Genomic DNA, 281,590 nt, shown 5'->3' on the forward strand with positions numbered 1-281,590 from the left:
CTGCACAGATTGCCTCTGAACTTTGTAATGGATCTGTGGCTAGCATTCCACAGCCTAAGCGTTGTAAGTGGGCAGAAGCCAAGTACTTAGGGAAAGACTCTCTACTTCAAACCAACAACCTGCTTTAAGGTCAGCTGGACTTTCTTCTTAACTCCCCAGTCCTGCAAGAGTTCAACTCCCAGTTAATTCAACGGTCACTGTAAAATCTCTAAAGGGTCAGATTCTCAGTGGCTGAAGCAGGAGAAGGGATTATGTGAAACTGAACTGCCTGTAGGGAGCTGAAAATATACCACATTGTAAGAGAACAGAGAGAGAATTTATGCTTCCAGCAGCATGAAATTCCTAGCTGGAATGCCATAAGAATCTAGATTCTCTGCTCAGAAATTTGCTAACAGAGTTTTTCTGAACTGAGCCTAACTTCAACCAGACAGACATTTGGGTTGAAATAAACTGATCTCTGTAAGACAGGTTTCAAAACTGTGAGAAGATAAAAAGTGTAACATGCACCAAATTATTCTAATCACAAAGAGAGAGAGAGAAAGAATATATTCTATAGGACAGATTATTCTGGAATACCAGAATGTTTCTACTATGAAGTGGGTAATATTGTTATTACTCAAATTGCCTTCATTAAGCTTTAAAATCTACACCTCTCCCCAGAGAGCAGAAAGACATTACCCACCTTATTTCCTGTTCGCAGACAGAGCCTGATGCTACTGTTCTGAGCTTCCTACTGTTCTGAAAGTCTTTCTTTGCAATTGAAGGAACAGAAGGATTTTTAGGATATTTAAAGCATGCAGGGCCATCTCCAAACTCTCAGGTTTGACAAGCATTGATCCAGTCAATGAGGTTTCTGAGGGATGATTTCTGTAGGTTTTGCATTTACCTAGAATAATTTTAAAAAAGCAAAAGGATTTGAATGACCATTGAAAAGCCAAATTTAGACCATTATTTTTATTAACATTTCAATGCAGCTGTCTTAGGTAAGTAATTTATGTGACCTGTGCAACCAGGTACTTTCCTGGAATCAGCAGGTGGCCACTGATTCACTTAAAATAGACTAAAATAACTCAAACCACGTCATTTATCATCAAACAATAAAAAGCAATCGGCTACTTTTCAGGTGGTGGAGGATAAATTTGCAAAGAATGTGATTTTTCTTCCCAAGTTTTTACTGGGAAAGAGGTTAACAAAAGCAGCAAATTAACAGCTACAATAAAGCCAAAGAAAGTTTAAAGAGAAACCGCTAATTTCAGAACTTCTACAGGCTTGTGGTGAGATTCATCTCCCCTAAATAGACAGACATTCAAAGCGTAAATGTGTACATCTAAACTAGTCATCTTGGCTCTTTTATTGCTAGCAAGAGACAAAAGCACATCTAGGGTGCAATTCACCAACTTCTAGATGTCTGCTTTTGGATGAGGAGGGCCATTCTCGAGCCATGCCTACTTCCCTCCACGGCTGTCAGGGGAGCCTAACAGCCTCAGTCAGATACGAATGTCTGCACTGCAGACATCTGAAGTTAGATCAAATCCCACCCCAACAACCTCCTACCCAAGTTATGCCAGACATTTTGTAAGCTCCGTTTGCATTAATAGAGCTGTCTAAATGCGCTCAGCCACGCACAGCCTCTGCATTTCTCCCCAGGGCGTGGAAATCAACAGATAAAAATAAATTGGCGTGACCAGAGTTAACGCCGTGGTGCCGCATCTCTCCCAGACAGCACCTCAAACCCTCACCTTCCAACGGTGCACCTCTGTGAAACCCCTTTTATTGCTATATACGTTTAGCAGTGTTTCCCTCGGGTCTAAATGCAATTTTCACCTGTAACACTGCCCTCAGGGGCCTCAATAGCTGGGGAAATACAGCCTGATGGCTGAGGTGCCCGTAAAGAGCCCGGGGGTGAGGAGGGAGATGAAGAAAGCGCCTTTCTCTTGGCAAAACGCAGCGGGGCCTGCGGCGTGCAGGGAAGCAGGAAGACCCACGGGCTGCAGCGGCCTTCCCCCTACAAAGGCGAAGGGAGGAAAGAGACGCGGGGACCAGCGCGGAGGGAGGCGGGCTGCACCCCCTCAGCCCCTCACAGGGCCTGGGCCACCTCAGGGAGCGGCCCCGGGGCCGGGAGCTCCGCCGGGCCGAGCCGCTCAGCCCAGGCTCCGCCTCGGGGCGCTGCCCGTGGCCGGGGCGGCGCTGCTCGCCCTTGCGGGCCTCCGGGCGCCATGGGGGCCAGTGGGCTCGGGGTGAGGGCGGCACACACGGCCCTGAGCGGGGGCTTGGCCCTGGGGCTCCTCCTGCACCCCACAGGTGAGGCGAAGCCGCCGCGCCCGGCCGTGAGGGGCCGCCCGCTGCGGGGCCGGGCTTGTGCCTGAGGGGAGGCGGCAGGCAGCGGGGCTCGGGCCGTGCCAGCGCCCTGCCCTGAGGGGGAACGTGTTTGTTCCCTATCCTTGGCGCTGCCCTCGTTTCTCCCCGTTCCTTCGGGGTCCCTCGGGGCCTGGGGAGGGCTGGCCCTGAGGGGAGATGGCACCGCTGAGGGCCTCGCAACGCCGCGGGGCCGGTGCGGCGCCGGTAACATCAGGGTTGCATAACGCGGTGCCTTATGAGGGGAGAAATCGGGGCAAGGGCACCCCCAAAGCTCGCCCGTTGAAACGGCTTTTTACATTCGTGTGCCCTCCTTCCCCGTCCCCCTGCTGAGGTGTGTCGCCCTTCGTTAAGGGCGGGGAGAAAATCCTAAATGTCTCACAAGGAGCCACTGCTCTCTTTTTTTGGGGGGTACCTTTTAGATCTACGAGAGCAAGTGGAGCGTGGAGAGCTGCTGCTGCCAGTGATCTTCATCGTACTGGTCTTGTGCTCTGTCCTGCTGTACTTCAAGGTGTCTCTTATGGATCCGGGCTTTGTTAAGTCTGAAGAGGAAGTGAAGGTATATTATTTCACAAATGTAAACAAGTGCTGGGGCTATAAAATCCATACGCTTTTTTTTCCCTACTCTGTCTGCTACATAAAAACAATATGAAACGCTTTCTGTTGGAGATTAGGCAGCAGTCTCTGATTTGTGTCCTGTAGCAGGGCTCACATACTTCAAGTGCATCTTTTACCCCACACTTCCCTATGTTCAGTGCATTGTACCATTTGAGTGTTGTCCTCTCTTTCCTCAAAGCACTACACTCTATGAAATATTTATATTTTATACTAATCATTGCTAACTGGTATGAGTACAAAAAGCCTGAATTGAAAGGCAACTGTGGAAGAAAGTTCTCTCTGCAGATCTGTTTATCCGATTATAGATTTATTACCCTCTCGGAGGACAGATACACAAACCAAGTTACAGTGGGGTAGATGGAGGTGCAAAGTTACAGTAACCAAGACAGTCTACTCCAGATTTACTGCCTTGCTGGTTGTATAGGACAAAAGAGGCAAGGCATTATCAGTTTTAATCTTCCACCATTAATGTAAATGTTGGCTGCGTTATGAATAAGTACCCTTCCTTATACTGAAACAACATCATCATTACGTTTGGAAGCAAGACTAACCTTGTTTATTTGTGTCATGAAGTGTGGTGTTGGGATCTGTGTGGTTTCTTGTCCACAAGTATTTCTGCCTCAATGCAAATATTCTTTTGATGGTTACAGCAGTCTATTCTCTCTGGATGTACCCTAACTATTGCAGTGGAATTTCATGCCACAGTATTTATATAGCAACTTCAGTACTTCACTAGGGATTATTTTGTTTCTCTTTCCTAATGACAGATAACCAGCACTATATAACTGTTAAGTAAGAGGATCCAGATAGCTCAGTCATGCCAAGCAGGCTAGTAGCTGCTTTACTTCAGAGAACACAAAACATCCTTCGTCACTCCCTTTCTCACCTTTTTCTTTTTGTAGGCAGACAAGAACGAAGAACAAAGCATAGTGATACCCCAAGTTTCAAGCAGTATTAAGATGCGGCGTTGCGGCTACTGCATGGTGAAGGTAGGCATTCATTACACACTAAGAGAAGGGGATGACTGATTTGCAAGTTTGCATTTTTGTCAACATCTTTGTACAGCTGGTGTTGCCTCTGTTTTTCTGCTCTGCCATTGCTGCTCACTTCTCAGTGGTTTGGAGGCATGGTAGAGCTGATTAATTCTGTCACAGGGTCCATCCTCCTGCTGAAAAACTCACAGAAAAAAAGTACAACTAAATTAAACTCAGATGCACTCCTAAACTGAAAAGTGATCCAAATGGATTGCATAGCTAAAGATGTAATGATGACCATTGGCACGTATGCTAATTTTCCAAGGTTGAAGCAAGTCCCTCCAGGCTCATACAAATAAGGACCTTTTGCCATATTCCACCAGGGGAAAATTGTGTTCTGTGTTCTTACTGTCATGTGAGTCAGACCTTACGGTATCTCGATGGAGAATCAGGCAGTCAAGCATGACATACAAGAACTGCTGGTAGCTGTGAGCTTGTTTGGGGGCCTAAAAATGACAAAACATTAGCCTGAATTGTAAAAGATAGCATGAAGGAAAAAACAAAACAAATTAGCTTTTAAAACAGTCTGGCTAAAGCCTAGAAATGCCTGTTTTCATAGTGATCCTTGTCATTTTAATAAAATCCAGCATTATCCAAGCTTCCCTAAATTCCTGAAGAATATCTACCAAGAGAAGTCAGCTTATTGCAAGAGGATAAGCTGGCAAAACATATATACGCATCAAGGAGCAAATCCTAGAGAGGACATTCATACTTCTTTCCTCAGCTATATCTTTTATCTTCTCTGTTCTTGGTACTTGAGCTGTGCAAGTGTCTTGTACTTACACAAAAGTGGAGACACTTCCCCCTCCCCCGCCCCACAATCTCCTGAAGACATCCTACCCCTGCCCACTTTCTTTGATAGCAGTGGTTCTAGTTTTTCCCCTCAACACTCTGCTTGTGCTTTCCTGAATAGACTGATTTGCTCTATCTGCCTCCTTTGCACACAGAACTTCCTATAAATATGTAGATAATAAATAAAATATATACATAGAGGTAGTGTGTAGGAGAGTTGTTTGATTTGAATCTCACTCACTTGGATCTGTATGAGGGGAACCGTGATCCCCTTCGGTTGTTTTAGCAATGTTTTTATTGTGCCGTTATCTCAAAGTGGAGTGCTGCTGTGGAAGAGGGCATTTTTGCATGATGCTCTCTTCTACCAAGGAGGAGGTTTAACAAGAGTGGAGTATTGCTAGCGTTATGTTTCTTTTCCTTGTTTTTGTTTTGCAGCAACCAATGCGAGCCAAGCACTGCCAGGTGTGCCAACACTGTGTACGGCGTTATGACCATCACTGCCCCTGGATTGAGAACTGTGTAGGAGAGAAGAATCACCCCCTCTTCATAGTTTACTTGAGCATACAGCTTGTAGCTCTGCTGTGGGGAGGTCACACTGCTTGGTAAGGCCTGGAGGCAGCACTTTGACCTCTAAAGTTAGCAGAAGCCATAATGCTCCCAGACCCCACTGACGGGTTTGTGTGGAACACAGCAGTAGCTGGATTGGCTTTGTATCTTCAGTCTTCTGCATTCTGGAGATCAGCTTTTCTGAGGAACAACACAGCTGATCAGTAGTTGAGAAGAATCTGATAATTTGGATTTCAAATCATCTTTGTTTTAAGCTTAAATTTAATTTAACAGTAAATTTAATCTAACAGTACAAGAGCTAACTAATTTTGCTTCAGTTACTGTACTACAATCTTCATTTACAACCTGAAATATTGGAAACTCTAACTGGGTTTCAGCTGTGTACCTGTTCAGGAAAGGAGTTAACTGAAGATAATTGCAGTTCAGCTGTGAGGGGAACCTCCTCTTTTAAATTTCTTAGAATTTAAGTCAATGCTGTTGCAGTCTGTTAAAAATGCATAGTATATTAAACTCTCTATAGTACCTGATGATCAGAAGTTCACTAGTTACGAATCAAACTTAAATGTGACATCAAATTTGCTTGGTTTATGTAACTAGAGTTCCATCTTTAATCTTGAATTTATTTTTCTTTGAATTGAAAGGTCAGGCCTCTACTTTAAACAATCCTGGGACTGGCTGAAGCACAACATTTTCCTCCTCATGTCCTTCATCCTGATAGTCGTATTCACCATAGTTGTCCTGCTGCTGCTTATTTCACACCTCTACCTGATCTCATGCAACACCACCACCTGGGAATTCATGTCATATCATCGTATCTCCTACCTGCGACACTCTGAGTTGGAGAATCCATTTGACCAAGGGGTAGTCCTCAATCTCTGGAGATTCTTCTGTTCATGCCATCTCACTGCATGGGAGAAAATCTATTTTCACAGGAACTATGAGCCCGTCTAGTCACAGTACTACCTTCTTAGTAGAATGCCAAGACATCTGCAGGTTGCTGGATAAAACTTTGCTAATGCAGTCTTCTCCTATTTCCTTGAATGGAACTTTAGTACGTCATCAACTATGCAACCTGTTCCACAACCTGTTTATCCATAAACACAAGTTACATTTCAAGAAGGATGGTCAGGGTTATTTTTTATATACAAATAACACCGTTATAGGAGAGAGACTGGTTCTGGGAAGGCCAGGGGGTGAATACTGGCCTGAGCAATAATACCTCTTCAAATTTACTTCTTTTTGTTAACTGCACCCGCATCTCCCTAGAAAAGATGCAAGAAGAGCATGAACAGCCATGTACCTTCCATTAACTTTCCTCTCCATTTGCTGCTAAGGAACAACAGCCGTTACAAACAAACCAGCCAGAATCAATATCATTCCTGTGGCCTTTCTTCAACATAGTTTTCACTGTGAGAACTGCAGTGCCTTTTGTCAATAGTGTTGGGCACATAATAGAAATATTTGAGTAAATATTTGGACAGTCAAAAGCAAATTTCATTTTGACTACATGCCTAAACTTCATGCTCTTTCACAAAGATTTGAGGTTTCATAGTATTAATGTGCATGAGAAACAGCTGTAAGACACCAAATTCAGCTTATGAAAGTAATTAGTCTGTCCTTTGCAATGCCCTGACCAGCATCCTAAGAGTTTTTTTTCCTGTTGATATTAACAATTCACAGGGTATTTTGAATGAATTCAGCAAAGAACGATGTCATCCACTTTTCTTTTGACAGAAAAGCAATACTTGCCTACTGAATTATTTCTGCAGATAACCTCATGCTCTAGAGGCCTTCACTGTAGCTAACGGGGAAAGAGCCAGTAATAGAGGGGGTATAATACTTGCATAGCTCAAATAATACTATTGGTAATGCTACTACCTCAGCATATTAGTAAAATTTTAATGAAATACAAAGTTTCAGGGGAAAGGAACATTCAAATAAAAGGTTCTAGGTCCTATTTGTTTCTATGGGATTAGTGGGTGCTGATAGCATTCTAGGACGGCAGCGAGCTTACTTGCTTTCCATTGTAATGGTTCCTACTTCAAGTTTCTGTGAAGGACTAAAGGGAAAAGTTAGGATGTGCAATTTTAGTCTTAAAAGCAGGAAAGCCTGTGGTGTGAATTTTAGTCCTGGCTCTTTTCTGTTTTAAAAACAAAAAACAACAACAACCCACACCCAACAATTTAGTTAATATTATTTTGTGCCTTAATTGCTTTGATGCAGAAATTAACACTGGCTCAAGAACATATCTAGCATGCTGGTAGGATGCACTCAGGGTCTAAGGTTGATGAGTACTCATGAAAGGACAGTGTAGTGACTAATACAGCACAATAGTCCAAAAGCAGATTGAAACAGCAGAAGTCTCTCTTATTTTTTGACCAAATTCAATGTCTAAACTGTACCAGTCTGGTTTGTTCAGGGAAGAAACTCCTATCAGAGGGATATCAGAATATTAAGAATTATTTTCATAATAATGATGTACAACACAGAAAGGATTCTGCAGTTTGTTGGATCAGTGTGGTGCCTGACAAAATATGGCTCGTCTGCTAGTTAGCTATTACTGTTTCTTTGGACAGCAGTCGAATAAAAAATCGTCATCAGGTATTATAGTTCAAAACACACAGTGTTGCTCTGTTTGGTAATTCTTTTTTAAATGCGCTGGGATGGTAATTTAAAGTTTTTTTTACTATAAAAGTATTAAAAGATTAAATACACCTTGTTTGTTTCTTTTTGCCTCTCTTTCTGAGCCTCAAGTTCTAGATTTCACCTGAATTAAGAACCCACTGTGCCACTTACCACTTTACAGAAGCCCTAACCTTAAACAAAAATCACAAAACACACCACGGGAGCCAAAAGCAAGCCAACCGTTACTATTCAAACAAGGGAGAGGAAGATGTATATCCTGCTTTAAATGGCCCATTATGCTGTAAGGCAGAGCAGGAGGCTGAAAGTATGTTTGTACACTGGAACTTTAAGAAGCAGTTATACTCCGCTCTGAAAATAGGAAATTGAGGTTCAGTGTGAAGTATTTGTTTAGCACAAACATACGCTCTTACTAAAGATCTTAAACCTCTCTGAATTCTGAAGCACTTAGACCAGCCTTAATTTAATAAGGGCAACTCATTAGCTGCACCCCAGCCTTATCCCCAGAAATAGCACAATTGTATTAATTCAACTTCTGTCTACCTCTGTTAAAGACAAACTGAAAGAATAGCAGCTATGTTTCCCTATTTGTCTTCAGTGGGATGCTTCACTTGTAGGTATGCTTCCCTTTTTTACCCAACAAGCTAACATTATGAATTTGAGAGAAGAAAATATATCTAACCAAATGTAATTACAAAATATGTTGCTAGGCAAATGAAATCAGCTTAACTTCCTGATTGTCCAATATTAACACTAGCAATATTTAGCCATCCCCCAAAAGATAACAGCTATACACACTGATAAAAAAAATGGAGAAAGACAACTTAACTGCAATTAGTTGGATGTGACAGTTGATCACGCCATGCAATATGCACGCAGACAATTTCAGTGTGAAGGAAGGAAGAAAATACTACCATGACATTTACAGAGAAAAATAAAATTGTGCCTGTTGAGCTTAATATGGTTAGCTCTGATCTGAAACATTCAGCTAACACCAAGGAGATGAAAAGCTGAAAATTCATTATAAGGAAAAGTATCTTTATTTTCAAAAAAATAGCATGTGCAAAGCTGTAGCTTCTTTATATTATTAAAAGCAAGAGCTAAGATTTCACATTCTGAAAGAAGTATAAAGAGATTCTTTTACCTTAAGATACATCGCTTGGATCATTACCAAACTCACACATCATTATCTTGGTTGTGTTAAAATCCATTCCTTCTCTGACATACATACTTATGAGTAGGAATGGGCATAAAATCATTACAAAGAAGGAACGCTGCGTATCTATTCTAGAAAACAGGTGAGAAGTGGCCACGTCTGCCTGGTATTATGCAACTTTAAAAAGCTGTGCTACTTACTGAGGCTCTTTCTAAAGAGTAACCTGGGATGCAGAAGTGACTTGATTTCATTAAATTAAGTCCAGCTTAAATTCCACATTTCCATACATAATCAATGCCAGCGGAAGACACATCCAGTCAAAAATGAACTACTCCTTAAAGGTAATTCACGTCCAGTATCCCTCCAGAAAACGAGGCTGCAAAAAATACAGCAGAGTAACTCAGCTTGCAAGGCACTTCAGTACTACCAGTGCTATGAAGTCTGTTGCCTTTTCTGTTGCCTATGCCAAGTCCTCTCTACACCCTCTTGAGATGGTAACAATTTGTTCAGGTTTCTTACAGCATGAGAATCAAATATCTAAAAGGTGTTGGGAGACAAAGTCAAAGTCCTTGAAGACAGCCTGCTCCTTATTGGTTAGGAAAGCAACCTCCTCCGGAGGAGTCACAATTGGCTTTTGCGATGTGAACTCTTCATCAAAGTTGCTAATGTCAGTTGGATCTCTTAAAGTGGGCACAAAAGGGGGCTTCAGAGTCCTGGCATACAAAGCATCCCAATCAATTTCCTGTAAGAGAGGAAAGTGAACAGGCTAGATTGACATTAAGATTATTTATGAAACATCAAAGTAAGAGGAAGGAAAAAAAAAACACACTTAAGCGAACAGCATAGCTGGTGCAGGCCAGGTAGTATAGAGAACCTATACAGCCTAAGGCTGCTCTTTAGAACACCAAGGAACAAAGCTACAGCTCAAGCTATATTTAGAGGGATAAAACTAAAGTGCTGCTGTGGACACATTTATCTGTGGACTTCCCCACAATTTCTGCTGACATCGAAGTTCTTTGCTTACTCTAGTGTAGAGCCAGCCAGTTGCTGTAAGTAACTTCTGACAGATGGGTAACAAGGAGAAATGCTAACACCTTTGCCTAGAACAGACATACGCCATTGACCGAAAGCAAACACGTCTTTAACCTCAATTTCTACTCGGCTCTTGTATATTCTGCAAATGCAGGTGCCATCAAATAGACTGACTGACAGTAACTGTCATCACTAGACAGCATCTTTTACAGCTGCAGTTTGATATATAAAGGGCTATTTGTTGATGGCTCAAAAGGAAGGTCTGTATGTAGATAGAAACAGCACAATCAGAAATAATAAGCTGACCTGAAAACGTACAGGTCCCAGAAAACACGCTTGGGGGGTGTCATTTTCAACATGAACTGAAACACATATACCTGAATAGAGCAATGAGGTGCAACAGAAGCTGCCACTAAGATCTCACAGGTAACTAATGGAAATTTGCCCCAATGCCAACAGAAAGCAAACCACTCTTGCCTCAAATACAAGAGCTGAAGGGGAGGGATACAGTGAGTTCCTACCTTAAAAAAGGCCTGAATTTTAATCTCTTCTGCATCTCTTTCCCCTGCTCCCAGTCTACGTTCTGGACATTTCCGAAGAAGCTGCAGGAAAGATCAGCTCAAAATTAAACAACTGGAACAAAAAGATGAACAGAAATAATATTCCAGAGAGAAAAACAAAGAGCTGGACTGACCCCTCAGTATCTTCTCATTCTCACTTTGCAGCAAGGTCATAACTGCTAATAATAGCTCAGGCATAGCTCCTCGTAAACAACTTGCCACCATCAGTAAGATACCCACCATAAACCGCATGTAGCATCTCATCTTAATTGTGCACCTGTAACTACTGAGTCACATTCAAAAACTCATTCAAGCCATCTTCACTGAATGACTCTGACATTCCTGCCTTTGAATCAACACTTCTCCATTTCAGAGTTAGCAGCAACAGACTTCAGTAAGAAGCCTGCTTAGTCATCCTTAGACAAAATAATAGCATTTATGTAAAGAGAAGAAAAGGAACAGTATGTGTAATTTTTAAATGTTTCCTTAGTCTGTGTAGGCAGCTATAGATTACACACACACAAATGCTATCAGCACCTAACAGAGTCCCTCTGGATCCACTTACAGCAAATACGAATTCCTCAGGCCCCCAGACACCCCTCGAGCCATTACCTTACGGATTATAGAAAGTGCTTCAGCCGAAAGGAATCGTGGATAGCGGACTTCGTCATTGACAATACTATCAAAGACTTCTTCCTCATCATCTCCAGGAAACGGTGACTGCAATTGTAACATTTTTGTTTATTTAACACACATAACACCCGTTCCTTGCTAATAAAAAGGGATGAGAATAGCAGGGAGTTGTACAGATTAATTACTTTTTGGCAAGCACTATGAACAACAACAAATATATATATATACTACTATACTATTAAATAATAATTAATAAATAGTTGGCTGCTTTCACCAAAATTTTATCTCAGGTGATCAGGTACTACTCTCCCCAAGACTGCTTGGTGAGATTCTCTTAGAGATAGGTGGTCTTACCTCACCAACGAGCATTTCATAAATGAGAACACCCAATCCCCACCAGTCTACTGCCCGTGTGTATGAGATGTCTGTCAGGACTTCTGGAGCCAGAAATTCAGGAGTACCACAGAAGGTGTTTGTGCGGTCTCCAAAACCTATTCCTGTAGGACAAGAATACTATTGCAAAATCCAGCACACACTTCTAAATGGATCACACGCAGTCTCACCTTCTGAAAGTCATAGATTATCACCTGATAATTTGATGTTGTTAACTGTGCAAGGGCTCTCATCAATGCTTGTAAATGCCAGTGACAAAGTACTGATACTTCGAGTCCCTAACAATTCTGAATAGGAGATACACAGACAAAGCTTAAATAAACAACACAACCCAGGAACATTCCTGCAGATTCCAGTGCTCATTTCCTTAAGTACATAGCTTGTAGTATCCTATATCCTGGCTCCTTTGAGCAAAGTACATTGTAAACTCCCGCGTAATTTTCCAGAAGAGGAAAGAGCAAAGTACTCTTTCCAAGTTTATCATGGCCAGACCCATGAGACTTTTTTTTTTAATGGAGATGAATGCAGGTTTTATACACCCACCTCTGTACTTGTGTATGTGAACACCTCACCAAAGCTCAGACCCTAAAGTTTGTTATGATGGTTCAATATTGACTTCACCAAAGCCACTCACCTTCCTTACACAATCCAAAATCTGCAATCTTCACAAATCCTTCAGCATCTAAAAGCAGATTATCCAATTTCAGGTCCCTGCGGGGGGGGGGGGGGGGGGGGGTGGCAGGGGGAGAGAGGGGAGATTGTGGGGAGAAAATGTTGGATGAAGTCTGAGGATTGCCAACACCCTTTTTCACAAGAGGCAGAAACTAGATATTACAAAGAGAATAAAAATCTACATTGAATAAAGTCTACATTTGGCTTCAACAATAACAATGTATTATTTGGAAGATCCTCCTCAATTTATTGACATTTTCCTCTTAATGAAAGGCTCACAAAGCAGTTTAGAGCTGGGTGGGGCTTATTTTTCTGGAAAAGAGCATCCCACAATAGCATGACAAATTATTCAACTGTCCAAGTGAAAAAGAAAGCAGTGAGTTACAGGTGCCCCCAGAATGTATTGACATGTCACAGAGGATGAATCACCTACAACATGTCAGATGAATAGCTCTTAGATGACTTTCTTTACTGTAAGCACAATGAACATGCTGACAGCAACAGGAGATGGAGAAAATAGAGAGACAGAAAGATTAGAAACCCCAACAAGACAGTTAGCTTCAGACATGTAGCTACATGAAAAATAAACTTTCAAGTTACTGAACTGTCTTATAGTTTATTTTTACTGCATTACCTGTAAACAATTTTCTTCTCATGCAAGAATTGGAGCCCCAAGACTACACATGCTGTATAAAACCTAAAAAAGAGAAACAGTTATCAGGAAAGATATGTAAGAACCAAGTTAAGCATTTACAGTGCCTGGAAACTAGACTAATTCTAACTCACCGTGCCATATGCTCTGGAAAGACATCTTCATGTATGCGCATCATAAGATCACCACCTGGAGTATATTCCATTACAAAACAAGCATGATGAGGTGTCTGGAAACATGCAAACATGTTCACAAGGAATGGATGATCAGATGAATTGACCACCTCAAATATTCTCTTCTCACAGTTCAAGCTGCCAGGATTTAAAGAATTAAAATGTCAGTGTTAAAACTTGGCAGAAAAGCCTGTTTTGAAAAAGACAGAATGAAAAAGAAAATCTTTACATCTTAAGTTAAAGAAATAGAAAAATGTAGGCTAATACAATATTTACCTTTAATACTTCCAAACCTTGAATTTTAGATTGTTCTTCAGGTGTGTATCATTGCACCAGAAGCTAGAAAGCAGTGCTGTTCTAAGTTTCTTTATTCCTGATTTCAGTCACCCCATCCCTAAGGTCACTCTTAACCTTAACAGTACCAAGAGTAGTATACTTCATACCTACTAACAGTTTATTACAGGTGTGATAACGTAGCTTTGGCAGTAGTACCATCTCTAAACAAAGCTCACCTATCAATTTCATCTCTCCTAATAATGTCTTTTTTCTTCAAGGCTTTGATAGCATACAGCTTCCCGGTTGCCTTGTATTGAGCCAAGAGTACCTGAAAGACAACAGAAATGCTGTATTCCAAACAAATGTTATTGTTGGATTACTTTGACTCCCACTGACAAAAACTATTTCCATCCACTCCACACAGTCATTCTCAAAATCAAGCTCAAGTAACACCAAAAATGGAGCACTTTTTCCTACTCTTTGTGCTGCAACAGTCCAGAATGATGTCACTGTAAGTTATGTTCTTCTCAGAAGCAGTACTATCACAACTGGTCCGGTGCTTTAAAAACAAATCAGTGCTCTAACAGCAAGCAACTATGCACACACTTTATGGGAATGATGCTGTTCCACTAGCTTTCACAGTGATAATGAAAAGAACGGTAACGATGTGCTCTGTGAAATGACTTGGCACTCCATGGAGGGCTTTCAAGCCACAAATCTTCAGGAGTTTTGGCTGCTAACAGGAGTACCAGCTGTTTGTGCATTTGGGTTGGGTCTGTTTTGTATATCTGCAGTGCAACAAATATCTTCTGTACTGCAACATTTCTATTCAGACTCCAGAGCAGAGGCCCATCTTCACAATCACATTCCTACTGCCCTCCACAGAGCAAGCACTTCTACACTACCTTCCCAAAGTGTCCACGTCCCAGCATGGCGATGCAGCGAAAATCCTCAAGCTGAACTGCCCTTTTTCTGCAGAGAAACAAAGAAGAATTGCTGCGACAATACCCAAAAGATGCAGAAAGATAACAAAAGAGTGTGTATTTGTGTTAGGGGAAGAAGCTCTGTACAGCAAAAGGGGAAGTGAACAGCTGCATCAGCCACTTCTTGCCTAGGCTCAAATCCTGAAAATTAGGCCTGCTGCTGCTGTTCTGACATTGAAGAAAGGAGCAGGTAACTAACTATAAGGCGAGGAAAGTGCTCCCAGTGCTAGTACTCTCTGCCTTCCATCTGTACTAGCAACAGGAGCAACAATTCTGTGTCTCCAAGGCTTGCTTCCCATAACAGGATTAGTTTCCTGCATCCCCATTCTTGGGAGAGTAAAATTCAATTTTGCCTACGCTCCTGTCAGCAGGCTCAACAGCAATTGTGATAATCAGACATGAACATATATATCACGTGTCAGTAGGACAAAGGCATAATAAGAACAGAAGTTCTCAAACAGGAATTGGAAATGAAACAAGGAGAGACAACAGACATAAGATGTTGCTGGAAAAAAAAAACACATAACCAAATAAAGAGATTCTATAGAACATGATATCTGCTACAAGGTGTTACCAAGGAAACTCAGACTGAAGAAATGCTTGGAAAGAATTTAAAAAAAACAAAACAAACCACCCCCTTTCCCAAAAGGTTTAGTCCAGGAACACCTTTAAAAGGCAACAGATGCTCTATACTCCACCAGTGAGTGAAATTAAGGGCTCAGTAGGCACCCATGAAGCACTCAACGCCCCCCTCAGCCTTCTCAGAGAGAAGGTAGGTAGCATCTGACTGCATCCTGACTCTAGAGTTTTGAAGATGGAACCGCTCAAAAGTAATACTGAAGTTATGAAAATATTCTAAGATTTGAACTGAGAGATGATCAGTTTAGATAAATTTTGTTATTTGTGCTTTTTCAGACAGTATTTTTTCATCAATAGTATTTTTTCTACTTGCCTTGTTTTTGGTATATTTCTTATTATTTACCTTTTTTATATGCAAGTTGTATATGAATCTGCCACAGACTATAAGCTCTATATAAGTATTTGTATACACGTTTTGTGCCTCCCTATGTAATGAAAGGCACAATACCTTGCATATCGATAAAAAGAGAAGAGTGCAAGGGATGCCAAAAGTATTTCTGAAATCTCTCTCTTGCAATTCTACTTAGACATGTCTAAATGCACTTTATCAGAAAATTTCATACATAAGGAAGCACTGGAAGACAGTTAAGTGACTTTAACTTCTACTGAAGTCAGCTTCACACTATCTATTAATAGATTAAGTAGTAGGGTTTAATGAGCAGGTAAGGCATAGCAGATGTTTGGACATGTAAAGTTCAGAGCAGACTTTTCATGGTATTGTCCACACTTGGCACTAAGAATCTGCTCCTGAGAAACCAAAGCATATCTTAAGCAGAATTTTGAACTGTGTGCTCAAATATTTCAGCCCAGTTCTTCTTTAATCTGTGACCCAAGACAGCCCATGCTGTCCACAGTTACCTTGGAGATGCCTGGATTGGAAATTCTGTTAAAGCAGAGCTGCAAGACTTCTCAACATGCAGCCTTTTCAGACACTAGGAACAGAGAGAAAGTTGCAGTATGTTATCCTCTGGAATCACCAAATCAGATGTGAGCACCCACATCCAAATTTCCTCCAGTGCAATGATCCAGCATGACATGTGCTTGCAGTTGGTCATCACCTCTGCTTAGAGGGAAGCAGCATGAAAACAAGTTGTTTGTGGCCACACAAAACAATTCTCATGTAAAATATTTCTTGGATAGGATGAACTCCTTTAAAAATAAATACTTTAAAACGTTTAGGAAAAAAAAAAAATTCTTTCTAGGAAAAAGGCATTTCATGTCCCCAAAAGAACCACAGTGATCAGAGAACAGTCTCCTCTATTGCCAAAACCAACCAAAAAGGTTGGATGTGGTAGAACACAAGTTGTTAGCATCATATTACTCAGAACAATCATCCTGCTCCTTTCTCTCAGAAAAGGAGAGCTCTTCTTAGTTTTGCCCATTTTCTTTAATCACAAATAACTTTATCTGGTCCTAAAAGCCTGCTGACCCTTTGTCCCTACTTTTTCTGTTGAGTCATCTGTTTTGTACTCCTGTCCCGAACTCCCAATGCTGACCTACCTCCCACTCTGTTTCTCCAAGAAAAGCAACCTATAATTAAAAAAGAGCTGCAACACTTTCATAAAGACTCTATGCCAAAACAGCTTACTGGACTCTGAATCCTTGGAGACCAGCCAGCTAACGAGGAGGCACCTGCCTGAAGCACAGCTAATTTCTCTAACCATTACCGGAGAATCTGCAGGAGATGGTGTTGATTCTTTGGAGTTGGCCATCAGAAAAAGGCGTGGAGGCTTGGGTGGTGCTTCATCATCATAGGTAAGCTTAGCCACAGGAAAGTCACTGCATTGGTAAGATACAATTGAAGGAGAATGTCTTAGAGCAGAACATTATACACAGACACAAATGTATCACCTTTACTATGTAAGCAAAGTTGAGCTCTGTCCAATATACTAGACAAGAGACCGATTCACACAGCAAGTCTATGAAGTATCTTAAATTGTTAATGGTTAAACTCACATTTCAACATTTCTCTGATGCTATAAAATTAATGCTACATTAATTTAACATAGAAATAAGTGACTATGATCAAGAATTTAAACCAACCTTTGACTAGTAGTTGACTTTTTTTTTCTTTTCTAGGTCTTGTGAATCAGTGGGAATAGTTTCTTCTAGAGAATGACTAATTCTCTAACAATTAATCCCAACAATTTTAGAAAAATATTTTTTTTTCTACAGAATATGTAAAAGCCTAAGTATATAACTTCTGAGTGTTACATTATGCTAGTGGTTGGGGGTATATGTAACCTCATGAAAGGTGAGTACATTTTTACCAAACAATTGCACTGTGACTTTGCACAGAGTTCAGTTACTATACCAATGAAGATATTTAATGAGTGGAATTTTCTTTCCTTTACAGTGCAGAACCAGTACATCTTTTTGTGTATATAAAATAACATTTGAAAATCTGCTTTATTTTTTTCTGCATTATGGTGTTTACTTATGACCACTTTTCTGCCCACAGTTCTTACTGCAGAGGAAAAGAAAGCTACTGAAGATCCCCTGGCTCTGGAACATACCGCTTGTTAGGACAGCAATTTTGAAAATTGGTCCAGCTGCTAACAATAAATCAGAGGTAACCACAGGGTACTGAACAACCCACCAAAACCACATTGTTTCTGGCAGCATTGGCTTTTCTTAAAATCCTGAATTAAGTTCTACAGATACAATTTTCTTATCAATATCTTCCTTCACCTTAGTAAGATGCAACAGAATTTTAAGGTGTATTTCATGCTTACTCCAGACTATTATCCAGCAATACTCAGAACACAACTTACCTACTCAGCTTGGTTATTGAGTCAGCATGATTTTGTGTGGGAACTGGAGAGAAGTCTGTATGAATGGGATCATGAAGTGGGGGACTCAGAGTGTTCATTGAACTACATGGAGGGAGGAAGCTCATCATCAGGCGACCCCACGCAGCAACATTCATGTTCATTTGAGGAGCTCGGAGAAATTCTTTCCCTGGAGGAGTCATAGTCCAAACACCAGTGAGATTACAATGCATGAACTACAAACCCATGAATTGTTAAAACTACCATTTTTACCCAAACACCTGTGGGATTATTCAAAAAAGGTAGTCCACCCTACAGAGAATGGACTTTCTTTCAGGGAATAAAGTTTAACGATGATGATGAAGATCTATTTCACTCAAGTTCAGATCCATATACTATCATAACAATCCCCAAGTAGAAGCTGCATAAGATATTAAAAATTGATCTTATTTTAAGCCAGATTTTCTTCTATTTCTACACTGCACTTTAATCATTCAGCCTGTTTACAGAAAGCTTCTGAAACTATCTTTAAAACAGTAAAACATTTGGTATTTTTCCATTATTTTTACCACCTTCTAAAGAACGCAAACAAAATCTAATTTATTCTCACTGACAACAGTCCTCTGTATGTAAAATCTTACCTTATTCAGCTTCACAGGAAAAAAAATGCAGGCAAAAAAAAGTATACAAGTCATTCCAGCCCCTAAACTGAGATGCCAACTCTAGCTTGACAGAGAATCAGTAGCCTGTTCATGTTACAGTCTTCTATACTTCAGAGTTTTTCTTCCAATACCTGTTCTTTCATCAGTAATGACATTGCTGGGTAAATTAGTACAGCCTGAGTCCTAGATCTTGCTAAGAAATCTGTTAAATAGCTACTAATTATATCTTCCTAACACTGGTAACTGTGAACAGAAACACTACAAGATCACAACATCACACATCATGCTGCAGCCAGGCTGGCTGCACTTTTTGCAACCGAACAAACTTTCACATTCTAATAAAGCCTACACAAAACACACACAATAATTAGCAAGCATTGTAATGTGTCTTACAAATTTAATGAGATAGAGCATGCAAGACTGTGCAAACCCCTGCCCTCACCCACACACCCCAGATAGTAAGCAGTCAGTTCTCTAGCAGCTTACCTTTCTGTTTGGGGAAAATACGTTTCTGTCGCTGCAGTTTTGGCTTTCTCTCAATGACAGGATTACAGAACATCACCTGTCAGACAAGTAAAGGGGATTTGTCAAGATGCTTCATTTACACTGTGAACACAAACTTGCACATGTGCTCTCTCATCGAATTCTCCATTCATATCTTGTTGGTAAGCTAGGAGTCACTCCCACAGACAGATTCCAGACCATGTTATTCTAGCTTCACCCTCTAAACATCCGTTATTTCAACTATGCTTTTAGATGTTGGAATCTTCTGCCACCTGAAGTGCAGAGACCCCCCCCCCAAATTAAGACCAATTCATATCCCAAACAAAATGCATCTCATTCATAAAGCTACATGAAAAAACTGCTTTATAATACACCCATTTGTACGGTGGGAAAAAACAGGAAAAAAAAAAAAGCAGGGGGGACAGATTTTGGTACATAAGGTAAAGATCCTATTGTTGGAAAGTCAACCCAAAGGATCTTTCATCACAACACAGAGGAGAAAGTACTGCGGCTTTTAAGGGATTATCTGGATGATCTCTTCATTGATGGTACTTCAAATTCTTTATTACTGGCCTCAGAAAGATGATAAAATAAGTATACCCAGAGGGAATTTGGATCTGTGATTCTACAGTCTGCGTAATTCAAACCTGACCATTAAGCCATATGTTTAATTAAAGTGTCACCAATGACTCATAATGAAAGCAAATAAAAAAACACGGATTTCACAGTGCACACACATAATTACAGAGGAGTAGCTGAAAAGTCACTCGAGGCTATGGCACGTGTACATCTTATTATATCACATTGCTCCTCATTGTTGTGTGATATTGATGCGAAAGGAGTCACTCTACCCTTCTATATTTTTGCTCCTTCTGTTCCTTGCATACTGAGTTGAACAACTGTTTTCAGGGCAGGCACCCTACATAGACAGAATTCTCTGAAAAAGAAACAAAGCTGACATTTATACCTCTGCAAAAAGCATTCCTTGGGGTTCAAGCAAGAGGCACATCCCATGGCGTTCGTTATCAAGGAAATCATCCAAACGTAAAAACTTCACTGCACATAGTTCTCTCCAGTCCCTCCAATAGATTGCAATTTCTAGCTCACGAGACTGGGCAGAATGGGGGGGTGAGAGGAGGAGAGAAAAAAGCAGAAGAGTTACATACTGCCCCATGCTCTGGACATGCCACACACACATGCTGCTGTAAAATTCAGTTAACTAGACAGTATGCATAAGAAACTTCTTTAATCCTTCTGTTTCTCCACCGTCTCTGATGTTTTCAGATCTTCCCAGCTACAGACCCTTTTGGAGATGGCTGTCCTTGCTCTCCATTTTAGAAATGTTTTTTAAAGTCACTTTGCTGGTAAGATGAAATAAAACTGCTCAGATACTGAGAAAAGGGCAACAGATGCTGTTCAGGCTGAATCTCTGCCAGAGATGCACTGCCTTGGGGGGAAGACTAAGATAACTAGTACATAAAAGGACATGAGGGCAGCGCCAATACAGAGTTGAATTAAATGGAATTGCAGCTAAATGAGCAAATCAGGTAAGGTGAAATGGAAAAACAAATAGAACTTAGGAAATCCAAGGCAGCCTTACCCGATCCAACTCAATGACAAAGCTCTGGTCCCACGCCTGGTTATTAACTGGTCCCCAGTTTGTTTGGCCAACCACTTTATTGTCCACTTTGAGCACAGCAAGGACCTCATCTGGACAAAGGAGAAAACATGGATTATAATCTTTTATATTGCTATAAAACTAAAGACAATCTCTCATGCTGAAGGTGAATATCCCAATCAAATATAATTTCCATGACTTAACTATGAGGATTAGGTATAACGTTTTTCATTCTCTCTCTAATTTTTGCAGAAACCAGGTTTCTCATAATTAAACTCGTATCAGACTAACGTTGTACCCAGATGATATTCCCCCAAGCCCCCAGGGCCACTTACAAAATGAGGAACCCTATACTCACTACAGAGGTCTTCATTCCGCAGGTACTTTCCTGCAACACTACGGCCAGGGATACCCAGGCCAACTCTTGTTCGGGAAAGGGACTTCAAATCACTTGGACTGCCAGAGACAGGAGAAGAACCAGCCATTCGGGAACGTCCTGGAACATTTTCCAATAGATCTTGACACCCCATCAGTCTCACTTCCAATGTTCCTGAGAGATAAATTCAGAAGGGTAAAAAACGTTATTCCATAAAAGACAGAAGTGATTCTAGTCAACCTGTCCTCACAGAGGTCCAAGAATTTCTCAGATTTGTGATTCCTTGGTTAATAGCTTAAATCTATCCCAGGTTAGAATAGTATAGAATAGCATAGAACAGGATAGTTCAGTTTAAAAGGACCTAAAAAGATCATCAAGTCCAACAACCTATTTAATAGTTTAAAGAGATTTAATAGATTTTAATAGACTGCAAATCCATATGATCAGAAAGCTTTTACGGGCCTAGAAGAACTAAGTACAGTTCGTAGAAAATCAAATGTTCATAAAACAAACGGCATTACAACAATGAGAAGAAATGCAACACATTTTTTTCCTGAATCCTCCCTACAAAAGCATGCCATGTGGGATTTATGTACCTGTAAGGGCTGTAGGTTTGATGACCGAAGTAGGTTGGATAATGCCATGCTGAGCTCCCAGGGAAGAAGTATTTACTAGTTCCTGCTTGATGAGTGCTCGTTTTGGGTGATCAGGAGAAAGTTCACTAAGCTGATGTTCCAAGGACAAGCGCAGCAGATCAATCTTCTGAGAGGATTCTTGCAAACGACCCTGAGCCTAGCAATGTAAAGTAGAACAAAAAGCAGGCAGAAGTTTCCCAATTAACAGCATCAGTTCAGGTACTATTATTATTTCTTTATGAACTACCAGAGGTGGTCTCAAAAAAAGACCTGATAAATCTTATTCACAAAGGAACGGGAAGGAACATTTTCCCATACATCCCAACCACCCCATCAGTGTCACTTCCAACATTCCTAAGGAATTTCACCAAAGCAAGGAACATTATCCCTAGAACGAAAAGTGACCCCAAACAGTCTGTCCTCACAGATAGTCAGGAGTTTCCCAAATTCATAAACCCTGGTTATTTCTGCTCATTTGTGATAAATCACTAATGGTGAGGCATAAACAAGTGCTTACCTCAGCTAAAAATTTGCGATCCTGTACCCGACTCCCTCCTAGGATCTTCAGCACATTTTTTGCCCCCTCGGCTACAGCAGCTTCAATGCGCAGATGATGTCTCAGCTCCTCAATGCGCAGCTCCACAGCACTGATGGTGGTCCCCAGCCTCACTGACCATTTTGGAGATAAAATACAGCGAGGATGAAAACTGACTATTCTGGATCTTGGGGCTTTGGCCACATCTTTTATGGGCCATATACCTAAAACACCCTACCTGCTGGATCCACTGCATCTTCCATCCCTCCTGCGGACTGAGATACCTTCACGATTTGCATGCGGATTATTTCAATCTTTGTCTTACTGTCTTGAAGCATCTGCTGAGCTGTAGCCAGCAGTTTACGCTCCTATCAAAGAGAAAGCATGTGCAGAGAAAGGACCACGCTCATTAAAAATGGATAATGGTGATGTGTTCAGCTTAGAGGGTGAGATGGCACCTGCAAGAAGGGTCATAAATGATCCTGAAATAGCTTACATAAGCAGTTATGTAAAGGAGACGTTGCTGAGGATCAAAGACTTCGAGATCATTATCTCCATTTTTAGAGGGAAAGGACAGGTCAAGGAGTCTTTGATGGACTATGACACCAAGGGATAAAAAGAAGATGAGTTGCTACAAAACAGGGTCTGCCTTGTAGGTATGCTGGTTAATACCAAACCTTGCAGTCACTGAAACTTGTGGTTGACTGATAAGCTGTGCTTACAGTATTTTGTGAACAAAGGTTTTGAATAAATCAAAATAGCACAACCCTCTACAGTGCTGGTCTTACTGAATTAAGCTTCATAATAAGCTTGGATTTTTTTTTAATTATCCTTTGAATTTTAAATATCATTATGCCAAACTCAGTAAGTGGGATGAATACGAAACCAGTAAAGCTCTGAAAATTTCTCTCACATAAAGAGATATCACATGCTGTACTTCATCCTAAACTAACTAGTGGTATCAAAACATTACACCAGCTCAGCGAACAATACCAATACTTTTTTAACTTTATTTTCTCAAATCACTGATTGAATGTACCTCTTGTACTGCCCTCACTACCTTCCCAAGCTTGGAAAAGATTTCCTAGAGATAGCACTTCTATCATGCTACTTCCTATGAGATATTTTTCTCCAAATCAGATCTGATCCTAAACTAGAGTCACTGTGAACACTGGGGTTAGCCAAGTTCAGCATCTAGACCAGAGAAAGCAAGTAGAGCCTGTAGTGGGTAGGAAGAAGTAGCTCTTTCCAAAGACCTATTCATTCGTTCATCAATGATAACACAAGCTACTCTCTAGGTAGCTAGCACTTTCCCCTGAGATTGCAGAAGGGTTTAGGTGGCTAAGGTAAAACAATATGATTCCCAACTCCATCATCAGTATCACTAAGCAACATTCAAGAATCATAGAATGGTTTGGATTGGAAGGGACCTTAAAGATCATCCTGTTCTAATCCCCCTGCCGTGGGCAGGGACACACCTCCCACTAGACCAGGTTGCTCAAAGTCCCATCCAGCCTGGCCTTGAACACTTCCAAGGACTGGACACCCACATCTTCTCTGGACGACCTATTCTAGTGCCTCACCCCTCTCATAGTAAAGAATTTCTTCCTAATATCTTATCTAAATATACCCTTTTTTGGTTTAGTACCATTACTCCTTGCCCTGTCCCTGCACTCCCTGACAAAAGAGCAGAAGCACAATCAGCGTTTACCATGTAGGAACTGCCAAAAAGATTGCAACTGCCAGACTATGGCAGCCTGGCTGGTGTAGTCACTCCCCTCTAACAGTGATCATTCCCAGATGATTAACAAAAGCAGCACAGGCAACTACATCATGGACCAAAGTAGAATAAACTGCCCTTCCAGAAAAGCCTTGTGCTACCATCCAGTAATTATAGATTAGCTTAATTTGTTGACAAATGAAACACGGTCCATCCAATTCCTTTTCAATTATTGCTAAACTGCTAAAATCTGCACATTAGACGACTCATTACAACATGTTACTATCATATGATTAGCTGTTCTGTGCAGCATCATGACATGCTGTCACTATGCTGAGGACAAAAATGCAGAGCTAGGATTCAGTCAAGCAAGCTTTGCAAATTAATTTCTTTCACACACTACCTACCAGAGAGAGTTTGTGTATTGACTTTAAATACAGATTTTGTTCCAGGAATCCATGTTCCCAAATGGTTTATTCCTGCTTACCTTGGATGTTGCACTTGAATACATTTGGATCATATTCTCAGCTCCTTGCTTGACTTTCATTTCAACATGCAGTTGCTTTTTCAGAGCTTCAACCTTCGTTGCCATGGGGTTTGGGTTTCTTTCCCAGAGACAAGGGTCTGGAGATAAAGATCCATCTGTACCTAAAATATCATCGATATCATTAATCATCTTTTCTTGTGTTATTTCATTGGGTGATTCTAAAAAAGAAGGTTAGGCTACAAAACAACATATAACAAGGTCTCGTCTACAAAACTGACTGCAAAACGCTATTTCAAATGAAGCTCAAGTTCATAAGTATTTATTAATTTATCAGTGAACTACTCCTAACAAGCATTCTTCTAATTTTATACTGATTCATCCCATAAAGTACTTGGATGTTCAGCTGCCCAGAAACTCTATTCAAATCTCTTCAATTCCATCTACAGCCAGCTCCTGAACATTGTCCGTGCACAGAATTCTCAGATAGTCTTCTCCCCACACTGATCTCTCATTTGCCTCCTTTCACCTTGATTGCACCATGCCCAACATTTTACTGCACAGATTATTTTATCAGCTGAATACCAACAGGTAATATTCCCACTGTTTGCAAGCCCTCAACAGAAAATGTAATTAAACTAGCACTGAAGCACTACAAAATTTTCCTGACAATTGTGACTTATGGCATACCTGTCCTATTCTCCTCTTTGTCTGTTATGACAATCCTTGCATTAAGCTCCTGAAGTTCCCAATGAAGTTGCTCTAATTTCCGGTTAGAAGATTTCAGCACGTGCTCTATATGAACGAGATTCTTTCTGTCTGTTGTCGCTTTACGCAGGTTCTCTGCTCCCTCTTTAATCTTCAGTTCTTTTTGTATAGCACGGCGAAGTAGTTCCTTCTCACCCTCCAGTTTTTGCTGGAAGCTTGGATCCATTAAGTTTACACCATTGCCTAGCTGCAAGAGACAGCTGCCCTGCAATCAAGCAGCATTGAGAAAGGGGATTTCAGAGATAACACAGTTCAATCTTTTTTATGATATAACAATACCCTCGTAAGATTCTACCCCTTTATTTCATTCAGCAAATGGTTCACACAAATTCTGAAGCCAACCTTTTCACAAAGATTTCAAGATGACCACACCTAGATTTAAATTCCAGAGGACAGAAGGCAACTTTGATCTTACTATGACATACTTTAGTTTTAAACCATAGTGGAGACAAAATCTTACTTCTCTTCTCGTTATTTAATGGCTACACAAATATTTGTTCTTCCAGTATCAAAGCCCAGCCAGTATTTGCCGTTGTCTTAATCAACTTTTACTAGTACGATGTAGTAGATAAAGATTTTTATCTGCATATGCCTTGATGTTGACTTGACTGTCCAAAGACATATAACAAACAACCTGTTAAAGATTTTTAGGAATGTCACGACCATGCATTAACTCTGAGCTGTAACTCCAAAGAAGAACAATGTAACCCCTGCAGCAGCTTCTACAAATGAGCAAGCAAAAGAATAAGCTTAACTTGCAGCTGTTTCTGAAAAGGTAACCAGCCTGTTGTCTCAAGCTCTGTTCTGCCTGTGGTTTACAGGCAGTAAGACCACATTAAAACCTTGATTATTCTGAGTTGCATTAGCAGCAGCATTCAGGTTTGCTCAGGGCTTTGTTTGATACCATTTTCAATGCTCCTTGTTCTGGTTAGATATGCCTCATCAACAGCTCTGGACAGCAGCGCTCTGAACGCACACAGTACAGGCAGTAGCAGCACCTGCATATCTCACTGACCACATAAGCACTGAACTCAAAACAGGAGCTGGGAAAACTTTATCCACAAGGATGCTGCCTAACACCTCAGGAAATAGATCCAAACAGGAAGTTATGCTTTTCTCTTCAACAAGAGAAGTGCCTTTATGGCATTAAGAGCAATTAACTTATTAATAAGCTAGCATTAACTCCTCATCATATTCCCCACTTAAATTTAAAAGACATGGTTGCACAGTCAAACTCCGCTCCACTAACCGGCTTGGGATCACACATCACGTCAGTGACTAAAGACAGAACTTGAATCCTGACTCGCTTTCACATTCTTTAACTGGTTGACCACATTTCCAAAAATAAACCACACTGGTTTTGTATTATTCATGTACATTACTGAACTTTAAGAGCGTGCTATACATCCAAACCCTATGCCACTCACGCAGAAATAAATACACGATTATTCAATCACATTATTTGTATATTTTATTGCACACCTCAAAGACCAAAACAAACATCCTTGGTCAGTTTTCACTATGATTTCAGCCTAACAGCAAAATAATTAAAAAAGAAAAAGGAAAAAAAAATCTGTTTTAAAGTTGGCCTAAAACCAAGTTGGGTCTGCAAGAGATGCACGATAGCCAAAATAGGAATTGTTCAGATTGGTAACAAAACAAAAAGGTTCAGATTAACATCCTGATTCCAGGAAGTTCTCGCCCAATTAGTAAAGCCAGGAACTAAGCCAGAGCTTTGAAAAACATCCAAGGTTTTGTGAGGAAGAACTTGAATCATGGAGTTCCTGAGTCACAGGCAACCTCTACCAGCTCTAAGTCGGAAAATCAGAAAGCCCTTTATCCATTCTGTAACGAGCGACTAAAAGAAGTTTGTTGCGTGTAAGTTTCATTTAATAATCAGAAAAAGCATGCAGATTTATTTTATATCCAAACTATGCAAACAGAGGTAAGCAATCCACCCGCTCCATCTGCCCAGAGCGATCGAATGAATGAATTGCTGGTGTGAGATTAATGCTGACAAATGGTACTGAAGGCAGAGACCTGGATATCGATTCGGAGAACAGGTACAGTCTGGGCGGTTGTCAGGTCAATCTTCCTCCACATCACTCTCTGCCAAAAGTGAGCCTGAATACCAGTTAATGCACCGTGCTCATTTTCTAAATATATTTAGAATATAAACATCATCTGTTTTACTGGATCCTTCTTCCCCTCTATAGATCAGGGAGTGCCATAACAAAGGCATTGTTTGCACCAGGAACACAAAATATTCTATTAGTGAGGAGTGCGAGAAATCCAAATTTGCATTTGGGTTGATGCATTTTGCATTCTGAGTCAGGAATGTCGGTGGGGTGTCAGGATACTGCCCTGGCCCAGGCTGCAGCTGTTCTTGGGTTCCCAGAGAAGGTCGCAGCCCTTCAGGATATGTCTCCAGCACAATCCAGAAACACATTTACAGCGCGCACGGAAATACCCAAGCTAGCTTAAATGAACTTACTTTTGGTACTTTTAGCAGGGCTGCCAGAACTCACCCAGGACTTCAGCTAGTCTCATGCCTTAATGAAGCATCTAGATAGCTTCCTAACTAGCAAAGATTGCAGCACGATCAAAGTTGCATTTGGTCCTGCACATTGCAGCCCTGAAAGATCCCATCCCCGGGGCTGCTACACCCAGCCTGGCAACAAGCTTCACCTGCACAAAGCCCAGGGTGAGCCAGCCTTTAGAGCTGCACTGGTGACACAAAAACTGATTTACAGTTTGATTTAATGAACTAGTGGTGATGAGGCCATCTCTGCTGCAGCCCACACACGTTCACTGGGATGTTTTAAATACCCCTTTTCACTGCAACTTCGTGCTGCAGCAGTGAGGCCCACGTTGGGCAGCCTCACGTGAACTACATTCACCCTTTATGAGAAAAGGCCACTGCTAGGTTTAGAAAAAGGCAGCTGGAATCCTGCCTAGAGCCAGTCCCCTTTCCAACCCTGAGGGAGGCAAGGTTTCCTAAGCGAAGAGCCCAGGCAGGCTGCAAGATGGGGAGCCCCGAGAGCTTTGTGCCGGTCTCGCCATTGCTTCTCACCCAGATTAGGCTTGAAATACCTCAAGCGGGCGAGCATCCCCCCTGTTGCAGGGAGTTGGCCCCAGAAATAAATGCTCTTCCCAGCGGGGCGCCTCGCTGCACTCTCCTCACACACACCCCTTTGCAGCCAAGAGGGGCCTCACTGTCTTCAGCAGGCACCGGCTTTACCTGAACCCCGTTTTCCTGAGGCGACCATTTTTAGGGACAAACGTCCTGAGGGACATTTTTAGGGGCTCCCACCCTCCCCGGGGTGGGGCGCGACGGCGGCAAGCCCGGCTGCCCCCCCGCCCTGCCCAGCGGGCAAGGGGCTCCCGGTGGAGCACGGAGCCGGGATTTCCCGACGAGGGGAGGGAGGAAACCCCCAAAAAGCAGAGGGGGGACCCCCAGGAGGACCCCCAACCACACGGGGCAAGCGCCCCGGAGGAGAGGGATCCCCATCCCCTCAGGCGAGCCTGGCCACGCCGGCTCCCCTCCGAGCCGCCCCTCCGCGGCGCTCACCTGTGGGGTCCCCGCCGCCATTGCTCCGTGAGGCACCACCAGCAACGGGCACTTTTCTTTCTCTTTTTTTTTTTTTTCAAACTTCAGCCTTCCCGGGAAGCGGCGCCGCCAGCGCCCTCTCGCGGGGTCCGGGCGAGCCCGGGAGAGTTCCCGGCGGGCGGCCCCCAGGGAACGGGGAGAGGGGGGCCGGGAGCCTCCCGTCCCCACACGCCGCCCGCGGTGGTCCCCGGCCGGTCACGGCTCCCAGCCCTGTCGGGAACTCGTCCCGGCCGTCTTCGTTCGCCCTGAGGGGGGAAGAACTGGCAGCGAGGTCCCGCGGAGCGGCCGGCAGCTGAGCGGCGCCACAGGCCGGACCCTGAGGAGCCCGAGGTACCGCCCGCTTCCCGCCGCGGCGAGGGGAGGCTGGAGGGGATCGGTGTCCTCCGCAGGCACAAAACTCGCGGCTTTGTGCCAAAGTGGCGGTACGGGGACACGAACGGTGACCGGGCTCCTTAGCTCGGTGCCTGACATCTCCTCCAAGCCGGGCGCTGTGAGGGGAGACCCCCGCGGCGTGCCCCAGCCCGGGCCCGCTTTGCTGTGCTGGGACCACCGAGGTGGTTTCCAGCCCCGGTTCTGCCCAGCGGCTTGTAACCGGCTTTGGTGTGAAGGGGGACAGGCAAAGTGCAGCCCTCCCTTACACAGGGTGCTGCCCTGGAAAGGGAAGGACGACTGTCTCCTCTCCAGCACTGGTCTTTGCCTAACTTTCCCTCTGCAGAACTGCCTCTCTGTGGAGCAGGATCAAGATCCTGCTGTTTCAGCTGAATATTTGAGTCAAAAATAACCTAAATGCATGGACAAGGCTCTCACTGATCCCCCAGCTCTTATCGGTAAAAACCCACCGTGCTGCTATACTGCATTAGTGTTGTGACACACAGTGTGTCATAGGCCCTGTGTTTAAAACAAATGAAAAAGATGCTTTCTGCTTTCGGGTGGTAGAGACCTCCTCTTCTAAGATCCCTCCTCAGCAGTTTTGCATAATATTATTATTGCATGAATGCACATATTCTGTCCTGAAACAGTACACAACCTGGAGTCAGAAGGGATCCAGAGCTGACAGTATTCCCACATACAAAGTTAGGAGGATGCTAATAAACAGAAATGTTTTCCTTTTATTTAATTAGAGCAGATTTTCTAACATAAGCATTTTGTAAATGGTCTGCAAGTGAATAATTAGTAAAAGGAAATCACCAGAAAATGTAAAATTGAAATCTATTTTAATCAAGTTGAATTAATAAAGCCTTAGACTTCTATAAAACCTTTGAACACGCTCCTGTTGTTAATAAAGCAAGTGCATTAGATTAATACAAACCCATCTGGAACCTGCTGCTATTTGTAACATGGTCCAGGCTCCATTTAGTGTTTAAGGAATTATTTTAATTAGACTGCTCATTCACTGGAAATACTGGAAAGGGAAAAGATAAAGCAGCAGGCGTTAGGTTGAGTTTTTTGAGCAGGGACACTACTGCATCTTCAGTGGGCAGGGATCGGGGCCGCGTTTGGCTCCGTGAGCTGCAGAGGGCTGCTGGGAGCCCCCCGAGGTCGGGCTGCCCACTGCTGTACTTGGGGTTTACACAGGGGCTTCCCCCCCTTTCCTTCGCATCTTGTCTCCTCCCAGGGAGGCAAGAGGAGGGCTGGGAGGCGATTTGTGGAGCCTGTGGAGCAGTTGGCCAAGGTTCGCTTGGCTAAACAAGTCGTCCAGCCTGGAGGGATGGGCTGGTCAGTGCCTCAGAGCACATGTGCTCCCCGAGGTAAGGCTACTCAGCATCCCAGCTAGAAGCACAAAGTGCCCATCCAGCATCCTGCTGAGAGGAGGTATTTAGCAGGCACTGTGAGCTGACAGCAGCACACGTGGTACCCAACTTCTTGGGGTGCCAGGGATATTCCCGGGCCCAGCCAGCCCTCCTGGCACACCTTACGCTTTGGAAATGCCAGCCCAGGAAGCCAGGAGCATGGGACAAGCAAGAGGGGCAGGCTGCATTTTCCAAAATGTGTGTGGGGTCCCAGGGTGGAGCTGTGCAAGTGTTTTCCAGCACCTCCTGGAGGGAGGGCCGGAGGTTAAGGCAAGTGCCGCTTTTGGACCAGCAGCCCCTGTCCTCTGCTAAACCTGGAGGGGTAGGGGTGTGCGCGGGACCAGCTTGTAGCTGAACTGCAACTCCAGGAAAGCCTCTCTGTGCTCTTGCTGGTTTGGCTGCAGTTATGCAAGCAACAAGAGGGGAAAAAAGCACAGGGGTAGATGCCCTCCGCTTTTCACCGTGGCCAGCTCAGCACCTATTTCACACTCCTGCCCTGGCAAAAGGATGCAGAGAGCAGCAGAAGCACCTGGAGGGTGCTTCTCTCTACTAAGTGAAGGTACTGTACAAGTGGAATCAAGGAAAATGTCTTAGAAATTTCTGTTTTTAATGCAGGAGAGGGATTAAGCATAAATCTGTTCCCCTGCAGAAGCAAGTTCTTGTACTTGTCACTTATGACCTCCTGTCACTGTTACCCTACTGGGCACCTGAAATCCATAAAAGAAGTGAGCACTATCACCTCCACCCCTGAAAGACAAGGCAGGCTTGGAGACTAATAGCTGATTCTTTTGAAAAAGACTCTTAGAAATGGTAACATCAAGTAACAGTTAAAGGTACTTTAATTCCTTCAAATAGAAGGATAGCTTGAAGGTACATCAGAGAAATGATTTCAGTCTTTTTTTTAAAAAAAAAAAAGAAAAAAGCATGGCTTCGAAATTCAGGAACAGTATCAGATAAACAAAGTGCTACCATTATGCACCTGTTTTAAAGTGGTACAAATAAGAAGCTTACAGATTCAAACGAATGGCATAAATGACTGAGAAATTGATTCAGATAATGCTTGTTTACAGGGACAAAACCTATATTGACAACTATGAATAAACACATATAATATGTTAAAAAAACTGACTATTTACACACATGGATATATTTGCTTTCCTTTGGCACTAGAAATTACAGACAAAAGATACCATTTTATAGCAATGAAATTTCAAACTTAAAATAAAAATAACCTTCAAGTCATTTAATTCATACAGCCCCAACACAGTAGCTTTAAATTGCCACCAATTCTGTATTCTAACCCTGAAAATTCAGGCCACAAAGCCTAAATTCAGCTTCCACCCGTGACAAGTTTCATTCAGCAGGATTAACTGGATGTGAGGAGCTCAAGCAGCATTGGAGAATTAACAAGAGATAGACACAGATGTTTAATGAGAATTAATCTCCCATTCTTATCCAAGGTGGACATCTACCTTTAAATGCGTTTCGTATGCATAAACAGATTAAATCAAGTAAAAATGGGCATCCATTACATATATTCAGTCAAATTAGACATTAAGTGAACAGTCAGAGCACGTGATGGCCATCTGTAGTAGTTGTTCAGTGTTGCAGAGAAATGTGTTAATCCCTACTCATTTCCATTGCTAGAAAAAAATAATTTAAGATACACTTAACAAATATAGTTTACTTTTTTAGTACGTCAGCTTACTCTTTAGCCATTGCCAGGAGTAAGCCAGTAACTTTCACAGGAAATTCAGTATTATCAATACAGTAGCAAGAGTGTTTTGTCACCCTGTAAGATCCTAAAGAACGTGTAAATGTGTACAAAAACCTCAAAAGTAGCATTTGATTATCCAGACACTTCATTTCTTGTTCATGGTATTCGACTTTACAGAACCTGAAGCTTTGATTACTTTCAAAACAGTTTTTATAAGGTTTTCTGCTAGTAACAAACAGACATGTTAACAACAATGGCACAGTATTTTTCACAAAGCATTAAAGTAAGACTAGCTAAAGATTATTTTCCTTAAAGAACTACGATCAATTAAGATTACATAAAAATTAAGTAACATTTATGAGGCATCAGGGCAAGTAACAGCACATCAACCTGCTACTGCAACAGGTAGTGGACTTTAATCTTATAACAAAGAAGAATCAAAAGAAAAAATTATAGACTTCATAGTTTTCATTTGTTCTCTCTCTAGATGGCAAGAAACCATTACAATTATTTTAATTTGCTCTGCAAACAGTAAGATCAGGGCAGAAGCTTTTGTTGAGATGGAATAAAGTACACGGTTGTCCTATTTTGCACTGATCACAGGCAGACTGGATGTTGTATTGTCTCCGATAACTGGACTGAATCCAAGATAGACCCGACACTTACAGAATACTCTTTCCCCCCCGTGTTATTTGGGCACCTCTCAAATAGAGATTAATCTTGTTCTGCTACGTGTATTCTTAAGCATGAAAAAAAGCAGAATTCGACTACAGCAAATTCTGTGAGGAAAAGGAATCAGAGAATATAAGAGCAAGTCTTCCCAGAAGACAGTCTTCTCTACACATCCAAAGAGAACTAGCTGTTTGAATTTGAGATTAGCAAATACAATCTTTTAAATATTTCAAAAGCACAGCATGTTAAAACAACTTTCATTATACTTTGTGGAATACCAGTACCAACAACCTCTACGTGAAATCATTATAAGCTACTCAAACGCAGTCTCTTAACATGGGGAAAAAAAAGAAGTACATCCAAAGCATATATACACGCTGCTACCAAGGAAAGAAAGCAGGGAAGTAACAACTTCTTTATACAAGAGCTTCACAAAGAATCTTGCTAATTGAAATAGCCCAAAACATTAGCTTGCACTTAAGATTTATTTTCAACTGAAAAGACTTCCAAAGCCACCAAAGCCTTACTAGGAGACCCTTTGGTCTTTTTACTCTGAACTCGCATGGGTTTTTTCATGCAAACTGATTTACTGGAGATACAGTACTGCAAGTTACTCAAAAAATATCTAAGAATCAAACGATTTTTCTTTTTGCAGATTATGAATATATATATGTCTGTCTTCACCCAAAGTATATATGCATCTACAGCCTTGTCTTAGAGTTATGTAATTCAAGAAGCGGAGTGTGCAGAAGTAGCTACCAGATGAAACACTTTCCAAATACTGTAATAATGGAACCTAAACGAACTGATTATCAGTCCACAGAACCACAAGGTTGCATTGCACTACATAAATACTGACCAAATGCCCCCAAAAAAGCCAAGAAACTATAAGCAAGGTCAAAACAGGGTATTACAACTGTTTCTTTCAGTGAAGACCAACCAGTCCCTTTGTGTACACATTTAGTTTTATTGTAACAAAGCAACTTGTACACTTTAACGTTTAAAACTGAGCATCTTTCTTTCCTTTCCAGTGAAACAAAAAAAAAGAATTTAAAAATAAACAAGAACAAAATTACAATAGAGAATGTCAATTCCAAATAAGATCCTACAGGTTCTGCTCTGATTCTCCATCAAGTGGCAGGGCTCAAAGTCATCATTAGGAGAAGATTTTATTTTAAAAGTGTCATCTTAAACTGCGAGGATGTTTGTTAAACATCACAATTAAACATGCCAAAGGAGAAGAAGCCATGTTGTCAAAATGCCCACTTAACCCACCCAAACATCTGAAACCCACCCCAGCTGACCTTCTATAACCCCATTTTTTTTTATTTTTCTTTTTTTTTTTAAACAAGAGAAAGTAGACAGATACATGTTGGTAAATGCTAACTGTCCATATTCACATAGAGACACAGTGTAATCTCTGAGCCCAATATACAGAGAAAGAAGGAAAAAAGCTAGATTCTATGCACTACTACACAGGGGCCTAGCACTCTTCAGCTTCCAGCAGAGTGAAGGGAGCAGAAGGTTTTCTTTTTTCCCACAGAACATGGTGTGTTGATTCCATAAACAGTTTTTGTTTTGAGACAGAAAGGGATAAAAATGAACTTGAAACAGAAACTGGTAGATTCTTTTCCACTGTGTTCTGCTCAAGGTATTTCCCCCAAAATAAATTGTGAACCATGGTGTAGAGGAGAGAAAAAGAGACCTCAAGAGAACAAGGCGACTGAGCACAAGAAAAAAAAGACAGCAACTTGCTCCCAGGGACTGGAGAAAAATTAAAAAGGTAAAAAGAGGGGGGGGGGTTGGAATCCATCAGTGTTCAATTAGTCGTCTTCTCCTTCATCCTCCTGTTGAAAGATAAGCAACAATTAAAAATTATCTAATCACAAAGCTTCAGATAGCACGAACTTTTAAATGCAATAGCCAGAATGTTTTGCTACCCAAGAGACCACAGCTCTACAGTATTACTCATGACGATCTCTCTCCCTCTTCACTAAGGAACAGTAACACTTGCCATGAACATCAATCCATGTAAAAGTCAGTTAATACTGGATGTCGCAGTGAAAAACACATCAGGCATATTAGAAAAAAATCACCTTGACTTAAAGATCACTAGAAATATTAACATAAATTTAATTTTTAGAAAGAATATTTAGAATATTTAGTAATATTCTAGGCTACAACTCATTATTCAGCACACAGCGTGTCTGGTGCCACAACAGCCCTCCTACCTCCACAACCAGAAACAAAGACATGCTAATGCTAAGCCTTAAGTTACCAACACCTTGAATGGTGTCTCTGGAAACCCACTTGCTGCTACAGAAAACTGCTAATTCCTGAACCCAAAGAGTCTTGGCTAAGCTGGCAGTAAGCCAAAATAAACCGACAGGTGGGAGGATGACAGAACTGGATGCATCAACAAGAGCTTTTTACAAGTAAAATTTTGCTAGAAAGTTCGCTGGATAAATTTTGTTAAGCTAGAACAGACGCTAATATCCTAAATCACCTGGAGCACCTTCCTTGCAAGATGTTCACTAAAATTATTTATTTGAAGTCTCACGTACGCAAATATAATCATCACTACACTGAAACCATGCCACAAATTAAGGCACTAACAGTTTTGCTCCTCTCCTCCAACAACTCTGTCAAGGATTTTACAGAAAACTACTTTACCTTTGTACCAATGGCTCAATATCCTTACAAGAAGGTCCCTCATAAATTTCTTATTCTCATACACCAGAGATGGAAGAGGTAAAGGCTGAATGCTCACCTCGCCTTCCTCTCCCTCATCATCATCTTCATCTTCTTCCCCCTCATCTTCATCTCCTTCTTCATCAATATCCTCCAATCCTTCTTCCTCTTCATCATCGTCATCATCCTCCTCTCCTTCCCCTTCTTCATCATCCATATCAGGAACCTTAAAGACACACATGTGACATTAACTACAGTGATCAAATTCGCTTTTACCTGCGCAGTGCTTTTGTGGATATGGAGCAACAACGCAGTGCTATACTTACCAAGTAGTACTGCAGTGGATTTGGCCAGATGTCATCCTTGATGACTTCTCCTAGTTCATCAGCCCCTGCATCAGAGTGGTCAGTGAACCAGGTAAAGAAACTTTCTGGCTCTTCATGCTGCCTCTTCCTACTGGCTTTGTTCTGTGTCTGGCTTGAACGTTTTGTCAGATCCTGAAAAGAAAGTTGAGAAGCTCCCTAAAGAAGCGGTATTTACATTGTGCCCCGCCTGCCTTTTTTTTTTTTTTAAGCAAGCACCATTTAGAAACATACATGCTTCAACAACTACAAGAAGTCACTTACTCCCTCTTTCAGGGACAAATCTTAAAAGACACAATTAGAACCCAAAGGACTAATAGCAAAAGGTATCACTCAGCAGTAAACCCACCTGCTTCTTTTAATGCCTTCCACTGAAATACTGAAAATTCACAGGATCTTGCATTTTCTTTGTTTCCCTGCCACAGGGAAGCCCAAGTATGCCAAGTATTTACTGAAATGCTAAACTTTAAAAGATCTCACGATAGCTTAATGCTACTCCAAGAGTTGTTATTGTAGTTAAATGCTACAACTGCTACATAAACTCATAATTTAAGAAACACTCAGGCTCCACACCTCTAAGCTCTGTCCTTAACTTAATAGCGAGATGAAGAACCGCCTAGTGATCTTAACCCAAGATTTTCTGCTTTGAAGTCTTAAGGCCATTTGTTGTAATAAGTGAATAAAAATTTGCACAAGCCACTAAAACATATGGTCATAAGAAAATACATCCACCACCTTACCCCAGAAGTTTGGCAAGTTTGCAACACTGTTTGCTAAGTTTGAAAAGAAAGCAATTCTCCTCTATTTAAATCTATTCTTGCTTTGGTCATAAGGTAACTCCAAACTCCCAATGTTTGCTTTCTTGATAGAATCACAACATACATAGACTTTTATTTTTTAATGAAGAATAGTACCAAAATTCACATTAGTTTTGTGGTATATTGTAAGACCATTCAGCTGCTTCATTCAGGACTGTGATTTCTGTACAATAGGAAAAGTTCCAGTTCTCAGTGAAAAAAAGATTTTCTTGTCCTGATGGTGACAAAACAAGCAGCAGTTTAAATGCAACCCCCAGTTCTACTTTTAAATACTAATTTCAAAACCTTTAGGATAAAATGAAAGGGCTCCCAACTATTACAGAAACTACAGAACATTAATTCGGTTTGAATACTGTCTGGGTAACAGATATGCCCACATTATTGTGTGGATGCTACTTCTCTAAAGACATGGTGTCTGGAAGGGAAATTAAGAAAAAACAGAAAAATTAGACACCCCCTATCTGCCCCACCCCTCCCAACCCCACTGTCCTTGGAATTCCTAATTTCATAATTATCTTAAAACAACAAAATGCAGCCTAGATCCATTCCAAAGAGAGACAAACTAGAGTACTTGTTAGTCTCTCCATCTGGTCGTACTTGTACTTTCACTGTTTTAATTGTGGTGCTCAACTGAACGAGAGAATACACTACAGATCTCCACGTAAATGGTGTATGCCAAACCTCGCATGAACTACATATATAGAAAAGTGGGAAGAGGCAGCTGCAATTAAGAAAAAAAGGAAGAAAGTAAAAGGAACATAAATGAAAGCAAAAGTATCACATAGAGCAGCAATTATCTCTCCCAGATGCACAGATACGTACCTTCCCAGATTTCCATTTGATCTCAGTTGATTTTGAAGATGGGTCTCCACTTTCGTTCAGATGAAACTCTTTGGAGAGAACTTTATTTTCAAAGTATGGATTCTCATCAAAATACTGCAGGTTTGAAAGCAAAGAGTTAGAACCCACAAACGTAAGCATACATGTGCCAAGTCAAATCTCATACTAAACAGGTAACTGAAGAGATTAAGTTACGAACTACAACCCACTATACGGCTACATTCAAAACAGCAGCAAAGTCACAAGTGAAGAAATATTTAATATACTCACAAAATCTATTCTGTAACCTGATTTGATGTCTTCAAATTCTGTCACCTCAACTCTGGTCAAATAATGCAGTGCTTCTTCGTCTTCTTCTCCCAGCAGTGCAGATACTAGGATAAAATCAGTAGTCCCACATTAACAAAGCTATGAAATGTGTGTCATGGACACGAAATACAGGAAATTGACATTATATACAATGTGAAAAGCAACACATTTGTCCAAGCTGACTTCTTGTGGCCCATTTTTTGAGATAGCAGCCAACAGACTATTAGCATCTTTGTGATTTTGCTGAGATAACATTACATTTGCTTGTTGCAGTTCATTAACAAGCAGCATCTATCTATTCTTCTCTCTAAAACAGATTTCCAGATATGTGGTTTGCCCAATGTAGGCAGTATATGTACTCGTTTTTTTGTCCTCTTGCAAACAGCACATTGTCAACAGTCCTAAGGACGTCACCCCAAATTTAAAAATAAAATAAAATACCAGAATCCTCCTTTTCTTTAAAGGAGACGATTAACTGATAAAGTGTGAAGCTTGTAATTTATAATACAGGAAGAAAACTACCGGAATTCTAGTGATCAAGGTGTTCCTTTGGTTAACAAATGTAAGAGCTAAAAAGCTTTTAAGACGCATGCTAGCACAAAAAGGAAGTGTTTGCATATGTACCCATAAGCTTCTGTTTAATGCCAAGTAACTATCCTAGAAAACACTAAGAACCGCAAGAGGCTTGCGTTACAAGCAAGGAAACTGAATTTACAGGAAAAAAAAGGGAGCTATTAAGAATATACCTTGTGGGTGGTTGACAAATGTTGTTACCCAGAAATTTGGGATTTTGGCGATCAATTCTGACCTCTTCTGGAAGAATGGTTGGCGGAGTTTGTTGTATTTCTGTTCTACTTTCAAAATTTCCTCACTGGCTTGTTCATTCAGTCTGTAACAGACAGAGCCACGTTAACCTCAGGAGAGAGAACTGAAATTTGAAGATGTATCATCAGTACTTAGCTAAAACTGAATAGATTTAATTAAACTACTCAGCCACGCACAACAAATGAGGGAGCTCAAACAAAAAAAACAGAAACCCAAACCTGTAACCACTATTAGGAAATACACTACCAGAAGCAATCACGCTCATCTTAATGAAGTGTTCTTAACACGCTGTATGTTTTGCAGCATTACGTGCGGGACAGACCCTTATTTATGCTAAGTAGCCTGTTAAGCGTTTTGTTTGCAAGTCACCTGTAGATGGACAGCATATAAAACTATCGCCTGCCCTTTATAATTCTGGGGCAGATGAGCGTGACTATAACAAAAGCAATTTAGTACCACACGCAATTAAAATCTTATGGACATTAACACTTCGTTGGCTTTATAAAAGTTAGAGCCCTGATATTGCAACTGTTCCACAGGGACAGAGCCTCACTTGTCACTTGCACTTTGTAGCACAGTGCACGTGGAGGTAAGATACAGGCAAATACTGACACAGAACCCACAGAGTTTGGGGATATGAAACTAATTTTTCAGTGACATTTTCTATTATTCTACAAGCACTCAAATATATAATAGAGATTTATAATAAAGCTAACTTTTTCAACAAAGTTTTCAGTTCTGCTTACAAACGTGAAAATACTTTTGCAAAGTGGCATACAAATTAACTTGAGAAAGCAGTGAGAAATAAACCTCTTATCAAAACTATCACAGTGCATTAAAAAATTAAGCTCAAGCTCTACATTTTTAACTTTAAACAATTAAACAAGAAATCAGGATACTTCTTCCGATTTTTTGAATTTACACAAATACTTGTTACATCTGATCAGACCAGAACACAAGTATATCATGTGGGAGTCTGAAGACACTGAGAACTACTACCAAGCACTTACTTTACTAAATATTTTATTACTGAAAGTCTTTTACTTCCCACTAAAAACTTGTCAAGTTTTCTAATGTTTACCTGTCTATTTCATTCTGTACTTCATCAATGTGTTCAATTGCTTCCTGTTGCTCTTTTTCTGAAAAACAAATGAAAATGCATCAAAATCCCTTAATTCTCAAGTCTGACAAATCACTCGGAGTTTTCTCCTCAGACCTTTTCTAGAGATCTATTTTAGAAGTTCAAAGATATTTCTACTGAGTGTCTTAAGTGTTATTAAGCCATAAAGTCTCAGCTACTTCCATGGTGAACTATGGCTGAAACACCAACAAGTTTCCCGAAACGGGAATCAAAGCACGTTTACCACCAAAAATCCCAGCTCATATTCCTCTATACAGTTTTACAAGTCAACTTAAATGGTAAACGAATCCCGACAGTTAGTACTAAGAACGTAACGAAGAAGTTGCATGTCTAAGGCCAACAGATTTGAAGGAACGTGGAAGCATTAAATAATTTAGAGGGGACAGCAACATCAATGGAAACAACACAACCGGGAACGCGCCGCCTTCGAAAAACCAAAAAGCACGTTGCATGAGGAAAAAACCTTCAAAAGCACGTCGGGTAAGGAAAACGAGTAAAAAAACCCCTTCCAAGTCACGGTCCGGCAGATAATTTCGCAGCAAAACTTCCCCTGGACAACGCTTGGCAATGCTCTCGATTAAAGGGCGCCTGTTTACCTAGCGTGCTGGGGGATGAATGAGCGGCAGCGGGAAGCAGCTGGAGCGGTGCAGCTCGCTCCCAACCCCGCTCCCAGCTCCCCGCCCGGCTCGGCCCGCGGCAGCAGCCAGCTCTCCCCGAGGAGCCCGCAGGTGCGGCGAACACGTGCGGGGCCCGCAGCACCGGAGAGCCGGGACAGGAGGCAGGCGAGCGCGTCGCGCCCTTCCTCCGCCGCTTAGAAACCGCACTGCTCGTCCGATTTAAGAAAATAAATTAATTAAGTTACAAAAAAAAAAAGCCGGAGGAGAGGAGCCACCGCGATCGCACGTGGGGGAGGCGCGGGCGGTTCCTCGGCCCGGCCCCCGCAGCACCGCGTGGCTCTCGGGGCCGGCCCGGGAAGGGCCCCGGAGGCGGCGGCGGCGGCTCCATCGCGGCGCGGCGGGGGCAGCACCACGCGGCGGCGGCGCCGAGCCCAGGAGGCGGCCGAGCAGCATCATGGCGGCGGCGGAGCACAATGAGAGAGGCTCGGCGGCCGCCGAGCGAGGGGGGAAGGCGAAGTAGGGGGGGGGGGGGGGGGGAGAAGGAGCAAGGCGGCCGGGCGGGCTGAGGGGGGGGTCCCCGCTGCTCCAAGCCGAGGCCGCAGCGCCCCCCGGGCCGGCCCCGCCTGCGCCCCTGGGGAAGGAGGCCGGGCCGGGGAGCGGAGACAAAAGGGCGCTAACATGGCCTCCTCCTCCTCCTCCTCCCGCTGCCGGGGCCTGCACATCCGCCCGGCCGCCACCGCGCTCTTCCCGCCTCCGGCCCGGCCGCGGCCCGCGGGGCTGGGGAAAATGGCGGTCGGTGCGGCGCGGGGCGAGGCGGAGGCCGCGGCGGAGGCCGCCATTCCCTTCCCTGCTTTCCCTTCCCTTTCCCCTTCCCGCCCCCCGGGCCCGGCGCGGCCTCACCTGAGGTCTCGTCGGCCCCATCGTGGTTGGAGTTGAGCTCCTTCTTACTGACTTTGGCCGCCGGCGCCGACATGGTGGTGGCTGCGGAGCGCGGAGGGCGGGGGGGGGCCGTAACGGGACTGAGCGGGGGGAGAGGAGGGGAGGGGGGGGGGGCCGGGCGCTGACTCCTCCTGCTGCCGCCTCCTCCTGCCGCCGCCGCTCAGGCTCCCTCCTCCTCCTCCTCCTCCTCCTCCTCCGGGACGCTCCCGCCTCCTCCGGCCGGACCTGGGGCTCCCGGGTACCAGCGGCGCCCGCGCTGCCTCACGCTCCCCACAGCCAGAGTCGCCGCCGCCTCCTCCTCCTCCTCCTGCTGCCGCTGCTGCTGCTGGCGAGGGGCGGGCGGCGCGGCGCGCATGCGCAGCAACCCCCCCTCCGGGGCACGGGGGGGACGGCGGGCGCCAGCGCGCATGCGCACCGAGCCCCCCTGCCGGGCGCTGGGCGGGCGGGCGGCGCAACGCGCAGGCGCGCCCCCGGCTTTCCCCTCCTCGGCAGCGGGCGAGCGCCCCCGCCGCGCGCACGCGCGAGCACCGCCTCTCCTCCCCGCCGCGGGCGGCCCGCGCGCGCAGCCGCGGGGAGGGACAAGCCCCGCCCCTCCCTCCACAGCCGGCCGCCCCACGCCGGGCGCTCATTGGCTGAGCCTCGCGGGGGGCGGGGCGCGGCGCGGAGACACAGAGGAGGGCGCGAGAGGCGGGAGAAGAGGGGGAGAAGGGCGGCGGCGCGCGCAGGTGTGCGTGTGAGGAGCTGGGGGGGGGCGGTGTGCGCATGCGCGATCGCTGAGGGCGCACGCGGTGGCCCCGCTCGAAGCCCGCGCAGCCCCTCGCAGCCGCCCCCTTTCTGTGTGGGGACGGGGCCGGTTGCCTTGGTGGCAGGGGCTGGCTGAGGTCCCCGGCAGAAATGTGTTCATACGCATATATATACGTGTGTGAGGGGCATTTTGGGCCCATGAACCCAAACCGGCAGCTGCCCTGAGCCACCCCCTCTGGCCCGCCACCAGCATCTCTTCTGTGTGGAGGCGCTGTGAGGTGAAATCACGCCTGGGGACGTGGCAGTTCCCATGTCAGTATGCTGCCTTGCCTAGCTAGAACATGACTCAAAGGGATAACTTCAGATGTTACGTTTTAAGGGCACAGAGGCCCTGTCAGTCACATCCAGCCCACTTGGTTACTGTGGGAGCACAACTCTAGAAGGTCATTGAGCCCGGGTGTCTGCCAGCACACCTGCCACTGCACCGAGAGCAAGCGGACTTTAAATAACCCTTTTTGTGCCTTTCCTGTCCAGCTGTCATGGAAGAGCTCGTTGCAGCCTCATAGTTAGACTAGCTCTGTTTTGCTCTTAAAGTAACAGCTGAGCCACTCTTTTCCATTAAAAATGCAGCATATCCTTCACAAACAAATATTATGATACAGATCAAGCTAAGAAACGAGTACAGCTTTCAGGAACTTGGAACTTGCCTTTTGTAATTTGTTTTCCAGTCATGCGATATTCCTGCATTTTCCCTGCCTCTGCTTCCTTTCCTCCTCCTCCTCAAGTTGCCCTTCCAGTGTACTTTTCAACAAGGCCTGGATTAGTTCCTGCCTCCTCAGAGATCTTACTGGAGTTTCCTGATTCCCGTTCCCACCTGTTGCTTCCAAATCCCAATTGCTTTTTCTTTTGTATTCCCAGCTGTCACTTCCTACCAGCTATGTCTTTGCTTCCATCACCACCCACAACTGCCGCAGCATGTCCGTGATTTGCATTGTGCTTCCCCGTGCAAACAGCAGGAGAGAGGAGCTGCCATCCGTTCATCCTCTGCGCTTGCACATACAGCAATGAGCACTGCTAGACACAAAAGGTGAGCAAAGCTCTGCAACTTTATAAATGCAAGATTATCGACTCCTTCCCTAGAGCTTCCCAAGGCCTTCCTGAAGCTCAGTGCAGTGAGAAAGCTTCTCATGGTCTGGCTGCATCTCCCAAGGACAATTAATATGGAAGTCTTTATATTCAGACAAGGTAAGCTCACATGTGCAGCTTGGTTTTCTTCCATCTGTTTACGTTGAATCTCTTCGCTATGCAGCTGCATATGCTTGGAATTTTCCTCTTTTATCACCTGTAATGTACTATTATATTGTATTTATTAGCCTTTGAAGGTCCACAATTTGAAAATACAGGGCGTCTATTCGAAAGGCAGTTCCAAGCAGGAACATGATTAAAAGGGCATGTGCTTACTCCGTACTAGAATCCTTTCGTACATAATGTAGTAGATATTCCTGAGGTATTAGTATGTTCCACTGATGTATTCAAAGTCAAGCAATCATGAATTTTAACTGCTGTACTGTTTAAAACATTTCAGTGATGTTTATTCTACCCTAAAACTATTATGCAAGAAAACAGTATATTAATTAGAGAAAATAAACACTTTTTAATGTATTTGAGACAAAAAATACTAACCTATGCTTTCATGTGTTGAGAGAAAGCCAAACGTTCGACTTTTATATATTTGTTAGGAGTGAGTATTCTCTCACAGTGTTACTTTCCTTTTCTATGTGATTTCGTCACTTTAGTGCTGGTGATGTGCTTTTCCCAGCTTCCTAATGGAACTTTTATCCTAACTCTTCCTAACTTATCTTCCCTTCAGAAAACTTACTTATATTAACATTCTTACTTCTTTTCCAGTTACATATCCTTACACTCCAACCGACTGGTTAATTAATAGCCTGTCGTTTTCACTTTTCAAAGGAGAACTTCATTTAAACAGTTCAACTGTGGTCTAACTTTAGGGTACACTTCATACAAAGTCTCAAAACAACAGGTGCTGAGATGCTTCTTGGGCTTGGCTCAAAGAATTCGGCAACAATTCACAGAATGATGCCCTCTCTGCACTCCCCTCCTTGCTTTATAGAGAAATAAAAAAGTAAAACTAAGCTACTGAGTTAGAGCAGTTGTTGAGCCCTAAGAAGGATGAGTGCAGAGCACCCAGCGGCTTTTGCAGCTGAATTGATTTACTGTTTGTTCTTGCTGCATTGTTAACATGTACACTCAGGAGGAACATGACTCAAATATTTGTGAAGAAGCAAGAAGCACAATTTTCATCTCAGTCTGAAACTGTTCCTCTGTGTAGGCATCCCAAAGCTCATGTAGTTCCATTACAAAGGAAGGGAAATGGCACCTAGGTCATATAAAGCCTTGGTGTTACACGAGTTATCTGCTGTTACACAACATTTTTCAGAAATTACACGTGATGCTTAGACATAATATGCAACTGTGCTTAATATTCATGATAATATATAAAAAAAGAAACAGAAAAACTCCTATGTTTTTGTAGTTGATAAATATTCAGTCACTTTCCTTCCCTGCTTTCTAATGTTTTTCATTGTATGTGGTGAACAGCTAAAGCAGTTTCAGTCCTTGAGTAACTGCTGAGGGGTTAAAATGTACGGTTACAATCCTATGAAATATGGTGTGTGTGAATGCATTTAAAAATATGACTTCCTCCTCCCTTCACCTTCTCCTAAGACCTTTCTCAGCTCTGATTACATCAAATATAGTAGAACAGTAACTTTTTTTTTCCTGAATTACACTGCCCAAGTAGTATGCTGCCTGTATCACAGAGTTCTTCTTCCTCAGTATTACAGAGTTAATATTCCCACTCCTGTTTGAACTTCAGATTGCATAGTTAAAGTCAGAAAACTGTACTGTATGTGGTATCTTCCAAACCAAGTGCATGAGTACTCCGGTGTTGACAAATAAGCGACTTAGATCTTTGCAGCCTTCAGGATGGCAGTGACTGTCAGATAAGTGAAGAAAATGTGTTCGTTTTCCTCTCCGTATGTTTGGACATCTAGAGGGGGGAGTTGGCAGCACCTGATAACGATTAATGGCCTTACAGTTTACATAGACTGTAGCAGTAGTTGCACTTTGTTCACAGGAATGGAATAAACAGAGCCTCTTCAGAAAGATAATCTCATATTTACTTCTTGTTGCAAAGTTCAGCTCTCCCAGTATTTCTTTCCTTCATTAGGTATATTACTACAAGAGACATAATTGGTTATCGTGCCTAGTTTCTGGAATGTCAAGTCAGCTGTACCTGTTAAACACGGACCCCTGATTTGGCAAGTTAAGTCAGAAAATATGCTAAATCCTCACAAATAAAATGTAATGATGTGTGAAAAAGAAAAGGAGAGTAAATTTCCTTCTAAGCATTCCTGCCATGTAAAATGGGCAGACATAAAATCATGCGAGTCAGTATAATTAATAGCAACTTAAATTTTTATAGCCCTCCATCCGAAAGAATCTCACAACCTTTATGGAAATCATTGTATGGAAATATAAAAAATATAAAACAAGGATCGTTTTACCACGGTTGAAATGCAACCGACTGCTTAACAATTGTACATCTATGCTGGAGCCTGGTCTTCCACAAAGGACTTGCAGGCTTGGGCTCTGCATTAGGAACAAAGATACCCCTTGCACTGCAAGACAACATTTTTTAGAGTATGTGAAAGCTTTTAAATTACTGAGTACACCAATGAGTCGAAAGCTGCAAAACATGTCAGGCGCACATAAGCCTGTACTTGATAGTAAAGTCTGACTGACATATCAGCGCTTACTCTAAGCAGCAGGCAGAGACACACCGGCTGGTTTGCTGCGTGTCATCAGTTTGACAGCCCCCAGGAATCGTTGAGTCCCCATGACCCTGGAAAGACAGTTTGGCACGTATATTAAACAGTCAAATGCCTCCCCTCCAACTGTTTATTCATCTCCACTAGTCACAGGCCTTCCCAGTCAAGTACTCACATTAGGTCTGAATGGTTAGATAATGATGGAAGAATCTTCCACGTGTCCTCACAGTTGTTGCAATCTAAACCCTCAGATGAAAATATTTCTGGTTTAATAACTGCCTTTGAAGCTGGAAGGTGGTTCAGTAACACAGACAGCAGGGGGTGACTAATATTACACATTTGAATAAATCCAAAGACTCTGTTTGTATTTTTTTTTCCCTTAACTTTTGGCAAAGTTCCCATGAGACGCAGTTGCTAAACCTGACTTTTATTTTTCCCTATACCAACATTTTTAACTTACCAGAGCATTTGACAGTAATCTACGAAGAGTTGGATGGTCATACAACATGTGTTCTTGTTCCCAGACACCAGAGACAAAGAGGCCGTCAAAACATTTTTAAAAGTCTTAAAAAAAAAACCAAACTTCAAAGTCAATGAAATCTAAGACACTTCAGAACACGAGACATAAGCTTTTCAGATATGTGGGTGCTTATGAATGTTTTGCTCGTATTCTTCACATAAGGTGTACAGTTGTGGACCGTGCAGGGAACTGAAATGATCTGTCCCTTCCAGAATGTAAAGGGAAAATTGTTTACTGGAAAATTCTTTTCAAGCTACATTCGGTATTGTGAAATTAAGAGTCCCTGCCCAAAGACACATTTGATTGGAGGGGTTTCCTACCCTTCTTCACCTCCATTCTGATTTTTTGCGTAAGACATCGATGCTGTCCGGTTCCTTAGCTCAGATGGAGCCCTGTGGCTTTAACTGTTGATTGACTGTGCCAAGAGACATATACATAAATGTTGTTATTCATCTAGCACTACTGAATTGCAGTTTCTAAAAGCAAAAACATTTAAACATCAACCTGTCCAGACGCACTATCACCACTTCCAGATGTGGATATCCATTTATTTTAGCCTGAGGAGTTCACAGGTCAAGATGAGATCTGAAACGTACAAAAGTTTTTGTTTGAAAACATGTACTGGCACATGCAAAGGTGGCTCTTCACTATCTGCAGGGTGTTGTAAGGGCAGATACTTAGATCTCCCGATGCATTCACACCTGCAGATGTTCAAATCCTACCAGTAGGGATACACAGTGACTGGTTTTGCAGGACAGTATTAGGGCCAATCCATCTGGAAGACTTCAGCCAAGCTTAATACAGCTAGAACAGTTCGACAGAAAATGTCTGAAAAACTAGAGGCTATGTGGAATCATCTGGTGATTAAATAATACCTTTTGTGGTTGGTTTTATATTTATGTTTGAGGCTTTTTTTTACTACATATAATCCTGTGTAATGAAAGCTCTAAATAGAAGTTGGAAAAAGTGACAGCTTACAAGAAGTATTCCTGGGTAGAACGATCGATCGCTAATAGGAACACTGTCAAAGTAAAACACTGCAATAATAATACTGAGAGTTATTCTGGAATAGTTGTGCCAACCACATTTTTATGTGGAAGGCCCTGAAATAATTAACAGGAGAAGTAGCTGCTAGCCCTTGCTTTTGGCTCGTTTGAAGAAAAACTGATTTCCTCACAGACGGAAGCTCGAGCGCTCAAGTCCTTCTAACTAGACAGAGTAGATCTGGATCAAAATGGGTGGAAATTGCAGAGCTATAAATTTGTATGAAAGCTGAATCAGAGCTTTAGGATAACTAAGCAGTGGGGATAGAGTGATGCTGAGGACTTGGAAAACTATGTTTTGTTCTTTTGAGGGTTTTCCTGCAAGGAGACCTTCAGATGATCATCTCTCTTTTCCACTTGTGGGAAAATTAAGAAGGACCCAACTTTTCTACAAACAGTTTATAAACACTTGCTTTCTAGGATTTTAACTCCGGCCAATTCCTGCAACTCTTATTTATTTATAAGAGTTTTAACAACTCTTATTTATTTCCTCAGCCCTATGACAGGAAAACTCTTGCTGAATCCTAAACAAAGTCGAGTGACACTTCAAGATTTGGCCCCTCAGGAAGAGCAGCAAAGACTCTAATTTTACACTGCGTGTATTCTGTCCCATTGTCTCCTTACCAAGCAGCAGCTGTTTTTGTGGGAACTGAGAGACTTCCCTTGCTTTAGGGAGCACTATCGATATTTGAACTCTCAGGGGAGTAACCTCTGTTTCTATCCAGGAAATATCAGATTAAAATAAACACATGGAACATTGCTTGGTGAAGAGCGAGTACGTTATTTACAATTCTTTAGTTTCAGGTTGGCATTATTCAAACATTTGATGTGTGCCTTGAGTCTTGTGTAGGAGTACAGCGACAGAAAAGGTGAAACAAAAAGGAGGAAAATATGTAGAGATCTGTCATATACAATTTTTGCTCTAATACTACATTGTACGCATTAATCTTTTCATCTGAGAATGTCAAAGCTCATTAAAAAATGTAGTTAAATATAAAAAAGCTCTGTGAGGAAAGTAATTCCTTTATTGGTAGGTTAGCTGAATGCCAGAGTCATTCAGTTATTCCTCATTAGAACCAGAGACAGAACTCAGGAATAGAACCAGTCTCCAGCTTTGGCTACATAAAATGCTGCACAAGTTGCCAACAATGAAGATCTGCAAGTGGAATTTGGTTAATTGTGTCAGTCTGTAGGAACGCTTCTTATTTTTTGGTATTACAATAGCTCTGAGAGTCCTGAGAGCTCTGCAACTGTGATCCCTTTGCACAAGGTGCTAGCTGAACACAAAGCAAAGAGGTGCTTCTGGCTTCAAGAACAAAATCTTTCAGGACATAGTTTGACAAATGTTTTTTGTTGAAGTCTCTACTTACACATTCCCCACCATGCATTCCTCCTGTCTTCCCTTCCCCTTCATGCTGTCCCTGAATTGTACCAATGCAGTTATTTGTGTAGCCCTGTGTTAAATTGAACCAGGAAATGGATTTCAATTAAAACTAGTCCTCAGAAAAACATTTATTTTTAACTCAGACTAGCGCTCTGATCTGTGCCCTGCTGCAGATGCACGAGGAATGTTACAAAAAATGGGGTCCCATACAGGCAGGAATGAATGAGGAAAGGGTAAGGAGCAGGTTGCTTTAGTCTTGCTTACTTAGAAGAGGTGTTTGTCAAACCATGCCCTTAACTTAGCCTTACCAGGACAGGGCTGCAATTTTACCTGGTGTGAAAAAATGTTTTGTTGTTAGTTTTGTTTAAATTAATGCAAGCAAGCAGACTGCCTCAATACACAAAATAACAGAACTGCTACCTCAGGTGATACTGTAAAGTTTTCAGAGCAGAATTTGCTAGCATTGCCAAAAAGTCATCCTTCCCCTTTCAGATTCAAAAATACCAACTTTCAGAAACACACAAAGGAAATAACCTTTAAACTCCATGTTTGTTTTTGCAGTGGCATGACTGGAAAATAATTTCATCTGCCTTTACAAAGAAAGCTGGGGGGGGGATGTAAAACAAAGTAGAGACCATTTCCCTCCCACCACAGTTGTGCATCTATTATCTGACTCACCACTTCTGGGATTCCTTCTGGCAGCGCTGGTTTTATTGCACTGAAAATTCAAGAGTGTGAAAAATATTCCCTATTTTCAGATGACTCTTCTGTTCTCTGTTTCGTTCAGGTCAGTATCCCTTCCTTTAGAGGTTTGGAACTAAAGATTCAGAAAGTGCTGCTCTTAAGCCTTGTGAGAAGCACCAGCACAGCAGAAGGGGGAAGGGAGGAATGAAAGGGGAGGAGAGTCCATATCTGAAGAGAGACTCCAGACTAGAGAAATTTTACTGACATCCATTCAGTATCCAGCAGGGTCTCCTTCAAGGGCTTTTACTGAGATCCAAAGACTCGGGCAATTCACAGAGGCATTTACATGCAACGTCGCCTTCTGGGAGCTAAGGTATAACTGTACTCCTGGATAATAACAACAAAGAATACTACCAGACTCCTATTGAAATGTCAACCAGGCACTACTGTTCTAGAGAGTAACAAAGAGATGCTAATATAATTAATTATGAAGCCTCAGTACCCTCATTAACACTTCTTTAGTGCCCAGATCTTTGAAAATCAGCTGTATAAAGTGACTGTCAGAGTTAATTCCTTATAAATTGCCTCCTGTCACATCCCAGCGCTGCAGCAAGATCTCTCAGGCCTTGTTGATGCTAAGAAATCTGTTGTGTGTATTTTTCTCCCCCCCCCCTTTTTTTTTTTAAGTACTGATGCAGTTGTACTGGTTATTAAGGTATACACTGTTGAATAAGCAGGAGTTTGTCAGGATAGGACAGAGCAAAATAAAAGTGCATTTAGACAGCCCTACTTCCATAGCTGGTAGCATAAATAGGAAAAGTTTGAATCACTTAAACGGAAAACTAAGGACAAAAGAAAAACAGGAATGAGAGGTGTCACATAATTTGGCATTAAAACGTTTCCGGACCTTTCTTAAATTTGAGGATCGCAGCCAGTTTGTAGTGCTCTCTCCGCTTACTGCCTTTACAACAGCATTTCAGCTCCAGGCCTCATTCCAATGCATGCTCCCTCCCCGCCACTCCCGCTTACAAATATATATTTCAATAGGCTTAGGCTACACAGAGTTCCAAAACCAGCATGTAATTGGTACAATTGTCTTTTACGCTTCACAGAGAGCCACATTCATGCCTTCTTCAGCCCTGCTTTGTCATGGTCTCCCTCCTTTTTTCTTTAAGTTAGACTGGGATCAGTGCTCGTGTTTTGGAAACCTACACAAACACTAAAGAAAAAAGTCACACAAACTGGCTGTGTTCATAGTTCATTCTGTTATTTCTCAGTACCATTCATACTCCTGAAGGATATAAACGTGCGATCTTTTACAGGAGATAAAAAGAAACCGATCATTACAAATCACTCAGCATTTTTTGCAGCAAAGAAGCACCGAATGCTGACATGCCAATTTGTCTGTACAGAACAGTCTGCTTCCCTCAATCTTCTGTGTGCTTTGGAGAAGATGATAATCTTCCTGCAGTGCATAATTTTGCAAAGTTACCTGCGTGTGTTTGTATAATGTGCTCCAGAATCCTTTGGGATTCTTGCTATACGTGGGATAACAGACTAATCAAAACAGGATATTTTATTTGCCATTTCAGAAGTGGCTTTCACAGCAAGCGTAAGATGATTTTGCTGGTCTAGCTAAACTGAGAGCATGCAAAAACTTTAAATGGAGGTGAAGTTTATATCAATAAAAGCAGTCTTTGCAAATAGGCCTGTCTTTTCTGCTGTATTTATTAACATCATTAGGAACATGGTTTTATTCTCCACTCTTAGATTACATATTTATATCCCAGTAAAGCATTGATGTATTGATCATTGTGTTCACATAAATCACGTATAAGAAATTAAAGTAGCATGCTCTAAATTAAACATACAGGTTTCTGAAGAGCAATCAAGAACTATCATGCAAATTCCATTTGCTTTCAAAAGTATAAATGTAATGGGATTGAGTAGAATGTAACTACATATCTCTGAATGTCCTTTTAGAAACAACACTTCTGCAAAGGATAGCCAGTTCTGTTCACACAATATGTCTGCAGTGCTCTTTGAGATATTCAGGTGCTTTATACATACCAATTCAAGTTTCAATGACAGGTTGAGATACTTTAGACATAGTATGTGTTGAAAAAATGATGTACAGAACAGGTAAATAATTTTTAGTCGTGCATGATTACTGAATATGGAATTAATTTAAGGAATCACAGTGTTTTCTTCCCTGTTGTCAGCACTGCAAAGGGTCAGCTACCGTTTAAGGGTGGCACGCCACCCTTAGTTTTGTTTCTGAGATTAGACGGTGAGCATGCTGCTACAAACTCAGCAGGAACTAGGGGATGCTGTGTCTAAAAGCAGAGAGACACTGCCAATCACCTTGTTGACAGTGTCTTGCCTCTGTCCGAGGCAGAGGCTCCCAGCTGCCGCTGCATTTGGAGCACCACGACAGCCAGGAACTGCGATCCCGAGGCTTTCGCAGATGCCTCTTTCGATATGCCACGGCTCTTGGCCCTGTGCCAGCTCCTACTTGCCATTCAAAATCTGCCTGCATGGAGCCTTTGCGCCCCTGTGGTGGTGGCTTGCTGACACCTGCAACAAAGCACGCTTTCCCTATGCTCCTTCTCATTTTGGTCGCATTTTGACTAAAATCTCTCTTATTGTCAATGTGGGAATGACTGTGTGACAGGCGATACCTGTACTGTGCAAGAAATCATACCCATATTTGCAAGGTTTAAGAGGGACCCTCTCCCAATTCTAATTCTACAAAGCGTAACAGGTCTATGACTAATGGAAATGGATTATTTTTATAAGGTATTACACACATCTCTGTGTAACGGTACTTCAGAAACGAGCCAACGTGTTATTTGCCGAAGTTCAGAATATGGTTTTCAAAGCAAAAAGGGCAGAGCATTTGCAGAGACAGGAGGGACAAGGAACAGGAGGTCAGAAGTTACAGAAAGATGTATGAGCCCTTTATGAATGACACTGGAGAAGCAAGAGCTGGAGGATTCACACAGCTTGAGGTAACACACTTTGAATCCACGCAAGGACCTGAACTCTCATTAAGCTTCTGAGCATCTGGCTGGCTGCACAGACACTGTGTTCTGAACACAGCACAGTTGTGGTGACCTTTCTTTCCTTCAAGTTTAGTGAATGTGTGAACACCTGATTTTTAAATCACAGATCTCTAACCAAAAGAAAAAAAGATCTGTACATTAGCAATGCACGCACAAAATATCCGTCAAATAAATCTGAAACAGTGCTCTGCCGTTTAGGAGCTTAGGTTCTGTTTTTTATTCTGCCATAAATTCCCAGCATGGTTTCGTACATCATCTAACCCTTACCCCTAAAATGTCCCATCAAAAAATGGCACCTGCAGTTCAGTACCTCACAGAGCAGGCAAGGGTAAAATAAATGCTTGTGGCATGATCTGAATACAAGATGAGGAGCATCACAGGTAACAGCGCAGATAAGCAGACTTCAGAAAACTCATTACTACTGGTCCTGCATTTGAACTCCTCAGTCACCACCTACATTAGCACGATAAGGTGCTACTGTCACTAAAAACTTTCCAGGATGGCATACAGCAAGCTATTGGTGAATCTAAAGGAGCATCCCTAAGAATACTGTTGCAGATGTAAGGGGCTTTCCAGTGATTGTCCTTTTGGGCAGTACCTGCTTGTCCTCTTGCCTTTCACACTTGTACTGTCTTGACTATTCTTCTCAAGGGATATTTCCATTTTACGCAAAACTCACGGCCTCACTGACGCTAGCCTCTAGGTCGGTAGAGCAAACAACCTCACTCTGAAGCAAATGACACTCAAGACCGTGTTCAAAACAGTTTAGAAGTAACTGATCAGGTACTGTCAAGCACAAAACATCAGCATAAAGCCAGTTTAACCCCTGTGGTGCATACGCAGGCTAATTCAAAGGCAATGCAGTTAAGTACCCAGGCCTCAGCCAAACCAGGTTTGTCATGCTTTGCAACCTCGTTTGAAAGGAACAACCAGGGAAATGGAATTAAGGCCTGCTGGTTATACCAGTTGGGGAAACAAATGCATTCTGGAGTGACGTGTTTCTTTCATATAAACCCTTTTTATTATTTGAAGAGTTTTGTTGTTTGGCTTTTTTTTTTTAAACATAAAATGAAAAGATGTAGAAAGTACTGTTCCCCTGAACAGAACCCATCAATCAAAGAAAGGCAATGCCTTTGATCCCATTTCAAGCTTCTCGCTGCCAATCTAAGCCCCAAGACTTCTTTCTCATGGCCAGACATTCCTTTCTCGTTTGAGCTATGCATGTCGGTTTCTTCATTCTCACTTGCATGTTTGGGGTGGAGGAAATGGGGAGAAAGGTGTAAATGGGGAAAGCTCAGCGATGTCTCTCTATTTGGGGTAGAGACCAGTGTTTCAGCTACCTGGGGCCTCAACACAGCTCAATTATTTCATTTATCACAAACAGAGGACAGTTACTGTACCCACAAGTGGGTAATTTTTTAGCAAAATTTAGCCTAGAATATTTGGTTTGCACCAGGTCATAGAAATTATACTCCCAGCATGCATGCTTCGTTGTATCTCATTCCTTTTTCTAATACTTTCTCCCCCAGTGCTTTCTCTTTACTACCTTACTCTTCACTTGTTCTTGTTTTCTGATGCTGATTTGCTCCATTATGTAAAAGTGAAAACTTATTAATACTGCATCTCATGAAACACAAAGAAGAGAAAACACAGATCAGCACTGCAGTAGTAACAGCCACTTTAGAGACACTTAGTAGCCTCAGGCTAGTAAACCCCCTCCCCCAATTATCCTTGATTTTACCCTATTTCCAGTGTAGCGTTACCATATTAGAACACTTGTGTGTCTGATACTGCCATGCCAGAAAGAAAAAGCAAGGTATGATTTATTTAAATACTGTTGATAAATTAAAGCTCCATCAAATACTAGATATAGATACTAGAATAATAACAAGAAAATTAAACTGCAATTACTTAGAACAGTCATCTTTTAGAGCTATATGTTCGTTTCTCATCCTCAGGGAAGAAAAAGTCCAGACACGCATAATATTATGGGGGAAACGTACTACATTTGCAGTAACTTTGCATATTACTTACTGAGAAAAAACGTTGATTTATTTTTGGTCTGTTTCACATATTCAAATTCCAGTTTTCTTGTTTCTGAGATGGCAAAGTGAGATAAAACAAAAAAAAGCTTTTCTCCTCAGATTCACTCTGACAAGCTAAAGTTTTTAAACTGCAGCCTGTGCTTAGCATTTTTATTAGGATGCAGTCTGTATATAAATTCACACTTGTAATATTTAGTCTACTACCAAACAGTAACGTGCCTTGGCAGTTCTAATATACCAATTAAAGATAATTTAGTGATGACTGAAGATGATCTATTTATAGATGATAAATCTTTCTTTTAAGCTTTAAGAACTTCTTAAAAAAGCAACACACTACGCTACAGGGCTCAAGTATTTCATGCCAGTTATTCAACATAAAGCAAACCTAAAAAATAATTCCCCCTACTTCCTGCAGTTTAACTACTTGCAGCAGTAAAGTTATTCAAACAATGCTCACTTTACATTTTAATAGCATGTTGAACTTGAAATAGAATACACATTTATTTCACTCATTAAGGGATGAACTAGCTTGTTATTGCAGCTTCAAATACTTACTACATCTTCAACAAATCTGCTGATTTCTTAAAAAATATACTTCCCTTGGTAAGTGCCATACTAGGATTTCACCAGTAACACTAGCGGAGCCACATCCACTCTCAGGAGCGCCTACTCTGTATCCTGTCAGCTTTATTTTGACTTACAGACCAAACTCCCTCCCTGCAATAGCAGGAATAACTCTGCTCGAGTTCGCGCATCCACGCCTGCTTATGCCAGGGCTAAATTTATCCTCGGCGTTCACCAAGAAGTTGTTCCAGTAGAGGTGCAATTGGAAAAACCCCTGTAAGCCCAGACATACCTGTGAGAAAGCACTGCTTCAGGAGCCTGGGACACCGGGGAGCGTGGCCACGGCCCTGAACAGCACGGCCTGACCCTGCTGCATGCCCCGGCCGGCGCTGGGGCAGCCGAGGCCGGGCTCTTTTCTGCCTTTTTCTCCTTTCTGCCCGGCAGCGAGGCGGAGCAGCAGTCCCCCCACAGCACAAAGCTCCGCAACTCCCTCGCCAAACCCCAACGGCTACGCAGAGCCAGGGAGCCGAGGAGCAGGCTCTGCACGCCTCGCGTTGATCCCCCTGCCCCGTCCCCTCGGTAAGCGCACACCACGGACGCCAAGCAAGGCGGCGAACTTCAAATTTCGTTTAATAGGGAACGAGCCGGCCCCGGAGGGCTGCGGGGCCGAGGCCGGGCGGCAGCGGGGCGCTCATGGCGGCACCTCACGGGGGCCGCCTGCGGCCCTGGAGCAGCCCCGGGGGCGCGACCCGCGCGGTCCTGAGCGCTGCGGGGCTTCTGCGAACAGCAGAGATCTCCTCAGACACCGGGGCTCTCCTCCGCCATCACAGCTCTCCTAACGCACCGGCTCCCTCGCGACGCCCCCGCCCGCGCCATCTTAAGTCCTGGCATCCCCTGCCCGCACCGCCCCTCGTGTCTCCAGGGGCGCCCGCCGGCGCCCAACGTGGAAACGGCCGCACGGAATGAGAAATCCCTGCCCAAACATCACGGCGGGCCCGTCCCCAGCACACCCGCGGCTTTCCCCAAGAAGCCAGCCGAGGCGCCCGCAAACACCCAACCCGCTCCCCTCTCCGCCACGAGCCCTTGGCGCCCTTCCCCAACATGGCGCTGCCGGCCTCGCTTCCCGCCCGCCGTGACGTCATCCCTCAGCGCCTCTCTCGTCTCCATGGCAACGGCTGTGGGGGCCGCCATGTTGGCGGACGGGTCGGCGCCCGGCGCCGCGGTGCCGTCGCTGTGGAGAAGCGGCCGGAGCCTTCGCTGCGAGGCGGTGAGAGGCACCCGCCGGGCCCCGGGGCCTCCCCGGCCCCGCTCCGCGCCGCTGGAGGCCGAGAGCCGCCGGCGTGGCCACAGGCGGGCGGCCCTGGTGCTGACGGGGCAGCGGCGGCCCGCTCCTTCCCTGCCGGCCGGGCGCGCTGAGGGAGCCGCGGGGCCCCGGCGCCTCCCCTCCCTGCTCTCCCCTCTCCTCTCCTCTCCTCGCCCGGCCGTCAAGGCCCGGCACCGAGACCGGGGAGCTCCCTGAGGCTGCCGGGCCCGAGCTCGCTCCAGTTCGCTGCCTCTGCCCCTTGGCAGCTTTTTATTGTCAGGCCCTTTGTGCGAATTGGCCAAGAAACACGCGGGCGGCTGCCCCAAAGCCAGCCCGAGAGCCAGTAATTCTGCGCGTGGCATCGTGCTCATTTTCTGCTGTGGCCCGTGGAGGCTCGCTCCCGGTTTGGTTTCACTCATCCTCTGTGCTCCGTGCTGCAGAGCTCGCTGCCTGGAGTGAAGCAGCGCCCAGGCATCTCTGCGTTGTGTCAGGTCGTGTGAAGGTGACAAACGTGTCACCAGTACCCGGAGAATTACAAGGGCACCCTGCTTTTAACCGTGAACCTGAGATGTGCGAGCGTGCCCGAAAGTCTCTGTGCAGTGCTAGAAAAAGGAAGATGCTCTGAATGCTTTGTGTGGCGCTCTCTCTCTGTTTGATTTATAGTGTCTGTCTTCTCTTCCTAGAAAAGCTGCCAGACTGGGAAAATTTCAACAGCAGAAGCTGCGGTACAGTCGCAGACCAGTCAGGATGCCAGTGTACAAACAGATCAAAGTATAGATGTTGCCCAAGCCTTCCAGCAAGAAGTCCAAGTAGATTACACTAGCCTTCTACTGTTCCTTCAGAGAGTGGAGGATGTTGTTATCAAAGAGCTGAATAAAAACTGGACAAGCCGTGCCTTTGATGGCTTTGAAGTGAACTGGACAGATCAGAATGAAACAGTAAGTTGACGGCATGCAGAATCTTGTCATTACCCAAGGAGAGCTGGTTGCAGTGGCTCTGACTCATTTTGTTTCTTACTGCTGTGATTATTCTTGCCAGATTCTAATAACTAAAAAATACGTTGTTTTTTCCTGCAGCTTTCTCCCTTGCTTTTCACTTGCCCTTGCTTGGTAGAACTATCCCTGTTAGTGACTGTTGCAGAAGCTTTATGAGAAGGAAGCCTGCAGTTGGTGTGGGCTTATCTTCAGCTCCCAGTAGCCCCTTCAGAGTGTGCCAGACTGGTTATCTAAGAGCAGTTGAAATTAGTGATTTGGCAGCTCTTCCTATTTAGATTATATTTGTTTAGTGTACGGTGTTGAGGAGTGGGAGCAATTTGTATCCGTCAGTACACGTTGGTACAGTCATTTCCAAATCATTTCTGGTGAAGCTTAGTGAGGGCTGGAATCATACGGGGGGGCTCTCATAAATTCTAATGGTGCGTCCCTCCTGACTCGTCATGCAGACCCTGAAGCGTGCACTCTAAGGGAGGTAATTATGAAGGGATAGTTAATTTGGTAGGGTCACGTGCTTTTTTTCCCTTCTTTTTCACATATAATTGTATGCTACGTTGATAGACAGGAAGCCTACACTGTAGCCATATGACCATATCCACGGGCATGCACAGATCTCATTTCTCTCTGTTCAGAGATTATTGCTTCAGTGCTTGAATTTGATCTCTTCCAGGTGCTGTGTTTGCATACATTGTCATACCCCGAGGCTCAGGATCAACACCTGCAGGTTACCAGCGTCTCGTGGAATGCAACTGGATCCGTTCTTGCATGCTCGTATGGCCGGTGAGTATCTGACTGGATTCGAGAGCTTAACTGAGGTCACTGTGACATTTCGGGCTGACCTGAGATTTATATATGTTCTCTTCCCCTGCAGTAATCAAATAAACATACCTTGTTCATGTTAAAAAAACCACCCTTCATTCAAAGAAAACACATCTCAGGGCAGTCTTAAATTATGGCATTTATTTCTTCTACTTTTTTTCCATATAAAATGGATATGTATGCTTGTACTGATCTGTTTCTAGATAGATTCCGTTTGGAAGAGAAATGCAAACACACTTGCAAATGTAGGCGGGTGAGGTTTGAAGTACGTCCTTGTGTTTGCTGAAGATCATCTTGTTTTAGTGTGGTCTCTTAGCACCCCAGATGAACCTGCCACCCGTTCACGTGTGCGCCTGGTGCCATGAGCATGTGCTAACAAACATCTAAGAATCTCTGAAACGAGGGTTGGACAAAATGTTCATCTAATCTAGTGAACGTCTGTAACTGTCTTTTTTCTGTGCCTTACCGTTGCCCTTACTCAGTTTTCTTTCTACTGTTGTTTCCTTAGACTAAAAGCCCTGGCAAAAAGCGTATCCACAAGTGAATGGATCGGGAAAAGTAGAACAGGGCAAACCTGTGTGCTGCTTGCCCCTTCTGCTCTCCCAGCTACAGCTATTTCCAGATTAGAATGTGGTTTCTAGGTCTGTGGTTACCTTCAGTAGAACTCCCTGCCATGAACTTACACAGTCTTTCTGAATCTTTGAACTTCTAGCATCTACAACAGTCTTTTATAAGGAGTTTCAAGCTCAACTACACACTGTATGAGAAAAATTGCTCCTTTTATTTACTCATTATCTCTTCCAATAACAGAAATAAGATCAAGTAAAAGCAGAAGCCGGGTTCAGAACAATTACTTCCTGTCCTGGCCGCTCACTGTTCTGTAGATCTCTGTCCTCTGTATCAGCGCTGTGTAGCAAGATGTAACGTCGCGCTGGTCAACGTGCTAACGACAGGGCACAGGTACTGCATGAAGGCCCCGGTCAGCTCCCCAGGGAGCTCTTTACCGTTACCCTTGTGTGTCTGAACAGCTTCTCAGATGTGCCACCTCGAAGTACCTTCCTGGCAGAACCCTTTACCTTCAGAAAATGCATTGCATTACAGCTGTGATATTTGCTGGGATGTGGAGTGGTAAATATGCACGTGTCCTGGGACTTCTGCTTTGGGCAGATGGCTTGTGGCAGTCATTATTTGGGGTTGGTTCTGCTCGCTTATGTTTTGGTAAGCGTGCAGTGAATGAACCAGCTAGAGATAACAAAGAAAGCAGGGTGGCAGGTGTCTTTTAGTAGCCCAGAGAAGTAATGCGTGAGAGCCAGTTGTGGCCAAGAATTATTATGGGCATGAGACTGAAGAGAAATCTGTAGAGCTGGGGTGCGTGACGTGATTTGTGCAGGGTACTCACCACCATTTGGGGGTTGTGAAGAAGGATCTCTGTTCCCATGGAGGCACCCGGACTTCAAATCATGCTGCCTAGCTCAGGCCAAGCAGGACTCAGTAAGTCTTTTAGCCCCTGTCACTCCGCCAGGTAAGATAGTTCCTCACGGTGCGTTCTCAGACCCTGGGTCTTTGAGTGCTTGTTTAGAGGACGAGTGGCTTGCAAATCAGCCTGCCTGCATATCAGCAGCAATTTGGGCTCTCTGGATTTTCATTCCCAAGTATTCATAGGAACTTTCTGTACGTGCTCTTTAGTTGTTCCCACTATTTGAACGGCTAGTAGATCTTGGCACAGTGAATCAATGTGAGATTTCCTGGCAGGCACTTTGTTCAGTCAGTGCACTGAAATGCACCGTGTGTATACGAGCCTACAGAGACGTTGCATCACCTTGAGCTCAGTTTTCCTTCTACCTGCAAAGCAACAAGTGTATAAATGATCAGGACATATCAGAGCTCTGCTTGGACTAGGATTCGCCTCGTATCAGACAAGTAAGATGTAGCTTTCTCTTCTTTAGGTTGAATGATGGGGACTGGAGCACAGAAAAATCCTACGTTTGTACTTGGAATCTGGACAGAAGAGGGCTGGATCCGCAGCGCCCTGACCTAGTGGTGGATGTTCCCAGTTCTGTCCTGTGCCTGGCTTTCCATCCCTCCCAGCCTTCACTGATAGCTGGTAGGTTCGATCTTACGTGAAATACACCCTCGTTTTTTCAGCTTGGATCAGTTTTTTCCTCTTTCTCACCTCAGCCTAAGATTCCTGGTAACAGCAACAGTATTGCAGCTCCGCACCCGGAGGAACCAACGCTGACAAATGCACTTTGGCTTCTGAACTGGGAGTTGGAACTTACCGCATTTTTCAGTGACATCTGCCTTTATATCAGAGAGAGAGAGGCAAATTCAGCCCTAGCTGCGAGTAGGAGGCGTGTACTTACTTTGGTAGAGATGCATTCTCTTCCAGCAGAGCTGACTGTGCCCTCTATGGCTGCCTTTGAAGTTGTTGGGCCTGTTTCCACCAGAGCTTCATGGCTGCATCTGGCACACTTCGGGCTGAGGGCTGCAGTTCCCAGGACACTGGTCATGCTGGCAGTGAGAGAAGTTCCCCCAGTTCTGTTCTAGCAACAGAGCAAACTGCCCACGGCATTGCTCGTGTTGTGCACTATTAGATCTCACGTGTTTATTGGGATCTTTTTCCTCTCAGGTGGCCTCTTCAGCGGGGAGACGGTGGTGTGGGATACCAGCAGAAGAGACGACCCTTTGATCTGGAGGACAGGGCTGACTGATGACACTCACACCGATCCCATCTATCAGGTGAGAGAGAACACCCACAGTAGACTGGCTGGGGGAGGAGAGAGTTGGCACTGCTCTATTTTGTGCCTTCATTTCTTGTTCATCTTGTTGGTACTTCACCTGAAGCTCTCAGGCCACTACGTTCTGTTTTGGTTAACTTTTTTTCCGCTGCTCTAACAACTGAAATGGCAGTTGTTGAATCAGACACTGTCTCAGTAAAAAATAACTTCTTGTTGTTCAGGATAATTGAAGAGTAGGCCTGTTCCCATGCTTTACCTGTTCATTGGTACAAAGCCAACAGGAAAGTAGTAAAGTATCACTGCTCCTTAGCTGGAAGCTTAAAGTTGCACAGAGTCACAATTTGTCATGCAGTCTGGCTTCCTAGTGGTTCTTCTTTTCTGTCTTTCTGGGGTACCGTGACTCACAGCAGTCTGTGCATTTTCTCAGCTGAAAGTTGGGAAAATGCTTGTATTTATAGCTGAGTGGAAGTGCTCTAACTATTAAATCTCAAAAATAATGACAGGAGAAACAGGGAAACTGGAATTGAGCCCTGAACACCTAAGCTCATCTCTCTCCTAGCAGCTGTGTGCCAGCTCCCGGGGAAGCGGGTCTGGTACCGAGGTGACCGAGTGCCACCCAGCTCTGCTGCCAGGTTGTCTCGCAGGACAGGGGACTGCAGGCTGCTGAGGGTGGGCTTGGTTCTGTCAGTCCCCACCTGATGAGCTCCTAACGTTTGGAACAGGTGGACTGGTTACCTGATGCCAAGCACAGCAACCACGTCCGGCTGCTGAGCGTGTCGACGGACGGAAAGGTGCTCGTGTGGAGGGAGGAGCGCGAAGGGCGGCTAGCCTTGGCTGAAGGGTTTGCGCTGGTGGCTCAGCAGATCCCTCGTAGCGCTCAGCTGAAGAAGGTGAGTTCAGTGGTTCAGCAAGGCCTGGTCTGACAAAAGCACTTCAGCTCTAGAGCCCGGATGGCAGACCGCGCCTTTCACGTGAGAAGGGACAGGAAAAGCTCCCCCTTTGAACACACTAACCCTTGGTCCCATCTCCCTTCCCGTACTGAAAATCATTCCTTGGAGGACTGGCAACAGCTGAGGTTTTGCCATGGTCTAAAGTTGCTGGGATGGAGAAGAGACCTTGCTTGTAATAATAATTCACACAAATCCCATTGTGGGTGGGTGCTGCAAAGGTTGAAGGCTGAGCAGAGAACATCTCAGTTGGTCCCTGACAGGCTGGTTCACGCTGCTCTGCCTGCACCTGCGCAGCGTCACAGCCCCCAGCACTCACCACAGGTTTGCTTTTTTCCCCTAGCTCACGTGGGGAGAGGCGGCTGTGGGTGTGACCTCGCTCTCCTTTTCACACTTTGATCCCCGCGTGTTCATTGTTGGCGTGGAAGGCGGCTACTCGCTGAAGTGCTCCATGGCAGCAGAGACGCCGGCTCTCCGCCAGACGGGTTCCTCGGTCCCGCTCAGGGCGCCAGCAGAGCTCGCCTTCTCCCCCCACGCCGGGCCAGTGTACTCCGTGAGCTGCTCCCCCTTCCACAGGCAAGTGCTGTAATCAAACACTGGCGCTGCACCTTGGTACAGGTTACTGCCTGGCTCTAAATGTGCCTTTCCAGCTAACACTGAGGTTTTGCACGTGTACGCGTTCCAAACAAGGGGCACCTGGCACTGGGAACTTGAGAAAGTAACTTCCCCTTGCAGGATGACCAGTGTGCATTGGCTCTGGTGAAGCTGTGCACTCGGGGGTACGCTGCATGAGGTCAGAACAGGAGTAACACAAAACAGCATTTGCACTCAGGCCAGTGTAGAGCATTAGCACCTTCCTTAGATCATCCCATAATACTAAAGAGCAATTTGAAGTCGAGGGCCGCATCTCAACCAAGTAATTTACTTCATCAGGGCTGAAGTGCTCTGCCCGTTACGTGGCTTACTTGTAGCTGCCTGAATTTCACTGAGACGCTCACATCCCTGCCTGCTGTTTACCCACCCTGGGAGAGGCCCCGAGCCATCTTTCCATGAAACGCGCTGCCGGCCCAGGTCTGCGGTTACTTTGCAGGAGACAAACACGCCGCTAACAATGCCGGGCTCTATATCAGCAGTTCTCAGGCATCTCTGGCCCGCGACCCACCACGCTCAGTGGACAACATGAGCCCTCATTAAACTTAATTGCGAGCGCTAACAAAGCTGTGCTTCTACAGCCCACATCCCAGAGCACAGCTTGGAAAGCGCTGCCTTAGGAAACAGCCAGATAGTGGCAAAATAGGAATAGTGGCCAAGGTCACACCCCGCGAGGGAATTTTGTTCCGTACCTTTAGCAATAAAGCCTACCAAGTTGTTTCTGGCTCCGCCCACCCAGGAATCTCTTCCTGAGCTGCGGGACTGACGGACAAGTTCACCTGAACTCCATGCTGCAGACACAGCCCCTCCTTTCGCTTCAGTTATCCAAGAAGTACCTCTTCTGCGTACGCTGGTCTCCAGTTCGGCCGCTGGTCTTCGCAGCTGCTTCTGGGGAAGGCAAGTAACTCTGGGTGTCTAGTCTCAGACAGAAAATTTAGATTTTGTGCTGGGTATTAATTGATATGAGTCAGTTGTACTGGTCAGCATATCCCACAAGCGGAGAGCAACGACCATTGTTTGTACTGTGCAATTAGTACAATGGAGTCATTTCTAACTCTAGCAAGATGACTTCAGGAACAGTTCTTTTTTTGCTTTTGCTCATACCAGGTTGCTACAGCAGCTCCCAGGGTTGGAACATAGCTAAAACTGATCTCTGGTCTCCTTGTTTTGACATTTATTTTTAGAGCCAAGAGTAAACAACAACTAAACAGGAACTTTTTCCTTAGAAAATTGCCCCAATATTTTTGAGTTAAGGAATGGAGATTTCACAAGAGTTTAGCCAGCTGCTTTCAGGTCTCTGACAGCAGAGTAAATACGCACTGGCTTGCAGTGATGGCAGCTATTTGTCACAGCGTAGACACCATCAGAGAGAGGGAAGGGGGAACAGGTTAAAAAGAACATCTGTAAGTGTACCAGACTAAGCAGATAATATTCTGCTGTTAAGTACAAAGTCTGTTACCATGCAGCAGTAAGAAGTGTTTCTGTTTTACAGGAGATGTGCACCTGTTTGATTTTGCGAAGAGCTCCCAGAAGCCTGCTGTTTCCATAAAGCAGGCTGCGGCTGAATGCCCCGTGTACTGCTTGGAATTTAACATCAAGCAAACTCAGCTCTTGGCAGCAGGGGATGCTACCGGTACAGTCAGAGTCTGGCAGCTGAGTTCTGACTTTACCGAGCAGGGACCCAGGGAGGTGACTCATCTGGAGCAGCTGGCAAGCGAGGCCACAGACTGAAACACTGAAACAGCAGCGGAACCAGCTGCGGGGAGCTTGTGACTACTCTGACTCCACAAAAAGCTCCCATTCACCTGTTCCACAGCGTTGGCCTGCAAACCATGTAACTATGGTCACAGCTGGAGTTTCATCCACAACAGTTAAATTTGCATTTCACCATTAAACACGAGATGGTGTGGTTCGACCAGTAACTTTTATTGAAGCACACTGCAATGTTTGTTTTCCCTAAGAGTTTTAAGCTAAGCAGTTTAAGGTTACATCATAAAGAGACACTGATTATTGTAGAGCACAAAGAGAGAGACACATGCAGAGCTACAGTCAGCAAACGTGAGCATGTTCCTTGTAGCGTTTGGTACTAGTGTTCTGTATCAATTCACAAAGAGCGAACGTGTAAATTCTATGTAGTCGTAGGCAGAAGGAAGTTCTCTGCCTTTGCCATCCATGTAGGGCTTCATGTGAGAAATGCAGTAATCGGCTTGTTCCCGGGTCAGGTTCTGAAAGACAAAGACAGCGCTGAGGTGGAGACAGGCTCTGAGGCTGCCGCTGGGCCCAGACACGCGGCCCTCCCCCTTCCCGAGGGCACACAGCCTGGAGCAGAACTCCAAGAAGCTCCACAACTACACCCAGCATGGAAACGTTCCGTTTCTGTGCACACTGCTTGGTTAAAGGTTGGAAGGTCTGACCTGAGTCTTCCCCCCAAAGAGAAGGCAGAACAGGTAACTGATAGGAGGAAGAAGAGCAACTGCTTTATTTCTCTGCCAGCTGGTGGGATTCAGACAGGAAAAACTTCCCATCTCGGCAGGGCAGTGAGAGGAAGAGATCTCACACTCAGAATAGATGCTTAAGTTTCTCCTTTGAATCACTGTCTGGAGAAACATCTCCCTCTAGTCTCCCAAGTGATTAGAGGAAAGCACCCCGTGAATGCACTCCCTTCCCAGGCCTTTAGGGAGCTCCTGGTTTTACTGAACCCAAGTAGTTCTTGGGCAGTTAAAGCTTTTCTTCTTCCTCTGGAGAGCCAAGGAAGCAGAGGGGTAGGGTGGTTGTTCTGCATTTTGCAGGAGATACCATTGCAGGTTCAGAACTGATTCAGCTACAGTGACATGAACTTCCCATTAGCTGCTCTTTGTTAACCATCTATGAACAAAAAGCCCCCATCTGTTCCTAGGGGGCCACAACTGGTACGTACCTGGTAGAGCTCCTCCTTGGTCACGTAGGGCTTCCCTTCCGAGCTGAGGGCACGGAAAGCACTCTCGATCTCCTCGCTGGATTTCACATTTTCTGTCTCCCTGCTGATCATAAACGCCATATACTCCTGCAGCGAGACGTGTCCATCCCTGCCAGTGAAACAAAACAGTGCGTGAACGCTGCCGTCCGTTACTATCCAGAAGACTGCAGTTGCATGCCCTCCTGAGAGAGGGGCTTTAACTTCCTGGGAGCAGCAAAAGTTAACACAGGAGGCTACATCAACACCAGATCGTTTTTTAAGCCGAATGTCTTCTTCACAAATGTCAGTCTTACCTTCATGAATACTCTTACATGAATTACCGTGAAAACAACCATAGCATCTCCACAATAAATGAAAGCAAAGCTCTCGGCCTGTAAGAGACTTTGCAGCTAAACGCCACAGAAGATACTGATACCATAGCCTGCAGAAGAAACACAGAAGGTCCAATCCACGTACCTGTTGGGATCGACAGTGTCAAGAATAGACTCAAATTCGGGGTCTGGCTCTCCTTCCTCAACCATAGGCAGGTCGTAGCCAAGGGAGCGCAAGCAAGACTTAAACTCCTGGTGATTAAGTCGTCCAGATTTGTCCTTGTCAAAGTGCCTAAAAACACAAAACCAAAGCTCACGTTCTTAAGTGTCAAGTTGTCGAGTAAGTGATTGACAGCTACACGCTGGGCTGAAAACTAGGACATGATAACCAGCCCACCTTTCTGGACAAATGAGGTTGAATCAATAGACATTTCCTATCTAACATACATAAAAATGAAAGCACAAATTCTTCACTTTGCTTAAAAAGCATCAAAAAATGACTATATTCCCATCTGGAATTCACTGGCACTCCTGGTTCTTACACCGCCGTGCCCACAAGTGAGTGTGCCCAGGAAAGCCTCGTGTGGCTGCTCCCGGCCGGCAGCGGGTGTATCTGCATCTCCTGCCATCTGGCAGAGACGAGAGCAGCTCGGCACAAAACTGGGCAGACAATAAGTGAGCTGCAAACAGAGCAGTCAGAGAATCCTGTGAACAGGGGCCATCCACATGCCAGAAATATCTCACAAGCATTCCTCTGGCATGCGTTTCCTGCCACTCACTTGAACATCATGCTGAACTCCTTCAAGGCCTCCTCAGTGACTCCAGTCGTGTTTCTGCAAAGGAAGAAGCAAAGCTTGTGAACAGTTCCTGAGCTGCAGAGCTCTGCTGGGGTCCCAAACCAGTCAGCTGCATCAAAAGCTGAGGACACGTGAGCAGACAAAACATTACATCGTCACAGCCCAACAGAATAAATCAGCTCCTGCAAGACATCATTGCTAACGGCCAACAGGAACCATTTCAAAGACTGCTAACTTCATCCCGCTGAAAGAGCCGGGAGGCGGTGGAGATTGACAAGCAGCTCTCTAGGCTGCCACACACGAGTCAGAACACAGCAGAGGCTCAGCACTGTCACGCAAGGCTCATTTCCAGACACACAGATGTGTCTCCTCGTTTATCCCCCACCCAGGCTAGGCACACTTCACGCTGCACGCGGGGTAGGGAGTACCGAGCTTGGATCTGCTGTTCCAGGTTGTGCTGCATTCTCATCCCCAGCTGGTCAAGCTGGTCCCACTGCTGCGCCAGCCCCACGGTGCTGTGCTCCGTGTACTTGTTGTCCAAGATAAGTGCCTCTTCCATGGCAGCTCCAAGGTCCTCAATCTTCTTCAGCTGGCTCCTCATAGCTCGGATCTCCTGGTGCTTGCGCTGCAAGGAGGGAGTAGGAGGAGGAAATCAAAGAGTGCAAAAAAAAAAAACACCTTAAAATGAACATGCGTAGAACATGGGCTGGCAGGGGAGGAAGGTTTATATTCTGTCTGCTGGTATAATATATATATACATATATACACACACACGCACACATATACTGGGATTTGTAAATAGTATTCAGAATAACCTCTTTGTGCATGTTGTTGGAAACCAACAGGGCTTGCAAGCCAGCTCTTGAGACAGAAAGAATAAACTCTTATTAGAAAACATGCTCAAAATATTGTATCCTCTTTGCCCTACCCCAGCCATTTAGAAAAAAAGATCAAAAAAGAAACCTTTACCAGAGTGCTGTTTAATGGCTTGGGATGTAAGCAGACATCAGATATGTAAATAGGTAATCCCAAAGCTTTCTTCAGTATTCAAAATGTATAAAATCAATAAGATTTTACTATATAATGGCACACATTTTCATTCCCACCCGGTGCTCCCAAGTTACCACTCAGGAGAGGTGTTTTAGAAATCGGTGAGCATCGCTTACTTTAGTAGCTTCCAGCTGCGATTCCAGTGTTCCCGACTCCTCCACCATACAAGACCTAAACACAGAATCACAGTGAGAGCACGCACCTCTCCCGTAAAAAATGGCAGGTGGGGCTTGAAATTAACAGTCCTTCCTTAAAATTAAAAATCCTTACAGCAGTATTATTCTCCTGTAAATATTTAAACACCGGTTTTGTGTTTTGTTTACTCTGACTCATCCTCTTTCAGACAGACACATGTACATCTTGTTTGATTCTTATTTCTTTATATAGTTAATTTCTAGCCCCATTTGAAAGGCAACACGATCAGCAGCCACACTTCATGCCAGATCCAAAGCACCCACTTTACTGGACCTAATGAAATTAGAAACTCGGTGCAGTCCCACCCCACTCCACCGTGCCCAGCACACACACACACGAACTACAGGTGATTCACCGGGGACAGGCTGTATTAGCCAGCAAGATACAGGAGCTCTACAGAGGTGTGTTACATGGGGAGAAAATGGGGAAAAAGACCTTGAAAACTATTGGCTTGGTTTAAAAGTAGTCTTAATACAGCATAATCACTGCAGAAAACGATAGGTCTCCCCTAGGCAGCAGTGGTTGATGGAAAGTTGCCTTTCCTGCCCACCTCTCCCATCCTGCACCCAGGGAAACTGAGGCAGGGCCACTCCTCTCAGCCCAGTTCCACGCTGAGCGCAGCAGCCCCCTGCCCTAGCACACACTGTGGTGATGGGCTCCAAGATCTGCTTCACGTGGACTAGCTACGGAAAGTCTCGGGATGTTGCTTCTTTCCCCCCGAATCCTACATAACCTTTAAGCAGCAGTGTTCAGGAACCTCTGCCCTTCCAGCGGGTACAGCGAGAGCTCTTACTGAATGACCTGTGCTTGGACAGCCAGGCTGGGCGCCGTGCTTTTGGCTCTGCCATGTCTAAGATCCTGTCCCTATAACCAGGTTCCCACTGAGATCTATCCTACGTGCTTTCGAGCTTCTTGAGGAGGGGATTTCAAGTGCTGAATCACTCTGCAGCAATGAAAATGCACCAAACACCCGGGTGTCTCTCACCACAGGGTAAAGGCTCAGATTCAATGCGTGCCTAAGGAGACGAAGCGCGCGCCCAGAGCCCTGAGCAAGAAGCAGGGAACCAACCGTGGAAAGGAAAGAGTCAACAGGGAAACAAACCTCCAAGCATCTCTAAGCTGTGAAAGTTAGTTGGAAGGAAAGCGAGCCTTGGAATTAAAGAGTGCATTTGAAAACCAAAGTGAGGTAAGAAAATAAAGAGGAAAAAACCTTCCAGATAGATCATCCCCAACTTCATACTGATAGACACGAATGACACGACGATATGCTATGCTAGTCAAAGAAAAGAAACCAAGTAAATTCCAAAAAGGAAGAAGAAAGAACAGAGGAAAGAACACACCCAAACACGGCCACTGCAGTGGAGCCACACTCCAAGCTAGCACCACCTTGCAGCAAACGTAAGCCATTGCTTAGTGAAATAATTCAAACGCGGGTCGCACACACACAACTCGGTTATTTTTGGGTAAATCGCACAAAAGGGAGGGTCACTAAAAAAGAACTGAAGTTTTGCAGTTAATTCACCTACTGATTCTGTAAAGGCATTTTTCTTTCTAAACTCATCTTTCTCCCTCACTGCAGGAAGCCTCCTCCAGGCAGCACCGGGCACGCAGAAGCCGCTAGGGAGCACTGAAAAGCCAGGTGCACGCAGGGCAGCTGCTACCTTGAAACTTCTCTGAAGCTCAGCTTTCCCTCTCGCCAAGGCATTCTCAGTGCAGCCAATGCCTCTTTGAGCTAAGTCTGCATTTTTAATCTATTCACGCAGAATTAAGGACAAACTCTGCCTTGCGTATCAGCAGCCTTCTGGTAATTTGTTCAACAAAAGAGCTTGGCATGGTGATCTCGAACTCTGACCCCACGTCTTTTAGTAAATGGCCCTTTCTGTTAGCTCGTTCTTGGATACCAGAACTAATTTACAACACTACTTCACAAAGGAGCAGAGAATTCAGCATCCGTTCCAGGAAAATCTGCTTGGTTCCATTAAACTGTACAACAAAAATGGGGCAAATTATTTTTATCTGGCAGGAACAGCAGAACACAAGACACTGTGGTCATTACAGAGCACATAAGAAGCACAGTTATCTGCGAAGAATTCCACCCTTTTATTATGAAAAGCCTTCTATCTTCATGAGAAAGGTCCCTGCCTCCTCTCTAGCACATTACACAGGGCAGACGCCCAGGCTTCTGCACCAGGCCCGTACAGTATTTGTTAACATTTCACATTATGCCTTGTTAAAAAGCTTCTATCACGTTGCAGATTTTTAATACTGAAGAAATGTAAGTGGACAGACATGCTCTCAGAGGTTTTGGCAGTCTGAAGACATTTAAAAATTTTATTGTTTCCTTTCCACTACTTGACAAACCACCAACATGCATCCTCAGCAGGAATTATTCCCGTGGACACAAGTGGACATCAAACTGCAGGCATCCAACTGCCTGCAAAGCCAGGCAACGTTTGTGGGTTCGTGTTGGAAGGTTTTGTTTCTTCTATCAAGAACATGATCTCTGTGGGGTAAGCACCTATTCTGAGTATGGTTCAGCAGCAGATTAAAAATAGGCAGCTCATTTTTGCATACTACAGAGTTTTAAGATAGGTAACTTCAGCATAGCCTCTTCATAGGAACCTTTCTTCCTCCTTTCAAAACAAATGGTCAATACTTTGGAGCTTTAATTGTTCTGAGAACAGTTATAATGGAAAGGTCTATTCCATTAAACCAGTCTCTGAATGCTGGAAAACTAGCTTCGTCAGCTGTTTTCCAAAAGCATACGAACGTACTTATTCTATGTTCTCCCATATCTCATCAAATTAAGAGCCTTTTCTTGGGCAAGCTCTCAGAGAAAGGAAGAGCAAAAGTTAGGACTTCCACGGTACGCCAGTGGCTTCCCATTAATAACTTCCTCTGCTTTTGACTAGGAAATAATTATGTTTCTGTTGGTTTGTACTTAGTCCACTCCAGAATCATGTTTCCTGTGTCTGTGCACCTCAGCTCCAGATTGCTCTTTTCAAATAAAAGGGGTTTCAGTGCAGCTCTCACAAGCAATATCATGACAGAAGAACACACACAGATAGAGCAGAACACGTCACCAAATTTGTAAAGATATAAAATTCAATACTAACCCATCTAGCAGGTAAGTCCTGTAGAATGTGAAGATCCAGACATCAGGCAGCAGGACAGAGACAAGACAGTAAGAGAGGGACAGCGATTTGGGTGGGAAGCAAACATCAAAAAGTTAAAAATCATATTTAAATTTCGGTATTTCATGAAGACACATACAGAACTATTTGTAAACACACAGAGACAGAGAATCACAGGATTACACGAAAACAAAACTCACCTCTTCTGAACCACAACCCCTGTGTGTCAGAATTGGCTAACAGCACTCTGAGCACGGTTACCTCAGTTTTCTAGAAACACGCTCTTCAGTTCACTGCAATTCTCGACCTTGAGATTTCTTTTTTAATTTCTAAAGCAGCTGTTAAATCTGTACTCCCTCTTCCCCAGGCACGGATATTATTAGACAGCACCCCAAAAAGCTGTTTACAATGTAGTCTTCAGTTTTTTTCCACAGTTGCTTTCTCTACTGAAGTTCTAATGAGATTTCTAATATACTAGTGAACACAAAAAGGCATTAACAGAAAGGCCATGAGCACTTCATACAGCCCGCTTCTAGCTGTTTGTTCCTTGCCCCTGCCAGTTGCAAGGCAGACTAGTTCAGGAGTAACTGGAGGACAGACAAGTCCTGGATAACTGGAATCACTACAGAAAAACGAATACAGAAGCAGAAACATTTTTATAGTCTGGCGTTTCAGGGCTTTCCTCTCCCCTGTGGCAAATGGGGCCTTCCTCAGATCCTAACTGCAGGAAATGAACAAGAGACCATCAGCTGTTTTTCAGCAGGAGGCATTACAACTTAGACTGGCCAAGGAGATATTGGATGGATACAATTATTAGCTGTGGAATTCTCTAAGGGTTGCTCCCGGGAAGACAAACTATACCTGGTCTCCTGAATCCACTGATGGAAGGCATTAGCATGCTGAGCAAACTCCTGGCGCAACTTGTCATTCTCTTCCTGCCTTCGCTGTTCCTTCTGCAACTCCAATTCACGTTCCTGAGAAAGGAACAAAAATTATTTCAAAAGGGGAATACGTGACTGGCTTCATTGTGCATCAGAGCAAAACCAGCACTGCATACCGGTGCAATTCTGGAGGTAAAAACAAGACTGAGGGCTCAAAGAGTGTCCTGGATATCTAACCAAAATTGCTTAAGATCACAACACAGAACACTCCTATCGAAGTCCTGAGAAACAGAACTGAAGCAGCAGTTACTTTACCATATAGCATGGATGTTAAACTTACCTACTCTACAGTTAAGAAGTGAGGGATATGAGTCTTTTTAAAGACTGCAGGTGGAAGACCATTGAAAACAACTGAAAAATTAGCTAGTGGATATTTTTCTTTGCTCCCAAACTTTGAGGTATTTTCACTTGTAGTATAGTGACAAACTCTTGTACTGTTTATCTTTGGGGACAACTTCCAGGGAGGACTTTAAAGGTCACAAGCTATGAAGAGATCAAGACTTGCCTTGATAATTTTCTGCAGATTCCTCCAAGTTTCTTCAAGAGCCTCCATAGTAAACCAAGTGTAGGGGTTGGAGGCTACACGGAAGCTCTTGATCTGGCGGTCAAGCTCTGCCAGCTGGTTGAAGTCAGCTTGGGCAGAACTGAGCGAAGAACGGAAAGCATCATGAGCTTCTCGCAGTGCTTTGATTTCTTCCAGCGAGTTACAGCGCACAGGATCCGTCAGGTCCTCTTCAGCATTCTCAAACCAGCTGTTGAAGGCAGATGCCTTCTTTGCAAAAGTCAGGAACAGATCCTCAACCTTGAAAAGAGGAAATAATCCAGTTGGTCAGTTCAGTTACGCAGCAAGGCAAACACTGTATATGAGGTGATCTGGAATTAACAAGCCTAAGTGGTAGTTTGCCTTTATTGCTTATTTCTTGCAAGTGTCTTAAAAAATTCTTAAGGAAGTTTCCATAAATATTGTCTCCAAATAGAAAAGCTACATAAGTTGCAAGTGTTGTTTGTTTGTTTTCCTCCAAAGAGAACAATTCCATTTTTGTAGCCTCGTGGTTTGGCTACTCACCTTTCTGAAATGCTCCTGAGCCTCCAAGAGTTTCTTTTTCCTGGCTGCAGAATTGGCAAGTAGCTGGTTCCAGCGTTTCATCAAGGAAGCATGCCGAGCCTCGATGGCCTTTGATTGGATGTGTTTGGCTGCTAGCAGCTGGTCTTTCAGAGCAGTGATGTTTGCAATTCCCTCCTGCTGGAAAGCCTGAAGTCCAGCATCAAAAGTTTCCTGAAACATTAAAAAAGAACAACATATTTTACACTGAAATATATGCAATGTATCCTATGAAAGATATAGGAATGAATAAATAAAAATAGAAATATAAATATCATTTATTGCAGAAGCGTTCACCTCCTCTCTCCATCCCTTTACAGGGTAGAAGCAGCATTAGCACTAACCTGCTTGGTGAGTAGCGTCTGCACAGAAGAGAGGTCACGTCCATAATCATCTGTCTTCAGACTGTTTTCCTTCTCACCTTGAAAATGAAGCAAATTCATTAAAAATGTAAACATCTCTATCTCAAATGTTCCTTCCATTCCAAACTGGGGGAAGGCCCTCTGGGCTAACAGAACAATTACCTCCGAAGCATCTACCAGCACTGCTAATCAGCACTGCTGATTGCTTCGGGTGTAGGTCTGCTCATTACAGCACCATATGAGAAGCTATTTGAAGCCTTTTGAACTGAAGGAGCATTTCAGTTTCTTTGTGACAGTGTACGGTGCCCCAACGCAGAACCTACCTATCCACGACTCCACTACATCTGCTTTCCAGTTGAACTGGAGGAAGGCAGAGTTCTCATCCAGTTTGGCTTTCCTCTGAGCTGCTGCTTTCTCCAGATCTGACACCTTTCCTTTGAGGCCCTTCATCTTGGCAGTAATGTTCTCCACATGGTGATTGTTCTACATGACAGGAGGGGAAAAAAATAAATTAAATATGATCTTAAGGTCTTCCAAGGCATCCAGAAAGCTTGTAACAGAGCAAGGACTTCAATCGAAAGACTTTGTTCTCAATGTACAGCACTGCCTAAGAAACAGTGCTGTAAGAGGTTAACATCAATAGCTTATTCAGCTGCAAAAAATGAGTAAGAGCCCTTTTCAAAGAGTTGACAAATCAGTCTTAAGAGCAAAGTAAGTCTATTTTGACATGAAAATGTTCTGGGCAGCCTTTGAAGTTTGTTTTTTTTTTTACCAGTCTATTTTCTCACCTTTTTAATGAGATCCTCTCCGTTAGCACAAACATCATTCACTCTGTCTTTGTGGACAGTAAAATCAGTCTCAAATGCTTCATGCTTTTTCAGCAAGCCCTGCAAATATGACACACAACCACTTTTTAAAATATTTTCTCACTACTTATGAAAGAAAGTCATTTCTAAAGAAAACACCATAGTTGGAATGTTTTTCTAAAACAAATTCATGGTGTTTTTTAATTACTTTATTACAACATAGGCCTTTAAAAATGAACCAACATAGAAATCTCTGTTTTGGAAAGACAGTTAAAGGTTCATTAAGCTCTCATCAATGATAATGCAATGAAGATAGGAAAGAGCTGACAAATTTCTCCATACCTGGATAGCTGCAAGTGTGTCCCCGTAATCCTCACTGGCTACCAGTGTCATTTTCTCATTGATCCATGCTTCTTCTTCCTCAACATTTGCTACAAACTGTTGGTATTCCAGAGACTCCTCTAGACGCTGCCCCCTGTATGGGTAAAGAAAGGTAAAATTAGCTGCAGTGTTGCTCTAGAGCAACTTATAGCAGCAGAAAACCTAGGAATGTACAGAGACAGAACCCTAGCATACAATCATTCATACTTGTCTTCTCCAGCAGCGGACGTGATATCTGCAACTCTGTAAATTCACAAGGCCACAAAGCCTGCAGCCGTTAAAGGACTGCAATGAATCATTTTCTCCCGATAGCTTCCATTCAGAAAAACATCCTGGTAGTGGACTAAGGCCAACTAATTTCAAGCCTATGGTATTTAGGCAAGTGCAAGAAAGGCTAACCACAGCACACCTTAAGAAACAAAACAAAACAAACCTCACATTTCTGTTGAGAAACATTATCACTAAAACCCTTTTCAATAGTCTCAAAGAGCCCATCATCAGTGACGTATGCTATGACATGATTATTACTAATGACCCATACCTAAACACCTGAACTTCATTAAAATCTGGTCCTTACAAGCCCATGTAACTGTTTTAAGTTGCATGTTACAAAAACATCTCACACACCGAGCAGCTGCCAACTGCTTTAACTCTTTCCAGTGATCCACAAACTGGGCCAGCCTCTGCTGTATCTCCTCCTTTCCAATTGTGTTATCATCCGAAAGCTTCTTCCCAGTGTCTAGAACACCCTGCAAAGCAGAGAAACACCCGATCAATAGAACATCACTTGCTCTTTTATTATGCATTCTATTTGGATTCCTACAAACCAATTACTGCCTTTCATACTTGCTGCAAACAAGAAAGCCATTCCTTATAGGAAATCTGTCAAGGACAGGCATTTACCTGGATAGCAGGCTCATGGGCAGCTAATTCTGCTTCTAAGCGCTTGTGTTTTTTCCTCAGGTTCTGCACACCAGTTAGGTCTCTGCCGTAGTCCTCTGAGCTAACTAACAATTTCTTCTCTCTAGGTTCAAGAGAGAAGCAAGAAATACAAAATTTTAAAATTACTTACATAGGTCAAGTCTCACAAAAGAAAAAAAATCATTGCAAATAAGGAAATGCTCTTCATAGTATAAATATCTTGGATGCAAGAAATTGCGTACGAGTTATCAGCAAACAGCAGCTGGCTCCTGGCAGCACATCAAGGGGAACGTGTAGGGAAAACAAAGGAAAGGGAGAGGGTCTATCATTTCTCTATGAAGGACAGAGTTTCTCTGTACTGTTTTCTTTCTAAGAAGATAATTACTTTTTGTAAAGTTTACCCGCTGTCGTCCAATTATTATTGTTTTGTTTTTTTTACAAGCATAACAAAAAAGTGCTCTAAACCGAATGATTTCTATCAAGCTCACTTCTTCCCCTCCTCTAAGAATAGTAACACCAATATGGAAACAACATTTCATTAATTACTACAACTGGCTGGAACAAAAAAAGTACTTCAGACTGAAAAAGTGAGGTTTAAATTTCTTCTAGGTGCTTTTCCAAAAAGAATCAAATTTCAGTTATCTGGTCTAGGGCTAATTAGCGTTACTTTTTCTAGTACAGAGCTTTCCTTCTTGGGGTTTGACCAAAGAAAACTGTAGATAAGAAGCCACACCCAAATCGGTGTTGAAGCTGTTTTGAATACAGTGTTCCTTGACTGGGAGGCAAGTATGTCTTCTTGTAGAGACACATACTTGTGGAAAGGGCAAGTTATAAAACCATGCTACAGACTATGAATGCTGTTAGCAAGCTGGCAGTAAGCACGTGCCCTCATGCCAGAGCCTAGAACGTCCAAAATACACACTTGATCCAGGACTCCTCATCGTCCATATCACGGAAAAACTGATGCAAACGGTGGGACTCATTCAGCTTTGCACGGCGGGCAGCTGCCATACTCTTGATCCTCTGAAAGCGTCCATTAATAGTCTCACGTTTATCCTTCACTTGGGATGTATCAAAAGCACTGCTGGTCATCAAACTGTCAGCCTGACTGTTCAGGTCCTTCAGACGATCCTGGAAACATGGGTGAAAAGGTGTGTGAATAACCTTATCTCATTATTTCTATACCAACAAAACCACAGAAACCTGACTGCTCTGCAGAGCCAGAGTTTTTAAGAAAACATGTTTCAACAAGTATATGACTGCAGCATGTATTGAAGTGGTATCTGCACGATTTGCTGATTACTATGAGTTATGTTCCAAAACAAAAAGCGAAAGCGATACCTCATGAGCAGATATATCAGCTTCCAGTAACTGGTGCTTCTTCAGAAGGTTGTTAACTGATGCCAAGTCCTTCCCGTAGTCTTCAGATGCCAACAAAGCCTCCACCTGGGGGTGGGGAAAAAAAAAAAAAAAGAGGATGAAGAATGAGTTGTGCGTTGTATTTTCACAAACCCCTTGTAATTACAATGTCTTTAAAATTATGCAAATTAATTATCTCTTTAACTTTCTACAGTGTGGATAAACCTTTGCCTCATCACCTGCTTAATTCTTAGGAGATCCTATGCAAATAGGCTTATTCTCACTTTATTGTTTATAAATAATATAAAAAACATCCACAAGATTTTTAATCTTTTCAGAATCTTGTAATAACGGTTTTTACTAAATAAATCTAGACTTGCTCAAAGGTATACAGTGCTCTAAGAAAATGGAAATCAGCAAAGGGAATAAAAAACTAGAAAAAAAACAAGTCTTGCAAGTAAATAATCCCAATCAATTACCTCTGAAAGCCAGAAATCAAAGTCCTTGATTCCAGTATTGAAATTCTGCTGTTTATTAGCTTCTTTCAGTTTCTGACTCTTCTCTGCTGACTTCTGTACCAGGAACTGCCATTGGTCAGCCAGGGCAGCTAGCCGTGCCTGTTATAAAACGGAGAAGACAAATGCTACAAATGAAAAACACAAGTTCTGATAAATACAACACCACAATAAGGTACAAGTTTGGCTGCTGATTCCAGGTACACAAACTGTACAGTAACTATTTCATGTTTCCTAGCTATAATTCAGTTCAACGTTTACATCCTGATCATAGGATCAGAAAACTTTTCTCACTCTTAAGAACAAAGCAAAATGACTACCCTGATTCCTACTGCATAGCTGAAATAGAAAAACTGCTATAAAACAAGATTTTTTTAAGGGGTATTTCCCTCCCCATTGTCCAAACATTCCAAACCCAAAACTAAATAAATCTTCTAAGACTTGTTTTATCTACCTTCACAGCATCCTCGCTGCCAGCACACGCTCCTCTTTCAATCAGCGAGTTCCCCATATCGATGACGCCGCGGATCCTATCTGCATTGGCATGGAGCTCAGCTTCAAAGGCTTGGTGCTTCTGGTGTTTGCTCTAAACATGACAAAAACGAAACTATTAGAAACTGGACAACGGGCTCCTAAATTGTTCTCATGGGCTGAGGCGAGAGCGCAAGAGTTGTCTACATAGAGAGGTTTGTGTATAGTCTGATCTAAAGAAGTTCTCTCTCTCTCAGTAAGCATACTGACTATTCACTCAGATAGTAACTCTCATGAGTCTGGGTAGCTGTCAAGCTTTGACCTAGCAAAACTGTCAATGAGTTGATATATACAACTCAGGCAACGTCTTCGGCATTTTACAGATGCCCATGTAACGTTCCTTGCATTAACCTTAGAGGTTACTCAAATAAGGCTTTCTCATGTACAATGCTATCACCTCCGAAAAGTACACATACTCTAAGCATAAGCACAGTAGCTTTCTATTCCTACAGAAGCTTCACAAATTTCTATTTCCCTTTGTAATCTATAGGTAGCTAAAAGAAACCACTGCTAAAACCTATCTGCTTTTTGCACAGTTCTGATATTACTCAGTCATACTTGACATTATATATTACAGTCCTGAATTAATATCAAAAACTCTATAAAATAACTTCGAATGATTTATTAAAAAAATTCTCTGAGTTGAGAACGCCATGAGAACAACAGGAGCCTAGGTGTAGGAGGAAGTATGCAGATCTCTCATATCTACACGATCCATCCACCCACCAGGAAGATAAGAATAGCACAAAAATGACAAGACAGAATTTACAGGTATTAACTGGAAATGCTAGTAACATTGGACATGGGTATGCAATGCCCTGAGAGAATGGAATGAAAGGAAATGTTAGATTTGAAATAAAAGATGGAAAATACTATAGCGCTGCCATGAGAAATTCTGCATGAACTGCTTTATTTTGGAAACTACTAATCCTGAATGCTGAGATTATAAAAACATATCCTTCAAAGCAGTATTTGCCAACACACAAAACTCAATTTAAAAGCTGCCAATTGCTTATCTCCATATAATTACCATGACAACAAATCCAAGACAAGCCTTTCTCTTTTAATATAAAATTCTTATTTTTTTCAACTAAGAAAAAAAATGAATGTACTACAGCCTAAAGCAACAAACACAATGTTTGTCTCCTTCCTTGCTCTAGTTACCTTCCCCGTCTTGGCTGTCTTCTTTCATGTAACCTCATTTTACTCCACTCTTTGGATTCTAACAAGTCCTGTCAGCTTTCTACGTGGCACGTATCCTTTTCCCAAGGGTTCCTTCTATGTTATTCTCTTCTACTACTCTTGTAAGACATCTAGGTCTACCAGCTTTATTGATATCTCCATCTTCAGCATTTGATTCTAAAAGCTCAAGCTAACAGAGCTGACATCACATGTCATGGGTTATATCACCACCACTCTAAATTCAGAAAGGAGGTTGACATACCTCATAGCCAAATTTCCAAAAAAGGATAGAAACCCATTTTTCTATGAGCTAATTCCTACCCATCCACGCACACACAAAAAAACAACCAAACCTAAAAAAAAAACCATAACCCAAACCAACCCTATACCACTTATGCATTACAAATGAAACAGATCATGCAGAACACCTGCAAAACAAATACATAAATGATGCTGAATAGGCATTAACAGAAAAGCCACATCCATAACATGAAGATCAATAGCTGTACCTGCATGAAGGTCAATAACTAATAGAAAACAAAGAGATTGCATGAACTGATGGATGGAGCAACAGACTGCAACCAGACCTTGTGCTCACACATAAGCTATACAAAGAAAACAAATTCACATACCAGGGCTAGTCCAAACTACTTACCAGCAGTTTGGAAAGCTATAAAACAGATTGAGAGAAGAAGTAGTTCAGTGCATTCATACTACTTCATAAGCCACTATTTAAACACAGGAGGTAATTCTAATTAATTATTCTCTAATACTGAAAATTGAGTAAGACTTACATTTTAGAATATAAGAGAGATCTCATACGGAGATGAGACCCAGGAACTTAGTTTCATTATTTTATTATCTAGATACCAGGAGAAAAACAGAACAGCGACTCAGGAGTATCTTCAGAAAGCGTGCTGCTGCAGATACCACATATCTTATTAATTATACGCATCAATAATTACCAAGTGAGTTCTATTTTGGGTCTCCTTTCATGCATAATGCAATTTCTATTTTCTCCTTGTTAAAGGAAGACCATGTCCAACATGGTGTGTTATTCTCTCTCTTACTGAACAAGAACTCCTCTGAATACGTTCTTTCAAAACAGAGTATGCTTTGTGAAGGTAAATATTTCATTTTGATTTCTAAGCTGAGAAAAGTATTCACCTGGATATTTGTGGGATCCTTATATGACTCATCACTTGCAGTTTGGAGCTTTTCACTGATCCAAGCTTCTATTTCATCGACATCACGACTGAACTGCTGGAGAGTCTGAGATTCTCCTAGCTTAGATCTCTTCTCAATCATTTGAGCTTTCAGACGAAGCCACCTGTACGCAATTAAATACGTGTGGAATGAAAAACCAGGACGGCACAAAGCAGCACATTTTACAGTTGCAAAATGTTGCCAAATACCATTCTTTTTCACAGCCAGTATCTGCATCCAATCTCACAAGGCTTTCAGTGTACTGACCTGTCCAGAACCTCATTGCGTCTGTTAGCAATGACTCCTTTCGCATAATGATCAGCGGAGATCAGCTGGTCAGCAAAAGACTGCAAGACGGCAATTTTCTCTTCCTATTCAAAAGAGAAGCCATAAATTAGGACAACTGTGGTACTTCAAACTAAGTCAAGTGATGACCAGGGTCTGGAATGGAAAAAGAGCCTTTGGTGGTGGTGGGGTTTTTTGTTTGTTTTTCTTCTTGTTTCTCTTCTCTAAAGGAAGACTATCTTCCACAAGACTGGAAAGTTCAACTTCAGAACAACTCTCACCTATGGCATTTAGGAAAAAAGGTATCTTTTGGACTTGGCAGAATGATCTCAGTAAAAGTTGGAAGTTTTTTTTTTTCTACAAGAAATTGAAAATATACTTTTTTCTCCTGTAAAAATAAACAATTTTCAAGGCAGTAAGAGATTTACACAAACACCTGCCACATTTCCCACACCATGTTGGTGGACAGTGAAATACCTCCCTGTCTGCATTAGCCACTTCTGAACTGTTGGTGCAGATCCCAAACAGCTCAATACTTCGAACCAACATTTAGAAACAATACACAGTAGTAATTTCTTTTGTTAATAACCTGCCTAAAAAAGCTAATCTATTCCGCCCTCACTTCAGCTACCCTCCTCACCTGGACATTGATTGCCTTATCAAAATCTTCGTGTTTCTTGATGAGTGCCTCCACGCTGTCTAAGGAGTCTCCTTTATCTTCTGTATTTAGGAAAGCCTCTCGGGCAGCCATCCAATTTTCAGCTTGTTCACAGTCCCGATGAAACAGCTACACAGAGAAAAAAACTCCAGAGCATAAGAAAGACAGGCCACGAGCACTGCTCGTCACCATGAATGAATAAACTTTTATGAAAAGAGGACTTATTTTTCTTTTTAGAAATGCAGCAGAGTACCTGTAGTTCTAGACACTGGTCTAGCATCATTCTGCGCTGGACCCAGGCCTTCTCCAGGTCTGTCCGTTCTTGTTCTAGAATATCCAGTTTCTCCTTGATCTCTGGACTGGCATAGTGACCACGTGCCAGAAGTTGTTGTCCAAACTGTTCAAATGCCTGGAAAGTGCCAGCTCTTGCATCTATTTCAGTGCGGTGTTCCTGCATGGTACAGAAATGTGTTAACAAATAAATAGAGGACAGAGTTGTAATTGATTTATTTTTGGAACTGTAAGTGGAGAGTGTAAGAAAAACAAACATCTGTTGATGCTTATGATATACACTCACAATCTTTCACATACCTGGTGCCTTTCCAATAAAGCTTCAGCTCCAGTCACATCCTTTGCAAGCTCATCTGAGGAGACCAGTCCCCGGATTCCATTGATCCAAGACATAAGGTCCCTGCAAACACAGATTAATAAATAATTTTTCCCTTCCTCCACTAAAATAAGCCAGAACAGGAAAAACAGTCCTTTTTCAAACCCTCCCCAGAAATATTCCTGTGGAACATTGAGCCATATATACTTCAGTGGTAATACAGCAGACAGACAAACTGGGGAGGAGGGAGAGAGACTCTTCACCTGAAATCACTGAGGAAACGCTGCAGGTCATGAGAATCTCCAAGCTTCTCTTTGCGCTGGTCAGCACGTTTTCCCAGACTATTCCAAGCCTGATTCAACTCAGTGCATTTTTCTTGGAGATCTTCAGCAGATTCTGGATGTGACTGGATCAGACGCTGGGCAGTTTCACCAAGAGAGTTCACCTAGAATTAAAGAAAAGAAAATAAACATAAAGAAAACAAAAATAATCTTTTATACAGTTCAATTATCTCTGCTAGATAAAAAGAAGCCTTTTGTTTTTGTCCCCCTCTCAACCTCACCTTGTCTCCAAGAGCTGCTAAGTCTCTCTCGAAGCCTTCGTGTTTGCGCTGCAGAGCCTGCACGCTAGCCAAGTCATGTCCATAATTGTCTGTATTTAATGCTTGATTCTTCTCCTCTATCCATTCTTTTGTTTCATCAGCATCTCTGATTTGAGCAAAAGGAAGGCAGAAAGAGAATTAAAATGGAGGCCACACTAGGATCTCTGTTACCCACCGGCTTGCTGATTTCTAGAGAAGCTCAGGTAGTTGATGATTCTGTTAAACTGCAAGATGACACAAGTGAACTATGGCAAAATAGGACAGCAGTTGAGATCTCCCAAACCCTCAGTTGTTCCATGCTCCCATGTTAACATGCTTTTCATTTTCTTTCTAGGAAGTATACAAAAAAAATTTTGTTGTTTTACTGGTGGCCCAACTTCCACTAAATAAATTGGGGGCTGAAATGTGACTTGTTTGGAATAGGTCCCACTACGTTTTAGAACTCTTATAAATAAATTATTTAAACTGAATTAAGATCAAATATGGATACAAACACCCCACCTGTGGAATCTCTGGACTTCATGAGCACTGCCCAACAGCTGGCTTCGCTCCTCTGCTAACTGCTGCAGAGACCTCCAACGTTCATTCAGTTCCTGAAAAAAAGCAAAACTCAAGCTCCACACTGATACTGCAGAATCACAGGTTTTTTATAGCATTTCTGCTTAAAGAAACTCTTGTGTTGGGCTCATTGAAACTTTATGGTGTCAAACAGAAAATTCATCCAGTAACATGTTGTTCACTATGCTTATAGCCCCCTTTTTCATTTTGCTGACACCTGCAAAAACATGCCAACTACCCCTTCTTCACATCCATCTTCATATTTTTTTTTCAGGGGTTTACTGAGAACACAGACAGCAATGCTGGAAGATTTCCTAAAATGGTTATGCTTATGTTATGTAGAGTATATAAGCAAATTTCACTAGTCAGTAATAAATGAAAAGTCAAGACTATACTTTCAGTGCAGGTGAAGGTTACTGTATTCCACTTAATTTCAGAAAAATGCACAAATTCAATTAGCCTGGTTCAAAAAAAAAAAATCAGGGTTTCTCCTGACATAGAAAAAAAATTAATTTCATGTATATAATAAAATATTGATGTAACCTGAGAGGTAATTGCTGTATGTTAATAATTCACTCAACAAGTTAATTCAAGAAGACTTATAAAGGGTAATGAAAGACAAAGACTACAGAAAGGTAGGTGGAAAAGTTCTCAGCTTTCAAGTAAACTCAGAAAAAGTTGTGTTTTACCTTGATCGAGTTAAATGTTGCCACTGTGTGTACCATCATACGTGCAGACTGCATGAAAAGGCAGAAATAAAAAAAAAAGTAGCATTAAAGTCTACTTTAACCAATCAGAGCCAAAATCAGATTGAAAGAAAACTTAAAAATCCATAATGACTTGGCTTAGGTGAAAACCACAGACTTGGTAAAATATAACTTCACAAAATCCACGAAGAAAGAAATACCATAGATTTTAAAGGTTTCAGTGAAAATTGTTGAATTCTTTAAATTTTTATATAATTCTTTAGAACACTGTTTTGGATACAGTGTTGTTTATGAAACACCAACAAGAAGCAAGTAAATTACAAAAGCAACTAAAAATTATATTAAGAAAAATTACTTGCAGTACCTAAGGTATTACAGATCAGGGTAAGAACTGTTAGAGGTGGACACGTGAATGCTATCACACTTACGTAATTTGAAAAAACAACTATCTTAATAAGGACAGAGAAAACTTAATGCAACATTCAAAAGGTGAATAAAAACAAATGAAACAAAACAAAAAATTGTTTCCTCAGTCACAGGGACAGAAAACAGTAAGTGCCTGAATGGTTTAACTATTGGCATAATCAGCTTAGCAGTTAATTCAAATAATTTTAGAACACAAGATGACAATCAAAACAGATTAAAGCCAATTAGAAAAATTATGACCAATTTCCTTCGATATGCAATCTTCTTTTCTAACAATGATAAATTACTTGCAAAAAAGTATGGTGTAAACTTTGGTGTAAAAACTTGGATCAGTCTTACAGTACAAGCTCAAAAATGGAGTTTCCTTAAAAAAATAACTGCCAGCAAATTCTCTGTTAGGAATCCACTATTTCAGTTATTTTTATAATAGTGCCTGAAAAATGGAGAATTGACTGTGACTTTTAAAATGCAGAGCAGAACCTATATGGCATCTTTCTATATTGATAGGGAATTTGTATGCAAGTATATGAAAGTGAATTCCTGCTTACTGCTCTGCAAGTTTTTTGCTGAAGGAAACAAGCAAAATTAAATGGGAATTCAGTAAACCTAAATCAATACCAATTCAAAACATTTGTTCAGACTATGACATCACCAAAATCACTTTGGCAAGTCTTAAAGAAAAAAAAAAGGGGGGGGGGCATATGAGAAAGTGCATGGTCTATTAAAAAAAAAAAAAGAAAGAAAGATGATGTGCTGTAGTTTTTGATCTACTTTCCCATTGCTTGCTATTAAATGACGACACCTACCTTCCAAGGAGAGGCTGTCTTAGAATCAGTTTCATCCTGTTTGAAAGAAGTGAAGAAACAGCTTTAAATAGGAATGATATCAGAACGTGTTTAAAAACTCAGATATCTCCATGTTCAAGCCTTAACAGCATAAATCAATTTTTGCAGCTAAGTATTTTTGTCATTTTGGGTTATTGATTTGTGGAGTAGAACACTCAGTAAATAAATACATGGAAGATGAGATCATCTTTTTACATCCATTCAAAATCATTATGGAGTTCCTTCATGGAAATGGATTACAGTCATGGCTGAACTTCTACTTGTACATCCCAAACTATTAAAATTGCAACGCAGAAATTAACACTTACCCTGGGCATCATCCCATAGACTTCCTGCAAAGGAAAAACGACAAAGCGTCTTGTTATTTTCTAACAACTTGGTGTTATCTAACAAAAAGGAAGTTTTGACTGTTTGTAAGCAAGGGAAGATAGCAAGAGATACGCTTTGAGGTAGTGTATCTTACAGGTATCTTATAGTGACACACAAAATAGAATAGACAAACGAAAGGAAGGAAATCTTTTGCTTCTCAAGAACATCAGAGTAAGTCAGAAAAAAAAGTGGACCTGTTGCTCTACTGCTTGCACTTCCTCTGCCATCAGTCCTTCTGACTCCAGGTCATTTGCAACCTTGTTTATGTCCTTCAGACGCGACTCATTAGCTTTTAGATCCTGCACAGAACAGTAAAATTCACAGCATTAACATTCACACAAGCAAAACATGTGAATTAAGTTTGCACACCAGGGGTGCCACGAAGTAGACAGTTTGTAAGCAGCAGGAATTTAGCACACTTGACCTTTCCAGTTACCAGTGAATATAGAATGCACGAGAGACTGTGCCAAGAAATCCCAGCTGTCAGCATCAAGTGTCAATGAATTAAATAAAGGCACTATCAGAGTTTTCCTTCCATGAAGTTAATTAACGATCAGCCATGGAATACCCTTTTAACACTGTATGCCTGACAGTTTACCAACATGGAGATCCAAAGCTATCACCCATACTACTGGATAAGTAAGCTAAAAAGCAGATTTTAAAAGTACTTTTACTGAGACACTTAAAGTTCCAGCCACAAAGACTGACAGAAACCTTTCTATAAAGTAGAAAGGGAATCCAGTTAAAAAAGAAACACTGGAGAACTTGCATTTAAATTTTAATAAAAGACACATTTTAATATCAACCAGTAGCTTAAAAAAAAAACAAAATACCACAAATCCAGTAACTGCTATTATCTTCACACCTCCACTATTAGGCCGGCTCAAATTGTTAGCCAATTTTCAAGCTGTAAACATGGTAACATCCACAGAATTATCAAGTCTCTGGCTTTGCCACTGTATAAAATAGTCAGGCATCTTTGCATTTCAGTGTCCAGTATCTCACCAAAGTGGACAGAACAAAAATATATGCACAAACAATTCTTTCACATCTCATGCAAAGTAAAGAAAAAATAAGAAGTGTTGCGAATACTGAGAGAAAAATAAATAAATAAATCCAAAAGCCTATCAGCATTTGGAAGCAGAGAATTATTTCAACATATCTTGTCAAACACTCTACAGCTGAAAACTAAAATGCACATTTCAAAAAAAAAAAAGGAATAGAAATAGCTTAACTGAAAGTCATGCTTTGCACAAAATGAAATTGTTTCAGAGCTTGTTAGGTTCTATATTTTAGCTCTAAATTATCAATGACCTATGACCCAGAAGCACACGTTATGCAGCATTATAACATACCTTCTGAAAATCGTCAAATTTCTTCTGCAGCACCTCGACCTGCTCCAAATCAGCACCCACTTCCTCATTTGTGAGTGCAGCTTCTTTCTCATTGATCCACTGCTGAAGCTCATTAGCCTCACGGAAAAGCATAAATTTTTTGCAGCTTTTTTCTAGCATGCCTTTACGTTTTTCTCCCAGCTCAAGAAGAGAATGATACCTGGAACAAGGAGAAAAGGAAGGCAGGAGAAGTCAGATTGAACTGAGCAGCGTCAGAGCAATTAAACAGGTGCTGGTATCACCAAAAATATGGGAAGTCCCTGCAGTCTACACGTTGCTATTCTACAGAATGATCTAGTTACTCACGATTAGGCAAACGTAAACTGTACGCGTTTCTCCACTATATGGATAAGGACACCAAAACGAGACCTCCCACATGCAACACTTTAGTGGGCAAAGGCAAACCCCAAATCCCAGCTCGGGTCAAGGTAGGCTCCTTAAGCTACAGCAGCAGTGCAGTGCAGGAATGACTGCACGGGATACACAAAGAAAAGAGCTTACTTTCTGAGACATATTTTCCTATAGTATATCAATTTTGCCATCAGATTGTTAAAATCCACTAGCCTGACAGCTATTGGACACAAAATGTCTTACCTAGGCACTATTCAGTGCAAAATCCACTGAATGTTTAAAGGAGTTTATGTTTAATGTTTAATTTAATAATGTTTAAATGTTATTTCTTTGATAACACAACCATATTAAACTGGGAAAACACATCAATTTTGTATTTACAAGTGCTACTTTTTTATCTGTGGAATTCCCAACAACATCAGTGAAATTACTCCTCATTTAGGTTAGAAAAAGCGTAAAGTAAAACCTCTAAAACCTCTAAAGTATTTGAATTGCTTTGAATGAGCAAATAAACCTTAAAATACAACCACAAAAACATAACAGCATCACTGTACTTAAAAGAACAAGCAAATCGATGTCTCCAATTTGATTCCTGGTAACCAACTAGACAGAGATGACCCTATAAGACCTTTCCCAAGCTATTATTGAGAAATGTGAACAGAAGGTTACAGTCGTTATTGATCTGAATTATAAATCTCTTTAGCAATGCAAAATGCCTGTTTTTAAAGAACCTTGCACTCAGAAAAGTCACTAACACCGCTTTTTATTGTTACCTTATTTTTACCTTATTTAAGTGTTCCAGAAGACGATTTACTCCAGCTGCCTCTGTGGGCTTTTGCATATTCTGAATCAGATTATAAATTGGTCTACTACAGTAATCAACAGCAGAACTGATTCTCATTACTAAGCCATGAATATGTCCACTTCGATGTTATTAAATAATATAAGATGTGGCTGAGACGCCTGCAGGGGCATCAAACGGGGAAACAGCAGCTCTCCAGTGCTTTCATTTCCCACCTTGGGGCACACAGGTAAGTACTAAGCAATTACCTCCTGGCTTGAGGAGTTCGATGATGTCATATTTTCCTAACAAGTAACTCAGAAATGACAAAGGCTGCTGAATGAAAGCCTGGATACCCTGGGCTGTTATATGTCAAACTGATAATCAGTTCTAAGCCTCTTCACGAAGCTGAGACTTTGTCTCAGACTTCGTTTCCTGTCTATTCTGATTCAAGACTGGATAGAAAGGAGCTAAGGATCCGATCTTTCAAATTAGGTTTGAATGGAAACATCCTACCCTGACTTGCAGGAGTTACTGCCATACAGGAAAACACTGTTTTAAAACCTGCCCCAACCATAGATGCTTGCTTCAGCATACGATTTTAGGTATTAAATACTTTCAAAGGTCATAGAGAACCTGGGGCAAAATCCCATTAGAAGCAGACCTTTCCTCTAAGTTACTTTGCAATGCTTCAGAGACTAACACAATGCTTTCAGTTTTGATCCTCAGCAAGTGTGTTCTCTATGAAAAGACAGCCAGGAACAGCCAAGGAACCCTATTGCTTCGGAGCTCCCAGCAAATTTCATGAATGTAATGCAAGGTCAGTATTTTTTCCAGGAGACTTGAATTCAAGTTTGAAAAGTTATATTACAAATAAAAGAGAAAAAAAAATCATCCTACATAAATAAACTAATGCTTTTTGACTACCTGGCATGAAAGTTACTTTAACTATGTTAACTCCACCCTTCCCAAACTCTAGGGCATTTATGTGTGACATTATACTTGGTATATATGTTTTGTGTATATTTATACAAACAAGCAATTCTACCTGCACCTCAGAAAATGCAATATATGCATTTTAAAGAAAACAGTCTAGATATCACTAAAACCTCATTTGGTAAGCAAAATCAGTAGAATGGAAAATAACACCGACGACCAATTTAGCAGTGCAGACGTGACCAATAAGATAAGCAGCTGGCTGAATGGCTGGCTGTAAAGAGCACATGAAACACATACCATGGACACACTCATCTACACTAAAATAATTCACATTGCAGAAATTGCTTCCTTCATGTCTCTTTGGAGCAGCTTTCCCAAAGAAAGAAACAAAGGGAGAATGAACAGTGACAGTATGGAGACAGGATGGTTTAGAAAGGGCTAATCCTACTCACAGTTCTTCGACCTGTTTCATACGCAGAGATACACTGCCGACTTCCTTAGTTATGAGAGTCCTGCACAGACAGAGGGAGCACAGCAAATGCATGCAAAAAATTAGTTAGATTAACAAAAATAATGAAAGCAGCAGCTCCATCCATGGGTTGTCTGTGGTAGGAGATGGTTAAGAGTTCACATTTAAATGGAGAAAATTAGGTGTCATTCAGAAGCAAACAAAGCAAATCAGACCAGAGTGCAATTCACATGAGGAAACCTCAGCAGTACAGTTGAACTCTCTCTATAAGGACTCCTCATCTCCTGATCACTGTGCCATTTGATTTAAAACTGAAAGCTGTTCCCCTCTCCTTGGCTTTAAAATAAAACACCATTGTTCTAGCTCTTAAAAGCTGCAGGCAAACCCATAGGGTAGTTACACATCATTAAAATCCTGAACCATCCTCTCTTCCCACTGGTACAGGCTACTTTACTAGTTTGGTGTTTTGTTTTTTTTTTTTTTAAACCAAGATCTAAAGCTAGTAATTATTGTATGTCATTGTAATAACTGGTGACTCAAAACAACTGAGGAGAAAGAAATTCTCATGAAGAGTGACAGCATAACTATGTCACCAGATGGGAGTATGCATAAAACTTTCAGCTTCGGCTTCCAAGTGGCTTGATAAGATGAGCCAGTAGCTCACAGCTATCACTCACAGCCCTGGCTTGAACTAATCTACTAGTACCATGTGCTTTAGGAGGTCATTACCAAGCCCTCACACGGTTTTCTCCATTTGCAATGGCATGTTCCTCTTTAAAATAAATAAATAAACAAAGGAATGGGAGTAGTTCTTAACCATGTAATGGCAAGAAATAATGGCACCACATTTCAGCAAGAAAAGCAAAAAGCTAGCACTAAGAGAGCTGCAGCTCCTAAGGAGACATCTGCAGAGGCAGCCCTATATAGGGAGGGTACTGTACTTTTGTAGCCAAATTTAAGAAAGCTTTTCAAAACAGATCACACATTAAGAAGTGACGACTACAAATACAAGAGCTGCTTAGGACAGATATAACTCACAAACAAGTTTAAGTTGTTAAGTACAACAACAAAAGAAACACATAAAATACTGAAGTCAGACAGCAAACTGAGCTCAAGTGTCATGAATTTTACAGTTAAAAAATGGGAAGAGCAACAGGAAAATCTAGAATAAGAATACAATGACTGAGTATGGCGCCCCTGGTAACAGAGCCCCTCAGTTTTGCTCCAGTCAATTACACCCTAGCGTAAAAGGCAACAACCTAAATTTCTGGCATATGTGAGACAAAGGCCAAGCCAGCAAATACTGGATGGGTGTCGTATCTTATTAGTTAGATCTTACTGGTTGTCAATTTGTTCCTGTCGCAAGGCTATGCTGCCCTGCTCTTCCAGGAGATTCTCTCGGGATGCAGACTGGGCGGGATCTAGTTTTTTCACATAGGCAGCTGGTACAAAGCCCTGACGGTCATTAACTTCAACCTTCCACCAGTCCTGGAATGAAGGAAAAAAAAAAAAAAGCAACCACTGTGAGGCAAGCACTAAGCATAAAGTATGCTGTGTACCTGAAAGGTGGCAAATTAGAGGTTTCTATTAACACAAGAAAACAAGCTTGTTTTTTTTATGGAGGTCATTTCAAACTGTCTCCTGCAGACATCTAGGTCTTACTTCCACTTCTCCCCTTGTGTTTGGTCAAAAATTCCCCCAAAAAAGGGAAAAGATTTTCTTTCAGACACATGCCCAATGGCATATGGTGTTTATCTGACTTAGAAAAGCTGGCAGCTATAAAGGAGACATGAGAATGAGCTGAAGAGGTATGCTAAAGTGCTGAATGGGAACAGGGATGAAATGTGCAAATGTTTTAACTTCTCTGAATGCTCTTATTCAAAAATAAACAAATTAACTAAAGAAAAAAAAAAACACTCAACAAAACACACAGAACAAAGTAAGAGAAGCAGCTCAGCAAACCAGCAGGCAACTGCATACCTTGTTGGTGCTGTTGAGTAAGGTGAGGATATCTCCCTTTTTCATAGTCACCTCCCGAGGACTCTTCTCTTGGTAATCATAGAGCGCCAGAACGAGCTCTTTTCCAGTTTCATCATCAGTGGGAGCAACTTGTTGCTAACAAAGGAGCAGAAGGAAGATGAGTAGAGATGTAGAAATTGATGCATGTTTATTACAATCAATGTAACTGTCCTACAAATTACTTCTGCCTTAGTTAAAGCTATCGTAAATGCTTTAAAATGATTCCTGTTGAAATAAATGTAGTACAGATGGACCTATTTTACATGCTGTGTGGGTTCGAACCTTGCAAATGACCACATTATTCTGTTTTCTTCCAATGTAACATAGCAGTCTGTTACAATTATAAAAAGCAAAAACTAATTTTGTTATGAGAAAATCAAGTGCAGTCTGCAATAACTTCTCAACAGCAACAGCTGTTATTAAGCTTTGTCTTTACCTTCTGCTGACCCAAGAATTTTAGCAACGTGATTAGCATCTTTCCTTACCCTGCATGACTGGGCCTGTTCCCTTAACGCCTGTATGCTGCTGCCGTAAGCAGAAAGATCAGACATCAAAGCTTCATGTTTCTTCAGAAGAGCCTGAAAGTGAATGATAAAAACAACATGTACACCTAGCCATTTTTACAGATGTTATTCTGCTTAAAACATATACTTTGGCTCCATACACAGGCAGCGTGGGTTTTTCAGAGCTGCCAGACTTCTGACTCTCATGAGAATAGCTACTTCTATTTATTCACAGGCTAGATAGTCGTCCAAATGCTTCTGATGCTTTTCCTCTACCTTATCTCAGTAACACTCTTTGGTTCTGACTAAGAGTACTAGATATAACTCTGGAAATAGAGGTATGTTTGAAAAAATGCCTTTAAACTGCAGTTACTTTCAATGAAATGTGAGTACAGCATCTGGGATGTGGTGGTTGGCCACGGAATGATACTTGTACAGCAACTTTTACACAAAAATACGACTTCCAGACTGGTAACTACTGAAAACCAGACTCATACTGAAATGCAACATCACATGAGGCAGGAATTTACTTATATTAATCTCATTATGCTGTACAAAACCCCTATAATACAGTGAATACAACTGTAAAGTTTCCTTGCAACTGATCTAATATACTGAGCGGCAAAATTTCATGTACAATAATAGCTAAGATATAAGAAAAACTGCCACTGCATTTTGACTGAGCCTAAAATTAGCTTGATGCAAAAGTTTTCCACCCTTTTTCATTAGAATCCTAAAATCAGCAGAGTCCCTTATTTTCTTTGCCAGCAGACAAACTCCTTGCTCTATTTGTGCACAACTGATTTAAACAATGTCAAATACCTCGGCTGAGTCTTCATCCTTCCCATAGTCTGTGCTGCCTACAATGGGCTCCTTTTCCCTCATCCATGATTCTGCCTCATTAGCATCAGCAAAGTACTGCTGAGCTTGCAGAGAATCCTCTAGATCTTGTCGTCGTTGAGATGCCTTTGCTTTCAGAGAGTCCCATTTTTGGTTTAGCTCGTTCAGTTTGGTTTTCACATCCTCGGCAGCAAAATGTCCTATGCAACAAAAGGAAGGCTCTGAAGAACTTAGAGACATAAATAATAGAGACTAAAAGGTTATTTGTATTTTTTGAAAGTCAGAGAACTTAGACCTGTTTCAATTTACATGGCCTATTCTGACTGGAATGAGGAAAGCGTAATTCAACTTGTCTTTTGGCTCAGACTGGAAAACACTGTACCTGTCAATCAAAATGTACTAAGAATATTTGAATCATTTAGAACAAAACAAGCCATGCAATAATATTTCTTCTAAATGATGAAACAGAAAAGGACATATCTTTCCAGCTGACAAGTATTATTTCAGATGGGTATTCTGAATCCTGGGAACAGGAAATTTATTTTAGTGTTCTGGAGTTAAGAACAACCAGTCAGAAATAAAAGCACATACTTATTTTAAAGCAGAAATGGCTCTTATTGTCTTTGTGGAAGATCTTCTCTTACATCATGATTATATACTACAGCTACAAGCCTTTAATAGATTCCAAAATGAAGACTAAGTATCATCGGCACAAAGTTCCTAAATGACTTGAATAAGAATATGACTGTTCTGTCGAGGGCAGGCGCGGATCTGTGACAATGGTGACAGTTTCTTATCAAGGAATCTATTTCTACTTCCAGGTGAAGGAACGACTAGAAGTTCATCCTGCTAGCTGGTACCTGTCTACTTCTCAGATAAAAACAGGCAGTAATTCTTAATTGTACAGGGCTAGAGAACGCTCTAGCCTACACAAAGACTCTTGGATTTCCTGAAAGACGAAGAATAAAAAAAGAGACATACCTTCTTCCACCATAGCATTTCCTTTTTGTGTGACGGCTTTAATGCGAGGCTCATGGCCTGCGATTTCTGCCTGCAAAGCCTGGTGCTTCTTTAGCAGATTCTGGACACCAATTAAGTCCTTGCCTGAAAAATATAAAATAGCTAACCAGTTAATTCAGTCTCATCAGACTAAAAAGAAAATTCAAGGAAGCTGCAACCAGTGCTAGACAACCTCACAGAGTAAGTACTATCACATGAAGACAGAGCACAATAAAACCTGAGTTACCCACTGACATTGTAGCAGTAATAACATAACGGAATAGTTAAAGACATTGGGATGGACCAACCTCGGTTTGTTGAGGCGGCAATAGGTTCCTTTTCCCTAATCCAGGTCTCTTCATCCTCAATGTCACGGAAAAGCTGCTGCAGGCGAAGAGAATCTGCAAGTTTCTGCTTGCGAGCTACCATAGGATCCTTTAGAGCTTCATACCGAGCTACTAAAGCTTCTTGTTTCTTCTTGATATTGTCAGCATCAAAGTGCCCAGCATCTTGGAACTGGCGTGCCTGGATGGTAATGCCATCTATACGATCCTAAAATTAATTCAGGAATAACTTTATGTCAAGACCTTGATTAAATTTTATGGCTTTTTACTGGGTGCAGTGGCTAAGAACATTTGAAGAGTATTTTCAGGTCTTAGCTAATAAGTTATACTGTGGCAGAGGAAGAGAACCTCAGCTGCACACTGACAGCGCAACAATTTTTTAGTAACAATTTTGTCTCAGATTATATTCAACAGATTATGTAAATGAAATTGTTTTTAATTGGTCAATTTCATAAAATTAAGGCAAAAGATTTTTTGAAATTACATTAGGTTTACAGATGTACTACTCTAGACGAACCATTTTTCAACTGTTACCAACTCATAATTTCAGTCGTGGGAGCTTAGATTTTGCTGATTTTCTTGCTGTGAATTTAATTCTTCTAAAGATCATTTGCTGTAGAGTTCTATATTTAAAAATGGAACTGTTCTGTCTCCCCTCCCATTTCTTACAGAGCCGTATGACAACAAAGTAAGTAAGAATAAGCTATTTGCAGACAAGCAAGAATTTGCAAATGGAGAGTTTAAGGGAGAATTATTACCCAAAGCACAGCACACCTTTTTAAGTTGGTATTCACTGAACAAAACAATATTATTTAACATTTTCCAAAAATTTATTTTTGTCAGTCAGGAGGATACTGTTCTTATAGATGTACAATTTACATTTCAGTTCAAAGTTATTTCTGATAAATAAACAGGGAAGCCCAAAGCTACAAAAACAATGAAAATACAGATTCTTACTATCATCTGCCAAGGTCTCTTGAATGAGTATTTTTAAGTGAACAGAACTCAAAGGGCAGGAAGAAAAATTATTCCCCTCACCTGATGGGCAGCAACATCTGCTTCTAGCAGGGCATGTTTCTTCTGAAGATTCTGAACACTAGTAAGATCTTTTCCATAATCATCGGAAGCCAAGTGTCCCTCTACTTCATACAGCCACAGCTCAATGTCCTCCACATTGCGATTAAACTGCTGCTGTTGATTGGCTTCACGCAGTTTTATACCTGAGTAAGGAGTGATGAGGAAAAGGTGACTTGAGTCTTCCGCTTCATTCAACTCACTTCCTCATCTTCTCCCAGCTAAATTCTCTACGAAGCGTTGTCTGTATTCCTATGAGTAGGTCTTACCTTTGAGTTCAGTGGCTTCCAGAAGTTTCTTCCACAAACTGATAACTTCATTCATGCGAGCTGCCACTTCATCAGATGCATAGTGATTGACATCAATCAGCTTCTGGCCAGCTTTCTCCAGCGCGTCAATACGGCTCTGATTAGCAGAAAGCTCTGCTTCAAAAGCCTGATGTTTCTGAACTTTGCCTTGCAAGTTTGATGGATCCTATAGATACAGAAAGAAAAAGAATATTTCAATCCAAAATTAGTATCTATAGAACTCAGAAGAATTTTTTAAATTAGACTACACTTACATACATGCTAAGATGTCACAAGAGGATTTGGTGCCACAAATATGCCTTTGAAATCAGAACATTTAAGCTATTGAATAAGCATGATTACAGCACAACGGGACAATCTTCCTTGGGGCCAGGAAGAAATTACAACTCTTCCTGTTGCCATTAATACTGCCTCCTTCAGTAAGATTTAGCTGATACCGCTTCATATCATTAGACTGATTACATTAAGCTCGGTATTGCCTTAAAATTATTCTGACATTCGTTTTGTTTTTACCTTGTAAGCCTCATCAGTTGCAGTTTTCATTTTTTCATTAACCCAACTCTTTAGCTCATCAGAGTCTCTGAAAAACTGCTGTAGATGGAAAGAGTCTGCCAGTTGAGCACGGCGGTACATAGCTCTTTCATGAAGAGCATTTCGGCGGCTCAGCAGCTGAAAAGAAAGGAAAAGTAAAGATTTTCAAATTCCTCGGTGTGCAAGAACAACCACTGTATCTGTTCTTCTGGGAGAGCTCCTTTGACTTATCCCATATTGCAGTCATACTATTTAAAATAATAAAGCAGAACATGATTTAAAGTCTGCAGTCTACTTACGGCATCTCTGCGTGTAGCAACATCATCCATGGCATAATGGTTATTCTGAATCAATTTAGTAGCAAACTCATCTAGTGCCTAAAGAGAAAATAGTTTTCTGTTGATTTCACGTAACAAAAATTGTTTGTGCAAGGTTACATAGTAAATTAATTCTCAAAAGTTCACAGTAAAACTAACATACAGCCATTAAGAAAGCTATTGTTAAAACCCTTTTTATCTGTACCATCACCTTACACGTGGAAGAGGGCAGCTTTTGACAAGTCATCATTCACATTATGGCATAGTATGCAAGCACTGGGTTACTGAGCTCTCTGAGGCAGCAGCCGAGCCATATCCTAAATTTTCCACTATTAATTTTCCATTTTACAACAGTACATACACATCACACATAACACAGTGGATCGTTCGCAGAGCAAATCCCATTATTCTCTGTCATCCCTCGGCAATGTTTCCTCTCCTATCAACAAATTCACTTGTTTTATTTCTTGCCCCTTTAGTGATCGCCTAATGTAAATGTCTTACTGTGATTTTCTCCTCCTGGGCACTTAGGGATTTCTCAAAGTCTTCATGCTTCTTTAGAAGAGCCTCCACGCTATCCAGAGAATCACCAAGGTCTTCATTCAGCAGAAAAGCCTAAAGTAAGGAAACAAACACATCATTGATTTTTGCTTTTCCATCCTCAGCTGCTTTAAAAGACAACCCAAGCATGATCAGTGATATTTCCTACCATATGATTGGAAAGTGAAGGATGATATCCTGGGATTGTGTTCCCTGAACACCTCCAACAGCCAAAGGTTCTGAATTTACCTTCTAATTCAAACAGTATTTTATAAGAGTTAACAAATATAGAAGCTATCTCAGGCCAACTTGTCTCAACTTATAGTTTCAGCATTAGTTGGAAAAGGTCACTACAGCATCTCGGGCAGTCACATAAATAACTGCGCACAGCACCCTACCCATTACATGCCTAGCAGTAATCACTCCCACTAGAAAATAATAACAATGCACTCACTTCTTGTTTGCTCATCCAGTTGTCAACTTGTTCAGTATCTCTGTAGAAAAGCTGCAGATCCATGCACTGTTCATACTGTTGTCTGCGAAGCTCCCACAGCTCTAGCAAGGCAGCTCTTTCATCTGAGAGGATGGTCAGCTAAGGGATTGGGAAGAGGGATATATAATATTTATGGCTCATTTCCATCTCAACATAAAATCAAGATGGAACACTAAAAAAAAAAAGTGGTTAACATTAGATTGAAAATAACCTCCTGCTTAGAGTCATCCTTCTCTTACTGACATCATCATCATCATCATCCTCACACAGGGTGAACCTTTCCTCAGCTTATCAAGTTTAATTAATGACTACCAACTTTTGACTTCTGTTAGAAACCTCTCAATTTCCATATTATATTTGCACAGAGATATTTAAAGGACAGTCATGCCTTTTTGACTGAAGGGCTATTTGTAAGAGAAGATCTTTAGCAAACCATTCCTCCCTCTCAGCCTCTGAAGTCTCTTTGACCCACTCAATTAATGGCTTTTAAACCATCTAATTGACCGTATTTTAATAAGGTTTCATGAGAGGCCTCATTACTTGAAAAACAACATTTAGAAATACTGAATATTACTGAATATTTACTGTCATTTTCGGTAGCAAACCTAGACCTAGATATACAAGTAACTCAGTTTTCATGAGGAAAAATAGTACTATCTATTAGGAATTATTAGTATAAAAGTTCTAATAATTTCTGCTAATAGATCAACATAAACTGTCAATCTGAGAATGAAAAGAGGACATTACTCAAATTAATGAAAAAAGCCCTATAACCTAGAGGGACAATACTTTACAGCTTATGATCTTAACCAGAAATGAACTTTTAAATTAAGGGATGCAGAAGAAAAAAGACAAAATTCTTCTAGAAGCCCTTGCTCTCAAGCTATCCAGCTTACCTTTTCTTTAACTTCATCTGAAGCATAGTGCCCAGCAGCAAGCAAAGCCTGTCCAGACTCATCAGCAGATTTGAAGCTATCTTCATGGGCATCAATTTCTCCCTATGAAATGGGAAGCGAATACGGTGTTTTTACACATTAGCTTAGCATAGTTTCAGAACATGAAGACTACTGTTGAAAATAACAGACACAACAGTCTGGATACCTAAATTATAAATATTAAACTATCTGTAAATACATCACACTGAACGTGAAAGCTAGAATCAAATGTATCACCTTACAATGAAGATAAGGCAAGTATAAATTCATATGTTAAACAGAAACTAAGGGTTGGTTTCAAGTTGCATTCTTACTTATAGCAATTCCTCCCGACAGAGAATTAACACAGTTGTTAGTCCAACTGATTGCTATCAGGTCTAATTATTTTTGATAAAATATTATCATAAGCACTCTTAAATACTTACTTATTAGTGTATAAACTTGCTATCAAGAACCACAAAGTACAAAATCTTAAATCGGAACAGACAGCAATCCACGCTGCATGATCAAAGGACTTTAGTGATACAACATTAGCAGCTCTGACTCAGAGACTGTGTTAGACACACAAATCAGTCTTTGAGTGTTGCTGACTGGATTTGGCTAACCATTATACCTTATGTTCCTGATGTCTATCTAGAAGGGCTTCTGCTCCAGCCACGTCATTGGCAAGTTCATCAGCATTTATCAGAGCCTTCATCTCAGTTACCCAGCTAGTGAGGTCTCGGAAGTCCGCCAGAAAGCGCTGCAACCTTATGAAAACAACAGAAAAAATGGCTGGGAATCATTCGTAGGCATAGTTTCTCAATCCTTACCCCAAAGATAAGGGTTACAAACATAAAAGCTGTTCCTCTGGTTGAAAGCAGACAAGACAATACCAAAATGCAATTAGAATATTAAATAAATAAATAAGCTCTCAACCTAATAAAGGAGTCTTTTAAAGTCAGGAAAATGCTAAGTTTAAAAACAAGTGGGATACCTTTTGATAGTTCTCCAAGATATGTTTTGCATATAACTTATATTGAAAGGAAAATGAATACTCTTATATGTAAGCCTGTATGCTGAAGACAACAGATACCAAGACAGTTCTCGGAGTGTCTCAAGATAGCCCAGGGGACTGCTTCTGTCACAATCACAACAGTGTGTGTGTGTGTGGTGGACTGACAGAAAATTTCAACTGCACGTGCCTCAGAACAAACAAACAAATTCTCAGATTCCTTTCAGCATGTCTTTACAATTACTGCCTTTGGCATATGCTTAACACTCATCAGAGAAAGTGATCAGTTTCTGATTCTCTTTTAAATTTGCTGTCAAATGATTTGAAGGGATTATGACAGTGAAGTCAAAATAAGAATGATTACTTTGTGTGGGCCCCCGCCACCATAAATCTTGCACCATGGAAGGGAACAAACAGCAGAAATACGGTACTAGAAAGGATGTACACTGCCATATTAGGCTAAGTTTCTTTTTAGCATGGCTTCTTAATACTTACCTGACGGTTTATGTTTCATAGACAACCAGGCTAGTATAGAAACAATCATGGATGAAGACAAACCCCATAGCAACAAAGTGACTATCACTGATGAGACTGGGACAGTACACCAAATAATACCTCACGCTTTAAGTCTTCACAGAGAACCATAAAGGCTCTACAGTGAATAGATTTATAATAGATATATTGAAAAAACACCAAAACATAGTCAGATAACGCACTTCAGAATGCAAATAGAAACTCCAATGGAAGAAAAAGTGAACATGTCCTAAAACATCAAGAAGTCTATCTTCATAATTGATCCATATTCACAGAATGACCAAAAACTTTAATTATCTATTATTATTTCTTTTACTAAAAGAAACCACTGTATATTGTTTGGTGAACATGACTATTTCTGAAAACACCATAATCATCCCCAAATTTTGGAGTCTCCCTTTCTTCCCCTTCCAAGAGTACTACTATCAAATTTGAAAAAGGAAGAAGAGAAAGGAAAAAAGGCCGTTTTGGCAAGAGAGTATTCCTACCTGTACGAGTCATTAAGGCGAGCATGCCTCTCTGCTGCCAGAGTTCGGATCTGTTCCCAGTTGGCAATGAGTTCCTCCCGTTTCACTTGAATTTGAGAAGCATTTATTGGGTGAGACTGCTGCAAACGGTCGGCTTCTGCACAAAGGGCCTTAACCTAAACCCAGTCACAAACGGTGAGTAAGCTTCTAGCCTTTTACAAGCAGGTTACTTAGTTTAAATCGTAGGTAAAATGCATCTCTTATGGGTACCTTATCTTCCAAAGCTGCAAGATCTCTTTCCAGGCCTTCATGCTTACGCAGCAAAGCCTGTACACTGGCCAAGTCTCTGCCAAAATCATCTGAGGCCATCAACTGCCCTTTCTCCTTAATCCAGCTGATGGTTTCATCCACATCCCTTCAAAAGAAAGCACAAGCTGAAAGCAGTCTACCTTTTATGGAAAAGGTAGGATGTTTTCACTTCACAGGCATACTGGCAATACAAATCCATATATAAACACTGAAGCCAACTACAATTGTGTGTGTATATATATATATATATATAAAATTTTTAATGTCAAAAAGCCTTCAAGTGTGTTGGCAGGACATTCTTCAGATGCTGTCATGAGATGCAAATAAGAAATTATAGCACCACTGGTTCATTTTCCACTCTGGACCTGTCTCCAATTTAACTACAGCAAAAAAAAAAAAGTCTTTTAAGGCTCATGTAAGATGGAACTGGGGGAGGAAGCTCTCAGAGCAAAGGGTGGGAAACTGCCATGAGCAAGAATGAACAGAACTGCCAGGTTGTGAAACCAAAATCAGAAGGACTGTTCTAAGGGAATTCTAGAACAAGGTCCTCATTCAAAGAATCATGAGGAAGAATGAAACAAAAACAGACAATGGTAGCTCTTCTCACAATACTATATGTAGCTGAATGAGTCATTAGACATCCATACAAATATGACATCACTTCAGCAGACCCAACCAGGATCGTACCTGTTGAAGCGCTGAACTTCAGCTGCCCCAAAGAGTTTTCCTTGCCTCTGAAGGGCAAGCCCCTTAAGACGCTGCCAGCTCGCATTTACTTCATCCTGTTTGGACTTTATAAGTTCCTCCTCAGGGTGCTGTTCCTAGTAAACAACGGAAAAGTGCTATTTCCATGTATTCCGGGGCTTTATATCCATTGACAAAACCTCAAAACACCACTGTTTTCCAAGAAATCAATTTACAATTACTGTAGTTTCCACAAGAGCTCTCAGTTCAATAGTTTTCCTAAAGCATCACCGTGTAAACATTCAATATTCTTGCAGTAGTCTAAGTTTCCCTATGAACTAATTAATCTACAGGGAAGAGGGCTGTAAACAGTATCTATTTTTCCCTGGAATGCAGTACTGTGCTGTCTCCACCCTTGCCCAAGCTCCAGATGACATGCTAAAAGAGAAGATATGTAAAACTTGGTTGCCAAAGGGAAACACCTTTAAACTCAAATTACAATGTGTCTTACAAATCACTACTCTCCACATTTTCATGAACCTTCTCAGTGGAGGCAGTTATTCCAACTGTCCAGCAGAAGAATGCATGAATCAAATGATAGCCACTCAAGGTTAAACTAGCCATGTCTCCAACACATACATAGTAAAACTATAAATGTCTCCTACCAAACTGGCGGGAGGGAAGGAAGTTGCAGACAAAGCTTGCTGTGTTACGCCAGGCTTGCCAGGAGAGATTTTCAACACACATGAATGTTTACCTGGATAAGTTTGCCAGCAAACTGGTTCACTTCGTTTACTCTTTCCTCATGAGCTGCGAGGTCTGTCTGGAACTCTTCAAACTTCTTTTGCAAAACCTCAACATGCTCTAAGTCCTGGCCAAGCTCTTCTGAGGTCACTATTGCTTCCTAGCGCGATAGGGGAAAAAAAAAGTATATTTCAGTATAACCTATGAGAAATCATGACCAGAAATCAGAAAGCAAATTGTGCTAATTTTGGAATAGGCCAAGGACAGTTACAATCGCTGTGTTTAAAATCAGATGTAAAACTACAAAATTTCTTCCTTCAAAACAAAAATACCTCCCACCCCACATCTTTACATTAGAACATCCAGGATCACTATGCATTAATTTCCAAGTCATTAAATATAACCAGTTCCATTATCACAGGTTCTCTGTTCCGTGTGTGCTGATCACTACTACAACAACCCAAATTACTGAAACAAAATACACATGGAAAAAACATACTTTTATGACAACAAAATAATTGGCTGTGCAGTGACTAGAATTTGTTTACATTTTTAGATTATTTATGGGCTTTTGCTGTAGGCTTCTCATGCAAGATTTCTTTATGAAAATTGCATTGTCAGATTCTGTAACAGTTACACAAGGTTTAATGACTGAACCCACAGTGACACAAAATACCAAACTATCATTAAGAAAACCCAGATGATCGTTTTGTGGCTTTTCTTGATATTGTGGTTTGTGGTCTCTTTCCTCAGAGTTCAAAGAATCAAAAGCCAACAGTTCTCTTGTAGCAAATGGCCTTACAATGTGCATCTAAAGACATTCCAATCATAAGAAATTATGTACATAGAGCTTGCTGGCATGCAGCTTGCTGGTTAGGCTGGCCACTTTCTATAATAAATCATTGAGGATATTAATAACAAAAATTTGCCTTTACATGTTGAAGATTTCCCTTACGGGAAACTTGAATTTGATTGTTATGATAATTACGAAGGTCTTCTTAAAGCAAAGAAGAGACCTGATTATGTTTAGCTATGCTCTCCAACACGCAGGCTTCCTCTCTTACTCTAGTACCTTTTTTTAGTGGCTGCAAAAGAATACTGGTTTGCAGATGTACTGCTTATACAATATAAATAAACTAAATAAAATGTGTTGGTGCCTTTAAAAGCTTTCTTTGGCTACCTGAACTCCAGCAACTATATGTTGATAGAAAATTTCCATATAAATGCATCAGATTTTCCATCAAGAACACAGAAAACACAGGTAATAATATACCTTGTCATTGATCCAGTCCAAGACATCTTCACATTCCCGTAAGTACTGCACCAGCTTTTGTGCTTGCAACAGTTTGACTCCCTTCTCTCTCATTTTTTCCAATAGCAATTCCCATAGCCGGTGCAGCTCCTGCAGCCGAGTCTAGAACAATAGGATGCTGATATTAAAATCCTGTAGCAGATGAGATTAAATTTATTCCCTTCTGGTTCTTAAAATAACATTTTTTTTCCCCAAAGTTTTATGTTCCTAAATCTTACATTAGACAAAGGGTGGAAAAACCTCATTAAGTTTTCATCTCGAGTAATTAGTTTTCAAATGATATGAAATGATACAACAACACAAAGTTAGAAATTACTGAACTGAGCATTCTTGTTTCAAGTCAAACTTGTGCCACTTTACAGTATTTTCACTGTTTCTCTTAGCACCAGTCAGCTAATATATTTAGCCAACAGTGTTAAGTAATATAATACTGAAGTGCTAGGAGCAATTACTAGGTTTAATATTGAGTCTTTATGGCTACACTCTGCCTTCCAAAACATTTGGGAGCGACTATATATTTTATAGACAATTAAAAGAAAAACCACACTCCCACACAGGGACACAACTTGCAAAACAGGAAAGTATCTGCTCCACCCAGCATCTCTAACGCTTTGCTCATCTAGATCTGAAACTTGAAAGTCACGCTAGAGAAGCTTTTGAACATCGAGCATGGGTGGATACTTCTTTAATCCACTTAGAAAGTTCAGTTAGGTAGGTCTCAAGGGAAGAAAAAGCCCACACTACTCGATTTCCTAGCACTGCCCCAAAGGATAGTGCAAACTGTCAGCCAAGGAAGAAAGAAGATATCGCAAACAGAAGTTGCACTGCACAGCCAGAAGTTTCACCTACTCGTATGTGGAGCCCAACTTGGGTGGCAGTTACTATTGGGCGCTGTGCAGTCCTGTACGGCGTGAAAGACTGAACCATTAAAAAACAAATTATCACTCCAAACAGAACACGAGTAAGAACTGACATTGAGCAGCACAGCTAAGATGCAGCATTATTTAAGGTCACTCATCCAAAAGCACTTTTTTTTTTTTTTTTTTTTTAATATTTGCAGTATAGATTACGTAGTCACAATGAGATTTCTAAAATTATCATTACTTTAGAGTGTTTTATTAAATAAAGTATGAAAAAGTATTTCCGCTTTCCTTGGTCACTACTCTCATAATTTCATTATGTGTATGAAAAGGTCTCAGTTAAGTTTTGATAATCACTACAAAAATACCACAGGTGTTTTTCTCTTCAAAAGTTAAACCAGCTCACATCCAAAACATATAAAAGAAGATTATTTAAATAACTCTAAGTACACTTTTTTTTTTTCCACTAAAGAAAAATGCAGACATAGGCAACACCGAAGAAAGTTCACTGAGGCCCAGAAACAGCAGATCTAACAAAATTAGCCCTAGAAAAGAAGTTGCTATACAAAACAAAAATTAGCTTTTACTTGTGGGGTACGTGCACGTATGCACCTGCACACATATATGGGAATAAGAAAACCCTAATAATATCCAGAGAAAAATGAGAATACATAGAAGAAGGAAAAGAGTAGAAGGCAACTCTTAAGGCCTTATTTAAAAGGTATAATTGTTCAAACCTTTAAAAATAGTGATTATCACTTAAATATTGTGAACTGTAATCCTGCCTAGTGCGGCGATGAAGATTTTAAAAATGCATGACATTGCATTGCACAGGTTGGGAGATTCAGGAAGAAATTAAAAACAACCACAGATCTCAGGAAGGATCTGAAGGAAGCTCACTGCCCGCTACTGCGGAGGCACCTGTCCTACGAGGCTTTCCCTGCTGCACAATCAGGGCAGACAGGCCTCTGTACTTGGAGCTCATACAAAAAGCTGCGGAATGCAAATTCAAAGAGGGTCAGACGTACAGCCAGTACAACTGAAGCACAAGGTTAAGATCAGCAGAGACCTGGTCTGGGCCAGATCAGACAGAAATTAAATCTCTGAAGTTTACTGATGAGGTTGTGTGTATTACTTTTAGTTATTATTGCAGAAAATTAAAATGTTATATAAGCAAAAAATGCATTTCTTTTTTTAAATCTAAAACTACGCAACATCCCTGACATCAGGCCCTGTGAATTTGCTGCTTCTTGATGGTGTGCCATTTTGGGAACAATCACAAGCATAATTAATCATCTGCCTTGTGACTTTCAATATGTCTTTGAATTTCTGATGATTTTCCTGTCCAAGTTCCTGGACTCGACAGGCAGACAGTTCACTTACAATCTGGATCCAAAAAAAGATAAGAGCTTGGTGCTCAACGGAAGAGAGAAATGTCTGTAAAGCTTTTGAAATACAAAGTCTCTTGCGATTTCACTAATCAAATTATCTGTAGAATTTTTAAAAGTGTTTTCGAACATAGAGCTATCTGTGTAACCTACAAAAAGTCTTCAAGGAAAAGCCTGGAAGATGGGAAAAAAAATCGTTTTAAAACTCACTCGTATGGTTTCAGATGCAAAATGGCTTTCATTGATCATCTGATTTCCAGTCTCGTCCAGTTTAACAATGGCCCCTGAATTGGCCTGCACCTCGGCTTCAAAGGCTTGGTGCTTCTGCAGCTTTCCCTGCAAACAGAACATCAAAGAACATGGCTGAGATCTGGTGCACGGCCCTCCTCCGCATATCCCAGCATCAAGATTTTTAGTGTATTTTGTGCATATTTAGTACTGAAAAACAAACAATAAAATAACACAGTTGAAGTCATAGCTGTACCATATGTTTCACGGGCGGATACAACCATCCCAAATTTTAGATATTTTGTTATTGTATTTGCTCTTGTACATCAGAGTGTTCAAACATCTGAGAACCCATCAGCTAGCTCCACCCACACAAGTTAATTTTCTACAAATATCTTTTTTTGTGGAAACAATAAGAATTATTTCACATTTATTTACAGAGCCAAAAAGCCCAACAAATTCTAGGATTAATCCATGGTGGTTTTACACTACAATGCACTGAATAACTTTTTCTACTCTGATTTAGCATATAATCCATTATTAGAAATATTCCAATTATATCAGCAAAGAAACTGGGTTTTTGAAGAACACTTTGCAAGGCTGCATGTATTTGCATCCATCTTTCTTCACCACTCTCAGATCAAGCTACATTTATGCTTTTGTTCTGTCTATTCCAGTTGACCTGCTATGCCCTAATATTAGTCGCAGAACATAAAATGGCAGTAGGACTTGCCTGTAAATTGCTTGGGTCTTTGTAATTTTCATCAGATGCTATCTGGAGTTTCTCTTGGATCCATTTTTCAAGCTCATCTGCATCACGCTGGAAAAACTGGAATCGATAAGAATCTTCAAGTTTTTGGCGCCTGAGAGAAGATAGTTCCTTGAACCTGTGGTAACGGTCCAAAACTTGTTGACGCCTTTCTTGGATGTCTTCTGCCGTTTCCAACACTTTCACACCACTTGGATCCATTTTCTGAAAGCCAAATAAACCTCAGTTAACATTCTGTTTGTATTATAAACCAAAGGTAGGGTAGGAAGAGATCCATGAAAGAAGAACCTGTTTTTTTTAATCACACGTGGTTTACTTACAGTCTTACTCTGTGTGTTCAGATATGTACATAAAATATAAATATTATACATACAAATAAGTGAAAACACACTTCTAGCAGAAAATCATAGGAAAAGAGGATTTACAAAGGCATTTAACATCGACCTGTCTTAGAAAAATATGGCTGCTGTATATCGGCCATCTCAAATTGTGTTATGCAAGCATCCAACACAAATTATAAAATGTGCTTTAAAAATGTGTTTGTGCACATGTGTATATATGTCTGTGTATATATATATACACGTAGATATATAAACGTAAGATGTTTCTTGTACATCTAGTACAATGTGGAAACATTTTATTTAAAATACTGAATATAGATAAATTTAATAATATATATGACTATTCCTTAAAGGACAGCTAACCGGTCCACGTAAGTACACATATATATACATATATATACACATATACACATATATGATACATGCATATATATACACGTGTGCAATACATCTACCCCCTGCTCTCTCAGACAACTAAGGAGTTATGAACCCACCCTGCCACTCCCTACACAAGCTTTCAAAAGCCAATACTGAGACTCACACTGCGTTTCGCAGATCTGATGTTGTGAGCAGACAAGGAATTAAAGGAGCACTTTGTATACCTAATGATCCTGCCGACTGCAAACCCTCATGCACTGCTTTACACACTACAAGCCGGTATTTTTACCGCAGGCACCAAAGAACTGACTACTGCTCTGCTTTATCTATCTAGGGTTCTGTTAAAATTGGGATAACCTTCCCTTTTTAATTCCTAAACATTCAAAACGCAATTTGATTTTCAATACGAAGCGTACGCATTAGGACAGAAGCATTACACCAATTAAAAAGCAGACTCACTACGGTCACTGGAGTTTGGATAGTGAGGCAGTCGTTTGCCAACCCGCTGTGCATATCAAGAAGCTGTTGCAACAAACACTCCGCGCGTGAACAATCGCGCGGTTGATGTCTGGGTGTACAAGTGTTTACACGGATAGCTCAGTCAATGCTTTTATTATAAATGTTGTAAGCACCGAACTAAATGTGCTTCCCATCAATGCTATCAAGTAGAAAGAAGCAGCAACGTGTGGAAGTGCACATTGAAAGACACAGGCGAGCTCTAAACTACGCTGTTAGATATTCAATTACGTTATTTAGTCGTTAGCTCGCCGCACGCTTTAATTAGACCCATATCTTGCATAATGCTACGAAAAACCCCACGGGCTGGAACGCTATCTACAGGGCCATGTTTGCTGTTCGGTTTCCAAGCACTCGTAGAGGGCCCATCTGATAGAAGGGAACATATGGGGGCGAGCTCACACGTCCCCAGCTCCCTCCCCGCAGTCCCACCCCGCGCAGGGCAGCGTTTCGGCAGCAGTTGTTACTCCGGTGAACTCTGAGCCCCAACTGCATTGCGGCACTTGAAGGAAGGAAGGAAGGAAAATTCAGCTTTGTTTTCTCCTCCAGGCCTGCGTGTTTCATTCCTTACTGCCAAAAGGGGCAAGGAAAATACGGTCTGTGGGGGCTGTGCCGTATAAATGCAGTTCATCTGGGTTCATCTGGCAGCGGTACCAATGGCTCCACTTGATTGGGGTATTGGAGTTTTAAAAGACCAGACTCTGAACATAGCCTGAGCTCAACCACAGCTCAGTTTTCCTGGGAAAGCGGCTGTTTCAAGCTCTGCTTCACGCTGCCTTCCCCTACAGCCAGACAGCAGGCAAGAAAACACAGTTATTACTAAAAAACTTCCTTGCCCGTGTTGCTACATTGTGTTTGAATCCGGCATCTCTTTTATTTTTAACAGAACAGTGTTCAGGAGAAACAAAGTGGCAGACAGCCCAAACACCCCACTGTATCCTATCTCGCCCCTTGTTCTGGTGAAGGGCATTACCAGGAAAAAACGAAACCCCGCTTGGTCTTAGGAACGCCGTGCAGTCAGCTTGTATGCCCGTATTAGAAACAACCCCCACAGGCCAAATTATTTCAAATCGCTTTAAATTATTATTTTAAATGATTAAATTAGATTATTTAAATTAGTAAGTCATTTAAATTATTTAAATTGCTAAACTATTTTACATCAGAAGAAAGAAGGAGGCCTCCTGCGCTTTAGCCCGGTAGCTGCTTTGCCTCTCACCACACAAATCATGCAATCTGGCCCATCTTTTTGCTGGAATTGGTTAAAAGAAAGGCTCCCTTTATAACTACAGCAAGTCGAGCTAGTCAATTGTAAAAGAAGTGCTTTGGTCTAGCAATAATAGACTGTTCTTTCCTGCAGCAGATCAGCTGACGTCAGCGAGCGGCCGCGGTGCCAAAACGCGATCAGCAGTCACTGGGGAGCTCTGAACTCCAAAGTCATCGATGCTGCAGAGTGGTGCAGCCTACCTCCGGCGCTTCCAGGCGAGAGCTGCAGCATCCCCCTGGAACACAAAGCCATTCTCCGAGATGTTTCTAAGCCTTTTCGGTTCAACTGCATCACCTGGTTTTTAGCCTAGAGAAGGCTCCGGGGAGACCTCAGGGCAGCTGCCAGTGTTTAAAGGGGGCTGCAGGGAAGCTGGGGAGGGTCTCTGCATCAAGGAGAGGGCCGACAGGACAAGGGGGAATGGCTTTAAGCTACCCAAGGGTTTAGATGAGACACAAGGAAGGAATTTTGCACGGTGAGGGCGGTGGGGAAATCTGGAAGCACCTGAGAACAGGGCTCCGGGCAGAGTACATGGGGGGAGAGGGGTCTGGTGGGCGACCCGTGAGCTGCCCCCAGCCCAGGACACACTGCGAAGCCACGCTCTGAAAGGCTCGGCCTTCCTCCACGACACAGCTGCCCTCCCAGCAGCACGGCCATCGAGAAGCGACAGCTTACCCTCGGCCGCGGGGGCACGCGCAGCCTGTCCCAGAGCAGACACGGCCCCACCCTGCCGCCGGGCGCAGCCTGCGCCGGGCCGATAAGCCTGGATAGAGCCCGAGCCCCGGGTGCCATGGGGAGGCCGGGCCCGGGGCTGCTGCTGGCCTCCTGCCTCCACACCAGCAGGGCCTCGCTGCGCGGGGCTGTCTGCCACCCCGCGCTCATGCTGCAGGAGCAAGTTTGGAAAGCTGCTCAGCGCTCACGTCTCGCCAAAGGGCGATCAGAAACGCTTCGGTGCGCTGTTGCAGTGGTGTTTTTCAAAAAAAAAAAAAAAAAAAGAAAAAAGTCTGAGTAGATTGAAGCCAAAATCTGAAGAAGGCAGACCGGTAACAACCGGACTGACCGCTCTCACCCTTGAAGCTCAGACGATTAGCCTTCCCCAAGCCGTACAAATTGCCCACTGAAACGCGGACGGAGATACACAGCTGCGGCTATCGACAGCCACCGCAGTGCAACAGCGGTGATGTCAGCAACATCATTCACGTTGGGCAAACAGCGGCGGCGAGGAGGGTTAGACAGGAATTAGAGCGATGCCAGCAGGGCAGACATAGAAGAGATGTCAGCATTTCCCCCACCAAAACATCGGGAGGACGTTTCGGGGATTTAAAAAGTCAAATGTGACACGCATCGGGCGCTGTGCAGTAGATTTTGGCGGATTTTTAAAAACAATTACATGAGGCTTAAAGAATTAAACCACTCTGCCTGAAAAGCAATCAGATATCCGTATATAAAGATCGCTATCTGAAGATGTAGTAAAATAATGACTTTCTGGTAAGACAAGTCCTGATGCGTTACGCGCATTCAGCACCCGTCCCTGGTGAGCCTGCAGTGAGCGCTTTGCTTTCCCTGCCCAAACACTCCCTGCTCCCAGGCATTTCTGGGCTCCTCGCACACTTCTGGGCTCCTCGCTGCCTCCTGTCACCGGAGCCGCCAGCCCTGCCATCGGCCACTCCCTCCCTGCTGGGAGGGGAACGGATTGCTCATCTCTTTTCTCCAAGCGAAGGAATGCGAATCCTGATCTTGGAAGCGAAAATAACCTTCGTGAGGAAAGGACGGAGGGGAAAAAGCAGGACGCGCTTCTCCCATTTGCATTTGTTCTGCAGGCAGCTTCCTCAAACGGCCGGGTAAGAAGCAGGCCGCTAGGTACACCTCGGACAAAACCACCGTGACTGTTTGATTTAGTGCTAGATCAGTTTGTGTGAGTACTGCAGGTGAATAAAGGAGCTTCTGGAAGTACCTACTGGCTGCTGCTAAGAAGGGAGCTGCAGAAGCATTCCGGGCTATGAAAGTAACCGGAGGACGGCCTATCATACACCCTATCCTGCAGATTTGCAATGCTACTGAAAGAAAATGAATGCACATTCATTTGGTTTGTTATGAATTTAAACCTGCAATAAAGAAACGTCAAGGGGATACGTGCAGCAGAACCCTACGTCCCCCCACTCCTGGCTGCCATCACAGGTCTCCTAAAGACTGCGAAGCCCAAGGCAGAAAATGAGTGCCTCGGTACAAAAAGGGAGACGTGCTGAAGTCGGTGCTTAATTCCTCAGCCTCATACAAACCAACCGCAGTGCAGCTGAAATCCTCACATGCCCCAAAATTTGAGTTTGCGTTACAGGGACATACAAACTGTGGCATTTAAACAAAGGTACAAATCACATTGGAACTGAAGCAGGTTGCAAACCCGGTGACTGAGGCCGATTAGAGGGTTTGTGCACAGCCTTAACTGTGTACTTCTGAAGCCTGGAAGTCGATTACAGACCTGCTCTTTTAGGCATTCAGTCTTAACATTTTCATTCCACTATTCAAATAAGAGCAGCTAAATCAGAGAAGCTGCATTAGAGACAGCCGAACCGCCTGTCTGAATTTGGTGCCTTTATGTTCGAGGTGTTTGGGTTTGGCTTTGTTTTCCATGTCAGACCTCTGATGAAACCATGCAGGGCTGGCAAGGACTGCGTGCTGCTCCCAGGCTCCTCGGAAAGCAAATCACCTTGACTGCATTGCAGAAACGCAGAGCTTACAGGTAATGGGATATTATATAATTTATCCAGCATTTTCTATCCCTAGTTAGCATCTTTTCTTTATAATTTTAATTGTAGCACGTTTGCTATCATTTCCAGATAAAACCTCGTCACTTGTGTTACCCAGGTAAAGTCTGAGCTTGGTCCACACATCCTATTTATTTCACCATCACTGAACTGAGAATGACACACACGAGCAGCTAGAGCACAGGATGGGGATTATAAATCTGTGCAGGTGGATGGAACGGGAACCAAAGCTAACTTTAAATGTTCTGCAATGTAAATCTGATCGTGGCTGATTTTTAGATGTTACAACTAAAAACATATTGCTCAAGAACTCTTTAAAACAAAAAGCTCTTACAAAATTAATCCACACCAACAGCCTGAACGTGTTGAATGTTCAGACACCATGAAATGTTCACACACCATGCATTACACAGAGAAATTAGAAAATTCAGAGCGTTAAAGGAAAGTCAGATCGGACTGAACACTGGAGTACAAATAAATCGTACGCTATATAGGACAAACTCCCAGATAAATGGCTTTTTGTTACAAACAGGTCATTGCAATAAAGGCAGGCAAGTGTGGCAATGACACTTCATGCATTACGTGAAAATACCTGGACTTTGACTTTACGAAACGATGACAACATGATGGAGGAATGCAGAGTCTGAAAGGGAGGGGGAAATCGAGATAACATTCAGCTAACTACAAGTGGAAGGACATAGCTCAACTCATTTTTTTTCTCTCCAAAATGCATATTCCGTCACAGCACGCATTCCATACTTTCCTTTTGGTTCCTTGCCACATAACACAACTTGGCATTATTGTTACGCAAGCTATTGCGAGCAACAGACCTCCCCATGCAAAAAGGTTACAATTATCAGCAGGAAAACTTAATTACTTTGGTATGTGCTAACCTTTCCAGTTAATTAAAAAAGCAAACAAACAACAAAAAAAAAACCTGTAACAATCTGAAGGTCAAAACAGAAAGTAAAGGAAGTTATCTGGACTTGGCAAATGACTCTTCTTGCTACACAGTAATCAAATGGTGTGGCTTAATTTAAAGACACAAACTCAGTGAGAAGGTTTTGAATATATATATATATATGTATCTACGAAGATGTTTACTTTCAATTGCTACAGTAAAAAGGAAATGTAGCACCTGCAACAGAAGGTATTCTTTGAGACGGCTCGTTACATAGCTGTTAGGTGTACCTAATCCACTAAATATTTAGCTGAAAACTTCCTGCATCCCCTAACTCTTGTTTTCCCCATGAGCGCACTGCAATCCCTGAAGCAGTTCATGGACAACCGCAGTTCTGTGTCTGTGCTTGCTGAGGCTGCTGCATATCTCTCCTGGCATTTGCATAGCTTAACGTGTATCAGTTGCAGCAGAGAGAAGGCAGCTTGCCACCCCATTTGATCCACGGTCAGCAATGGGAACACAATGCTGGACAACGCTTGGCAATCCCCATCGACAGCATCTGCAGTCTGCTCCACCCCATTTTTCTGCTGCCTACACTTCAGGGACAAATGGAAAAAACAAACTCCCACACTACACTAACATGGAGCGGGGAAAAGGGAGGAATTCATATCATTTCCTCTGATACCAGGGAAACAACTAGTTCCCCTCAAAAAGCAACGTATTTGTGAATGAAACAATGGAACCCCTTAAATATATTAAGTACATAAGAAGAAGACAACGATACTAAGCTATTTGCTTTAAATTACTAGGGTTAGTTATAAATGTAGTAGTTGAGAAACAGGGGTTTCACACCAGGAGGTAACACCCTGTCTTAAAGAAATGCATGGCTTCTGTGCAAAGGAAAAACATGTAAAGAAGGCTGAAAAAGTCTTTGACATTTGGTATTTGTTATTACATTTTTTTTTAATTAAAAATACAATAAATACGTTTAACTTCATCTACTATGGATCTCATAGAAGCATAACCTCTAAATCTGATTAAAAAGAACAGAAATTCAATTTAAATCCAACCTGTCCAGATGTACTTTTCTTCCCCCCAGTATGAACGGAAATAAATTACTTCATGTGAACAATGTAACCTGCTATCCTGGTTCAAGTATTTTCCACAGCTTAACAGTTCCAGTACTACAGTTACAGATCCTGCACACAATGCAGCAGAAAACATCCTATTTTCTAACCTTTTGTTCCTTACCTACAAATCGTGCAGAGCAAATAATGACAAATGAAGATTTCATGGAAGGACAGATTGCTAGTCGCATTTAAATGCACAAAAAAAGCCACACAACGTGATTTAATATTTGTTTTGAAAAAATCTGAATCCCTGACCAAGGCCTTTCAGAGAATAGTCTTTGGAATCTTCTGGCACTTCTCTCCAAACAAAACACCAAAAGAAAATAGATTATCTTTTTTTTTTCCAGAAAGATACCGAACCATTCCAGGCCTTTTTTTTTTTTCCCCTCGTGTTCATTTGCCATCTCCAGACAACTGCTGTTCAGAGCCTATTTAAATATGTATGAAAGACTGCTGAATTGTCACGTACATTTCAGACTGGAACACGTACTAAAAATCCTAAACAGCCGACATGGACCTGCCGGAAAAACGATACATGCAATAAATGCTTGCGCTCTCCCTTAAATACCAGGGCAGCTGATTACCTCAGTGGCACGTATTGATGAACTGGCAATGTATTTGTACCGTTCCAACCCCAGAAGGGTGGGCAAGGAATCTGGGGAGGGGGAAGACGGTCATTTCTTTATGTTAAATAAATAGAGAAATAAAAAGGCAAGGAGAGGAATAGATACTGTTGTGTTTTTTTTTTTTTTTTGAGGGAAACCTCAGCGCTTGCCCTGCATCTGGAGGGAGCGGAGGCTGGGGGGCTTTTATGTGGGGGGGAGGCTTTTTTTTGAGGGGGAAGGTTTTCTGTGAGGGGGAGGCAGGCTTGTTTGGGGGAGAGGCTTTCTGTGAGGGGGAGAAGATTTCGATGGGGGGAGGCTTTCTGTGAGGGGAGGAAGGCTTTCCGTGAGGAGGGGAGGATTTCAGGGAGGAGGCTTTCTGTGAGGGAAGGCTTTCGGGGGGAGGTTTTCTGTGAGGAAGGGAGGATTTCGGCGGGTGAAGGCTTTCTCTGAGGGGAGAGGCTTTCTGCCAGCGGCCCCCCGGGCTCTGCCGTCCCCCTCTCCCCTCACGCTGACCTTGGGCAGGGCCGGCCGGCTCGAGGAAGCCATTGCCGGTGCCCCGGCCCCGCCGGCTTTCTCCTCAGGAGCCGGGAGCGGCCGGGCACGGCCGGGGGCTGTCCCCGCGTTACCCACCCCGGGGCGCCGGCCGAAATTCCTGCCGCCGCCCGAGGCTGCCCGGGGCGGATCCCGGCGCTCCCCGCCCGCCTGCCCTTTATCCGCGCCTCGCCCCGGGGCTGCAGCCCCCCACCAGGAGGGGGGTTCCCGTCCCTTCCCCTCCCTTCCCCTCCCTTCCCCTGAGGGGCGAGACCCCCCCCCCCCCCGGGCGCTACAGGAAACCGCCGTGAGGGGCGAGACCCGGCCGCGGCGCACCCGTACACCTGTCTCCGCAGCGGCGGAGCGGGGCGTGACGGGGCGGCGGCCCGGTTTACCCGAGGGAGGTGGGAAGAAGGCGAGCGCGGCGCCCAGCCGCAGCCTCACCGGGTCGGTGCGCAGCTCCCGTCCCCGTCCCGCCGCCGCCTCCCCTCCGCCGCTACGGCCGCCCCGCGCTGCCCGCGCCGGCCCTTTTATAGAGCGCGGAGGTGACGTCAGCGCCGCAGAACGGGCGGCCAGCCGCGGAAAGGGCCGAAGGACTTCGGAAGGAATCGGGGGGAGGAGGGGGAGGAGGGGACGGCCCCACCCACTCGAGCGCCGTAGAACGGAGGGAGTGCGCATGCGGGGAGGAGCGGAGTGAGCCGAGGGGCTCCGGAGAGTGACGAGGGGTTCCGGAAATTGCCGAGGGGCTCCGGAAAGCGCCGAGGGGCGGGGTAGGGCGCCTGAGGGCGAAGGCCGTGTGGTGGCCTTTCAGCCCTCCTGTCCCCAAGCCATGGCAAACGTTCAAAATAAAAATAAAAACAAAAACAACAAGTGAGATTGGAAATCATTTTAATTAGCGCAGCAGTGGGGTCTTCTGCCCCCCTTTTCAGTCCCCGCAGGGGCCAGGTTCCTGCTCTCACCGCAGAGCTGCTGTAGATTGTGAAAATTCAATCGATAGGCCCGACTGCAAGCAGCAGCCTCAGCAGCTTTCCATTATTAAATATATATATACACAACATAGATATGGTTAAGGCTGTCTTTTTGAAGTAGCCCGCAATGTCAGAATCACAAGCTCGACAAGGGCAGAACATCAAAAGGGTGCACACGGTTGTCAAAAATCATCTATTTTTAAAAAGCCGATGCATAAATTCAAAGGAAAATGAGCCTTTTGTATAAAAGAGATGTTTTAAATAGACACGGCAAATAAGGTTTACCCAAATCTCTGTTTTTTAGAGGCCTAGTAAAACAGAACTTCATAGGACCACCACAGCAAGCGGCTTTTAGTGATTTTGGAGTTAATAACGCTTTCTTTTATTAAAGGACTTAAATGGAAAAAGCACCCTGGCACTGATCTTGCATCAGAAGCCGTAGGACCGCCTCAAACTATTGTCTCTAAGGAAGAGTATGACTCACAGCAATTTTAATGCATCTGGTCCTGAGCACGCAGTATTTTCACATATGAGATGCTCTCACTTGTCATGTTTGATATGAATATGCATATGGTGCCATTTTAATATATGCAGAGGACCTTATTTGCACCACAACTTAACACCAAATGGCTAACATTCGAAGCTGCTAAAATAACAAAAACCAGAACAGCATGATACAAGTCAAGCACCAGCTCAAGCAGATGCAACCATAAGCTACATCTAAAAATAAATATTGATTTATTAGTTATTTAGAAGAGCACCCATTCAGTTAAAAAAAACTTATTAATGTTCTTGAAATAGCATATAAATATCTGGATGCCCTTTACTGAGGTAGAAAGGGATACCATATATGTTATTAATGAAAATAGGTACTTATATTCCCCCCCCCACCCCCCAAAAAAAAAATTAGTAAACCCCAGTACCTGTCAACCAAAATGAGGAAAGATTCTGTATCTTGTACATACCACCACATCCCCCCTTGTGTTTTGGCACAGGCAAACAATTGTTTCTAACAGACACTACCCATTACTATCTTGATAAAGCGAGTCTCCAACATAATTGCAGATATGCAAGATGTACTCATAACATCTCCACTCTATATATAAAAAAAAACTAAGCATTTTCAAGTATACTAATGAAAGCTGTAGTACTTACCTGTTAAAGGATACTGGAAGAAGATTTCCAGCATACCAGAACAATCACCAGTAATGTTAATCTAATGAATTCCAGTGTCACTTTACAAAATTTATACACCAAATACAAATTTAATTTATTACCAGTCAATTTTAAAGTCAAAGTTCAAGGTTTTAAAAGCCTAAGTACCATAGTATATACATTACAATCTTTTCTCAGAAAGTTGGAGGGCTATGTAAAAAAAAAAAAAAAAAATATCAAATTCAGATTGTCATATGGCCCCCTAAATTCCACATTCTACAGCTTCAAAATGTGAAACCTTTAGGATTATTAAAAAACAATCTGGTAAAAATAATAATTTTAACTTGTAACAGTATTTTGAAAAAAATCACGTACTACTTTCTAGAACTCTGCAGCAGATTTTCTCATCTTGGAGACTACCAAAATAGTTCAAGAACAGTGCAATACCCATCAAACAAATCTCCCACCACCCTGATCCCCCATGCTATGTATTCTCCAATAACTACAGAAAAAAGAACAAGCGACATCAGATTAAAGAGGAAAAAAAAAATCAAACTTTAATATTAAATTTAAACAGATTTCTAGAATGAACTATTCTCAGAATAATCCACCATTGGTATAAAAGTATTACAGTACTTTATACATAAAAATAGCATAACATTGAAAAGTAAGAAATATATTTATATAAAATGGTCATTATAAAATATAATTCAATGCACCATAGGTAACTCAAGCATACCATTTCCCCCTCAAATGATGACAGAACATCAGCCAAAGTGTTCAAATGAATGCACTGTTTCACCGTTATTATTTTTTTAATAAAATTATTAGCTTTCATCCACTTAATGGATAGTGGACACAGAATTTCTGCAGTTTCAGGAACTCAGCTTTTTCTCCATAAAGTTACTATCCACACAAAGTTTTTAAAACAGTGAGTCTACCTCTCTTAGATCAAGAACGCTGCCTCTTGGAGCAAAGTTACATTCAACAGAGAGAAACGTTCACGATGCTAGGCCAAGTACCTTTTACCAGTCTCTCAGTAGTTTTAAATGTTGTTGCCACAAACAGGATGCAAGTATGTCAACACAACGGGAAGTGAATTACAAAAGCTTGACATAATAAATAACAAAAATAAAGTTTCACCAGTAGGTTTCTGAGACTGATTACTTTGTTAAGACTTCGTAAAGCTTTGAGGTATTTTCACTTCCGTGAACAGAACAGCACCGAGCAAATTTTCAGTCCAAGTGTTTATAGTGAAATCCAGAAGTTATCAGAATACTGTATGTAAACTATCTTCCACATGTTTAAACATATCAAGGAAAAACTCTCAGTTTTCCATAATCTACTATATAAAAACCTATAAAAATCCAAAATAAAGAACAGCTTTATCCATTTCCAACAAATGAAACCATATTTTGTTCTACGCAGCATAAAATTTACTGAATTACACTTTAACACACGGTTTGAATATAATCTCTTCATCCACCCAAATACAAAATGAATTTGTTTTGCCTCTATATGTAAACAGGAAGCCAGGTCTGACAGCACTGACATCCAGAGAGGAAGAAGTATATGCTGATTTATGACCTCCAAAAGGAAGACTGCAGAAAGCCCTTTGGTAATGGGATTTCCTTCTTCTGTAAACATTCCTAGTGAAGAGGAGACAACAACAAAAAAAAAAAATGAAAAAGAAATGGGTATCTTCATTTGCCATCTCTTCTCAGGGATTTTGATAGCTCTTACTGCACACATTCAAAGCATTGCTAACAAAGTATCAAAATTTGTTTTGAAATTAAAGTACAAACTATGATAATAAAATATGATAGCTCTAGTTTAAGACAACATTCACAACACAAAGTATTCAACAGATCTGCAAGTTTTCTCTAAAAAATACATACACAAAATACAATGCTAATGAGACGCTACAAAGAGCAGCTCAGAATGTCTCCTTCCTCATAATCTAATCAGGACAACATAAAAAGTAAGCAACCCACTGATGAAAATGAGCTGTTACAGAAATGACTCAGCAGAATCGTTCTCAGCCCCTGTATCTCCTCTCACTGCAACTAGTCTCACTGAACATCAACTATAACCAAAATAATTTTCCACTGAGAAAAACAGATGTGAGGTAAGAAAGAAGCAAGATGTTTGACATTGTAACTATCATTAAGACAATTCAGTAAGTGAAAGACAGGTTACATCATAGCTACAGGTCCGGACTATCAAGTGTGAGGCAAGCAGCGCCAGCATCAATACTGGAATGATGCATATATTGAATGGAGTGGAGGAAAAAGTCACTCTAAAACTGAAAAAAAATGCTTTACCTCCAAGAATTGCTTGAAACGTATTAAAGAGCCCATCTGTCCAGAGCTGGTAATTGCTTCAATCCTGCAGAAAGAACAGCATGTCTCAAAATCTATTTAGAAAGTTGAGTTTTATTTGCAAGTGGATAGGGAGGTGAATGTCAGAGATAGGAAAAGGTGGAAGAGTCTATTAAGAGCAAACACCAAACACCCAAAAAGTAAGAACAAGGATTATTTCACATTCCTAAAAACAAATATCATACCTTGGGAAGTAGTCTTCTCGGATCAGCAATATCATTTTCCAGAACTGAACCTGATACTGTTTCATGAGAGCGTTACCACATACCTACGGTATAGAATCAGGTCTCAGAATATCATAATACTTTCAATGAACCTGTTCAATATCGATCACTGAATATTTAATTCAGACATTAAGACAGATACCTATACCTACACTAAAACAAGCAAAGGTTCTAGATTGCCCTACTGCTAGCACAATCACCTTTTCTCACTGTTGACTGGGTGGTCATCACTAATACCAATTTGATGTTGTAATTCCTCTCACTCCAGCCTCCCTCAAAAATGAACAGCCTTCCCTAATACCATTTGCTAATGTATACTGTGGTCATTTACCAACCTTGATTAGTGCAGTATGTACTTATCAATTTTATTCATATAGCCAGTTTACAGAATGCCTCTGGTGTATTTTGCCTTATAATTTATTCTCTCTTCTTTACATTCTTTAGAAGGCATTTAATAAGCACAAAAGCTGCTTCTGTTTGATAATGCATCTCCCTTGACTCCAGCCTTCAGCTTTGGCTCTTATTTAGGATAGCCATGTATCCTGGGATATGGATTAATATACATAAGACTCTCTCCTTTCCAACCTGAAAAATCCATCCTGTCTTATGAAGTAATTCATCTGGAAAGGACACAGGACCTTACGTTCTGCATTGCACTGTATGAATTGGCGCCAAGTGACTAGCAAACCTTATTCTTAAAGGAGCATGCAACTATTTTTTTAAGGTTTCTGTTTTGTTTTTTTAAAAGGAAAATATAACAACAGAAGTTGCACGCAGTCTAGGTAAACCAATTTTTTAAATCGTTCAACTCTAAGGCTGTATTAGCAAGAATGTGGAATTATTCATCTTCTCTTCTGAAGGAAAATGGACAAATTAAAAAAACTGTTCTTAAAAATCATAACAAACCTCACCTCAGTCAGTAATCCCTTCAGACACTACAGTGTCACCAGTTTAGATCCCTTTAACCACCAATTCACCAATTTACTGTCTTGTCTCAAAAAGCAATAATGACTTTTTTATTAAAAAAAAAAGGAAAAAAAAAAAGGAAAAAAAATGTTTGTCATTTTCCAGTGTTTTGCTACTGCTAAGTAGGCTCATACATCACTGACCTCCAGAAAATCAAAAAGAAGTGTAGCTGTCACATCTGCCAGAGGCTCCATATTCAACATATGAGCAAGCCAGCGCCATCCATAACTCAGCCCATGAGGATGTGTCTATAAAACAATAGAAAAAACTAACCACCACTTGTTTTACAATATGCAAAGTGCTATTATCAAAACAGACAGTCTTCAAACTTCTTTTCACTTTTACAAAGTTATTTTACAATAGCCTGACATCCAACCTGACCGTTATGAAAATACCAAGAAAGTAAGTAAAGGTCTATGATACAAAGTACTTTGCATTGCCTTGTTTGGTATGGTTATGACCATCCGTCTTCAAATATTATGAGTTGGTTTAGGTTCAGCTGCAAATCAAGTTTATAATACATTTAGTAGAGTCTTGGGATACTAATGGAGTTCTAATTATAACATCATATACGTATACCCCTTGTCTGTTTCCATAAGGCCACCGGAACTGAATGATAGCAGCGTAAAGACGAATCATTCCTGACATCCGTTTAAGAAAGTGATCTTGCTCTTCGATCTTAGAATCCTTAACTTGATATCCAAGCATCCTAAGTATGAGAAGATGTTCCAGTATTAGGACAGCAAAACACATTCACACGAGTCCCTGCACTTCTCAATTTACTATAAGTCAAATGTACTGAGAAAAGGATAATCCAAAACCATGTAAGAATTATTGCAAAGTCTGATTGTTACATTCTGGATCATATATTCCACTATTTTGCACCACACAAAAGCTTCAGGTTCTGTACTGGATATTTCAGGTCTAATCAAGCTATGGCTATCAACTGTTCTTTGAGAAGAACATGGAAGAAGAAGCAAAAGAGCATCCATTATCCCTAAAAACACTTCCAGAGGTTCTGAAAAACATTCTCCAGGGGTGCAGAATCAGGGGAACCGCACACTTGTGGGTAAACCTCCAGATTCTATGCAAGCACGTCACAGTGCCTAAGTAGAGATGGGCAAAAGCAGAGTTCACTCACAAGAATACAGTCCTAGCCCTTGTTGAGTGCATGCTGAAGAACTCCAGTAATAAATTTACCTCTTATACTCTTCCATAGAAGTCCCCTCTTTGAAGGCAGGGTAGAATGGCACAGAATATGGGCACTTTTTGTGTAGATGAGCTAAAAAGAGATCTCCGAATTGAGGGTGTATTTCCCAGATTCCTGACGCCACCGCTGCAATCGGAAAAGCTGCCTCACGGTGAGAAGCTACTTCTTCTTCTCCTTGACTCTGGAAGGGGGAAAGAAAAGTCTGTTCCCGCCCCTCCAAGACATTTCTCAGACAACAAATTGAAAATATCTTTTTGTTCCCTCTCCTCTGTTGTAATTAGCCTCTACTAATGTTTCTATGACTATTGTAGCCACCCATAAAAAAGCTGACAAGGCCCTGTGTCGTCAGCTCCCACAGAAGATGACAAACGTGGCTCAGGACACAAAAAAGGAGTTAGCATCTTCAGGCACAAAGTGCAAGGCTGCACAGATATTTTTACTCCAAACAACCATATTCTAACGTTTACAAATTCAGTCACAGTTTTACTCCATGGGAAATTTTTTTTTTGCATGTATTTTGTCTCTGCACTGACAAATTAAAGTCTCAAACAACCCAAATTCACCAAATGAAGAATAGGAAAAAAAAAAGCCAACTTCAAAAAGCAACTCAAACAATGATACATCATTTTTGGGAGGTGCTAACTGCACAGCAGGGACAGAAGCTTGACTCTTGTGCGCTTTCTTCTTTTTCCTCCAATTCTGCCAAGATGTAGGTTTTTGAGCATATGTACAGTTTTGTCATAGATCATAAATAACTACCAACCTTTTTTCCACTGTTATTATATCAAATTAGTTAAGATTATGCAGCGTGTAAGTCTGGGATTTAAAATAATAATTCCTCTTAGAAAAGATAAAACAGTGGAGGGAGAGACAAGAAAAGAGAAACAAAGTTCCTTCTTTGTTTTGTTGTGGTTTTTTTAATTCGTAAAGCACTTTCTCTAATCAATATGAATATTAACACATGCCTAGGAATTTTGTTTGTTGAAGAGGGAGGACAATACCCAAAAGAGCTTCCTAAAGCACCAGCTACCTTTGCCACCCCAACAAAGAGAAGAGTTTCTCACCACAAATTTCTCTGCAAGTTTGTAATAAACAAAATCCAGACCCTGTGGATGCTGAGTCACTGATACATTTTGCCCTCCACTCCGAACAGACTTTCCAGAGAGTAGGTTATTGATCCTGTCAAATATCTCTCTCAGCTGAGAGCCTGTAAATATATCAGGAATGTATGGAGACAGAAGGTTAGGAAAAAGCAGACAAGCCTTAAAAAGATCACATCAACTGCACAAAAACTAGACCCACACCCTAAAGGGCAAGACGCCTGCAACTGCTCGTTTGCTACATCTGATTAAAGAAACTGAATTACGATGAAGCAAGAGGCTTCTCAGGGAGGCAACAGACTCTAAAAACAAAAGCAAGCACTGTTCTACAAAGATTTGGCCTCTTCCTACACCAGCTCTCTTCTGTAAGGGTGATTATAGAAACCTTGGATACACTGTGTTCTGCTAAAATCTTTACAGTAAAAGGCATTACAGTTGGATTGAGCTCTTTGTGTTTTCCTGACCTGCTATGCTAGAGATCTGGCTAACAGGGATCGTAGCTGCTTTCTGCAAGTCCATTTTTGTCTTCTTAACCTGCAAAACAACAACAAAAAAACATTTTAAAAAACTTTAAAGGCAAGAGAATTGATCAAGGCTGAAAGGCAGAGTTTCACTGATGCAATATATACCTTATGGTCCAAATTCTGAAAGTAAGAATTCAGCCCTAAATCCTAACTCATCTTTAGCTGAATTAAATCCACTGAAAATACTACACAACCCAATCTCACGGAACTGAGGTCAGAATATTTATTTCCAGAATAGCTAGCATTTAATTTAACAGTTATATGTACCTAGAAGACCAGCAACAGAATGAGTAAAAAACTCTTCCTGAGACAGTAAGATGCCAGGTTCCTGCATCCACAATCTTTAAGAGCTGAAAACACCCCCAGAAGGCCAACAGTAGACAAGTGGGTTAGTTTTGCCTCAGGACACATCTATTGGATTTTCAGATGCACATAACGTACTGGGAGGAAAAGACAGAATGGGCAGCATCTAACAGGTTTTGTTTCATTTGCATTTTGAATCGATGTTCAGGACTTAAATGAGTAAAGGTTATTCTGCTGCAGACTGTATGACAAATGAATATAAGTGAGAAACATTAGAAAAAAATAAAGTAACGTAAATGTTCAGAACCCACTGTTTAACATTTTTCTGTCTCAAGGTTTGAGTCATACTAAGATGTAAAGCACTCATTAAATCAACAGGAAAAAATCTCATGAAGAATGAATGATACATAAAAATGACAAAAGCAAGAGTGAAAAGTAATTCATTAGAAGCAGCATACAGCATTGTCTTTTAATACTCTATAGCAGTCCGATCCAGATTGTTAAAACTGCAGAAAATAAGTAATCTGCAGAATTTAAAAAGTAGGCTACAATTTTGCTCTACAGCTCCTGATTTTTGTGACAGATTAATATATTTTTTTCATTACTACTATGACAGTGAGGATGAGCAGACTTAACAGGGGCTGCTGCTAGAAATGTTTTTTATGAAAGCTCTCCTACTTCCACTAGAGATCAAGATAATCCCTCTTCAACAGTGTTAATCATTTGTTCGTACCTCACTGTCTTTGCAGTTGCTTATTGCACTGAAAGAAGCAGCACACCGGTTTGCAGCATCTTGAAGCTCCTGGTACCAACGCATAATACTTTTGTCTGTCTTAACTTGATGTCCTAATAAAAAAGAAAATAAATAAAATTAAAAATCAGGAGATTAACGAAGACCCAAAAATCTAGAACACCTGATTTAAGTCAGCTTATGCATCAGATAGTTTGCTGCTTGCCGTCCTATAACCATGTTGTTAGTTGTGCTAAAAGTTAAAGCTACGAGAAGGTACGTCATCGCAACAATAAGATGCCAAAATAGGATTTGGCAAAACAATAAGAAAGTGTATAAGGAGGAAACGGCAAGGGGAGAGTAACAACCAACCTTCCTTTGTCTGCTTTCCCCCTGGCAGCTGCGCTGGGGCACCGTTCTGAGCCTTCATCTGTGATTTTTTCTGTAACTCTTGTTGCTTCCGACTCTCTTCATCTCTCCTCTTTTTTTCTTCCACAGCTGCAGCGATTTCTTGCTGCATGCTGGATATCAGCCCCCGCATTTCCTGCAGTGCTCGTTCAATATTGGCCACATCCACTTGAGTAGGGAAACCTCTCTATCAAGAAACAGAGAAGGCGACAGAACATCAGTCTTTAGTTCCACTACATGTAGTCCAACAGTAAGAGCAAGAAGCCATTGAAGCACTAGTTTTCATATTATCCAGGAGCCAACTACACATTTTACCCTCTTTAGTGAAAATCTTTTTCTCCTTTATTTGTACATAAAGTTTGCCATAAGGGGGTCTTAGTCCATGACTAGATCTCACAAGATCTTAGGAAACAAAAATTAATAACACACTTTGACAAGTGGAACGGAACCCCAATGCAAAGACTAGATGGCTTCCTTTGCAGGAAGATACCCGTGACAATCTGGAACAGATGACGACCATTATTACAGTGTTTAATTTTTCAAGGTTTGTATCTCACCTTCACATAGAGAAAGTGTTTTTCATGGAAACACAGTTCCTGCAAAAAGGCTTGCTAAGATAGGAGTACCCTACCACATTCAGTATTTTTCTTTAATAATTTATGAACCACTCCACTTCCATGGTTGCCTCAAGAAGGAACTTAACAGCATCAAGAGCTGCACTACTTTAATAACAGTCTCTCTTGCAGAAATCCTCATGCATTTTTATAAGCCATTTTCACACAGCTAAAGTGTCAAAGAAGAGAATTTGCCTTTTGAATTAGCCGCTTTATAGGCCAAACATCTAAAAACATCTCTGTGACATGTTAGTTAACTGTCTCAAAACAAGCTGCCTTTGAAGACTATTACAGGGAGCTTTAAAAGGAAGAAGAGGCACAGTTAAGAACAACCCTAGAGCCACTACCTCACTAGCGGTGCGGATGAGTCCTGAAACCAGCCCACAGATCTGGTTGCCTCGACTACTGTATGCAGAAAGATCAATTTTTGGCAAGTCTTTGTGTCTGTAATTGGGATCAATCTGCTGGTTAAGCTGTAGCACTTCCTCCTGGATGGAATAAAGGCGACGCAGTCTTTCCTGGCCTTCTTCCTTACGTAAACGCTCCAGCTCCTCCTGACGCTGCCTCTGCTGCTGTGCCTCACGCAGTTTTAGGTTTAATACCTAGGGAGAGAAAGAAAATAGACACGGAGTTAAGCAACTCTAGCTTTACAGGTCCTTCCCGGCTTAATGAAAGGAACTGCACATGGGGAAAAACCAACCAAACAAAAAATTTTTCACCAGCTGTAGTCTGAATGTGGTTCTGAATACAGAAGTGCTACAGAAGCTGCAATAGCACGACTGACAAATTTTGCTGCTTACAGCATCCATGGAGCCTCAGGGCTGGAGAATAAGAGGTTCACAGGGAATCTCAGGACTGTTTGATTGCCATGGAGTTAGGAATAAAAAGATTCAGATTGAATCTTAAGACATAAAATAAGTATATATAAGTTTCCTCAAATGAGTTAACAGACAAAGTTCTAAGGATAGGCCTAAGAACGTCACAACGTGCTATTTTTATAAACAAGACCCCACCTCTATGGAAGTAGTACAGACAAACTAATCTTTAAAGAAAAACACCTTATCCATCAAGACAACACCTTGACCAATCGTATAGCAGGAGCAAAGCCTAGTTCAAGCATGAACATCAGCAAACTTTGAATGGAAGTTAGTTCAGTTAAAGACTCCACTGTTCTGCTCCTGTAACGCATGTGCCTTCACTGAATTTCCACAACAACACAGCAGGAGCCTGGTGCAGCACCAGAAAATACATTCTCACCCCAGGAATACTATGTGTAGACAAATAAATCAATTGGTCTTTCCAGTTCCTACCAAGCAGTCATGCTCTTTTATGAAAGAAAACTGTTACAAGTCTCAGACCTTTGCTCTGTGTCGGTGTTCTTCTTTCAACTTCTCTTGCTGTCCCTGAGTTTCCTTTAAGCTAAAATACACATAAACATGGGGAAAAAAAAAAAGGTCTATTAAAGACATGATCAAGAAAATACAAACACAAACACACAAGTTACTTTTAAACATTTTTAAGAATTAACCATTGCTTTGGTTAGATGCTATAGTATTTTAAGGATATTGGAGCTATTCTCACCTCTTCTCCATCACTTCTTGCAAATCTTGGAATTCCTGATGCCGCTTTAGCTCCTTCAGTTCATCAAAACGCTTCAGTTGCTCACTTGCAAGGTCATACACTGCCCTCACCATCTGCTCTTGCTGCTCCTGCCGCTGCCTGAGCCACTCCTGCAGATTGCAAAGGTGCCAGAGGCACCACAATGTGATAACCACCACAATTCACCAGAAGAAAATACACATGAAATTGCCTAGAAACAGCCAATGTGGTCCACTTGAGGTTATCCTAAACCTTATACAGTAAACAACTGCCCTGTTGTTTTAACCTGAGCACTGTTACCTCCAGTTATACGGCTCCTGTGAGTCACATACACCTCAGCCCCCCACCCCCTTATTTATTTATTTATTTTTTTACCTTTCCTTTCAACCTGTGCACCTCTTCATACATCCGAATACAGCCTTCGACTTCCGTAACTTTAGATGGAAGGAGTGTTGGAAGGACTTCTTGATCCATTTCCAGCAGACTAAGACCATTATTTCCCTATGTGGTCAGCATACGAGTAGAATCAGTGACTGAATATAGTATCAGAAATTCATGGAGGAAAACAGGTAAATCAAGTCTCTTAAACTGCACATTACATAGAGAAACAGACAAAGGAGTCAACCAACACATGAGTTTTAGAGTAGTTAAATAACACAGAAGCGTAATCTCACGATTTTGAGTATCTTCCAGCACCCACATGAGGTTGTGATAGTCGCTCTTCCCAATCAGTAAAATTGGCAGCAGATACCAATAGCCTCTAGGACTTTCACAAGGGCTCACTATCACCTAAAAAAGCACCTAAAAAATCCCCAAGTTCTCTCTACATTCACTGAAGATGTTACACTGCAGGAAACCAAGATCAGTTTATACTTTGAATCATTCTTCAGGAAGAGCCACAACACATCTCAGTCATTCAGACTCCAGAGAAGAGACAGAAGAGCCTAAGAGAGTACTCACAGACTCCTACAACAGGCCTGATCCTACTCTGTGACCATATTCTTCCACATGGATGAATCCCATGCTACTAATCCACGTAACTATATCACGCCAAATAAATTTTCCTTAGTTATGGTGAAAAAGAGCTTGCTTTTGGCCTGCTGTGGAAGTTATTTCAGGAAGATCTTACCACCAATTTTATCATCCCCTGGCTATGCTAAAAAAAAAACAAAAAAAAACAGCTGGAAGTAAGCACGTTTTTTCCCCACAAATTAACAGAGCAGAAACCAACCTCTATCAGACAATTTACGGCAGTAAGTTAACATACTTTTTCCACATAGCTGCTCACATTCAGGCTATAATTAGAGAGCTACCTTTGTTTCACTCAGCACTGTAGATGAAAGTGGTGAAGAGCCCTGGTGGCTGGCAGACACGACCTTCTTGAGAGGTAGCTGATTTGTACGCGGAGTGTATTTGTTAGGTGTTGAAGTTCTGGAGGGTGCCATTTCCTGGTCTGACTGTCCAGCCATCCTGTCCAGGACCCAGCCAGAATGAGAGGATAGCATGAGAGGCGACATGCATCCTTCCAAGACATCCTTGGGAGAAAACACTTGTTGTGAGCACGAAGCACAGCAAGGAAGCATGAACAAACACAACTGAGAACACCTGCACGGGTCAGCAGGTGCCTCGTAACAGCGGCTCAGCATGCCACTTCCCATTTCTTCTGCCAGCTTTCACAGAATCACAGAATCGTTAAGCTTGGAAATCATTAAGCTTGGAATCCTTAAGGTTGGAAAAGACCTTCAAGATCACCTGGTCCAACCATCCCCCTACCACCACTGTCACCCACTGAGCCATGTCCCTCAGCACCACGTCCAACCTTTCCTTGAACACCCCCAGGGACGGTGACTCCACCACCTCCCTGGGCATCCCGTCCCAGTGCCTGACTGCTCCTTCTGAGAGGAAATGTCTCCTCATTTCCAACCTGAACCTCCCCTGGCACAACGTGAGGCCATTCCCTCTGGTCCTATCACTGGTTACCTGTGAGGAGAGGCCGACCCCCAGCTCCCCACAGCTTCCTTTCAGGCAGTTGCAGAGAACAATAAAGTTTGTCCTAAGCCTCCTCCTCTCCAGACCAAACACCCCCAGTTCCCTCAGCCGCTCCTCACAGGACTTGCGTCCCAGACCGCTCGCCAGCTTTTCACCCCTTTCTCCCCGCTCCAGCAGGAGGCTCAGCATCACACCCCTTTCTCCCCGCTCCTTCAGGCAGCCGGACCAGGTCCCGGACCCCCCCCTTCCATCCCCTTCCCCTCCCCTCAGCCTCCCAGGGGAGCCCCGAGAGCAGCACGGAGGCCGGCGGGCGGCGAGCCCTCACCTCGTCCTGCAGCCAGCGGCGGCAGTATTTCAGGCGGCCCTTGCTGGAGTTGCGCAGAGCCGCCAGCGTCTCCCAGCGGAGCTGCCTGGCCTGCATGGCCGCGCCGCCGCTGCCAACGGCCCCGCCGAGAACCCGCCCCCGCTCCCGCTCCCGCTTCCGCTGCCGGGGCGCCACCGGCCGCGGGGCCCCTCCCCGGCCGGTCGTCACATAGGAAGGGGCCGGCCTCTGAGGGGGCGGTGGTTCTGACCGGTTTGCCCTAATTTTGTGCGGTCTGGTGGCGGAGGTGGGATGGGAGGTGAAGCTGAAGTACCGCAGTAATTCCGCTTTGCAGGCAGGGGGAGAGGCTGCCGCAGCGGAGGCATTGAAAAGGTCCGGATTTTACTCGCCTGCACGGACAAAATGCCCCTGGACGCTTTGGTTTTGCACGTTTTGTTTTCCAAAATAAGACCCCAAAGCCCCTAGTCGCAGCATAACGAAGAGGATCGCTCCAACATAATCAATTAAAACATAGTTTATTGTTTTTGTTTTTTCACCATAGCACCTTTTAGGATTTTTAAGTATGACACACAAAATTACAGAACTGTCAATTAATGATTTACTTATAAAAGCTTTATGACAAAGACTGCGCAATGACATCACACATAAATAGGATAAAAAAGAGATTTAAAAAAATGCTTATTTTTGTCCCCATAAGAACCATTTATTGGAAAGAACAGGGCACAAGAATCAAGTTTTCGAGACTCAACACATTATCAACCGACCTGATTTTTGAGGAGAAAGTGCAGGCCAGTTTGATGAAGATGTTGAGTGTCAGCAGTTGCTCTTTAATTGGCTTAAGACCTAAATCAGTATTTCATGCACAACCTGAACTCATAACAGCATTCACACTGAGACAGCAACTGAAGTGCCACTGAGGTTAAACTGCAGTCTTTGAATACAGAAGGTTTTCACTCAGTCCCGGGGACATTCGGGGTCAGGAAACCAGTGTGAGAAGAGTAAAGCAAAAATTAGCAACACACTAAAATAAAAAAAAAAGTGAGGATCACAGAGTACACAAGAGTCAAGTAAAAAAAATAATAAAATCATTATTTCTGGTATAAAACTGTTCACAAACACCATGGTGGTTCAGGAGATAATCTTTTGTAAGTGTTAAGCCCAGGCACTTAAGATATTTTCAGCTTCACACTTCTGTGAGAAGTGGGTGGACTCATCTCCCACCATCCTATCACCCACTGTATTGATATAATGTGAAATAGCTTAAAAAAAAATAAAAAGAAAAGCAGAAACATATCATATGATCTTCCCAATACAGAAGCAGAATGGAAAAAAAAACATGAAAAGAAAAAAAGAACTCTTGCAAACATTAATGCACAACTAAAACCAATGACAGGTTTTAAGAGCTGAGACCATCAGGACCATATAGGATGAAATCCTTTTCCATCATATGCAGAACCATCTGGTTTTGGGGCACAGCTTACGGTGCAATACCAGCTTCCAACACCAAACCAGCGTTGCTGATATTCTATACGCTTAAGTCATATGCCACCATCCTTGTATCATCTTGTGCTGTAAGGAAAAGAGAAAAACTTCTCCCTTATGTGACCCTGAAATGCCAACCACTTTTCTAAATAACATATGGCTTTGAAGTAGGGCTCATTTTGTGCTTAAATGCAGAGACACAGGGAGAGCATTGTCCTCATGGAGATGAACGAGAGCGGCCAGGGGAGCCCAGCAAGGCACTTTCTCCAAAAACATTGGCATAGGAAGACTTGAGGAACTGGACGTAGTTTTGCATGCTGCGATTAGTGCTCTCCGACTGCTCTAACCGATCCTTTAAATCCTGTAGGCGGCTTTCATACCGTCGCTCTGCCTATATAAAGAAGCACAAAACACAGGTTGAAAGACAGCAGCATTCACTCTACTCACATTAAACTTGAGCTATTCTGAGAAAGTGCTGCAGCCAGCAAAAATTAGCACAGCAGTAGATGGCATTACCATACATGGTGCTATGACCTTTGTCATTTCTTTTTGATCATTCCAAACTCCATTCAGTAACCCAACAATAAAAACCAGGAGACGACACAGCTAATCATGTGGGCTTTTAAAACTGATTAGCTATAGTTTTATGGAATTAAACACACTCTTCTCTGAAAACCAGCTTGACCTGATCCATATACCAACGCAATTTCAAGTAAAACTGAAGTAAACAAGCAGCATAAATAGGATATTATAAAAGATTCCCCCCTTCTTTCTTCTAGAAGAAAGACTTTTCTCTAGAACAAAAATTGCATCCTCTCTCAGATAACAAACCACAGTACGTGAAGTTGGAGTCACAATATCTCCCATGCCATCTGGTGCAAATCTTGTTTAGAGATTAGAGCACGTTCTGTATGTTTTTGCAGCACATCCATAGGGCCTTTTTTATGGACTCAATTGCTGCCAGGACCCTATCAGCACAGCAAGAATACACCTTGCAAGTCACTCACGTCATCTTTGTTCCGACGCAACTGGTTCAGCTCTGTTTTAGTCCTACTCAGCTGGGTCTCCAAATCCAACACCTTGGACTGGGCTGCCCTCTCTCTAGATGTTGCTCGTTCTCGAGTTTGTTCAACCTACATGCAACAACAGAATAGCAATCTTGTTAAAGGTTTGTCTATGCAAGAATGATTCTTCCCTAACCCATTGCCCACAAAAGCCCTATAAACTTCATTGGACACATACGTAAGCAGCAGCTCAGTCTAGGGCTTTCTTCTGTTGCAAACCGGAGAAGCAGGGTTCAGTTTTTCAAAGGTTTAAGTGCTGACAAACAGTACCAGTACATTTTACTGTTTGTATTTCACTGAACATGATGATTTTCATGAATTTGATCATAGGCTGAGGAGGTAATGTCCAGCATTCTCATTATTCTCCTTTCGCAGCCTGGGTAGTTTTGAGAAAATACACAAATCCAAGAAATTACTTACTTGTCTTTTGGCATCCTCAATGGCCATTTCCAGCTGACGAGCCAAGGAGCTACACTCACGGGTCTTCTCCTCTAACCGCAGCTGACACTGGTGGATCGACTCCTCACGTTTTGCTATGACCTGAAGGAATTCTATGTTCTGGGCGCTCGTTGTCTCTAGTTTTCTGGGTTAAGACAACAAGGGAAGGAAACCTATTCATTTTAAATGGAGAATGTTTCAGTCTGCCTTTTTGTTAGGTCTTGACTAGTCTCGGAGGATTCCATGCTCCCTCAAAAAAGTCCAAGCCCCAAGAAACACTTCTTCATTTCTCAAATCAGAATTTCAAAGACTGAAGAACACAGAATACTCATATACCTGCCTTTTCCCAGACGTTGTCACTAAAAGGAATTGATAAATACAGATAAAAATATTGTAATGTTCAGTAATGTCAAAACTATCAGACTAGATTGAACAAGGAGCTGGTTTATCTGCTGTGTAGGTCACAGTCCTTTTAAAAAATATTTGTAAAGTGTGCTGCAAGAATCTACAACTCTCTCTCTAGTGGACAGCTAGTGATTAGAGATCCTTGTGGGATAAGTAAGCGTGTAGAATCCTGGAGGCAAATGGGGGACTGGAAAAACATTGAAGATGTTTCCATCTCCTGAAAAAAAAAAATCTCAATAGAAGGAGGATGGAAAGGAAAGGTTAAGAGAACAAGAGAGCCTAATATTTCTAACCTTTCTAGCTCTTCCACCTTCAAGGTGAGCTGCTTTTTCTCCTCTTGGGCAGATTGATACCTCTCTCTTGTAACATCCATTTTGTCCCCCTGGAGCTCAATCTAAAAATTACAGCAATTAGTTACTTTACAGAATAGTCACTACACACATGACCAACCAGCTAAAATGTATGTGGCTTTCCAGAAGGAAACATGCTCAATTCATAATTTTCTGCAGGATCCTAGGAAAGGAATAGTGGATAGAAAAGCAAAGCACTAAACACACTTAACATCCATTTTGTTGGTGCTTCCCGCTAATGGTTGGAAAGGTATGAGAAAGTTCTTTCATATTGCACATGAAAAGCCAGCTTGGTAAAAGCTTGCATGCAGAGCAGCCACCTGTAAGCACAGCAAAGCGCACACATTAATAACAGCCATATACATGACAGCATCCCACACAGACACTAGAGACTTAAATACCAGGAAGGTTTATAACTCCAAGCCCATCACAGCAAAACAGTCAGACTGCAAGGTTATTTGCTGTGTCCTAAGGCATGGTTGTACAAGTCATGCCTGTCTATAATTGTCCCGTGACACCTATACAGTCCTCCCAGGGACAAAAAAACAGGGACTAGGAAAACAACCCAAAATCAGGGTGGGAAAACAAGGTTTGGGACAGCACTACCAGCAGAAAAACAGGGAGGGAAAGCTGACAAGATGATGGAAGTAACAGAAGCGAGTGTTGGCATTTGCAAGTGTTGCTACTGCTGCTATTCAAGTCCCAGTATGGTTCTGTACCAAGGGATTAAAAACTTTTCAAACGGTAAGGAATGCTTCTAGCTACCCTGCTAACTTCTTGCACAAAGACATGGCACACACATTTATTTTGCAGTGCACGTTTAATCTTTTCAGAAAGAGACGAGAACAGACAGAGATGAAGTTTGAACTTTCCTGCGATTAGAAATTCATCTTGGTCTCAGACTTGCAGATTGCTGTGTTGCAGGTGCTCTCTGCCAGTCCCTTACCCGCTGACGCAGATCTGCGATGATGAGAGACAGGTCCACATTCTTCTTCTCATAACTCTGAAGCTGGTCCTGACATTTTGCCAGCTGCGTCTCTGTGATCCTTAGGATCTCAGGCAGCTTTTCCAGTTCAGCAAGCTGGCTCTGGAACTGCTTACGAGCCTACAGTCAAAGAGAATATGAGGAACTTTCAAATGTTCATAAGGTCTAGACTAAAAAGTTTCTTTCTGTGAAAGTTTTGTTAGCCTGCAGCCATGATGGCACTGTGGAAGTTAGGCAAGTGTTGGAGTTCAAAGCCTGTTCAAAGCCTACTGTCATCTTCTACTCCAAAAGCCTATCCCTTACAGTTTGGCATCAATGGATCCTGGGCTTCAATTTTACTAGGATTATAAGTTGCTTTATGAGGAGAAGTCATTCTGCAGCAATTCTACATAGCCCACAGTTCTAAGCCACTATTTCTGCAGCAAAGAACAGGCTACTCAATTTAAACACCTCTGAAGGATGCCATATAGTCAAAAAGAAGCTGTTAAATGTGTTCAATACATTTTGCAGAATGAACAGGCCCTGAGAAAAGCTAATCGAGAAAGGCAAACTCAGATAACCCTTTATTCACAGCCATTTTAAACTATATTGAGAATATTAAAATCCATAAATGTCTACAGCATATCAGTCTTTAGAGGAATAATTACCAGTTCGATCTCCTTGTTCATTTCATCCTTTAGTGTCTTGTTCTCTTTATCACACTTCTCCAGTTTTGCTGTCACTTCATCTGCTTCCATTCGGGTTTTCAACACCTGGGCATACAAAAAAAGCACATACTTCATCTGTTACATACGGTATTCAGCAAACGTGCTATACCTTGGAGTGACTGAAACTGCTCAAGAATCAGCAACAGACTTCTTGCCACAGTAACCACCATCTCAGACTAAGTTTGTAAGTTCACTTTTTGCTTCTCCTGTCTGGCTCATTTGGGCTTTCCACCAAAATATTCTCCCTTTTGGCCTTATTTTCCTAACTACCAGAATATCCAAAATCCCAAAAGAAGCTGCCAAGAAATAGTATTTAGCACACCAAAAGGCAGAAGAAGGAATCTCATTATTTAACTCTATCTTTAAAAAGCTAAAGTGACAAGAGATCCCAAACCATACAAAACTGCAACCTCCAACAGCGATTCACAGATTAACACATTACAGAATAAACCACTGCAGTAAGGGGAGAAAACACATTTGTGCAAGTGCTGAAGGAATCAATAAGATGCCTACCTGTGATTTGTAGGTTTCAATCAACCCTTCATAGTTCCTAACAGAGTTCTTGAGCTGCTGTACTTCCATGTGTGCTTGGTTCAGCTTTTCCTCCATTGGGACCACACTAGCCTGAAAAAGAAAACATCTTTGATTGAGTGCCTCAAAGTAACTGTTAAATTAGCCATCTAACGTTGTCTAGATTTGGAAAAAAAAAAAAAAGAGAGAGAAAAACAACAAAACAGGGATTTTGTCAGTTTAAGTTAGCATAAACTTTCCAGACTTCAGTGGACTGCCAAATTTGTGCCAGCAGAGCACGCGGGTTTAGAATGCATGCGCAGTCTGTTTGCTTGAACGAGCTGTGCTACTTGGATTAGGACCACTCCTTGTTTGGATCAATGCCTAGCTTTACAAGAAGAAAATTACGTAGGTCACCAGAGTCACCAGTGGCAAAAGAAATGACAGGAGAAATACGCCAGGCATTACACCTTTTTTCTTTACTATTATTATTACTACAGAGGTTACCATTCTCTCTGCACGAATAGTTACAGTTGTTTGTTCTCTGTCCAGCATCATGAAGATTAAGAACAACACTTAAGATCTCAGCTGGAAGAAGGAACAGTACTTGGACTGAAGATACTTCTACCAAAAACTGTAAGAAAGCCAGTCCTCCCAGAATGCTCGCTCACTTTCTTTGTCTCTTTCCAGCATACTTCAGGTATCATAGTCAGGCTATGGTGAAACTGGTTTGAAACTAAATGGCAGTAATGGGTGCAATTCAGCTCTGTCCTCAGAGGCCAAGCAACTTATTATAATTTCTCCTTCTTTGTGTAGCATTTCAGCTTCAAATCCCTAGAATCACTGACCTTTAGCCTTTCATTCTCCATTTTGAAAGAAGTGGTCTCTGTAGTCTGTTGATGCAATTTATCCACCAAGGCGTCTCTGTCCTCCCGCATCCTATCCTCCAGGGTTGTCTGCTGTTCCAGCAAGTCTGCCATACGGCTGCCACAGAGAAAGAAAATTAATCCTTAACTGACTAGGAAGAATAAGACACCTAATCCTTCAAAATAAGCTTCAGAAACAACGTCTTTTCCCTATACTTTCATATTCCTGTTCTGTTCATGTATACATACCTACCTGTTACGCTGTTCTACTACCTCAGTCTTCTTAGCCCACTCAAAATTGACTTGAATTGTCCCCCTGAAGCTCAAATGCATTGCCTCCAAGATACATGGGATAAAGAGGTATTTCTCTCTTGCCTCATACCTACCTATTTTTTACTGCAGCAACAACTATACTGCAGTAATACCAACATATTTATTTACCACCACGACAAAATTGCCATGAACTACACTGTCTATAACTTCTAATCCCTTCCATTCAAGGATCTCAAACATTTAAAAAGAAAAATAACCTTAATTATTTCAAAGCATGACAAAATGGCAAAGGTTCAGAGAGATTTAAGGATCAGCCTGCCTTTGCTATGGCAAGTCAGCAGCAGAAGCCACACCTTTCTCAGCCTCTCCAAACTCTACTGTCCCATAGACGGGACTAGTTTTGCTTGGATGTTTACAGACAACCCAATTAAATTATTCAATTTAATTAATTAATTTGTGCTTGAACTAGGTACTCATCCCCACTCATGCCAGTTTCTCCATACTAGTCTTATTTTAACCTGTTCAGCGTAACGATTTCCAGTTCAAGATCACTCTTGTCCTTCACTACTTTGTTGTAGCGACTCCTCCAGGACTCCAGAGTAGACAGTGCCTCACCAACATAACTGTCCTATCAAACAAAAGAAAGGCGTGACAAAAATAGCACTAGATGTTGGATATTCAGACAGCATACAGAGATGCTGATATGGCTAAGCATGATATGTACAGAGACTTCACTGAAGCTTAAAATATTGAAGACAAGTATTTATGTTTATTCTTCCTGATCCTTCACAGAGAGGTGTTCTACAACACTACTGTCAGATAACAGACATATCATCATGGAAAGCAGAATCGTCTTTGAAGGCAGCAAACAAATGATCAGAAATACAAAGCACAGATAAAATTCCAATAGTGGCTATGGTCCCTAGTATTCTACAAACAAGGGAAAAATAAGTAGCATAATATCCATATTCCCTTCTGATTTGTCTTAGTCCTAACTTTGCTACTTTTTCTTCAGTCATTTTATCCTTCAATCCTTTTAGCCTTCAGTCCTTTTTCAACAGGACGTGCATCTCAAAGTCTTTGTACTTTTCTGCTCTAACTAGCTTCTTGATTAAAAACTGACTCCATTCAGACTTTTCAGCCCAAACCACAAGGCTTTATTTTATCGGCTTTTGCCAACCCTCAGATGGTTCTGAAGAATTAGGTGAAAAAAATCAGATCTGCTAGTTTTATATAATCTAAGTTACTGCATGTCCTAAGTTAAGGACATGCAGAGAATATAGTGAGAGCTGAGAAAACTGGATTTGTTCTACTCTTAGCATAAACGGGCCAAAGCATTGAGACAAAAATAAATCTCATTAGTTGAAAGCAGAGACTCTCCCTGGGGCTGCTACCAAAAATCAAAGGTTTAGACGTGTGATCTGAAATGAGGTCTCTCCTCCTGTATCATCAAATACCTTTTCTGCTAGCTGGACAGTCAACTGCTCTGCATACTCCTCACTCCGCTCTGCCCGCTCCTTCTGTGCACGGAGGGCTTTCTTCAGGGCCTCTTTATCATGATCTGTCTTCTGCCTTAGTTCTTTCAGTTGTTCCTTGATAAGTTCCACCTCTGCCTTATGCTGAGCTTCATTGCGCTCCAGATTCTGTAGCAGGAGGAAGAAACACACCACAGGGAATATTATCCTCATACCTGTATACCTAAAGCAGCAATTAGTTTCCTAGAAACACTGGAGAGAGGCAGGCATAAAAACCTCAAACCTTTAGCCTATAGCTATTTGCATTGCACCTGCTTAATCCTGTCCTAACACGGACAGACATGTCAGCACGACCTCTGAAAGACTGAAAAAACATTTATGCCCATCTACATATAGAAAGGCAAGAGAAATCAAAGCTATACGTTCAATCCCAGTGCATCCCACGATGTTGTCTGCTTGTAACAAAAAGCAACAGCCTACTCTAGCCATACAGAAATAAATCCTTTCACTGCAAGTTACAAAATAACAACATGGGGAAAAAAAAGTTTGAAGATGCTAAAAATAAGAAATCCTTCGAGAGAGTTTTTGTAACTGATCTCTGGTTTCTAAGAAGGTTTAAAACACAAATTATTTCCAGCATTTCCACCTCGATACAAAAGATTTTATATATCAGAATCAAAAGTGGACTCTCAAACACCCTTCAAACTCAAATGAAATGAGGCAAATCAGGACTGTGAATCTACTGACCTCCCAAATTCTTCAGAACTAAATCTATCTCTGTATTTATTGCTATTTGTAAATTTCCTCTCTCATAAGCTGCTCTCCAGAATACTGATTGCCTCTCCTGATCAAGATAAATACTGGTCTACTAGTCTTTTGATCTACCCGAGAATATTCTTTTTATTAATTGAAATATTTGCATATAATAATGTTGCTTTACGCAGCTGTATAGCTTAACAAAATTAAAGCTCTTCTAGATTATTAGCATGCACATGTTCATCATAACAACAACAGATATGCTAAACATAAGACTTTGATCAAGATAAATTAGGGGAACTTTCTCCTCCTGATTAATATTATAAAATGCATGCATGAGAGCAATCAAATACAGAAACTCACGGCACAGCATTTTCCCAGAAATCAAATTGAATAGTTTGTGATCTGTCTTGATGCCTGACTAAACCAAAACCACCTTTTAAATTAAGTATATAGTACTTAACTCAGAAGAAAAACGTAATAAATGCACATAGCCCTTAAAGTTATGATTATGCCTCATGCATCAGAAGTGAAAAGCTTTTTCTTCTGTTACTTCATTTGAAAGTCACAGTATGTGTTAGCAGCTTAAGCACCACCATCCAGTATTTCAGTCTATGACACAGAAAAGAAGAATACTCGGTGAGTGCTACTTCCCTTGCCAGTGGATTCAGCTCGTGAGTATAAATGAACAGTCAGTCTCCAGGGACCACTGAAAACCTACCCGGATCTGTACAGTCAGACGGTTGTTCTCAGCTTCTTTATTTCGTAGCTGTGCTTGTAAATGGCCTCTCACAGCCTCCATAGATTTTGAGAGTTCACTTGCTGTCTTTGCCTGGTCCTAAATAAGATGCAAGTGACACGTTTTTCTTCAGCTAGCTAATAGAAGGAACACTTTTTAACATGTAGCCATTCAGTGAAGAACTCTGATACTATCTCCAGCCACCTCCACTTTCGATGGACCCTCACAGCTCCTCTTCTCCAACAAAAAAACCGGGCATTTCTTTTACATTATCTTATGAATGACTGGCCTGAAAGATTTGTTCTAGGGCAAAGCATCCTTCATGTCTGGTCTTATCCAGTATACTTGCCTTTTACTTTCTAAATGGAGGGACCTACAGGAATTTGACATCTGGAATCAACCAGGACCTTAAACAGAAAGGCAATTTGGTGACAAACCCAAACAAAGAGATACTACTACCTATTAATCTTTGTGATTGGTGTTTTATTAGCAGAATATCGAATCTACAACTGTGTGGGAATAGGTAGCTTATCTGTCTAGTTTTAAAAGCAAAGCAACCATCTGATCCCTTATAAAGTAATTGTACCCAAGCACAAATCCATATTTTGGACTATCTGTGGTTCTGCGGAACTGGAGAGTGGAGCAGAGAGGGGAGAACAAAAAGAGGGAAGTACCTTCTCTGCCTGTATTTGAATGATAAGATCGTCCACCTCTTGTTCTTTCTCCTGAAGCCTCATCTGAAGTTGCTGGAAAACAAACACCACTCAGATTTTAAATAACAAATGCAATCAGCTTGGCAGGTGGAGAAAAAGAGGTGTAATTGCCTCCCTCCCGAGACCCTCTGATCTACAGCACTCTCTGTCTGGTAACCACAGCAACAGCATCCTCAGTCTCAGAAAAACAGTCTGCAGTCTCCTCAAGCAGAAAGCAAAAGGGAAATGCATACATTTGTGTAACAGGGCATGGGATATCCTATGGATACCACAGGACCTGGCACGATTATAAACACCACAGATGAGAAAGGACACTGCCCATGTCTCACGGCTAGTTTTCTAACTTCTGGCAATGTAAGAACACTTTTCTCAGTTTACAGATAAATAAACAGGGAAAAAAAATCTGGTACCAGGTCATTCACTCATTCAGTGACAGAAGCAGGAACAGAAAGCTTATCCTCTTTATGCTTTGATACCTCTAAGGATAACATGAGAAACATACAGAAACACTAAGATGATATCCAAACTGAAGAATGTTGTCCCAACTGTCACGGGTATTTTTTGTAACAGATACTTTTTTCTCTGCCACCCCCAGAGATTTCTTTTAAAGAAACGTGTAGTACAATTCTTGGTTTGTACATTCAGTACTATACAGAAAAGGCAAGCAGAATAATTTGTGCTTGAACTGAACATGATGAGACCAAGCTTAAGTATCCAAAACTGTTCTTCATAGCTGAATACTGTAAACCATAATGGTGTTCTTACATGTAGGTCTCAATTGTGAAATCCCCATTCTAAGCCCTATACATGAAAGGCTCTGAAAATCTATCCGCTTTGTAATGTAGGTTGTTAAGCAGAGGGGCAATATAGTGGCTCTGATTACTACAAAAAACAGGATATTTTTACTGGTCTAAAAGGATTAGTGTAAAACTTGATGGCTGAATACAGACAAAGAAGAGGTTGCAATTTAGCTCTCTCTGCTTTACCATTCTGCAGAAAAAGTTGTTTTTGTTTGCTTACCACTTTCTCTGCATCTGAGTCAGCAAGCCTTTTCAACAGTACACCTTGCTGCTCCAACATCTTCTGAGCATCCTTCTGCAAAAGAAATAGGGGAGGAAAAACGTTTTAATAAAAAGTCTGCTTTTTACATATTATTTAGACTAAGTGGGAAAATCAACCATCTTCCCCATGCTGCAGCAGCAATTCTCAAGTATTAAATTAGCTAAATATTTTACATATCACCACCTATCTCAAAAAGCTTTCCCAGTTCTCCCAGACACAGATGATAAAAAGGACAATGGCAAATTAAGATCTTTCAGATCTTTCTCATTATTTGGGGAAGGTCACACAGAAGAACTCAGTCCTTTTCTCTAGTCTCACTTGTGGCTGAGAAAACAGTTACCATTGGCCTGCTTTTGCTCAAAGAAACTATCAGCTACAGGAAGCACAGCAGTTTTGTTCTGCAGTGCTTTTGCAAACTATACAGAATTGTTCTGTACAAACAGTACAGAACTGTTAACAGTTTCTGACATTGTTTTTGAAATCCAGCCTACGAAAATAAAGTTCTGAAAATCCTCATGCTCCCATTAGCTGAGGCAACATCTACTCCTCAGGCTTTAGCCAACACAACAGTATAGCAGTAACATTTCAGACTAGCATGATAAGCCAAAATGTTGGCACAGATGCTGAAGATATAACCACAGGAGTTATTGTTCAGACACAAGTCTAAGACCTGCAGATACATTTGTATCCAAATGAAAAAGAGTCAGCAACGCAGTAGAGCCCTATACCTTTTAATGCAGTCAAAGACATATGTTCTAACATCCCCACAGCAGAAAAGTCAGTCTTACTGTAATGAGGCAGGTAGGGATAAAGAAAACAATCCATCCTTTATGACACACAGTCAATGGCAGCGTTAGGAAAAAGAGTTAAGAGCTCTCAAATTCAAGTTCCATTTTCAGTCCAGAAGACAATATTGCCTTTGGTAATCATCCAAGTTGAAACACACAGTACTGCTCACCTCCCGGTTATGCTGCTCTCTGAGAAGCTCTCGGAGTGTCCGGTTGGTCTCTTCAAAGGTACTCAATTTCTGTAGCAGCAGCTCTTTTTGTCTTGTCAGTGTGTTAATGTCTGAGCTGCTCATGTGTTTCTCCTAGAGGAGGAAAAAATAAAATAATATTGTTCACACGAAATGTCTCAAACTCTGGAATTAACATACGCTGCTAAAAGCAGAAGCATTGCAATGTTCAGCACCATCTGTGCAGAAGGTGAGAAGGTGGCTGAATGCTACAAATAAACATCCAGTTTCTAAAGAGATCTAGCAAACACCTTAACCAAGTTAAATCCCTCCATTTCTCCTTATGGTTTTGGTGGGTCAGCAATTGCAACATTACGTTTTTAAGACAGCCACAGAACAGCACAACAAAACAAAGGAAAGAACAAAAAAGCAAAAAAAAAAAAAAACACCTACAATGTTGAGTCTCCCAATTGTATTTTTCAGGGCATGGATCTGTCTGGCTGCTGCTTCTCCATCCCTCTCAACCTCACTCAGCTTGGACATCAGGCACTCTTTCTCACGCTGCAAGTACTTCTTCTGTAGCCTGCAGTAATTTAGCAATTAGAGAAACAGGAAACTTTGACAGCTGTACTAACCAGTATGAATACACAGTTGTTTGAGTTAAAGCAGACAAAACCCCTCTAATCACAGGATAAAAGCTCTAAAGAAATAGTACCTAAGATTCAACCCCCTTCAGTGTGGAAGTTTTTTCTGACTGCAGACTCTAAGTAGGCTCCAAGAGCTTGCTAGCATCGCAACTATGAAACAGGAATTTAGATGGGACAAACTGGGCTCATACCAAAGCCTGCACACAATTAAAGCCAAAACTCAATCCTGTGCCAGAAATTCTCTTCTAATATTCACCTCCATATTTTTTTTTTATTCATGTGTTGTTGTACCAACACCATCACATTACAAACAGCAACTCTTTAACCTTCAAAATATGAACTGCACAGCTAGGATGACCCTACAGCAGTCCACACAAGCCAACCTCTTTCAGTTTCCTGACAGAGTAGTTTTTTTCCCATTCCAATGACCATGCTAGAGCCCTTCTCTGCAGCTACTGCCATTCAAAATACCCTTTCCAAATGAGGACAAAAAACCCAAGAGCATCAGTTCTGCAGCACTGCAACCCTGGGTACAAACTTCAACCTCAATTAACATTAGCAATAAGGAGGTAGGCATCCTGTAAATACAACTAACTGCAGTAACAGTGGAGAACAGGAGGTTTCTTACACAGTCAGATCTTTCTCTTCCATTATGCGCTCAATATTGCGCCTGAGCAGTGTATTCTCATGCTCTGTTTCTACCAGCTCTTGTGTGACCTCATTCAATTCTTCTTTCTGCTCCTCGAGGAGACGCTTTGTCATTTGCTGCTGGTGCTCCTTTTTATGCATCTTGGCCTGATAAAGACATGTAAATAGAACTTACAATAAACCTGAACTTGACTCATGAATGGCACATGCATCCCACTTGGCAGATAAGAGCACTACAAACAGTTGAAGATGTGCAAGAAGAGAAAATACAAAAGGAAGTTGAATTAGTGCACCAGACGTGTTTCCTTTTGCAGCAGCAGAGGTCACTTGAGATTTCCTGGCATGTACAGAATTAAAGCTAACAAAATGAATGTGATCTTACATCACAGATTTAATTAGGCAATATCACCAAACACTTAGATTCAATTCACTCATTAAAAGTAGCAAAACAAATTTTTGTTTAACAATTATGCAAGTAATTCCATTAATTTTTGTAGCATAAATAGAACAGAAAAGGCTTACTAAGAAGAATAAATTCTATTCTTATTTACTAATTTGAACTTCACATAGTTTTGCATAAAATAATAAGAATACGAGATTTCCTACCCTCAGTGTAAACTCGGAGGAAAGAAATGCAGTTCACCACCACCATAGAGCACCTTATGAAATCTGGAAACCCCTCCTGTCCATTTTTTAAATAGCGTCAAGTACAAAAGAGGCTATTTAGCTGGAAAACACATCATCACTGGGCTGTGTATTTCAAAACAATCAGAAGAAACAATCTTGTGGAATAAGTGGATTCTTTGACAATAGAACAACATCAAACTGGTTTTTTCACCTTCTGAAATGACCAATTTTCAGATTTCGTGTTTGATGAGAAGAATAATTATTTGGAAACTAAAGCACAGCAATACTCTACTAAATGGATACAGTTTAAAAATGTTTCATAGTATGACCTAGTGAATTTCTCACTAAACTAGTTCAGATCTTCTAAACAACTCAGACTGAATTCTTTAAGCAAGCTAACCAATGAGCTGAGTAGTCTTCCATTTCACCAAGACTCTAGCTTCCTGTTGCCAAATGATCAGCTACAAAGGCTGAATCTGCAGGACTTTGTCTCCTCACCTCATTCTTCAGTGTTCCCACTGTGTTCATCAGGCTATCTATCTTCTTTTCATATTCGTTCATTTTGCAGCAAACAGCATCCTCCTCGTCTGTAGAGAGATCACTCAGACGCAATACTGACAGCATTTTTTCTGAATCTGGAGGTGTAATTTCCAGGCGGTGAGTTGGTCCCTAGTAGAAAATCAATAATGGACATCTTTTTTTTTTAAATATAAAGTTATAAACAGTATTCTAACCCTAACTCTACCAGAAATAGAGACCAGGTTACATCACCACAATAAGAATAGGAAGGAAAAAATGTAAACAGATGTTCATTTCCATCAGGGAAAGTTAAACAATGTGGAAAGACTAAAATAGAAAAAGAAGGAAAAGGAAAAAAAACTAAAATTCTCATCTAGGAAGAGCCAGGAATGCAAGAGTTGAAGATGTCAGCCTGTGAAAAAGAAAATATTACACTATACTTCACAATCGCTCCATGCTTCAGAACAGACTAGTAACAGCAGCTCCTTGCTGTGCCCTAAAATGAGATCTTGAAGGGGAGTAGTACAGTTAAATAGAATACAATAGTTTCAGTTGGAAGGAAGCTACAAAGGTCATTAAGCCAAACTGTCAGACGACTTTGAGGATGACCTAATATTAAAACATATCATTAAGCGTTAACCAAATGCCTCAAACACGAATGGGCATAGGACATCGACTGCCTCTCTAGGAAGCCTGTTCCAGTGCCTAACTCCCCTCTCAATAAAGAATTTTTCCTAACGTCTAGACTGAACCTCCCTGATGCAGCTTTGAGTTGCTCCCATGCATTCTGTCACTAGACACCACCAGGTAAAGGTGAGCACCTCCCTCTCCACTTCCCCATCTCAGTCGAAGAGAACAACATGGTCACCCCTCAACGTTCTTTTCACCAAGTTTAAAAACCAAGTGTTCTTAGTTCCTCCTCATAGGACGTGCCTTCCAGCCCTTTAACCAGCTTTGTTGCCCTCCTCTGGATGCATTTAAGTGTCTCAACATCCTTTTAAAATTGCGGAGCCCAGAACTGCACACAATATTCCCGGTGAGGCCACATCAATGGTAAATACAGCGAACAAACAAACAAACTTGTCTGGCTTCTACAAATAGAAAGGTATGAGATGGCCAAGACGCTGATGAATTCCCTATTTTTCTATACTAAAAAGTGAAAAGGATGTGTATGAGACACTTAAAATGGATCGCATGTGATGGCAGGATTCTTTCAGATCAGCCCAGCTCCCTCCATCATAACATTACATAAGTGCTCTCTTCAACCTCAGCTAAAGCTGAAAGCTTGCTTTTAAGAGCAAACTCAGCCGTACCTCCCATTTGTAGGCGGACTCCAGGACAGATGTTTTGCCCGGGGGCATCCAGGGGGCTTTAGTTTTCACCTGGACAGTTCGGCGTGCATTCACGGTATTCCCTTTCATTTTCTGTTTTTGCTTTTGCTGAAGAACAGAAAAGAGAAAATAAGATAAATCACTACGACTTCTAAAAACATTTACAGTTTGTGCTGCAAAAACAAATGGAAGATCATTCATGCAAAACTATCACAGTGTTTGACGTCATACATCAGATCAGATGAGCGAGCAGCTATCAGAGGAGGCTAACACCAGCCAGAAGAAAAGGTTATTGCATATTCACTTGACAGTGTGGCTAGACTTTCATTACTTATCACATAGCTATTCTGTTATATCACCAGAATATATGCACTTGTGATGAAAACCTTATCCAGCAGGCCAGGGGTGGAAGATTTGGGGAGAGGGGATGGGGAAGGAAGCCTCCTCTGTATGGAGATACACAAAAAATACTGCAATACAGCCCATTCACATGCAGAAGGAACAACCTGGCAGATCCCTTCTCTGTTCCAAATTCATCTCACAAAAGAGCAGCTGTATCATTTGACAACAGCACTACCAGAGAAAAAAGAATGGCACAGTTATGAAAAACCCTTGAAATGTTTTCCCTGCTTTGCAGTCAATGGGTAGATCCACATTTGTCTTGAACTTGAGATGCTCTATCTGGAGGAAAATTAAAGTGTTTTTGCACAGTTCTAACCTTTGATGAGAAAAAAATAGATATTCTAACACGCCCTATTAGGAATTAATTAATAGGAGGCACTGACTTCATTGTCAGACCCTGCCCCATTATACTTGCCATTAGCAACAGAGACCAAATTAACAGAGAATTTGGAACACGATGTCTGCAGACACAAGGAAGAATGAGGCAACTTCAGTATTGCCTCGTCTACTCTTGATATGGATACAAAGAGATCTTTCTTTGCTGCGTAGCTCAGCAGACTGACAGGGTGCTTAATGCCAGAAGATGGTTTGAATGCAAACCCTTTTCTTCTAAAGGCATTTATTTTAATACAATTAAGATAGAATTTGAAACACTTGGGTACTACCTTACTCCAAGCCCCTCCTTCAAAAACAGGGATGAAACCAAAGAAAAACCTTTACGAGGACACAAATTCAGAAAACACAAGGAAAAAATCCCCCAAACTACATCACGTTGGAAGCAATACCCCTCATAATCATACACTTAAACATGAAAACTATTTATTCTATACCATACTTAAAACACTTTAAACAGAGAAAACATATTACTGAAAATTCACCACTGAATATGCACAGTTAACAAGGCAGAAAGTCTTCCAGTTCTAACATAAAGGTAAAGCAGACCTTGAAGATTTGGTGGTGCTTCTAGGACCCACTGTTTCCTCCATAGCCCCTACAAACACCCAGCTGCACACTCCTACCTGGCATTTTGCAGGTGTGTTTTTCTGACCCTTTTTAATATGGACATGGACAGGGGTGTTTTCATCCACATGGACGTGCAAAGGGGGAGATGAGGAACGGTTCTTCATGGCTCTTCTCCCACAAATGGGAAAGGGCAATACAAGGAAAGGAAACCTGTGAATAAGGAGACTGAAAATAACAACATTTTCCTCTGTGCCAGAGAGCAACAGTGGCCAGCTGTGGTTACAGTTTGAGCTTTCTTTCAGTAGCCATTTCAGTAGCCATTCATCTGCCATTTTGAACAGTATGCTATATTGCTGTAAAGAGATTAACACACACAATCTCTCTACTTCTGGTATTTCCTGCTTTTAACACAGCTATTAAAGACCAAACAGTTGGAGTGACAGAGGATGCCTGTAAGAGTCACTGGAGTTCCAAGTCTTAGAGCAAGTGAGCAAAGCAAGGGCTCCAGTAGCCAACACCATCAGAGTCCGAACGCAAATTAGAGACAGAGGGAAAGCATTCATTCAACAGTTCAGATGAAAAAAATCAAGAGGAAACCATGAGATTATTCCATCCTAAAACCCCGAACCTGCAAACTCTTTCATATGTGCTTAACTTCAAGAGTCTTTTTGAAGTTAAACAAATGCTTAAAAGCTTTTTGATATTTTTTCTTCAGATTATCTCACAGTGATGCGTATATTTACAAATCCCTACATTAATTGCATGCGTAACCTTAACATTGCCTAACACAACACACAAAAGGAAGACACAAAGCTAAAGAAACCAGCTTTGGACATGATCCTCTTTTTGAGGTAATGGTTCCTCAATATAATGCAATTGAAAATTTTATAAAATTCCACCAGCAGCAGTTTATGTCAGCTTAGGTATACTTACAGTTATTGTAAGGCTTTTAGCTCCTCTTGACAGTGTGCCCTGTGCAGAGACTGAAGTCACTTCATTTTTGATGGTTGAGGGAAACCTGGTGCAGAAATAATAAAATGACCACTAATAGGGAAGACTGCCAATTTCTGAGCAACCTCTTCTTTTCAAATTAAGGCAATGTGCAGACTCAAACTTATTGTACATATGAACCTAAGCATCAGAAGTTGGTGTGTCAGTGCTTTCCTCTATAAGCAGAGGATAAAGAAAGAAATTATCATTCCTTACACACTGATGCTGAAAGCTGGTTTAAACAACAGAAAATGTTTTGTTGGATTACACAAGATGAGCTCACCCAAACTCAGTTACAGTTGTAAGTGCCCCTTTTAACCAGTTTCATAAGGAAATCAGGCTTGAACAGTTTAAAGGCACCTGTACTTCTCCCTTCCCTCTAAAGCCCCACACCATCCTAAATCCTGCCAACACCAACAAAACTTAACAGAAATGTCAACATCCTAGGTTTAGCTCTGTATGCAGAGAAGGCATCAAAATCTGTGCTTAAACTGGAGAATTAAAAAAAAAATAGCCTGCAATACAAGTTCTCAGTGCTACTCAGCAAACATGTGTACTCGTACACAGAACCAAACGGCGAGCAGCTGCTTGCCTGGTACTACCTAGGGGACTTGAAATGAGAGCGAGGGAGGAGGGACCTCCAAGGGCTGCTGTGCATGGCAGGAGTAGAGCTATTAGCGTGGTGTTATAAAGGGCTTAGCTGCTAATCTCATGGAAGCACTCCTTCACAATTTGCTACATAACAACACGTGTTACAAGTAAAGCGCTACTTGTAATGAAGTAGAGCGGGATTTTAGACAATACCTCTGCTAGAACAGAATTTAGATGACTCTTTAGAGCTCCTGATTAATTTCTCAACTTGTCAAGGTTCCTGTAATAACCTGCTCTAAATAAAACTAATAATGTTATATCACCTTATAAAAATGTCAAGTTTTGATTACTAACATAGTAATGCAACAGCAATAGACATTGGATGAACATTAATCAAAGTTATTAACAGTTTCACCTAACTTAGAGTAAGAATTACTTGTACAACTGAGGAAAAAACACACTAAACTACTGTCCTTATACTTTTTATCTGAATTTGACATGACAGGAAAGGAGGGCTACGTAAACACCAGGACAATTAATGCCAGAAATGTAGTCAGAACTATCCTATTCTACAAGTCAGTGGGAAAAGGATCTATATACGAATTGATTAATCTCAGTGGATCACTATGATACTACAGAATTAGAAGTAGAAACAGATAAAAGTTACTCTAAAATATGAATGTGTATGCTAGGGACTTGCACTAGAACGGTTTGGGTTTTAAAAAGTCACAATGAGGAAAGATCTACTCCATGAGCAATGCGTCATCAAAATCCACTTTGCAGGAGCTTGTCCTGCTGCTTGCTGTAAAGCTGTCAGTCCAACGCTTAACATTCTTGAGTGCAGAGTCAGGAGCAAATCATGAAAAGCAATTCACGAAAATCATGAGAAAAAGGAAGCGAGAGTTTTCTGAAGTAACAGGATTCCCCCACTTCTGGCTCCGAAGAGCTGCAAACACAGCTGGGCGTTTTCACCCCCTCCTTCCCGAGGAAGGGCGCAGCTCCTCGGGCTCAGAAGCGCACATCAGCCACAGCGCTGAGAACTTCACGGCAGCTGAATCGCCACGAACGAAAACTCCGGAGCTGTCGGCCAGCTCTCCCCAGCACCAAGGAAGTTTATTGCCGAAATCCGGGTAACTCCTCCCGCCCTCTCTGGGGACTTCTCAGAGAACCCGTGAGGGCCCGCTCCCGGGTCCGGCCTCCTGCTCCGAGCCGGGACCGGCAGCTCGGGGTCACGCCGGGTTCTACCGGGGGTTCCCGGGATGCCGGCGGCACAGCGCCCGGTGCAGCCCGTCCCGAGGCTAGGGCCGCCTCCCGCTCTGCATTTCACGCCTCCCGCCCCCCTCACACCTCCTGCCACGGCGGGGAGGAGCCGTACCGGGGAGAGAGCGGTGGGGGGGGTCCCGGCCCTCCCGCGCCCTCCCGGCGGCCCCCTCCCTCACCATGAAGGGCCGAACGCGGCGTCGGACAGCCGCTGCCTCCTCAGGCTGTCCTCGCCGGCGGCGGCGAGGCGGCGGGCGGCGCTGCCATAGAGCCCGCGGTTGTTGCGGGGCGCGGCGGGCGGCTGCAGGCAGCACCACGGGTACGAGCCCGAGCCCGAGCCGCCGCCGCCGCCGCACTTCCGGGGCCGCCGCCGCGCCGCCGCCGCCCGCGGCTCCCCCATTGGGCGATTCAAACCCTGCCGGCGGCCCCGCCCCTCCCGCCGCCGCGTCACAAGGGCACCGCCCCGCCCCGCAACCGGCCCCGTCGCCACGGCGACGCGAGGCGGGCCCCGCAGAGCGCCGCGCGGCTCCTCACAGGGAGCGGCGGGTTCTGACGGGGGCCCGGCCGGTTCTGACGCGGGGCCCGGCCCCGCCGAGCTGACGGCCCCGGGGAGAGGGGCAGAGCCCCCGTGCGACGAAGCCCCAGCGCGGCTCAGGTCGCTACAAGGAGCTGGGGAGGCTTCAGGTGGCAGCTCAGCGTGTTCTGGCTCTCGAGAGGCTCTGGACGCTTCTCTAGGTGCCATAAAGGGGTTCTTCAAACTCCTGTTGTGCCTTCAGTACAATAAATAAATAAAACCAACAAACATCGCCCACCCGAACTTTGTTCTTTTGGTACTACAGAACACCTTTAACAAATGCAGTGAGTCATGACAAAAAAAAAGCACCAAACCAGCTGGTTTTACTGTAAACATTCTCTTTCTCCCCAGCATATAACTGAATTTGTAACTAGTTTTCCTGCTGATATTTCTTCCATTTCTGTACATTTAGGGGAAAAAACAATAGAACTATCACAACGGCTGTTGTTATACAAATAAAGCTCCCCCCCAACTCACGAAGTGCAAGTCACTGCGTTACAGACAGCTTCCAGCTGCACTCGTAATGTCAACAAAGCAGTTTCCTTGAAATGTATGTTTTCTTCTGCAGAAACAACTTTTTGAAACTGATAATTAATGAAGTTTAAGCCTTGGGCTGCAGAGAGGATCGCTTGCATTCAAACCTCTATTCTCTCTCACTGGGAAAAACATCAGGCCCTTCTGCAGAGCACAGCTCAGTAGACGACATTACACGTGACGATAACCCCAGTGATCGCTCCTAATTCGAGTGCTACAACAGCAAACCCTTTGTTACTCCTGTATGACAGAAACATCTAGAGATCCCAAGGATGCAGATTCCTCTTAATCCTTCTTGTTTTCCAAAACAAACAGACTTTCAGGGGTATTCCAGAGAGACGTCATGCAAGACAAATCTTTAACTGTTTTGCATGAGTGATTTCTGTGTAGGGTGTGATTTGGGGGCGTTACAGGTAAGAATTCACAGATCTCACAAAGGGCACAGAAAGAGCCTTTATCCTTGCAGACCGTACAGAACCAGGTAGTGAAAGAACCGTTTACATGGAAGAGTAAAAGCTTATAATCTGTCGAGCGCAGCATCTTTTCTGACTTAGGAAGGATGCCTTTGCCAGTGTCATGGATTCCTCCAGTTCCCTCAGCACTGGGCTTACTGGATTCTATTGCAGGAAAAATTAAGAGTCATTTAAAATCTAGTATCCAGTGTCTCACTCAAAAAAACACTTCGGATGACATGGATGAATGGAGGAAGACAGCCTGAAGCAAAAGCTGCTCAGACCTACTGTATCTGATATGGCCGTAACACTTACTAGCCACGAAAGCAGCTTGCTTTTACAGTAACCTGCTCTGAGCACGGCTCTCACCTAAAAGAAGCCTGTTCAGTGCACTCTTCAGTTCAGTCAGAGCTTCTCCTTTCTAGCAGTGTCCAAGATCCCTTCCTTTTACCTGTCCCCATCCTTCTAAATATCACATTCAAACTTGTGCACAGCTGGATCCCTTTTGCTCGCTGAGACTTAGGACCCTAAATGGGACAGTCTCTGTACCTGCGTGTCAGTCCATTAGGTGTGACCAGTCCATTCAACTCTTTAAAAAATAAAACGTCATTCCTTCTGAAGCTTTTTCCATGCAAGTACTTCAGAAAGGCAGCTGAAGCTGGCATCAGACTGCAACTTCAGCTTTTTGAATGACTTCTTCCATGCGCTGGTACCAAGGCTGAATCTTGGTGTGAACCATCATGTCGTCAAAGGCTTCCAGCCCTTCCATGACTCGGAGGACCCCATATACAGCCTGTGCCAGAGGATGAAGATTAGAACAACACTGAGAAAGTCAGTGGTGGAGAATAGCTTAGGGTAACAATGAGAGTGCCTCGATAGCCTAGAGAGTAAGGGCTCTTTATCTGCTCTGCCATCTACTCCGCAACTCTGATTAGTAAGGAAGACTGAGCAGGCAGAAAAATAGTAAGAATGCACATGCTTTTTCCATGAGGAAATGGTAAGTAAACACAAAATCTACATGCAGTTATGGGGCAATAGTTAATCCCATCTCAGTAGCAAGCCCTGGTAGAAAATGCTTCACTTGCATTCCAGGGAGAACTGCTGGTGCAGGGAATGAATCATGCTCCACTCTGCTCTGCTGCCTGCAAAGACACCCCAGCAGCACTGAGTGTAATAAAACCTGTGCAGGTGTGAGGCTCTGTTCAGCACTCACTAGTCAGAGCCGTGTTCTGGCTTGTAACCTGCTTTTATCACGCTTCCACAAAATCTGTAACATCCACCTGCAGAAGGGTACTGTGGGCTCTGTCTTAGGGAACATTTCTCTGGAGGAAAACAACAAATGTCCTATTTTAACACAAGTATTCTAAGCCCCTTTCGTGTGGGAATTGTGTTACTGCACAAAGGACATATATCTCACATAATTCGCCTTCTCTGCCTATATTCATATTCACCATTTCACGTGGATCAGCAACCAAACAATTTGTAATATAGGTCACTACAGATAGAGGAATGAGCCCCTTACCAAGTCAGCAAGATTCGGCTGGTTTCCACCCATGAACAGCCGATGTTTGCCGATGGCTTTTACCCACTCATCAACTGCTTCGTACAAGTCTTGTCGGACATCATCTCGGAGGTGATGTCTAAATAAAGAAGAAAACCAGCCTGAAGACACTAGTTTGTTTCTTTCTTTAACCTTTCATCATCTCTAATCTTACGGGCTGGGGAATTAGGAAGGTATTTTAAGGTGAAGGGGACAGCCAGTGAATAAACAGTAGACGAGTAGAGAGGTTCAGTACCTCTGGGTAAAGAAGTACAGCTATTACTCGCATTGCATGAAACGGTTTGGTTTAAAATACTGGTTTGGTTTAAAATTCTGCCCTTTGACCTCTGGAGTTCATAGCTAAGGCAGTTAGGGAGCTATTCCTGTGTATTTAGTGTTCAGCGGTACCAACCTTTTCTTCAGCCTCTTGCTAATGAAGAACATGGCAATGGCCCCCATGTACTTGGCAAAGAAACCTTCCACGGTGCCAAACTTTCCCTCACGGACAATGTAATCAAAAGACGCGAAGGCTTCTCTTGGGGTACGGTAGACATTGGGGGAGATGAGGTGAACAAGCCAATCGTCAGCCCATTTTCTCCACTTCATTTCTTCCCTGCAGGCATTCAAAAGAGATTTTTCAGTGAGTAAGGTAGGGACTGCAGGGCTACAGGAGGCAGACAGAATCACAGTGACATTAGCCAGAGTTTGTACCAAGGACAAGTAACGTCAAAATCCCACCCAGCCTTGTGCTCTGGTGACCTCTCTGAAATGCACTCAGGAGCAGTAACTTTGGCAAGGCTCCTTCAATCTCTATCTAAAATTAAGACTAAAGATAGAGCACTAGCTCCTCCTCCCAATACGAGAACTAAAGCAGAAAGTACAGCCTTGGGAAACGAGTACTCCATAGCATTCCTCTGTGACATAAAGGAAAGGCCAAGAAGGAAACTGGAGGCAACTGAAGGGTAGTGTGACCACCACGGTGGGAACTAGACCATCTAACAACATAGTTTCAAATTATGCAAAATACACATCAAAACACCATAGCTACCGAGGTTTTAAATATCAAGGGAGTGTTTAAAGGAGTAGTCAGTACCCACAGGACCTTACTTATGCACCACCCCTGAGGATATCTGGGAGTAGTAGGCTGTAAGCTTACTTGGAGGACCCAGAAACTTAAAAGCACTTACACTCTCACTTCTTTGACAGGATAGACTCGCTTTGTCTCCTTCTCATCCAGCATGAGCCAGTATTTATTCCCATACTCAAATACCTCCTTGCCTTGATCAGTCACAGTTTTCATAGGAGGATAAAAGGACACAATCTCTTCTAAGCTATTCCTCCTGTGGACAGAAACACAGTTCACACCTGATTTGGCTGCTACAAAAATGGGCAAGAGCAAAGAAGAGATCAAAAGATTTGATGTATTAGTCTAAAGACAAGTGCGTGAGCTTTCCAATTTGAAACTAGCTGCAACAGCTACTTTCAAATAACCACTATTAGCATACATTACTTTTCTGTGCCAGATGGGAAGTTTTTGCAGGCATAGAGCTTCTCACAATTGTCAAATGTTTTTAGTATGGATCCAAAGGACACAGGTACAACAATTTCACTCTAGATGGTATGGCTAAATGTAAGCTTAGTTCCAGAACTAACTCTAGTTAGTTCTACTAACCACATTTAAGCAGGTTTTACACAAAGAGAATTTCACAGGTGAAAAAGAGTAGTTCTGAAAGGTAGAAGATGTGTTTCACTGCACACACATCCCAACATATACATGCATCATTCGCTCCATCACAGCCAAGTCAGCTGGCCAAACACCCATAGCTTCAGAGGCTAAGGTCAGCAAGACACTAACAACTGACTCAAAGAGTCTTCTAAAGCTCCAGTTTTCTGGAGATAATCACATTCAACTCTTCTCCCATCACCCCCTTTTCTTACTTGGAAATGAGATAGGTCTTTATTGCACTGATGATCACTGAAGAGTCATTCAATTGCTGAAAACAGAATTAAGACAAACTTTTAAAAGGAACTGGTGAAATTGAAATGGAAATCTTCCAAAGCCTTTTCCCCCTCATGCTAAGGTTCCAAGTTAGTACCACAGTCCCTTTTTCCCTTCATCCATTTCCACCGGCCATCCTGCAAGCCTAAAGCCCTCATGCAGATCTCTGCAGTGATCATTTTAGAGTATCATTTCAAATTTGTCCTTCATCGTGACAAGAGAGGACCTAAGGGCCAGGTACTCAAGCAATACTAGCAGGTTTTGGATTTAGGCTTTTTGCAGCAAATAGAAAAGCAACACTGACATTAAAAAAGCCACAGATAGTTGAATTGTCAGTAGTCTTGAGATCTCATAAGATACAAGCCATTCTTTTTACCTCTGGCACAGAACATATCCTGCTTAAAGGCTGATAGAAGCCAAACAAGCACTGGATTACAGAGTTACTACACGAAATAACACACCTTGGAAGACTTAAAAAACTCTGATTAGACCAGGGCATAGGATGCCACAAAGCAAGGAACAAATCTTAAGCTCCTGAGAGAATAAAATATGATTTGAAGATTATACTGCGTGTAACAAAGCACAGAGAGATAAAAACCTCCAAACCACTGCTTACGGGGAAATCAAGCTTTCAGCATGGTAAGACTTACCAGAGTGCTTCCAGCGTTAGCTAGCAGGATAGGCACCTTTCTGTAGGAAGAGAATTTGATTTCTTTCCTCATTATCGGGTTCACTTCCACAATTTCATAGGGCAGCCCATGATAATCAAGAAAAGCTCGGACTTTACTGCAGAAAGGGCATGTTTTATATTGGTAGAGGGTAAGCTGCAGGTCCCCTGCAGGCAGCTGGGGAAGGAAGAGACCACAAGCTTTAATTTTCCATTAAATAGAAACATTATCTTTACTTAACCCTTATCTTTGTTATAGTCTTAGTCATTGACATTGAATTTCAACTTCTGATAATTAAAATCTCTCTGCTAACAGATGCTTTCTTCAAATGACATCACAAATCACCTGTTTTTCTAAACTTCTAGTTAACCTGTTGAAAACTCCTACTCACAGCCAAGAAAAAGAAGTTAGATACTGACAGCTTACTGTTCTACACAAAAATCCGTAACTGAGGAAAATCACAATTGTATTTAACGGTCTTTAAAAAAAAAAAAGGCTTTTAAAATTCTATTCCCCTCCACCCAATAGCCTTTGTGGAGCACACAGTATGGGAAGAAAAAGAGACTTTGCTGTTGATCACACTACAGCAAGGGGTGGCGGTACTATACCACAATTGGTTATAGAAACACAGAGGTAAAATCTGCCGGAACATAAAGATTTTAGGCATGCATTGGCCTAAATTCAGTTTCCTGGGATTAACCAACCTGTCCTCAACTCAGAGAGGAGAACCTGGAGTAGCACAGAGAGCGAAGCATCGCAGCAGGGATGTTTCCCAACACTGCTGGTACTTCAGCAATCTGACACGTGCTGGCCAGTAGTCATACATTATAAAACAAACGCAGCCATCTCACTTTGCTTCTTATTTGCAACTTATTTGGTTACACAACTCTCTGTGGGTGCTGGCAAAAAGCAGCAATTATCTAACAGAGAATGCAGCTTCACATCCCCAGCAAGCTCTCAGTTCTGACAGGCACTTTGTACAACCGCTCAAGAAGAGCGCGGCTGTAAAAAATATTTACATAATTTTAAGCGGTTTCCTGACTGAAAACTGAGCAAAAGCGGCCGTGTGGTCCTCAGAGACGACAGAACCCGCTCCGCGCCCCCCTGGAAGTGTTTCCCCCGGGCCCCGGGAGGCTCCCCGCCGCCAGGCCCTGGCCTTGCGGGGACAAGGAGGCAAAGGAAGGGACTGAGGGAGCGCGGACAAAGCCTCGGGGCCGGCCTTGAGGCCAGGGAGCGCGGCGGAGGGAAGGCGAGACCCGCCGCAGGCAACGAGCGGGCCCGGCGGCGCGTTACCTCAGCGGCCGAGTGCTCCCGCAGGCGGTGTTGCGCCGCCAGGTAGAGACCGGTGCCGCCACCCAGGGCGAAGGCAGCGCCCAGGAGCAAGCGACGGCCGCCGCCGCCGCCCCCCGCCGCAGCGCCGTAGGCTCGGCACGGGGCCCGCAGCCGCCAAGGCGACAGCAGCACGGCGGCCCTCCAGGCCCGGCCGGCAGCCGCCATCTTGCGGGCACGGCGCGCAGGGGCGGGGGGCTCCGAGCGGCCGCCCCGCGGCGCCTCCCCGCCCACAAAATGGCGGCCGCCGCGCTGAGGTAAAAAGGGAAAAAAGCGAAAGAGGAGCGGTTCAAAGCCGCCCCAGGCGGGCGCGGGGAGATTGTGTGAGTGCTGAGGGCCTCTCTGGTGGCACAGCGACGCGGGCCGGCTTCCTCGCGGTGTTTATTAAATCCGGGCTCGCTGAGAAGACGCCAAATTATAAGGTTGAAGTTAAATAATGTGTCCTCTAAGGGCGCGTTCTGCCCGGCGGGGTTGTAGCCTCTGACCCGCAGGTACCCGCAGTGCAAACGCAACACTTCACACTGCGAATCATCCCCGTTTTCCATTACAGTCACAGTATTCATTATACTAATGTTCAATTCCCCTGCCTAGGGCACAGCAAGGGGCCCAGTTTGCCGTGGGTGCCTCTGCAGAAAGGAAAAGAGCCGGCTGTGATGTCAGATGAGGACATAACCTTATCTTTCTTGTTCACCCCAGATACCCACTTAATTATGGAGTCTTGGAACTGGGTTTGAGCTGTTTAACTTAATGCTCTAATTGCGAGTTATTTCCATCCCTGTGACATCTCTCCCAGGGATGAAAAAATTCTCCAATGATTAGGCTTCCTCAGGCTGCGTGAAGTACAACTGATAGTGTGTCAAGGACAAGGAAAGACAAAGTGAACTCGTTATTTTGGGGCAGAGGAGAAGCAAAGGTGACCCGGGGCTGGTGTGAACCGCCCAGCAGCCACGCAGAACCGGTGACAGCAGCAGGGTGCACGGCTGCAGCCTGGAGCTCAGCAGCACAGGCATCTGTCTGCTGCAGCCATGGCGCCGCGGGACGCTCTGTCTGCAGGAGGTGCAGGCCTGATCACACAGATAAGTTTTCTTGGGGAAAAAAAAAAAATCACTGGATGGCGATGGTGGTCCCAGAGACCAACTTCATTATGCATCCAAATGCACTTTGCAGTGGTTATGGATTGGAAGGCCTTGAGGGAGCGAAGACACCGCAGGGCGAGGCAACAGCTTCACGTTGGTAATTCATTTGGGGAAAACACCCAGGAAAAGAAGAACAAAAGCCGCACGCAGCGTGCGGGGCGACCTCCCCGCCAGGTGCCCGCACGGCGCACCCCACCCTCCCACGCGCCCCGCGCCCCGCACAACGCTAACCACAAACTTTACCCAGCTCCTGCCCGCCGGCCCGCGTGACGCGAGGGGAACGCAGCGCTCCCATTGGCCGCCGGCCGCCCCGCCCCCGGGCGTGGCAGCGCGGCGATGGCGGGACCCAACGCGGAGCCGCCCGCGCCGCTGGGCCCCCCGGGGCGGGACGGCGAGGACGGGGCCGGGGATGGGGACGGGGCCGGGGACGGCTTCGGGGAGGAAGGTGCGTGGGGCCGCCGCCGGCCGGGGATGAGCGAGGAGGAGGAGGAGGTTCGCGTTCAGGAGTCGCAGCGCGGGTGACACGGGCAGATCGGGGAGAGGCAGGGGCTGGGGAACGGGGCTGTGGTAAATCGGCTCGGCTGAGCCCGCCTCCGGGCGCTGCTGCGGTGCCAGGCTCGTGGGGCTTCTGGTTCTGTCCCGTCAGGGTAAAGGTGTTTGAGGAGATGAGAGGACAGCAGAGCTGTGGTGTGTCTGGGTGGGTCACTCGTAAAACTGGAAGTCTTCCAAAGGCTAAGCACATCGCCACTCTTGAAAATGGTGAAGAGTTGAGTTACGCTTTCCCAGACGAGGGGCAATGGGTGCAAGCTGGAACATGGGAGGTTCCACTTGAACGTGGGAAGAAACTTCATCATAGTGAGGGTGACAGAGCTCAGAAACAGGATCCCCAGGGGGGTTGTGGAGTCTCCTTCTCTGGAGACATTCAGAACGCACCAGGACACCTTCCTGTGCGACCTGATCTAGGTGTTCCTGCTCCAGCAGGGGGATTGGACTAGATGATCTTTCAAGGTCCCTTCCAATCTCTAACATTCTGTGATTCCCAGAAGACCCTTTGGTTTCCAGATGTAACCTGCGTCAGTGAACCTCATAGTTGTGTCTGGGACCCTCCTGCCCTGACAGGAGGTCGTTTCTGCTCTGTGATACCCCGAGAGTTGTCACCGCTCTGCATCGTCCCTCAGTATTTGTGTTTGAAACTTTCTGAAGAGCTAAGAGTAGCTGTGGTGGAGAAAGTCACCAAATCTGATCCCTATCAAGTCTCTCCATTAAGTGTTCTGCTGGTGATAGGCTGGGGTTTTGTGTGCTGTAGCTGGTCATAAAGATCTGTAGATATTTCCTGGTTTAGTTGTGCTGAGACTCAGTTAAGTGTAGATCACTTCCTTGACCTTAAATAGGAATTTATTTTTTTTTTTTGGCAACAGTTCCTGTTAAAATGCAGGGGACTAAACAATGTGATTGCCATACTCTCGGTCAACACCTTCATTAAAAGAGGTGGCTAATTTTCCTTAAAAATAAACCAAGCTTGCAACTAGCAGAAGTCAATCAAATAAAATGTTTTTACATGATTTTTTTTTCCACTTCTGAGAGCTGCACAACTTAAATGGCCTTCTCTGGAGCTCTAGGCACTGAGAGTAATTAGGTTCCCACTGTGATTACAGCCTTCTCGACCAAGCTAGTGAATAATGTTAGTTGTCAGAATTAGCTGTTGTATCTGCTTCGGGTCTTGTCGCTGTTAGTCTGAACATGGAGCATCACACGCAGATCAAATCCTACATCGAGCTGAGGAGCTCCGTTACTCATGGACATTCGGGGGCCTGGGGCCAGCATGACCACGGGGTGCTGATGCAGAGTCCCGTTGCCCCGTGTTCTCCACCCCCTGCATGCCCCCGAGCTGCAGTGTGGGCTCTCCCTGGCATCATCCCTCTGCCTCCCAGGAAGACCGAGTTTCCTGCTGGCACTGGCAGCGCCTGAGCTTGCTGTGCTGGGCTCTGGGAACCCTGCCTATAAAACTGTCTGGGCTCAGCAGCTGAGCGGGGCAAAGCTGGGCTTGTGAGGCTGGGGGATTTCAGCACGGCTTCACCTTCATCCCTAGGAGCTTGCTACAAGGGTACACACATCCTCATCCCCTTCTCTGTATTCCCCATTGGCTCAGAGCACCACTCCAGCTAGGCGCTGCGTGTGTCATGCTTGGCTCTGGTGCTCTCCCAGCTGCTCAGGGAGAAGAGCCAGCGCCAGCCGGTGAGCTGTGGGCTTGTCCCACCCACGCAGGCCTCCTTCCCCATGCCCTACCCACGATCCTCACAACCCTCATCCCCTGGGTCACAGCTTGATGCCTGCCTCCCTGCGTTCACTCAGCCTGTGCAGTTTCAGAAAGGAACACAGAACTGGTGCTCCCTGGGGGCCCCTGTAAGCCAGGGTTTCAGCCAATGCGAAATTGGCAGTTCCTAAGTAATGTGTCAGCAGAGGTTTATCTCCTCTGGTTTTCCAGTTTGGCTTTTGGGTATTCTCTAGGACTGTGAATATTGCTTGGCACAATCCGAAAGCAAGCGTTTCACTGCAGCAGCACAGGCTGTCATCTGATTAGCATTATTAATATGCATCACTGTGAAATGCCATTGTACTGAAACTAACACTCCTGCACTTTAAACAGATGTTTTAAATAAGAAACTAACAAGAAAACCATCTATTAGGATTACTTTGAATTAGTTTGGTTTTAACTCAAATTACCCAAAGCTTTAATGGTGCGTGAAAATGCTGCGGTTGGACGTTGGACGTGGTGCTTCACACTTACCTCCCTTTGGAAAGGTTGGTGGCACTACCAGCACCCTTGGGGCTCGTCCCTGCTCCTGCCACAGCAATGGCAGTGATGTTTTGGCAGCGTGAACCCAACCAGGCCCTCGTGAGTCACATCCCAGCCTGGGAACCTTAGACAAGTAATTTACAGAATGTAAACACTTGGGCACACTGCCAGAATGCCTGCATCCTCATCAGGAAAGATGATCCCTAGGGCAACTATAAAGGCTAACTCGTCCTTGGGATTTATTTGGTCCCGTAGCAGCGCGGATCACCACATACTACCAGGCAGCCTGTGCTCAGCTATTTATGCATGAGATCAAAGGCTGTCAGATATGCCCAGAATGGGTCTGGACTGCTCACAGGTAACATGCCTTTGATCGTGTTACCAGTTCTCCAGCTTCCCGTTGGTTTCATTTGACCAGTGAATTCAATACCTGTAGGATTCATTTGCATCGTACTTGACCCACCCAGTGGCAGATAAGAACCAAAATGCTGTGGGCACGTTTTGCAAAAGCTTTTACTGCTTTCACCAACTGCAGCGACAACGTACTTGCATCGTTCAGTCTCTTATTTCCCTTCCTTTTAGAATATGCAGCAATAAACTCCATGCTGGACCAGATCAACTCCTGCTTGGATCACCTGGAGGAGAAGAATGATTATCTACATGCCTGCTTGAAGGAACTGCTGGAGTCCAACCGCCAGACCCGCCTGGAGTTCCAGCAGCAGAGCGAGCAGCAGAACATGGAAGCTGACGGGCAGGGATCACAGCCTCCTGTCTAGTGGGCTGGCCCCACACTTTCCATTGCTAAGGACATTTACTGGTCACTGGTTTAACATAAAAGTTGAATAGATGAGGTACCTTCTGCCCGTTACTTGTTCCTTCCCGTGGTAGTGTCCTGCCATTCGCCTCCATGTTCTGTTTTTCTTTAGCTGTGTAACAAACAGGTGCAGAAGCACACAGGTGGGCATAGGAGCGTGGTTCTTTTCTCCCCCCGGCACTGACACTTGGTTAAAGCTGGTTGTAGGAAGCCTGATGCCATGCAGGTTGTTTGCAAGCAAGCTCTCGTCACAAAGAGGAAAAATGATCTCTGGTGTTTTGCGCTGTTGAATCCAAACGAGGAACGTTATGGCTCTAGTCTCTTCCCTCAGAGAGCACAGTAGGCAGGGGCTGTCCCGACTCCAGGCTCGCCCCTGAGTGTAATCTGTCACAGACAGGAGCCCTAGGCCATCTCCTGCCGTAAACTACAGCTTCCCCGTTATTCATTGTAAGAAATATTGAGACAGTCCCAGGTAACTGGACTTTTCTATCCCCTTCCAAGCAGATAAGACAAGCTACCGGGGTGATGTTTTTGACTCTTAATTTAATTGGAAGCTGCCTAACTCCTTGAGCTGCCGCTAAGGACTTGAGCTTTAGAGCCAGAGCAGCTGCGTTAGTCCCCACTGCAGCATCAGCTTTGGGAGCAAAGAGACAGGGCTCTGCCGGCCCCACATGGGATGGGGGCAGAGCCCTGCCTGTACATTTTGACAGGAGTACTCGTGATCATTCTGGTTTGAAACTTTGCGATCTTGTCCGGATGGCCTGGAGCCAGCACAGTGAAGCAAGTCTTACTGTTCTACTTCTGTAGAGTTAAAAGAGTTTTTTGAAAGTTAAAGAAGTTATAAGAAATCTGTTTTATTAAAATCAGTTTGAAACAAAATTTGTTCCTGAGTCTCCACTATGAGAACAGACTGTATTAAGCCTTGTAGTATTAACAAATGACCAAGATGTACATTCTTGCCTAGCTTAGGACACAGTGCTGGTCCAAGAGTGCGCATCTGTGAAAGAAAACCCTTCTGAGGAGCAGAATTGGGCACGCACAGTCTCCCAAGAAATACACTTCTCTGCCTGGAAAGGAAGCAGAGAGGAACTACAAACAATTCTTAGTGGAAAAAAAAAATCTGTATCCATCTACTTCATGAGCCATATCCCCCTATGAAAAAAAAATCACATTACTTTCTTCTTTTAGGTTCAACAATCCAAGCCTCAGTCTTTCCACATAATTGTAGTATCCCAACTATACAAGTAATAATCAACACCATCCCGTATTAGACACGCTAAAGCCAGGCTTATTTTATTCTTAAAATAAAAACAGCAGTAAAGTTGAAGGTTTTGCTCTATTAAAAGACTCCGAAAATAAACATTTCCAGCAAATATCATATGTAAAGGGCTCTCCCTTTAAGGCCACTCTATCTGGGTTTGCGCCTAGAAGAGCGTCTGCACCCAGCAGAGGTAAGACTGGCTGTCTCACCTTTGGCTAGGGAGGAAGGCTCTGCTGCTGCCTCCTGACCTGCGTTTGTTGCCTCTTTCTGTCCTAAACCCCCTTCACTCCCTGGATCCTGGCAGTTGTCTGTGCCTTCCCTTTGCCCGGCTGCATTGGTTTCCTCCTCCTCATACGCAGCATGTCCCAACAACTCCCCCGCGGCGCTGTTCTCTTCAGGGAGTGGGAAATCGGCACTAGTGGTAGCGGACTTGCTCTCCTCCTGCAGGTTTTCTTCTTCTACAACCGCGATTCCACACATGTCATCAGTCATGCTGGCGAGGCTTTTGCCCTCTGCTACAGAGGTGGCCAGCTCACCCTCACCCTCTGGAGACCTTGAAGTTTGTTCTTGCAGTGCTGACAGCTCTGTACCCTCCTTGTCTATCCCATGATCAGCATTCGTCTTCTTGCTGGTATCTACTGTTGTAGCAGGAGGCTGTTTCTGATCATCCAGCAATTGGGAGCTGGAGCCCTGGGAATGCAAAGGAGCCTCGGGGTAGGCAGCTGTGGCACGATGCCTTGCTGCCTTGTATCTCTGTAAACATAAATAAACCAATGTGAGAGACAAGCCCAGCCCAGCGACTGTCACTGCAGCGAGAAGCTGGTCCCGGAAAACCTGTACAAAAACAATGGTGAGTGACAGCTACAACCTGCAAGGGCACAGCCTGTCTCAGCAGCTCTCCTGGCCTGGCTGCTGAGGCTTTCAAGCAGAGAAGGGTCAGCTCCTGTCAGAAAAAGTGGTGATATTAAAAATTCAATTACTTAATGCTGAGTGACTGCATGGCACACGTGTGGCTCCTGAGACAAAAATAATGTTTTGGTAACTGTTAATATCAGTCAAACTCAGGACTTTGTAGATACAATAGTGCAAGTGACAGCTCTTGCTCCAGCTAATGCCAGGACCTAACTCTGGACACGTACCCCAGACACATGAGGCTACGCGCTGCCCTTATCTAGAGAGGAGCCATTTAATGTTCAACAGCCACAGCAAGACTTAAATTGAAAGCTTACAATTTTTCATTCTGCTGATATAATCTCTGCAATCAGTGAAATTGTTGATAGGAACACTAAGATACCAAGAATATCCTCTTGTTTCAAGGTACTGAAGTTGTCTACAGAATAAAGGTAAGCATATTGACAATAAAATGACTCATTTACTCTAGCTACCATGATGAGCCAGTAGAGGTCTGTAAAAAGACTGAAATGGCTACTAGCCATTTTCAAGCCTGGATTTCTGAAAAACAGTGACTCTCTGTAGCTATCTAACATGCAGCAGGAATCTGGTCTTCCAAGTCCCAGACACAGCATGAGGTAAGGGAATGAAACAAAGCTCCCTTTCCGCAGCGGTTCCCCCCACCAAATCACTGTCAGCTTTCTGCTAAAAGGTCCCTTGAACTTGCCCTAGCATTAGACCTGACGATTTAACAAAATTATTTTCAGCACATTGGCTTTCACCAGTCTAAGCAGTGCTCCTGTAGTCTGCAGTGTGAAATTACAGCACGTCAGACTGGCCGCTTTACATTTTCATTTCGTGTATCATCGCGTTTGTTCTTTCCCTGTTCTCAAATAGTGGAATACGTGTAATATTATAATGCAACGGACCTAGATCAGTCAAGTCATAATGTTGTACCCAAACGTAATCAAGTGTGAGTGTGCCAGTTTGTTTTCAAAGTGATGCTGTAAACTGCCTCACAGCAGACAATTCTCTGCTTTGAAATCCTCTGTTAGCCTACTCTGATGAGAATACTCCAGAAATTGGAAATGATTTAACTCAGACTGTGATGCAGCCAAGCAGACTAGCTATCTGCCTGCAGATATTAAAGGATGGACTTCTGCCACAAATAATCCCTCCAGGTCACTCCGGTGTCCATTTGAAAAGCGTCTGATTTCAGCTTTTAAACGGGCCAGAAGGGAGGCATACATGCTGCTGCTGCAGTTTCACTCTGTGCTGATCTAAAATAAGCCAGGAAAGCTGCAAGGCCAACTCCTTCATTCCAGAAATGACTAGCTGCAGGAGTGGGAGAGGATGAGCAACCCTCAAGGAACAGCTGTAGTGTTCTCTTGCTACTTGCCATTCCAAATCCACAGCTCTAAGTGCTGGCTTCTGCGGCAACCCCACCCCTCGCTGGAGGCCACAGTGGTTGATGGGGAATAGTTAACTTCTCTGAAAACTAGCAGAAAAACACTAAGATGCAACAATAGCTGGATACATCTGTGGTAGGGAAACAGATTTGGGGTACTGGTAGAGGACAGTCAGTGTAGGAACCTCCCTTCTTTTCAGAGCCAGGGAATGCTGCTCTCCGACGCAAGCAGTGGTCACCAAAGGGAGAGGGTAGAGCCAGTGCAAGCCCTGCATACCTACCACAAGGAACTAATCCAGGCCCCTCGCCCCTAGCAAGTCAACAAGGACAGAACAATGGAGGCAGATTCCAGGCCAGCCCAGTAGGGAAAGCTAGATATGAAAGCAGCAGGGGCAATACTGCGTCTTTAGGTGGAGCCAGTAAAGCAAAGGAACAGCATCAGCTGGCAGAGCTCTGTGCTAAGGAGTTTTCTAGGAACGTGTAGCATCAGACTGACTGACTTCCTGTTGCAGGCTGACCCTGGGGACCGAACATACTCGTACAGCTTGTAGCTTCCATCACGGTGTGCTGTGATGTTAAATTTCCAGATTTCTAAGGTGAATATCTGAATTTACCAGGCCCCTTCGCGGATGAATCACGCCTTCAATTTCGGCTAAAGGAGCTGTTCCTGTAGTCACTGTAGTATTCCATGAGAAGATGCGTGTGCATCAGCTTTCTTTAAAATGAACAGCCTCTTTCTGTCTTGTTCTTTCCCCATTTTGACCCACCTGTAATCTGTCTAACAAAGAAAAGAAGAGGCCTAGACTCAACAACAGACTCCACAGGTTCAGCAAACAGAGCAGACACTCTGAGGAAGATTTCCAGCCAGAAACGGGCAACAAGATGACAGCAGCAGTAGCTAGGAAAACAGGACTGGACTGGTTTTAGATCTAAAGGGGTGAATGGGAGACAAGCACAGAGCACACCGGGAGAAAGCTGTGGCACAACGGACACCAAGGATGATGGAAATGAACTGAGGACAAGACAGCTAATGTGGTGGATTCACTGAAGAGACACGCACAGGGGTAACAAATGCCAGGCCATGCAATCGCCAAAGGGTCTAACCTGAAAGTTCTCAAAATGCATCAGGGACTTGCAGTGTGCGAGCCGGGCAGCAGAGTCGCTATGGTAGAATTTGTGACACAGCCTGCAGAGGTAACCTGCGACGGGGACCAGAAAATCCAGGCCTGCGAAACGGGAGGGGAAGGGAAATCACAGATCACATTGAATGGAACTCAAAATAATGAAAGTATGTTAAAAGGGAAATTAAAGGAGGGGAGGGGAGAAGAAGAAGGAAAATTGGAAAGCTTTGCTTCTGTTAATCAGGGGTTTGCAAGATGACTTGCTGAATATCTTGTCTTACCATGGAATGGCTGTGTGCTTGATATTCAGAGAGAAATCTGGCTGCCAGAGCAAAGAAACTACACAGAGCATTAAGGGGAAAAAAGAAAAAAGAATACAATGGAAAACTACAGAGAACATGTGATCTAATGTAATGGGATCAAACCAAGCAGAAGACAGCAGGCGCGCAAGAGGAACACGCAGAGAACATTCACAGCATGAATCATTATTCCATCTGCCACACGATAGTGGAAGGTTACAGCGGTATGGAAGATAGGTGTAAACAGCGCTCTCCTTGGGCACAAAACAGCCTCTGCAGAGCTGCCCTCTTCGCAATACAAGTGGCCGTTAGAGGTTTGAAGTCAGAATCGCTTACAGGGTGGGGACGAGACACAGCCATCTGGAGGCAACACTGCCCACCAGTCCAGCAACGTGTCTGAATAACCACTAGGTAGAGCGTGGGGGTTCTGAAGCAGAGGAAACATGCACAGTTTGGGCTCTGGCAGAGAGCTTGATACTGTCAGTACTGCTCAGTATCTCTGTACAAGCTGCATTCGTGCTGGAAAGCATTCTAATCAATATGCTTTCAGGCTCCATCTTTCCAGAGCATCCCTCGTTTGCCACCTAGCTTATTCAGTACTCCTACCCTATTTGTTCCATTTCCTGCCTTGTCAAGGTGTCTGGCTCTCACCCTTTCTTCCTCAAAGGGAAAGACAGCTGACAAACATCAATCACATCCTTACATTTTATCTCAGTATAAGAGAGCAACTTGGCATTTTCTCCTGGCAGCAGTGACTTGCACCAGTCTGATGCAGGTGCTGAAGCAATATGGCCGAAGAATTCATTACAGCAGTAGACAGAGACCATCCTCCCTTACAGTTACAGCATGCGGCCGGAGAAGGCTCTGTGGCCCTTAGTGTTCAACTGTGCTCGCTTACCATAGGCAGTGTCTGGACAATACTTCTCACTTCCTTCGTAATCCTCCAAAGACACTTCCTTCAGCCCAGTCTGGAAACCAAAAGAGCATTAGTGCCTAGCCAATATCTATGCCAGTTCCCTTCTTGGGACCTTACATTTTTCTGAAAAGTTTGGGAGTAAAACAGATGATTCACACACCAGAGACGGAGTTGCACAGCATATGTTTAGGGCCAGATACAAACCCCAATGTCAGGAGGCCACTTCATTGCAAGGGTTAAAAACACCCCTTACACTCAAAGCCTGAAGTAGCTTAGCCATGTACCTCCTCTTGGTAACAGCTCTCTACTGGGAAAATGGTATTTACCAAGATAAACCTCCACACATATGTTTGCTATGAGACCAAGCTGCTGCTGGGCTATTCAAAGAGACTATGTCAATGTCTTTGACAGGAATTTGTTCCCTTGAAAACACATCGCTTATGCTCCTCAACAACAAGGTAATGTTTGAAGGCACCAGTAGGAGCTGTACAGCACAGCAGAAACACCCTTCTGCATCCCACACATAGTGCCTGATTCTCCTTTGCACCGTCCTGTGCTCTGGAAGAACTCCAGGGCCCTCACCCTCCTGCTGTAGGGTGCAAGGTTGGCTAGACTCTCTAAACCCTGAGCTCAAGCAGACAAGACCAAATAAGTCACAGGAACCCACAGCAGATTCTCAGATAGATCAGTCCTTCTCCATTTGCATGGCATACCTGCTTGGCAGCAGAATCCTCATTCTCTACCAGCACTACATCAAGGTCATCTTCATCCTCACCAATTCCTTCCTCTTCCTCCTCCTCCTCATCATCTTCAAAACAGCCAACAGCATCCACTGTGATCAACTCCTCTGAATCTTCTGGGCTGCCCAACTCCTTCTCTCCCATTCTCACCTGTCAGGTACAGAAAAGAAAGATCAGATCAACTCCACACTCTCCATCTAACCAAGGAAGACCTCAGGCTCTGAACAGACTGGATGGAACTGCAAGAGAGGCACAAAGCTATCTTGTTTGCAGACAAACCCAACTCCTTGCCCCTTTCTCACTCAATTTCTTTAAGCTCTGGCAACTGGAATCCAGACAAAGATTAAAATTGAAAACAGGGTTTGAAGACTGCATGCCTTCTTTTCACCCCTGCAGTAGTCTGAGAAGCTGAAAGTTAACCTGCTCTGTAGCGTAGCTACCTCCAATGTTGCGCAGCTCTCCACTCAGGCAGTATTACCTCTTTGGCTTTCTGTTTGTGCTCAGGGGATTTCATATGCTCCACAAACTTGCGAGGGGTCTTGAAGTGGCGGCTGCAGACAGTGCAGAAAGGACGAAGTGAGCGTTTGGCCAGCTAAGGAAAGAAGAATGAGAAGATCAAGTAAGTCACAAGAAGCACCACTGAAGAAATGCAGATAAATCTTTGGCAAAACAGACTCACAGCCCTGCATCTAAAACAGGGAGACCACAAAAAAGGGGGCTTATTTTCAAGAAAAAGGGCTTGCTACCTCCTATCTGCCAAAACAGTGGAAAATATGCAGAGCAAAACGTGTTTTGTAAGAGGTGTTCTGGAATTTTTTCCCTAGGAGCCAACAAATACACACATAATAAATACAGTGGCCTGCCTAAATTTCAGCTCGAAAACTTACAGGCTGCCCACCAATTCTTCCATTCAACTGATCAGGTAAGAACAGTAGGCCCTTTCTGAACATTTATTCAGAAAAGTCAAGAATCAAAATGGCCTGAAGCACCTCTATACTGACATAGCATGGTAACTGGAAGTTCAACCCATACTGGTGTTCACAGGCAGCAGGTAGCACAGGAGTGCCCTCAGACAGCAAGAGCGTTACTGGCAGAACTTTCTGTGCATCTTTCCGCTCCAATCACCTCTCCCTTGCTGCTCGGGGAGCAGGAGATGCTAGACACTTCCACTCAATCCCCACAAAAGGTCAGTGCAAAGATGACATCCGTGCCATGGCTGTTACCTTGTGTTCCTGGGTCCTGCGATGTTTGATAAGATCCCCGGTGAAGTGTATCTGACAAGTGTTACACCACCGCTGCTGGGTCTCTCTGAAGTGACAACGGATATATCTGTAAGTCGCACCTTTTTACATTCTCCATGGAGTACTGAAATTTGCAATCTGTTCTCAGCATTATTTTCCTCAGTATTCCTATCTCCACAGGCTTGGATTTATCTTCTCCCCTTCCCCAGCCCCTTACATAGCAGGTATAGCTCACGCTGACAGAAAGGCACCAGTCAGAACCAGTCTCCAATTTGATCTGCTGTATTAAAAACTGCACACCAGGTCAAAAACACCTTCTTTTCTCCAAAGGTTGTTTAGCTTGGAGAAGAGAAGGCCCAGGAGAGACCTTATTGTACTTTACAATTACCTTAAAGGAGGTTGTAGTGAGGTGGGGATCAGGCTCTTCTCCCAAGCACCAAGTGATAAGATGAGGGGAAATGGCCTCAAGTTGTGCCAGGGGAGGTTTAGGTTGGGTGTTAGGAGAAATTTCTTTACTGAAAGGGTTGTGTGGCATTGGAATAGGCTGCCCAGGGAAGTGGTTGAATCACTATCCCTGGAGGTCTTCAAGAAACATGTAGATCTAGAGCTTAGTGGCATGGTTTAGTGGGGGACTTTATTACTAGGTTAAAGGTTGGACTAGATGATCTTGGAGGTCTTTTCCAACCTGAATGATTTTATGATTCTATGAAAATTCACACTGGTATCCTTTATCAAGAAGGAAGGAAGACGCCTGAAGCAGATTAAGGCCCCAGAAACCAGAGGGATTTTGTACATTATCCTAGGATACAGAGGCACCCTCGTGCCCTGAGGAATTTTGAAACTCGTGTAGGTCCTTGTTCAGGTTGTGTTCTCTATCTCGGACCAACACTCACCCATCTTTCTCTGCCAGCAACTTCTGCTCCTTCACCATAGGCAGTAGTGAAACAAAACAAACGTTGCTCATGTGCTGAATCTCCCCAAGGCGCTGCTGGTGCTGAATTCCAGCCATGTGGGATTGGAAATTCTAAGAGAAGGTTAGGAGAAAGATCCATTTAAATGTATTCAAAATACAGAAAATAATAGGTATGAGCTATGCTTTCCTTTCTCTTGACTGCTATATAACAAAGAAATGGTATAAAAGCTTAAGAGCATGGCTGCCTGTGGATCCACCCACATTTGTTCCCTAGCAGGTTGCCTGCCAGCTCCTCAGAAGAGGTTTACTTTATCTGCACGCCTGTCATCATTTTTTATGTTCCTCTGGCTAACAAGTCTCCTGCTGCACCCATGGCAGCTGGCCATCGAATTCACTTCTCTTGACAGTCCACCCCAGTCAGACCTGCGGATTTATACCTGCTGACTGCAGCAGTTGGTCTTGCAGATATAACAGTAGAATTTAAGGACTGATTCAGGGCTGGGATCAGCTGTGCCCACCTCGCAGGTCCAGTGCCCTGGTTTCAGAGCTGTTGTACTGATAGCTCTGCTCTCGCTGCTCTGCTGGATAGTTACTTTCAGTGAACCTCCAGAGCTCAACACCTGTCAAAAGAAGGAATCAAGACTAAAGTCCAATCTCTCAGTAGAAGACATTAAAAATTACACCTGCTTTTTAGATGTGACCTAAGCTCTCTATCCCTTTAGAAAGTACATTTAAGCTTGAATCCACAGGAGGCTGATAAGAAAGACTCACACTCCTTCTCCCAGCACTGCTAGATCAACAGTTCCTGTGTCACGGTACCAGGCCTATTAGTACAGATGTTTTTTTCTACAGCCTCTGTAGACACTGTATGATTCAGTCACTGGAGATGAACGAATGATATCGGGTGGTCCCTTGGTAAGGGACAGTATCAGCTCATGCTTTCCCGCAGAACAAAAGGCAACTCAAGACCACACCTGACACAGGAAAAAACTCATACAAGGGCAGGATGATACATTTGACCACATTTTTAAGCCTCAAATGTCTTCAGTTATGGAAGACTGAAGTCTGACTCACAGCATGGGTTAAATCTTGTCTGCTTTCACAGATTTACACACTGAAAGAGATGGTTTAATGTCTAGCACATGGGCAAGGTATACCATGTAAAAAAAGGCTCTCAGGTTGCTAGCTTCATTCACCTCAGCTTTTCCTAGATGTCTTTCAGAAACAGACTCTCACTATCTGCTCAAGCCTGCTGTGATAGCAAGTCCTACAGCAGCTGCATCTTTCCTACCATCACCCAATTTTCTTACGTCTGTTCTTCAGCAACAAAAGGTGTATTTTTAGCTATGTCCCTTTAATATAGAGATTTTTCAGTGGCTTTTTCAATTCAACTTTCCATCTTTCCATATGAGCACTGAACTCAGCCAAGACCAGCATCCACAAACAGGCAGCAGTAGGCAAGGTAGAGGCTAGCAGAGGTACAAAAGCAGCAAGTCAGAGCAGACTGTGCACTAATTGCAGACATATTATACCTTATTGCTAGGGACGACAGCTTACAGCAGGAGACAGAGCTCCAGACGTGGGTGCCATCTGGTTCCCAGTGGCAACAGGCATCTCTGGGATGGAGGGGGAGGTTGTATGTTCTATAGCACCCCAGCCTGCTTGGAGCGGTGTCTGCTTACCTCAGGAGCTTTTGGTTCCTCAGAGAATTTCCTCTCTTTAGAGAGATCTTCAGCTGCGTACTCCTTTACATTGTCTGTACCTAGGGACAGAGAGTCTTTTCAGCTGCCTTAAATCAAAATAACAATGACAGAAAAAAAGAAAGCAGCAGGTGAATGAAGTCAGGGAGCTTTCCCTGCAGTGCTGCTGGCCATAAGCCCAGCATACAAACCTTTCTCCAAATAAATCCTTATTAAAGAGGGAAACTCTTCCCATCATTTGCAAGGCAACAGTAACAGCTTTTAGGGGACTACGTTTGGATTTGGTTCCTACATTTTCTCCTCCTTTCCCCATCCTGTACGATTGGAGAGGAGGGCATTTCTGAAGAGACTCACAGGATCCAGGGTTGCTGACAGTTAAGTGCAGTTCCAGAAAGACGTGCCCTAAAAGCGCAAATCACAGTGCTCAGCAACTCACCATCAGCTTGGCCATGGGTGCTCGACTCTTCCTTGATGCCTGCTGCAACCTCTAATGCAGACTCTTCAGTCACACTTCAGGGATATCAAGAAAACAACCTTATTTGCCATGTTATAGATCAAGAGATTAAGAAAACACACCGAGGCACAGGCTGGGGTCCAAGCTACCACACTCTCCACTAAACCCCCCTAATTAATAAGCTACTGGAAGTGTATTTCGGGCAGGGATTCAGCAGAAATAAATGAAAGCAATGCAGAAATAAACGAAAACAATGGAGAGTGATCATTCTAGAAGAGGTTCAGAAACGGCAGCCAAATAGACTGGACAAGAAGGTTACAAATGATTCTTTGGATCACTGCCCTCTCCTACTTGAGGCCTGCAGAGAAATAAGCTCATACAGGAAATATTCTTAGTAAGAACTCTCAGAGTTCGTTCCTTTGATCGGTGACCTGCAGGGAAACTGCAGAACCTGGACATCACTCCAGGTTGCTCTGTGCATGAGGGAACAGAGAGGTTCTCAATTACATCTTACAGGGATTTCATCGTAACAGCCTGTTCTATTTGTATCAGTCATGCTTCATCCCAGAGTCCCTACAGTTCTGCTTTTGGGGGAAGTAGAGCTGTACAGGACACAAATCAGAGGACTTTGCTTTGTTTTCTTTGGTACTATAATCTACTAAGGAGAAAAAGACCCCGGGGAGACTGCCGAGAAAAAATGGCTGACTTGCAGAGGACACTCACTATACTTCACAATGCCTTTCCCCATCTCCCATTTTTCCATCAGGACTAACACCTTCACCACGGCTTGAATGCCTTCTCCCTCAGGTGAGCCTGATACCCCACCTGCCAGTATCCTGCTGCCAACAGGGAACAGCACATTCCGCACAGGCAAGAACGCAGACTGTGCAGGTACTGAGTCCTGTGATCCAAACACACACCCCCCCCCCACATAATTTATCAGATTGATAAGTGAAAATGTAACTGGGTTATACGGCTATAAATATGCAGCAGGGTTTGGGCAGTGCAAACATGATGAAAACAAGAGTGGCTGGCATTAACATTATTTGTCAAGTGCTGCCAACAGGCTCAACGCTATACCACACACAGATGGTGACAGCACTCCAGGGCAAGGGTTTGCAGCCTAAACTGCAAATCTAGGGAGCAATCTAGGGGAGCAAAAGCCATCACAAGCAGGAGCTAAGGAGGAAATGGTATTATATGGATACTTGTCAGGCCATGCTAGAAGAACTGGGTGTTCAAGGAGGATTTGAAGATGAGTGCTTTCTGCACTGGAATGAGGATGTTGTTCCAGGCATACAGATGGCACATAGGAGAAAAAGCAGAAGTGGGAAAAACCTGAAATGAAGAAGGAGGCTGGTATTCCTGGCCAGAGGGAAATGGAACGATGAAACAAGAAATAAAAGTGTGACACTAATGGGGAGGAGACCTATTCTTATCTGTGAAGGGCAATATGAGAACGGTAAACTATTTTTTTTCAGAGCTATCACCTGTTCATTAAAAGTAAACAGAAACACTTCAAAAAAAGCTAAGGAGTGATCTATTCTAACTATATACCAGCCATAAGTTATGCATCAAATCTGGCAGTCCCTAGCTACTGCTTAGGAGAGGATTTTCCTAATAGCAGGTTTGCTGCAGTGAGATCTGTCATTCCTCAGACTTGATTCTTTTTTTTTTTTTGAGTATATGTAACAGGACTTTGATTAATACCCTACTAAATATTAATGTAATTAAAATTAAATTAGCTTTGGCAAACAGATTAACAAAACATATGCTCAAATGCATTTGACTTAGCTTTAATTGAATTTATTCACTTTCTTGCTAATTTGCAGTCCATAATTCACAATGGTCCCTGCTCAAATAATATTTATCAGTCTTTAATGTTTTACATGATGAAAGTATTATCAGAACATCAAAGTAATCCTGGAATATTCTCCCTAAAGCTAGCCATTAATCTCTAATCTACAGATGGGAAACCGAGAGGTGAGGAAACTTGTCCGAAACCACGCGGTGAATTGTTAACAGGGAAGATAAGAGGACCCAGGAGCCCTGACTCATAGTCATTAACATATGTCAGAGAATTCGCAAATCAATGCCTCCAGAAATCTTTATTCACTTCCTCCTCTTCTCCCCCCGCACCAGCTCACAGTGACAGTTCTGGGAGAGGTACAGCACCATGCAGATGGCACGCGGCGCTCTGTAACGTGCCTTCCCACTAGATGGCAATGCAGCCTTGCCTGTGCCTTCCTGCACCCTCTGGAGAGGCAGGGAGTGCCAAGATCGGCCTGCAACGGCCAGCTCGCCTGCGTGCTGCACAACGCTTGCAGATAATAAGATTGCCTTTGTTTATTTTTACCTAACAGCCAGGGGTACTGGCAAAGACGATCTTCGCAGAAGGGATACACAACTCAACGCCCATGAATACGGGCTTGGATACCAGGGAGTACTGATTCTCTTCCCTTTCTCATTCCACAAAATAAACCATCCTCTCCTATGCCCACTGCACCTAACATATCCCAAGGCTTTCTTCTCTGCTGACACCTGGCTGCTCATTTCTCTTTTTTTGGCAGTTAGGCAAGAGGTTTAGAGAAATATATCATCCCAGATCTCAGCAAGCATCATGAGATTTTCACAGTCGTTTGAAATACCTCCTAAATGCCAGATATCAGGCCAGTACAGTACTGCCCAAAATTAGACAATACCTCTAAAGCCTGTAACTATTTCAATACCCCATTCAATAAATACCTCTTCAGTCTTTTTGCTGCAGGCTCAGTGTTCAACACGGATTCTGTTGGAGTTCTTGGTTCTGCAGGAACACAGAAGATCTCCTTAGCAAATCAAACCATGCCACCACAAGCACATTCCCTAACTGAACGGTCAGTACCAAAAAAATCCCTGCTATTTTAGAGCAAATAGTACTATACACTTGCTTATTCTGAATTTGAGAATTGCAGTGACAAGGTTAGATAATTCAGGAAATTCATGACCTAAGAGATCTGAGTTTTACTGCAGATGTCACTAAGAGGTGGGGTCCAGAAAGAAATCCATGCTTACATCTACTAACTGGGTCTTAGTCCTATACCTAGGTGACAAGAGCCCAGATCATTGGAATATTAACATATTAACATATATCAACAATATTAACATATGTCAAGTGGCATAGCCATCTGACAGCAACCCTTTACTCAGGTAACTTTCCCCACCACATACACCCTGGCCACAACCTCACCATGTTCCTGCATTTTTGAGTATGCAGAAAGAATATTTATACTTCTGTATTGTACAGACACTGCAAGAGATTCAGTGCCAGTTTCAGCTCTGACAAGTGGAGCGCTCGTTCAACTCATCTTTTCCTTAGCAAGTTGACTGGGACTGGTTCTCCTTCGTGTTTTTAACTCCATGAGATGTTCGATTCAGCATGGGTAAGCCAATGTGGAAGTTTTAATTTCAAACCAGTTCTCTTTTCTCCCTCCCATCTCAAATGGAGCTCATTGTCAAGATGCATTCTGAGAGGTTTTCATGCAAGAGATATGGAGCTGGCTTACAAGTACTAAAAATATCAAGATAAATAGTATATATAAAAAGCATCAAAAGCAGAAGGTCGCAACAGACAACTTAGGTATTTACAATTAGAGAAAAAGGTAAGACTAAAGACATCTCATGTCTTTGCTGCAGGAATAGCCATGAGGAGTTTATTATCTGGAAGCATTTGTTTCACTATAGGCTCCCTCTTACCTGTGGATGGAGAGGAGTTGTTCTGCTCTGACCCTGCTTGCACTTCCTCTGGGATTTCCATTTTCTCATCACCTTGTGTCTGAGATGAAGAACCTGCATCTAGTTCCCGCTTCCTGTCGGGGACCCTCTGGAAATCCTGCAACAGGCAAAGTGTCTCTAGAGAAAGGACAGTCCAAGTGTGGAAGTCTACCTTATCCAGCACATCGTTCTGACAAAATGGGATCAAATATGCAAAAGCTAATCTAAGAGGAGAGAAGCACCGGGTCAATCAATCCAAAACCAACTTCCAGGACAAAGATGTCTTAATGGTGGAAGGGGAGAATGTTCAATTTTTCTAGCATTTTCCAAAATACTAAAAATTTTTTTGAAATTAAGTTTTACGAAATCCACATTACCAGATATAATTCTGACCTTAAAAAGGAAAAACAGCCCAAAGAGGCAGAGTGACATGTCCATGGCAGCAGCAGGTCATTTGGGAACACGAAACTGCTCTGAAAGGCTGAAGGGGTAGAAACTCTGGCCTCTGTAAAGCAAAGTACTCAGCCAGGATTTCTTTTACTGTTATTACTCTGAAGTTGGTACCTCTAAAGTCTCCTTTCATTTTATATCTAAACTGTTGTGGTATGAGGAACTCTCTGTCCTGAGCAAGAACAGACAAAAGACCTTAGCATCAAAAATGTAAATATGGGCCACGAGAACTTTAGGGATGGACTTCTTTCTGCATTTCTTTGTCAGCAGTATGGTGCAAAAACAGTTTTCACTGTAAAGTTCTCTCCTTTTTGTTCTTTACCTGCAATACAGTCAACCACTGCAAGTGCAAAAGGAGCACAAAGCTCCTAAACAGTTGGAAGCTACAAGCTCACCTTGCGAAACATTCGGTTCTGCCGCTGGAAGGGAAGGCTGGGGAAGCCCAGGCGAGTCGGCTTTAATGAGACCCCAACAGGTGGTGGCCCTAGGAGGGAATGTCTTGTAGCCTGAGGAAAAAACTGCTGCAGTGCTGGGGCTGTCATGTTAAATCCACGCAAGTTTCCTACAGATACAAACACACAGCATGTCACCACCCTGAGGCATGCAAAGTAGAGAGAAAATCTTCCCTCCATACAAGCAACAGGGAGAGAAGGGAAGGACTCTTCCACATGAGACACTGGACTGTACTGGGCGCCGCATGAGGACTCTATGCTCTACCCATTTTAGTCCCCACAGAACAATTTGATCTGATAGCAACTATTACTATATATTGGGCTATTTAATTACGATTGTCACTGCAGGCTAAGATCATTAGAGCAATTATCTGATCTAAGCACACCAGTGCTTGTGTTTGCAAGAAAACAAGTCTCGTTTTACAGAAATTCTCTGTAAAAAAAGAAAAATTCATCCCACATTTGTGCAGCTGGCAGCTCATGCCATACCACGGATGCTATTTAACACTGGCCAGAAACAGCATTTCATTTAAAACAACACTGGACTTTTCAAACAGAGATTTGACAGTCCTCTCTGCCACCTGGTTATCAAGCAAGCTCAACATGTCAAGCTAAACTGAGACATTTGCGATGCTGCCATTTCCAATTATAACGCTCTGCTTTCTGAACAGTTCTCTTCAGCATCCACAGACCATTAACAGTCTCAACTAGTCCCTTCCAAAGGCGGTCCCCCATTTCCGAGGATAAGGGAATGGAAGCATACAGATGCCTCAGCCACTCCCTGAGAAGCTGTCTACCATTCTGGGAATCTGGACTTATACTGTAATTTTTTACTTCTCACTTGAATAAGTGCATATTCCAACTGCTGAGCTGTTAAAACAGGCTAGAAAAGATTGGAGACAGGCACCCAACATCTGAAGTCAAGCTACATTGCTTAAAGCCTGGAATACAACAGGGAACACACCCTATGTTTGTCTTCAGAAGTAATCTAATCTCTTATTACCTATCATAAATAATCTCTTACTGTAAAAATATGTAGCTGCATTAAAAAAACAACACACCTATAAGGCAAGAAATCATCCCCTGCTCTTGCTTTAGTACCTGCAAAGAACCAGGCATACATTACAAAGTATTTATTTTTCTTCCCAATCCCACCGCTGAAGCGGTATACAGCCAATAAATTATTTATGCTGGTGTTTCCCAGGTACAGAAATACTACAGCACTTCTTTCATGTAATCCAAATGCAAAATGGCCCCAAAAAATTCAGATCCCAATAAAGGGTCACAACGAACATTACATCTGTACTGCATGTTACCCATGGCTAGCTGATATAGGGTACTGAAAGAGAAGTCACAACGCAACTCAGCATATAGAGGTGAAAAGAAAGAGGGACAACATTAAAACAAAGTGCCATAGAGTGTTCATTAATAAACCTTCTCCTGCTCTCATATCTAACTTGCCTCAGGTCCTTGGCATACTATTTAAATATGACTTCTCAATAAGAGGTTTTGCTTTAGAGAAAAGGCCAGACTAGGCTAACATTAAATGTATCAGAAAGGAGAATGACTGACTAAAGCACAGTCAGACTATTTTCCCCTGACGCAAATACATGCATCGATCTCCAGAATGTGGCTTGTTCTTCATTACTGCTAGTTTCCCTACAACCTGACACAGGACTGTAGAGAGCCACTGGGGTCACTAGAGAGCCCTCTTGCTAAATGGGCAAGAGAACAAAAGGCAAGTTAACAACATGCAGAATAAATCTATTGTCTTCACGTCAGGGCAGGATTCACGAACAAGAGAAAAATTCTACGCTTTAACCTAAACTAGTAACATTAAAACTGTCCCAGGTACAGATCTGTGTTGAAAACATGTATCAGGTTAAGACAAAAATAAAAACATAGCTTTATTCTTAATATCTTTATGTTAGCAATGCTCTTATTAAGGCAGCTTCATAAATTTGTTTTGAAAATACATCAAAAATCCACTTCTGGAAATATAATGATGTTGCCCAATCCCAGTGATATTACTCACCATGTCAGTCATTTCAGGGAATCAAAATTCCACACAACAATTGAAACCCAAACCATTTTTCACCACAATATGCTTTATTTGTTTGTATTCCACTAAGCTTGGACAAAGACAAGCATCTACTTTTGCAAACGAGGTTAGTGTAATGTAACAGACAATGAAATAAATTGGTTAAACCTCCCAAATGAGATAAATAATAAATCATAAAAATAAAAGTATTTTCTCTAATTATATTGGTGGAAAAATACTCTTTCCACCAAGTCTAAGAGGGAAGGTGTTTCCAATGCACATATTTAATATTAACCTGATAGCTTCTAGTGCTATTCCTACTTGTGAACGCTTAGGCACATGGGATTTTCATCAACTGAAGAACCTCTGTGATGTGTGCTATGGACAAATTTGAAGAGGAAAAAGAGATGATAAAGAGAAATGCCAAATACAAAGACCGCAATGGTTCAACAAGAAATAGCCATACTATGGTTTCAGTCCATGAAGGGTGATTAAATAACTCCAGTAAGTAAGCGTCTCCCATAACGACAGTACCTTGCATCTGCTGCATGAGTAAGGCCCGCTGAAGCATAGGATTGGCATTGAGTAGCGATGGTTGATTTGTTGCACGTAAGCTCAGCATCTGTTGCTGTTGCGGTGGTGGTGGCGGCAAACCCCTGGAAAAGAAGGTATTAATCATAAGAATCCAATAAAAAAACATACCCTTCATTTTCAGACCCCTAACAAGTACAAAACGGAGGAGCAAAGAGCAGCTGAAATGCTCATATACATGCATGAAAAGATACCGTACACCAGCACTGTATCCGCTTTCTTCCACTCTCCTGGAATTTCCAAAGCTGACAGATTGTCTATCAAGGAATTTGAGGTCAGAGAGAACTCCTTAGCACCAAGCCCACATAAAGCCTGTCAAGCAGCATAAAAAAAGCCCAGGAGCTGACTGCAGTTCTACAGAATTATGCAGCAGCTCTTCAGCAGAAACTAGCGATCTAGATCAGCAGCTACATTTAACAACAACAACAAAAGTTCTAAAAACCAGGGAGTTTTCTCAGTAGCTTAAAGCACATTTTCCAAAATCTACGCCTCCCACGCAGAGCCAGACAGGTCACAATTGTAAATGGTGCCCCCTAACTGCAAGAACAGGACGATAAAATAAAGCACAGCCTTCGTATTTAAAACACGAGGAGGAAGAAGTGAGCTGAAAAGGACTCTCCAATCCTAAGGAGGGTGGAGCAGGCATGAGACAAAAGTCTGAAGAAACGGGCACGCATTTCTTCAGGCGATTGCAAGGTCAGGCCCACCTCTAAAAACAACTGCTGACACAGCTAAATCTGTCACAGGGCTGTAAACAGGTACAAACATGGATCAAAATAACCATGCTGACAAAAAACCACCCCTTGACAGATTTTACAGCAGCTAATCTTCACATTTCCTGCTCTAGATTGTTCCAGTCTCAGAGCGAAGAAATTTATGCCAGAAAAAACATACTTTTAAAGGTACGAGATGCATCCATGCTATCTCGCAGCCTCATATTTGCATTTTATGGGCAGCTTTGGTTACAGTTTTAGACATACAAAAATGGAAGATTTAGGGAGATGAATATTTCTAGAACAGAAAGATTCCCACGTTTCTCTCATAACCATATGCTTTGTATGGTTAAAGTCATTTTTTATACTTTATTAAATAAGGAATTAACTTTGCTCTTACATTCACATCCTCTTGCTGTGAATTTCCAGAGCATAAGGCTTTACAGAGCACAGTAACTGCAATTAAATACATCATTTCAGAGATTTTTTATTAGTTCAATAAATCTCAGCTCATCAGGGACAACTGTTTGAACCAAAACAGCTATTTTCTCTCTTGAATTTTTTTTTTTAGGAAACCCTGTTTATTTTCTTTTTTAAAAAAAATTCTGGCAGGCATTATTTGTCTTCTAACAAACAAAACGCAATTTTCTCCCCACACACGCCCCATAATGCTCAGTCATATCCTCAGCCGTTGTGCCACTGCAGAAACAAGTTGCCTAAACAGCATCCACTAACCTCGCCCTGACCAGGAGACCCAGGGAGAAAGAAAAAAAAAAGCAACTGAAGTTCAACCACCGTAATAAATTTTTTATAAAAATACAATACTGAGGTGTGCATCTTTATTCAACAAGGCTCAGTGAGGTGCATAGACACGTTTCTGGGGGAAGAAGCATTTTGCAGCGAACTCCCCGCTGGCTGAGGAGTGACCACCCCAGCGCTCCCGCTCGCTGCTGGCAGCCTCTTCCCTTCGCAGCCTCTTCCCTTCGGAGCATCTCGCTTTATTCGCTCAACCCCAGGGCGTTTTACATCCCCCCAGGGATTTCAGCGCCGGGAGCAGCCCTGGCAGGCTGATACCCATCTCCCAAAACGCCGGCTGAAGGGAGCGGGAGGGTCACGGCGCACCCGCGGCCCTTCGCGCCCCCGGGGCCCGCTCCTCACGCCTCAGCCCGACCCGCCCGGCGGCGCGGCCTCCCCACAGCGGGCTGCCGGCCCTCAGCCCTCGCCCCCCGGCTCCCTCCCTCAGGAATCACCCACATCCTCCTCAGCACCCACACCGCCCTCAGCACCCCCGGCTCCCCTCCAAGCCTCCGAGGCCTCCACCAGCGCCCGCCCCCGCCTCCCTTTGTCGCCTTCCCCGCCGGGGGAGGGCGAGGAGGGACGGAGGCGAGCGGTCCCCCGGGCCAGGCCCGCGATCCCCGGCCTCGCGTAGCGGCGCTTACCGGCCTCCCTGCTGCGCCGGGGGATGGTGGTGGTGGTGGTGGTGCTGCTGCTGCTGGAGGAGGTGCTGGAGCTGCAGCAGCTGCTGCTGGAACTGCTGCTGGTTGAACATGGCTGGGGAGCCCCGAGCGGGGCGAGCCTGAGACAAAACACGGGAGGGCGAGGGAGGCACCGGCTGCGGGGCTGGCGCCTACCAGCCCAGCAGCCATTGAGCAGGGGAGCCGCCGCCGCCGCTGCCGCCCATTCATTCACTGAGCCGATCCCCCCCTTCCTCCTCCTCCTCCTTCTTCTTTCCCCCGGGGTCATCGCAAGCAGCAGCCCGTGGAGGAGGTTTCCAAACCCCACCTCCTAAAAACACACTCTCACCCTCCCCTCCTCGCCGAGCCCGCAGCGCTCCCCGCGCCCCCTTCTTCCTTTCCCTTTCCCCATCCCTTCTTCCCTGCCCTCCGGCACTCACATCGCACCCCGGGGCTCTCACCGCTCCCCACCAGCCGCCTCCATCTTCCCGCCGGGGACAATAAACCACCTGCCCGGCCCCGCTCCCCGGCCCAGCCCGGGCAGGAGGCAGCTCCTTCTGGAGGGCTGGAGGACCCAGCCGCTCCGAGAGGGCGTCCCTGCAAGGCTTGCATCACCCCCGGAGCCTCCTCTCACATCGCCCCGGCTTGCGACACCTCCATTTCTCGTCCCCCGCACAGAAGCGGGGTCCCTCGGCCCTCAGGAGGGCTGCGAGGTGATGGGCACCATCTGTCCAGGGCTGGGGCAGGGGGAATTTTCAATAAGCGGCTGAAGAGGAGGAGCAGATGGTAGCCGACTACATTGCTTTTCTGCCTTTTTTTTTTTTTTTTTACCCCCTTTTTGTTTGTTTGTTTTTTAATAGTCCAGGGGAATCTTTGGTAACCGTCTCACTGAAGAGATGGGGGAAAGAAAAACAACCAACAGCCTCAGGCCGTTTGCTGTGGTCACATCTTGGCAAGCTTGTCATGGGAACCTGGAAGAAAAACAGGGACTTTTGCAATGTTATTCTGTGCTGTAGGCTGAGATGACTTTTCTAGCAGGTCCATCCACTTTTTTTTTTTACTTTTTTGGGGGGGGGGGGGGGGGAGAGTTCGCAGCAAAACCCTTCCTGCGGCACTTGCTTTCTGTCAGTGGTGAATTAATTTTACGTATGTCCAGTTCCCACGACTTCTGCATGAAAAAAAATATCGTGACTGTCATTTCTTGTACTAAACCTAGCAAGGGTGAAGATGCATTTCTGCTCTTTGCCATTCCAGAGAATCCACCCTGAAATAATTTATTTTCTAGTCTTATTATTCACTCCAATAAAGACTGCTTTATTCACGATAATAAAGACTCATTAAAGGCCTCAAAATTGATTTTTAGGTGAAAGTGTTGTAAGCTGAACACAATTGCTGGTGATATACAGTTAGCATTAATAATTTTCAATGCAACAGCATATGTTGATTTTTCCTTTGGGCCTTTTTATACAGTTCTGATTTTACAATAATCAGTTTGGAGATGACCATCCGTATTAATCAATGACTGGCCATGGTAATGCCCACAGTTGTTTATCTTGTCACAGCTGTCTGCACACAGAGAAAACGCTCTCCTGTTAAGCATTAAAGCTTAAGTATCATCACAGGGAATACATACATGGAGCAGAAAACATGTGGAATCTTTTTCAAATCATTTTGCATAATTGATCCTTTTTGCTTCCGTACTCATCCTATTACAGCGGTTACCAGTCTATTTTGCACTGGTAAGAGAGGGATAGTTTTATGATCTTGTAGTTGCCTGACTAGCCCCTATATTAAGCAGATACATTAAAGATGGGCTTTCTTCTGCTTTGTCCTGTACACAAATTATTAAACAGCCTTCAATAAGTTTATAAACAATAAGTCTACCATTCGATGCACATACTACCGCACTGGACACAAATCTGAATGTTGATTTAGTCCCATACTCCATACGTTGATCTTCAGAAATGCCTTTACGTGCCAGATGTAAACATCATACCTGCTAGAGATTGCTTAACCGAATCCAGAAGAGAAAGTTCTACATTCAGTTAATCCTGCTGCTCAGTTTGAAGATACATAGATGCAAGTTAACAATGCAGGAAATTGGGTTAGGATTCTTTCTTTCCTTTATTACAGGCTACAAAACAGTATGTCTTAAGTTGACAGCCTAAAGGGTACTGTTGATCTTCAGTGAGCATTGCTACATATAAATTTACATTTTTTGGTACACGATAGACCTCTCAACTACTGAAAATCAAGTTGTTTTTTTCCCCTCCTGTGAGGAACATCTCCCTTTCAGCTATTAAGCAACTTGCTGCTAAATGTTTGGGATACATTGGTAAACACATATCTTTATGCGTGAATACATGGAACCTTAAAAACTTAGTTCTACAATAAAGAGAACAATGTTATTACTAAATCCCTTCAAGGCACAGAAACCTAGGTATCCTAGGGCCAGGGATGGTTACTCAAAGGTTATCTCATTGACAATGGGAGTAAATCAAACAGCATTATGAGAATCAAAAGATCAAGCCAGGAAAATGACCCAGAAAGTACTCTTCAATAAAGAGACTAACATGAGTTTTTGGATCATCACTATAAGGCAACCTGCATTACACCTCTATACAATTAGATCAGGGTTATGAAATTTCTTGGCAAATAAGGGGACAGACCATAGGAAAGCTTTTTCTTCAGGAGCTGGATTGCATTACACAGTCAGACAAGTTTTTGCTGGGCTATATGATTTTGTTCCAGGGACCAGATCGGGCCTGCAGATAACCAGACATTTCTAGTTTACAGAACATAACTGGATGGTGCAGATGTATGTTTTAATTTTAGTTCCAAGACTTGCTATGCAACCTTTAGTGAAGCTGTGCACACTCAGATTTTCAATAGCAGTCTCAGTTTCTCAGTGCCTATAAGAGTACCAAGAAACTCTGGTGCCCACAACTTCCTCTCAAATCCGCAAGGAGGGCGTTATTACTCATCCATTTCACTAGGATATATTCTAGTTCTCACTTCAGTGTCTCTAAACCTCCCAAACTCCTTGGAGAAAAAAAAAACATATGGAGCTACAAAGTACTCTTTTTTTTTTCATCCTGCTTTTGGGGGCTATCTGTTGAAAGAATGGGTAACAATGTCAAGTTTCACCAGGTCTGCCCTCAAAGGCTGGTATTAGTTACTGGAGTTACACTGTTTTCCACGTCTATTTTATCTGTAGGAAGACTACATTCACACGTGTGAAAGCAATAGCAGAAAATATTTCAAAGCAAGATAATCTGTGAGATATTTGCACCCACTCTTCGTTTTACTGCTCTAGAAACCTATTCCTAATATTTCTTGATTGGCAGGGCAGGCCCACAAGGTATAAACTAAGATACTACTTTTACCACAATTTCACTACATGGCTAATCCGCTTCTACCAGCAACTTTCAGTCCCAAAAGATAAAATATATTCCAGGAACTATTTTGCATTTATCTCACTGTATGTGGAAAGCTGAGAACTCAGCTTTGCTGCTCTTAAAATATTAATTTAAACTCACATCTATGTCCAGATCCTTCTTCTAATGAACTATAACGTTCAGCTTCTTATGTATATTCTGGCTCCTGGGGAGCTGCATTAAAGATAATCCTTTCCAATAATCTTATACTCTTTTTGAGGGATTCTCAGTCCAGTTTAGCAAATTTCCTGTTCCAGAAGGTAAAAGTATTTCACTATTCTGTGCTGCAAGGAAAAACTATTTGAAAATCACAAAATTAAAGGCTATTCTTCTTTCAGATAGCTTCTTCTAACCAATAGGAGCATTAGAGAAACTTTCTTTAAGAACTGATACCACAACAGACCAATGATGCTACTATAGTATCGTCACTGCTATAGTAGCATTTAAGTACCTATAAAATACTTTAAAAATTTATACAAATTATAAAACTGCCTATAGAGAAACAATTTAAGAAGTTAGTTCTAATTAAGCTTTTTAACTATTCATTGGCTATATAGTATACTCTATACTGATACACAGAGCAACAATCCTATCCCCAATCCTTTTTATAACTTATATTCTTACCCCTACTTTTGAGCATTTAATTTATATTCTTACCTCTATTTATAAACATTTCTTAGGAACCTAAAGAACCACCACTTAGGAAACAAAGGACCATCCACCTCATGAACCACCATGAAGGGTTCCGAACATTCATAGCTCTACCTGGAGTCAACAGAAACCGTGTGACGTCTGTATCTCTGAGAAACAGTTTGCAGGTGACTAGCAGAATCAAACTAATTGTATTTCATGATTTTCCCTTTCTCTGAGGACTAGATGTGTTACTTTTGCAAGGGCAAGGAATGAAGGACAAAATCCATCACTCATGTGAATATGTCTCATTATGATAACTGAACTGGGAGTTCTGTTTGCATGAGGCAACAAAAATCAATACACAATTGCCTTTATGTTTATAGCAATACGTAGAAACATACAACTATGACTATGTCCATTTTTAGGAATTCATATCAATGTATGGCCAGAAATACTTATTATACCTGTAGAAAAAATTATCTTCGTTTTTCTTTGCTGATGTCATGGATTTTTCTAAGGTAGAAATAGCTTTTTCTGTGTGCTCCAGTTTGGAAAATTCCTTTTTATTTCACAGACATTGCTATTCTTCAGTATTTCCCCTGAAGGATGATCACATAGTTGTTTTTCTCCTATAGCTCCTACATGCTGCTGCCTAAGTCATAGGGAGGAGGTATAACAGAATCAAAAGGCCCGTTTGCTACTAACATCCTTACAACTCAGTTTCTTGCAGGAGAGAAAATGGAAGGTTTTAGGAGGGGGATTCTAAGAGCCTGCAGTTCTTGTTTTCATCAATGGGAGGTGTAGGTATCTAAAGCTTCTTAAAAATCAAGCTTCGCTGCTTTCAGTGCTGTTTGGGTCTGTCTGGGCTGTATGATTACAATCGCTGCAGAAATGCTTAGGTAGACTCCATGATATTAATGAATTCTTGTAGGAGTAATGCTGCAGGCGTATACTGTGTCCTCACTTGCCTCCGAGTGCAACTGCAAAACTGGAGACTTGAATGTGTTTTGTCCCTCTTACAGTGTTCCACTAATAGTGATCTGCTGAGAAATGTGTGAAGCTTGCCAATATTTCTACAGAATTTTATCACTTTTCTCCCTTCCCCCTTTCTTGTCTACTTGGAGAACACCCTTTTAGCTCCCTAATATCCCTCCCATGGACTTTGAGGCCTCAGTTAATTAGACGAAGGACTCCTAGATGATAGGCCCACATATTTCCCCAGATTTGTTTTAGTTTCATGGGGGGGAAAAAAATACTTGAAAAATACCTGCAAAGAAGTCATACACGAGCCTTTCAGCTGTACCAGCTCCTTAACCAGCAACATTAACCCTATTTTTTCCCTGTAGTCTCAAATATCAGCTGTTGACCTACTGTGCTGTCAATATTCTGTCACAAACCTTTTGCAAAACAAATGCATTAATTTAATCTTTAGATTTTTCTTCTAGTGGTATAATACAGAATGATTATTTCTGTGCTGGAGTGGGATCACTGAGAACAAAATAACTGCTTTGAACACTAAGCAGGGAGTGAAACACTGTATTTGCAGTTTGATGTTTTTATTGTTAACAGAAATGTCAGTTGTTACAGTCACATATAGTTGCTTTAATGGAAGCATTAAAAGCAGGTGTGGATTCATAGGAGTGGGTGCAAGGAAGGGAGCAAAGTCAAGTCCCTATGAGCACTATCTAAGCAGTAAATGTTGATGCCAGGGGGCAGCAAGAACAAGGCTGTTCCCCAAAGGAACAGAAACCAGGGGATGAAACATGTAGGTGACAGGGCGAGGGCCTTGCCTACTAGTGCCCAGTCCTACAACACTCAAAGGGGGGGACAAGCAGGACAGATGAACACAACAGCCAGGCTCAACAAAGAGTCCCAGTTAAAGAACACAGCATCATGATGAGACACATAAAAGGGCAAATTAGGAAACCAGCTTGCAGGCTGACATTAAAACTAGGTCTAGTGATTTCCAGGTAGGTTTACAGTAACAGGGCATAACTAATAACAAGCTAAGAAGCCAACCTCCAAATTGAAACCAGAATCCAACAGCTCTACAGGCACCAAAGACTATGACTGGGCTAGAAAACAACACTCCTCCATAATTGAGCCAAGCAGCCGTAACTCCGGGCTGAGTTTAAATAGAGCTCTTAAGCCCACAGATGTGGGGAGAGGCATCAGGTGAAGCTGGTCAGGGCCATTAAGGCTTATTAGCACAGCTGTTATACTATGAGATATTATTGCAGTGATGTAGTTGGGTAGCTCTTTTCTCTGTATTGAATTTGGACCTGTGTGGGTGAATTTCAGGCTATGCCAACGTCTAAGAAAAGAACAATTTTCTTCTCATAGTTCTTCAGATAAAGCTTCAAAGATCCTTTGGTGTGAAGTACTCTGAACGTTAGCTCTGACCCAGGGAAGAAGGTGATGTTATTCTTTAAGTCTCTGATGTTCTTTGCTCTTTTTGTGGTGACCTCTAGCAAAGAGTAGCTATCAACTTTTGAAGGAAAAGCAATGTTCTTTTTTTAGGGTCCTTCAACGTAAGTGATCAGAATACCTTGGAGCATCTGCTCAAAGACATTTGTCCACAGCATCAATTGAGTTTCTTAAGCTTGTTTCTTGAGATTTGCTGGGAGGAAAAAATAGCATCAACAGCCCCCAAAACAACCCACGTATGGCCTACAATAACATTACCTATACAGATGGAGCAGATCTGTTCTCTTCCCTTCCTTCAGCTGTCTTACCTGCATACTGATGATCTTCTTGAAGCATTTTCCTTGGGCATCTTCCATGACACAGTGAGGCAAATTCACGATCAAGCGTGGCTGTTCCAGTTTCTCTGTTCACCCTGGTAGGTATTTCTGTACAGATTAAATTTGACGGACATCTGTGAAATTTAGCTCAGAAGCCTTACGAATAAAAAGTTACTGTTTAAAACAAAACATACAGCTCAAAATCTGTTGCAGTTTTTTGTTATTCCTTTCCCCCACCACCCCCAGCTGTCTCTAAGCTGTGAACAGGAGTACTGGGTAGCACGAACTGAGAGGTGTTTGAAATGCAGCATTCTCCTGAGTCACTGCTAGCCATCAGTTTCTTTTCTGAATGCTTGTTTTCCCTGCTACGGCTTCAAATCAAATATGGCCTCACCTCATATTTTTATAAAAAAGCAACCCTTTGAAAAGCCTAAAATCAGTTTCTCTTTATTGCAGATGAGTGACTTTTTAAAAATGAAAATCTAAATGCGTGAAATGAATCACTTGTTTGCAGTTGTGTAAAACAAGGACAGGAGCAACAGTAATACCTACTCTGTTGCAGCAGTAAACAGAAATCTGTTTTTCATCCATGTTTCAATGAGGATCAAGCAGCAGAAATGCACAAGTGTTTTTATAAGTCTCTAGTTGAATCGTATCGAGTATTTTGTGTATTCTGGCAATTCCACAAGTGCCATCCTGACACAACCCCTTCCCCATCCCCAGTGCGCATTGACCAGCTGCACACCTTTATCACCTGTGAGACCAAACTGTACAGGTGCAGGAACCAAACCATACGCACGTACTGACCAAATCGTGACAGGACACTGACTGCACAGTGCATACACAGTGACTGAACTACACAGAGATGGCGGCTGAGCCGGACAGGCCCACGGGCAGGTACCTGATGCACCACACAGGTGCCCAGCTGAACCGCACCAGGGCACCACACAGCCCCGAGCCCTTCTTCCACTCCTCCCCGCCGCACTTTCGGCCGTCACCCGGAGCCTGCCAAGGGTGGACGGCGACGGTGGGCGGGTGAACGACACCGGGGGGGGGGTCTCTGCCACCGGGCGGACCCCTGAGGTAGCGAACTACAACTCCCAGGCTCCGGCGCGGCTCCTGCCGCCCTTAAGGCCCCCTGGCGGCGGCTCGGGGCTCCGTGCAGGCGCGGCGGGGCTGAGCCGAGCCGAGCCCGGGCAGCGTCGAGCGGGGCGAGGGCTGGTGCCGGTGCCCAGCGGCCGGGCGGTGAGGGCCGGGCTCGAGCTCGCCGGTGAAGGCGAGAGGAGGAGGAGGAGGCGGTGACAGCAGCGGTGTGAGCTCGGGGGGTGCCGGTGCCACGCCGCAGCCATGGGGAACCGCGGGATGGAGGACCTCATCCCGCTGGTCAACCGGCTGCAGGACGCCTTCGCCGCCATCGGGCAGAACGCCAACCTCGACCTGCCGCAGATCGCCGTGGTGGGGGGGCAGAGCGCCGGCAAGAGCTCGGTGCTGGAGAATTTCGTCGGGAGGTGAGGTGGTGGTGGTGGGGGGTCCCTGGGGGGGGGGCGTCCCGGGCTGCGGGGGGGGGCGAGGGCAGAGCCGCGAGGGTCGTGAGGAGAAAGGGTGCGGGGGGGGGAAGCAGAGAGGCTGGGGGGGCTTGCAGGGGGTCGCAGAGGCCGTGAGGGGATGCGGGGGGATGGAGGAGCTGAGGGGGCTGCAGGGGGCAGCGCCGTGGGGCGCACGGGCGGTGCGATGCAATGCACGGGCAGCGCAGTGCTGGGGGGGGCTGCGTGTGAGCAGCGCTGCAGAGCGCCGGGGCACTGCGGTGCGAGGTGCGGGGGGGCTACCTCCGGTGTGTGGGGGGTTATCTCCTCTGTGGGGGCCCCCCGAGCCGGCAGGAGCATCCCCCCCGCCTCCGAGTGGGGTTCGGGGTCCCCCCCGTGTGGTTGCAGTTAGGGGCCGGGGGCTGCTCCGGTTGAACCCCCAGCCCTGCTTCCCGCCCTGCTGGGTGCCGTGTCAGGGAGGCCGGGGGGATCCAGGGTTCTCTCTCTCCCCTGCCCTCGGATTGCTGGTGCTACCATTTTGTGGCAGGCGACGTAGCGGTGCCTTCCCTTCGTGTGACCTTCGCGTTTGTGATCCGCAGCCCGTTTGCTGCTCCGTGTAGACACGCAGCACCTGGGGAGGGGGTTGTTCGGCAGCTCGTGTCTGGCCTCGTTAATTAATTGCGTTCAGCGGCTCGCAGGTCTGGTTATCAAGGTATTTTTTCACGCTGTGAGCAGCGTGTGGGTTGCTGTTGCCTAGTCTGAAAAGCAGCAAGCGCTGCGATACCTGGTCAGGTGCTTGCGTGGGCTTTTCTTTTTCAGAAAACTGCATTTATGACAACATCTCAGGGATGTCGTTCCCTCTCCCCCCATTTGTTTTTCCTCTGATGTAATCTGTGCAATACAGAATGGCCTGTAATGGTTTCCTACTGCTGGCAGGGTCTGCAGCGTGTATGGATGGCTTGTTTAGCTGTGAGCACCCCGAATTCTGGACCTCTGCCTTGAGCAGTGAGCGAAGTGCATGCTCTGGGGAGAAGGTCCGGGATTGTATCTGGTTTAAAGAAAGTACCATTGGAGTAAGACTTCTTAAAAAATACAGGTATACATCTAGAGGATTTAGAAACCTTTCTAGCCCACTTCCAACAATCCATGCACTATCCCCTAGGCATCCCAGGATTCACGCCAAGGGAAGGACACTGCACGAACACATTCTGCTGAGCCTCTGGTCATCAGCCACGATCCACTTTTTTTTATCCACAGACCCAGAAAATAACGTTTCCCATGATCAAAGTTAAAGACTTACAGTGCCAAGGCTTACTAAGAAGGGGAAAAGAAGTCCCCTGGAATATGTAAGCAAAACATTCACCTGTTGGCTCGGCTGTTTTCATGCTTTCTAAGTGCTGGCAGCCTAACCTTGTAAATCCCTTTTGGAGGATCTGTGCAATCAGTGCTGCAGTGGCGTAATGTGTAATGTATGGCTGTTGGGCCAGCGCAGGGTTTGTCGGAGGATAGTTGGTGGATCGGGGTATACTGCCCCTTTCTTTCCCTCTGAGCAAACACAAGGGGATATCTTAATCCTTGGTGCATCTCCACTGGTACCAGTTGAGAACTGGGGAGTCTGTCTGCCTGTTGGAGATCAAACGAGTTCAATTGTTTTCTCGTTTTCTGCCTTTTTGGATGATTCCTGGGAGAACTTGTGACCTCACTGTGCACCATCAGTTGTCTCTGCAGCAGTGTGCATGGTGCTGTGGCTTTTAGAAAACGAAATAATGGTGGGTCCCCTGAGCAGGAGCTGAGAGGCCTGAGTGAAGCTGTCTGTAGAAAAGCAGTTAGAGGAAATAACTGGAGTGGAAATGGAAAACGTGTCAAAGGGAAGAAGTCTTTCTCCATTTGATACCCTTGAGAGCTGTCTAGTTTAGAGACTAGTAACATGAGCCCTCTTTCCACAGAACGAATGCATGTATTACTGCAGAACCCAATCTTGTTAAAATAATGTTGGGGCCCTGCTGTAGTGTATTGCCTCATCTTTTTGTGTAGGTATTGAAAACCATGATAAGAAGCTATGAAATAGTATCTAGAATAAGCATGGCTCCTCCATGTAATCGTCATAGGGGCTGTTTTCTTGGCTGAGTAGGCATAAGGCAAACTGTGTAGCCCCACTGTGACCAAATACAGCCACGGCTGCGGTGTGGACATGGCATATGTCGCTGCTCCAGCTGGATCCCGGGATGGTGGTGTGGCAGCTGCTCACCGCGCAGCGAATGCGGGTGCTGATGAGCTTGAGTGGATGGAAATTTGTGCGAGAACAAACGCTGATGCAGTCGTACCGACTGATGTGCTTGGTGCGGGCACTTCAGAGGGGCTGGAGGCCCTGCCAGGGCTGCTCGTACCTATGGGACTTGTTCCAAATTGTCACCAAGCCATGTTCACGTGGCAGGACAGCATGCTTATACCCTGTGTCTGACCTTGCCTTTGGCTTTGCAGGGTTCAGCCTAGGGCTGCTGCTGGCATCTTGCAGTAGCACCAAGTCCCACGCACACTGCAAACCTTGAAGCACAGAAGATTGCTGACTGCAATCAGTGTTTACTTGTGTATCTTACCAAACAAATATTTTTTTCCTCCTGAACGCAAAGGCTTCCTAGTTGCTGCTAATTACTCTTTCAGTGTCATTTATTCTGCTGTTAACAGATTATCCAACAGTGCAGAGCCTGTATTTATAAGACCAGATGTCGATGAGGCAGCTATGTGTGCTTTTGCTGCCGAGGACTCAGCATGGTGACTAGGATGCCGGCTGATGGTGTTAAAATCACTGAAGAGACAAGAGAAGCTGTGTTGAAACCAGACAGGTGACCCATCTCTTCATAGACTGGTTTATCCTGGGCCTCAGAACTGGAAGGAAGGTTAATCTGGTCAGCTCTAGGCATTTCCTGCTGCTGTGGTTATAGGCTCACAGGCTAATTCGGCTTGGAAGGGACCTCAGGGGGTCATTTAGTCCACACTTAAGGTGTTGCTACCTCCCTGCTGCCACCTTTCTTACATTAGGTGGTCTTAAAGTTGGTACTACTACCAGCAAAATTGGTTTAATTAAAAAAGAACTAGTCGTATTTGCTAGTATGACTTGAGACAAAAGGACTGAGAAGGGGGGAAATATAAGAAAGCTCACAAAGCTGTTTGTAAGATCATCCATGTTCGTGCTACTCTTATTTTGCTATGTGAAAATAAATCATGACTAGGAGCCTTTTTAAAACCCTGAGATGTCAAGCCACTGTTACATAAATCTTTGGATTTGTGGAAGTATTACTGTTATCTGGGCTTTACAAGTGGGAAGAACTGAAAGCACTGGACTGTGTTCAGATGGCTGCATAAATGTCCGTGCCTTGTGTTCTCGTTGGCTGATCCAAGGCAGCATGCTGCTCAGCCCCGTTAGGACAGCTGCATTGCTCTTCATGGAGAAAACAAGGCACCTCTGACTTCTGGAGAACAGATGGCCTAAGGGGGCTGCTGAGAAGGGGATGACTAAGAGCTGGGAACAGTAGGTGGAAGGACTTGAATGGAGGTGAAACCATCGTGCTTCTGATCAAGGGAGCTAAGCTGTGCCAAAGCTGCAGGAACTGAATTGGTGTTTATTTGATCCCAGACTTGAGCACTAGCCTCAAAAGCATCCTCCTGTCTTGTGAACTTCTATATTCCAAACCAAATAGATATACTTAGCAGGCTGTCACCAGGCTCTGATGGTACATGCTGAATTAGCTGATGTTTGTAAATTGCCTAGAAGGAAACTGGAGGCAAGTATGGACGTAAAACTCGGTTGTGTTGAGCTAGCCCCATCTCTCCTAGCAAACAGATTTCAGCAATAAAATGGTGTTCTGTAGTATGCACTAACATGGGTAAAAAAGCAGGGGAAATGCAGCACTGCAATGTCTGTGGAAGTAGTAAAGATAAATACCTATTAAGGTTGGTACTTGCGCTACAGTGGCTGCTTTGACAAAACAAGACAGGGCAAGGCAACATGCTACAACTGTCTTTGTTTTGCTGTGTCACATAATGAAAATACAAAGCTAGATCATGAAGCCACAGATTTTAGTTTGGCTTCTGGTTTAATTTTGAGGAACAGCTTAGTATCTTCATGTTTCAACCCTCCTCAGCCATGTAGAGAAATACTTCCACTCAAATGATATGATGAGGGCATGCATTCTTTGATAACATGTACTTGGCTTTGCTGTGGGAAGCTTCTTGAACAAAATACCTTCAGAGGTCAACAGCAGTATTTAACAGCTACCCAGAAGTGAAAGATCCTACGGGGATGCCTACAGAGATGCAGATACCTGGCCGGTCCAGGTACTGCAGGAAACCAGTTTTGTCAATAATCCTGAAGCTTTTAATTTGCTCAGTCTTCTCCTGCAGTACTTGCTTTGTGAGCTTGAGTGTTGTGTAAGAGAACTGAGGGATTTAATCTAAAAATCATAGCTTTGTTGCATATAGATCAAGGATGTCTACTGTACTGGGTAGTGCTGAGCATCAATGCAGTACTTTAGCAGCAGGTAATTTAAACAAGAAGATGCACTCACTGACTTAATCTTCTCTAGCCACAAAATGGGCCCTTAAATGTCTTTTTGTGTTCTGCTTTGAGATACATTTACATGCCCAGAGTGCTGGTAGAGAGACTCACCCAGCAATTAAGGGTCTCTAATTATAAATATATCTATGAGCTGGCCAAATGCTGTTATGTATTTGCAAGTTAAAGATACAGACAGTGCTTGGGAAATGACTTATTTGGGGTTGTAGAGGATGATCCAAGAGCCAGGAGTAGGGCCCTGCTGTTTAGGGACATGTATCATGGCCAAATAATAGGCCAAATAATAATCCTTCAAATGGCAGCAAACCTGTGGTCTTTAGTGAAGAAAATACCTCTCTTCATCCTGGATTAATTGGGGAAGGAAAAAAAGGTGTGGAACACTGGAGGAAATGAGTAGTGTTTCAATCAACCACAAGATAAATTGTTTTAACTTAAGAAAAATCTATGTAGCTCCTAGCAAACACTTGTGGGGGGAGGATAATTAGAAGGGCATGTATAATTAAGTTTAAACATAACATGAGTGGCTGTAGGAAGAAAAACAAAATGCATGAATCTCAGTGTTTGTAGGTGCAGCCGTGTCTGCCTGTGTTTATCCTCTGACTATTGTGTTAATCTTACAGGGGTTGGCTCAAGTGAATACAAGGCTAATGTATTTTCTGCTTCCTGCAGCAGCTAGATGTTCTCTGCAGATCTTGCTGTCTGACTGTATTCTTCAGCTTAACTCTTTAGTGATGATCTCATGCTTCTGGTAACTGCCACAAGCCTTAGATTCACTAGGAAAAGAGCTCCTTATGGCACGTCTTGGGTCATGCCAGAGTTTGCACAGGGAAAGGAAACCAGCTGTGCCACTGACTCGGGAGGTGATGCTCGGTATCGTGCGAGGTGGGGCTTGTGCGGACCTGCTGGTGTGTGAAAGTGACAGGTCGCCTTATCGCGGCTGGCGTTTGTCACCTGGGAGCTAGCAGGCTGGGAGGATGCCTTCTCTGCTAGAGTGGGCTTTTCCTTGTTACCATGATAACCTTCATGTTGGGAATCTTGTGGCATCCTGAGCATAATTAGTCCTTACTGTGCCTTGAAATAGGTAAGAGGTGTTTTTGTGCGTGCTCTATAAACAGTATGCTGTGGCACAGGGCTGTTAAGGGTCTGCAAAACCAGTGGGGGAAAGAAGGCAGAAGCTCCCAAAAGCATTGCTATATGCTAAAGCTGTTATTCTTTTCCAAAACTTGACATGCTTAAACTTTTCACACAGTTTAAAAAAAAAAAAAAAAAAGAGAGAACCCCAAATACTATGACGACAAGCTTCTATTTTTAAAGACTACTGATTGTTTTCAGAAGCCATAGTTCAATACCTAGCTGGGGATGCCACGTGAAGTCCTTGAACCCACCTTCCCCAGATGCCGTGAGTAGGCAGAACTCCGCCAGGCTGAAATAGAAGGTGTGGGAGTCTGTCTGAGGCGCCTCACGTCTGAGGCAGCCTCTGAAAATGTTATTCTAAGGCAGGAAGCTGGTCCCCTTCCTGATCGGGTGAATTCCCGAACGTTCCTGCTTCATACTTCAGGTTTGAGCCTGGCAGTCCAAGCGTGAGTAAAAAATCTGGAGGGAGGATTTCTTCGGACCTGTAAGAAAACCCTTTTTGAGGGGAAGCAGAAGTTGATAACTTAGTTTAAGTTAATCAAGGAAACGTAGCTCTTGTTGTTTACTAGCTGCAGGCATGAGCCTTGTTATTGAGCAGCAAGTTTGTTAGACAGATGCAAACCCGTGAGTGCTCCACCCGCGTGAGCCAATACTCGGATTTCTGTTTTCGGCAGCGCATCTGAGCGGCAAAACCAGAAGTCTGACTGAAGGGTGGCAGGCGGTCACCTAGAAGCACACGGTGATCGGCCTATATGCCCAGTGCAAAACTGGTTTTGAGGTGGCAGCATCCCTGAAAAGGAACTTACTGGCAGTATGAACAGCAACCCTTTTTTCTTAATATGCCACTAAAAAAAACCTTTGGGTGTAATACTTTCCTTCTTGGACTCTCAAATGTGTAACCATATGAGTCAGAGCACTGCTGGCTGGGAGGAGAGCTAAAACTAAATCTGCCAAAATAAAAAATCCTGTCATGCATGGTGGGGAAATAGCCCACTGCTGGGCTCGTTTCTCACTGTACCTGAACCGAATTTTTCCCGATTTCAGACCTGGTTTTGCACATCCTGACTGAGCAGGGAAGCTCAAGGCACGCTGCCTGACAGGCAGGCCTGGCTGGCCGTGGGGTCGGAGTCCTGCTCTCAGCTCCGAGCCGAGGTTCTCGTGTGGTTCACTTATTGCACCTTCCTGCAGGAAGGTGAGGCTGTAGGTCTCTGCCATGTCATGTATGCTTATCGTTAACAGACGCTTGAAATGACACCTAGAAAAGGTCAACCACAAGAAATAAAGAGCTGTTTTTCTTAACAGTAAATGGAAGCTCTGCAGGGGTGTGCAGCGATACCTGCCTGAGCCCTCTGGAAGACCTGCCGTCCGTACAGCGGTGCTGTGCCAGGGGCCTTAGCTGCTCCTGCAGCCTCGCTTGCCAACTGGTATTGAACCACAGGTTGCTTAGATTCGGGAAACTGGGACTGGTGCTGCTGGCAGAGGCCACTTACTGGGTGTGAGGAGCTGGGGATTTCTTGGAAAGCGCTGGAGAACAAGAGGCTGCTCTAGATGGGGTGGTAGCACTCGAGTTTTTGAGTGTAGACTGAGATGCATGGAGAGAGCTGCGTAGGTTGTGAACTTCTTGGAGCTGCTGTTTGCACACCTGCTGCAGCACGGACCTTAGCTCCTTTTGTGTAATTTCCTGCCCACTGACCTGAACCGAACCCAGCCGCCTGTCTGGGTAGGGCAGGGATGGGTATTGAGCATGGGCTTTGGAGAGGAATGAGCCCAGGGCTTTGTGCCTGGTGCGTTTAAGCTCACAGGTGGCTGCTCAGGCCCCTAGCAGGTTAGTCTGCAAGCAAGCCTCATTCTGAAAAGCTCCAAAATGCTGTTTGTCTTTATTTATGTTTATTTATGGTCCTTCTAAAGCATGGATCATGCTTACTTTGTGTGATCTGATGGAGTTTAGTCATGAAAATTGGGTGTCTTACTCAGGACTAGCTGCTATAAATACTGGGGTGGCTGTGAAGAGAGGGCTGAGACAACACTTCGGTGTTTACTGAGGAGCGGGTGAGAGCGTGCATCGAAACATCGTGACTGGCAGCCCAGAGCACAACTTCGTGCTAGATAATTAAGCAGTTATGCCAGGTGACTCATTTATACTTTGTACTTGTGTCCAAACTTTGTTGTCAAAGTCCTGTTAGTGAATGCTTTATCAAAAATCAAATCTAAAGCAGCCCAGTAATTTCCTTAGGCTCTTGTATAGATGGATGAAGGCAACAATAAAGTTGCTGATGGTTGTTTCCTGCATGACCTTCAGGCTTGTCACAGCTCCCGGGCTGGTGTTGACTATAACAGATAACTGCTTTTCTTCCCTTCAAGACACGATACAGGAAGAAGGAGCCCTGAGCCTGAAATCTAACAGCGTCTCAGATCTCTGCAGTGTTCGATGCTCTCAACAGCCCTGGTAGAAGCAGCCAGGACCAAATGGAAGCAAGGTGGTGTTTCGGAGCCTGCTCGGTCGCTTCTTGCAGTTCAGCACAACACGCTTTGGGAGGCCTGTTGGAAGCAGGCGTTATGCAAGCTTCTCCAACTGTCTTGCTGACTGCAAGCAAACTTGCCAACTTCTGCCACTTTTCTGCAAATCTTGTGACTTGTGTGGTTTTCCTCAGAGGCCTGGACGCAGTGGTTAGGCTAACATAAGAGCAGTGCAGATTTTTGTATTGAAAACATCCGTTTCTAACAGGGATGCTTGGGGGAATCTTTCTTTAAAGGTTACTGCTTCCCTAAGTGTTCCAGGAGAAGCATAAAGAATTCCAAAGCTTCTGTAAGGCCTGCATTGTAAAATGTTGGCCTTCCCCTTCTAAAAATCAGGGCTTATGTCCCCCATACTATAAGCTCTGTTAAAATACTTGTACTGCAGCCATAATGAACAAAAAATTATATGAAATGAGGTTTGGAATAAACCCAGTTCCTTACTTGTGACTGAAACAGGAATTGAACTCAAGTCTCTGGGGGTGAAAATACTATTTTAATAATTTATTGCCTCAAGGGTCCCCTTTAACACTCCCTTTCCTGTTTCTTATGGCTCTAGGTTGTGTTTTTGCAGCTGTGTTGAAGGGTGAAGAGTTAATGCTTCCATACCAAAGAGGAGAATTGCGGGGATCCTGTCTTACTATGCTAGGACTCGCTTTTTGTATGTGAAGCAGTTTTGATGTAAGAATGACCAGCATTGCATTGGGATGCCTGAGAGAGGCCACGGCAGACTTTAAACTGATACTGCAGTAGGGTTTGGCTGCAGAGCCAGACGGTGTTGCTGTAATGCTGTATGAAGGCTGAGCGTAAACTGCGGCCATATTTCAGAGCAGTTTTTCATCTGCATTTAAACCCTTTCTGAAAGCATCACAAGGCAGAAGTCTACAGAGATGCTGAGTAGCTGATTCTCAACATCTGCAGGCATTTTTACAGCAGAGCAAACTTACCCTGGAGAGCATTAGGAGAAACCTCGTTTTTTTTGAGATAGAAGATCCAGGGCTGGGGGAGACTACGCTGAATTTCTTAGCACAAGGAAGAGATACCTAAAGGCAAAAGCCTTTGAACAAGTCTCTGCTCAGCTCCTCTTCTTTGCATTCCTGTTACTCCTACATGTGTAAAGGCAGAGTAAATTCTGAAGGATCTGGCTCAGGGCTCTGAGAACAAATTAGCAGGCCATTTCAGCTCTGAGAGCTCTTCCTCATCTGGGTAATTACAAACTTCTATGAGCAGAGGCTTATAATGATAATAACTGTCCATTTGCCACCTGCCTGCCGGCACAGGAATGATTCTCTGTCAGCAGGGGAATACACCTGGTGACCTTTTAGTTCAGAATTAAGCCAGTAGAAGGCAAAGCTCAAACTCTGACAGTTTTTATGCTGATTTTTGTTTCCACTATCTTGCTTGTGACTTACTCTGATTGTACACCCTTCTGAGTGGGGAGGGGGCCCATTGTTTCTAATACACGTGTTAGGTTTTTCTCTCTCTGGCTGCTGTGATCTCTTGAGTAATCTCTGGATATTTCTTAAGCTGATTGTGCTTTTACTTTTAATAGAAGCTTCTCTATGAATAGCTGGGAATTGCCTGAGCATGGTGATGGCTTTGAGAGGAGATCTGTTGCAGCAGGGTTATAGCTGGAGGCAAGGAGGGGATTGGAACACACCAAAATGCAGAATGACCTCCGGGGATCGGTGCACAGCACGTGTCACGCTACAGAGCTGATGCTGCAGCTCCAGTGCTGGCACTTGGGACACCTCTTTGCATCAGCACACCTCTCAGATGGGACCCCTGCAACATATTTCTTCTGTTGGGGCTCTGCTGCTTTGGTTTGATGTTCAGGTTCCTAGGGATTGCTCTGTGTGTGCCTGTTTGTACATGATGTATTTGTTATGCCAGGGCTGTAAAATACCTGGCGCTCCAGACTCTTTTTAGAGAAAGAGGTTATTTGTCTATAAAAACTCATTCAGGAAACTGAAAGAATGATATTTAAAGAATGCTTAGAGCAAAAGAACAAGTGAAGACCTGCATTACCATGGTATTTTGCCATCTTCTGTTTGAACACCTTTGACCTTGAACTGGACAGGCAAAAGCAAATGGTATTAGTAATTGGCGTGTTGGTTTGAAGGGGTGGGGGGAAGATATCAGGGGAAGGGATTTAGATAAACACTTTCTTTGTGGAAAATGGAGAAAGGAATGGAAGACCAGAGGACTCTGGTCTGTTTGTCCTGGTCATCACACCACATTTTCACTCTAGGTTCAGAGTGTCTGTTAACATGCAACACCAATTTTGACCTTCTGCTTTTTGAATTTAAGCCCTAAAAGTTTTTCATGAAGGTATGGGCTCCTTTAGAAACTCTGTGGATGTTGATCTGTATATAAACCCGTCTTTTTTTGTCACCTCCTATGGTCGTTGCCTAGTTGATCAGAGGAAAAATACTCCCTGGGCTGTGAGGAGTGCTGTCCCACCGGCTGGTCAGAAAGGCTCTGGTGAATGCATCCTCCTGGTGAAACCAGCCAGAAAGGTGACGGCTTCTCTCTTCTGGGGCTGTTGATCCATCTTTCAGTTTGGTGTAGCCTGGAAATGGAGATGTCTCCAGTGGTAATTAGAGTTTAAAGTAGAGTTTAAAGTAGAGTTTAATGCCTCTGCACTAGAGGTGCTAGCAATCTGTATGCTTGTTTTTCTTCAAGGGCTTAAGAAGCAGTGCCTCTGCACCACGTTGCTCGTCAGGGTGATCCTAATTATATCTGAAACTGCAGAGGTGCAGCGCGTAGCAAGGAGCTTGGCGCTGTTCCTGCATACTTCCCCAGACAGAGCAGAAATGTAAATTGGCATCTTAAATCCCCTCTGCAGGACAGCCCTGCACCTCAGACAGCTTGGCCAGGGTGCCTGGGTGCCGAATGACGCAGTTACCCTGGGAACTCCTTCCTGCCTGGCCTGTTAGTAGGGAACTGGCCTACCTCACTGCCCACAGTGTGCTCTGCCTCTTACCTCTGATGCAAGATAAATTCCCAGGGTATGTGCATTCAATTTTATAAACCAACCGCTTGTGTCTGGCCACTGATAGCACATCACAGCTTGAGATACCACCCGTTTTCCTCATACAGCTTCCGTTTGGGTTATTAGTGGGCTCACCAAAACAATTCTGCTTTTTCCAGTGAACCCGTTCAGTTCCCTGTACCCTCTGTGACATTCCGCCTCTTGGAGACTGTCTCCTTCCCTGGCACATGCTGCTGCCTGGGGGAGGAGGACGTGTCATACTGCAGTGCCTTGAGCATCTCTGTTCTCCTTGCAGCAAATACCAGGACTCCAGAGGCAGTAGCCTTAACAAGAAATCTAAGGTGACACCGTGAGTCTTTGGTGTCTTTGAGTCTGCCATTGCCCTGGGTTTCCTTCTCTGGAGAGGAGGGCAGAAAGGGGATAAGCCCCTTGATATCTGGAGCCTCCATGAGATGAACAGCTGGAATATTGGTTACTGCTGCGTGGTCTGTTGGTGTCCCTCAGCACAAGACAGCCTTTGCTGCAGGGCAGCTTTTAGTCTAGACTCAGCTGCAGCCTGACTCTGGAGAGGTAGGACAGATGGTATTTCCCCACTGGTGGTGGGGAAATCGCAGGGTCAGCGTGTTGCTTGTCAGTCTGAGCGTGCATTAATCCTAGTGTGTTATTGTGGCTGTGCTTTCCCGGCAGTTACTCATTCCTGCCCCAGAGTTTTATTGTACAGCTTGTCCTTTTGTTTCCTCCCTGCTCAAGTTGCAGGTGCTGTGTGGGTCATGTTTTTCAGTGCTGCAACTGTTGTGTTATGGCAAAGCCAGGATTTGTCAGTAGATTTGTTTGTGCCAAAGCAGAGCGGTGTTACTGCAGAATTATGACAGATCAGTGCAGCTTGAGGATACCAGCAAAGATGCTGGGTCGTGGGTTTACCTCTGTGGCTACAAAAACTGGATTTCTTTACTACTGCAATTGGGACTGGGCTAATTTGACTTGCTGGGGTGTCGATGATGCCTGGTTCTGTCTGTCTCTTTGAGACTACTGTCTGAAAGTTGCAGGAGTGTTATGGAGATAAAGCCTTGCAGGTGAAGCTACATAGCAGAATAAATTGTGACTTTTTTTGCCAGTGTATACATGTTTCAGTGGGAGCAAAAGGCAAACTTGCATCTGTATGATGGTGGTGAAAAATCAGCAAGGCAGACAAAGGTCTGTTTTACAGACCTTTAAAGCTTCTGGTGCATCCTGTTTGTACTGTATTTTCTGTGGCTGTGGAGGCCTCCGGACCCCACCAGTGCTGTGGCTGCTGTTCCCCTGAATCCTGGTATCGCTGCCCAGAGCTGGTGTTAGGTGTGTTTGTTCGTTTGTTCATGAATGAACTGAAAATTCAGAGCCCCGAAGGTGAAATCAGCCTTGTTTTCTTTCTCCTGGGATTGTTACCCTTGAAATCGAAGCTGCGTTTTCCATGAATGTGTAAGCCTTGCTGCCACATCCACTTAGGATATACTGGGCTGCTTTTTCCCTTGAGTTCCCGATATTGTCATGTAGAATCAGTGCTGTGTTGTTCTTTACCTCAAATATCCCAAGGTGGCAAGCAAGATCCAGGACTTCATTCTGTTACCCAGAAGATCCCGGAGGAAGCTGCACGCAGCACTGCTGCAGTTCTCCAGCCTCTCAAGGCTCTTCCCTTCCCCAGCGCCGCAGCCTAGAGTCAATGCGGCATTTGCTATAATGGGCAGTGACTTTTTGAGACCAGGCTTTGCACTGTAGGCTGTACCACTCTCTAAATAATCTTCCTCGGTAAAACGCAGAGCTCCAAACAACAAAATCCCTTTACGGCTGCTACCTGCAAAAATACAAAGAGGAAATTGGCTCACAAGTGCACTCGAGGTGTTGAAGTGCCCTGTTTTCCTTCCCCATCTGTGTTTTATGTCCTCACATGTTCTGGGCTAACCCATCTGCAGGATGGTAGCAGGGAGGGATCTGGCAGATAAGTCAGCCCTCGAAATGGAGGAGGGGAAGGATGTTCCTGATTAATTCTGTCACGGCAGAGATGAACTGAAGCAAATGACATCTTGAGTGAGATGGTGGGTTTTGTGTGCCAGGAATACCTCTTGTTCCTTCTGCAAACTCTTGACCTATAGCTGCAGACACTTGCTTTAAATCTGTCAGCCTCAGCAGCTTGGGGCTGATGCACAGCAGTGAGGGAGTCAGGAACTGTGTGGACACGAAACTGATTTGTTTCCATAGGAACAAGTAGATTTCACCATGTTGGAGGGAAGTAGGAGGGGAATTATCCCCCTGGGCCTGGTTCTGGCTCTCAGATTGGATTGGCTGCTGCACTGCAATTGTAGAGCAGCAGCCCATGAAGGGATTATCTATCTAGTCCCTGATCACAAGTAGGGAGAGAAGCACGTGGATCCAATCCGCTCCCACCGTGGGCTTCCCCTGCAGAGACAGCACCAGGTTGTGTGCCAGGATTCCCCAGGTCACAGCCCTCTGTGGCACTTGGAAACAAAGGATTAACCTTGGTCTCTAGCAGTTGGAAAGGAAGCCTGTAGTACCACAGCATAGCATCTGTGACTGTATAGTGCCGAGTTTTTTCCAGTTAGGATGATGAAGGTGATGAACTGTGTTCACAATTCAGCATACCTTCTTCTAGGTGTGCATTTCCGCAAGAGCTGGGAACTATCTGTGGTGTCCGCAAGGACTGGGAGAAGCTGAAATCTTACAGACAGGGGCTTCAGGTGATACTTGAAATCCTGTCTTCTAGAGGTACTTGTCCCAGGCAATGACTGAGAGGGAAAGCTTAGATTTCTAGGTAGGAAGAAAGCACAGGCCATAGAAAACTGGCAGAATGGTAATTCCTGAGCGCATTTGGGCCTTGGGTTTCCTCCTGAGGAATTCAATTTTCCGTTATTTCTACGCAAACAGGGTGCAGGGTTGTATAATCTTCAAATGGAGAGAAATTGTTTGCTCAGCATCTGCCTCCCCTCACTGTACGTGAGGACTTTAGTATACGTAATCTGTAAACTGAGTTATGGCTGGAGTGCAGCTCTGAATGAGAAATCCTTGCATCATGCTTTGTAGCACAGCCAGTGAGCTGATTGAATACATTCACCATTCACCCTTGGTTTTGAGTCTGATACACAGACACATCAGAAGAATGCAGCAACATCTCTCTACCCTTGTTTCAGGTCAACTAAAAATATGTGGTGCACCTAGAGAGTTAGGCCAGATCCTGCTGTTGACCTAGGGTAGGTGGACTTCCTGGAATTTCTTCAGAGATGTAGCAGCAGAAATCCCTGGGGCAGTCTCTTGGCCATGCCACTGCTCTCTGTGGGCTCACAGGCCATCAGATGAAAGTGGACCACCTGAAGCATAAGAATACTCCTCCCCTCCGTGTGTATCTGCTGCCCTGTGGAAGCAGCACAGCCGTGAAGCTCTGAAGTTCCCCTCAAGTCTAACTGGTGTGCAGAGGCTCTGGTGCAGCCGTGACTTGGCATAATACACGCAGCTCTCTTCCAAATGTTGATGTACCCTGAAGCTAGTGGAGTGTGAAACAGAAAAACCACCCCAAGGGATTTGAATCAAAATAAACAGCAGAAAAAAACTTTATCTTATCCTGCTGCTTTCAGAGACCTGCAGGGAGTCATGTGCAGGAGAGGCTGAGTGAAATACAAAAGGGGGAGTTGTGGAAAGGGTGAATAAAGAAGGCAGTAACTGCAGTGACTCTTGGGAACTGGTCTGTGCAGTCGGAGATAAGCCAGAGAAGAACAACTTACTGTGCTCTGGAAGACGGTAAGGGGGAGAGCTGCTTCTTAGCAAACTTTATTGTAAAAAGTGCTGTGTTTTTCCTTCTTGCTGTAGCAGTGGTGTGCATAACGGTGCTGCAGGCTGAGGTCTGAATCCAGCCTCTGGGGCTGAAACACCAGGGGTGTGAAGGAAGGGCCTGTCCCCCGTCTGGTCATCTGAGCCCCCTCAGCACACGTTTGGCTCAACAAACGTGTTGTGAGGAAACTCACTTCTAACTGACATTCCTGATCCTCAAGGCACGTGGGACCTCCCAGAGACCACCAAGAGCACATAAATACGACAATGCATTTCAGTAATGGAGGCCTTCTTCTGCAGGGAAGAGAAGATCTATGCTCCAGCAAGAATGGTTTCGCTCGAGGAGGTGACACGGGGCAGTACTGGAGACGATCACCTCTGTACACCCAGATCAGTGGCTAGGCAGTTCTCCTGCCTCCCGTGAGGAGATGAACCTTGTGGCTGAGGTGGAAGCCCAGTTATCTGCTGGCTTTCTGTGGCACATCTAGTCCCCAGTGTCAGTGAAACAAAACCCACCATTATGTTTGTTAACGAGGACATGGATTTGACTCTAAGCTTACTGTATGGAAGGTTTTAAACAGCCAGCCATGCAGTTTTCTATGGAGGGGGATTCTCTTGGAGGGGACAGCCTTCAGAAAGGCTTTGTCTCTTTGGCCAAGTCTGTGATGTGAGGTCATTTTTTAAAAAATATTGCCTCTTTCAGTAAATGTAGGTTTCTCATGTAACTTTATTTTGTGTAAACTCTCAGAAAACACTGCCTGTTTCTTATTTAGAACAAAATGAGAGCATAGCATGGGAAAAAGATGCCAGAGAGCTCCAGAACACCACACAGCCTGGTCAGTTGTGAAAGGGGCAGAGGAAACAATGTGGTACCAGGATTTCCACAGTGAAAATCTTTTCTGGAGCAGAGTGCTATATGAATGTGTTATACCCTATTTTTATGCTTATTTTTTTCCTACAGTGAATTAACCCAGCTGTTACCCTTTAGTGTTGGAAGATCACAGTGCCTCAGTCTGTGCATAAAACCTTAATAAAGGCTTCTCAGACAGCGCCTCTCATTTGCTGGGGGCATATACTGGTGTCAGCCGCAATACTGTGCGGAGGAGCAGAACTCAAGGCTGACGGGAATTAGGAGAAGGTGTGAATTTCAGAAGCTTTTGTCTAGTTAATTATCTATCTCCTCTGACTCTTCTAGGCCCTTCCTGCTGCTGGGTTGGAGAGCTGTGCAGTGCTGGGGAGAAGTGGCTAGGTGTTGGAGATGCTGCTTGAGAGCCAGAATTATGTAAAGCAATTGTAAGGGCTGTAAGCCAGCACAATAGTGCTAACCTCCCTTTGCACAACTGTAAATAGGAACTCAAGGTACAAGGCAGTGGAAAGCCTTCTCTTTTGTTTCTGCTAGCATGTATACTATGATGACACATGAAGTATTGCCTGTCTTCATTTCTCAATTGTATTTGCGAATAATGAATCCCTGTGTACAGTAACGTTGCCTGTATGATAGAATGGATGTCACTACAATAGATCTCTATTTCTATATGTATCCATTGTGTGACCAGTACTAGTTACTCTTAGGAAATATTCTACCAACTGCTTGTGGACTTGCTGTCTTTCACTATGGGTCAAAGCTAGACTCATGGCTGTGCTGCAGAAACTGACAGATAACACATCCCCTTGCTTAAATTTAATGAGTTGAAAAGTGCTAACCTTGCTGGAGAGAACATGGCTATTTAAGAATGAGACTTACCATGTGATTGAGTCTGTAGGACTGGTGTCTGAGTTCACATGGTGAGCATGAAGGAAGGCTGAAAGCTAAGGGTAGAAGAAAGATGCTGTTAGAACAGCAGGGTGATGGGTACTTCTGTTCATGATGCACCTGCATTTAAATTCTTGCTGTTCATGTTGGGCAATCTGGCTTTTTTTTTTTTTTTGTCTGAGCAGCACTTCTGTTTGGGGAAGATAAGAGCTCATAGAGGCCACAGTCAGCAGGAAAAGAAAGACTAAATCTGTAACACAGCCTTCATGCTAGCTGACTGGCTGGCAGAGGATAGGACATGCTTGCCCTTGCTCCTGCCCCACATTTAAGTTACGGAGTTGCTTATGCATGTACATGCATGTCATTTGAAGGATCAGACCAGGGAAGTGCTCCCCAGGGCATTTCCTGCATCTGGCCTCTACCTTCCAGTTGAACTGGGTAATGTCTGTCATGAAAGAGCCCCAGGCTTGAGTGCTTCTGTAAGAAGTAGGAAGCTACTGTCATTCCTGAGGTGTTTGTTTTAGCAGTTGGTAAGAGTGAGGCTAAAAATATTTACTGTTATAAATATTCAGTGGCTAATATGCTGCATAGGTGTCAGCCTGTGTTTTTAAGGATTCATTTGAGACGTGCTAGATGGAGTAAGAATGCTTAAAGCATAGCTGTTGTGCTGTTTACAGAGGCTTGCAAACTGTTGATAAAATGCAGTCTGCATGAAGATGTGAGTGTTGGCAGTCAGTACCATTATCAGGAGAGTCAGAGGCACCAACACCCCCAGACTGCACTGGGATGCTTGTCCTGCACTGTGCCATGGTGAGTTAACAAAGGACTCCTGATCTGGATGTGTAAGTGATCAACTATAACACCTGACAGATAAACCAAATCTAGTTCTAAGCCTAAACAGGAGCATATTTGAACTGTGTAAGTAGACAGTGAAGTCCCCAGGGACAGGAACTGTATTTCATGCTGTGTAATGGCATAGCACTTTGTGCAATGAAGTTCTGATTGAATTGTTATCCCTGGGCACCACCAGAGCACAGGAAGTAACAAATACTGGATTTTAAAACTAGAAACAGCCATGTGAAACTGAATGCTGTGTGAATCTTAATTTTCTGAAGCTAATATAATCCAAACTGGGGATTAATCACATCTCCTAATAACATACTTGTCTGCAGATGGTTAATAAGTAAGCAAATGGAAATTAAACGATCAGATGGTGTTCACTCTTCTGTTCTTTGGAACTCCTTTTGTCTTTGTAAGCTACTGCTTTGGCTTTCTAATTGAGGCTTTACCACCTTTAGTGCATTCTAATCCAAGAATCTCAAAGGACTGACAAACTGCAAGGATGCTGTATTAATGTATATACTGGACTTGTATTTTAAAGCCTGCTACAGACATCTGCACAGCCTTCCAACTTCTCTGGAGGCCTGAAGGGAAAGTAAGTGGTAGCAAAAGCATTTTCTACCTAGAACAAAAGATGTGTACTTGGTTTGGTTGCTGACTGTCAATGACTTTTGTTGCAACTTCACTGAAGCTGCTTCTCTTTTTTTCTTTACTGAGACTAAAGTCATGTATGGAAAAGCTCTAACTCGATGTTCTTTCAGAAGTGCAGGTTACCCGAAGGAAAAGGTGTGAAAATGCTTTAATTATAACTTGTTTGTGAGGCTTAATAAACCAATTACAAACCTAATATTACAGTCCAGGAGTCCTAGCTGCACATCCTGTGGACTGATGAATCCTCTTGGGAAGAGGATGTGTTGAGAAGCAGTTGCGGTCTGAGCTGGTACGTAGGGATGCTGTTAGTATGCTGCCTTCCCGCATCTTGGGAAGAGGGGGTTGCTGTGATAGAATGGCATGGCCACAAGATCATGGGCAGGTTAGCTGCGAATGCTCTGTTGCTGGAATTAAATGCTACTCTAACTGTTATGGGGAATCTCTCTGTTTTAGAGCATAAAACCAGAACAGTCAGCTAATCTGCTCTGAGCAAAGCAGGAAGGGGCAGGCTTGCTCATGCAGTCACTTTTCTCATGTGTTTATCAGATTTGAAAGTGTTTATTCTAACAAAGCAGGTGAACTAGGAACAATATGCCTATGATGATTGTTTTAGTGATTGCTAAGAGATGCTGGAAGATTGGTTCTTCCAAAGATCTTACTACAGTCTCTTGTTTAACAAGAAGACATCAGACTGTTTGATCAAAGCGGTAAACCTGTATGTTTTTTGACTAGGGAGTGCATTGTGTGCATTTTCCAGGAAGAAATGTGGTCCTACTGCAGAAAGCCAGCTCGTGGGAGTGCTGTCTTCTAATAGGGTGGTCACTGCTCTCTGAGCATAGGAGCAGTGAATAAACACAGTCAACTTGTCTGAAAGTTTCAGTGCCTTGTCGGGAAGGAACTTGATTATAGAGTAAATATCTGCTTGTTCTATCATTAATAGCACCTTTTTGTTCTGTAGGATGCCAAGATACCAGATGCATGAATGATTTTCATAGTTGCCTGACTTTAATTTTAAAAACAAATAGGGAACCCCCAAGCCCCTGGTGCCCTGATGATAAATGTTATAAATTTTTGCATGATTCTCTTAATGCTTCAGCCAGTGACATGCTTGGATTTTCTCTGAGCGTTGCTTTACAGTAACTGCTAAATTGTTTTCCATCCCTCAAATATTTTTTGAATACTGCATTACAAATGCAGTTTTCAGCCCAAATCTGTGCTTTAATACAGCTCTGCATACTAAAATAGAAATAAGTCTGGAAGGGATGATGTGACTGGCTTTGCCCTGAGGTAGCTGTGAAGCTAGTTGGGAACATGTGTAAGTACTTCAGAAATGAGCAATGCAAAATGTGACCTGAAAAGGTATTTATTGTTGCTTCCTGCCTGAACCTTTTCAGCCTGAGACCCAGTAGGACTTAGAGACCCAGTAGGATTTACAACCTAATTTCTTTGTCCCTTAGTTTAGAAGAGGAGAGCTATTACTCGTCAGACCAAAAATTTACTAATAAGAGTGTGAAACATATATTCTTCAGTCTTCCAATAACTGACAGTTTGGAGAATAAAGCTGATCTGAGCCTAGTTTTCCAACTCTGTTAATGCTTGGAATCGTGTTACTAGAACTGATAACTCTGTATCTTAAGGGGGAATTTTGAGTCAATACCTAAATGAAAGATATAAGCAAATTAAGTGTTTTTATTTCCCGAATACAGCATCTGCGCCTCTGTTTTAGTTGCTACTTTATTACGCTTTATGAGTGAAACTTAGTGCAAAGAAGTGTCCCAGGGTGGTATTCCTGCTTAAAAGGATAAGAAATCAAATGTCAAGTCACTCCTGTGTGTTAAAACAAAACAAAGTAACTTTCCCTTAAGATTAAGAAATAAAGGAGGAAAACAGAGGGTTGGTGCCCTTAACCCAATTGAAGAGCATGTTTCAGGCACAGCATCTCGTGCAGCAGTCTATGTAATGAGGCTGCTTTTGATGTCACGCTAGAGGCTGCCTCGTTTTCCAAGGGGAATCCTGGCTGCCCTTGTCATTCCAGCGTGGGCATACTGCAGCACGCTATCTCCCAAGATGTATTCCGTCCTTCTTCCCTTTGCTCCCAGCCTTGCTACCGCTCATCTCCTGTGCCAGAATTGAATAAGCCGGTTTATCTCACCTTCCTGCTCCTGTCTGCCCAATTCATCCGGCGTGTTGTTCTTATCTCTCTCTCTCCTCTGTCGGGCTTAACTTTGTCACTTGGTGCTGGTCTATCAGGAGGAATCCATTCCCCGGCTGCTAAATGGACTCAACCTGGGCTGCGCGTGCTGTCCATGCCACACATGCTCCGTTGTAGGTTATTTACAGAAGTAATTTATTATGCCTACTGCAAGAGGGCAGGCAAGGCTGCTTTATGCTGCGTTCTCCTTGGCACCCAGCCAGCTTGCCACAGAATTTACTAATCTGGGCTTTTTCGTGTCTGATTTGAAAGGCTTAGCCTGAGCAGGAGAGGGAAGCGTTTGTCCCAGAGAGAAGTGAGGGGGCTAAACCAACAGGGAAATGTTACGGATGCAATGGGGTGATAGTGCATCCGTTTTTATAGAGCTTTTCAGCTGTAACTCCTGATGGGGGTTGAGTGTAAGGAAACTTGTAAGCTGAACCGCATGTACATTCTGGTAGCTTATGGATAAGAACACATTCATTGTCTGTTATTCAGGGTTCAAATTTTGTGTTCATTCAGATTGAAAACAATACTGAGATACCTGATTTAGGTGACCAGCTATGGGTTTGGGTAACTAACCTTGAACCTCTCTAGGAAGGGAGACTTCCTGGAAGAGGATCAATAATGTGTTTTTATTCCTAAATAGTTCACTGGGTATATATTTATACTGACTTATTTTAATATTAATATTACTGTAATTGTGTAACTCCACAGGTAAATGTCTGTGTAGATGAGCCCTAGATTCCCAACGCTGGGCAGCCTGGAATTTGACATAGAAACTGAGGAGGTGCTACTTTAGTAATACTGCTACGTAAAGGTTGAACTTAAATTTAACAGCATGCAGTTCTGGAATGAAGGACTCTAAACCAGAAAATACTTGGCTAATGTGTTCTTTCAAATCACAGTAAACTAGCATACTGCTAGTATTTTAAACGATGCAATTGCTAGGGTTGACGACAGGAGCAGAAAGTCGGAGGCTTAAACATTACCTGTTCTGGCTTGGCTGAATTCAGTGGAGTTACTCAAATGACATCTTGCCTGGTGTTCAGAAGAAAGCTATTGAAAAATGACTGGCAGAAAAGTTTTTTTGAATTATCCTTCTTATATTTTTGGCCTCTTGCCTTCTGTGAGTACTCAGTGTTTTGGTTTTGTTTTTTTTTTGTGTGTGTGGTTTTTTTCCTTGGAGTAGTCTGGAAGTTACTCAGTTAATGCAATAAATTGTATGAGTTTTGTGTAATGCTGGAATCCAGAAGACACATCAGTTTTACATCTGTCTTTGCCCTGAGGTTTTTTCCTTTAATTGTGACAAGGACAACAGAAAAAGTAGGATTTGGGCCAAAGCAGGAAGTTTCAGGAGAACACGGAGCATGATACGAGGGGAATTTAATTCCTAGAGGTCTCATTCTTATAAATGCAAGTAATGTTCTTTTGACAGCGAGGTAGGATTTGGTGCTGCAAGTTGGAGATCAATAGCTAGAATAGCATCTCAGTGTGCTAGGAAGGGAATCTATAGTTATACTATACCTTTTCCTTACCTACAATAAGGTCAAAATAAGCCAGTGCAGCTTGGATGGATTTTTTAAATGCTAAAAGATGCTAGAGTGGCGCTCTTTCACATATTGACCACAGACATCTATAGGAATGAAGCTGAGGCAGCAGAAAACTGCTAGAGTGATGCAATGCCTCAAAGATTCCAGGGTTAATCCCACTGGAATGGAAAAAAGAGCTGTATTTGAAAAAACAAATGGAAGATCCCAGTTAACACTTTATATTTCTGAAAAGTCTAAAGTAATGAGAATGGGTTACAGTCTTATTCTAACTGCAGTAGAGTTGTATCAGAAGTCACACTACTGCAGACTTAACTTACAGGAGATATTTCTATTTGAGGCATTAGAGATTGTAGGATGCCTCCTTACCTCTCGTCACTTGAAACCACTCTGCAGCTTTTGATTACCGAGTTATTCTGGCAGGCCACGGATATGGAATTGCCTTTATAGCTGAAAAAGGGAAATACAGGGAAGTAGAAAGAGTTGCATAAGATTATATAAAAGTCAGTAGCCAAAGTAGGAGCTGAAATCACAACTGCTCAAGCCCTTGTCTGAGGTGTTAAAACAAAAGCTCATTCCTTGTCTTCATTTCCATTGCCTGTATTAAGTTCATGCAGGACAAGGGCACGATAGAAGATCGAGGGGCCTGGATTTCTGTAAGTGGAGCAGTTACAGTCAGTACTGAATTGGCAAAATTACGCATTGCTAGAGCTATCAACAGAGAGGACTGCGTGCCAGCAGCCAAGCAATGCGGGCAGGGCTTCTTTTAACAAAGACAACTGTATTCATGCTGTAGACACCGTATTTTTGAAGTGATGCTTCTCCACTACGTAAGGAAGCAAATTGATCATGCTTTCAGAAATGCTCAGTGACTATTGAAGAGCCATGTAAACAGCTGAGTGCTTGAGAACAGGCCACAAACTAGCAAGGTCATCAGCAGATGTAAGTAAGCATGCCTAGCTTTGCTTGAAGCACTTGGATTTGAAAAAAAGAAAAAGCAAAGGAGAACTTGTGGGCTGTGGATGCTAAGTCAGCATTAGGAAAAGGATAGTGAAAGGCTTCCTTCCCCTGATATGACCTGAAGTACAGAAAATTGCAGGATTCTTTTTAGTTCGGGAGGAAGCTGCTGCTGTTTTAGCCCTGGCAATACTCAGTTTTGAGTTGTTAGCCAGAAAAAGCCCTGAGTAGACGCAAGCCTTTGGCTGCTATTTATTCTGCTTCAGATCATACACTGGTTACATGCTGGAACGACAGTGTCCTCTCATGTCCCAGTGTGCAGGGTGTGAGCGATTTTGTTGTGGCTCAGGTAGCTGTATTTTGTCAAAAGAAGACGTGCTGGTTTTCAGTCTCTGCATCAGCTTTTCTTTCTGATGAGACAGAGCTGTACCTTGATAACAAAAACCAAACCACATATAGCTATATTAACTGGGGTTTTTAGTTAGCATGGAACTTCAGATGAAGGAGCCATAGCTGTTGCAGATGGGGCTAAAGGGAATGTGCTGCAAGTATAGGCTTCCTCAGAACAGCAGTCTCTACTCCCTGGGGAGGAGCCCTTGTTTTTAGTGCCTTAAACTCTATCATAGCTGTGGCTGAAGCACCCTGGAATCCATGAGTATTAATGGAAGCAGAAAAGCCACGAAAAGGGAGGGAAACTATCATTCACTCATCTGAAACTTCCTCTTTCATTTCAGGGACTTTCTGCCACGTGGTTCTGGCATCGTAACCAGACGCCCACTGGTCCTGCAGCTAGTAAACTCCAGCACAGGTATGTGAGCTGCCTCCCCATGTGTCCAGCTGGATTCCTGTCTTGGTCTAGGAAGGTCTTATTTGATCAATGACAATGCACAATGTGAAAAAGTAAATAACTTTTCACCATAAAAATGACCTGCAGCTGGTTTTCAGTTCTGCCTGTTTAACATCTGATGCATTAAATATTCAGATGGAAAATGCTTCTGTTACTTTGATCTAAGCAGGGTTTCATGCATATACTTGTCATGATTTTTCTGTCTGTGCAGCTGTGACTCTTATGAATGGGTAAGACCTAAAAGCTAAAGGACCCTGTTGATAATCCTCTGAAATAAGGGGATGAGATGACTTACTGCACCAAAAACTAAATGTGAGAATGCTGGGATCTGAAGAATGACTATAGAGTTCTGTGGCTGGTCTTTTGGGTTGTTCAGTTTTTTGCTCTCTGCTTGCAGGGTGTTTTCATTAGAGTTCCCCTTCAAACATAAGATGTCCTATAAGATCGCCTTGAGGAGGAGTTGACAAGTGACTGTTTCAGGGTATTCTTTCTCTCTTGTTGGGTGGATGTGACCTGTTCACAGCAGTCCTCTTGCCTATGCTAAGGAGACAGCTTGACTTTTGGGAGGCTTTTTAAATTCAGATGGAGGGTTCTTGAATTAGTTGGCCTGTTCAATGACTGGCAAAGAAAAAACAAACTAATTCAAAACCATGTCAGGAGATTTTTTGGGGGGGGGATTCTTTTTGCTATTTTGAGGCTCTCTTGTCTTTTCTCATCATGTAATGAGACTAATATTTAGCCCCATACTTGAATACAGAGCTAGTCCAAGTTCTGAATACAAAGGTGTCTCCCAATGCAGCTGTGGAAGTCACAGCTGCTGCAAGTATGTAAATGCAAAGCTTGCTTAGTATCAACAGGGAGTCTTGGATTATTACTTGAATGAAGACAAGTGAGGATGCCACCTCTGAGAAGACCTGAATTGGAAAGATTTCGGGCTTGCACAGGTTATGTCCGATGTTGATCTGATGGTGTGATTGCAGTAACTTTTGCCAACCAGCCAGGTTATAGTGGGAAAGAGACTTGCCACACTTCATCCCTTCAACTGTTCTTTGTTTCGTATCTTATCTTAAAAATCCAGGTTATATTTTTGTTACACTTTTGACTAAGTTTCTCTTACTCTAGTGACCGTCTCTGACTCTGCTTCTGTTTTTAAACAGAATATGGTGAGTTCCTACACTGCAAAGGAAAAAAATTCACAGATTTTGAGGAGGTCCGTTTGGAGATTGAGGCTGAAACGGATCGTGTTACTGGCTCCAACAAAGGGATTTCCCCTGTGCCCATTAACCTCAGAGTCTATTCTCCCCATGGTGAGTCTTAATACATTCTCTGAAGTCAGGGGATAAGTGAGGCAGGTTGCTGTTTTGTCATAATATAAAGACAAAGATAAATTGGAGAGTATGCCTGCCTTTTTCTTTTTACTTCAATCCCCATATGCCTGGTCTGTGGTGCATCAACCTGCCAGTCTTTGCCATGTTTCTAAAAGTTGTCTGCCAAATGAAATATCTGACTGCTAACAGAGCTACTCCCAAAAGCAATTGATGTCTGCAGAACCTCCTTCCTTAGGAGACTTTTCCTTTCCATCAGTATTGACATAAAGTTCTAACTTTCTTTCCTGCTTTCTGGGCAAAGAAATGGAGCTAAAAATGATGGGAGGAGGGTGGCTTTCCTGAAGAGTATTTGCCTTCTGTTGGCACGTAAAGATGCACTTTGCATAGAGCTCTCCAGATAATGTTCAAACCATAAGCCTCTGATTTCAGTGCAAGAATTCTGCTTAAACAAGTGAGTGGAATGGCACAAAATTTGCAAGCTCTTTAAATGTGAATAGCTCTTTGGGCATTGTTGGGAAAGCAGCAGCTTGGCACTACATCAGCAGTAGGCTGCGTAGAACTTCTTGAATTTTATTTTCTAATTTTTCCTCAGTGAGACAATCAACCAGTTAAAGGGCTGCATGTTGCATCCTTCAGGAGAAGGCCCATCTGACTTTGACAAGTGCCTCTTGAATAAGGCCTGCAGGACTGAACATTTTAATATTGGGGACAGCTAATGAGAATTAACTCTTCTGACTCTCCAGTCTTTGTTATGAAGTGGTAAAAATGTACTGTTATCCCTTCCCCTTCAGTGTAGCCAGTATGGAAGGACTTTGAGGTCGGTCCTTGATCAGTGTGTGAGCAGGTGATTTAAAGGGAATGGCAATAAGATCACTGACAATCATGACTAATAAGAACTAGCAAATATTTTTTTATTAAGCGGTAGCAAAAAGGAATTGGAGAACTCTGAATTCTTCTGAGTCGTGTGCATCTTTTACACCTCTAATGTACTGAAGTCACTAAAGCCACAGGTACTCCTTACAGACCACAGCATACCTACCTCAGCACGCTCTTGTTCTGTCTTGTTTCCTATGTCTAGTCCTGAACCTGACCTTGGTGGATCTACCAGGTATGACGAAAGTCCCAGTAGGGGACCAGCCCCCTGACATCGAGTTCCAGATCCGAGATATGCTTATGCAGTTTGTCACCAAAGAGAATTGCCTCATCCTGGCGGTATCCCCAGCCAACTCTGACTTGGCCAATTCTGATGCTCTGAAAATTGCAAAGGAGGTGGATCCTCAAGGTAAGTCTTGTATTTTAGCATGGACTACTAGCTAGTGGCCCAATTCTCCTTTTTGGCTGTGATTAGCCCAGTAGCTGTGGGATCCTGTCTGTTGTCTTAGGTGGTATCTTCACTAACATATGCCCTTCCGAGAGGTGGTTGTGAGTCTTAATAGCTACTACAGTAGAATTTTTTGTTACTCCATATTTCTTCCTTTGAGCCTCTGAAGAGGTAAAAGACTTCCCTTCCTTTACTGTAGCCATCCACCTTGTGCCTAGAGGAAAAGCAAGAAAATCCCTGCACTTAAATCCCTCTCTACTGCGGCATAGCATGTCAGTGTTTTTGGCAGGGTGTAACTGAGAACTGACCTCTGTTATCAGCTGGTCTGCTGTTGTGACCTCTTGGAATGATGGGAACTGTAGTATTTGAGTTCAGGAGCCCTTGAGTAGCCAAGGTGGGTAATCTGTAAACTCTCTGAACGGAGGAAGACGTTACATGAGTCATTTTGCTTGATCAACTATATTCATTTTTTTCTGAAGGGCAACGCACTATTGGAGTCATCACTAAGCTGGATCTTATGGATGAAGGAACTGATGCAAGAGATGTTCTAGAAAACAAATTACTTCCTCTACGTAGAGGTATGTTTCATCATGTTTTGTTTGAGATCTACTTCCTTCATTTTCCCTGTGTAAGGTATCTTGGCCTCATCCCCTGCCTTCAGTCATTCTGGATCATCTGTTAAAACTAGCGCTTAGGCCATCTCTGTTCCAAACCAGCACTGAGAAAAGTTGGGGAAAGGGGATGAGTCACACTTAGGAAATTTTTAGGTGATATTTAGTAGTCCTAGGTGATATTTAGTCCTAGCAGAAGCATAACCCTATGCTCTTATCTTTACTGTCTTCCTTATTTTTAATAAAGCAAGCTGCAAAAATTAAATTCCTGTATTACTCCCCTGCTATCTTATTTGATTGCCATAGTGTATCAGGTGTAATCATAGTGGGCTGTACTGTGATATATGCTGTACATAGCCATAGTGAAGTACCTATCTTAAAGACTTGAACAAGGGTCCTGAATGAGAACAGGGTGTACTTTATGATTGTGGGAACAGTGATAAATAAGTTAATTCTCAGTTACATAGTTGCACTTTTGTCCTGCACACCAAAGTGTCAGAACCTGAGATGTCCAGAGGAAACTGTAGTTTAAAACATTTCCAATTAGTACCTAATAATGTGTTGCCACTGAAACTTCCCTTTCCCAGTGTTGACAGCTGGGTAACTTCCTTCTCAATCTGAGTCCCATTTACATTCTCATCCTTGCAACCACCTGATCTTTAACCTTGCTTCTGCAGGTTACATTGGTGTAGTCAACAGAAGTCAGAAGGACATTGATGGCAAGAAGGACATTCAGGCAGCTCTGGCTGCAGAGAGGAAATTTTTTCTCTCCCACCCTGCCTACAGACACATGGCTGATCGCATGGGAACCCCCTACCTGCAGAAAGTGCTGAACCAGGTACTGTTACCAGCTGAGAACTGCTGCTCACTATGCCAAAAGGATGTCTAGGTTGCTCATCGGGCTCTTCTGGGATGGAAAAATACAGAAGAATATAAAACTTCTGGTCAACAAACTGAAATTTTGAATGTTGTTTTGGTGCCATGGGACTTCTGAAGATTTGCTTACTCTTCCTTCTCTGACTCATAAAAAGCATTTTGATGCCAGGTCTTGTGAAGTGTGCTTAGTCTGAATAATGTTAATAATTGAGCTCACACACCAAGTGCAGAACATTGCTTTATCCATTCAGTGATGCTGGTACAAAATCAATAGCAAGCTTATGGTATTTGCCTAAATTTACACTATTGGAATGAACACAAGGTTAAGCTAAAAGACAACTTCTAAATTCCTAGTGGTCTTTGCCTAATACTAAGTTGTGAAGATTGATTTAAATATGATGCTAGTAGTCATTTTCCCTTTTGTTAAGACTGATTCTTTAAGTGAAGAACTGCTCTGCCTTTTTTCTTTATTTAAATATTTCTCTTTAAGATGGGGACTTCAACATCTGTGCTCTGTGGAAACCCCTTTATTGGACCCTCAGTTTGTTTGGCTCCTTTCACCTTGCCTTGTCACCCTTTCACTGAAAAAGGGCTTAACCACCACCCTAATGTGTGCAGAACAAAGATGGGTGTCAGTGGTGTGATAACCTGCAGACAGAATAGCCGTTACCTTGGTATAAGTGACAAATGCTGATAATTGTATGTGAAATTTATTCCTGATTGGAGATGACAGGCTTGTCAGAATGGAAGGTTTGTATTAGGCTAAAACCTGAAATGAAATTTAGGAATAAACAGGTGAAGTAAGTAGGAGATGGGAAGGCAGGATACACCAAGCTTATAACTGATATCTGTCCTCGGTTTGACTCTTTATTTGGACCACTCGGAAAACACAGCAAGAGAGGAATATTCCTCTTTATTCTGGGGTGCTGACATAGCACACACTTCCTGAAAACCACTTACAGCTTTTATCTTGAACCTTTTTCGTGTGCAGCAATTGACCAACCACATCCGTGACACCCTGCCAGGGCTGAGGAACAAGCTCCAGAGCCAGCTTCTCTCCATTGAGAAGGAGGTAGAGGAGTACAAGAACTTTCGTCCCGATGACCCTGCTCGCAAGACTAAAGCTCTGCTTCAGTGAGTGGCCTTAACTGCATGTCCCTCCCTGGAAGCAACTACTTAGCCATGCCTTCTACTTCATGCTTTTTGTTTTCTTTTAGGATGGTCCAGCAGTTTGCTGTGGACTTTGAGAAACGTATTGAAGGTTCTGGAGACCAAATTGATACCTATGAGCTGTCAGGAGGAGCTAGGATTAACCGTATCTTCCATGAGCGTTTCCCCTTTGAACTCGTGAAGGTACTGCTGAGATACCTTTTCTCCTTGCCTGTTTGTCACCTCTTCTGTCTGTCTTCCTGCCTCTCTTAGCATCTTTCACTATCTATTTTTCCCTTTTTGATTTCTTGTCACTTCTTCTACTTTATCACCTCACTTTTCACTTCCTGTTGTCTACTTTATCAGAGCTTTCCCATAATACTGACATCTCCCTCAGTCCCAGTCCTTGTGAAAACTTAACTTTCTCTTTGTAGTTAAATGCTACTCTTGCTTAATTCTTAAAGGCTAAATTAAACATGCAAAATAACTTCCTTTTAACACAGACAACAGCAAATCAATGTCGGAATGTCCTTGCAGATATGTAGATATCTAATTTAAGTTGCACGTAATGCAAATGGTTTTTAAACTTGTACATCCTTGATCCTGAGCATCAGGCTGGGCCTAAAGCCTCCCTAATGCATATACAAGAAGCAGGAAAGAGGATGTAGATATACCTGGCCTTACTTATTTGTCCCATTAAAAATGGCTTAGAGGTGGGAATGGTGTAGAAACTGCTCTACAGTCGTCATAGCTGAAGAGGATCTGTAGTGAATGATAGGTTTCCTGGATGGCAAAGTATACTAACATGATCAGAAGTGATAGGAAGAAAATCCTCTAACATAAATTTAAATGAAGTCAGGAGCCAAAACGTTCTACTCCTGGATCTTCCACATCTTTCTGTCTTTTAATTTAAATAAGATGAGACCTCCTTAGTGAAATACAAGAGCCTGCCTTATATTGGATAATATGTATTTGTATGTGAATTGTAAATCTGCTTGAGGTGTTAGCTGAAAAACAGCTGCCAAGACCTTATGTTATATCTCAGGAGACAAAACAGTTCATTGTAGAAAGCAATCTAGTGCTTCAGTCCTATTGCTTTATCTCTAAATAGCTCCTGGGGAGCTGCTGAGGGGTTGGCACCTGTAAATGCAGGCCCTTAGCTATTAATATTTGTCCAGGATATCTGTATTGACAGTAGAAGCTTTATGGCTGTGCTCTGTATCCAACACTTGGGCTAACGTTTCATCTGTCACATGATAGTACTAGCATGGGACCTCTTTGTAAATCATGCTGTTATGTATCCTGGGGTTGTGCAAACAACAGCATCAAACAGTTTCTGATAAAAACTCTCTGTTGGTGCAGATGGAGTTTGATGAGAAGGAGCTGCGACGGGAGATTAGCTATGCCATCAAGAACATCCATGGTATCAGGCACGTATCATGCACTAAGCAGACCACTGGCTGCATAGCCTTGTAAATACCTCTAGACCTTCCAAATGGAGTTGAAGACTTCAGAGGTACGGTAGGTCAGCCAAAGGGGAGGGATAACTTCCTTGGACTCCCAAGTGGCTTGAATCTGGGAACAGGGACAAAGTAGCTTGCTTCCTGTTCCCATGTGAGTTGCAGAAGCCTAAAAGGTAAAACTGCCTTGGTGACTAGTTACTTTCTCCCTCTCTTTCATTCCTGGGTAGGAAAGGACAGGATTGCAAGCCCATACCACTACTTCATTTAGTTTTAAATGTTGGTTTTCACTTTCTGCTTCCATTCTAACCATTGCACAAAACAGTTGCTGGTGCTGAGCACCTCCTCCCCTAGAGATTTGAAGGGAGCATTAGGGTGCCCATCACCAGGATCCCAGTGGCCCCAGAATGTGAGTTCCAGTGTGTAGGTAGCAAATACAGTTGCATTCTCCTCAGTGGAGGTTAACTTCCTGAAACCACATCTGTGAGACCCTGAGTCATGCTTCCCCTGGGAAGGTGACCGGCCTCTGGTGCCTGTCAGGGGCAGCACTGGTGTCCATCTGGGATCCATTTTGCCCTCAGCACCTGCCTCCTGGGAGGTGCCAAGCATCCCCCATTTTCCAAGGCAGGACTTCTCTGAGGGGTGTGATGCTCCCCCAGCCCTGTGTGTTGGGTTTCAGTGATGGTGGTGCCTGCTCCGAGATGTGTGTGTAATGCTGTGACATTCTCCTTGCCCCTTCTCCCCCCTCCTGCCTTGTCTTGTCCCCTATCCTGGGTGTTTAGAACCGGTCTCTTCACACCCGACATGGCATTTGAGACCATTGTGAAAAAGCAGGTGAAGAAGATTAAAGAGCCTTGCCTGAAATGCGTCGACATGGTTATTTCGGAGTTAATCAATACCGTTAGACAGTGCACCAAGAAGGTAACTGGAGGCAGCATGGAGCTGGCACCTTCCACCCCCTCTCTGGCTGCGGCACAGCATTGTGACTGGGGCAGGGACTTGCCTGCAGCGACACTCGTGTTTCTGACCACCTCCTCAGCATGACTAGACCTGAGCGGTACCAGCCTGGGACGATCCAGCCAACAAGCCAAACAAAAGCACTGTGGAACACGGGCTATGGGCTTGTTCCCAGAAATCTTTACAGCAGAGGGGTGCTGGAGATGTCTGCCCCCCACACCTCCAGTCTGTAGCGTGACTCCTGATTCCTCTCCAAGCCAAGGGTATTTCTTATAGGGCCTCATCTGACTTTAAATTTGTTTGCTGGTTTTGTTTTCCAAGCCAGAAACTGGGTTTTAAATTATGTCCCCTCTCCTCTGCTAGAAATAGGAGGGTTAATCCCAAACAAGCCTTTAGTATCAGGGCAGGGTGCTGCTGGCTGGGTGTATGGGGCTGAACTTTGGAGGCTACCGCAGTTACAGCTGTGGGCTGTATCACAGGGGAGCGTTCCTGTGGTGTTTGGCTTGGTTTCTGGTTGGCTTGGTCCATATCCTGTCCTGGAAGAGCAGCACATGGCTGAGAAGGATCATGTTAGAAATGTCAATCTACCTCTGGGTTTCTCCTGCCCTCTCCCTCAGAGAGGGCTTCAAGCTTTGTCCTTTGGGATTCATACTGGTATTTATTGGAGCTGGGGTAAGGAACCTGCCTTGATTCTGCACTCTGGATATGGCAGCTTTTGTTTGAGGCTGGGACTGAAAAGCAGCAAGATAGGAAGACACATGCCGTTCTTCTCAGCCATGGCTTGCTGCTTCAGCCAGGGCTGGGTACTGGTGAAAAGGCACCTGAGTTAGGATGGTAGCTTGGGTACTGGAGACTGGAATCGCCACTGGCTGTTCGGGTGCAGGTAAATGGGCATTGCACAAGGTGTCGGGAGAGTCTGACACCTCCCTGTGAGGGTGGGAAGAGGTGCCCAAGTGGTGATAGCTGCCATCACTTGGAGAAATGCTGAGCCCTTAGGGCCGGGAGCCTCTGTAGAAGGGCTCAGGCATGCAGACACGTGCTTTGCCTCCCAGAGCAGCCCGGGAAAGCAAAGCAGTTGCAGTGAGATATTGCTCAGGTTTCTAGAGTGCTGGAGGAGCTTCCTTTTTCTGTCCTGCTGTTCTCTCTTGGGGTATGTGACTGTGGGGAGCACCCAGAAAATTGCCATTAGAGCCTGGTGACAGGTAAGCACAGGCCCTCAGGCTGCCAAGTATCCAGAGTCACCTGCTAATTGGATCAGAAGGGCATTCCTTTTCAAGCCCTCTGAAGCTTCTCTTGGTTTGTTTTCATCCATCAGTTATTGTTCAAAATCTCCTATTCATTGTCTGTTTGCATCCTTCCCTCCATTTCCCATTCTTCTTCATCATTTCTGTGTTTCTTCTTTTACTGACAAGTCTAGTAGTGAACAGACCATCTGTTCTGACAGCAACAGGTTTTCCTAGTCATCAGGTGGTGGGTACAGCAGGGCGGGAAATAAGGGAGAAGAGACCACAGGAATGGAGTGGGGGGTATTGGAGAGGGGGTCTGTGAGGGACCATCTCACAGCTTCAGGATTAGCGTTCCGTTTTAGTTTAGATCCCACTGCTAAGCATTTAATGGCTAACTGCAGTGCTGCTTGCTGTGTTGTGTGCTAGTAGTCATGGTTACAGTTTTCTGTCTGAAGAAACAAAATACTGTCATTCAGGTGGTACCCAGGTACTTGAAGGAACTGGTTTTCTTCTTTGTACGAGGCCCCCTGAGTCTGGTCTTTGAAGCAGTGCACGTAGGGGAAATGGTGTGCACTGAGTTTAGCGGGCTGACTAGATTAGTAGGAATAAGGAATCAAGCCAGAGGGTGTGGAGGAAGCTCTGAAAATGCCTTTGCTTTGATCGGAAGAGGCTGCTTTGGCACCTTGAGAGAGGCCCTTGGGTGAAGCTGAATCCTCTAGTGTACTCCAACCCTCTCTGCTACTTAAAATTCAGGTTACTGAAGGTCCTATAATATGCATTGAAGTATTTTAATAGAGTGATGTAACTTGGGGTCTTGCAGATGTTACCTACGGAGATGAAAGATGACGTGAAGGGGTAGGTATCTGATTTAAATGGAGTGATGTCTAGTTATAACTAGACCTGGATTAATTGTGAGCTGTAGACACCACAGGTTTGACTATGAATTGTACCTTTAAAAAAGCAGGATCCCATCCCTATGTCAAGGGGATGTTGTCCCCTTGAAAGCACTTTCAGAGCAGTTATGTGCTGTGCAAAGAGAAGGAATTGATTTTGTGACACAAAAAGCACCCTGGTAAAAGCTCTGAAGCGTTAAAGATGTGCTAGAGAAACTTCTTTGGATGCAGTAACAGCCTTGAATTGGAATAATTTGGCCATATTCTAGTAATTGCAGTTTCTGTGGATTTTCTGTTTCTGTCATAGTAAAGGAACTGAGAATACAAGGGACTTCATATGGTGTCAGATAGTATGGAAACTAATGCTTTGTTATACACTTCAACAGGCCTGTATTGGGCCTGACGCTGCAGGTTAGCTGATGCAGTACAGATGCTCTGTATAGCTGTGGATGCCCTGTAGCATGTTTGCGTTTCCCTAAACACTGGCTTACCTCTGGTTTTACTGAGAAAGCTAACTGTTGTAGGAATGTTGTGGGAAAGGTGAGTGAGATAAGACACTCTGTAAGTGGAGCAGTTATCTTAATCTCTGAAATTGAGACATCCGTTCAGTTCAGCCTTCAGGCCAGCACAAGGTGCAAGTGACAGACCTTTGCAAGTCTTAGCTTGGCTCCTGGTCAGGCCTCCTGCACCTGAAATGAGGAAAGCATGAAAGGGGTAACCATGGTGGGAAGGAAAGGGGAATACCTACAAACAAAGGGAAATGAGACACGGTGAGCCTCTAGGAAATAGTCACTTGCTGTGGCAAGCAGCTGTGTCTTAAAATCTGCATAAGCTTGCCTTCAGGAAGAGATCACTTGATCCCTGGGGACTTCCATCCATTCATTTTGCTCTTGACAGCTCACCATTTCACCAGCCAGCTCTTCCTACCTCCTTTCCTCTGCCACTTCCATTTGCCTGTAGACTCTCCCGATACTTGGCAGTGCGCAGGCCCCATAGCAATGCTCACCTGGTTCAATAAGCTAACGGACTGAACCAAAGATCTCACTTCTCATTTTGCCTTGTTTTCTCTCTTTTCCCTTTTCCTTCCTCCTCTCTCCTTCTTCCTGCTCTTTCTCTGCTTTGCTCTCTTCTTCCCCGTTGCTTCCTCCCACCCTGCCCCTGCCATGCAGAACGGGTCTCTTCACGCCTGACCTCGCTTTTGAAGCCATAGTGAAAAAGCAGGTGCAGAAGTTGAAGGAGCCGAGTCTGAAGTGTGTGGATATGGTAGTGAGTGAGCTCACATCCACCATCAGAAAGTGTAGCGAAAAGGTAAAGAAACCAAAAATACAAAGAAAGGTCAATGCCCACGCCCCTTCCCACACACATTCACGCTGTTTCTCCACACGTACCACAGGAACTCCAGTGAATTTAGTGAGAGAAAACGGGTATAAAGAGGCAGCTAAAGGAGAGCAGCAGTCTGCAGGCATCAGTGCAGTTTAAAAGCAGGCTGAGAGGAGTGGGCATTAGCTGATGGGCTCTTCAGCTGTTAAGTGAGCTGGGATCCAGTGGATCACTTTGTAGTGAGCCCTTTTCCTCTGTCTGGCTCAGTGGCATGCACCTCAGTGTGGATCAAACCCTCTGCAAGCCCTGTTTGCTGTGCCACTGCCTGCGTATTTGGAACTTCTTGCTTATTTTTTAATGGGACCCCCTAAAAAAAATAAATTCATATACTCTAGAAAAATATTTAAAAATAAAAAGCCAGAAAAGACCTTATGTTTCCCCCCCCAGCACAAGTGGTCTGCAGGCTTCAGCTTGGCTACAGAGCTGTGCTGAGCAGTATCACGAACAATACAACCATCAATTAAAGTCTGAGGCACAAGAGATTCAGTGTCAACAGATTACTGGCCTGAAAGACTTGGGGAGGAGGTAGGGGCTTTTCCATACATTACACCCTTTACATCATTCTCCTGCTGATGCCTCGCTCCATGGACTATGCTCAGTTGAGGTAGTGTAGATATTTTTTTCTTTTTACACTGTAAACAGCAAGAGCCTTAGGCTAGCAGAGGGCAGCAGCAGCTTGCTGAGTGACATGGAAGGTGTCGAATGCTGCTTAGAGGTTGGGGCAGGAGTGGGTTTGTTTCCCAGGCTAGTTTTGTCCAGGAGGGGGCACCACATGCCTCCTGAAAATAAAGGTAGAGTGGCAATTAATTTGTGTGGAGCTTAGATGTGAGGGGCCAGAAACAGGTCTGTAGCACAATAGTGGTATACTCCTGGAACTGAGTTGGAAAGGGCTGTTTCACTAGTTATTTTAAGACCTGAAAATTACAGTCCCATTCTTGCAGGGTTATAGCTTGACTCACAATCATACAGCCCAAAATTGGGAAGGAAGGGAGGATAACTGAGTTCAGAGTGAAGTTGAGAGCTAAGCTGTTGAGGACTAATTGTACTTAGGAACACAGAGCTCAACTTCTGAGCTCTGTCTGCTGTATTTCTTGCAGAGTGCTGCTGTTGCCAAATAGCTGTGGCAAGGCAGAGTAGCTCCTTTCCAGACTGTTTCTCTTGTGGGTTTTATTTTGGTGGTTTTGATTTTGTTTACACTGTTTTCTGTATCTGGCAGGAGATGTATCCTGTAGGTAGGGGAGGGAGAAGAATCATGAAAACCATGTGTTGATACCCAACAGCTGTATTGGGCAATGTCATTAGAGCAGCTGGCCACCCACTGGCTCTATAGATTTTAATCTGTGACATGGTGGAGGACCCCATGGGGTTGTTCAAAGATGATGCAACTGAGATGTATGCTATAAAGAAGTCAATAGTAGCAGTGGCATTGTAGAAAGCTAATGGCTGTAATAAAATTTAGCCTGAGAGGCCAGGGAGATGAATGTTAAAGATGAGACAACTCCTTGAGTGGCTGTATCTAGTGATAGTATTGAAAAATTTGGAAGGAAGGTTTTAATAATATTTAAAGGTGAATGTCTACACATAGTGAGAAGACAATCTTGCCTGTATCTCCCTCTGAAAGAGGGAAGAAAGACCAGCAGATCTCTGAAATTGCCATAGACCACTTTAGGTTAGCAGCAAGTCTTAGGTGGTTTCTGATGGTGTAAGACGAAGGGTAATAACTGCACATGGGCATTAACTGATTTGTGGTATTTATCTTGCATGTTATAGCCCTAGCTGCTTCATCTGGACATAAAGCATGTGCTATTAGGGGAGGCAACTGGAAAAGGCTACTTCAGGACTGATGCTAATTGTAAGGTCACGCCCAGTCCGCTGTGCTGTGGATTGATGCAGCCTTTCGGATATCAGAAACAAACCTTTGAACTGAGTCCTGCAAGGCTTCGTGAAAGGAAGAGAGCTTGGGCTAACACCTTTTGAATTAGCTTAACAGTCCTGTAGTCTTGGTTTGTTGCTGTTCTGAACTATTGTGGTGGTGTTTGTGTGCTGTCACAATTATTTCATTTCACCCCAGATGGTGAAGAAATCTTTGTGTGCAGTTGATAAAGTTGCATAGATGGAATAATAGGAGTGTATTAACAAAGAACATAGGAGGCAAACCCATCTATTCCTCACGTGCTACAGAAGCACAGCTTTTCCTGCATGGAGAGATTTCCAGTTGACTATCTGTTGGCTGTTAGAGTTGAGGACTGAAACAAAGTTAGCCACTAGCAGGCATTTTCTACCTGGCCTGATTCTGAGCTGCTTCCAGTTGGTTAAATGGAGAGTAGCTCCAAAATAAACAGAAAGCTGGTGCAAGTATGGAGGCTTGCACATTTAGGATGATAGTGTCCTAGCTAGTGTTTTTCCAGAATCGGGAACCTTCTGTGCCAGGCTGCACTGCAGCATCTCACAAGTGGAGGGAAGGACTTGCAAGTCAGCATCCTTTTGGCTGAAGGTTGATCTTCAGTGTGCTGGCATGAACTCCCGGAATGTGCAAAGAGGGGAACTAAGGAACATTGGGACAAATTGCTTTTCAAAGAGGGCTGTGAGCTTGTATTTAAAACAGGAAAATCCAGCTAAAACAGGATTGAAAACCCACTTGAGCTGGGATGTGATCCCAGGCTGACAGATGTAGCCCCTCGAAGGGTCCCTGCTCTCCTGTCTTTCAGAGTCATGGCATTTCTGGGTGCTGTTCGTACTGCTGATGATAATTCCTTGTCCCTCTATGCCTTATTGCATGTTCCCTGGTGGATGTCTGTGGCTTGTCAGTGTCACTTTTCTTTGCCTGCCCTTGCTTCTCCTGTGCATGCTTGGGGTTGGAAGCTCCTGCATGGGGACCAATGCTGTCAATTTATTTTTGCACACGAATGTTGCTGGATGACCAAGGTTCTGAATAAACCACAGTGTGTTTTCTTTGCGTGCCTTTGGGATGGGTGGGGGTGGCAGGGAGAGGGTTGATGTGTTTGTTTGACTTTTTTTTTAATTTGAAGTAAAGAAGCTGAGACTTGCTTAGAGGTTTTCCAACTTCCTGTTTTCCTCTGACATAACTTTCCTGTCAAACCTTTGCCAACCCTCCTTTCCCCCAAAGGAAACAGGAAGCTTTGCCTATATGTATCTCTGAAGCAACCAGCTGCCTGAATCATAAAGATCACGGAGAACACCCAGTTTGCATTTTCAAGGCAAGGTGGTGGTGGGGAATGCTGATTTCCACATTTTTTTTCCTGCTTCTGTAGGGTCATTGGTGTTCAAAACAAACTACATATTTGAAAATAGGCAGTGTTAATGCTAGTTCTCAATTTCAATTCCAGGCTACTGCAATTTGCTGTGCTGAAAGGGTCTGAGACTATTTGTAGTCAGATGGTAGGAGAGCTGTTGCTGGTTAGTGTAAGATCTGGCTTTCAGTAGTGCTGCTGCACACTTTTGAGCTAATCTTTCTAACTTGAAATAATTGCTTGTTTGGGGGCCAAGTCAGTTTAAAAAGCTGTTATAAATTGGAGAAACAAAACTGTAGTACAGATAACAGGCAAAGGACTCTTAAATAAACCCCCTCGATGGGGGGGTATAACAGACTGATGCTAGGAAATGCTGTTTGATGTTGCAGTCAAGAGTAACTAAACCAGACAAAAAAAGGGGCGGGAGGGATAGTTTTACAGGGGAGATAGGTGAAGATTTAAAAATCTAAACCCTGGGGATGGAAAATCCATTTTTTGGCCATGCTGAACCTGAACCTAGTGGCATACAGGTACTGTTATTGAAATCAGTAGAGGCTTATGAATTACGGGCAAGTAGGTAGAAACTGCGTGAAAGGGTGCTTTAAGGTGTTCGTTTTGGAAGGGTGTCTCACGTATGATCTCAGGATACTTTTCTCTTGAACCACAGCCAGTGAAGTCCTCGCACTTTTTTCTCAGTGCGCTCAGGAATGAATTCCTTCCTCAGTCAAGTTCAAAGAAATTGTAGTATAAGTTGCCATGTGAATATAGACTTCAGCTATGTAATCCTGCCCTGATGCAGGTAGAGAGCAGGTAGGAGCAGCACCTGCATGCCCAGAGTGCAGCGTTCCTTGGAGATATGCCCCCTTGAGTCAGTCAGGTCCTTAATCAGTCAGGTCCTCTGTCTCTGCTTGCAAGTGTTGATGGAGAGGGCTAAGTTCTTTCATTTAACACCTCAGCAAATGGGGATTAAACCCCATTTTTCCCAGGGGACTTCTCATAAGATTTAGCAGGCTGCAGCAATGGGCCATTTGTCTACTTAGCCAATGAGATATTGAACATCTAGAAAAATTGTTTAACAACAAAAAGTGGTATCTGGCGTTCACATCTGGGGTTGGACAGGAGCCTCATGCCAGGCAGAGTATGGTGGGTTTGGAGCAGGTCTTCCATGACACAAAGGTTGCTGTAAGAGTGAGAAGGACTATTTGAAGCCCAAAGCAAGAAGGAATGAACTCTGCCCTTGGCAGACTTCCAGGATCTTGGAAAATCTGTCTGCAAGTCCAGCTTCCCAGAACTTCCCTTTAGAAAAAAAAAGAACTGATTGCAGGGCGTACATGTGCATGCATACACGCAGGGGGTTGTCCCCCCCTGCGCCTTTATACCTCCCTTTCCCATGTGCACGTGTTTTCTCTCTCCTGCAGCTCAGCCAGTACCCTCATCTGCGTGAGGAGATGGAGAGGATTGTTACTACCCACATCCGTGAGCGAGAAGGCAGGACCAAAGATCAGGTAGGTGATCAGGAGCGTGTGCAAGTGGGGAGATGATGTGGGGTGGAGGATGGTCTAGGCTAGAGGAGCCTGAGCCAAACTGTGAGCCAAGGGGTGTCTGGCAGCAGAGGGGGCTGATCAGATGAACTATATAAAAGGCTCTCTCTGTGCCTGATTAATACAATGTCAGTCACCTAATGTCTGTCTTGTGCTGTCTGTGCCTCTGTTTGGCAGGTCATGCTTCTAATAGACATTGAGCTGGCTTACATGAATACAAACCATGAGGATTTCATTGGCTTTGCCAAGTAAGCACTGATATCTCGTCCCTCTTAATGTGTTTCCTGTGGCTCTCTCCTATAGCTGCTCCAGTAAACGTTTTTGAGAAGCAGCAGTGCAGGTGCTGCCCCAAAGTATGTCTTTACTGTCAGTATTGTTTCCCTTTTCAATGGCTTCATATTGCAAGGCTGGGGAGGAGAATTAGGGATGCTTGTAAGGGGGAGTTACAGCATTATGCCAAGCAGTGGAGGGTTTGTGACCGAAGTGTGGGACTGAAGATGAGTAGACCAAGGCTGAGAGAGCAGGTTGAGGTAGATTGGGGTATCTAAAGTTGGAATTTAGTGGTGAGAGGCCTCAATTCATTGTAACAGCTATCTGATGGGAGCAGGATTCAGGTGATGAAGAAGAGTCTGAGAGGTTTTGAATGTCTCCACTGTTGTTTGCAGTGCTCAGCAGAGGAGCAGCCAGATGAGCAAGAAGAAGGCAGCTGGGAACCAGGTAGGCCAAGTTTCTATCTCCTTCACTGCTGCAAGAAGGATTTGTTTGTTACCTGGAAGCTGCCAGGTGGACAAGCGCTGGGCTAAATGCAGCGGTGCTCCAAGTTGTGGCTTTTTGTGTTTTATATTGATCAAGCTCTGTTTGTACCTGGAGCATAGCATTTGAGGCTCACTGCAGTCAGAAAGAACCAAGTGTAGCAGCAACAGAGGGAAAGTGTCATAGAAAGAAGTGGATGTTTGGTAATCAAGATCTAGTCTTTTATGGCCAGAAGGGGTACACCACCTCATGTAAGCTCATTGCTTGCTGTCTGGTCTTTCTTTTCTGGTAGAAATCACTATTAATATTGTTAATGTACATCCCTGGGTTTTCAGCCCCTTTGCTAGCTGTGCCAGCTCTTTTGCTGAAGTGAAGTAGTACAGAACACTTGAGATCTTGTAGATACTCACATTTGAGCCACTTACCAATAAACTCTCACTTTGAGTCCAATTATTGTTAGGTCTGCCACAAGACAGACTTGTCATGCCTTTGATTGTCTTTCCCATCAGTGGTACCCACTTTCTGAAAAGGGATTTCAAGGGTTCGTGGGCACTCAGATGGAAAATGTTGCTGGAAATACTTAACCCCCCTGCACAGGGAGACAGTTATGTATAGCCATGGCTGCACTGATTATATATGAGAACATCTCCATTGGGAGAAGACTGCAGTGGAGGGGAGGAGTTTGCTTATTCCTTCAGGAACTGTAAGGATTGCACATCCAATTAAAAAGGAGCTAATAACACCTTCCAGATTTGCTAGGAAAATGACAAGGCTATCTAGGCTAGAAGGTCCTGTAGAAACAAAGCTGTACAAGCAGTTTCACAGGGAATAAAAGCAAATGCTTTCAGTTAATCTTTTTAAAGACCTTCACTCGTAACATCAATTTGCTTCAGAACACGTGTAATCGCCTTTCCCTGCGCACAAACATGCAGACTGTTTCAGTGTTGTTGGCAGGTAGGTCTTCAGGCTGAACTGCCCAACCATCCACTTTGTGGGATCTCGGAGCGGCTGTAGGGAGCCTCAAACTCTGTGGTATACCTTGCTGAAGAGCTTACTGCGAAAGAGCAGAAAGGGCAAGCTTTGGACCAACCTGTAAAGTGCCTGGGCTTTTCCCTTTAGCAAGTTTTATTTTGGGATGGGGGTTACTTTTGTTAATGCCTGGAGTAGAAGATTTGGGTTCCAATTTATTTTTTGAGCCTCTCTTCTCCTGCTCCAGCTTTCCTAGTAACAATCTCTCCTCTCTTTGCTCCTCTCCTGCTCTCTGCTCTGCTGCTGTTGCTATGGTTCCCCTTTGCAGGATGAGATCCTGGTGAGTAGAAGGCCACTCAGCAGGGTGTGCTAATGAACATTAATGTTGCATCTGGGAAGGCAAGAACAGTGCACAGGCAAATTATTCCCTCTGCTGCTGAATGGGGAGAGGAAGGCAGCTGGCACTAGGCACAGGTGAAGCATAAATGAGGTGAAAAGGTAGTATGTCGAGGAAAATCATAGGGTTGCTGGCACATCTGAGTGGGTGGAAATAAAAAGCAGCAATCCAGAGTTCTGGAGTTCTGTTTCACTGCCCTCTCCTGTCCACAGAGAGAATAGGACTATCTCAGGTTTATCAGTGGGCATGAGGTGAAGATCCAATGCTCCAACATTTACCTTTATAGGTTAAATTGGCAGGTTAGAGGATTGTGCTGCTCACACAGAGGAACTTCCTAGTATGCAGTGCAGTCATTTTCAACAAGCAAGCCATTCAACAAGGTACACACAGTGCATGCAGATGTATCTGGGTGTTAACAGTGCAGTAAGACATAAAAGCTAATGCCTTAAGCTGATGCATACTTGTATTTGATTGAGTGTGAGGCTCTAAAGCAGCACATGGTGAATTGGAGTTCCACAGAGAATAACAGCTTGGCTTCTCAACAGACTAACATACAGGAACTTGCATTGCTCTCAGTTAATGACTACTCAAATACATGGGTATGCTGAAGTCCAGCCTACTAATTCCAGATGCACCATTTTGTTCTCGTACTTAGTGTATCCTTGTTATTAAACTCAATTCCTTGAGTTGTTTGCCCATCTCTTCCTCTTGAACTGGTTTCCCACACCCCTGAGTTGGGTGAAGCACACCCCATGTGCAGTGTGCCAAAAGGTGCACTGCTGCATTGCTTTTCTCTGGGCATGGTCTTTTCTGGGTGTGTTGCTGTGACCTGGTGCTTCTGTAGTTGTGCCAGTGTCCAAGGCACTCTCAATGCAGTTCTTCTTGTATCTCTTTCCCTTGGCAGAGGATATAAGGCACAGCCAGGTTCCTTCCTGCATCCTTTTTGTGCTATTCCTGGCCCTTTTGAGACAAACCTTCACTGGCCAGTTGAGTGGGGGGCTCTTTTGGCAGCAGCAGAGAGCACGGTGTTCCTTGTCTTTCCGTATGATTCTGTGTGTAGGGGTACCCTCTGCTCTTTCCTCTGTCACCTAAGGCCGGCTCTTAGGGATCTTAGTAATGCTTATTGCTTCCAACCCCTTAGGTCATCCGAAAGGGCTGGCTCACCATCAACAACATTGGGATCATGAAGGGTGGCTCCAAGGAGTACTGGTTTGTCCTGACAGCGGAGAACCTCTCCTGGTATAAGGACGATGAGGTGAGTAGCTTGCTCAGACTTGAGTCCTGGGTATCTGTTGAGGATTAGGCCTTCAGCTCTTGCTATTCCAGGTGTGCCTTCTGAGTACTGTCTGCAGCTTGTGATATAAGCAGAAGCCTGGTTACCAGCAGTCTTAGTACTGCTGAGCACTTCTGAATCGGTCTGGCCTTCCTGATGTGCAGGGAGTAACCTGTGCCTGAAGCCCTGGAGCAACAGAAAGTTGACAGACCCTGGGAATTAATCTGATCTTTTTTGGCTTCCTGTCACAGTTATATTCAAGAGTGATGTGTTACTCCAAGGTCTGGACTGTTTGGTATTTGTGGGGCAGCCATGGTGAGTTTTCTGAAGGAGCGTGGCAGAGATCTTCACACGTCTCTTCTGGTTACAAAGAAAGCTGTCACCTTTCTGTGCGCAGCAACAGGAGCTGTAGAACTGAAGGGGCAGCTCAAATGCTGGTTCCTTCTGACTTTTGGTAAAATAACCTCTCCAGGATTCAGTTGCTAAGCCTGTGGAGCAAGAATGTCTCATGGTTCTATATTGAACATACCACTTAATCTGTATTCGTAAAATTCTCAGTTGTGAATGGTTGGAGTACTGCTGGTTGAAATAACAATGTGTAGAATATCACTGAGAGTAACATGGACCTACTCGTAGAGCTGCTTAAAAGTGTTGAATATTAAGAATCGTGCCAGATGAAATTGGCATTGTCAAGTGTGCTGCTTCCTCTGCAAGACAAAGGTAGATAATTGTTGTCTTTGATTATACTGAATAGAGAAAAGAATAAATGAATAGTTGGATGCTTTTGATAAGGATGTAATCACGAGAGTTAGCCCCACTCAGTGTGCTGGGAGATGAAAAATGCCTGCTACGATGTAGTCATGTGTTTGAGTTGATCAGGGTTTCTGACAGCAAACTGCTGTCCCTTACTCTGTTTTTTGTCACTCAGGTGTTTTGAGGCACACAGTGTGCCTGGGAGCTGTAGCTGAGCCTGGCTTTTTGTCTAGTTGAGATCAGTGGGTCTGCTTCATTCTCAGCAGGTGGAAGTGATGACAAATATGGTGATGAATCAGCCTCTAAATATCGCTTTCTGCACGGAGACTGCTATAGTGCTGCTATGGATGAACAGGCAGAGATTTCATAATTGAAGAGCTGGGTGTTAGATGTCTTTTTGCTAAACCAGTGTGTCTCTGCTAAGACTCCTGACCTCTGTATTCCGAGTTGCTTGTGGAGGCTTCACTTTCCTCCAGGTTACATATGCTGATTGGGTGGTTATAAACACCAAGTAGTTTAATCAAAGCCAACTGCTACATCTGTATTGCAGAGATGATCAGAACTCCTTGTTTTTCCCCTGGGGAGTGGGAGGGAGGGAGGACTGTAGCATAAACTGTTGATAGATTCCAGTTGCATGGGATGGGGGTTGGACCTCTCTTCCCTCCCGAGGGAGTGCAACCTAGGGGGTCAATAGCAACTGGAGGTCTGCACCATTTCCCTTCTCCATAGCAAGAGGTAGGGTTGCCTAATTAAAGCAATCCCCTGCTGGCCTGGGTCCCTTAAACGCAGGAGAAGCAGTGCTGACAAAGTCTGAGCAGTTCCTGAGAAAGGAGCCTTTGTTTTTAGCTGAGCAGGAGCAGAGGGGAAAGGGAAGCGTGCTTTTGATTCCTCCCCAGGTTCAGCTCTTTGATCACTGGCTGTTGGGGGGGGGGGGGGGGGGGGAATAAAGCAGCTTCCACCTGGACTCTGTAGCAGAGCGAAGATAAGTTTGTGTTTCAGTGGCAGCTTGGAGAGCCTTGAACATGGGAATTCCCATCCCAAACCTCAGTCTTGTGTGTAGCCGGCTCCATCCTGTAGGGTTGTCTGCAGTGCATGGCCCTCTGTCAGACAGGGTTATCTCTGTGTGCCCGTCCAGATCTCTGCTTCCCCACTAATGCAGAAGCAGGAGGACCCATGTCCTGTATGGTTCCTGAAATATTCTCATGTTGTGTTTTTTTTAAGGCTGTACACAATGATCTTTCTTCACTTCAGCTTTTTGAGGAAGGGGGAGGCTTTGCCTGCCCAGCTCTGTGCTTCTGCAGGCTCGCTGATCCCAGTTCCCCTGTGCTCTGGCAGCTTTCCAGAGGACACGAGAAGGGAGATGAATCTGTCATGTGCATATAGAAGTGCTGGTGGCAGGGCTGTGGGTGGCAACGGGGGAAGGAGCAGGGTGAAATGGTGTGGTGGGGTCAGGAGAAAGGCTAAGCTAGCAGGGCGTTGGGGGGAGCAGGGGCGCAGCCTCTCCCTGCCCTGTTTTGCAAGCCAGGACCCAGAGTCTGAGGAATGGAGACATCTGGACCCCATTAGTGAAATACCAGGCTTTCCGCAATGCTGGTTTGTTTTTCCTCTGCCTCTGAAGAAAGGAATTGAAACTTAAAATGTCTTAAAGGGCCCAGCATCACATGTTAGCAGGGATATGGCTGTTGGTGCTCTGGAGGGGCCTGAAGGAGTGTGCTGGGGAGTGGGAGGGGAAGGAAAGAGCGGGCCAGGCGGGGGTGGAAAGTTGGCTCCCCACTCTGCTCCTCTGCCAAGAGCATTTCTCTGTGTGTGTGTGCTCCTGGGCTCTCTGTTTTTCTTCCTGTCTCCTCTCAATGAGTCAAATGCTGGCCTTATGGAGAGTGGCCCCACAGAAAGCTGGCCTCCCAAGACCTGGAGACCCTCCTGAGGTACCCGCACCTCCTGAACGCTGGGGGATTGTGCTGCAGGCCAGCCGTGGGAGGCAGAGAGGAGCGTGCTCTGGCTGCTGGCAATGCAGAACATGATTTCCTTGCTCGGGGAAGCCGCAGTGTCCCCAGGGCTAAAGCAGCAGCGCAGCACCACAGCACACTGACCAGCACTGTAGTGGACACGCTTCAAGGACTTGATTCAAATAGTGCTGCCTGAATCCCTTATGAAATCCTCAGTGCCTGCTTCTCCACAGGGATTTCCCTCTGGCCGCAAAAGAGGGGCTGTGAGCTGTGCTGTGAGCTTTTGGTGATGAGGACCCTTTAGGCAAGATGCACTGAGCCCTGTGCTTGGTGGTTCCTATTCATAAAGCTCCCTGCCTGCTGGAGGGGACCTCTGTGCTCTCCGCTCTGCAAGAGTGACTGCCACTGCGTGCAGGAGTGTGGGCAGATAGGTGGATGGATGTACCTGCTGTTCCTTTGGCAGTTTGTGTGGATGTACAATACAGATGGGACCTTCTGTCCTTGGGTCAATCATGTACTAGAAATTTGGGGTTTGTAGTAGCAGGTGACTACATGAGAAGAATATGGCCTTGCTTGTGTAGAAATACTGGTGAGCTGCATGCATTATTGGTGCCTTTTGATTCCTGTGTGCGAAGTTCTAGGTGCTTTCAGGTGCATGTGTGGGGATGCTACGTAATCTTACGCATCACGTTGATTCCTGCTGTGTCAGTTGTGCTTGGGCTCTCTTTTTGCCTTCCCTCTTGCTTAAAGTACAAAGGTACTCTCCCATGTCCTGGGGAAAATGTGACCTTATTGACAGCCATTAGATAGCTGCTTATTCTGTACCTGTCAGTGTCTTGTATCCAATTCTAGCTTAAAAATAAACACATTAATCAATACTGAAGTTGTTCCCCTGCTACGCATGCATGCAGCCCCCACCTGCACCGTCCCCCCTGCCACCAGCAGTCTGTCCTTGAGGCCCAGCTCAGCTGGCAGAAATCCTTTTGTCTCTGTGCTGATTCCCCACAAGTAATCACAAGCTTGTAATGAGATGGTGACTGACAATCCAACTGCAGCCTGGTTTTTGTACCCAGTTTGTTCAAAGGCCATAGGAGCAGGTCTGCTCTGAGGTGCTTCCTCTCCTATTTTCAGGTGCTCTCTGAAACATGTTCCTTCTCTTTACATCATCTGTGGAACTCTTTCATTCATTATTTTCTTCTCAAGTGCATATTTTCTCCTGGGTAACACTTAACACTTTATTTTTTTCTCTTACTCAGTCCTTACTTATGCTTTCACTCACTGTTTCTTTTCTTTTCCAGACAAACATCAAAGCAAACAACTTCCAGAACATCCAAACCTCCAACTCTCAATCCTTTTTCTTTTGTAAATGACCAACATTCTTTAAGATGTGAAATCCCCTCTCTCCAGACATCTTTCTCTGTTTGATCATGCCTTCTCAGGTAGCAAAGTGCAATGCAGTTGTAATTCCACCAGGCCCTTAGGTTTATCTCTGTATTTTATGGCGAAGCTTGTTATGTAAAACACAAGCAATCCTGAATGCAGCCACCCCTGGGACAAGTGCATGAAGCTGAAAGAAGGGGGGTGAAGGAGGGAGAAGGAATAAGAAGGATGTGAGTAGGCTGGTGAAGAGGCAGGTAAAAGTGATCAAGCATGGCTTCAAAGGGTGTTATCCTCCCAGGCTGGGGGATGGATGAACTTTGCATGCAGCTGTTCCCGCAGCCCACCACCCTCTCCAAGCATGTCCCTCTGCCGTGCAGGTGTTGCCGTCCCCGTGCAGCACTGGCAGTGTGTGGTGTATCCCAGCACAGCCTAACCAATGTGCAGACTACTGTACAATCTCGTAGTCCTGAACAGGTAGTCTGAACACTGGGCAGACGGAGTGGAGCCTCTGTGGTCTGCTCTCCGGCTCTCAGCAGCTCATTAGTCCTTCCCCTCCCTGCCTTTGGGATGGGGCTTTGGGGGGCAGAGATGGGGTGAAAGAAGGTCCAAGTCCTGACTGAAGAAGCATCCTCTTCTGGCAGCTGAGAAGAGATGTTGCTCCCTGCGTGTTTCCAATTCAGAGCAAGCTTCCAAGCCCCTTCTTGCAGTGCCGGTGTCAGAAGGCTGGTACCTGGTTTCCACCTGGGGTTTGCTGCACCTTTTTTAGAAAGAGGAGGAAAAAAAAATTCAATTACTGCAGTTCGTGGAGGAAACGTGAAGTTTTGGCTGCCACCTAGGTGTGCAGAATTTGTTGCTTCATTCAACCCCTCTTCTCCCCCTAATATATCTGGCACAAGAGTTAGTGAAGCTGGTTGGGAGGACTCCCAGGCCCCATGCACCATCTCCTCCTGCCCAGCCCTGTCCTGTAGATCAACCCCTTTGCCTGGAGTCCGGAGTAAAGCTCAAGCAAGATCAGCCTTTGCTTCCAAGCCCTCAAAAGGGTCCTTTGACCCACCTTGGCCAGTTGCCTTTTGCAGCTCGCCTCCAGCTACTGCAGCAGCAATCCATACCCCGTCTTTCTCCCCCCACCACGTCTGGCATTGCCGAGCCTCCCTCCCTCTTGTAGTTTTCGCTCCCTCCCTTCTTGCTTCCCTTCTGTCCTTCTGCCTCAATTGACGTGGCAGTGGAAAGCTAACTAGACTCGAGGGAGGAGCTTGCTGGCTGCTGGGAAGGCCGGAGGTTGGCAGGAAGTGAGCCGGCTGGCGGATAAGGTTGCGCGGGGGAAAGGAAGGTTCCCTACCTCGCATGGAAACTTGAGGAATGCCGCCTCTTTCTGTGCCGCTTGGCTCCCATGTAACGATTCCAGATGTTCCCCAGCCTGTGCGGTTTGCTCCCTCTCTCCCTGGTGCTGCAGGGATAAAGAGGGCTTTATGTGTGCCGCACGTCTCCCTTCCAGGGCTGCCTTTTCTTCTGTGCACGCTGGTGGACAGTTGAGATTTCTAGCCACAAATCTGAACACCCACAGCTCCTACTTTGGCCCTAACCATGTGCTGGGGAAGGACAGCCAAGGCTGCTTTTCCTGGAGGGGCACAACATTGCATGTGTTGTGCTTTGCTGATCAAACCAAGTCAAATACTTGGGGAGGGTTCATCTCTGCCCTGGCACAGGAGCAGGCATGGGAGGAAGTGCATTGTCCTTTGCAGAGGCTGGCGGGCACTGCTGTGACCTTAGAGGTCACGAAGGTGGAGGTCTGGGGCTTTGAAGCCTCTCTGGTTCTTAAGCTACTCAGTTTCTGCATGCATTTCCTAGTCCACCCTCTGACGGCTTCCTAGGGGCGCAGGCAGCTGGTCGTGGCCGCCATGCACTAAACTGCATGTTTCAGTCTGCACATCACTTCAGCTGATGTCTCATCCTGTACTTTTTGAGCAGGTGAGGAGCATGAGTGCGGCTGATTACCAGTGCTGTGCTCTCTAAGCCAGCAGTAATGGTTGTGATTAATCATGAGTCCAGGCATAATGTCTACAGAGCTTTCAAACTAAATCAGCTTAAAATCTTAGGGTGTGTTGTTTAACTTAAACCCACGTTGCTTTCCTATGTAAACAAGCCATTACAGCTGCTTTGCAGCTTGGATTAGTGATCGGTGTCCGGTAAATTATGTTCTGAGGTAAAAGTGATACAGGTGGGCTGAGTTTTGGAAAGATGACCTTGTATGGTATGGGTGACTGGGGCTTACTGAAAGAAGTGCAGCTCAGGAATTCAGTGTGTATCTTCCTTAGCAAAAAAAAAAAAAAAAAAAAAAAAAAAAAAAAAAAATCTTGTGTATCTTTCTTGTAAAAACAAGAAATTGAGTGCTTGATAGCATCTCGCTTGGAGGTGTTCAACTTAAAATGTTCAGCTAACTTGTTTTCAGATAATTCAGTCTGTTTGCTAGACAGACACTTATTCCTAGCAATTGTGTAGTGGGCATGTATCCATGCAGTATGTTTGTTCTTAATTATGATGTTAATATTTTTTCCATTTGAATATTATTACAGGAGATCCCAAAATGCTGTAAAGAACTTGACTGAAATTCCAGTCATCTCTGGGGCAGGTTTGTTTACTCATGGAACTCTACATCTTACAACAAGGAAGGGAGATTAAGAGGTTTGAGTAAGATGAATTGTTTCTAATTTCACATAGCCAACAATTAAAACAATGACAGTGCTTCTCCCATATCTGTAGACCCTTGCCTCTGTGCAAGAAGAGGCGTTTGTCATAACAGCTACAGGGAAATCTTTAATTAGTTCTTGTGCTCTGAATGCAATGAGACCTAATAATTCTGCCAATTACTTTCTTGTACTGTAAGTGCCAATTTCCAACCTTAGAGGAGCCCACACATGCATCTGTCAGCTTCAGTTCACATGTATCCAAGAGCAGGAAAATGTAACTTGCTATTGAGACTGTCCGATTGAATGGAGGAAATGCTTTGAGTCAGGCTGGCTTGCTGCCTGCTGAGTCTTGTGAGTTTCTGCTAGGTTATTATATACAAGATGGCAACAGCTATTCAGATGATAGTACAAACAGTTTCCATCTCTGGCCAGAACCAGTATCTTGGAGTCAGTCACGATAAGATGTGCAAGATCATCAGGTTGCAACTGCAGCATTCTCCTCTCCCTCTCCCCCCCCGCTGTGCTTCACGCTCCACAATTGCAAATGGCTAATGGGCCCTGGTCTCCTTCCTGGCCATGTGAATTTTCTTCTGTGCTGGTAGATGTGAAGTACAGAGCCATATGGCTGTCTCTGCGCTATGCTGGGGGTGGGGAGCAATCCTCTGGCATGTATCCTGCCTGAGCGAGTAGCTTGCAGTCATCTTCCTGCAGTTCTCCATGCAAGTGGTGTGACTTGGTTAGGCACAGCAGCACCAAGCAGGGATAGCTAGCCCTGTGTCTGCGACATTCCCTAGCCAACACTGAGCATCCTTGTTCTGCTTCCTGCAGTCAGACTGAGTGCTTCTACAATTTCGCTACCTCTCCTTGGTCATACGGATTAACGTGCAGCCCATGTGCACATCTTACAGAACCTATATTATGCTGCTGAGAGTTTTTCTTTTTTCCTCTTATAGGTGAGGGGAGATAAGAGAAAAGTAAGCCTCTTGATCAGGCAAGAGCTTTCAATACAGTATTTCACAAACTGTCTTTCCCATTTCAATGTGTGTTGGCTCTTTCTCTCCCCCTCTAAGTCTGGAAAGCTAGAAAGAGAAGCCCTTTCCCCCCCTTGGCCAGGATGCTATTCAGCCACAGCACATACTGCCGGATTGCTAACATATGGGCAGAAGGCTCAGCCAAAGTTCTGAGAGGCTCAGCCCTTGGCAGCTTGTTCCTCATTTTCCTGTCTCTACATTCAGGAAATGAAGTCAGAGTGTTGATATAAAACAGGCTGGACTGAAAACTGAGAAGCTGGAAAGACTTGGGGGGGGTGAACAGGACTTAAAGGGGGGAGGTGTGGGGAGATGGAGAGCAGCAGGGGCTCGTTACGCTGTGTGCATTGCCCTGCAATATATGTGGGTTGGGGGGTTGTTGCTTTGCAGCAGTGCCCTCCAATTTGATTGCTTTTTTTCTACCTTGGAGCCAGAGAACTAAAGTTTCATGCTGGCAAGCAGTTAGATGGGTCTTTCCTCTGGTGCATGGAAAGACCAGCACGTAGAGACAGCGTTGTCTTGATCGTGTAGCAGCATTTATACGAGAGCTTAGAAGGGGTGAAAGTTGAAACTCTGGCAAAGAGCATGCATTTCTATATCAGGACGTGGGATTCCCTTACTATTTGATTATTTCTTATCCCTGAAGAATGACTTCATTCCATAGAAATTTAGCAATAATGTGGTTCTAATGCTACAGAATGACTTTTCCCAGACAGCGTTCTTGTCGGTTATTTTTTGACTAAGTCAGGCTCTGGTCGATGTAGGGAGTTCCAGTTAAGTGAGACCGCAATGGGATGGGCTCGTCATGCCTAGGGAGTCAGCAGTTAGTGTACTTCACTTCTAGGTCACTAGTTCAACCTAACCTAGCGTAATAATTACTGAAGGTAGTAGAAAGCTGGAAGCTGTTTCACTTATAGAACCCAAAGTGATCTGTGTGGCTCTGAGACCAGCACCTGGATGACAGATGTCTCATCACAAAAATGCTTGCCTATCTCCAGTTAGCACTGTTAATATTCATAAATCCAGGGGAACTTGCCTGGAGTAGCTTTCCCCCTTTAAAGCCCAATATATCTTGTGGGAGGGAGTGGAGAGTTTAGCAGCTACCCAAGTGATCTCTTCTGTTTCTTAGATGTCACTTGTTCCTGGGATATTTAATCTTTGGGACTTGTCTGAACTGTGTCACATCTGGTATTCTTAACAAACTTAAGTTGATTTAACTGAAATTTAGGAGGGCATTAGGCTGGTCTTACTCTAGTGTGTTTGAGCTCAGCAGCTTTGTCACCCTTACCTGCTGCTCTGCACCGCCCTTGTCTTCTAGCTGGATCTTTAGGATCTTTAGGGTCTCTGCTCACTGACAATCTTGCTTTTTGCTCTCGTTTCCCATGAGAGCAATCATGTTTTCTTGTTTCCAATCAAGAAGGGTCTACAGACCCTAGATGCTCACAAGCGAACAGTCACACATGCATGCTGCACAGACAAGTATGGTCTGTTTCTTTTTGAGTCTTGGATAGCTGTGTTCTGCCTTTTGGAGACCAGTGTGATGGCTCCCCCTCTTGTTATTTTGGTGTATAGTATCTAGCTATAGGAACAGGATGCTCAAAATGAGGACCTTAAACCAAAGTTCCTATGTTAATCTGCTGTAGATTCAGATTTGAAACTTTGACTTTGCTTCTGAATGCAAGTATCAAAATTAAGATGATCAAGTTTCTTTCTTTAAAAGATGATACCTAGGACTGAAAATGCTGTTTGTCTTTTGGATGCCTTGTTCTATTCCTAGCTGGAGATACCTTGTAGGAACTGGTACAGGAAGCTCATAGGTGCTGTTACTCTGAAAAATGGGTCCCTTTAAAAATCTAGGTGACCAGTCTGACAGCTTTAGGCTGTGGCTTTTAACAGTCACCAGGCAGTAAAGTTCCCATATTACTTAAGCTTTTAACTATTCAGTGCGTGAGATTTTTGTTAATGAGTGCAATTACTTGACTTTCTCAACACAGGCCTTCAGGTAGCCTTACAGTATCCTTTATTGGAGTCAGACTTACTCTTTGCTCTTTTGATGTGTATTTATTATTGCTTAAATAATACTGTACTGGGTACTGTGAACCCTTTTAAAGTGTAGGACAGTGACAGGATGAAATAAGTCACTTTCTCTAAAGAGATGAGTTTAAGCTGATATAGTCCCTAACGTGTGTCAAAACAGCTTCTCTATCACATGCCTGGCTTTTCTTGAACCTGAACACAGGTTTTTAGTGACTTAAAAAAAAAAAAAAAGAAATACTGAGATGGCAACAGTGGGGCTGTGAAGGCTGCATATGACTGACCGGGTGTGGTAAGAGGTCTCATGCTGAGAGCCATTCTTGCTGAACAATTGTGGTGTAAAACAGAGCAAGCAGTATCCTGCTCGTGAGTCTTTGGAATGGGACTAGCGTGTCCCCAGTGCTGATGGTCCCTGATGAGATGCTGCAGCAAAGTATGGGAGGTCTATTTGTGAGGGGACATAGGGAAATGGTGCTCCAAGACCAAGCATTTTCTTACCAGTAGCTTTGGGAGGTGGAGGGGATGGGGCTTGAAGCATGCTACTCTTGGTGCAGTGTCATGGATTGAGGAGCTCTTTGGCTGGCTTTTCAGTGTTGGTAAGTGAGGCTGAGGGAGCTCTGGTCAGGGTGAGGCTTTTTGTGTGGTGGATGTGTGCAGTTCTATCTGAATGACTGAAGGGTAGCAGGAAAACTTGTCTGCTGTGCCCAGCCTGTGCTGGGAATGCTTCCCAGTGCCTCCCTGGTGGCGTGGGGCCTGCATTGCTGACGGCCTCCTCTCTGCTGACTGAACAGAGGATTCACCTGGCGCTGCGAGTGACTTGTTACTGATCCCCTTTTTCAGGAGAAGGAGAAGAAGTATATGTTGCCAGTGGATAACCTGAAACTGCGAGATGTTGAGAAGGGATTCATGTCCAGCAAACACATCTTTGCTCTCTTCAACACTGAACAGAGGTAAGCTCACACCTCAACACACCAAACGATTGATACACACATCCTCCTTTGGTGGCTGTCCTTTAAGGATAATTGTTGAGGAGATAGGTGACTTTTAAAGAGAAGTATAGCTTCATTTCTTCTGATCTTAGAACTGTTCACCAATTCATTCACCAGTTTGTGGTCTGCACTGTGAGCTTCAGCTATTTATTGTGGCTGTGTGGCCATGGTTGGAGTATTTATTATCAAACATTACTGTTTTTAGTGAGCGAGTAGGGAAATCCATAACAGATAAAGGGAAACGGGTTGATTGAAGAAGTCCAGTAGTGAGCAAAATCGAAAAGGGATTATCTTTCAGTCCCTGTTGAAACTGGAGCTTTTTAGGGTAAGACCAGAGGTTTGAGGGGGTAACTGACATGGGGGCAGGCTTGTTCATGAAAAATTCATTTCCTGGTCCCTCTGTAAGGACATCACAAGGATGTTAGCAAGGGACTAAGTAATCTGCCTGAAAATGATGGGAAAATACCCTAGTCATTTGACACTTTTGTCAAATATGGGCAACAGTTTGTTTTGCAGTGGATAAGAGTAAAACGTTTGTCTTCCTCTCAGGAATGTTTACAAGGATTACCGGCAGCTGGAGCTGGCTTGTGAGACCCAGGAGGAAGTGGATAGCTGGAAGGCTTCCTTCCTTCGTGCAGGGGTCTACCCAGAACGCGTTGGGGTAAGTTAAAGCAATAATAATGGGGTGGAAAGGAACACAGTATGTATCTTAAGGATAGCTGCATACTCTTATGTTAAAAATAAGTCTATGAAGGTTGTGTCACTTTCCTGAGCTGGGGATATCTTAGAACAAATCTAAATTTTTGATATGTGCTAGTGCTTCCTTTAAGGAAGCTTGGGATATAGTAACTGGCAACCTCAGAGGGGTGGCAAAGTAATCAAAGGCTACCTTGATGAGCCCTCCTAGCTCTCCTGTTCTGCGGGCAATAAGTCCCCAGTACAAGGATGCTTAACTACCTGACTACTAAGTGGTATGTGTCTGCTGAGCCAAGGTACCATTGCTTCTCAGTACCATCTGTTGTATGGCATTGTTAGGAGCTTCACAACTTTCTTATAGTTTGCCCATTCCTTGCCTTTCCCAATTAGGAAGAGATTTTCTTTTTTTCTTCTCTTCCCATAGCCTTGTTCTGCAGCACTTGCTGTCAGCATTCTGTTCTCCTTTAAAAGAGAACTATGGCACGAGTTCCTGTTCAAAGCTTTCCTGTTTCTCAGTGTGAGAAGCTGCTGCTATAAATACTTTTCCCATTAGAAAAGTGATAATTGCTTATCTGTTTGTATTTGTTGCTTCCAATAGACTTCTTGCATGCATCCTTCCTGTTACACTTGAAGATTGTATTTCTGCCTTAATGCATTTCCTGACAAATTGATATGATATTTTAAAAATAAATAAAGATTAGGGGCTCTGGGCCTTAGCAGTGATGTGACTTCAAATCGACTTAGGACCAGACTGGTCCTCTTAAACATACACTCATAAAGGATGTGTGCCACCTATTGGTGAGCACATGGAGTGGCTTGGTGTAGGAACGCTGATCTCTATTTTGACAGTCTCAAAACCTTATGTAAAGAATAAAAAGTAACTATAGTAGGTAAGTATAAATTGCACTGTACTGCTGATAACACTATTTCCTTTGCAGAGCATTCCATTCTGATTTTCATTTTAGCTAAGCAATTCACTTGTTCTTCTTCCAGAGTAACTTAAGTGTTTATACATTTTTAGTGGGATTGGTTTTGTCTGCTCAGTGCTAAATTAAGATTTTCTCTAAGTTCTAAGACCAGCTAAAAATCTTTTTTCATTTTTGTCCTTTTTTATTTTATTTTTTTCATGTGTGCTCAAACTGGCCTGCCAGGACAAGGACAAAGTAAGTGACCCTCTCTGTGTTGTCCCCTGGGGCTCTCACTGGATAGTTTTTTTTTTTTTTCCTTTTGTCACAATGTCCCAAGAGGCATTTTTCTTCTCTTTGTACTTTATGTTGGATCCTGCTGTTTGTTTCTGGTTTTGGTTTGAGTTTTCCTTTTTTCTTTTTATTTCTCTTTTTGTATGATTTCTGAATCTTGGTGAAAATCTTTTTTGACCCTCTTTTTGAGTCATCTTGTTTGACTTCCACTTCCTTTACCTCATGTTTCTTACTAACGCTTTCCATTTATTCGTTATATAAGATCTTCCTCAGAAAAGCTCAGATGCTCAAAGGAATTTGCCCTTTCTCATATATTTTGTTCCCTGAAGCAAAAGCTGATAAGCAATTTCCTACACTGCTGCAAATCAGTCAGCCTGGAATGGTTTAAGAGATTTCTCCTCAAGAAACTGGCTGCTCGGGGCTTGGACTGGCGTACGCTTCGCTGGGTTAGAAACTGGCTGGATAGCCGGGCCCAGAGAGTTGTGGTGAATGGAGTCAAATCTGGTTGGAGGCTGGTCACTAGTGGAGTCCCCCAGGGCTCGGTACTGGGGCCGGTCCTCTTTAATATCTTTATCGATGATCTGGATGAGGGCGTCCAGTGCACCCTCAGTAAGTTTGCAGATGACACCAAGTTAGGTGCGTGTGTCGATCTGCTCGAGGGCAGGAAGGCTCTGCAGGAGGATCTGGATAGGCTGGAGCGATGGGCTGAGGCCAACTGCATGAAGTTCAACAAGGCCAAGTGCCGGGTCCTGCACCTGGGACGCAACAACCCCAAGCAGAGCTACAGGCTGGGAGATGAGTGGCTGGAAAGCTGCCTGGCCGAGAAGGACCTGGGAGTATTGGTTGATAGTCGGCTGAATATGAGCCAGCAGTGTGCCCAGGTGGCCAAGAAGGCCAACAGCATCCTGGCCTGCATAAGAAGCAGTGTGGCCAGCAGGTCTAGGGAAGTGATTGTGCCCCTGTACTCGGCTCTGGTGAGGCCGCACCTCGAGTACTGTGTTCAGTTTTGGGCCCCTCGCTACAGGAAGGACATGGAGGTGCTCGAGAGAGTCCAGAGAAGGGCAACGAAGCTGGTGAGGGGTCTGGAGAACAAGTCTTATGAGGAGCAGCTGAGGGAGCTGGGATTGTTCAGCCTGGAGAAGAGGAGGCTCAGGGGCGACCTCATCGCTCTCTATAGGTACCTTAAAGGAGGCTGTAGCGAGGTGGGGGTTGGTCTGTTCTCCCACGTGCCTGGTGACAGGACGAGGGGGAATGGGCGAAAGTTGCGACAGGGGAGTTTTAGGTTGGATGTTAGGAAGTACTTCTTTACCGAAAGGGTTATTAAGCATTGGAACGGGCTGCCCAGGGAGGTGGTGGAGTCACCATCCCTGGAGGTCTTTAAAAGACGTTTAGATGTAGAGCTTAGTGATATGGTTTAGTGGAATACTTAGTGTTAGGTCGGAGGTTGGACTCAATGATCTTGAGGTCTCTTCCAACCTAGAAATCTGTGATACTGTGATTTTTTCCTTAAAAATCAAGTTTTTAAATAAGCATTGAAAAAGGCAGCAAAGACTTTCATGGTCTGTTACTTTGAAATTGATCTCAAATGGATGAGCTTTGGCAATTGCCTACTGTCAAACAGCATGCTCTGGGTTTTACCTTACAGAAATCTAAACAGTGGATTTCAGGCAGACAGGGCAAGATTCTTCTGCTTTGTGTGGAAGAAGAGATGCTTGGAACTGTGATGCAGAATTTGCAGTTAGTGATCTGGAAGGTTTCCTAGGTTATTCCACCTCCTACTTGCAGTCTGAGCAGTTATTTTACCTCTCCAGATAAGTTTCCTCATTGTATAATGAGGGTAAGGATGAAGTACATTGGAGAGCCTGTAAGGCTTAATTTATGGTAAGCGATTCTTAGGTCTGAACTGAATCTGGGCATGGAAAGCTGAGCTCAGATGAAAAACCTTCCACGAAGCTGTAAACACTAAAAGTAAAAATATAGCTTTGAGTATGCGCTAGAGTCATAGCCTGTGAACATTATTCAGGAGTCCCTGTTGCCTTTTACATTTTGTGTAGTAACTTTCCACTAAAAGAGCAGCTTTACTGTTAAAATTCCTCAGCTCTGAGCTGGAGAAGTGTATACAGGCTGAACTGTGCACTGACAATCACAGCTCAAAATGCAAGTGTAAGTCTTATTGCATGCTCTTCCTGTATGTTTCCCTTTGTCCTCACTGAACTGTCATGAAAAACTAATTTTGTGTTGCATTTGAAGAACTGCTTTGTTTCTGCCTTTCTCCACAGGCCAGTGAAGCGGAGGAGAATGGATCAGACAGTTTCATGCACTCCATGGACCCTCAGCTGGAGAGACAAGTGGAAACAATCAGGAATCTGGTGGATTCCTACATGGCAATTGTCAACAAAACCATCAGAGACCTCATGCCGAAGACAATCATGCACCTCATGATAAACAATGTACTTATCCCACTGGTTGATAGAGGTGGAAAGCCATAGGGAAGGGGAAAAGCGGGGAGGGTATGAAAAACTGAAGGCAGCTTGAAGGGAGGTTGAGGTGGGGGACAGAATGGAGTGTTCTGGGAGATAGTGGCAACTGATTCCCTCTGTTCTGTTCCTCTGCAGACCAAGGACTTCATCCACTCAGAGCTGCTGGCGAACCTGTATTCCTGTGGTGACCAGAATACACTGATGGAGGAATCAGCAGAGCAGGCCCAGCGACGTGACGAAATGCTGCGCATGTACCATGCCCTGAAAGAGGCCCTCAACATCATCGGGGACATCAACACCAGCACTATCAGCACCCCAATGCCCCCACCGGTGGACGACTCTTGGCTGCAGGTGCAGAGCGTACCATCTGGACGCAGGTACCAGAGGCTCAGGGGGAGAGCCCCACAGACCTGCCTGATGCCTCTTTAGTGGCTAGCTGGGGCCTCCTACTGAGACAGGGAGTCCTTCTCTTCCTCTCTTCTCCCTGTGGATGAAGAGTTCTGGGTGTTTGTGTTGGGAAGCTTCTATGCCTTGAAAGCTATGTAGGGCTGCTATATCTTTATGGAAGATGTGGAAGCTGCTAAACCTATAGGTTAGGTGGGGCCTGAAGCAGCTTTGAAGGTAACTGAAACCTGGCACAGCTCTTGAGAGCCAAGGGTAATGCTTAAAGTGACACACAACTGAAGAAGGAGCACTGAAGGCAGCATATGGGGACCTTGGTGGTAAAACACGAGTCCCAGGCCTGTTGTTGCAGTTGAATTTCTCTGTTTGCCAGGTCTCCTACGTCCAGCCCCACGCCGCAAAGGAGAGCTCCCGCTGTGCCACCAGCCAGACCTGGGTCTCGAGGCCCAGCTCCTGGGCCACCTCCTGCTGGTGGGTCAACGCTGGGTGGTGCACCCCCTGTGCCCTCCAGGCCAGGTGCCTCTCCTGATCCCTTTGGGCCCCCTCCTCAGGTTCCTTCTCGACCTAATCGTGCTCCTCCTGGTGTTCCCAGGTAAGTCCTGAAACACAGCTTTGAGGCAGGTGAGATGTGCGCAGTATTTGGGTTGCAGTTTTGATGGTACTTTGTCTGGGCCATAGCAGACAAGTGGAGTTCTTGGTTTGGGTACAGTCTTCAGCTATTTGAACTTGGTCCATAAGCAGGAGCATCAGATATTGTACAGATGATGTAATGCTAAGGCAGCTCATGGGAATAGAGGGGCAGCCTCTTCTCTGCACCAACCTGCATGCAGTGGTTGGGGGAAGAGGACCCTGTACCTGAGAGCTTTATTAAAACAATTTTACCAACAATTCTGCTTGCAAGTAGAAGGTGGTCACCAGAAAATCATGGGACTAGAGTGACAGTGTATGTTCCAAGACAGTTCCCCTCTGTGTAGGGTTCCCCAAAGCCTGAAGTTGCCCCTCTTCTCCTGGCATAGAGGGTTTTTCAAGGCAACATACAGGGATCTTCATTTGGGATATTTAGGTGCTTTTTTGTTGTGAGACAGTCGTCACTAGAAGGGAAATTAATTTTTTGTAGACACTTTTGTTGCTTCTGCAGACAACTTGAATGTTTTCCAGGCTAAAGGGCTCAGATGACACAGCTTTGCTTTCCCATTAGGAAACTTAATTCCTCTCCTGTTCAGTCACTTCATACACATTTCTGCATAAGTGGTTATCCCCCATGCAGCCATGCACATCTTCCTGAAGAGGAGTTAGGAAACAATCTAGAACCAAGAATGGGTGTTGATACTTGGTCTCCCTGTGAGAAAGAGGAGGCAATTGCAGAATATAGAATGAGTATAAGCAGAACCCCCACCATGTGATACATGTCTGTAAGAACATTTCCCTCTTGGAAAATGCGTCCTCTTCAGTGGGTGCTGGTGGTACATATCTGAAGTTTTGCCACGTTCTTTGAAAACACCCAGCCTGTCAATAGGTGGTGATGGTATATACCCCTGTGGTAGTGCCCCAGCTCATACTTGGCACTGCCTGTTTGTAGAAGTGTTCTCTGTCAGGTTGTAACCAGCCCAGAGGCTGATGAATCCAAAGAGATGATAAATCAGTTACTGACTCTGGTGTGTGCAAATGGTTTTACTTTCTTGGTGCCTCTGCCCCAGTTCTCACTACATACCTTGATGCAGCTCCCACAGTAACCTGTCCACACATGCCTCAGTACTGCCATAGGTAGCACCTATGGATGTCAGCATGCTTTTGCTGTGTATTTTTGGCTCTTGCTTCTTGTGACCCTGATTTTCCATACAGTGTTATTTTGTGGTTTTGTTTTTAGTATACTTAAACTTTGTTCTGTCTCCATCTTCTGTATGGTTTCATTTCTTCACTCATGAAAAATATTCTATATACCTGATCATCATGATAGGATCCCCCAAATGGCTGAAATGAATTGGCTTTTTTGAAGAAATGATGTAGCCTACTTTACAGGCTTTTCTGCCATTTGCACGAAATAGAAAGGTTTAAGGAAAGGTAGGGAACTGCACTGGAGCATCAGAAGAAAGTGCTTTATACTTAGCAATCCCTTGCTTCAGAAGGAGAAATAGTAGGTTGAATTGCATGCTACTGACTGCCCTGATCTGGAGTTGAGAAAGTAATTCCTGAAGTTGTGAAGTGAAGAAGTTCTCATGCTCTTTCTCTGATCCCCCTCTCTGATTCTTCCAGTCGTTCATAGACTCCTCCGGATCCTGATACCAGCTTGTCATTTGAGTTCACTGATGAATGGAGAATTTCCAATGACAAGGGACTCTTTCTCTTCTTCTCCTGTATATAGAATAAGAATGTTCCCTGCTAGCACTTGGACTCGGGTCCTTCTGCCATGGGTGAACGAATGCCATCTCCACTTTTGCTTTTTTAATACCCATCTTTTCCCTTGCTAACTGGGCTACACTATCTTGTGTGTGTGAGAGAAATAAAGCCGTTGTAGATGGCATGAGTGGGCTGTGCTCTAGGAGTTGGTGCTACGTAGTGAACTGGAAGTGCATGGTGGTGGCTGGGTGTACTTAGTGTGCATGTGCACATTGATACCTGTGTAGAAGTTCAGCTGTATGTTTGTGCCTCCAGTTTGTGTGAGCATCTAATTTTATGGATGATGAACTTAAAGACAAGTGTTGCTCCAGTTTTCTCATAAACGCAGTTGCATAGACATGCTTTCACATACAAACACCACATGGTCCGTTTTCTTATATGGGATGGTCTTCCTGCATATAATGAAGTACTCTTCAGACTGACTTTCCACCCTGCCTCTGCACTTAGCGTTTATTCAATCTACTACAGAAATCCATATTACTAATTGTAGTAATTACTACATTACTAATGTATTACTAATACATACATTTGGGAGCTGAAAGTTACAAATAATAGAAGGTCCTGTCTGTGCAATGAAGGACTGTATGCTCATTTGGGCTGTTTAGGAGATTTGACCTGAGAGAAAACTGTGAAGGTATCCCACCAGATACTTAGTGTTAAGTTCAAACTTTTTTTGACAAAAGCTATAGGTGAAAGCTCAGGCAAGTTCAAAGGAGAAATAAAGTTAAAATGAGAATGCCTTAACCACTGGAAAAATCTGCTGAAGGCAGTAATGAATTCTGTTCTTTGGTATGTGTGAGGGGGGAAAAAAGATGCAAGTAATCAGGATCACTGTAAACATAACTGCACATTTTTATCACTTGAGTTATTCAGGAGGTGTAAGCAGCTGATGTTATGATTAGCGACCTTTTAAATATCTTCACCTGTTTCCCTCTTCTGGGTAGTACTCGGTGCTCAGTATGGCATGTTACCTCCCTCTTTCCTAAGCTGTCTGTTTCAACTCTAACACTTAATATGGTCAGAAGATACGAATTCTCAATGAGACGAGTCAACCCACCTGTGCCCAGCTGCCTGGTGCTGAGACCTAGATAGGCTCCAGGCTGAGCAAGTGTGAATGTATTTGGGATCTCTGGATGTGTGAATAGGGTTGTGTCTCCAGCTGGGTGGGAGAGTGAGCAACAGCTGGTGGTGTGTGAAGAGAGAAATGGCTCTGAGCACACCCTTGTGCACGGCAGGGTTCTGGAAGCGTGTAAAGATGAGGCTGTGAACGTGTGCGAAGTCCTGCATGACTGAGTGCAGCCCTACCCAGCAGTGCACACTCGTGTGGTGTTCTGGGAGGGGGGGCATGCGAATGTGGCTCTGTGCAAGTGCATGTCTATCTCTGTTCCACCTTCCTGACAGTCTGTGTGGCCTCTGCCTTGAACTGTCTGAACTGCCATGTTGATTTCATGTTGTCTTTCAGAATCACTATCAGTGACCCCTGAGGACTGGCAGCCACGGTACGTTTTGCGCTCTCCCTGCAATGCATGAGTCATTGTGTCCCCATCCTCCATCACTTTGCTCTGCAGCTTAGCACTGCTGCCTCGTTCTTGTATTAGTAAGAGTCCCTTGTCCAATGAACCACCTCTGCCAGGATCTCATAAAGGGAGGAGTCTTGAACAGAAAAGCTGGCTGATCAGAGACTGTGCAGCTGCTTGAGCTGCAGGAGCTGGGAGAGCCTCAGTACCTGATGTAGAGTTACTAGAGGACCTGTCCTCTCCTTCCAGGTAGAGGAGCTGGGATGGGGGAATGAGTGCTGGCAATAAGGTCTAAACAGCGTGTCTTTCATTTGGCTTATATCCACGTTAAGTGGGAGATTAACAGAATGAATTCTGTTTTGATCTTGTCAACTGTGTTAAGGGTGAGATAGAGACTTGGGGAGCTGTTAGTTCAGACTCCTCTGCTTATATTCAAATGTCTGGCTGGAGAAGTGCTCCCTTCCTCTCTGTGTCCCTAGTGCTCATGGAAGGCAGGAGGAGTTTGGGTCATTAACAGCAGGACTTCCATGCCTGAGTACGGGATGCCTCTGACACTGAATGTTCCCTGTTACCCTCGCATCCCATGATGACAGCTAGAATTAAACTCCCTTTGCTCGTTCTCCACTTGACCCTCTACCTTTTTTTCATTACTCTTCTGCCTCTGTTCAGACTGCCTTCCCTCATCTGCCACTGCAAGAGGGAAGGCTTTAGTGATCTGTATCCTACCCTAAGCTCTGGCCCAGGTTCCTGCCTGCTTCCCTTTCCCATCTCTCCCTGTGTTTTGCAGCCTTGTACATGCTCAGTGACATAGCAGGCTACAGGGGCAGGCTCAAAGTCTATTATGCTGGCCAGATGTTCAAGGACTCTTCCTTGTGCCCTGAATGATGAGGGTGGGGGTGTGAAAAGGGAGGTCTTGCAAATTCTCCTCAGTCTTTTTCCTGGGAACCTCTAGGCCTTAGTAACAAAAGGGTAGGGGGACAGAACAGGGCAGGTGTGAGTGTTTGGGGCTCCTCCTCCCTTTCTCTATTGACATCCTTTCTTGAAGTGAAAGGTCTGAATCTGAGAGGAGCGGAGCAGCAGCTCCTTTAGAGCTCCTTTAGTTTCCCTTGCTGCTGGTCATGGGAGGATGAACTGGGGGAGCGAGCCCTGAAGTCCTAATAGGAATAGCACGAGTTCAAGCTCCTGTGTCAGGTTAGAGTTCAGAGCTAGTGGTGAGTCTACAAATTCTCTGCTAGGACCATCTTGCAGCAAATGGAGACCGCTACTGCTGCATGTAGCTGGAGCTGAGAGGTGCCACATCCCATCAAACCAATGCAGGGATTGTTCAGTGACTGACATGCTCTTTGAGGATGTTATCTGTCAGTCCTCACTGATGACATACTGCAGAGGTGTTGGAGCAAATCAGCATTTTCTAATACTCTGCCTACCGCAGACATCCCTAGCAGCTGTAGAAACATGCATCTTGGTAAAATACTTAAGGAAAGAGGCTTGCTGTTGTCTGTACCTCTTTCTGGGACTCGCTGTTATGGGGTATTTTGTTCTTAGGCTGGCATAAAGAGCACCAAGGAAATAAAAAATTAAAAAGCACCCCAAACCTCCTCTGATAGCAACCTTTTGAAGCCCAGGGGAACATATGTAGTGTTTTACCATCCCTGTTAGGTCGCATTAGCAGAATTCATAATTACCCTGCTGTTTTCTGGAGATGACTAGCTCAATGTTCTAGTCTGGGTATGGCTTGAAAGACTGACTCCAAGGGATAGGACAGTATAGCTGGTCTGCTCAGGCTCCTGCCAGGGTCTGTCTTACCTCGCACTGGAGCTTCCCAGAGAGCAGAACTTTCTTCTGTCTGGAGAAGAAGAACAGGTACTTTTCAGTGGTATAAGAGGGCTTGGCTAGCAATGTAGTGAGATAAACTGAAGCAGCATTTTGGAGGTAGATGGTGCCTGAGATAAGTTTTCCATCTCTTTTTTTTCTGGTAAACAGTTTTCAGCGTTTGTAACCGTACAAGGCAGATCCTCCAAACACCTCAAGAAGTTTTCCAGAAAACCTGAGCAGAGATAAAACCCTTACGGGTTTTATCCCTTTAAAAAAAAAAAAAACCTTTAAAAAGCGATGGCCTGACCCCTAAAATGCAACGACTGGTGAGAGGAATGAGTTGTTTGCAAAAAAAACAATCTAGTACATCACAAAAAGCAGCATGTCTACCTGAATATTGTTTGTGCTCCTTTCAGCCCTGTTTGTTCCGGTAGGGTCAAGTGGCCTCCCTTGTCAGAACGCTTTATGTAGTCCAATGGCTTCAAGTATCCTTTTTGTCTAAATCCACAGAGGCTGTTAGGACAACCTGTCCAAGCTCCTGAAATGCAAAAAGCCCTTAAAGTTTCTCAAAAAGTGCTTTGTAACATATATAGCAGCACACCAGTGTCTCACTAAGGGTTGAGCTGGAGTTTGTAAAGTTTCAATTTCAACGGTCTGTTACTGTTCCAATGAGAGAAGGAGCCTTTAGTGGTTGGTATGGCCACATCTACACCACGAGCACCCTTTAGAGAGAATGTACAAATCCCACATGTCATGAAGGCCCAGGATTGCAGATTCCCTAGCTGTAACTTACTGCAAGTTTTGCTTCTAGGAGATTAGTATTATTTCAGCATCCATCCAAGATGGCTGTAATTTCCAGGCTCACTCAATCCCATCATTTGCTTTACAGGAGAAGTAACTTGAGTGGCATGCTGATGACAGGGTCCTGCACTCCCCATTAACATTTTCAATCAAGGAAATAACATTTGCAAATGTTTTTACTGTCTGAGCTTTTTAAATGTATCATTACCCAAGGCAAGGAACAAGTGGCTGTAATTGTTTTGAGATCTGAGGCTTAATCAATATAGAGCAATAAACTCTGCTGAGGCCTAATAAACAGGACTATAGAGTTGCTCTGGTTCATTTGCTGAGATGAGGGAGCTCGCCCCAGTTTATAAGGCTATAGCTCCTCTGGTAGAAGCAATGATTATAGGTTTGCTGTCAGTGCAAAGCAAGACCTCTCTACCTCAGAAGACTGTGCTGGTGCAAATAACTTCCTCTGCCTCTTTCCTTACTTTCCCCCAAGCTCCCCCTGTACTGGGAGGGCCTTCATTTCCAGCCGTCACTTGATTCTCTGTAACCTAAACTAAAGCTTGTTAGTGTGGAAATGTTCTGATGTTAATTCAGTGACACCTGATTCTGTTTGATTAATGCAAATGCTTCCTCTTCATTTGGTCTTTTGGTTTGCTCTTTGCATTTCAGGCAGTTTGGACTGTAAAACTACTCTGGCTTGGTCCTATACAATATAATTATCACTATGATACACGGTCATGATGCTGACACTGCAGGGAGCATGCTTTAAAGGAAGTATGTAGGGTGAACTTACTGACTTCCAGAACACCCCCTTTTTCTTAGTTATTTGTAGGCTTCCTTAAAGCCTGTAGTCTGAGCCTAAAGCGGTCTTTCAAGTAATGAGTTGAGAGTGACAGCAGAGGTGTTGTCTTGTACTTTCTGCTGTTTCCACCCAGTCCTGTACAAGGAGATCCTAAAACACAAGTGTCTGTCCCCTGAATGGATTACATTGCTGCCAACATACCTAGCTAAAGTACCAGCAAAAGAGCTGAAACAGTAGGAATGGTTGGGTTGAAGTCCCTCTGTTAAAGTCAGAAGTTGCATTGGCTGAGCCCAAGAGCTACAGAACTGAAAGCAGCAGGCTTGGCCCTTCTATCAAGGATCAGCATCCCATATTGGAATAGAGAGTGCTGGGCTTCAGGCAGCCTCCAGGGCAGGGGAAGTAGGTGCTCCTCCAAACCAGCCAAGACCCTCTGGCAGCGTGTCTCAGAGGACCTCATCCATGCTGTGTGACTGTCATGTGCTTGATACAGGAGCTCACTGTTGGCCATGCTTCTCAACTCTCATCACAGAGCCAGGGCGCTCACTGGCAGTAAGTTTCTGCATTTACAAATTTCCAGAGGGAAAGCAAAACTGGCTGTCCAGCAGACTGCTTTAATGGTGATCCATGCCGTGCAGAAAGTCCAGTGTGAGGCCTGATACAAACATGCGAGTCTCCTTTATGGAGTTGCACTCTTATGCAAGTTTGTGCCTCAGTGGTTTTTTCCTGTCGCTGGCTCAGGCGAGGTGGAGAAGCATGCGTGATTGTGACTGCGATTGCTGTGCTAACCACAGTGTGTGTTCTCTTGTTTTTGTTCTCTGCTTTTTCACAGCAGAAGGGGCCCTGCCTCACCTACTCGACCTACCATAATCCGACCGGCTGAACCGTCCCTCTTAGATCTATAACTCGAGGCTGTAGACAGCTGGCGACGAATGCCGTGCTGGCGGCTTCCCCATTCCACCCTCCCTTCCACAGCCACAGTCACTCCTCTCATCCATCCCACATCTGCCTCCCACCGCCCCTTCCTGGTGTGTCGTAAAACACTAGCCTAGTGATTGAGCTCTTCGTCTTCACTCGTGCGTCCTGTATTGCTTTGTGAGCGTAGAGTAGCCTTCATTCAGTGGCACGGATCCCTGAAGTACACAGGCTCCTTGGAGAGATCAGCCGCAGGGACATCCTTAAGTCCAAGTGGTGGCTGTCCGTCCAGTTATTTCATCTGCCTGGTCTAGCCTGGATAAGTGTCCTGCCTGCATCAGTTAGCTGTAGCACCTAGGACTGATCTGTAATTATTCTTTTCTTGTAGTTAAGAAGATAAAAGTGTGACTTAGGAGCAAAATGCTGTCAAACGTGACACTGTTAGGAACAGATTACATGTCCTGTGTATTAGTTTGACTTCTAAGGTGCAAAAATTCATGTTGGGAACAGTGCAATCTACCTTATATCAAAGCGAGGCAGGGAGATGGAGAAGGGGGGAACTCAATGGATCGGCATAGTCCTCTAGAGTGAAGTCTGAGATAGCGCACACACCTCAGCGTGCAGGGAGCACGCGGACCTGCTCGTGCTCAGCTCCCCGAAAGAGCTGGGGAAATCCTGCTGGTGAAGCACTGGCTCCTGCCAGCAGCTGTCTTGCATCATCATTTTTGGCTGACTTTCCTGAACCCAGCAGGGAGAGGGGAATAGATACGCTGCTCCCCCCTTGCAAATGGACAACCAAATGTTTTCAGGGAGTTTGCTTTGTAATGTTTTGTTGAAAATATTTCTGCTTTGAATAAGCACATCTCTGTGTTTTTGGTACTGTGGTGACTTCTTCCGTAGCCTTTTCTTGCATGTGGATGGTACGTGTTTGGGGAAACTTGTAACTGTTGTTTATCACGACTCATCTTCTTAAGGTTTGGTTTTTACTCTTCATGTTATGTGTATTAAAAATGCTACAAAAAAAAAAAGACTTCAGAATTAAAAATGTATCAACCCTGTACATCTTGGATGTCATGTCTCTACCAGAAATGAGCCACCCGTGTTGCAGACTTTCAACTAGGTCTGATTCAGATTTAAGTTCTCTTTCCAGTGTGATTGTCATGAATTTCTGTTGTGGATCCTCTATTGTTCTGATGACAGTTCCTTTCTGTATTTTAACTATTGTTTTACTACCTCTTCCCCTCTTCCTTCCCTTCCCCCTTTTCTTTCTTGTCTTCAAATTCCAGCCGGCCGGGTAAGGCCAGTCCCTCCCGCCCGGAGAGCCCAAAACCACCATTTGACATGTAGGCCTGCTCCCTCTGAGACTCTTTGCCTGCCTCTTAGCTGTTCTGTCCTGGAATGGTCTGACTCAAACCTCACACATGGCTTGTTCTGTTTGTATTTTGTGATACACACATTATCAGATGTGACTGTAGTGAAACTGTTTTTTCCTCTCTTCCCAGCTGCTTTAAAGGAGTTAAACAAGTATATTGTAGTAATGAGAAACATATCTTTACTGTTATAAATATCTATAAATATATATATAAAGATGGAAAATCTATATATGTCCAGGTGTTCAAAGCCATTTGTGCTTCCATGTGGATTTTAGGAAATGCTTAAGTAGGGAAAGAATATCTATATACATATATATATACACCCAAAAAAAAGTTAACCAAATCCTGATGTTGAGTTTTTGAGCTGATTGTTAAATTCTCTGCTGTGTGCAGTTGGGTTAATGTACTACCCCAGACTTGTGGGTGAACTGTCTCAGTGCTGGTAGTAGCTGTGATGCAGTTTGTGATCTACCTGTCACTCTTGTTTATTGGATGAAATAAACTATCATTTCTGTATAATGAAGGACTCCACAACTAGAATAAAACCATCTCTTTCTCTTGCTTTCTCTGGGTGAATTTCAAACTGTTTAATTTTAACCTGATATTTTCATCCCGTAGAGTTTAAAAAGCTATACATGCAAGCAGGTGCTCTCACTAATAGGGATGGTGGAACAGATCTGCATCAACAGTGGTGTCCAGGAGCTGCAGTTCAGTGAAACAGCTCGTCACATGCAGACGCTAACTTACTTCCTCCATTGGAAAGAAAAGTGCAGTGAGGTGCTTCAGTGACTGGACACACAGAAGGTGGGAGTTTTGGACACAAAATTGCTTGCTTCTTAAAGAGGTATTTTTGTATACGCCTACTTGTGGAACACAGCAAGCAGGCACTGAGCTGTAGTTTCTGTGGCAAGCGGTGTCATTTGGGTCCATATCCGAAGTACAGTCTGAACAGTCTTAATGCAATTGGAATTTGCTTTTAACCTGAGGTGGCATTTCTGTCTTAGTATAAACTGGGTAAACCTGCTGCTACTGTCTCCATGTCAGAACAGGTTTCAGATCCTGCTGTTTCTCAGTGACAGCCCTGTTTCTCCCTAACTCCTGAACTTAGCACTGCTGTCCTAATGATCACAATTGATTCCTTAAGCCCCTGTGGAGCAGGGCTCCAGCACTACTGCCCTAGAAAGAATTTAGGAACCTTGGGGTTTCTGACCTGCATCACTGCACTGCTGATGCTTGATTTAGTCCTGGTTGCTGTTGGCTACAGCTGGCTGTGATACTTGTCAAATCTCCCTAGTAACATTTTTAATAAGCTAAAATTTTACTCAAAGCTTCTATGTATAGTGGATACTGCTGTGGGTTGGGTGAATAGACTAGATCTCTAGTGATTCCTTCCTGTGCATCTTTTAGCTATTTCTGTCCTTGCATGTTTTTAAGTTGTAACTTCATAATTTCAGCTTCTATGCCACTGAGACAATGACCCATTGCTTGTCCTACCCTTTTTCTTCACTGGAACTCTTCTACCGATATCTGGTACTACAATTAGGGCTGTTCTTAAAGAACATTTTATTTTAGCTTTAATTATTCAAGGGAGTAGTGGACCCTTATTTTGCAATCTCTAATCTGGTGGTTTTCAGTGGTTAAGTACGTTATAAGAATACCAGCTACACTGCCCAGGCAAGAGAAACTTTTACCCCTGACCTACAGCCTTGTCAAACAAATTGGTCTGGCTCCAGCTTAACAGCTGTTTCCTGTTTGTTTGGTGCTTCTGGCCTTTAAGAAGCATTTTTTTTTTATTCTTCCTCAAACCAGAGGTGGCAGAGGCAGTTCAGTTACTGTAATTTAAAGGTAAGGTGTGTCAGCTGAACAACAGAATCACAGAATCGTCTAGGTTAGAGACCTCCAAGATCGAGGTTATAGTTAGTGCTAAATAGTTAGTGCTAGTGTCATCTTAGTGTATTCCACGTAAAGGTGAGATCGGGGAAATGATTCTAGAGGGAAAAAGGATTAAAAAAAAATCAGAACCTAGACTTCATATGTGAAATTGGTAGCCAAGGGAGAAGTATCTAGACCTGGCAGCAGTCTGTCTACAAGAAAACATTCATAACTTAAGTGGAAAGGGCATCAGTGCCAATGTGGGAGTTTCTAGAGGAATTTCTTTTCTTTACAAATTTTTTTTACCAAACTTCAAAGTGATCTGAACAGAAGAAATACAGCTAGCCAGTACCCATCTGAATAAGTTTATTCAGAAAGCATGTTTGTAACAGGACTAAGTCACCTCTGCAGCAGACTGCAGAGCTTCTTCAACAGCTTCTTCTCCTTCACAGCTATGGAGAAGAACACTTAATAAATATTTATTCCATTTATAATGTTCTGCATTAAATCACATGTTCTGCATTAAATCACAACCCTGCCCCCTTAGTTATTATGATACAGATCATGAGTAGCCTGAGCAGGCATAAACACTGCACCAGGCTGATCTTCCTTCAAGGAATATACAGCATTTTACACAGATACATTATATATACAACCCTATGCAGCCAGGAGCTTGAGAGCCCCTATCACTCATATTGTGCCATTAACAGACAACAATAGGGCCAATAAAGTGAAAGGAAGTCAAAAACAGCTTCCACCTTCCTCTGGTGGGTTCATATGAAAACATATTGTTCCACGTATGCTTCTAGTTGTATATGGAAAAATCAAAATGAACCATTTAAAAAAAAATAAAGCCTTAACCTACTTTTGGCATTAGAAAAAAACTTCTGTTATATTAGTAAAGCTCAACTAACTCAGACACCAGTAAAAACAGGCTGGTGTTGACCAGGCAAAAAAATGATACTGCATTTGTGTGCTTGCACCTCTCCTCTTGACAGCTTAGGGTGCTCCTTCAGGCACTAGCCCAGGTTAGTACTTCGGGACTGCACAGCTGTGAAATTCAGGTCCTCTTACCCACCTTAAAACTTCATTGAGTCTGTAACCGTATTAAGAACAGGCAGTTTGTGTCTGAAAGATTTAGTTGTAAGGTATCTGCATGAGGGTTTGTACACCTAAGGGCTTGGCTTTGCTGCCACTTCGGGGACCTCTATTCACAGCATGTGTTCCCCTTAGAATTGGGCCTCTTGTTTCAAGGCATTGTCAGGTACCACCCCCTCTTAGGTGGGTAGATTACAACATCCTTTGCCACCTGCTTAATGCATTTCTTACCAAAATGGGAGAAGAAATTTAAGTGAGAGAAAACCATACCCTCCTAGAGTCCAGAAATTCAAAACAAAGCATGTTTATTAAGTGGTTTCCTTTTACTTATTTCTCCCATTTTTTTAAAAATAAATAAAACCTTCAGACACATACAAGTGAAACACGTCATCCTTCAAAGTGCAGTTACATTTCCACCCCACTCCCAATAATCACATAAAGCTTTGTCAAGTAACCGAAAAGACTCAAAAGGCAACCCTCAGCCCCTTCCCCTAGCGATGAGAATAAATGGGTCTGTAGTGCTGCCTAGCTAGCCAGAAGCCTGGAACTTTTGGCTGTTCAAGACTGACAAGGCTGGTTTCAGATACAGTTGCAAGAGGCAGGCTGCTGTGGAAAATGGGAAATTAAGATACATGGTGTGAAACAAAAGCAACCTGGTTAGAATCCAAAGAGTTTCTGTTACCAGAGGATGTTAGTTACTGTGGGAGCCTTGGAAGGAACTAGGCAGGTTACAGTCATGAATGCTGGATGAGAGCTGCTGCTCAGTCACTGCTGTGAAGCTGGGTGCTGGCAGCGGAGTCCTGGGCAGGGATACAGGACAAAGGCTCAAGTAATTTTGCCCGAAGTCATGGAGTCCCTTCCCCCAACCCACACTGGGCCCAGGTGATGTGCTGGCACCCGCTGCCTCCCCCTAATTTGAGCCAGCCTGTACTCCAAGCATACCACGGAACAGAAGGAAGATGAGGTCTGATGCTCAAGTTCCATCTGATGCAATCCCTCTTTCCTGCTGTCTTTAGAGCAGAGCTCTGTTCTGACCAAGGGCACTGAGCAGCGGTATGGGCACATACAAGTCGGTTTAGTCCTTGCAGGCTCATAGAAAATTGCTGTAAGAATTGTTGCCACTTAAACCACCATGATTTTGACCTCATCATTCTCATCGGCGCGGTAGAAGAATGGAATGCAGGGGTTTTCCAGCAAGGAGCCCACCCTCTCCTGAGGGTTCTGGATTTCTCTGAGAAGCTGCATTATTTGCTTTGCTGTGGGGTCGTCTTGGCTTGGCTGAGCAGCTTTAGTGTCAATAGGGGAGAAACCGGATTGGTGAAGAGCAGCAGCCTCTTGTTCTGCTTCGTCTGATAAATTCACTTCTCGTAACCCTGTAAGGCACACAAGACAAGGCAGGCAGGTAACTCTTCCCATCCATGCACAACAGCAAGACCTTGGGTTAATCCATTTTATGTAACTTGTTCTGGCTACAGCTTACCTTCTCCATCGGTAGCATTCAGTTCAATGCGCCTCTCCACTGGAAGTACACTTTCGTTCTGGCCTGCTAGCAGCTCTGGGTTTTGAGCAGCTGCTACATACTTGCTGTACCATTCATTCCTTTCCCTGACCAGGCGCATCACTAAATCCTGCAGTTCCAGTAATTTCACCTGTACCAAGGTAAAGGAAAACCTATGAAGTATCACAGTATCACAGATTTCTAGGTTAGAAGAGACCTCAAGATCATCGAGTCCAACCTCCGACCTAACACTAAGTACTCCACTAAACCATATCGCTAAGCTCTACATCTAAACGTCTTTTATGCAGTATGCACATCCCCGTGGCCACAAACTTCTCTGTAGTTTGTTGTCCTGCCTCTGTCACAAATCAGCAATTTCATCATTAAAGCTAGCTGAACAACAGCTTGTGAAGGCTTATACTATGCGGGTGCTCCCCAGGCCTGCCTACCATTGTATGCCCTGCCTGGAGTAGTACTACAGAAAAGATTCCTTGCCTTCATCTCTTCCTTATCTTGAGCCAACCTGCTGATGTACTCTTCTTTCTCCTGGTGCCGCTGTTTGAGGATAGCCCTTTGACTCTGGTATAATGCAATATACTCCCCTGGAACACAAGAGAAACATAAGGAACAAGTGTTAACAGGATTAGGGCATAAACCTTACCATGAGCACAGAGCTATGTTGCATGAGGATCCAGCAAATCCAGCCCTGGAGTGGAAGTTTAGCCTAGCTAAGCAGCAGTAGGAGACTTGAACTGCTTGGTATTTGGGAGGGTCCAGCTCCAAAACCTAGTCCCCAAATAACGCACTGAGCTAGCTCTAGCTTGTGTTGTTTGTGTTGCCTAAACATACCAATGGTGTCTGTTTCCCCAGACAGCTGTATGCAGCGATGTTCTAACTCTTCTAACCGTTCCTTCAGATCAGCTTTCTCACGCATCAGATCTGTGAAACGGGACTGAACACAAAAAATGGTATTAATTTCAGCTGCTCACGTATAGGAAATAGCCATGTTAAAGACACCCTCCACCCTCCTCTTGCTGCCTTTACAACTACTCTCTGATTAGGAACTGAGGAACTTATGAAAGGAACTGAGAGCTAGAGAAGGGGGTCTGCATTTTGGAGAACAGAAGATGGAACAAAGCGCCTTTTAGCCTTCTTGCTGCTGGGATAGCACAACTCCGGTCATACTCAGCTCCAAGACTGCACCTCCCGGCAGGGTGAAGATAGTCTGTTTTTCACTTATTTATTTAGTACGTGACTGTTAGGCCCTTACAGTCTGTGGGGTAGTGTAGGGGGGAGTTACTGCTGCAGGCTTCCCTGTGATGAGACAAGCAGCAATAGGCTTTTTAGAAGGTAGCTTATTATTACAGGACAGCTGCAACATATTCCCCTACAATTTGTTTGTTTGTACGACTGGCTGGAAGTCCAGCTGGGTGGGGTAGTGGGGATGAAAGAAAATGAGATCCTTTGCTTACCTGTAGTTTCTCCATGGCAGTTTTCAAAGCCTCGTGAACCTCCACTGGAACAGTATCCATGGTGGAATCTGGAAGGGACACGTGTAATTTACACATCCCCCTTGGTCACGATGCATCCATAAAACCTGTCTGTTTCACAGACGCCAAGGCCAGCTGGCTGGGGCACGCCTCAATATTCACACCATCTCCAAACTGCACGAAACCTTACCTCCACTCAGCACATTATGTTGCTGCTCCTGCCGAAGAGCTGCTATTTGCTGCAAGAGGCTTCTGCACTGCTGTTTCTGAGCAGCCAGCTGCTGCCTCATATCTTCTCGCTCCTTTTCCACTTGAGACATGGCAGACATCAAGAAAGCAACCTAAGATGAATTCCCAAGTATGCACATGAGTGTTTCTCCTGCGTGAAGTGTGATCAATTATACATCACAGGGCAAACAAAATAAGAGAATTTACCCTATGTTATTTATGGGTAGGAAATCCTACCCTGGGATTACACCAACAGCAACTACTGCATGTCTTCTCGTTCCCAAGTAGTACAAATCATTTCTTCTCTGCAGATTAAACTTGAACTCCCATGATAACTGTTTGATCACAGTGTTTTCCAATCATGACTGTACTTAGAGAAAAATCTAATATATGTTTGACACCATTTCCAAATTGCCTTCCAAACTAAGGAGAACATTAGCATCACAATAATTAGAGTGACTGCCAGCTGAATTGTCTTCATAATTAAATAAAGCCACTGCTGGACTTCCAGCCTGGCTTTCAAGGATGTTGCACAAGTCTTGGTTCTTAGCTGCTGTGCACAAGGGACTATTAACATTTCCCTCACTGTTGTGCCTCAGTAGGTAGGGATCACAGCTGATAAACAGCTTATGTGATGCACACGGTGGAACCGCTCTGCAGTTTAATCTACCTCCTTTTCTAGACATTTGTTCACAACTGAAAACAAAAGCTTTTCTACACATTAAGACCCACCATTTCTTCATGGCTTTCAAACTTCTCTGGGATCACTAATGAAGGTTTTTGGATTTCTTCAGTCATTGCTTCGCTTTCAACTCCATCTCCTGTAAAAGAGGGAAAGCGAACAGAGAGATAATGCCCCAGAGAGCCCAGCTCTACCTCCTCCCTGGAGACCAGCTGCAGCTACTCACCTTCTAGTCTGTGCAACATCTTGTCATCCAGCTCTGCTGCTAACTGACTGATCTGAGCTTGCAGCTCTTTGTTTTCCTTAGCTACAGCTTCCAGACTTTCCTACAAGAGAGAAGCAGAAAATCACAGGAGTTCTACACCTAAAACCCGCACAAACCAGACTGTAAGCAGTCACTACATTTCGAGGCAGCAGCATCACACACACACAAAGCAAGCAGTGCTTCTGCTCCAGACATCATTTTTGCTCCAGTCTTCCCACTTGCCCCTTTGCACTGTTACCTTGGTCTGCTGCAGTTCCTTCAGGTGCATTTCCACTGTCACCTTCCCCTGAACTTCCTCATGCTGCAGCCGATCCATAAGCTGTGTCTGAAGCAAGTACTGTTTGTGCAGCTCCTCCTTCTCAGCAGCCAGTTGCTGGTATGCCACAGTATACTGTTGTAAGTGGCTGTAGTATTGGTCCCGCTGCTCCTGCAGAGCCTGAGCCTCCTGTGTTTTCAGTTCCAGCTAACGTAAGACAAAACCACCAGATCAAACCATTTTGTCAGAAAAAGATGATCCATGTGGCATGATCCAAACTGTCAATGTTGCCCCAAAACCACCAACCAGGCAGGCAGCCACCATCTGCCCCCACATGCTGGTCCCCCACATCAGACAGCAGATGATGTGAGAAGGCTCCCAGCTTGATCATTACAATACCAATTTCCATCTTTCCATCAAAGTTTGGTATATTGCCAGCTCTTCTTTGCATAAACTGCTACACACCTGTCCTGCCGCTGTTACTTACTGTCTCTTTGAGCTCCCCCAGGTTCTCCTGCAGCTGCCCAAGCTTCTTGGCCAACTCCTTCTTTACATGTTGCTCTGACTGTAGGGCACTTGTAACCTCCATGTTTTCGTTTGTCTGCAAGAATCCAGTACCACTGTATAAGGAAATCGCCCCAATCCCATAAGCATATTTTCTTATAAACTAAAGCAATAAACCACATTCATTCCTGATACAACAGGGTGCCATGCCTCGTGTTAATCTGAGGTGTAAGTAAGGGCCATAAATTGACTGTTCAGGGCAGTAAATAACTTCTTAAAAAAAAAAAAAAATCAGAAGAGAGGAGCAAGGAAAGAGCCAGGGGAATCAGTGCTGGGACAGTGCCAAGAGGAGGCCTGGCACATCACACAGCCTGTCAGCTCCAAAGCAGATGGGTGATGTGAATATCCCAAATGAAGCAACAGACATTCAAAAACAAGACGAAAAGTTCAGAAAGGACTAAAGAAAAAACAGTGACCAGGCCATCTGTCAGCGTGCCAGGGCCCCAGAGGAGAAGCTGTTACATTGAAAGAAACAAGCAAGAGTAACGATTCAGCTCCAGGACAGAAACAATGACAGCAGCAGGACAGAAGACTGCTGAGAATTTCTTCCTCACAGGCAAATCCAGGGAACAGAAGACAGGTGTCTTCAAGGGTAAAAAGACTGGAAGAATATTCCGGGAAAAGAAACAGCCTGACTGCCAGTGGAGGAAAAAGGTAAAGGAAACTGCTTTGGACAGAGATACTTGTTTGTTTGCCAGAGCACCTGGAAGAGTACTGAATTAGAGGGAACCTCCTAGCATGGCAATATATATCACAGAAGATGGAGCAGCCATAGCCCCAAAGGACCAAAGACAGATAATGCTTCTGACAGTTTTTTGTGTTTTTTTTTTTTTCTTTATACACATCTGTGCAAAAGGATTGCACCAGCGTGGGAAACAGTGGGAAAAGAAGCATGAAAGAGACATACCAGTCTGACAAACCCATTCTGCAGTTCGGCCAGCTGTTCCTTCAGCTCCCGATTTTGGCTCAGTGCCCTGCTGATTGTGGCCTTGTCACTCTGCATGTTCTCCAGGATCTGCTGTCTGTCCACAGACTCCTCGTTGTAGCGCTGCACAGCCTTCTCGAGCTCTAGCAGCCGCTCCTCCTGCTCCCGGTTGAGGTGGCTCAGTTGCTCGTTGTCCCGGACCTGGGCCTGGTATTGCCCATGCAGTTCCTCCTTCTCCTGCTGCAGCCGCTGGATCTCTTCCTGCAGACTCAACTCAGCTTCTGTAGGCCCTGCTGGTGAGGAAGGCTCAATATCCATGGGTTTTACTGCTAAGGAAGTGGAAATAAAAACAGATCAGTCAGAGGGATGGATTGCTTGTGTAATACACATCAGAGCTACACAAAGCATACCCCAACGTGTGTCATTGACTCAGAAGGTATAACCAGCCACAATATCTAGAGAAGTTGGGCATTGAGAGTAACAAAGGAGCAAACTACTCGAAAACCAAGCACAACACCCTGCTGTGTACCGCCCTCTCCCTCACAGCCCTAGCAAGAGCATCCCACCTGCCTGATCTCCTGGCCCAGAGGGGCTGACAGTACAGCCAGACAGATACTAAAGACATAAATCTTCTGCTGATCAATTACTTGAGGTAGTTCAATTGTTCTCTGCTAGGATGAAAGGTCTCTTAGGATTACCACTCTTTCAGCCACCTTCATGATTTCAGAGCATCAGAGCTACTTGTATACGCAGAAGTTCTGGCACAGCGGGGACAGAGTTAACCTGCCGGTACTCTGTGATATGAAGTCCCACTCTGGAAGCCCTACCTGATTTGCTTAACAGCTCTGTAACATTGGCTTCCAGCTCTCGAATTTGGGCCATATGCTTCTCCTTCTCCTCTGCCATTGTGTGGACCTGCAAGGCCACACAAGTGAAGGTTAAAACAACACGCGTGGTGCACTCACTCCTGTGTTCACCAAAAGCAGCTGTGATACTGCCTGTGAGGTTACCTGCTCTGCAAGCTGCTGTACTCGCTGCTGCCAAATGCTCCCCTCTTCCTTCAGTTTCTCTACATACTGATCTCTTTCTGTCTGGAGCTGGTGAAGTGACTCCGTGAGCTGTTCAAAACAGAACACAAAGAAAATTGTATCAGCTGAATAAATTAAATGGCTGACTGCGTGAAGGATAAAGCTTGAGAAAAACAGCATTAACACAAAGCTCAGGCTGCATTCTTCTGCCACACAAGTTTCTTTACAGAAGTCAGGATTCGGATCATCAATGTACTTAATACAACACCTTACCTGAGCAATCTGGGTTTCCAGGCTTGCCCTCTCCTCCAGTGCCATCTGCAACTGCTGGTTTACATCCAGATTCCCTGACTGATTGGAGAACTGCCCACAAAAAAAATCAAGAAATTATGGCAAAATGTTAGTATCCAATTTCTGTGTAGCCTCTCCCCTGATTTTAACCATCCACGTGATCCATGTTACAACCCTCTATAGCTCTTTAAAATGCTTCAAGTCATACTGAAGTTGACTGAACAACAAAGTAGTGATCAAAATCAAAAAGTTCAGATTTTAGCCCGGTAAAACAAGCTAAACTGGGCAGTTCCTCCCTAACAATTTTATATTTACTATATTTTTAATTAAGAAAATGGGCTCTAGTCAAATCACTTGGCTTAGAAACCTCATGCATTTCAAGAGTCTGTACTACACAGACCGGTCAGATGGTATAAAAACTTGTGACCTTAAAAGTTGTCAAACATGCCAGGAATTTAAAGCCAGTGCCTGGAACATGTCAGTGGATGAAGCAGCAAGGCTGGTTCAGTTAAGACACAACACTTTCCCCAGAAGAGTAGCAACTGGCTTTATTTCAAGGGTAATTTAAGCCACTGCCTAAAACCAAAAACAACAAAGCACCAAAAAATAAAAAAGAGCAGTTTCTTCCATGGTGGGCTCACCTTAACACCAAGTTTGCTGTCTGAACTGTTAACAGCTGACTTCACACATCCCCTTTCTAACTAGCTTGCTCATCTTAACTTCACCGAGCTGACCTTTGAGCTGCCATTGTTCAATTCACCTGCTTCTGTAAGGATAGGTACAAAACCCACTCTTAACTCGGCTGGCTTCTCAATGACACTGCACAACAGCCGGGTAACCAAAAGGCTGAACAGTGACAAGAAAAGTCACTCCATCGGCACACTTGGTATGTTCAGTCACCCTCTCATATGGTATACGTTTTTGGTGTTTTTTTTTTTAGCAGACCAGTGTCACAATGACTTTCAGTCTACTGCTCCAACTCCTTAGAGTATTGCCTTTCTATTCTCAGGGGCCTCACTCAAAACCTGTTCCTAAGAGGACGTCTTGATGAGATTTTATGCCTGACTTTAGAAACAACAGTTCAGTCTTGCCTTCACTCTTAGGAGCGAAGCCTTACAATGATCAGTGCGATCTACCCTCGCGTGCCAGCAGTAGTATGGTTACCTGCTGAATCATCAGCTCAGCCATTTCCAGTTTCTTATGCAAGTCCTCCATATCCAACTTCATAGCTGAGTTCTCAGAAACCAGGGAGCGGAGTTTCTCTGACAGTTCCGAGTTTTGCTGCTTTATTTCCTCACTGCCCTTGCTGAAACAAACACAAAAAATTAAAGTGGCAACACTGTATTGTCTATGGGTTTGCAGACATCCACGTCATAAATTTACAATCTGGTTCTTCACAGCAGCTGGAGTCATAGAAACGTTTGGAAGAGACCTCTTGGAGGTCGTCTTGTCCAAAATCCCACTCAAAGTGGGACCAGCCTAACACCAGCTCTGGTCAGCCACAGCTCTGCATAGTTGCTGTGAGCACTTCCAAGGATGAAGATTCCACAGCTTCCCTGGGCTATGTGTAGTACAGCACTGGAACACATCTAGTGACTTTTATTACTATTATTCTTACATTGAATATCCAGCCTTCCAAGGCACCTCCTGTCGTCAGTGCTCCTTGCTAAGTTTTGTGGCTCTACTGAGAAGAGGAGCGTTACTCTGGAGTAACGTGCAGAACAGGCTTACCTGTGTTTGTACAGTTCTAGTTTCAGGTTGTCTCGCTCCTTCACTAACTCTTTATTATGCTGGAGAAAAAGCAAATGATTGATTTATCTAAGTCAAATAAACAAACAGATAACATAAAATGTTCAAAGATTACCGTATTTTACCTTTAACAGATCAGCTAATGCAGAAAAGGTCACAATTTTGGCAAAACCCTCAGGACAGGTTTGCTCAGAACCTCATCTATAGCTACAGCAGGCTGTACAGCCCATCAGACTACACAAAGGACGAATTTGCCAGGAATTCATCTGCTTGGTCTTTTCAAATGCCATGCTACTAACTGGTCATGAGGTTATTTCTGCAAACTTCTGGATTAGTATCAATACCGAAGTGTCTGTTTGATGGAGACCCTCCTGGGACGAGGTCTCAGTGACACTTCTGTTGCGTGGAGCTGGCAGAACTAATGTAGTAAGGTGCCAGATCTGAAGACAGCAACTGGACCATGTAATTAGTGGTCACAGAAACCTGAAAAGTTTGCCTTGATCTTGGAGAATACAGGGTTTTACAAGGTTAATTAACAATTAACAAGGTTAATTTCTACCTCCTCTCTAAGTAGTCACTACAGACTTTGCAGTAGTATAGTGACAAGCAAATAGCCAAACACAGAGCTGCTGGTTAAGCATAAACAGAGGTGACTCTTACCTTCTCTGACTGTTTTTGCTGCATAGAGATGGAGGACAAAGTGCGTTCTAGCTCTGATACCCTCTGGCGAGATGACTGTAAACGAGCAGCAAGGTCTTCAGCTTCTCCTGAGCAAGTCAGAGCAGAGTCAGTTGAGACAAGACCACAAAGGGATTTTTGGAGCAGGCTGAACAGCACTTTCTACTTTGTTAACAAGCTCTTAAACACTTCAGAGAGGGCAGCACAGCACAGAGCTCTGTAAATCAGTAGACCTGGTTCTCCTCCTGGCTATACAGGTCATTCACCAGCAACCTGGGGCAGTAAAGCTCTCTGTAACTACCTTCCTCAGTTTTAGAGGGAGATGATGAAACTTCCTTTGCAGAACAATAGGCAGTATGTTTATTTTTCTACTAGAGTAAATTGCTGAAATTTAGGTGAGAATGAAAGCCTCGGGTAAAACCTACACTAACATGACAGCTGTGTGGGAGGGATGGTGGAGAAAAGGGAACAAAGTTTTAAAAGAATCTGAAGAAAGTGAGAAAAGAACAGTCTGGGGTAGTCACCAGGCCCAAACAGGGCTGACAGGGCTGTAATGATGCACAAAAGAACCTCAACTGCCATGGGATTACCATGCTCCAGTTTGGGGGCAGATATGATGACAGAAGCAGTGATGGTGCCAAGAATTGCTCATTAAGGAGTCAATGAGCATGGTGAGCTGGCTGCCAGCAACTATCATGCCTGTGACTTGAAATCCACAATTTAGCCAACAGCTTGAGCTGGAGTTTTTGGAGTCCTTTACCTGATTTCTGCCGTGCAGCTTGTTGAGTATGTCCAAGGGCTGTCTGCAACTCAGACTTCTCAGAAACCAGAATTCCAATCGTCTGGATATGAACCTTTGGGGGGAAAAAACGAGCTCAGTGGAAAAAATCTTTGCTTGTAACTGCAACATCACTGTTACCACAAAAGGATAATTTAGTAAAGGTAAAGAACTCTTGCAATTAAGTACAGACTGGCTAACTGGCTCTCCCAGTTTTCCTGAAAGAATGCAGAAGCCAAGCGACATTACTATAATGGAAGCTCTGTCTTACCTGTAGCTGTTCCCTCAGTGCTGCTTGCTCTTTAGAAAACTTCTGTTCAAACTCCTTCTTTTCCTGTACAAACAAACGATCCCTGTTCAGCACAAAATTCTAAATAGTTAACCCTTTTTGTTTTATGTCAAACTAAAAAAGCAGTGATTCATCAGTAGTGCTTCCAGCTTTTAACCAGTACCACTATTTTTAAAAGACATTCTCAGTCTTCCATTATTTGAACTACTTCTTTGTTTATCCATCCCAGAATGGCAACGATAGGTTCTTTATGCTGGCATAAATGTGCCAGTGTTTGGAATACAAAGTACCAAAAAGGCCTTAAACTGCACTCTGCTGCTTCCATTGCAGTCCTTTCCAACCTAAATGATTCTGTGTTCTATAAAACAAGATCACGCAGGCCCGTGCCAAAGTCCACTATGCTTTCTGCTCCTCAGAGAAAGAGATATCTACTTCTGTATCTATCCAAAAATAGGACACACTTTACCTTCTCCAGCTGATTCATTGCTTCTTGGTTCTGTTGTTTCTGCGGAAGAAAACGGATGCACCAGCATTAAGAGCGAGTACTCTCAAACTGCTGAAACACATTTCCACTTTGATGAAGTAGGACACATGCCCAATTAATGCAAACAATTTCCATTATCCTTTTCTGTAGAAGACTAAGAAGTTTGTCTCATCTATTAGAAATAATAGATTTGGGGCTCCCTTCACTGATACAGAATCACAGAATACACCAGGTATGTTTTTTGTTGCTTAGTACATTGCCAAAGTTGTTCCCAAATACCACTAATGCAACCCCTATCTGAGCATCCAACTTCAGTTAAACTTGCACCCCACATCTCTGAAATTAATTATAATCCTGATTTATTAGGATAATGACCAAAATGCATTCAAAAAAGAAAAAAAAAAACACAGCATAGTGTTTTAATTCAGACAAGATCTTAGACTTCTGCGGATTCGTGTGGGGTGGAGTGTTTGCTATTTGCTGGTGGTGTCCCCGTGGCAGTTTCTCTCAGTAACTACATAAACAGTACTTTTTCCCCTTCCCAAAGGATGGACATTGCTCAATTTTTACTACCACTATTTCAAGCACATTTTGAAACATGACTACAGAGGGAAGAGTGATGGATTACAGGTTTTGATTCTAGCAAAGCCAGAGCAAAACATAACTAGGGAAAGCAAAGACAAGACCGCAAATGCAGCAAAGACCCTATATAATTCCAGGCAAGACCGTGTTTCATACGCCTGTCGGAAAGCAGGCAAACAAGGAGAATCCTGGGCGGGCAATACCCCTACCTCTGCAGCCCAGCTAAAAGGCAAAAAGGAACAGAATGGAACCACAGTAACTCAAAACCAAAAATAACACAAGAGGGGTTGTGGGGTACACTGGGAAATGCTGAACTTTGGAAAAGGAGTACTGTGAGAGGAACAAAACGAGGAAAAGTACTTCAAACCAAGAAAGGCTCTTTTCAGACTGAAACAAGTTCACTTAGCTACATTTCATACGGTGTTAAAGCTGAAGGCTGAAAAGCAGCAGCAGGAATCCATGCAAGCCACAGGACAAAGCAGTTCATTCATAGTGCCAAGAGAAGCTGAGGATATGATCAGAAACCAGCGCCAGGCTCTCTCTTAGACCTATTGCTCCCACTCTGCTGGTATATTTAGAACAGCATCACCACCTGCCGAAATAGGTTTTCACAGTGCTGCTGGCACTAGAATTCTGTATTTCGGGGATTCAGACCAGGACCAGAAATAGCTGTTTTATCAGGATGCTTATCATCCAGGGAAAGCATGATGAGATCAACAGCGCACATTTAAGTGGAAACAACAAAACTGTGTTTCTTGTTCCTCAGATGAGCCAATACATGTACAAGTGGCCTTAGACTTTGATCTGAACAGGTTTTCCACACAGCCCATTTTGTTCCACACAAAGTGCTCTATAAGCAGCCTTCCTTGTGGCACTATAAGAGAACCCATAACCTCGCAGACACCCAGAGAGCATGGAGGAGCAGCAGAGACAATATCAAACTGGTTGGTTGGATTGTTTCTTACCAATTCCTCTATCTTTGTAATGAGCTGTTTGTTAGTTAGATTGCTGGAATCTAGGGCTACTGCCAGCTCCTGGTAACGTGTCTGATGGGCACATGCAGAGAGGAGAAAAAGGGAGGGGCAGAAAAGGAGGAGGGGAGGAAAAAAAAGCAATAATTAAAAAGAAGAGAAAAATAAACCATTATCACAGTTTGATAAAAATCAGATTCTCCAAACAAATCTACAGTTTCAACAAGAGTAGCTGGGACATCATTGTATTTTATCAGTTGCTGCTAAGGCTTCTTTTTGACATAAAAGTCCACCAAAACTAAGGACTAGAGCTGCATGAAGGCCAGATTATCCCCAGTCCCCAAACGGGAAATACCTCAGATACCTGCCTCCTCCTGCTGACCACAACTACCTGATTACAGAGGAGGGCAACGCTGGACAGCGAGGTATGTGAACTGTATATTCAACTGGGTCTTGTTAACACTGCTGTAAGCACAGAGTCCCAAGTCAGTCATCAAGACTAGCAAATAAAAATAAACAAATAAATAAAAATTAAAAAAAAACACTGAGAACAACTTACTTCCATTTCCTTAATATTTGTGGAAGAAATAGCACTTTCCCCATTCACGTATGATGTAGACTAGAAGAAAAAAAGCCAAGTCAGTCAGTTTTATTCCCCCAGGCAACAAATCATTATCAAGTAAGAACTGACTATCATAATACTTCTTAGAGCACCTTTCACTTCAAAGTACCACAGCCAGCCAGAAGAGTATTTTTTTCTGTGTCTAAGGATAGATGCAGACTCCCCCCTGTGACAAGCTGATATGAATTATGCAGATTGACTTCAGATTCTTTGCCACTAAATCAAGAATACATCTTTCCATGAATACATGCTGTTCATTCATCCCACTCTGCTCCTCTTCCTACTGCTGAAATTTTACATTCCTAAAACTGGAGGTTTTGCTTCTCAGTGCTTAAATATCTTATTGTTCAGTAGGACGGCTGTAGACATCTCCAAGATTGAAGAGCGTTTTCTTGAACTGGCTGCGTAAAGCTCCACATCAGACACCAAGAAAATTATTAGGACAAATGGACCAAAACGAGGCCATACCTGAGAAACCAGGCCATTGAGTTGTTCAGACAACTGGCGGAGACTTTCTGTTGACGAGAGAGACCTGGGAACAAAAAAAGGCCTCGTGATGAAAATTTCTCCCAAAGAACTGCCCCAATCGGTACAGCAGTGGGGAGTAATAAAACTTGAATTTGTTGGACACTTGGGGATCCTTTTGCAAAGCTGTTTAATAAACATACACTCACCTGTTCTCATCCAAAGCATTTTTATGATCCTCAGCTTCATGAATCTGTGGATTGAAACAAAAATTACAAGCCTGTAAAAAAAGATGGGAGTGACATTTGCGAGTGTGTCACTAAGACTTGACTACGTGTGGGCTCAGGTTGCACAGTACCTGTAATTACTGCTCCCCAAAGAAAGATAAACTTAAAACCACTAACTCAGGTCCTAGCTCGCACATAATTTCTGAGTGTTGAGAGCCCGGGTTTCATGGAATGAAGAGTTAAGTGTTACTGGCTTTGTGTTTGCTGTTACAATTATCAGGATAATCGATGCTGCTTTGCTGGAAAAACTTCATCTGTGTCTTTAAGTAGTGAAAGGAAGAGCAGACTGCTCCAACTGGAGACCTATATTATTAGGAGAGCTTTCTGCTCATTAAATAGGAGAAAAGGGGAAGAGAACGGCAGCTTTGGAAGAAGCAGGGGCACGTGCATGCTCGTGCCCTCCACTCTCTCAGACAGATGATGTGGAGAATGCAGTATTTTTAACAGGAGATGATCTGAGCTAGTCATCCTGTAGTTTCAAAGACTGTCTTTCTCAGCAAAATCGTGGCATTGCTAACCAGTATGGCAATATTTGGGATGAGTCACAAACCTGTGTCAGCTGCATGCTCCCGGGAGCAGGCAGAACAGAACCACAACTAGGTAGACTGTTGCTGTTAGATAGCACAGGGACATCGGCAGCAAGCTGTTCAGCGTTACGAGTGGCAACATCACTGTCAAAGTATGCCTGTCACAAAACACATCACAGGAATTACAGCCGACATGCGAAACAAAAGGACCGCACACGAACACATCGCCTTGTGATAAGGCCTAGGAAGAACAGATGACAGATGTGAATGATCATTTACAAACATGTGGAAGGGGATCTGTGCCCACCCCAGAGCAAACAGGGGACTGCATCAACCCACAGACATCATCCCAGTCCCACGTCCTGCTAGACCCAGCCTGAAGACCTGGTGTCCCATAAGCAAACGCACTTCTTTATGTGGGGCACTAATATCACCCGACTCTAAGCTCACACACTAGATTTTCTGCAAAGGATTTGTCTAAAAGCGAGCAAAGACAAGGCCAGATGGGAGTCACTGCTCTGAAATGCACTGCCTTCGGGATGTCTCTGGGAACACTGCTCACTGCAGGCACACTGAGATGGGAAAGGACAGGCTAGTGAAGAAGGCTACCTGCAAACTGGGCCAGCCAAACTCCGCTGCTCCATCCTGAACTCAGTGATGTTTGTGGCAAGCTGGGAACCACCAGCTTAGAAACGGGACATTTGTGAACAGGCCAAACCCAGCACTGCTGGGAGCAGGTGCCCCTGGCCCTAGTTGGAGCTATGAATCCCGTGACTACAAGAATCTAAATAGAAAATGGCCCCAAACTATTTCTGGACAGCGATGCAAGTTCTCATCAGGTGTTCGTGGGAGGATGAACAGTATCTGATGACACCTCTGCCAGGCCCCAGTGAACTGGACAAACCTTGTACAGCACCAGAGAGCTGTAAAGACCCCGAGCAGCACTCTGCTGTTTTATGGCAATTGCTTTTATTTCATCATCCAGCTCTGGTAGGCCATAATTTAACGACACTGTGAAGCAAGCGAGAATCTTTCACCAGTTAACCCCACTGATACATTGCAGCTCTCTGCAACTCCATCTGAAAGACTTCCCTTTTGCTTCAGTCACTTCCTTGGCAGCCCTCAGGAAACACGAACTCCCTTTCTCTCTCAGCGTTCCCTATTCACCTGCACAGCGCTCCATTCATGACTCAAGCAGCCAGGAGGTGACAGTAACAGCGAAGACAGATTTAATGAAAGCAACAAGCAGGAAAACTGCAGAGGGAAACAAATGGAATCGTCTCGATTTCTTTTTAGCAGGACAGACACTTGCACTCTCAAGGAGCAATCTATGTTAGGTGCTTAAAGGAAAGTCAGGAATTCCCTTACTTCTTCCAGCTACGGGTTACTTCGCCTCTGTTTGTTCAGGCACTCATCAGGATAGAGCATCAGATGGACAGGATACATCTTAAAAACGTTTCCTCAGTTTTTTGATTGGGACTTTTCTTTGCTTAACACTTCAAGATGCAAAAACAGGTAACATGCCTTAACCACAGAATGCCTTCCTTCTGCCTCCAAAAGAAAGCGCTTTGAAGTAAATAAATTAAAGGAAAAAAAATGAACTGCATAATTTGTTGGAGACGGAAAGGTTTGGGAGCAAACTACTTTCCTGGAATTTACACTTTGTGAGGTTCTAATAAGGTAGAATAAGAAGCTGGTAATTTTGCTCAGCCTGGCCTATAGTAGGATCCATTTGTTTTCACACAAAGGCTCCTATTTTGTTGGGTTTTCTGTGTTTCACAGCCAAGAAAGCTGAAGTGGGTGAAGTGGGAGGGGTCTGCCTCCCATCAGACGCCAATGGCAGCAGTAGTTCAGATGCTAACGATCAGCTTTCCTGCCTTGTTAGCATCAGTTGAGGCTCTGAACAGCGTTTTCCTGACTCAGGATTTTTGCAAGACAGCAACTGGAAAGAGAAATCTTTCTCCCATTACAGATTGCAATTAAAGATTAGTTTTCAAGATATCCTTAATACCCCAGACACAATAACCCACAAATTGTGCGATAGCCAATCGGATCAAAATGCATCTCTCTGGGCTACAGAAGCAGAGAAAAATAATGAAAAAATGAGAACGAATAGAAGCAATAAATTTTCCATTTTCAGAACAGAACTGAAACTGTAGACGCAGGTGAACCTTCCCTGCAGGACGAGGTGCCACCTCAGCAGCAGCACTGCACCACCCGTCTTCACCCCGGCCTCCACCGTGAACAGTCTCTGAGATCTAACTTACACTGAGCTGGGGAGTTTAACTGAAAACAGGCCCTTTGGCAAGAGTAAATCATCAGCATGTTTTCTGACACTACTCGGGCACAGCCAGGACCCACAAACCTTCCGGTAAGTCTTTGTGTCACTTAAGCTCAACAGATACACAACCTACACACCTAAGGTCCGGATGGAGGAGCTTTCACTCTGCAGCAGCTGTCCTGCCCAACAGCAGAATCCACACACAAAAAAGGAGAAAATGGATACAAAGGTAATTCAGAGTGTGCTCCATACTATCTTGCGGGTTTCACTGCATCTACCTGATACCCCCCGATTCACTTAGTTGTATTTATTGGTGGAAAGGCTTGGATACAGAGTAAATATAATAAGGGGTTACTTTGTGACAACTAGACTTGAAAAAATGGTAGATAAATAAGCTACCAAAATGATGCAAGGGAAAATGAAAAGCAGAACTTTGGTACAACAAAACAGAAAGAAAATTCTTTACTTTCCTTAGTTTGTATCACAATTTGAGCCTTCTTTAATTAAACTGTCTGAAATATTTTTTTTAAAGGCGGTTTGCTTACATTTGCTCCTGAGCACATGTAGATTGCTTGCTGGAGTACTTCCTGCCCTTTCTTCTTCAGTAGCTACGGAAGACGCTAAAGCCTGTAAATGCCTGACTTGAAATACCTGACTTCCTGCCTAAACATATTTAAAGCCGTGGTACTTGCCAGACTGTACATCACCTGTGCAAGTTTCATCACCTGTCATAAAATGGGTTGGCTGGAATAACTACATAGCTTGTTCAGGGCAGCTGCTTGACGAGACACGAGCAGAAACATGCCCTTCAGAAGCACGGCACTAGAGTAAATAAAGCAATGACACACAGAACAGCAGAAATGCAGACTAAAAAGACACTACCTCTTCTTAGCGCGGTGTTCCTCAGCAGTTAATTTATTGCTTCACCCCAGATTCCTTTTTCCTTACAGCTCAACTGTCTCAAGGACAAGCATTTGACAAGGTTCACTTTTCCACGTGTTAGGTTTGACAGAAACCAGGAGGAAACAAGCACTTACGAGCAATGGAAATGCATGTTAACAAACAGCTCCATGTTAATAAAAACAGCAACAAAACTCAAGCAACTGACAGCAAATATGCCAGAACAAGGCTCCATCCAAAAATCAAGGTCAGTTTAAACAGAACCCGAAGCATGCAGTGGGGATAGCAAGTCACTGAGAAGGACACGAGCACTGCCTCACCTTCCTCTTGTCCAATGAGGGTATGGCTACCCCATTGGAGCGGTTAAGGTCTGACACCAGCACCTTCAGAATGTTCTGAATCTAAAGGAGGCGAAAGAAAAGTGGAAAGAGAAACGGCTCAGAAAAGGACAGGGAGAAAAATGTCAATCAAAGGCAGCCAAAGAAACTGGCATCCTCCAGCTCCGTAGGAGCCTCAAAGCACACCTCAAAGCAGCACCTCTGGACATACCCAGGGTTGCACTACAGCATTCTATGATCAAACACCGCCTCGCCACGTAGCCTGACTGTAGCATGCACCTTTCAGGAGTTTTAGCTGCTAACCACTGTAGCACACTTCATACGCTGCTAACACAGGCACACGAGCCATTAATATGACACTGGCACAACCCTCTTTCAGCTGTGGTTATGCTGTTTGGGAAGCCAAAGAACAAGGCGGAGGCAAATTATTTGGGAGAAGGAATGAGACGCTCACGTTCTCTGGAGACTGTCTGTCATCATTTGTGGGAGTCTCGGGTCTACTTCCTTCTTTAGTTTTTCGTTTTTTCTTGGCTCCCGCAGTTGCTCCAGGGCTATTCTTCTGCTGATATTCCTTCAGCTGCGAAAAAAAAAAAAAAATTTGAAGTCCAAACAGAATATGTCTTTTATGAGTATAATGTCGACAACAAAAAAATGGGTAAAAATAAAGTGTAAGGACAAGAGAAACTGTCTTGAAAGAGTTCACCCTCTGAAAAAAAATACCAAAATAATTCAGAGATGCATAAAAGTGAGAACTAGCATAATGAGTTTATGACAAGAGACTCAGGGTTGTAAATATACAACTTTTGTAAATAACTAATGAAGTTCCTGGGAAACAAAGAATTTGATACCTTTTGCTGTAATTGGAAGGAGATGAAAAAATATTTTTAAGTCTATAACTAGCACCAAGGAGA

The 281,590-nt window shown here is 43.7% G+C and overlaps 12 protein-coding genes and 3 long non-coding RNA genes across 69 annotated transcripts in view; 4 read left to right on the forward strand and 11 right to left on the reverse strand.

Annotated features, from left to right (window-relative positions):
• Positions 1-2,082: 2,082 nt before the first annotated feature.
• Positions 2,083-8,077, forward strand: ZDHHC12 (zDHHC palmitoyltransferase 12). Its single transcript, XM_080562399.1, has 5 exons — positions 2,083-2,301; positions 2,778-2,914; positions 3,876-3,962; positions 5,235-5,401; positions 6,008-8,077. The coding sequence occupies exons 1-5, from the start codon at positions 2,217-2,219 to the stop codon at positions 6,315-6,317; spliced, it is 786 nt and encodes a 261-aa protein (XP_080418525.1). The 5' UTR covers positions 2,083-2,216; the 3' UTR covers positions 6,318-8,077.
• Positions 3,861-6,322, reverse strand: LOC308180539. The gene is made up of 2 exons (XR_013940998.1): positions 6,189-6,322; positions 3,861-4,141 (listed from the first exon to the last, which is right to left on the reverse strand). It is a non-coding gene; the product is annotated as an uncharacterized lncRNA (long non-coding RNA).
• A 949-nt stretch (positions 8,078-9,026) lies between the features above and the next one.
• Positions 9,027-30,581, reverse strand: PKN3 (protein kinase N3). Its single transcript, XM_080562369.1, has 22 exons — positions 28,823-30,581; positions 25,174-25,456; positions 24,487-24,647; positions 22,518-22,647; positions 22,262-22,413; positions 21,706-21,901; positions 21,092-21,283; positions 20,716-20,825; positions 20,083-20,226; positions 19,098-19,173; positions 17,953-18,139; positions 16,846-16,957; positions 16,037-16,110; positions 14,462-14,528; positions 13,793-13,884; positions 13,242-13,418; positions 13,090-13,152; positions 12,418-12,494; positions 11,745-11,887; positions 11,370-11,477; positions 10,719-10,799; positions 9,027-9,907 (listed from the first exon to the last, which is right to left on the reverse strand). Exons 1-22 carry the CDS (start codon positions 28,841-28,843, stop codon positions 9,695-9,697), a joined length of 2,859 nt encoding a protein of 952 aa, XP_080418495.1. The 5' UTR covers positions 28,844-30,581; the 3' UTR covers positions 9,027-9,694.
• Positions 30,582-33,987: 3,406 nt separating this feature from the next.
• On the reverse strand, positions 33,988-41,939 carry SET (SET nuclear proto-oncogene). The gene is made up of 8 exons (XM_080562398.1): positions 41,544-41,939; positions 39,967-40,024; positions 38,807-38,949; positions 38,022-38,125; positions 37,734-37,847; positions 36,058-36,228; positions 35,811-35,957; positions 33,988-34,887 (listed from the first exon to the last, which is right to left on the reverse strand). The coding sequence occupies exons 1-8, from the start codon at positions 41,614-41,616 to the stop codon at positions 34,864-34,866; spliced, it is 834 nt and encodes a 277-aa protein (XP_080418524.1). The 5' UTR covers positions 41,617-41,939; the 3' UTR covers positions 33,988-34,863.
• A 3,654-nt stretch (positions 41,940-45,593) lies between these two features.
• Positions 45,594-56,064, reverse strand: LOC308180536. Of its 2 annotated transcripts, XR_013940991.1 has the most exons (5): positions 49,806-56,064; positions 47,205-47,285; positions 47,021-47,115; positions 46,356-46,744; positions 45,594-46,254 (listed from the first exon to the last, which is right to left on the reverse strand). It is a non-coding gene; the product is annotated as an uncharacterized lncRNA (long non-coding RNA). The 2 variants fall into 2 exon arrangements; XR_013940992.1 differs by having other exon boundaries at positions 45,594-46,744.
• A 16-nt stretch (positions 56,065-56,080) lies between these two features.
• Positions 56,081-64,850, forward strand: DYNC2I2 (dynein 2 intermediate chain 2). Its single transcript, XM_080562380.1, has 9 exons — positions 56,081-56,752; positions 57,472-57,726; positions 58,451-58,560; positions 60,546-60,703; positions 61,229-61,338; positions 62,060-62,227; positions 62,628-62,860; positions 63,675-63,832; positions 64,428-64,850. Exons 1-9 carry the CDS (start codon positions 56,651-56,653, stop codon positions 64,664-64,666), a joined length of 1,533 nt encoding a protein of 510 aa, XP_080418506.1. The 5' UTR covers positions 56,081-56,650; the 3' UTR covers positions 64,667-64,850.
• Positions 64,841-115,896, reverse strand: SPTAN1 (spectrin alpha, non-erythrocytic 1). 12 transcript variants are annotated; one of them, XM_080562363.1, is made up of 59 exons: positions 115,739-115,798; positions 114,628-114,675; positions 112,720-112,770; positions 106,831-107,070; positions 106,080-106,205; positions 103,583-103,723; positions 102,323-102,469; positions 101,569-101,702; positions 100,843-100,987; positions 100,594-100,748; positions 99,191-99,326; positions 98,539-98,640; positions 97,604-97,741; positions 97,114-97,224; positions 96,592-96,669; positions 96,275-96,430; positions 95,723-95,927; positions 95,418-95,599; positions 94,344-94,587; positions 94,018-94,140; positions 93,019-93,236; positions 92,179-92,271; positions 91,655-91,789; positions 91,014-91,162; positions 89,658-89,717; positions 87,096-87,294; positions 85,935-86,039; positions 85,680-85,703; positions 85,333-85,368; positions 84,083-84,130; positions 83,337-83,428; positions 82,797-82,941; positions 82,498-82,679; positions 82,219-82,318; positions 81,881-82,078; positions 81,610-81,756; positions 80,952-81,055; positions 80,646-80,808; positions 80,134-80,148; positions 78,220-78,351; positions 77,730-77,867; positions 77,233-77,337; positions 76,814-77,022; positions 75,874-75,994; positions 75,598-75,719; positions 74,932-75,064; positions 74,572-74,670; positions 74,107-74,266; positions 73,766-73,842; positions 73,386-73,595; positions 72,825-73,121; positions 72,240-72,352; positions 71,361-71,378; positions 68,166-68,220; positions 67,428-67,624; positions 66,982-67,035; positions 66,348-66,494; positions 65,853-66,000; positions 64,841-65,160 (listed from the first exon to the last, which is right to left on the reverse strand). In XM_080562363.1, the coding sequence occupies exons 3-59, from the start codon at positions 112,750-112,752 to the stop codon at positions 65,035-65,037; spliced, it is 7,470 nt and encodes a 2,489-aa protein (XP_080418489.1). In that variant the 5' UTR covers positions 112,753-112,770; positions 114,628-114,675; positions 115,739-115,798; the 3' UTR covers positions 64,841-65,034. The 12 variants fall into 12 exon arrangements, with proteins under 12 accessions (XP_080418489.1, XP_080418480.1, XP_080418490.1 ...); XM_080562354.1 differs by lacking the exon at positions 89,658-89,717; XM_080562364.1 differs by lacking the exon at positions 112,720-112,770 and having other exon boundaries at positions 115,739-115,789.
• Positions 115,897-117,948: 2,052 nt separating this feature from the next.
• GLE1 (GLE1 RNA export mediator) lies at positions 117,949-130,026 on the reverse strand. Its single transcript, XM_080562447.1, has 16 exons — positions 129,791-130,026; positions 128,790-129,011; positions 127,852-127,977; positions 127,459-127,607; positions 127,236-127,296; positions 126,225-126,479; positions 125,228-125,450; positions 124,859-124,971; positions 123,763-123,832; positions 123,263-123,405; positions 122,189-122,379; positions 121,568-121,697; positions 121,132-121,236; positions 119,984-120,066; positions 119,742-119,805; positions 117,949-119,066 (listed from the first exon to the last, which is right to left on the reverse strand). The coding sequence occupies exons 1-16, from the start codon at positions 129,884-129,886 to the stop codon at positions 118,998-119,000; spliced, it is 2,100 nt and encodes a 699-aa protein (XP_080418573.1). The 5' UTR covers positions 129,887-130,026; the 3' UTR covers positions 117,949-118,997.
• A 259-nt stretch (positions 130,027-130,285) lies between these two features.
• Positions 130,286-150,960, reverse strand: ODF2 (outer dense fiber of sperm tails 2). 5 transcript variants are annotated; one of them, XM_080562414.1, is made up of 21 exons: positions 150,725-150,914; positions 148,638-148,722; positions 147,761-147,929; positions 146,322-146,447; positions 144,988-145,158; positions 143,843-144,009; positions 143,021-143,150; positions 142,571-142,702; positions 141,571-141,645; positions 140,512-140,583; positions 139,820-139,936; positions 138,325-138,510; positions 137,386-137,495; positions 136,577-136,712; positions 135,732-135,842; positions 135,159-135,263; positions 134,473-134,631; positions 133,470-133,570; positions 132,754-132,916; positions 132,277-132,402; positions 130,286-131,660 (listed from the first exon to the last, which is right to left on the reverse strand). In XM_080562414.1, the coding sequence occupies exons 3-21, from the start codon at positions 147,866-147,868 to the stop codon at positions 131,487-131,489; spliced, it is 2,469 nt and encodes an 822-aa protein (XP_080418540.1). In that variant the 5' UTR covers positions 147,869-147,929; positions 148,638-148,722; positions 150,725-150,914; the 3' UTR covers positions 130,286-131,486. The 5 variants fall into 5 exon arrangements, with proteins under 5 accessions (XP_080418540.1, XP_080418539.1, XP_080418537.1 ...); XM_080562413.1 differs by having other exon boundaries at positions 147,761-147,914; positions 150,725-150,894; XM_080562411.1 differs by lacking the exon at positions 147,761-147,929 and having other exon boundaries at positions 150,725-150,960.
• Positions 150,961-152,091: 1,131 nt separating this feature from the next.
• PTGES2 (prostaglandin E synthase 2) lies at positions 152,092-157,878 on the reverse strand. The gene is made up of 7 exons (XM_080562448.1): positions 157,606-157,878; positions 156,295-156,489; positions 155,584-155,639; positions 154,833-154,985; positions 154,058-154,258; positions 153,628-153,745; positions 152,092-152,898 (listed from the first exon to the last, which is right to left on the reverse strand). The coding sequence occupies exons 1-7, from the start codon at positions 157,807-157,809 to the stop codon at positions 152,770-152,772; spliced, it is 1,056 nt and encodes a 351-aa protein (XP_080418574.1). The 5' UTR covers positions 157,810-157,878; the 3' UTR covers positions 152,092-152,769.
• A 1,178-nt stretch (positions 157,879-159,056) lies between these two features.
• On the forward strand, positions 159,057-163,267 carry BBLN (bublin coiled coil protein). The gene is made up of 2 exons (XM_080562453.1): positions 159,057-159,222; positions 162,157-163,267. Exons 1-2 carry the CDS (start codon positions 159,114-159,116, stop codon positions 162,348-162,350), a joined length of 303 nt encoding a protein of 100 aa, XP_080418579.1. The 5' UTR covers positions 159,057-159,113; the 3' UTR covers positions 162,351-163,267.
• A 386-nt stretch (positions 163,268-163,653) lies between these two features.
• Positions 163,654-183,388, reverse strand: CIZ1 (CDKN1A interacting zinc finger protein 1). Of its 3 annotated transcripts, none has more exons than XM_080562445.1 (16): positions 183,227-183,388; positions 182,772-182,908; positions 180,563-180,684; positions 177,931-178,097; positions 177,068-177,203; positions 176,078-176,138; positions 173,315-173,388; positions 172,861-172,940; positions 171,616-171,798; positions 171,159-171,289; positions 170,248-170,332; positions 169,503-169,616; positions 168,998-169,174; positions 168,267-168,336; positions 167,053-167,174; positions 163,654-164,339 (listed from the first exon to the last, which is right to left on the reverse strand). In XM_080562445.1, the coding sequence occupies exons 2-16, from the start codon at positions 182,879-182,881 to the stop codon at positions 163,797-163,799; spliced, it is 2,175 nt and encodes a 724-aa protein (XP_080418571.1). In that variant the 5' UTR covers positions 182,882-182,908; positions 183,227-183,388; the 3' UTR covers positions 163,654-163,796. The 3 variants fall into 3 exon arrangements, with proteins under 3 accessions (XP_080418571.1, XP_080418570.1, XP_080418572.1); XM_080562444.1 differs by having other exon boundaries at positions 163,654-164,402; XM_080562446.1 differs by having other exon boundaries at positions 163,654-164,402; positions 182,772-182,959; positions 183,227-183,382.
• Positions 183,389-189,339: 5,951 nt separating this feature from the next.
• Positions 189,340-190,599, reverse strand: LOC308180553. The gene is made up of 3 exons (XR_013941012.1): positions 190,502-190,599; positions 189,592-189,708; positions 189,340-189,476 (listed from the first exon to the last, which is right to left on the reverse strand). It is a non-coding gene; the product is annotated as an uncharacterized lncRNA (long non-coding RNA).
• Positions 190,600-190,759: 160 nt separating this feature from the next.
• Positions 190,760-260,093, forward strand: DNM1 (dynamin 1). 32 transcript variants are annotated; one of them, XR_013941006.1, is made up of 23 exons: positions 190,762-191,108; positions 214,832-214,905; positions 216,102-216,251; positions 217,351-217,554; positions 218,073-218,171; positions 218,882-219,042; positions 220,072-220,214; positions 220,298-220,433; positions 221,592-221,659; positions 222,472-222,610; positions 230,815-230,901; positions 231,115-231,185; positions 231,603-231,654; positions 232,988-232,999; positions 234,198-234,311; positions 244,998-245,107; positions 245,696-245,807; positions 246,994-247,005; positions 249,321-249,491; positions 249,657-249,872; positions 250,297-250,515; positions 253,783-253,819; positions 259,445-259,461. XR_013941006.1 is itself a non-coding variant. In XM_080562421.1 (23 exons), exons 1-22 carry the CDS (start codon positions 190,948-190,950, stop codon positions 253,802-253,804), a joined length of 2,559 nt encoding a protein of 852 aa, XP_080418547.1. In that variant the 5' UTR covers positions 190,762-190,947; the 3' UTR covers positions 253,805-253,819; positions 258,079-260,093. The 32 variants fall into 32 exon arrangements, 19 of the variants coding, with proteins under 19 accessions (XP_080418559.1, XP_080418552.1, XP_080418561.1 ...); XR_013941009.1 differs by lacking the exon at positions 259,445-259,461 and adding an exon at positions 258,079-258,178; XR_013941010.1 differs by lacking the exon at positions 259,445-259,461 and adding an exon at positions 258,076-258,175.
• A 1,661-nt stretch (positions 260,094-261,754) lies between these two features.
• GOLGA2 (golgin A2) overlaps positions 261,755-281,590 on the reverse strand; it is a 20,906-nt gene continuing 1,070 nt past the window's right edge. Inside the window, exons 2-28 of one of the 6 annotated variants that reach the window (XM_080562403.1) lie at positions 281,134-281,256; positions 280,662-280,742; positions 277,184-277,318; positions 276,556-276,599; positions 276,350-276,413; positions 275,819-275,878; positions 275,254-275,334; positions 273,689-273,727; positions 273,205-273,267; positions 272,916-273,009; positions 272,138-272,244; positions 271,460-271,518; positions 270,893-271,034; positions 269,711-269,800; positions 269,420-269,527; positions 269,237-269,324; positions 268,392-268,735; positions 267,408-267,521; positions 266,903-267,127; positions 266,626-266,725; positions 266,450-266,538; positions 265,680-265,830; positions 265,472-265,539; positions 264,849-264,951; positions 264,495-264,601; positions 263,982-264,150; positions 261,755-263,874 (exon numbers count right to left, since the gene is read on the reverse strand). In XM_080562403.1, coding sequence (XP_080418529.1) covers positions 263,624-263,874; positions 263,982-264,150; positions 264,495-264,601; positions 264,849-264,951; positions 265,472-265,539; positions 265,680-265,830; positions 266,450-266,538; positions 266,626-266,725; positions 266,903-267,127; positions 267,408-267,521; positions 268,392-268,735; positions 269,237-269,324; positions 269,420-269,527; positions 269,711-269,800; positions 270,893-271,034; positions 271,460-271,518; positions 272,138-272,244; positions 272,916-273,009; positions 273,205-273,267; positions 273,689-273,727; positions 275,254-275,334; positions 275,819-275,878; positions 276,350-276,413; positions 276,556-276,599; positions 277,184-277,318; positions 280,662-280,742; positions 281,134-281,256 — 3,099 coding nt within the window. In that variant the 3' untranslated portion in view covers positions 261,755-263,623. Of the gene's footprint in view, positions 263,875-263,981; positions 264,151-264,494; positions 264,602-264,848; positions 264,952-265,471; positions 265,540-265,679; positions 265,831-266,449; positions 266,539-266,625; positions 266,726-266,902; positions 267,128-267,407; positions 267,522-268,391; positions 268,739-269,236; positions 269,325-269,419; positions 269,528-269,710; positions 269,801-270,892; positions 271,035-271,459; positions 271,519-272,137; positions 272,245-272,915; positions 273,010-273,204; positions 273,268-273,688; positions 273,728-275,253; positions 275,335-275,818; positions 275,879-276,349; positions 276,414-276,555; positions 276,600-277,183; positions 277,319-280,661; positions 280,743-281,133; positions 281,257-281,590 lie in introns of all 6 variants that reach the window. The other 5 variants (XM_080562402.1, XM_080562404.1, XM_080562405.1 and 2 more) reach the window with 5 other exon arrangements.

This window comes from Anser brachyrhynchus (assembly GCF_964034855.1).
Source record: "Anser brachyrhynchus genome assembly, chromosome: 19".
Lineage (NCBI taxonomy): Eukaryota > Metazoa > Chordata > Aves > Anseriformes > Anatidae > Anser > Anser brachyrhynchus.

Excerpts from the sequence above, each read along its gene's own strand:
- ZDHHC12 (XM_080562399.1), top strand. The coding sequence starts at position 2,217 with ATGGGGGCCAGTGGGCTCGGGGTGAGGGCGGCACACACGGCCCTGAGC. Across the intron at positions 2,302-2,777 it reads GCTCCTCCTGCACCCCACAG|ATCTACGAGAGCAAGTGGAG; the intron begins GTGAGGCGAAGC and ends GGTACCTTTTAG. Across the intron at positions 2,915-3,875 it reads AGTCTGAAGAGGAAGTGAAG|GCAGACAAGAACGAAGAACA; the intron begins GTATATTATTTC and ends TTCTTTTTGTAG.
- DNM1 (XM_080562433.1), top strand. The coding sequence starts at position 190,948 with ATGGGGAACCGCGGGATGGAGGACCTCATCCCGCTGGTCAACCGGCTG. Across the intron at positions 221,660-222,471 it reads AAGAACATCCATGGTATCAG|AACCGGTCTCTTCACACCCG; the intron begins GCACGTATCATG and ends CTGGGTGTTTAG. Across the intron at positions 249,492-249,656 it reads TGCACCTCATGATAAACAAT|ACCAAGGACTTCATCCACTC; the intron begins GTACTTATCCCA and ends GTTCCTCTGCAG.
- CIZ1 (XM_080562444.1), bottom strand. The coding sequence starts at position 182,881 with ATGTTCAACCAGCAGCAGTTCCAGCAGCAGCTGCTGCAGCTCCAGCAC. Across the intron at positions 173,389-176,077 it reads GCAGCAAAAAGACTGAAGAG|TGTGACTGAAGAGTCTGCAT; the intron begins GTATTTATTGAA and ends ATATCCCTGAAG. Across the intron at positions 170,333-171,158 it reads TTGCTGGCAGAGAAAGATGG|AGAGACCCAGCAGCGGTGGT; the intron begins GTGAGTGTTGGT and ends TTGTCACTTCAG.
- BBLN (XM_080562453.1), top strand. The coding sequence starts at position 159,114 with ATGGCGGGACCCAACGCGGAGCCGCCCGCGCCGCTGGGCCCCCCGGGG. Across the intron at positions 159,223-162,156 it reads GGACGGCTTCGGGGAGGAAG|AATATGCAGCAATAAACTCC; the intron begins GTGCGTGGGGCC and ends CCTTCCTTTTAG.
- PTGES2 (XM_080562448.1), bottom strand. The coding sequence starts at position 157,809 with ATGGCGGCTGCCGGCCGGGCCTGGAGGGCCGCCGTGCTGCTGTCGCCT. Across the intron at positions 155,640-156,294 it reads CTAACGCTGGAAGCACTCTG|CAATTGAATGACTCTTCAGT; the intron begins GTAAGTCTTACC and ends TTCTGTTTTCAG. Across the intron at positions 154,259-154,832 it reads CCTGTCAAAGAAGTGAGAGT|GGAAGAAATGAAGTGGAGAA; the intron begins GTAAGTGCTTTT and ends GAATGCCTGCAG.
- PKN3 (XM_080562369.1), bottom strand. The coding sequence starts at position 28,843 with ATGGCGGCGGGGACCCCACAG. Across the intron at positions 25,457-28,822 it reads TGGCGGCGGGGACCCCACAG|GGCAGCTGTCTCTTGCAGCT; the intron begins GTGAGCGCCGCG and ends GCTTGATTGCAG. Across the intron at positions 9,908-10,718 it reads AAATTCAGGCCTTTTTTAAG|GAAATTGATTGGGATGCTTT; the intron begins GTAGGAACTCAC and ends CCTCTCTTACAG.
- SPTAN1 (XM_080562363.1), bottom strand. The coding sequence starts at position 112,752 with ATGTTGTCATCGTTTCGTAAAGTCAAAGTCCAG. Across the intron at positions 82,942-83,336 it reads GAAGTCCAGAGATTCCACAG|AGATGCTGATGAAACAAAAG; the intron begins GTGGGGTGTTTG and ends TGCTCAAATCAG. Across the intron at positions 75,995-76,813 it reads GATGAGGAGTCCTGGATCAA|AGAGAAGAAATTGTTAGTTA; the intron begins GTGTGTATTTTG and ends TCTTGAACCTAG.
- DYNC2I2 (XM_080562380.1), top strand. The coding sequence starts at position 56,651 with ATGGCAACGGCTGTGGGGGCCGCCATGTTGGCGGACGGGTCGGCGCCC. Across the intron at positions 61,339-62,059 it reads ACACCGATCCCATCTATCAG|GTGGACTGGTTACCTGATGC; the intron begins GTGAGAGAGAAC and ends CGTTTGGAACAG. Across the intron at positions 62,861-63,674 it reads AGCTGCTCCCCCTTCCACAG|GAATCTCTTCCTGAGCTGCG; the intron begins GCAAGTGCTGTA and ends CCGCCCACCCAG.
- SET (XM_080562398.1), bottom strand. The coding sequence starts at position 41,616 with ATGTCGGCGCCGGCGGCCAAAGTCAGTAAGAAGGAGCTCAACTCCAAC. Across the intron at positions 36,229-37,733 it reads TCAAATGGAAATCTGGGAAG|GATCTGACAAAACGTTCAAG; the intron begins GTACGTATCTGT and ends CTTTCTTTTCAG. Across the intron at positions 34,888-35,810 it reads ATGAGGGAGAGGAAGGCGAG|GAGGATGAAGGAGAAGACGA; the intron begins GTGAGCATTCAG and ends ATCTTTCAACAG.
- ODF2 (XM_080562411.1), bottom strand. The coding sequence starts at position 150,945 with ATGGGGGAGCCGCGGGCGGCGGCGGCGCGGCGGCGGCCCCGGAAGTGC. Across the intron at positions 144,010-144,987 it reads TGGGAACACTGAAGAATGAG|GCCAAGATGCATAAAAAGGA; the intron begins GTGAGGAGACAA and ends TGTCTTTATCAG. Across the intron at positions 133,571-134,472 it reads TCGCAGATCTGCGTCAGCGG|ATTGAGCTCCAGGGGGACAA; the intron begins GTAAGGGACTGG and ends TGTAATTTTTAG.
- GLE1 (XM_080562447.1), bottom strand. The coding sequence starts at position 129,886 with ATGCAGGCCAGGCAGCTCCGCTGGGAGACGCTGGCGGCTCTGCGCAAC. Across the intron at positions 127,978-128,789 it reads CAGTGCTGAGTGAAACAAAG|GGAAATAATGGTCTTAGTCT; the intron begins GTAGCTCTCTAA and ends CTGACCACATAG. Across the intron at positions 119,067-119,741 it reads GTTTCAAGCAATTCTTGGAG|GAATGTTTACAGAAGAAGGA; the intron begins GTAAAGCATTTT and ends CCTCTTCACTAG.